The sequence below is a fragment of the Cnephaeus nilssonii genome (assembly GCF_951640355.1).
Source record: "Cnephaeus nilssonii genome assembly, chromosome: 9".
Classification (NCBI taxonomy): Eukaryota; Metazoa; Chordata; class Mammalia; order Chiroptera; family Vespertilionidae; genus Cnephaeus; species Cnephaeus nilssonii.
Window position 1 is genome coordinate 38,054,412 of NC_137080.1, and position 285,250 is coordinate 38,339,661.

General features: G+C 41.4%; 4 protein-coding genes and 2 pseudogenes across 9 annotated transcripts; 1 reads left to right on the forward strand and 5 right to left on the reverse strand.

Moving 5' to 3' along the window:
• Positions 1 to 11,550: 11,550 nt before the first annotated feature.
• Positions 11,551 to 180,565, reverse strand: AFG1L (AFG1 like ATPase). 4 transcript variants are annotated; one of them, XM_079780358.1, is made up of 14 exons: positions 180,487 to 180,565; positions 177,306 to 177,412; positions 148,879 to 149,102; positions 129,949 to 130,000; positions 123,597 to 123,698; positions 122,153 to 122,283; positions 116,150 to 116,249; positions 106,803 to 106,861; positions 72,522 to 72,604; positions 46,973 to 47,043; positions 46,616 to 46,716; positions 19,423 to 19,563; positions 14,635 to 14,748; positions 11,553 to 12,893 (listed from the first exon to the last, which is right to left on the reverse strand). In XM_079780358.1, exons 3-14 carry the CDS (start codon positions 149,074 to 149,076, stop codon positions 12,768 to 12,770), a joined length of 1,278 nt encoding a protein of 425 aa, XP_079636484.1. In that variant the 5' UTR covers positions 149,077 to 149,102; positions 177,306 to 177,412; positions 180,487 to 180,565; the 3' UTR covers positions 11,553 to 12,767. The 4 variants fall into 4 exon arrangements, with proteins under 4 accessions (XP_079636485.1, XP_079636483.1, XP_079636484.1 ...); XM_079780356.1 differs by lacking the exons at positions 177,306 to 177,412; positions 180,487 to 180,565 and adding an exon at positions 169,138 to 169,498 and having other exon boundaries at positions 11,554 to 12,893; XM_079780357.1 differs by lacking the exons at positions 19,423 to 19,563; positions 177,306 to 177,412; positions 180,487 to 180,565 and adding an exon at positions 169,138 to 169,499 and having other exon boundaries at positions 11,552 to 12,893.
• Positions 32,918 to 34,327, reverse strand: LOC307105614 (zinc finger Ran-binding domain-containing protein 2-like; the record flags this gene model as incomplete). The annotated part of the gene is given in 3 exon segments (XM_079781473.1): positions 32,918 to 33,084; positions 33,087 to 33,198; positions 33,201 to 34,327. Coding segments are annotated over 3 exon segments (1,011 nt in total). The 5' UTR covers positions 33,933 to 34,327.
• On the reverse strand, positions 63,780 to 64,357 carry LOC307105377 (large ribosomal subunit protein uL22-like; annotated as a pseudogene). Its single transcript has one exon. The product of its transcript is annotated as a large ribosomal subunit protein uL22-like (transcript).
• LOC307105320 (eukaryotic translation initiation factor 3 subunit M-like) lies at positions 63,840 to 65,915 on the reverse strand (annotated as a pseudogene). Its single transcript has one exon. The product of its transcript is annotated as a eukaryotic translation initiation factor 3 subunit M-like (transcript).
• Positions 180,566 to 180,737: 172 nt separating the features above from the next.
• Positions 180,738 to 213,760, forward strand: SNX3 (sorting nexin 3). Its single transcript, XM_079781325.1, has 4 exons — positions 180,738 to 181,187; positions 206,529 to 206,624; positions 211,316 to 211,440; positions 213,010 to 213,760. The coding sequence occupies exons 1-4, from the start codon at positions 181,026 to 181,028 to the stop codon at positions 213,113 to 213,115; spliced, it is 489 nt and encodes a 162-aa protein (XP_079637451.1). The 5' UTR covers positions 180,738 to 181,025; the 3' UTR covers positions 213,116 to 213,760.
• Positions 213,761 to 233,405: 19,645 nt separating this feature from the next.
• NR2E1 (nuclear receptor subfamily 2 group E member 1) lies at positions 233,406 to 251,943 on the reverse strand (the record flags this gene model as incomplete). The annotated part of the gene is made up of 9 exons (XM_079781687.1): positions 233,406 to 233,568; positions 237,716 to 237,821; positions 238,076 to 238,225; positions 238,613 to 238,709; positions 240,847 to 240,993; positions 242,303 to 242,538; positions 243,938 to 244,025; positions 247,182 to 247,327; positions 251,919 to 251,943. 9 exons carry the CDS (start codon positions 251,941 to 251,943, stop codon positions 233,406 to 233,408), a joined length of 1,158 nt encoding a protein of 385 aa, XP_079637813.1.
• Positions 251,944 to 285,250: the final 33,307 nt, after the last annotated feature.

The window sequence follows — 285,250 nt, forward strand, 5'->3', positions numbered from 1 at the left end:
GGGGAAGTAATCCTTTTCAAAAAGAGATGAGCTACAATGTCACGAAGCCTTTACAATTTATTCTGGGTTTTACAACCACCATCACTGCCCTCCTTCTCATCTTGCATAACTTTAAGAAATTGAATAGTCGCTGAAAAGTGAATCAATCACCTCAGACATAAGGCCCAAGTTTGGAGCATTTGTCTCCGGAAAGAGTCATGTTTTCAGAACAATCTTGGGAGATGGGACGGGGGCTTGCCAAGGGAGGCTCGGTCAGTGTCGGTGCCTCTGTTTTGCCTGCGTGAGCTCGGCAGTGAACGGGGTGGGTTGGTCTGCGTTGTGTCTGAGTGAAACGCTATCCCGAAGCTCCTGACCCCTTGCCATCCTTGCCGGGAGCGTCCATGCGATGCTGTTTGACGTCAGTTTCTCTGTGGGGGTCGCTGTGGATGGTCATTAACCCCCTTGCGGTGGGCTCCCCGCTCTTGCTGCAGCCAGCTGCCATTGGCCCCTGGCTCCGTGCAAATGGGCACTGTCACACAGCAGGCCCGCCCTGCACTCGCAGCCGGCAGCTGGGCTCACCACTCGATTGCAGCCTTCTCAGCGCCCCAGGGCATAACGCCGCCAACGCCCCCCTGTTCCAAAGCTGTTTCCTACCAATAACATATCTTTTCAAACTCTATTTCCCAAGTTCCTTTCATCTGAACCACCAGACTCTCTCCCAGTGCCCATTCCAGAAAAAATGGGCTCTGACTACAGAGGGTTTGTCCTTAGGCCAGATCTCCCAGTTTCCCCAAGAGACTGCCCCCTGGCTGCACTTGGAAGGCCTGACCCCGACAGAGAGCCTCGGGCCAAGGCCAGGGCACTCTGCCTTCTCCCCTAGTACTTCCGTCCTAGGCACTCTGCCTTCTCCCCTAGTACTTCCGTCCTAGGGACTCTGCCTTCTCCCCTAGTACTTCCGTCCTAGGGACTCCAGTCTTCACTCCCAGCCCAGCCGCCCGGTGAGACATGGACGGGCAGGATGGGAACAGAAGAACTTGGGTGAAGCCTCAGGAAGAATTTCCTGATGAGGTGGGTAGGAGCTGGGAGGATGGCGGTAAAGGGGAGGAAATGGGGAGATACCTGTCATACTACCAACAATAAAAAGTTTATTTTAAAAAAATAAAATGAAAACATACCACGATCCCAGCTTAGGAAGTCAAGAAATAACATGGTCTTTATGAATGAGGATGAAGTTACTCACCAGAAAGAGAAAGAAGCCCAAACTGGCCGCTAGCTGGCCAGACATGGCCTCCTCCCACCAACTTCTCCGGCAATGAGGCGCCTCCATGTGCGCAGACTTCAAGCTTCCCTGCTGAGGGCCCCCAGAGTTCTTCAGGAGAGGGTGCAATTCAGCACAGAGGACTGGGACGAGACAGTCTCCAACTGCCGCACAGATTCTGTCCAAAGTTTATTCAGATCACCATTCATGCTTCCCGTCACCCCCACGGAGCCTGTGAGGGGCTTACCAGATGGGCGATCCTTCCTTTCTAAGTGGGAGCATCGAGGCCAAGAAAATCAGGTTCGGTCAGAACAAGACTGAGACCTCAACCACACACCTGGCTCCAAAGCGGGCCTCTCCGGAAATCTCCTCACAGAGAAACGTCTCTCACCTCTGCCTCTGGCACCTCTTTCAAGAGGAAACTCTTTCTGGAAAGCGTTTATGACTCAGTTGGTGTCACTATTAAGTAGAGAATGATGTCAGAACTGGAAGCACAGTCAGCCACCAGCCCACAGTCCAGGCCCCCACCCCCATTCCACAGCCACCCCCCACAGTCCACACCCTGCCACAATCTACGGCCACCAGCCCACAGTCCAGGCCCCCACCCCCATTCCACCACCCCCATTCCACAGCCACCAGCCCACAGTCCACACCCCCCACCTCACCCCCATTCCACAGCCACCACCACCCCCACCCTGCCACAGTCCACGGGCACCAGCCCTCAGTCCACACCCCCCACCCCACCCCCATTCCACAGCCATCCCCCACAGTCCATGGCCACCACCCCACCCCCATTCCACAGCCACCCTCCACAGTCCGCAGCCACTGGCATCCGGGCATTGCACCTGTGCCCAGAAGGTTCTGATCCTGGGAGGGGGGGACACGCCTGGCACACCTGTGCCCATCTTTCTAGAAAAACAGCTTTCCTCTGCAAGTCTCAGGGCACTTCACTCACCTCGTACCTGCTTCATCGCAGTGAGGTAGGTCACACCCAGAACCACTGTTTTGCGGGTGGAGAGAGGCAGAGAGAGAGGAAGAAGCAGAAACACATACCGCCTCCCTATTGGGTACTTACCTTCACTATCAAACTTCACAGCGTGTGCTTGTTTCTTCAGTGCCTCTTACGTTTTACAGGGAACTCCAGACAAAAGAAAAGTGGTTCTGTCCATGCGAACTTACCCAGAAGGGGCAAGCTGGAGGCTGCGGTTTCCTCCCGGTGGGGCAAGGTTCCCAGAGGAGCCTGGAGGGACAGGGCTTTGCCTGTGTTTACTGAGTTAGTTCTGCCATCTTGTGGCCAAGAGGCAAATGTACAATCTCCCTCTCCCGTGTTCTCTGAATAATCCGTTTCTGGCCTTTACAATCCACACCCTGGGAGGAAGAAGCCACTGGACCCACATTTCATTTACCCCTTAGTATAAAACAGGTGAAAAGAGCCCTGGATGGTGGCTCAGTTGGTTGGAGCATCGTCCTGTGCATCAAAAGGTTGCAGGTTCGATTCCTGGTCAGGGCCCATACCCAGGTCGTGGGTTCCATCCCTGGTTGGGGACCATATGGGGAGGCAACCGATCAATGTTTCTCTCTCTCCTTCCCTCCCTTCCCCTCTCTATAGAAATCAATAGAATTAAAATTAAAAATTTAAAAAATGAAACAGGTGAAAAGAAAATGATTGGCTGCCAGCATGGCAAAGTTACCGAAAAGGGAGGCAGAAAACATCCGATGCCAACTTTGAGCAAGTTTCACTTTGCTGCAGAGGGTAGATGGGGTGCCCTGAGAACTGAGCCCTCCCACCCAGCTAACCCTGCTCTGAGGCGCAGGGCTGACTACGCCAGGGCAGACTTGGAAAACAAGTCTTAATTTAACCAGCAACGTAGCCTCCCGCTAACGATGTTCCACAGTTCACCTGATGGACTACTTTCAAATTGTTTTCACTGGGACTTTTCATGTTCTGAATAACAAAGTACCAACACAACGAAAGGAATTCCTAGATTCGAATAACTGAAAACAAAATCAGCTGCAGGGAAAGCTTCCGGCACGGATTGATCCAGAGGTTCGTGCTCTTCAGGGTTCTGGGTCTGTGTCTCTGGGACCCTTTCTACTCTGGCGCCCGCTGTCTGTTGGCATCATCCCCAGGCTTCAGCAATCACCGCGGCAACGCCAGGCCTGGCCTTGGATCTGCATGCTACCTAGTCCAGAGGAAGATAGGACATCTCTCTTCGTAGTGCCGGGAAGACGAGGAGGCTTCCTGTCAGAGTCCTTGGTAAATATTTCCCTCTCTTGGAGAGGACCAGATTAGGTCCTGCACTGATCCCTAAGCCAGTCCCAGGGTCCTCGCTCCTGGAGTCCTTTCCCAGCCACATCACAGAGCTCCCTCCCTCCCTGCTCTTCTCAGCGTGGGCCACATTGCAGGGGCCACCCACAGGCTTGCCCCACACTTAATGCCACCTTATCATGGTTTGAGGGTGATTGTGCTGTTAAATCTGATTATGTGAGTACCACAAAGGTATAAGCCATTATTTTTAAATCTATAGACTATGTTACTCAAAGCAACAGTAATCAACTGATACTTCTTTAGCAAGTGATTTTAATATTCTGTATGTTACAGAATTTGGTTAAAAACATGATAGGTTATTAGTGCAAAATAAGAGGCATGTTTTGATGACAGTAGCAGTTTTTACACTAATGCATCTTAAATTTGGGGCTCTAAAGATGAAATGTTAAGTCTGGGAGGACTAAATGATTCCCCATTTCTCTCCGAACATTCAGAAGAATAACATTTAAGTCATTATATTTCCCTCTTCTGAATCCCCAGAGCACTTAGTAATCCTCCCGGCATTTCCCACACTCCGCCCTGCACTGGTGCGCTCTCTGTGCTCAGTTCACCTCGGCGGGAGGGAGCCCGGTCTGCCGTCCTGCACCTCTCCCAGCACACACTGCCTGCGTTCTGTTCTCTCTGCCTTCTGCTCAGCGTCCCGCTGACTTGAGAGCACCTGGTGTTCCCGGGACACGTGGGCAAGCTGCCCTGTTGGCACTTACTGTAATGCTGTCCATGTGTTGGCCCTAAAGATCAGGAGCCCATCATGGCGAGGGGGCTTGTCTTATTTACCTCCTGTACCTAGATCCTGGTAAGACATGTATTCAACAGTTTTATTGAGATATATTTCATACTAGGGGCCCGGTGCACGAAGATTCATGCATGGGGGAGTGGGGGGGTGGGTCCCTCAGCCCGACCTGCACCCTCTCCAATCTGGGATCCCTCAGGGGAGCCCTCTCCAATCTGGGAGTTTCTGTCTGTCTGCAATCATATGAGCGAATTGTCTGATTCCCCAACCCAGTTCGGTTTGTTGCTCACAGAATAATAGAGGCATTTTTTTTAGTTTGCTTCATTGGTAGAGATTTCCTGGAAGTTTTAGGATATCTTCCCTTTCATTTTTCCTAGACACTCTGATTTTACTTATGTCTCTCACCTTTGCTTTCCCTCCATCCCCCACCGCAACTGTAACTTGCTCCAGGCTCACTCTAGGAGATCCATCTGCCACCAGAACTACGATTCCCAGCATTCCTGGTGCTCCCTGCACTCTGGGATTCTGCTGCTGGTCCTGGGGCTGCCACCAGAACTACTACTCCCAGAATTCCTTGTGCTCCCATGCTCTGGGTTTTCCCTTCCTGCTCTGTCTCCCTCCCACGGCCTCCCGCTCTGCCAAGTCCTCCAAACCGCCAGCTCTCCCGCTCTGCTCTCCGCCCAGAGCCTGTGTATGCAAATTAACCCGCCATCTTTGTCAGGTTAACTTTCATACTCACTCCTGATTGGCTGGTGAGCGTAGCAGAAGTACAGTCAATTTACATGTTTCTCTTTTATTATATAGGATACTATAAAATTCAACCATACAAACTGTTCCATTTATTTGTTTTTAGTCTATTCACAGAGTTGTGCAATCATAACCACAATTGAATTTCAGAGGCCCTGAAATTACCTTTAGAAAAAACCCTGTGCCCACCAGCAATTATTCCTCATTCCTGCCACCACCCATAAGTCCTACTTCCTGTCTCTATGGGTTTGCCTGTTGTAGACTTTTCACGTCTGTGGAATCATACATCTTTGTGACAGGCTTCTTTCATTTAGCAACATGTGCTCAAGGTTCACCCATGTTATGACATGTCTAAGTACTTCATTTTTAAAGTGCTGAATAGTAACCCACTGGATGGATATACCACACTATGTGCATCCATTCATCAGTTGGTGGATATTTGGGATGTTTCCACTTTTTGGTTAATATGAATAATGCTATCTATGAAAATTTACACACAAGTTTTTGTGGGGACATGTATATCCATTTCTCTCAGGTATATATCTAGGAGTGGAATTGCTGGGTTATACGGTGACTTTAATATTTTGTAGAACTGCCCAACTCTTTCCAAAGTTGCACCATTTTCACTTTCACCAGCGATGGATGAGGGTTCCAATTTTCCACACCAACAATTGTTGCTATCTGTCTCTTTGATTCTAGTCATCTTAGTGGTGTGAAGTTATATCTCACGTGGTTCTTTATTTGCATGTCACTAATTAGTTATAATACTAGCATGTACATGTGCTTATTGGCCACTTATATCTGTACACCCGTTCATCAAATGGTAAAATGTCAGAGCTTCCTAGGAAAACTTCATAGATGAGGCCCACAGAGTAATGTTAAGTGACTTACCCGAGGTTATGTATGGCTGCTGGTAGTGCAGTGTCTCAGACACACTCCTGGCTCCTAACCAGGCTCTGTGCCTGCCCGCCTGGCCCTCGGTGGCCTCTGGACCCGCCCCGCTGGCTGAGTGGGGTGACTGGATTCCTTGTGTCAGAACAGCACGGGCTCCTGTGCGGCTTTGTTTTATGCTGTCTTTTCTTCTTTAGTTCGACTGACTTCATCTCTGAAAATGGTTTTCTCTGGGTGCAAACTTTATACTTGAGCAGATGGTTTTCATAGCTTGTAGCTACTTAACATTTTAAACAAATGGTGGCTGGACTCCAAGCATGACATAATTCGAAGCAGCTTTCTTGGCCACCTGAGTGCGAGCAAGGATGGGTTTAAAGTCACAGGATAAAATTAATCCTGCCCACCTAATGTTTTTGCAGTGACCAAGGCCACGAAGATGAAGTAAGAATGTATATTTGAAGTTAAGTACTACAGCGGGGCTGATGAGAACAGTCACAGCATATGGATGAGTGTTGGGATTTGGGAGGATGTAGAGATGTGCCGATATTTCTCAGCCCTCCCAAGGACACACCACCACGTGGATCTGGAGATAAAGCTGAAGAGAGAAGCCATTCTTAGTAATTTTCATGGAAGAGCCAGGTCCTCAGACAAGAAACAGAAATGAAAAACACTGGTCTGGGGGTTGGCTAGTACATAGTCAAGATAGGCTAGGTCCGTGGTTGGCAAACTGCGGCTTTCGAGCCACATGCGTCTCTTTGGCCCCTTGAGTGTGGCTCTTCCACAAAATACCACGGCCTGGATGAGTCTATTTTGAAGAAGTGGCATTAGAAGTTTAAGTTTTAAAAATTTGGCTCTCAAAAGAAATTTCAATTGTTGTACTCTTGATATTTGGCTCTGTTGACTAATGAGTTTGCTGACCACTGGGCTAGGTTATGCTGCAATAACAAGCATCCTAAAAATCTCTGCAGCTTATCAGAATGTAATTTTATTTCCTGCTCAAGCGTCTTTCCCCAGGGGTTCCCATGTGGTGGCTCAGCATTCCAGGCTACTTTCACCTCCGGTGGTATTTCTAGGTTTTCCATGGCAAGAAAAGAGAGCTCTAGGTCTCAAACCAGCTAGTAAGCGCTTCACCTTGGAAGTGACACGTGTCACATCACTTCTGCTCACAACCGATTGCTCAGAACTAGTCACATGACCTTGCTTAACTGCCAAGGAGCCAGAAGTGTAATCGGCTCCTTGGCAGTTAAGCTCCTTGGCCTGTAAGCCTGGAAGGAGAGAACCAGATGTGAGCCAGCTCTGATCATGTCCACCCCAGTTGGAGAAGGGGGTGCTTTTGGACCTTGCTCTTCCAGAGAAACCCTGGAGCTAGCTTTGTGTACCCCTTTGTGGGAGGGGACAGAGCAGGTGGATATGGAGGTGGGACTGAAACAAAGGGGAGATACATGCTGACGGTGATAAAATTCAATGTTTTAGCCAGATTATCTAGATTCCAAGTATTTTCTGAGTTTATTATCTGTATCTTCAAACATGAAGTCTTCGGCTTAGCTAAGATTGGGGAAACTCAACAAGTATGGCTCACTCTTGCTTGAGCCAGACTATGGAGAAGGTGACATTTGGGGCAGGCGAAGACCAAATTTTCCAGACAAGGTTGGTGCCTCCAGTCAGGAGAGTCTCACTCTTATGTCAGCTTTGGAGATCCTAGGTTTTAGATGGACCAAAATTGGTGAGCTTTCCTTCAAGAAGGATATAACCCAAAACGAGATGCTCCTGGAAAATTAACCACAATTTTTAAAGCTTTTATGCCATTATATTCCATAAGAAACACTTAAACAATGTTTACTCAATAAATCAAAGCATGAACGAGAAGAGTGAGAACTATCAACTACTAGCTATGGCACTTCCAAAGCCAGCCTCATTCTGTAAGACTCCAGAGTCTACCTTCAGCCCCAGGTGGATGAGGCCTGGGAGAGCCCAGAGATTCAGGTACTGCAGGAACACGCGGGACAGGCCCGAGTGCTGGGATCATGTTTGCTCAAATGGCTCCTCCCTTCAGATTGTTGGACTTGCCATTCATTCCAACAATTAGCCATCCACCCAGTCCTGTTCTTGGTGGGCACTGACACTTACTTGAACCCTTTCTCAATCACGCATCAACATGACTCTAATGCCTACCTAGCCTTTCTCTTCTGGCCCCTGTCACTGGCCCTTGTCAAGTCAGAGTATTGGAGCTGCATGGGTGCTTGGGGCAATATCACTGCAAGAAGATATTATGGGCATGGAAGACAGGTTTGAGATCAGTACCATTTTAGACACACTGAGAACAGTCAAGAAGAGAGATCCACTAGGCAGTTGGGAGTACAGGAGATTGCGGGGGGATGGGAGGGAGGCCAGGGATGGGAATACAGTTATTGTTGGCATTAGGTGGTATTTGTCACTGTGGAAATCAAGGAAAGAATGTAAAGGTGATATGTGTGAAAAGACTTTGTATAAAACTTGATGTTGTTTTTATAATTACCATTTTTAATGAGCCCAAGTTCTCCAAGAAAGAACTTAGGGGGTGAGAAAAAGAGAAAGGAGCCAAAAGCATTCAGAGAAGGAAGAGATGAGAGGCAGCGGGAGAACCAAGTATTAATCCACGGAAGTCAGAGGAGGGTGTGGCTGAGGGGCAACATGCTGAAAGCTTCCGAGCAGCAGAAGGCCACAGAGCACAGGTTCTGGTCTAGATGTGGTTCCCAGCTGAGTTACCTCGGGTCTTCATTTCCTCGTGGGAAGCGGGGATGATCACACCTCCCTCGGAATTGCCTTGGATGAAACGATAGGGTAGGAGCAAGTGCTTTGTACAGAAGAAATCGTGCCCTAGCCGGTTTGGCTCAGTGGCTAGAGCGCCGGCGTGTGTACTGAAGGGTCCCGGGTTTGATTCCGGTCAAGGGCATGTACCTCAGTTGCAGGCTCCCGGCCCTGGTGGGGGGCATGCGGGAGGCAATCAATGTGTTTCTCTCACATCGGTGTTTCTCCCTCTCTCTTCCACTCTCTCTAAAAATCAATGGAAAAAATACCCTCAGGTGAAGATTAAAAAAAAAAATCGCTGCTGGTTTAGCTATTCTGCTGTCCGTGGTGGGGGGTGGAGGGTTGGGGGGGGAGGGGGTGTGTGGAGAAGACACGCAGGAGAGCCCAAGGAAGGAGGAGAAGCAGAGGAAGGAAGGAGAGGACCAGGCACTGGGAGGCAGCAGGCAGGTCAGCGGATGCCATAGTGTGCCTGGGCCCAGACCCTGAGCAGCAGCCTCTGCTCCCAGGGAAGTGCTCTGGTGTGGAGTCAGGATACCCAGCTAGGCCCAAGCCTATGTACTTACTGGCTGTGTGGTCATGACCAAGACCTCCTAGTCGGTGGTTATCAACATTAGAATCCCATGCAGCATTAGCAAGTACTGATCCTGGGGCGCCACATCTGACCAGTTGCATCTGACTGGACTGGGGTGGGAGCGAGGCCTGGGAATTGGTGCAGCTTTGAGAACCCTGTGTGGTTCCTGGACTTTTTTTCTGTCAGTTTGTCCCACTGACCACAAGATGGGGCCCTCTTTCTGCAAAATCTTTGATGCTCACCAAACAGGAACAACCCATTTTCCCTATCATCCTGAAAGAATGGATTTGAATTTCACAGTCTTCACAGCATCTCCTTAAGCCAGAATCCGGCCCCCTTGGTGTCCAGCCACCTAATGTGAATGCTCCCTTCTGCGAGGAGCCGTATTGGGGTGGGATGCGTCCTCTACCCTTTTGGGTTCCTCAGGGGCTCTAACGCAAAGCAGAGTGAGTCTTGGCTGTTACTTTATGATCATAATCACTAGTATCAATAACAACTGTTCATTTATCTTTCACCATTTGCAAAGTGCTTTTCACCAACTATCCTCAGAACAACTCTATGAAATGGGTATTGTTCTCATTTATAGATGAGAAAAAGGAGCCTCGGAGCACTAGTTCAAGGTCACAAGTAAAAATTGGCAGAACCAGGCCCCGAGCCCTTGCCGTGTGCTCAGTGAGAAGAGTAGGCACATCAGGGGACCAGCAGCAGTCACCCGTGGGGACCTAGAAGGACAGCCCCGAGGGAGGAAACTTCTAGGACAGCCTCCGGCTGGCTTCCTACGCAAGCAAGAAAGAAGGACAGACGTCCTCCTGGAGTTCCATGCCGTCAGAGACAACAGGTCAGCAGGCACGGCTGACTGGGCTGAGTGACCCGCTGAGGTAACATATGTGAGGTTCCTAGTGCAAAGCTATACAGAATGAGCCATCACTCAACAAGCGGACAGATTTTATTATTTTTAATTTTCTATTCCAGGAAAATGAACTGCTATGCCAACGGGAGAAGTGAATCTTAATTCTGCCTTAAGAAAAAGCTGTATACTCATCTCCAAAGAAAATCCTCTTCTATACCAACAAGGGGTGTCTTGTGAGGTTAGTGGATCTGATAAAGGTCATTTACAAGATCACTTATACCCTTGCTGCCAGAGACAGGTTCCCACAATCAATCAGGAACCCAAATGTCAGGGCCCAGAACCCCAACCCCCTGTTTCCATCAATCAGCTATCCATTTGTCTGTGTCCATCACTGTCTTTTTATGAAGGTACAGCACAATTGCCACAGAAATATGAAAAGCCAAATGCTAAGACTGAAAGAAGAACGTTAAACATTTTGTATTTATTGAGTTAAAAGCAATAGTTCTATTGCAAACTCACCTTTACTAAGTTAAAAAAATCAATATTAAAAATGTCTCCTTGCCCTAACCGGTTTGGCTCAGTGGATAGAGCGTTGGCCTGTGGACTCAAGGGTCCCAGGTTTGATCCCGGTCAAGGGCATGTACCTTGGTTGCGGGCACATACCCAGTAGGGAGTGTGCAGGAGGCAGCTGATCGACGTTTCTCTCTCATCGATGTTTCTAACTCTCTATCCCTCTCCCTTTCTCTCTGTAAAAAAAATCAATAAAAAATATATTTTTTAAAAATGTCTCCTTTTTTTATAGAGGTCATGTGGTATAAGACATAATAGAAGTTTTGTAAACGAAATCTCAGGTCAAGCTTCAGTCTCTGTATATATAAACAGCAATGAATATATTAACTCCTCAGGATTAATTTTTTCTCTGAGATCATGAAATGTCTAACAATAAATTTGGCAATTATTTACCTTCCTTTCTCCCTCCTAATCTATTTAACCTCTTTTTGAACTCACTGTTTCAAGTCAATAAAAATATTTTTAGCCACAGTTAAGTTTCAGAAGCCTTGACTTAAACTTTTCTCTATACTTGGGTACCCTCTCTATCTATCGGCTTGGCTTGGGTTAATGTTCAAAACAGACTAATGTGGATAGATTAGTAACTTATAAATTAAGTAGGTTCAAAGAGCTTACTTATGTTAATGATTGCACTCACTTATTCGAACTGACTCACCTCTACCTACCTCCAAAAACTACTTGATTTCCACAAGACTGTGGATTTCTCTTTATATATATATATTTTATTGATTTTTTTTACTGAGAGGAAGGGAGAGGGAGAGAGAGTCAGAAACATCGATGAGAGAGAAACATCCATCGGCTGCCTCCTGCATGCCCCCCACTGGGGATGTGCCCGCCACTGAGGTACATGCCCTTGACCGGGAATCGAACCCGGGACCCTTCAGTCCGCAGGCCGACGCTCTATCCACTGAGCCACACCGGCCAGGGCGGATTTCTCTTTTTTTTTTTTTTTTCTCGCTTCTCTTTTTTCTTTTAAGGGGAATTTAGACTTTTGTAACAGCCTCAACCAAGAGTCCTTCTGTAACAACAGTTAGCAAAGTCAGATTGTACTGGAATGAATCAGAGTGACCTTGATGCAGAATAAATCGGGTTTTATTTAAGTAGATTCGTCAAGTGTTCTTTCCTATTTTCCATCAGGTCCCTCTCGCAGTAGAAGCAGAGGCAAGGGTGGGGAGTGGCGTTCTGCAACCAGAGCCAGTGCGCATGAGCAATGGGAGGAGCCGCTGTCCATTGGGGTCCAGCTGGCCTCAGATGGGCAGGAGACCACTCTGCTGCTTGGCGTGTCCAGGACTCGGCCCCTCTGGACACTCTCACAGGTCCCTATTCCTGGTATCTGTCCTCTTACAGAGTTTGGGGAACCTGCCTGTTGGTTAGAATTTGACACCCTTGCACCTTATCCCATGGAGTCATAATCTTCAATCTTTTCAGACAACTCTGTGTCCATGGCAGGTCACATCCTGCCTGTCAAGCTTGACCTCAGGGTAAAAAATAGATTCTCTGCTGTGAAAACCTGAAGACCTGGGAGATTTAGTACAATTCCTAGGTGCCCCGCGCCCACCCCCCCCCCCCCCCAATCACATATAGAAGCCCATATTCCCTTTAGTTTATAGTAAGATCAGAATGCTTTCTTTGCTTTCAGTTGAAATGTAGGGTTTTTCCTCCTCTCATACAAGATGTGTTTCTATTGTGTGGCTGCCACATAGCCAAAGCTCAGACATGTCTAGACACCCTGCCTTTACTGCATTGTGTGTACTCGAGGTTCACTCAGGTGGCTTCATATGGAGCCAGATGTCTGGTCCAACCTTAATCTTCAGCAGTGCTGGCTTTATTTTTGTGGTGCAGAAGTAAGGCCAAATAAATAGGCACAAAGTAGACTTACAGAAATGGCTTTAACTTACTAATCCACTACATCTTTGATAGCAATGTTAGATACAAGTGGTCCGCAGGACCAAGTGCATAATTAATGATGAGAAAACGATTTCTTCAAGTCCCATAACAAAGAGCTCTCCCTGTGGGAATCATCTGTCCAGCGTTTCATTCAGGTGGAAGTGACAGTTACAGCCCGCTTCTGTCCCCTTCATTCCAGTACTGTTCAGTCTGCATTTCTGTGAGTCGGGAAATTGTGCGCTGAAATGCAAAGATTTCCTCTTCTCCGGTAAACATGGAGAGACCTGCTGAGTCCTGGTGACGAAACAAAACAAAACAAAACAATAACCCACCACCAATTAAAACCACTTCCAGTGAGAACTTACAGAACTAAGTGCAGGTTTTAAAAAAAAACCTTCCAGGTTTATGTGTTTGGATTATAAAATGTTCTATAAATTTTTTCATGGACAATCTCTTAAATTAGACTAGAGAAACAACTAATTTAACCCAATAATCAATAAACAGAACAAATTACCAGGGAAAAAATAATAATAATGAAAGCTAAAAGGACACCCCAAAATACAAATGTGAAAATTTTTGCTCAAAGTTCTCTGCAAATTATAAAGGAAGGACATTCCAGATAGAGAAGGAATTCTTCCACCAAAACTGCATCCAGAAGTAAGTAACAGCAAAAAAGACAGTCGTTCTGGCAAATTAGAAAAAGGCTGGTGCTCTCCTCCAAAGCTTGATAGACGGGGCTGCCCTCGCGAGGGGAGGCCCTGAGGACGAACCTTGGAGTCTCTTCCAAACTGGATGACTGAGCGTTCCCATGGGGCCTGGAGGCTGGGCTGGGACTTACTTTGGGAAGGCCCGAGCTGCTTCTGGGCTTGAGTTGCTGGGAAACGCAACACTTATTTCTTTGATAATAGCCATTCCCACAGGTGTGGTTTGCATCTCCACTGTAAGTAGTGAGGTTGAACATCTTTTCATCTATCTGTTGGCCATTTGTGTGTCTTCCTTGGAAAACTATCTATTCAGGTCCTCTGCCCATTTTTTAATCAAATTGTTTTATTTAAGTTGTACAGTTCTTTATACATTTTGGATATTATACCCTTATTGGAGGTATCATTTACAACTATCTTCTCCCGAGGGTTGGTGGCCTTTTTGTTTCCTTGATGGCTTCTTCTGCTGTGCAGAAGCTTTTTAGTTTGATGTAGTCCATTTTTTCTTTTACTTGACTTGCCTTTGGGGTCAAGTTCACAAAAACCCCTCTCAGACCAAGGTCCCTAAGTTTAGTGCCTATGTTTTCTCCTATGTATCTTATTATTTTAAGTCTTATATTCCAAGTCTTTAATCCATTTTGAGTTAATTTGTGGATTGTGTCAGCATTGACTAATACTTCAATTGTCTACAGTTGAGAAATATAACCTGACACACTTATTTATGTTGATACAGAAGAAGGAAATGCAGTCACTTCTGGGTGGCCTTGGGTGAATCACCAAACCCCACAAGCACCAGGAGAAGTAGGCTGGCATTGGCTGGTTCCCCACAGGGTGCCCCCATAGCCTGGCACCCACAGGTACTCCACACATGTTTAGGGAATGGAGGTTGGGAGAAGAATCATGGATTTCTTTGCAAGCCAAGGGCCTGGCTAAGCACTCCACGGTCCTGAAATAGCCAGCCCACATGCCTGGATACGATATTATGCACTCTACAAACCCAGCAGACATGAACGGGAATGTCCAGAAAAGGCAGCAGGTGGCCAGGCATCCAGCTCTGGGCTGTCCTTAGTCAGAGGTATGACCACCTGCCCATTAGTCCACCAATCTGTACTGTTTTTGTCATAAGCAAATACAATCACTAAGATTTCTTCCACTCTAAGACTGTAATTCTCTACATTTAGTGATATTGGGAGGAACTCTGCTATACCAGCTCAAGAAGCAGCAAATCAACAGTTAAATATATACGACATTCCATTTGCAAAATGTAGCCATGTATCAAACCAAAAACAATAAGCTGTTTTATAATAAAACGAGATTATGTTAATATCAACTACCTGGCTCAGCCCCAAATCATCCATCATTATTCTGTTTTGCTCCAACTCACTGTCATGAGGCTGATGCAGAAATAAGCTTGATAAAGGAGTTGATGCAGAGCAAATTAGGCGCACCTGAAAGAGAGGGAAACGAGTAGATGGTGTTACTCCTCACACTTCACGAGTTGAAGGCAAGAACAAATCAGAAAATAAAATTGTCATAACATAACACAGAGCTTAGATTTTGCTTTTAAAATGCCCATACTTTTCCTAATAGTTTGTATCTATCTAAAGTGTTATTTCTAAACTGCACAGTACTTGTCAAAATATTTCCACACAGCTTATACCAACCTGTGAAAAGGGAGCAAAGGTTTTATTGGGTAACTTCAGGCCTGGAGAGGCCTTAGCTTGTGATGCCAGGCCAGACCTTCCAGTTCTGAGCCCAAGGGTCTTCCCATTACACATGAGGGTGACGTGTATACCTGGCTGTGGAGCCTGTCTCTGTGTGCATCGGAGACACGCCCCAGACACACTGTACAGAGGTCACCACTGTGCTGGATGGGTGATTGCTGAGTTCAACACAATGCTCCTCTAATTATACCATGAGTTTCCAGAACCTACATTTTATATCGACATCCTGCCAAGACATTCTTCCAAAAGACTAAGTTTTACATGAATACTAGAGGCCCAGTGCACAAAATTCATGCACGGGGGAGGGAACATGTGTGTCCCTCAGCCCAGCCTGCACCCTCTCCAATCTGGGATTCCTCGAGGGATGCGGGCAGTCGGACATCCCTCTCACAATCCAGGACTGCTGGCTCCCAACCGTTCGCCTGCCTGCCTGCCTGATTGCCCCTAACCGCTTCTGCCTGCCAGCCTGACCACCCCCTAACCACTCCCCTGCCAGGCTGATCGACACCTAACTGCTCCCCTGCTGGCCTGATGGCCCCTAACTGCCCTCCCCTGCCAGCCTGGTTGCCCCTACCTGTCCTCCCCTGCAGGCCTGGTCGCCCCCAACTGCCCTTCCCTACAGGCCTGGTCCCCCCCAACTTCCCTCCCCTGTAGGCCTGGTCCCCTCCAACTGCTCTCCCCTGTAGGCCTGGTTGCCCCCAACAGCCCTCCCCTGCAGGCCCAGTCACCCCTAACTACCCTCCCCTGCCAGCCTGGTTGCCCCCAACTGTCCTCCCCTGCAGACCTGGTCCCCCCCAACTGCCCTCCTCTGCTGTCCCGGTCACACCTAACTGCCCTCTCCTGCAGGCCTGATTGCCCCCAGCTGCCCTCCCTTGTAGGCCTGGTCACCCCCAACTGCCCTCTCTTGCAGGCCTGGTCCCACCCAACTGCCCTCCCTTCCAGGCCTGATCACCCCCAACTGCCCGCCCCTGCAGACCATCTTGTGGTGGCCATCTTGTGACCATATGGGGGCAGCCATCTTTGACCACATAGGGGTGGCCACCTTGTGTGTTGGAGTGACAGTCAATTTGCATATTACTCTTTTATTAGATAAGATTTCTTGGTTAAATAAGAGTTTGAGTGATTTCTTGGTTACATAGGTGAGAATCATGTTGGAAAGAGTTTTTATATCTCTACAAATATTGCATCCACTAAGTTAAATACAAAACATACTCTCCTTGGTGTTTAAAGTCCTGAATTTGTTCTCAGGATTCACAGCAATCCTTTGAAAATCATCTATACAAAAAGCCAGTGACCAGAATGCCGTAACAACTGGAACAATGGGTCGCTGTGACGCCCACTGCAGCCAGTGACCTGGCCCAATGTTGGGGGGGGGGGGCAGCCGTCCAACCTCCTACAGCCCCTCCCCCTGGCCGGCCCTGCCCCTGATGAGTCCCCATCACCCCATCAGCCTGCGGCCCCTCCCCCCAGCCAGCTCTGCCCCCAATCGCCCCCACACACACACCAACTGGGGGTGGTGCTGGCCGGCCAACCTCCCATGGCCCCTCCCCTGGTCACTGACCCCTGATCGGCACCCCCCCCCCCATTCTGGGGCGGGGCCGGCCGGCCCACCAACTGGCCCCCCCCCAATTGGGGGTGGGGCCTGCTGGCCACTCACCCTTGGCCCCTCCCCCCAGCCGACCGGGCCCTGATCGGCCCGATTGGGGTAGGCCGCAGGCCAACCTCCCGCAATCTCCTCCTCTCAACAGTACCGGCCCTGATCCACCCAGACTGGGGTCAGGCCAGCCAGACCCCACCCGTGCACTGGGCCTCTAGTTATTTAAATAACTATGGCAATACTTTAAAATAATGTATTGAGCCCGGCTGGTATAGCTCAGTGGATAGAGCGTCGGCCTGCGGACTGCAGGGTCCCAGGTTCGATTCCGGTCAAGGGCACATGCCCAGGTTGTGAGATCCCCAGTAGGGGGCGTGCAGGAGGCAGCTGATGGATGTTTCTCTCTCATCGATGTTTCCCACTCTCTATCCCTCTCCCTTCCTCTCTGTAAAAAATCAATAAAATATATATTTTAAAATAATGTATTGACATGTGGGGCTAGTTTTTCCGTATCCAAATGGCTTTCCACCTCCTTTTATAAATTATTTTAATCACAAAGGACACCTTTTTCATTATTTAGCTGGGAATACCCTTATTTCATAAATTCCCATGAATACAGTCTAGAATAATGTCTGTTTAATGCTCCCAATTTCTGGAGTAAGATCATTTTGATGGCTTTAAATGTGTGATTTAGTTGATGTAAATGTTAGGAGAGTCCATCATATTGCCAGATAAATCTTTTTTTCTCTAATTAAGAGATGAAACAGTGGGGGAGAGGGAGAGTTAGGAGGTGGGGACCATAAACTTTCTTCATTCTTTTTCTTTTTTTTTGAAACATCAATGTGAGAGAGGCACATTGATTGGTTGCATCCCGCACTCACCCTGACCAGGGCCAGGGATTGAGCCTGCAATGGAGGTATGTGGCCTTGACCGGAATCGAACCCTGGACCTTTCAGTCCGAGGGCCGATGCTCTATCCACTGAGCCAAACTGGCCACGGCTAAGCTTTCTTTAAGGTCTTCCTAGCTGCAGTGTATAGTATTTAAAGAGCTTATCAATTCTATGCTCTGAGAACCACCCCCTCAGGCCCCTCCATCGCCCCTTGTTGGGGCACTGGCCCTGGAAGAGCTGAGAGCTGCCTCCAGGCTCAGTCCCTTCACTCCGGCCCCTGCGATCCTTGCAGAGCACTGAGGAGTGACCAGGAGACCACTAACGATTGTTGGAACTTGATCCCCTAGCTCTGGAGTCCTCAGCTTCAGGCCTCTCCTGGCTCCCCGATCACATGCACGCTGGCCCCAGGGGAGTGGGCAGCCGCTTGAGGTGGGCTCCGCAGCACTGCACAGAGCCATGCGGGCTGTCCTTCATGCTCAGGCCCATGGTAGGGCTTTTGCTGCAAACCCCCCCCCCCTCTCCCCCCAGAGGCCCTTGTCACCTGCCCTGGAGTTCAGCCATCTCTTCTCAGCATTTTAAGAAGCACTGGAGGAGTTCGTGAACATGCAGGTTCCAGGCCCCATCCTTTTCCAGAAGGGGTGGGCTCTGGAATCCAGATCTTAGGTAGCCAGGTGATTCTGAGGCAGGTGGTCCTCTGCCGGACTTCCGTGTCCACCCCGCCCCCCATGAAGATCAGTCTACTCGCCCCCTAGACTCTCATGGCACCACGTTTCCAAGAGACCATCCCACAGCGGTGACTCACACTAGTTCTGGGGACATTTGATTACTGCATCTCTGACACTAAGATGTGACCTCCGTGAGGGCAGGCACCACACCTGGCTTTGCTTGTCACGGAACTTCCAGTGCTCAGCACTGTGCTCGGCATGATGGAGGTTGTGGAAGAATGAATACGTGAAACGTTAAAGTCTCCCTCCCAGAAGATTCTGGCCTTTTCTCCTCCCACTAAAGTCCTTTCAATGTTAAAATCACTGTTTCTGTATAAGAAATAGGGAGCAAAGTTGTATCTAACAGTAAAATAGTATTTCATTAACTCTAATTTGAAATTGTGCTTTTACTGAAAAAATACAGTGGCAGGTATAGACTATTAATAGTGGCTCACCCTAAGAGCTTACACAGCCCCCATAATGCTCTAAGTGCTTTATATGCTCACTTAATCCTCACAACAGCCATGTGCGATGAGTACCATGGTTCCTGAGTTTTTCCACTGAAGGCAACTGTATCTCAGGAGGTTAAGCTGGTCTCAAGGTAGACAGCCTGACCCCAGGGCCCACTCCTTAACCAGGAGGCTGCACCACCTCTGATGAATGGACAATGGCTCGGTAATGCATGCTAAAACACCTGGCTGAAAAAACAACAACAATAAGATAGTGCAATACTATTACTAGGTTTCTGGGTCATAGGGAGACAGAGAGCCAATACTGAGGAGCTTCTTTAGATATCCATTCATGTGTTCATTCAAATATTTATTGCACACTGAGTCTAGGCAAGGAACTGTGTTGTACATGGTCATAGATAGAGCACAGGATGTGTCTAGTTGAGTGATGGAATCATTAATATAGCAGAGAGTCTTATGATGTGAGTTTTATTATACAACCACTACCCCTAGTGCTATTACTACTAATATTTACACGGCACTCAGCTTGTGCCAAACATTTTTTTTAAATGCTTTACACGGATTAGCTTATTTTGTCCTCATAATTCTCTGGAGGAAAACATATTATTGTCCCAATTTACAGATGAGGAAACTGAGGCACACTGAAGTAAACTAAGTGGTAGGCCAGGATTCCAGCCTAGCTAAAGTAGCTCCACAGTCCAAAAGGTTCAGTTTTGAGAAAATGCACATTTCATCCTTACCTTGAAATCATAGAGGGTATCAATAAGAGTTATGAATCTTCGAGCTTGACCCCTTTTTGACAGTGTAAATTGGGGAATGTTTCGCAAAAATACTGTATCAAAATTCTTTGATAGTTCCAAATAATCACTGGCTCCAAGCGGCTGTAATTAAAATGAAATAAAGGATAGAAAATGAAAATAAGCCATTTCTGGTTGCTCTTGGATTAATGTCATTGGAAAACACCTCTTTTTCTTGTCATGATGTGACCCAGGCGGTAGCTTGGGGGTAACTTGACCAAATAGGGCAGTGTGTTCAGAATAGGCTAAGGACGGTATTCCACACTGTCATCATGATGTGAAGGGGGCAGAAAAGAAGACAAGAGTATGGAGGGGAGTGAAAGAATACCTCTAGCCCCTTGGTTGGTAACTAGCAGGTCCCCATCCTAAATGTAGTCTTCACTCTTTTTATTTATATGACACTAGAGGCCCAGTGCACGAATTCGTGCATGAATAGGGTCCCTCGGCCTGGCCAGTGATTGGGGCTGATGGGGGCCATCTCGCCCAGTCCCAATCGGGGCCAGCTGGCTGGGGGGCAGGGACTATGGGAGGTTGGCCGGCTGGGGGAAGGGACCACAAGAGGTTGGCCAGTCATGGGAGGTTGGCTGTGGGAGCACACTGACCACCAGAGGGCAGCTCCTGCGTTGAGCGTCTGCCCCCTGGTGGTCAATGCACATCATAACGACCGGTCAACCGGTCATAACGGTCACTTAGGCTTTTATATATATAGATAGATAACTAGACAAACGCTTCCTAGGACTCAACCACAAACAGCACTACTGTTAAATGGAGCTATCTTACAATGACATGCTGACTATCATGTTACCACATTGAAACTCATCAGAAAACATTTTCCACGTAAGTTGAAGTGCAATTATTCAGGTGAAATGTAGGAAACATTGCTACCCTCTATAGGAGGTAGCAGGGAAGTTTAATGACCAAAAGTACACTGAGACCTCAGCATAGTTTGGCACGGCAGGCCACCTCTTGATTTGGGGGGCAGTTATAGACCTCAAGATCCACAAAATTATTCACAGAGATGCCACCTATAGATATAAAGTGCTTATTCCTGAAATATGACTTTAACTTAAAAAATTATGAGACCTCTGCAAACATGTTATTTGGAGTTAGGAATCTTCCCAGGAAATGTTACCTCTCCTCATTTTAAGTTGTGTGTGGACGACTGTGCCTGAGAGCAGAAACCGTGAGCAGGGTTCAGGGGAGTGTTTCTGGCCCCACTAGAGGGTGGCGGGGACCAGAGGTCGAGTGGGCCGGGATCTCCGCTGAGGTCCCGAGGCTCCTAGGTCACCCTGGCCCACTCCCGGTGCCGGGACACAGGCACTACGCCTCCTCAATTTCTGGCAGGATCCATCAATATCTCCTTGTCCAGAAATGTCCCCTCACTGGGGGAGTCATTTGCATTAAAACTTCCTTCAGGAATGCAGACGGGGCTGTGTTCCTGGGAGAACTGGGGAACTGTGAGGAGGGGAGTCATGCCCACCTTAGAGCCGGTCATTTAAGCCCAGACCTGTCCTAACGACCCACTCAGGGAAGAAGGCTGCTCAGGAGGCCTGGGAGGTGGGAGAGAACTTGAGGGTTACATTCTGGAGAAGTGGCTCTCTCAAGAGAGAGCAGTTCTGAGGAGGAGACAGCAATTTGGAGACCTGGGGCAAAGGGGCAGAAAACCAGAGAGAAGCACAGAGAATGACCTGACTCCTCTGGAATCAGCATAGACACTTCCCCACCTCCTCTCACCAACCAAGTAACAAACAGGGAAGAAGGAGATAACCATGCCTTTCCCATTTCCCTCCCTTGCTAGAGACCATTTACCTCCAAACTCAGTGTCTAACCTTCCCTCGGACTCCCCGGTCACCTCACCACACAGGGTCGTTCGTGTGTGTGTGTGTGTGTGTGTGTGTGTGTGTGTGTGTGTGTGTGAACCCTGACGCTCTTACAAGGAAACCTTGCTGTCTGTCAAACCTGATCTGGACCAGGAGCGCGTGTTAACCGAGTAGCCAGGAGCAAGGCCTCTAGACTGCCTGGGTCTGAGCCCTCAGTTGGTGACTTATAAACTGTGTGCTTTTGGCAAGTTACGTATCTTCCTGTTCCTTAGTATTCCCATCAGTAATATGGAAATTTGATTCCCATCTCCTAGGATTGTGAGGATCAAACGGAATCATACAAGTGAAGCATTTAGCACAATGCCTGGGGCATACATTAGCAAGCAAACAATTCCGGCTGCTTTTAATTTTTACTATGTTGAGCTTAAATGAGGAGGCTCTGTACAAATCAGTTGAGGATGTAAAGAAGTGTCATTTGCAATAGTGAGTTTGCTCCACCACCCTAAACCCTAACTCAGCCTTTGTATACCTCCCTGTCCTCAGTCACAACAAGGATCAGAGGGGACTGTGGAGGCCCATATAACGAAAACAGCTCCCAGAACGGGATTCGGGGTGGGGCAAGATATAGTGTCTTCTTGCAAAAAAGGATGACATACAGTAAAACTCTCATGCTCTGAGGGTGACACACATGACTTTTTGGAGATGAGTTAGAATTAGTGTCTCCTCTTTTGTAAATAAGAAAGCATATGTAAAAAAACGTAAAACCTCATCATCATATGTAGTTATGCATAATTAAGCTCACTCTTTATGCATGGATGTGATTTCTATCAGTATAACTACAAGCCCAAGGAAAATCATCATCAGAAGTGCACTGAAGTGCCTAGGGCAACTGAAATCAGAATTCTGCCCACTCAGCTATTTTTACAAATTATATACCTTTGTCAGTAGGTTCTGCACTTGCCATTATATTAACAAATATCCCTTTTCTTCATATCCCTGAAATAATTATGTGCTCATTCATGAAAGAAAACTAAGCTTATTAAAAGGTATCTATCTCCTTTAAAAACGACAGTCCTTGGGGAGAAAGGGGAGGTAGTGTTCAGTGGGTACTGAGTTTTAGTCTGGGATGATGAAAAAGTTCTACAGATGGATAGTGATGACGGCTGCACAACAATGTGAATGTACTTAATGCCACAGAAATGTACACTTAAAACTGGTAAAAATGGTAAATTTTATGTTATATGTTATTTTACCACAATTTAAAAAGTTATTAAAACAAGGAAAGGTTATTAATTGCCAAAGAAATCCCAATCCAGCCCATAGAGAGATAGCAATATATGAGAAAGAATAAAATGTACTAATCAAGGAAGTCTTTTCCCAAAAGAAAACAGCTCCACTAAGATTAAAATTTTAAATATAAAAAATATATATTTTTTAGTAAATATTTAAAGAGTGGCTTCAATGTTGGAGTGTCCAAGAAGTAACACTCAAAAAAAAACTTCCAGGATTGAATTTGGTGAAAGATGGGGATTTCTTATTAATCAGAAATGCTGTTTTCCATTAATTAAAGAGGTTAAACAGTTGTGGGGGAAAATACAGTAAAGGCTTTGGTCTGTCACTTCTTCATGTGACTTGGAGCAACTCTCTCTGAATTTATGTGTCCCCCACTTGTAGGGGAAAGCTGGAGGCCCACATAATGAAGAGCCCCTAAACTAATACATGACACATAGAAAGTGGTTAATATTTACTGAATTAGTGAGTCCATGTATGAATAAAACACAACATAGCCTGGGGAGTAGGCTTATTCCTTCTTTTAAAGCCATTTGTCTCAAAACATTTGAAACACCAAATAAGAAAAAAATCACACCCTTTCTTTTTTTTTTTTTTTAAAGGGAGGAATCAGATTACTGTCTGACGTGCCTCCTTTAATTCTTTTTTTTTTAAATATATTTTATTGATTTTTTACAGAGAGAAAGAGAGAGGATTAGAGAGTTAGAAACATCGATCAGCTGCCTCTTGCACACCCCCTACTGGGGATGTGCCCGCAACCAAGGTACATGCCCTTGACCGGAATCGAACCTGGGACCCTTGAGTCCACAGGCCGACGCTCTAGCCACTGAGCCAAACTGGTTTCGGCACACCCTTTCTTATCTGTCCCAAATTCCCTACCCCCAGGACATTGTTGAATGGCATAGTATATTTGCAGGAAGAAGTCTAGAAAGATATAGACCAAAATATTAACAGTGATTATCTTTGGGTAGTAGAATAAAAGATGAATTTTGTTTCTTTGTTATACTTTTTTGACCCTCCCCCTTGGCTCCCAGTGAACTTGTTACTTTTAAATTGCAAACACAATAATGGATGTTGTGAGAGGTCATTTCTATAATAGGAATCTTACCATTTATGGCTTACATGTGTGAAGTCATAATATCAGTTTTGACATGGACCATTTGTTTTCCTGGTGTGTTTTTTTATGTGTTTTTAAAATGTGTTTTTATTGATTTCAGAGAGGAAAGGAGAGAGAGAGCTAGAAACATCAATGATGAGAGAGAATCACTGATCGGCTGCCTTTTGCACGCCCTGTATTGGGAATCGAGACCACAACGTGGTTCATGGATTGAGGCTCAACCACTGCACCATACCAGCCAGGCTGTCTTCCTGTTTTTTTATTCTACAGAAGTAGAATTTTTTTTTTCAGGGACATTTAAAAAGAAAATAATATAAGCTGAACACACATTTTTCTCCTTTAAAGTCTGACAAAAGAATGAAGAATTTGATATTTGGGATGAAATTTGACTTTAGTTATTTGGTAACAGTCAACTAATGATTTACACTAGGGCAATTCATGGAACAAAAAATATAAAATTTCTAAGAGGCTAATAAACAAATGAAAAATATAAGCTCAATATTAACCAACGAAAGACAAAAAAAGGACATATTTTTCACATAGCAATTTTGCAAAGAAAAATTATATTACTCAATGCTGGCAAGCATGTAATGCTTGCATTAAGAGTCCTAAAAGAAGTCATAAACTTGACCCAATCATTTTACTTCTAGAAATCAATCTGGAGGAAATGATGAGAAATTTAACCAAAGGCGCCATTGCTATCATGGCTTAGTGGTTAGAGCACCAGCCCACACACCAAAGGGTTGCAGGTTCGATCCCCTCCCAGTTGGGGCTCTTGCAAGAGACAACCAATCAATGTGAGACACATTGATGTTTCTCTCTTTCTCTCTCTCTCTCTCTCTCTCTCTCTCTCTCTCTCTCTCTCTTTCCCTCCCTCCTTCCCTTTACCTTTCTCTAAAAATCAATGAAAAAATAGCCTCGGGTGAGGATTACCAAAAAAAAAAAAAAAAAGAGAGAGAGAGAGAGAGAAAGAAATTCAACCAAAGGCTATATACAGGGACTATTTATAATTATGTGAACCAAAACACAAATTTAAAATGGAATAATATGCTATCAACAAATAATAATATTTATGAAAAAAATTTATGGAAACATACTTATGATAAAAAGCTAGAAAAAGAATGCAAAATTACAATTAAGGTACCTGTTTTGCTCAAATATGTATGTAGGAAAAAAACTAACTATATAAAAAATGCTAACAACTATTATCTTTCATTGGTCTGAGTGACAGACTTGGAGGTATTTTTATGATCTTTATTTTTTAGATTTTTCTATACTTTCCAAAGGGGAGAGAAACAAAATATTTTATGATAAAGAAAGAGGGAAAACAGAATGATGCAGTGAATAATAATGAAGATTAGTAGATTCCAAATAAAGTATACTCTCTTGTTTTTGGCTATTTAGTCCCCTACACTTTGCCTAATAATGAGGAGTGAATGCATAAAATATTCAACATACATGCATGTATTAAAGAGCTTGAAGAGTCACAAATCTGTTTAAATTTGCAGTTGCCTCCCTCACTTACTCCAGTGTACAAGACTGAGTCCCAGACGGGTCAGTACTCTGTCCCTAGCATCTAGCACAGACCATGGAATGGAGTCTTGCATAAGACAAGATTGGTGAATAAATGAATATACTATCACCAAGTCTTCTTCAAAATCAATTACAACTACTGAATGCTTAATAAATACAAGGCATTGTGCTAAATCCTACAAGAACTTCGCAAAACACAGAGAAGACACACTTCATTCCTTTGACCTCACTAATATACCACCAAGTTACATGCACATGGTATCTATAGCAGTTGCAAACATTTATACTTTTGTTTTGCACTAGTTGATCCTCCTATGTAAGTAAACCATAGCATAGGACACTTTTTGAAAGCATAATTAGTATTGTAAATTCATGCATTGTGTCCCATGAATAATTAAAGCATATGATTATTTTTGAGTACTAACTGGCACTTCAGTTAGTAGCATTCTTGAGTATGTTATTCTAGCTCAAAATTCAAGTAGCATTATTTAATGCAGACTCTTCTTATGATAGATAATGATGACATTCTCCATCTTTCTACCTGAGCAATTAAAAAGTTTAATAGTCTTTGATGTGGCTGGTTATCGGAATAATTTTCTAAGCAGGAACAATTAAAATCCACTTATTTGGTGGTTTGTGTATTCTCAACTATTGTTTGAAACTCTTTGTTTTTGGAAAACGTAAAGAACTTTAAGTCTATAATGAGTTTTCAAAGAGCATTTGTTTTCCTTAATTACTGAAAGTATACAGCTGAATTATATGCAGCACAGTTTCTCTATCAAACTTGGAGGAATAAAGAGCTTGCCTACTGTCTTCTTTCTCCTGTATGAGAAACGGCACAGCTGTCTGCTTTGGTCTGACCCTGGTGCCAGGAGTGGGGATTTTCTCAATGCCACACCAAGGTGAAATGCACGCACTTTACCACCAGGCTGCTTTCTGCCCTGCAATGGGCGTTGATCCACTTCAGTACACACAAATGAGCTGTCAGCTTGAATGTCTTTTTTTCACTGCCTGGCTAACGCTTGTTCTGCAACCATTATTTCAGCTCAAGTAGGATGATTATTATTTCAAGCACTGTCTAGATTATACTGTCCTAAGGGTTACTCTTTATCTGTATAGACTCCTCTTTATAAATTCCTTGTAGTGATACCCTGATAGCTCCTCATTAAGCAAGTATGTGTAGCATCTTGCTTTGTTTACACAGAAATGACAATACCTCCTATCTTAAAGAGAAGTACCTTTCAATAGAAAAACATATGCTTGAATGGAATTAGAATGAATATGTCCCTTTCTTTTTTTTAAAAATATATTTTATTGATTTTTTACAGAGAGGAAGGGAGAGGGATAGAGAGCTAGAAACATCGATGAGAGAGAAACATCGACCAGCTGCCTCCTGCACACCCGCCACCGGGGATGTGTCCGCAACCAAGGTACATGCCCTTGACCGGAATCGAACCTGGGACCTTTCAGTCCGCAGACCGACGCTCTATCCACTGAGCCAAACCGGCTTCGGCAAATATGTCCCTTTCAAAACAAACTAAAAATATATCAATTGATGTTAAAACAATTTATATGCACCACGTTAATAAAGATAATAATTAGAAAAAACAGAGCATGAACTGTGTGTTTGTAAATAATTTCCCAAGATTGGTCATATGGCACTTTAATATGAGCAATCTCATTAAATGGAGTCTATAGCACCCAGCTGGGAAATACCTTGCCATTCCAGAAAATTCTACTAACTCTTGCACATTCTATTTCAGAAGGTGTTCCTTGGTGTGCTGAGGAAAGTTTTACTGGTTGACTTATATACTCTCAATGGCAGGAGGCTAGTTCTACCCAAATCTACCAGATCTTTGCTAAACTCTCTATCCCCTCTGTGGCTGCATAATAATGGTTAATACGCTACTCTTGGTGGGGATGGGCGGGGGGGGGGGGGGCGGAATCATCTTTTTATTTTAACAGTGAGTTTGTAGAAACACTGACACAACAACAACAACAAAATCAACATGGCAAACCAGAGGCAACTGCACCCTTTCCCTATCCCCATTTGACTAGCTCTGTACATGTAACAGATCTCCAAATTCTGGAAATAGCTAATTCTGGAGATTCTAGAACTGGCAACCATCAGAAAACATAAGCCACATCCAACCAGATCTATTGAGTGCTTACTATGCGAAAAGCACTGTGCTGGGTTTATTCCTGGAAACACTTCCAGTTCATTTGGGGAGTGGAAAACCACAACAACTAGCATAAAAACATTTCTATGCCTGTAGCATAGAAATCCAAAATGAAAAATGTGGAGACAGGTTAAAAACACAGCATTAGGAGAATATAAAGAATTAGGAAATCATTATATTAGTATCATCATTATACATAAGCATCAATGAATGTAAGCATCAACACATCTCCAAAGCACTGATAAAAACTGCAAAATGGTGATGGAAGACTTAACTTGGGATGGTGCACACACAATACAGTGTACAGATGATGTGTGTAGAATTGTGCACCTGAATCCTGTATAATTTTATTAACCAGTGTCACCCCAATAAATGCAATTTTAAAAACTTCAAAAGAGTCTTTATGAGATGGTAAAAATTAGTGGAATGGGTTATACCAACTACCTGGGATTGAGTAAACCAGACTATAATTTGTTAAGCAATTAGCTGGCATCTGACAAGGATGCAGTGTTCAATTGTTTAATAGATATCTTAAGATTTGAGGGGAGTCAAGAATTTCTCTTTCTGGAAATGGGATAAACTAGGTTCAACCATACCAATGGAATCAACAGTGAATAAGTTAGTGTAGCTCAGAGCCCACTACTCAAAAAGACTCCAAATACGTCTGGAATAGAAAGCCCTGCCTAAGTAGTTTATTTAGCCTAAATTTTCAAATTAACTATAATATGATAGTCAGAAACTAGCTTAAAGTCTATGAAAAAGAGGTCTGCTTCTTTGATTTGTAGGCTGAGAAATATGGGCCCTCATAGTCTTCCACTCAGACATCGGCTAATCACGGTCTGGAATTTATTCTCACCACGAGATTATTCAAACTGGCTACACCCACTTAGTTCTCATAGTGTCTACAGTTTCTGAACTAAGGTTAATTAGAGGCTTAAACTTGAGATTTTAATCCTCACCCAAGGATATTTTTTCCCCGTTGATTTTTAGAGAGAGAGTAGAAGGAAGGAAGGCAGGGGAAAAGGGAGGAAGAGAAGGAAAAAGGGAGGGAGGGAGGGAGGGAGGGAGGGAGGGAGGGAGGGAGGGAGGGAGGGAGGGAAAGAGAGAGAGATACAGCTATCCTGCAATCCAAATACATGCCCTTGCCAGGAATCGAACCCAAGACCCTTTGTTGTTCGGGCAGACGCTCTAACCATTGAGTACACCAGCTAGGGCTAAGCTTTAGATTTTATAAGAAGCCATGGGGACATTTTGGATTGCTAGGTTTTCTCAGGGCTCCCTTGCTGAAATTTTTTTAGTGTCAAGCCAATCTAAGCAAACCAAGCTCTAGAGAATGGGAACAACACCAATGAGCTAAGCAGTGCATTATACTGAGCATTTTCAACCTTTTTCATCTCACGGTACACATAAACAAATTACTAAAATTCTGTGGTACACCAAAAAATACATTTTTTGCCAATCTGACCAAAATATAGGTATAATTTTGATCTATTCACACCAGGCAGCTATTGCTGTGTTGGCTCTTGTCATTTTTTAAATTTGACAATATAAGGGAAAAGAGGTCAGTGCCCCTGATTAAACAGTCAGGTATTGCATGTTTTAAAAATTCTGGCAGCACACCAGTGTGCCTCTTGCAGCAACTGATTGAAAATCGCTGGTTTAGCCTAATAAGGGAACTCATATTCATCATACCCATGAACACAGATTGCATGACACTTTTCAAAAATATGCCATATACTGGTATTAACCATGTATAACTAACTGTTTAAAATAATAAAGAATATGCTCTAGCGGCTAGGCGACCCTGCTAGGGGTTCTCAACCTGTGGGTCGCAACCCACAGGTTGAGAACCGCTGCTGTAGAGCCTAAGACCATCAGAAAACACAGATATTTACATTACGATTCATAACAGTAGCAAAATTACAGTTATGAAGTAGCAACGAAAATAATTTTATGATTGGGGGTCACCACAACATGAGGAACTGTATTAAAGGGTCTCGGCATTAGAAAGATTGAGAACCACTGCTCTAGCCAATTTGGCTCAATGGATAGAGCATTGGCCTGTGGACTGAAGGGTCCCAGGTTCAATTCCGGTCAAGGGCACATGCCCAGGTTGTGGGCTTGATCCCCAGTAGGGGGCGTGCAGGAGGCAGCCAATCAATGATTCTTATCATTGATATTTCTATCTCTCCCTCTCCCTTCCTCTCTGAAGTCAATAAAAATATTTTTTATTAAATAAATAAGAAAATTTTATTTTAGCTGCACAACAACTAGTTCTTTGACAAGACTAATTTAGATATTAGCAATCCAGCTTACACTGAAAAAAAATATTGGCAGGGGAAAAAATAGTCCATCCATTGCTAGAATTATTTCACTAACTCATGTACTAACACAATGCTATAACAACCCCCTTCTTATTTCCACTGGAAAGGAGATTTTCTTAGCTAGTTCAAAACAAGTGGACATGTAAACATTATGATTAGTGCCTCAGACATTATGATTTCTGACTGTACAAACTACGGAAGGAAATAATGCGGCCACGCATTTGATATTTTTGAATATGATTTCAATAAGAATGTATGTGGTAATTATGAAGTAATTAGTAACAACATGATTCTACCAAAATCATTGAAACCAGTAACTAGCACTTGATCATTAACATAATCAAGCCATGCTGAGCATCCACTCGGTAGAGGGCAGTATTCGCTACACCTCCGTGGGAGGAAAGACATGAATGTGTCTGGCTTTGAGATCCCTCTGGAGGAAATTTTAAAGATTACCCACAGGGTGCCAGATGAAGTCCTATACCCTTGCCTACTGGTCCTACATGTGCATTTGAAATGAAAGGTCAATCGATTTCCTTTTCCTTGGGAAATCAGAGCTAAGAGGCATGAAAAGTGACATTTGGGACACTACAAAGAGAGGAAAGACTAGAATAGCAAAGAACTTATTTTAAATTTCAGAATGAGGCCCTCTGAACATGTAAAAGTCTTACAAATGCAGAGATTTTGTTATTTTTGTTTTGCTTTTCCTTGTCAGAATTCTTTGGGGACAAACGGAATCCTTTTAGATATTTGAAAAAGCTAATCAGAGATGGAAAAGAAGTGGATATCAGAGAGTTATTCTTCCTCCTCCTCTTCTGCTTCCCAAATCATGAAAATACTGCATGAAAATGCTAATTCATAATTCTAAAGATATTAAAAAGTGAATTAGAGCAAGGTTGAATGCCTCTCTCTGCCGTTGGATAAACAAAGGGCCAAATCCTTCAAATTGAATAAAACCAATGGAATTCTTCTATTGGATTCTTCTAATTCTTCAATAGGATTGTTACTCCATCTTCCTACCAAAAATGACCAAAAATTATATGCTGCCCAACTTCTTATTAAAAGATTCACCATTCATGAAGAAATTGAATATGAGTTTATCCAATTTCTAAAATCTTTAAACTATTTCCCTGGATCAAACCAATGAGAAAAGTTTACTTTGTAAAGCACTTTTTTTTTTTTTTTTACCTCTCTAGCATGTGTTTCATTGGACTGTACTTTGTCATTATACCCCCAGCTTGGATATAGAATCTGTTCAGTACAAAACATATGGGCAACAGGAATGGCGCTGACAAAACTGCCTGCTGGCATCTTTCAGGAAGTCCCTCTATGAAAGGCCCAAGGGAAATTTTCATTGTTTCTATTTTACCTTTGATTCAACTATACTAGGACCGTGGCTCTGTTTCCTTCCACAGAGATTTTCCAACCCCACCCTCATCTCTTCTTTTTTTTTATGTCAGTTCACATGATTTTGTTGATTCCTTTAGACTCCAAACTAACACATCTCTATAAATGACTGCCAGATCTGTAGCTGCAAGTCCTACATTTCTAATCTTCATTCCTAGACAGTTGGAAGCTCTCTTCTCCAACCTCACACATATTTATCTTTTTAAAAAAATATATTTATTGTTCAGATTATTACAGTTGTTCCTCTTTTTTCCCCCCCATAGCTCCCCTCCACCCAGTTCCCCCCCCCCACTCCATCCCCTTACCCCCACCCCCACCCCACTGCATATTTATCTTAAGGGTCCTGCCATTCCTATGGTCATTTGAATTGAAAAGAGCGTAGGTGTCTTGTCCTTGGCCCTGAAACCTGTCTACACCCAATCCTATAGATTTCTCTCACATTCATTTTGTTCTTTCTAATCTATCATTTTAAAGGGCAATTAGGAGCTGAAATCCAACCTATGCTCTATTTGCCAGGCAGTGCTCCCTGGTGAGGGGCAGCATCCATCTAGACCAAGCATGTCAAACTCAAAGGCTCACACAGGCCAAATAAACAAGGTTTAAGTCTATGTGGGCCCCAAAAAAACAAAAGCTTCAATTTTCATAGAAACCCAGGTTTATGTTGATAGAGACATGCTGAATACAAAGGGCTGAAATAATGAATAATAATGAACATAAAATAAATTTTAATAAAAATTAGTATTTTTTCTTGAACATTAACTTACCAGACACTGAATAACTGCACAAATTAATAAGCATAATGCAAATAAACCTATTTTTTTTGTTCTCCGAAAGCAAAATATTTCCTGTTGTGCACACCATACAAGTCAGTACAAGACTAATGATGTGGCAACCGGCTGCTAAAATATTCGCTGCTAGTATTAGTGGAGAGAAATGGTGCGCCTGCGTGTAAGGCACATAAGGGAAATGAATGTAAAACGATTATAGTAATCAGTCATTAGTGAACGTTGTAGTTCGTTATTAATAATTATGTATGACAGGATATTGTAAAAATTAAGTTATAAATTTGCATTAAAACGTTTCTTACATACCGTTATATTGGTTGGGCCGCAAAAATATTCGTTGTGGGCTGCATGTGCCCCTTGGGCTGCAAGTTTGTCATGCTTGACCTGGACGAAGGGGGACACTTTAATTTGCTCACTTAGCTCCAGGCCCATCTTGAGAAGCGGTTTCAACTAATGCACACAAAGGCTCTACATTTGGTAGCCACAGTGCCAATCTTCACATCTTGACCAGACTATCCAATACAGGTCTGTTTTAAAAATACTACTTTGTTTTATGCTGATGGAAGGTCTAATCCAAACTCACCTGATATACAAACTCCTTACACTGACCTCAACCCATCTATCCTACCTGAGTGCACACCATTCTCCGGCATATAACCTAAATTCCAACAGGACTCTTAGATTCTCTGCAAAGAGAAATCTGAATTTTTCAGGGTTTTTTCTCTCTCAGCACTTTAAAGATGTTGTTGCACTGTTTTCAGGTCTCCATTGCTTTTGATGAGAAGTTAGCCTCATTAATCATATTATTGTTACCCTGGCTGCTTTGACATTTTCTTTGTGCTTGGTTTTCAGCATTTTGACTATGATGTGCTAGGAGTTATTTTCTTTGTATCTAATAGGGGTTTGTTGAGCTTCTAAAATCTGTAAATTTAGCTGGGCCAGCATGGCTCAGTGTTTGAGCATCAACCTATGAACTAGGAGTTCACGAACGGGAACCAGAATGGGATGATCCAGAAGATGACCTGTGGTGCCTTTCGGGTGACCATGATCTTGTTTGTCTTTTTGTGCAATCACCAGATGAAGATCTAGAACGACTTCTCTTTCTGTTCCTCTCAGGAGAAGATGATGAACTTGAATAAGATCTTTTCGTGGGGAAGAAGAGCCCCTGTGGGATCTGGAACTGGATCTTGATTTCGACCCACGAGATCTCGAATGTTCTCTGGAACTGGAACGAGATCTTGACTGTGTACTGGAAGAACTTCTTTTGAACGGGACCTGGGCCTAGACCTTGAACTTGAGGGGGAGGATGAGCGTGATGAAGATCGTGAATGTGAAGATCGAGACTTTGAGCGATTTCGTATATTAGATTTCTTTTTATTACTATCTTCTTCTTCACTGGCATCAAGATTATATTTTGAGAGATCAGCATCATCTTCATCCTCATCCAATTTATATTTAGAAAGATCTTTATCCTCAACCTCTTCTTCTCCCTCAGATTCTTTATCTTCAACTTCCTTTAAAATAGATGCTGGACCAACTGCCTTCCCTCTGTATTTTTTCTTTTTACGTCCAAACTCATCATATTCTCCATCAGATTCTTCTCTTTCTATATATTCAACATTTTCTCTTTCATTAAAACCGCCACCATATCCTGTTCTTTCTTCTAACTTAGCATACTTTGGAGTATTACACACGTTATACTCTGATCTTCTTGCCCAATTCACATTACTGCAAGTTTTACACTGCCAGTCATTAGCACTGAATAGACTTCGGCTCTTCTCTGCAAGTGTCTTTCCTATTTCAGTGCCTCCTGCTTTCATCATCTTAGCCTCAGTTGTTTTCTCCCGACCACATCTATTACAGCTGGTTCTTCTGGCAAAGTTTACATTTCCACATTTTTTGTCAGGGCAAATCCAGTCACCGTCACTGACTCGGAAATTCTTGGTCGACATCTTGAACGCCGCCACCACCACAGCCACCCATTTGGTTCTTTTCATACAGTTTTAATTTCTTTGCTAAGACTTCTTGTTTGTTCATTCACTATCAGTATATTTTCCTTTATAACCTGAGTATAGATATCAAAGCTACTTTAAAACCCTTGCCACGAATTCCAACATCTTTGTCATCGTGAGATCAGTTTCCATTACCTTTCTCTTTTAAAATGGGTCAGATTGTCCTGTGTCTGAATACATCTAGTAATTTTGGATTGCATTCTGGATATTCCAAATGATGTGTTGTGGAGACCTGGGATTCTATTATATTCCACCAAAGTATATTGATTTTTTTGTTGTTGCTATTTTGGCAGGTACTAGTCCCAAACTCCAAACTTTCTCCTCGGTGATGAGGAGGAACTGAAATCTCTGTTCAGTAGTTTTTGGCCTTCACTATGCATGTGTACTTCACAGGTCAGCCCAAGATTTGGACAGAGTTTCTATGAAAAATGTTGAACTCTTCCTCTGTGATTCTCTCCTTTCCATGTTTTCTCCTCTATTTTCCAGCTGCTCTGCTTCCTCAAGCCAGGAAGAGTGCAGGATTCTACTGAGTTTCGATGTCCCGTATAAGGCCAACTGCAATCTGCTCTATGAAGTTTACCAGTGTAAACCCTTTCTCCATGTGTTGACTGCATCCCACTTTCTCCCTGCTTTTGGTTGCTCAGCAGTGCCTTCCAGATAATTTTTATTTATTTATTTTGTTCCGAGTTACAGTTGTGATCTATAGGTAAGTTGGTCAAATAGCAGCTATGCTGGCATAAATGGAAGGAGAGCCCGCCTGAGCCTTCACTTCTTTGAATATACTCTGTAATTTCCTACCTCCATGTTTTTCGTAAAAATAAACCCTCAGAAGAGGAAGAGATCACAAAGGCTGCTCTCACCATCGCCTATTCTTAGGAACATGAAACAGCCACCCATCGTCCCCCACCCAGCAGACTCTCCCACACTCCAGCCCTCAGGGCCCAGTTCCTCTCTGATACTCACCGCATTATGGTCATACTGATCCTGCAGTGCTCACTGTAACCTGCCTCACAGTCCAGTGATCTATGTACTACTGACCACATTGCTCTTCTAAATGAAGACTGTAAGTGTGGAGACTGACTCTTATTCATCTTCCTGCCCTCCACAGCACCTAGACCCATGCCAGCTTTCCATTAAGTACTCAGCAAATATCTGTTGAGTACTAGGGAGCAGGGCCATAACATTTTTCTTAAAAAGTGTAAAGCACTCTCTGCATAAGAGGTAATTTAAACAAATGGATAGAATGTTGGTTTATTTAACCAAATTTCCTTCCTGAATGGAGGGCATTCCCAAGACGAGACACTATTTGCTGACGCACTGGAACATACTGGTGGAAGTTACCCCCTTTCCTAGAATGTACTGCCCCATTCATCTTCCCACATTACTTACTTTATGTACCACACTCCTGCTCAAAGCCTAAAATGACTCTGAGGATCATGGTGAGACATCTGGTTTTTATGGAGTATCTATCTGAGATTTTCACTCTTACTTCCCTTTTCTCTCCAGCATGTGCTCTGCTCTCATTAGGCAAACATCATCTGTTCCTCCAGAAACATTTGGTGCCTGACTTCCAATCATAGCTGAAATACTTTTACCTGCTCATCTAAATTCTACTCACCTTTCAATGTCAAGATCGGTTTCCCCCTTAAATCTCAAGTTTCCTCAGAATCTTCCCAATTCTTATTATCCTTACATTTAATTGCTGATGCACTTATTATATGTACTTAACCAGTGAGCAGAGCTCTTTAAAACAGACTGTTACCGCCAAAAGCAATGACAGGAACGAGCCAATCACACCAGGCATTTTAGAGATGAAGTATTTAGACGCTGAGAGGTTAAGTGACCTGCCTAAGGCCACTCAGCAACATATTTCTTTCCACTCTACTGCACTGTCTGGTAGTTGGTTCATGTTATTTCCCCTATAAAGTGTACATTCTTTGTAGGAAACTTCTTGCACTTCCTCTGTATTCCTTACAATGTAGTGGCATACAGACATGGAAGCACTGAAGTAGTTGTTGACCGCTAAAATCAACGCAACAATCTTGGAGGGAAATATTACATAACATGTTTCTTGATTAATAATAAAAAATAAAAGTTTGACCCTAAAACACATGGAAATTTTATAATTTCTTGATGTTACAGCTCATTTCTAGTTTTTTTCTCAAAATATTTTGCCTGACTCAATAAAATCTTCACCAAGCTATTTTAAGAAATAAAAATTGTATATATTAACAATTCTCAAACTTGTTCTTAAAAAACATATCTCAACGTAATAATATATCTAATGGGATATAGCTTATTAAATATTCTAATAAGCAACATACTAAATTTAAGTCAACTATTTAATCTAAGGGGGAGATACTATGAAGTATATCAAATCATGTACTTTGTGGTGGAAACTGAAAATTTTGAAAATTACAAATCACAGAATTACTTGATAAAATTTTTTTTTCCTGTTTAAAAAAAGAAGAGAGAGGGGGGAGAAAAAGAGAGAGAGAGAGAGAGAGAGAGAGAGAGAGAGAGAGAGAGAGAGAGCCAGTTGGTAGGTAAGCATTAGAAAAGCCAGCAGTGTTAAAGCTATTATTTTTAAAAAGTCAAACAAGTAGCTGTAAAGTATTTTATAGCCACTATCAATTGGTTGGCCTAGATTTTCTCAACACTTTACCAAGCATTTCATCACATAGGTCTTCTGTTTAGAGAACTATTCCCAATTATTATTTAGAATTGTGATACATTTCTTATTAAACCCAAGTGAGATAATTTACTTTAAAATTAAAAACAAATTCTAATTTTAAAAAGCTAATGACCACTTTAATGTTAAAAATTTAATTCATATTTTTTAATCATTGTCTGAGCAGGTAAATGACACATTCCTCCAAAACACTGAAACAAATATTAAATATTACTTTGTCATACTTTCTTAGAGATTTGACCCTAAAAGGAATAGGAGGAGTTTCTTAGAGAAGCGACCCTAAAAGGAACAGGAGGAGTCAGTCTCCTTCTACTGCTAGATCTGATCCACAAAATAACTTCCCTCCTACGACAGACACATATTGAAGATGCACAATTCTTAGCACACTTCTTCTTCTCTCGAGATCCTCTGGGAATCCCATGGCACTCTCTCCCCCATTGCAGGGACCACACACCTTTTAAACTATTGCAGTAGGCAGCACAATATAAATATACTAGTGGCTCGGTGCACAAATTCATGCACGGGTGGGGTCCGGCTGGCCTGCCCCGATGGGGGCCGATTGGGGCTGGGCTGGTGGTGGGAGGGGACACAGGAGGTTGGCCTGCCAGCCCCGCCCCTGATCAGGCCTGTTGGCCAGTTCATTGGGCCTCATAGTGACTGGTCGTTCTGGTTGTTCCAATCGTTCCAGCGTTCTGGTCGCTGGCTTTTATATATATAGATTCACAGGAAGTGAAAGCAAGTTCTCTCCTTCCGAGAAGCCCTAGGCAGCTGAGTCTGAGAAGGCCACCCCTGCAGCACCTAAGGCGCTGCTCTTGCCCGAGTTTGAGAACAGAAGCTGAGCAAGACTGCTCAGCCTCACAATGTGTCCTGGAACAGAGAATTTCCATGTGAAGAGAGTAGGAAGGGGTTCTCTGAACCCAGTTTTTCTCCATCCCTTTTGATTCTTCTTCCCCCTCCTTTTCCTCATGGAAATCACCACATTTATTCTAAGTGACTACAGTTTTCAAATTTCTAATCTAGTCCCTCTTTTATGGACATTTCTCTAAGTCCCTTTCTTCTCCCTTTAAAATAGTAAGACACAAAACACATCAACAACTTTTAAACCAACACAAAGCTATTTTCTTGGAGGATACAAATCATCAACAATTAGTAAAAACTGATCCTTCAGTCAAACCTCCAACCTTGCAGAGAGTTCTATTTTTCTTTTATTTACAACACTAGAGGCCAGGTGCACGACATTCGTGCACTGGGGGGAGAAGGGGTCCCTCAGCCGGGCCTGTGCCCTCTCCCAGTCCAGGACCCCTCAGGGGATGTCTGCCTGCTGGCTTAGGCCCGCTCCCTGTGGGAGCACACTGACCTCCAGGAGGCAGCTCCTGCATTGAGCATCTGCCCCCTGGTGGTCAGTGTGCGTCACAGAAACTGGTTGTCCTGCTGTTTGGTCGATTTGCATATTAGGGTTTTATTATATAGGATTTCAGAATAATTAAATTCAGGTGAAAATTACTAGTATACATCTTACATTTTTAAGTCAAATTATAGTATAAGTCAATTATGAGATTTTATTCCAAAAACTTTTCTTATAATACTGAGGGCCTATATGAAACAATCTAGGTCAAGGTATGTATGTTGAAATCTTCTTTATTTATTTACTTTAATTTTTTTCCTTAATCCTCATCCAAGGACATGTCCATTGATTTTAGAGAGAGGGAAAGGAGGGAGGGGGGAGAGAGAGAGAGAGAAACATTGATGAGAGAGAGAAATATCAATCGGTTGCCTTCGGTACACACCCTGACTAGGAATGGAACCAGAAACCTTTCAGTGTACCGGAGGGAGCTCCAACCAACTGAGCCACACTGGCCAGGGCTGAATGTTGAAATTTTACATCTAATTGCATGTATCCTATGTTCTTTCTCCCACATTCAATGGCATCCTCCAAAATGGCATTATGAAACAATTAGAAGACCACAGTTTATAAAAGGATTAGGATTGGTTGAATGGATAGATGACTTTTAAGGTGCCTTTCAAGATTAAGACTATGCCTCTTTACCTGAGGGGTTGAGTAGGAAAATAGGCAGGAAAAGCCAGAGGGCAAAAAGACTTAGGGCTCATTTTCTTTTTCCTTTTTTGTTGTTGTTGTTGTTTAAAGTATTGCATACGTCTCCTTTTCCCCCATGGACCCCTCCCCGGCAACTCCCATCCCCCAGCACATGCCCCACCCTCCCCCAGTGTCTGTGTCCGTGTCCATTGGTTACGCTTATATGCATGCATACAAGTCCTTTGGTTGATCTCTTTACCCACCCACCCCCCCAACCCCAACTTCCCCTGCCTTCCCTCTGAGGTTTGACGGTCTGTTCAATGCTTCTCTGTCTCTGGATCTATTTTTGTTCATCAGTTTATGTTCCTCATTATCTTTAGGGCTCATTTTTGACACTGGATTCACATTCCTCCCTGCAAGAATCTGATCCATTCTCTACTAAACTCTGTTCAGTCTCACTTCTGCTCTACCTGTCCCCTGTGCTTTAGCCAGGCTGGCTGCCTGCCTTAGCTCTGGTGATTAATGCCCTTATTCCCTGATGCTAATCACCACTGCTGGCACCCGAACACCAGCAGACTTGACTCTTGGCCAAATAGCAGAGATAAAAGCTAATTCATCCTTTAGTATTTATTGAGAATGTACCAAGCACAGGGCACAAACCACAAGTAGTTTCCAACAAGTGGTCTCATTTGGAATACATGAAATGAAATAAAGCATAAAATAGAGAAAGGAAGAGAAATATCTCTTAACTCCCCAAGAGATACTGTTCAGTACAGTTTAAGTCTAAAAATATATAAACTAATATGATATAATCAAGATTAATAAACAGATAAAGGCCAAAACATGCATCTGATGTACTTCTTTTCTTTGAATACTACGAACCAAAAAAGAAAGCTAATGAACAAGTTGAGAGTGAACAATGTGTACACCCATGCATATGCATCAATGATATATTTTTCTGCTCACACTTTTACAAACACACCTGGCCACCTGTCATTATTTTTATGACACAAATAACAAACTACTCCTGCAAAACAGTTACTTGTAAGCACAGTTATCAATTGAGAAAACAATTTTCTGCAGGTGTAAAAATTACATTTCTCAAGAAGGAAATTTTAGGTATAGTCAGTTTACTCATTAAGCCTTTAGAATTCTGTTTTTGCTTGCTTTCTCTGAATAGGAGCCTTTCATTTTGATCCACAGAAGTTAACCCTAAAGTAAGTGATTCTCAAACTTTTTGGTTCAGGATTCCTTTACACTCTTATTGAGGAGCCCAAAGAGCTTTTTGTTTATATGGGTTATCTATCATTGTATTTACTGTATTAAAAATTAAAACTAAAATTTAAAACAATATTTATTAATTTATTTAAAATAAGAATGATATAACTATTACATAAAATCCATCAAATTAACATAAGTAACATTTTAATGAAAATAATTATGTTTTCCAAAATGAAAATAATTTAGTAAGAAGAATAGCATAACATTGTTCCACTTTTTTTTTCCGAATCACATGAAAGTCTGGCTCAATAGAAGAGAGCAGGATTCTCATATCTGCTCCTACATTCAATCTATTGTGGTGTGTTGTTTTGGTTGGAACATATAAGAAAATCTGACCTCACACAGATACACAGTTGGGACAGGGAAAAGCATTTTAATAGCTTTATCAGATAATTGTGGATATTCTTCTTTGATGCTACATGAAAACTCAGTAAGAATTTCCTTCCAAAGAGCATACTCGGGAAAGAAGGAGAAAAGAGTAACTTCATGGTAGAGAAAAAAGACAAACTCAACCTCAGACGAGCGTGATCAAGGTTTAACATCAACAGTGGTAAGTAATATTGATAGTATGTGCCCTTGACCTGAAGTTTGAAAAAAAGCACTTGACCTCTATGGTCTGCCTCACAAAGCCCATAATTTCAGTTTAATCATGAGAAAAACATAAGACAAATCCCAATTGAAGGACATTCTACAAAATAACTGACTAGTGCTCCTCAAAACTGTCAAGGTCATCACAAACAAGGAAAGCCTGACAAACTGTCACAGCCAAAAAGAACGTAAGGAGACATGACAACTAAAAGTAATGTGGTGTCCTGGAGCAGAAAAAGGACATTAGGTACAAACCAAGGAAATCTGAATGACATAAAGACTAGTTAATGTCCTACCTCGTTTGACTCAGTGGATAGAGTGTCGGTCTGCAGACCGAAGGGTCCCAGGTTCGATTCCAGTCAAGGGCTCGATCCCCAGTAGGGGGTGTGCAAAATGCAGCTGATTAATGATTCTCTCTCATTATTGATGTTTCTCTCTCTCTATCTCCCTCTCCCCTCCTGTCTGAAATCAATAAAAATATATTTTAAAAAATGACTAATTAATGATAACATATCAATATTGGTTCATTAATTGTAACAAATGTACCATAATAATGTTAAATGTCAATAATAGGAAACTGAATTTGGGAGAATATGGAAATTCTCTATTTTCTCAAATTTTCTATAAAACTAAAACTGTTCTAAAAATAGTCTATTTAAAAATTGTTTAAAACTTGACAAGAGTTTTTAAAATGTTAATTGCAATGTACAATCTGAAATAATATCAGTGTATTTTTAAAATTCTGTTATATTAAAATCCATGAGCCCTTCTTGCACTTTAAATGGATCTTTTGTCATGCATGATTTTGTAAAAGTATGCAATGGTTGTTAGAAAATATTGGTACAGTGAGATCTTCCAAATGTTGACATGTTCAATTATACAATGTCAAAATTTTGCATTTGTTAATATCACCATCAATCTCATCAGGAAAAAAATGCATAAAAATGGGAAGCTGTCAAGTTCATGGTGGTGGCAACAAGTCTTCCAAAATTCTAATTTTCACTTGTTTGCTCAAATGTTATCACTGGCAGCAACTACTCCTAGTTATTTTTCTTAAAGTGACAGTCTTACTTCATTCATTTTCAAGAAAACGTCTGTCAAACATTGTGAGCAACAATCTGCCAAGCCCGAATAGCCACAGTTTGTCCCACATTTTTTCAGGTAAAAGTGGCATTCCATGAAAAAAGTGGCTAGTTCAGCTAGCGACTCAAACAATTACAAGGTGCTTTTCCTCAGGACAACAACTTATACCAATGTACTTGGTATACGTAAGTGCTTCATGTGTCCTTTCTGCATCATGGAGAACATTAAAAGGTCATGTTCTTAAGAGGTGCTACTTAACAAAGTTAATCATTTTTACTGCTTCTTCAATGACATTCTTAAATGAAACTGAATTTTATTTTTTAATAATTACATGGGCAACGAAGAATACAATATAGTTTAGTGCCACTGCCTTGATTCAGCTAAGGCTCCAGCAATTTTACCCACCATTGCCTTTGTACCATGATTGCAAACGTCACCAAGTGAAAAAGCAAATAGTGTCCTAGCATTATTATAGAGAGCTTTGACCACAAGGACTCCTAAGAACCATATTTAGAGAGCTGCTGACTTAAGAGACCATATTTCTGACGTCTCCGCGATCCTCCAATTAAGTCGAGGTGAGGAACGGACACCTGAAAGTCCATGTCCTTTCCTCACAGATAAACCTGCTTCATTTTCCTTTTACCACCGCTCTGATAGGGAGGGAGTGACAGGGAACAGAGACCACCAAAGATACCTGCCTTTACCCTCCCACAGTTCTCTAAAAAGGGCTCCCAACCTTTTTCATATCATGGCAGGGGGAGAAAATGATAATTTTATTAAGGAGTAAAGAAATGAGGCTGCCTAAGGCTTGAGGTCCCTAGGTTGGAGGTATAGGCCCCATATAGCCTTCAGGAGGTCGTGGGGGTCGGTAGCTGTGCCCACTCCCAGTGGGTATGCCAAGGCACATGAGTTGGGCAGTTCCGTACTAAGGTTCTCAGTTCACCTGAAGGTGTCAGACTGGAGGATCTCTATTCCACCCCCAGTTTCATGCTGCATAAGAGGCTCAAAGCTTATTCAAATGTGTGAATTCACAGAGTATGTGATTGTATTGCATGGTAGAACTGGAATTATATTAATGTAATTTGATGTAATGAATGTAATTTGATGAAACTTGTCCAGAACATTTTTCAGATACAGTGTAGTAATTAAGAGCGCAGAATCTTATTCGCGGACTACCGAGAAGTTCAAAGACCTGGCTCTGCCACTTACTAGCTGTGTGATCTTGGGAAAGTAACTTAAGAGCTCAGGGCCTCAATCTCTCCACCTATGAAACGGGGACAATAGTGCCTACCTATTTTAAGTATAAAGTGAGTTAATATATAAAAAATACTTAGAAGGATGCCTGATAGATGGCAATGTTTGCTCTTGTTATTGTGCAGGTGCTAGAGGGTCTACTCATTGGGACCGCTTCTCTGAGCATGGCAGTGTTCAATTGCAGGTTTGCAAAGAAAGAGAATCCCGGAGCTACCAATAGGCTCCATGTTAAGCTGTAGGATTCCAGATGTGAAGTAATACACTGGAGCAGGGAGGGAGAGAGATGGGAGAAGAGAGGCTGTCCCGGGCCTTGCTAGTCTATTTATGGTATACATCCAGGGTTTAGAGTCAGTACCTTCTTTTACCATCAAGACACAAACAAATAAGTCTCTACCTAATATATATATATATATATATATATATATATATATATATATATATATATATAATTATTCCCTGGGAGGAGGCCATGGGGAAAAAATAATCGTTACCCGCCCTGGCTGGTTTGGCTCAGTGGATAGAGCATCGGCCTGCAGACTGCAGGGTCCTGGGTTTGATTCCCAGTCAGGGGCACATGCCAGAGTTGCAGGCTCAATCCCCAGTGGCGGTGGGGCGGGGGGGGGGGGGCGTGCAGGAGGTAGCTAATCAATGGTTCTCTCTTATCACTGATGTTTCTATATCTCTCTCCCTTCCTCTCTGAAATCAATAAAAATATATTTTAAAAAAATAATAATCATTGCAGACTATCAACCCACCCATTTCTCACCAAAGGTTTTTTTCATGATGGTGTCAGGAGTTGTGGCTGGGTGCGCCTGGGACTTCAAGAACCTTCCAGAAAGCTAGAATAGGTGATCCAAAGCTGGCACTGTCCCAGACACACCAGATGACAACTTCTTTACCTTGGGTTGGATGTTTTTTTCTTCACTGAATGGTTTTTGGCAACTGTTTGGCATGGCTCATAAGACCATTATAACTAATTAAGAGTTCAGGTTACAACTGAAGCTGAATGATTTCAAGAGTCCTCTTCATGTAAGTATTCCATATCTGAATTGCCACAGTTATAAAGTTGCAAAGAAACAACAGATTATCATAACAAGAAAATAGTCACAATTGAACTGACCACATAGAAATGTAGCCCGTCTTCAAACATCCCTCACAGCTTAGTACCAGTACCTGACCCCACCCTTCACATGGGTATCTTTTGTCAGTCAGTCAATGCTTGTCTGATGTAGTAATCATCACAATTACAATGCATATAAAGAGCAAACCTATCCATGCAAAGCCACTGATCAAGGAGGATCTTGTCAACTTGAACAAGGAAAAAAAAAATCAACAAAACTTTAAAAGAAAGTAATTGAAATATTCACAAATTAAAAAGTTTTTTAAAAATTGATGAAATCCTTAAATATTTTTGTAAAAATTATTTCCTATGTAACTGAACAACCAAATCAGAAACTTTGTCAAGAAAGTTATGCCAAAAATAGTCATCTGTTCATTGTTATTCTAGGAATTTAGTTCATAGTGCTATTAGAATCCAAATTTTTGTCAAATAAGATAAAATTATTTATTTTAGTGCTATTTTCACTTTTTAAGGTAAAGTCCCAATTAATAATCTTCTCTACTACCTCCAGACCATAGACTAAAGATTTTGGTCCTGGCTAGCGGCCTTTTCCTGGTACTAAGTCTCCTAAAGACATCAGCACCTTAAAAATATAGATAATGCCCAGCTCTGTGGTTCAGTGGTCGAGCTTCAATCCATGAACCAGGAGGTCCCAGTTTGATTCTGGGTCAGGGCACATGCCCGGGTTATGGGCTCAATCCCCAGTAGTGGGCGCTAGGGAGGCAGCCAATAATTTTCTCTCATCATTGATGTTTCTATCCCTCATTCTCTCTCCCTTCCTCTTTCTGAAATCAATAAAAACATTTAAAAAGAGATAGATAGATGATAGATAGATAGATGAATGATAGATAGATAGATAGATAGATAGATAGATAGATAGATAGATAGGTATTTTTATCTGTTCAGTATCTGTTCCAAGAGACCATCTTGCCTCACTACCTAGGATACAACAGGTCTGTCCTTCCCTTCTCCTCACTAGGTCCCTTTTGTGAAGGAGAAGCAGCTTTGTCTTTGGGACACACAAGATTTTTCTCAAGTTTATTTCTCTGGCAAAGTACGTAAAACTTAAATGGAAGCCTTAATAGAAATTTTTCTGGAGATATTAGATTACAAGGACCCAGCTAAGACTGACCCAGTAGAAGTGTGAAGGGTCCATATTTACTAACAGAGACGGACATTATCACCCTGTCAGATGATCCTACTTGATCCAAAACCTTACTGGTTTTGAAGTGCTTTATTTCTATAATGAAAGTTGTAGATTGGATTTATCTCACTGGTTTAAAAATGGCAAATGTAGTCCCACTGGCATGGTTCAGTGGTTGAGCATCAACCTATGAACCAGGAGGACATGGTTTGATTCCCGGTCAGGGCACATGCCCATGTTGCGGGCTCAATACACAGTGCAGGCATGCAGGAGGCAGCCATCAGAGATTCTCATCATTGATGTTTCTCTCTCTCTCTCTCTCTCTCTCTCTCTCCCTTCCTCTCTGAAATCAATAAAAATATATATTTTTAAAAATAAAATAAAAATGTCAAATGTACACTAGTTAGAAGTAATTAAGTCACTAGTTTTTAAGAAAAGTACTCATGAAATGGATGGCAGGTATAAATAAAGACTTTTTCTTCCCCTACTGAAAAACAATTGTTTTTTAGTTACCTAAAAGTCAAGATAAATCAGAGACCAGCTGGAATAATAATTTATAAAAGATAATTGAGGTATTATTCTTAAAGGAAGGTGTGATTTGGATTTATTTTTCTCAAGATTTACAGCAAATAAATATATTGAATATCCATTGAGCACTGAGAATTACAGAGCTTTTAAAAGACAGAACTCATTTCTATAATGAATCTGCAATCAAAGTCTTTCTCATTTATATGAATGTGTGTATATGTACATTTTCTCTGTTGAATATATTATTATATAACACATATGTAATGGTTATAAATACTCACTTTCTTTGACCCCGGCACAAATAGGCCAGATATTATGGCAATAACAGATGGGTAATAGAATGAGGAATAGAAAATCTTTTGTAATACATCCTTGGATCATGGTAATATTACTTCATCTTCCTTTCTGCACATACTAACCTCACCTCAATTAAAAAATAATATGCCCGGCTGGTGGTTGAGTGTCAAATTATGAACCAGGAGGTCACGATTCGATTCTCGGTTAGGGCACATGCCTGGGTTTTGGGCTCGATCCCCAGTAGGAGGTGTGCAGAAGGCAGCCAATCAATGATTCTCTCTCATCATTGATCTTTCCCTCGCCCTTCCTCTCTGAAATCAATAAAAACATCATCATCATAATAATACTCTCTTATGTTTCACTTTTATAAAATATTCCTAAAACTGATTTTAATTTTGCTTCCAGCAACAGTTGACAGTTCTCTCTGTATTTCTATTTTTTGTTTTAAGAGTCCAAGTGCAAATTTTGTGCCAATATCTATAAAAAGCACATGGCATATACAGATAAGTATTTCCCTTAATGAGACTTTTAAATCCATTCTGACTCTGTGGATAGTATTTTAAAGTCTGAAACAGACAGAGAGGAAAATCTGAAGTATTTTAACATGTGAAAAGGCCAATGAGTCTGGACGTGTCTAGATACTTACTCTTTCACACAGCTCTTCAAATGTGCAGTCGGCAATGGTTCCACAGGCTTTATTCAGCCACAGCTCTCTGCCTTGCACTTTTAGAATCCTTGGTCTAGTTACTATGGGAACATGAACAAAGACTCAATCTTGTCTGGATAATTACTATAAAATTCATCTCTTACAGATAGGAAATGCATAGCTTGATGAATAATAGCACATGATTCAACACATAAATTAGACAAAATGCTGATACAATGACTGCCACTTGAGCGTGGCATCAACCCATATACAGCAATGGAACTTATTAATTGGTCAGTGGAGATTGGGCATTGTGTTCTAAATGTATTCTCTTTCAAGAGAAATTAACTTACGTACAATCATTTTGTTTCTGAGCCAGCTCATCAAACAACTTATCCATGACAGCCTCCACATCAGCTTCACTTGTGCTACAGTGAAAAGAATAATAGAATATGAAATTAATAACACTTGAAGCCAACATCAAACAGCTGCCTGAGCCTGCTTAGCTTTTTGCCCATAAAAGAAGAGAACAGGATGTTATGTTCTAAATACAAACATTAGATTTAGAATACACTTAAAAGCAGAGAATATTAACTCTCAGGTAGATGATTCTGCCTTATTTGCATACACTGAAAGACTTCTGTGCTTCTGGCTGTTTCCAGTAATGAGACGATACAGGCAGAGTAAATCCATTAATACTATGTGTACACAATGAAAAGAAAGCCTTCTGGCTCTCCCTTGCATGCAAAACAAGAGCAAATAGACAAGGCAGTCAAGCATCCAGCAAAGTATCCTTTGAAATCTCTACTGAGAGGGTACATGTGAAATTAAATATTGAAACTGCTTTAAAAAAAAAAAATCAAGTCAATCCACTGACTGAGAGGATCAAACATCCAGAATTAAATTACCAGCTTTGAAATACCAACGAGATCTACACATCAATAACTTTATCAGACTTAGAGTATAAGAACAATTATAAACCACAGAGCTTCTTACAAAAGTATCCTTGTCGGAAATTCAAGAAAACTCTTTCCTTCTGTGATGCCCACCATTGCAGTTACTATGAAGTTAGTCTCATCAAAGAACCTTTTGTATTCTAATTAGAAATCACCATATGGTTTAAGGAACCTACAAATATAAATGTGATAATACTATGGCCTTTTTTCCTCTCACCTTTTTTTTTTTCAAGAGGAGTTGATAAATTAACAGTCAGTAAAATAAAATAACTGGTAGAGGAAATAAATGCTATCAAAAAAAAACTTCAAGTGAAAATGGAATTTTATTCCAACTCTATCTACATACAAACTTAGACAGAATGACCCGCCAATATGCTTGATGTTGACACACAAATTACTCTTATCTAGGTGTGGAAGCAATTAAACTCAATTCCAGGGATGTAAGGCTGGTACAATATCTTCAAATCAATAAACATGATCCATCACATAAACAAACTAAGAGACAAAAATCACATAATCATATCAATTGATGCAGAAAAAGCATTTGACAAAATCCAACACACTTTCTTGATAAAAACTCTCAGCAAAGTGGGAATAGAGGGATCATACCTCAACATAATAAAAGCCTTATATGACAAACCTATAGCCAACATCATACTCAATGGGCAAAAACTAAAACCATTCTCTTATGAACAAGGCAGGGATGCCCACTTTCACCACTCCTGTTTAACATAGTAGTGGAAATGCTAGCTATAGCAATCAGACAAGAAGAAGAAATAAAAGGCATCCAAATTGGAAAAGAAGAAGTAAAACTGTCATTACTCACAGATAACATGATATTGTACATAGAAAACCCTAAAGACTCCATCAAAAAACTACTACTAGACTTAGTAAATGAATTTGTCAATGTAGCAGGATATAAAATTAACACCCAGAAATCTATGGCTTTTTTATACACCAACAATGTACTCACAGAAAGAGAAACTAAAAAAAAAAAAAAAAAAAAGCAATCCCATTTACCACTGCAACAAAAAAATTAAGATACCTAGGAATAAACTTTACTAAGGAGGTAAAAGATCTGTACTCGGAAAATTACAGGACAGTTGCAAAGAGAGATAGTGGAAGACATAAACAAATGAAAGACATGCTCATGGATTGGTAGAATCAACATCATTAAAATGTCCATACTACCCAAAGCAATCTATAGATTCAATGCAATTCCCATTAAATTACCAACGGCATATTTCACAGACCTAGAACAAACTCTCCAAAAATCATATGGAATAGAAAAAGACCCTGAGTAGCTGCAGCAATCTGAGAAAGAAGAACAAAGATGGAGGGATCACAATACCAGATATCAAGCTATATTACAAAGCCACTGTTCTCAAAACTGCCTGGTACTGGCACAAGAACAGACATGTAGACCAATGGAACCGAACAGAGAATCCAGAAATTGACCCAAGCCACTATGGTCAATTAATATTTGACAAAGGAGGCAAGAGCATACAATGGAGTCAAGACGGTCTCTTCAATAAATGGTGTGGGGAAAATTGGACAGATACATGCCAAAAAAAATGAAACTTGAACACCAACTTACATCATACACAAAAATAAACTCAAAATGGATAAAGGACTTAAACGTACGATGGGAAACCATAAAAATCTTAGAAGAATCCATAGGCAGCAAAATATCAGACATATGTCGTGACAATATCTTTACCGATACAGCTCCCAGGACAATGGGAACTAAGGAGAAAATAAACAAATGGGACTACATCAGAATAAAACCCTTCTGCACAGCAAAAGAAACCATCAACAAAATAACAAGAAAGCCAACTGCATGGGAGAACTTATTTGCCAATGTTATATCCAATGAGGGCCTAATCTCCAAAATTTATAGGGAACTCATATAATTTAACAGAAGGAAGGTGAAAAATCCAATCAAAAAATGGGCAAAGGATCTAAATAGACACTTTTAAAAAGAGGACAGAAGGCCAAGAGACATATGAAAACATGCTCAAAGTCATTAATCATCCAAGAGATGCAAATCAAAATGACAATGAGGTACCATCTCACACCTGTCAGGATGGCTACCATCAACAAATCAGCAAACAAGTGCTGGCAAGGATGAGGAGAAAAAGGAACCCTCATGCACTGCTGGTGGGAATGCAGACTGGTGCAGCCACTGTGGAAAACAGTATGGAGTTTCCTCAAAAAATTAAAAATGGAACTCTCATTTGACCCAGTGATCCCACTTCTAGGAATATATCCCAAGAAATCAGAAACACCAATCAGAAAGAATATATGCACCACCATGTTCATAGCAGCACAATTTACAATAGCTAAAATTTGGAAACAGCCTAAGTGCCCTTCAGTAGATGAGTGGACTAAAAAACTGTGGTACATCTACACAATGGAATACTATGCTGCTGTAAAAGAGAAGGAACTCTTACCATTTGCAACAGCATGGATGGACCAGGAGAGCATTATGCTAAGCAAAATAAGCCAGTCGGAGAAAGATAAGTATCACATGATCTCACTCATTTGTGGAATATAATGAACAACATAAACTGATAAACTAAACTAGATCTAGAGACATAAAAGCATCAAATAGACCATCCAACCTCAGAGGGAAGGCAGGGGAGGGGGGAGAGTGAGAGATCAACCAAAGGACTTGTATGCATGCATATAAGCAGAACCCATGGACACAGACAGTAGCGGGGTGAGGGCATGTGTTTGGTGGGGAGGGGGTGGGAATGACCCGGGAGATGTCAATGGGGAAAAAAGGAGACATATGTAATACTTTAAACAATAAAGAATTATAAATAAATAAAAGGGGGAAAAAGAAAACGAATATGACAAATTATTTTTTCTTTAGATTAAGCTTAAACTAAACCAAACTAATTTCTCCCTTGAGGTAATTATTAGGTGGCAGGCATTTAACATGCAAGCACTTAATTCAACTGTTCTATAGCAAATGCCTTTAAAATGCAACTAAGCACACAGTCATTATGAAGGGTTGGAATTGTCATATTTCAAGTAATAACCACTCCTCCTCAAAGGATCGTAAGAACATTATTTGCTATGGTTAACTTTGCAGGGGAAATGCTATTTGACTTACAAAAAGCCCTGTACAACATCTGAATAAAACTGTATTAAGATAATAAAATGACACCACAGAAAGAGTGGTTAAAGAGACAAAAAACAATTTTAAAGGTAAGAAATCACATAAGCCAACATAAATGACAAAAAAATGAAAGAAAAAATAAAGTTTCCTAAAACTGAAGGGCATGATTTTCTAAGGTGAAAAAGTCCAATGAGCCTAACCAGTTTGGCTCAGTGGATAGAGCATTGGCCTGTGGACTGAAAGGTCCCAGGTTCGATTCCGGTCAAGGGCATGTACCTTGGTTGTGGGCACATCCCCAGTGGGAGGTGTGCAGGAGGCAGCTGATCGATGTTTCTCTCTCATTGATGTTTCTAACTCTCTCTCCCTCTCCCTTCCTCTCTGTAAAAAATCAATAATACACACACACACACACACACATATATATATATATATCCTCTCTAATAAAATGGTAATATGCAAATTAACCATCACTCCGCTACATAAGCCATGCCCACCAGTCAAGCCACGCCCACCAGCCAATCAGGGCGAGTATGCAAATTAACCCCAATCCAAGATGGCTACAGCCACAGAGAGCAAGGTTTCCTAGGTAACAGAGCAAGCCAAGCTTTCCATAGCCGTTGCAGGCCTAAGCCTCCACTCAAGCTACAAAGTTTCAATTATAGAAGGTAAACAAATTCAAATAAATGGAGGCAGAATGGAGGTTGAGAGAGCAGGCCAGGGTTGCCGGCGGCAACAGGGGAAGCAAAGCTTTCCGCACACCCTGGCCGGGCTCACCCGCTTAAGGCTACAAAGTTTCAATTGTAGAAGGTGAATTAACTGCCACAGAAATGGCTGCCGCCCCAGGCTACAAAGTTTCAATTGTAGAAGGAAAATAAATTCCAGATACCAGGGCCTCCCTTTGGGTTGCCAGGGGGCGTGGCCAGCCTGCAAACCACCACAGGCTCCTCGCTCAGGCTGCCCCACGCCCCAAGGGAACCCCCACCTGATCCGGGACGCCCTTCAGGGCAAACCAGCTGGCCCCCACCCCTATACCAGGCCTCTATCCTATCTAATAAAAGAGTAATATACAGATTGATCATCACTGCAACACACAATATAGCTGCCCCCATGTGGTCAAAGATCCTGCCCCCATGTGGACACAAGATGGCCACTACAAGATGGCCAGCAGGAGAGGGCAGTTGGGAGGCACCCAGCCTGCAAGGGAGGGCAGTTGTGAGGGACCAGGCCTGCAAGGGAGGGCAGTTGGAGGTGATCAACCCTGCAGGAGAGGGCAGTTAGGGGTGACCAGGCTGGCAGAGGAGGGAAGTTGGGGGCAAACAGGCTGGCAGGGGAGCAGTTAGGCATCAACCAGGCTGGCAGCAGAGTGGTTAGGGGGTGATCAGGCTGGCAGGCAGAAGCGGTTAGGGGCAATCAGGAAGGCAGGCAGGCAAGCAGTTGGGAGCCAGCAGTCCTGGATTGGCCCAGTGGGATCGGGCCTAAACGGGCAGTCGGACATCCCTCAAGGGGTCCCAGATTGGAGAGGGTACAGGCTGGGCTGAGGGACAACCCCCCTCCGTGCACGAATTTCGTGCACCGGACTTCTAGTATATATATATATATATATATATATATATATATATATATATATATATCTCCAATGAATTTCCAGCACAAAGAATGGGGATGAAAGCTCCATTCCAAGGTACATTATCATGAAATCTCAAGAAATCAAGAATAGCCGAAACCGGTTTGGCTCAGCGGATAGAGCGTCGGCCTGCGGACTGAAGGGTCCCGGGTTCGATTCCGGTCAAGGGCATGTACATTGGTTGCAGCACATCCCTAGTGGGGTGTGTGCAGGAGGCGGCTGATCGATGTTTCTATCTCATCGATGTTTCTAGCTCTCTATCCCTCTCCCTTCCTCTCTGTAAAAAATTAATAAAATATATTTAAAAAAAAAAAAAGAAAGAAAGAAAGAATAAAGAAAGACCCCTGGCCAGGTGGCTCTGGTAGTTGGAGCATCTTCCATACATCAAAAGGTTTCAGGTTGCATCCCCAGTTGGGGCATGTACAAGAGGCAACCGATTGATGTTTCCCTCTCACATTCTCTTTCTCTCTCTCTCTCTCTCTCTCTCTCTCTCTCTCTCTCTCTCTCTCTCTCCGTTCCTTTCTCTCTAAAATTCAATAAAAACATATCCATCCTCAGGTGAGGATTAAAAATAAAGAAAGAATATCTTAAAAACTCCAAGAAGAAAAAAACAGGTCAAAATATAAAAGGTCACAACAATTCACGTCAAATTTTGTAAGTGATAATAGAAACTTGAAGATAATGGCATAGTGTCTAAAATTTTCTAAGGGAACATTATTATCAAACTATCCATGCCCAAAGTATTAATCAAGCAAAATAAAGGCATTTTCAGACAGATGAGCCCTCCAAAACTATATTTCCCATGTAGCCTTCTCAGAAAGATACTGGAGTGTGTGTTTGATCAGAACACAGAGAAGGGTTCTGTTCCAATGGTACCAGGTGAAGTCCACCCCAACGGGCCCTCCTACTGATAGCACAATAAACTCTGGACAAAATACAAAACTGATGGCCTGAAGACATCGCACAGTGAACAGAAGGGGGCAGATTCTGGAGGGAGCTGACTCTGGGAGAAGGGGAAAACATGGGGTGAGTGAACCATTTGACTCAGATTGGAGACCGTAAAGTAAGTACTGCTCAGGGCAACTAAAACTCCAATAGAAAACTCACAATCCTTCTGGCAATGAGGAGCCAGCGGAGTGAGGGGCTGGGAGTGGGAAGGTGTCACCACACAGCTGGATAATCAGGGAGAATTCCCGAAAAAGTGTTTCCAAGCTCCCAAAAGATATTAATCTTGAAATCCTAAATTATTCTGTATTTATCTCAATACTTTGCTTTCAAATAATAATGCGTGTCCATATTAATAAACAGTGAATCATTTTTCTATCATAGTGTTCTACTAAAAGTTTCAACAGTTTTCTGTAAAACGACAATATAACAATAAATTCATAGCTTATCACTGTTGTAATATTATGACAAGATTACATATTTTAATAACATGTAAAATGATCTCTATCTGACATAGACTTTTTTTTTTTTTGGGGGGGGGGGGTGCCAAATCAATCCCACTTTATTAGACCAATCAGTATTTTAATGCTACAAACTAACTCGAAGAACACAAGAAGCCGGGTCAGGAACATTCAAGAATGCCAGCAACCAAGATGCAGAAACAAAACCTCAACACATCCAAAGCAGTGGCTAGAATCTTATTAAGGTCTTAACTCTGGGTTTGCTGGTCTTCATACAGGCACGGTGTTGGGAGGTCTGAGGGCGACTCCCACCTGCTGAGTAACCACTGGGGCGCATGACTCTCCAGCCACCATAAGGAGCACCGGGAGGCCTGCCAGGTGGACGGTTCTTGGAGGTCAGGCACAGAAGGTATAGGCGTCTGGGGGGGGGGGGGGGGGGTGCCTCTACGGGCTACCAGGGCTGGTGGCGCGGGCTTGGTCACATCAGGGTATCGCCAACCCTTTGGCGCGGCTGTTCCGGAGGCGGAGCTGGGTGCAGCCTGTCTGGAGAGGTCCTGGGCTGTTGCCAAGGCTCTGGCGGTGAAAGAGAGGGCTGAGAGACCCGCGAGGTGTTCGCCTGGAGGTGAAAGTGCCCTGGTGTCAGAGCACAAAACTGGCCGCAGTCTGGTAACACATCGTCGGTGCGGAAAGTGTCCCTTCCTCGCCAATCCATACCAGCTTCCTCAGGCCCCTGTGGCCAGGCTCCCAGCTGCATTTTGAGTTAGCTCCTTAAACATCTGGACACACTTATGGGGTCTCTGGAGTCTCACTTCTGATCTGCAGTGGAGTTTCAACTCTGAGCATCACTCACCCAAGCAATTGGGGGTTTCAGAGTCTGGAGTCACTTGCTCTTCGGCAGAGCTCAGCATTCCGGTCGCCTCAACTCCTTATCCATCTGGGTTGCTCATTTGCACGGGGGCAGTCAGCTCTCTCTTTCCTTGGGTCCTGGCCCTCTACCACCAGGTCCTGGAAATCTTCTCCCAGCCACAGTCCCCGTGTTGAGTATGTTTGCTATCAGTGAGACAAAGGATTGGCCCCTGTGAGCTCCGACCTCCCCTCCCAGCCTTGTGAGTTTGGAGTCAGGAAGAGTGACCCCACGGTGCCAGCTGACCTCGAGGCGTCCAAGGCCTAGCCGTCATACACCCGCCCGCCAACCGCTTCCAAGCACCCCAGCAGCATAACCTCCTAGCTGATATAGACTTTTGATAGTAGAAAACATGAAAAGGAAATAATTTCAAAATAAAATTATTTTAAAATTTAAATACCTCATATTTATATGTGAAAATTATTATTTTGTAAATTAAAGGTTTTTATTTTTTTAATTGATTGGTTTTAGAAAGAGAAGAAGGGACAGAGACATAGAAAGAGAAACATCAATTTGTTGTTCCACTATTTATGCATTCATTGGCTGATTCTTTTATGTGCCCTGACTGGTAATCGAACCCGAAACCTTGGTGTATTGAGATGACACTCTAACCAACTGAGCTCCCGGGCTAGGCCTAAATTACAGGTTTTTAAAACACAAGCAATAATTACCTTATCTGACAGTCCTGACCTTTGTTGGTTGACAAACATTTCAGACATAAGAAAATGTCATTTTGCAGACACATCAAATCATTAACCTTTTGCACTCGGATGTCGAGTGTGACTCGACACGGTTAGCATTAGAATAAAGGAATCGAGAAAAAAGCAAGCGAGTGCAAAGGGTTAAGAGTGTGTCCTAAATCATTTCCAACTTGGGTGTTAGGGTACATATTGCTTCATGTAAGCTCATTTCCCTAATTAATATGAGTCTGGCCCCTTTTACTTAATATTACCTCCTTAAAGGCCCTTTCTCCAAATACAGGCATATTGTGGGGTTAAGGCTTCACCTATGAATTTTGGAGGGAGGGACACAAAACTATACAGAGCATTTGTGTAGCTTACAGTTTGGGGTTTCTGTGAATAGTGCTACTGTGAACATTCTAGTAAACTAGTAGCCCTGCACACAAATCCATGCACCAGTAGCTCTCTGCAGCGCCTGGCTGCGCTACACCCGCTGCTCAGAGGCCCATCCATGGCATGGCGCCGAACACTTGCCTTGTCGCCGTGGCAATGAAGCAAGCATTCTGCCAGGCCACTCACACTGCCCACTCTCAGTGGCCGCCCGGGCGGAACTGGGGGACTCCGGTGGGGCTGAAAGGCCTGGGTGCCGCCATCTTTGTGATGGAGTGATGGTTAATTTGCATATTACCCTTTTATTAGATAGGATGCCTTTCGTAAGTTTTTGTATACATGCCCATTGTGTATATGACTAGGAGTAAAACACAGGTCTACTCAGAAGGTAGACCTATGTTCAGCTTAGTAGATACTGTCAGTTTTCCACAGTGATTGTAGCAGTTTACTCTCTCCCCTGCAGTGGACAAAGAGTTCCACTTGTGCCACATTCTTGCCAACACTTGGTATTTTCCATCTCTTCCATTTTAGTGATTATGGTAAATGTATTGTAAGTTGCATCAAATTGTTTTGGAAATGGGTGGGGTATAAAAAAATACATATATTAGCCCTAACTGGTTTGGCTCAGTGGATAGAGTGTCGGCCTGTGGACTGAAAGGTCCCAGGTTCGATTCCGGTCAAGGGCATGTACCTTGGTTGTGGGCACATCCCCAGTATGGGGGTGTGCAGGAGGCAGCTGATCGATGTTTCTCTCTCATCGATGTTTCTAACTCTCTCTCCCTCTCCCTTCCTCTCTGTAAAAAATCAATAAAATATATTTTTAAAAAATACATATATTATTCAATTAATGCACTCATTGATCCAGAAGGATTTCCTTAGTAGCATCTACACTAATAAAAGAGAAATATGCAAATTGACCATACCTCTATGACACCCACCAACCAATCAGGAGTGAGTATGCAAATTAACCCAACAAAGATGATGGGTTAATTTGCATACACAGGTGTGGAGCAAAGACTGAAGACTGTAGACGACTGAAGACTGAAGACCTAAGACGACTGAAGACTGAAGAGGCTTGGCTTCTCAACGCTGCGGCCGGAGTGAAGGCCTGGGTCCTGGTGCCTGAGGAAAACCAGTGCTGGCAGCCAGGGGAAGGAAGGCCTATTGCACGAATCTTCGTGCAATGGGCCTCTAGCGTGATCATAATATACATAAAATTTTTAAATCCATTTTAAAAAATACCTAAGATCACTTGACTTTTTTAAGTAAGAAAAATACAGCAACCTTACCTTACACTAAAAATCTATACTCAGGCACTGCCCGGTGTGCTCCATGGTTAGAGCGTCAGCCCATGCACCAAAGGGTCCAGGCTTCAATTCCCAGTCAAGGGCACATACCTGGGCTGCAGGTTTGATCCCTGGTCTTCCCTTCCCTCCTCCTCCCATCCCCCCACTCCGCATGGGTCGGTTGGTCGGTAGGGGTGAGTGCAGGAGGCAACCAATCAATGTGTCTCACATTGATGCTTCTCTCTCCTCTCTCTCTCTGTCCCCCTCCCTTCCACTCTATCTTAAAAAAAATCACTGGGGAAAATATCCTCTGGTGAGGATTAACAACAACAACACAAATCTATACTCAGAAATACAATCATGCCCGTGAAACTCTAAAAAAGAAGCAGGGTCAGCTAGTTTTTTTAAAAAATCAAGTGTTTGGGACACAAAACCTAAGGTCAGCAATAAGCATATTCAGAAAACAAATGTACAAAAAAATACACATGGATATAGATTATAAAAAATACAAATAGTCATTCAAATTATTTTCAAATTTCAAACATAAATTTAAAATATTCCAGCCCAATCAATAAAATTAGAAGAAGGGACAAAACCTGGTAGTCAATAGCAGTTGCATGAAAAAGCTACAGCCTAAAGATGGCACTAAATTAAACATGATTTTTTTCAGTGTAAAAGGGAGCTAAAGTCAGAGTTTTCTTTTGAGGCCACCTGAATATCATGTCACACAGCATGAAAGAAAATGTTCTGTTCAGCTTTGTATAGTTCCATTTTAACCACAGAGAGGCAGATCTTAAGGCAGAGTGACTTGGGTAACATCAAAACGATCAGGAGAAAACACAGGAATTAAGCTCAGATGTTATGAATCGTATCCCCTTTCCTTGCATGAGGAGAGAAACATAAGCTTCTACAACTGAGTAGTGATAAAGAATTTAAGTGACTTCCTTTAATTCTGGGTAACTGCTCCTCGGTGAGATGCTACTGTATAGTAGTCCTTTGTGCAGACAAGATGCAAAACAGATCATCAAAAGTTGAGTACAATCCAGAGGCACCGAAGCATCTTTCAGACCGTCAAACCTCAGAGAGAAGGTAGAGATGGTGGGGGTAAGGGGGAGAGATCAACCAAAGGACTTGTATGCATCATATAAGCCCAACCAATGGACACAGACACCAGGGGGGTGAGGGAATGAGGGGGCGGGGAGTGGGGGGGAGGGGAATAATGGGGAGATAAGGACACATATGTAATACCTTAATCAATACAGAAAAAAATGTTTAAAAAAAAAAAAGTTGAGCACAGTATGAGAATTAAAGTCATTTCTGAAGAAGAAACAAAGCCACTCCTTTCATGTGCTTCTTGTTGGGGGATGGAATGTTGGGGCCCAAGCAGAGCACAGGCTCTTTTCCCTTTGTCTGCAATGCTCGGTAAGGTCCACCAATTCCATCGCTTCCGTCACCTTTTGTTTCGCCCAGAAACTGCAGTGGAGGGGCAGGCTTCTATTTTCTGTTACGGAGTACCACTGTGTCTTTAAGTCAAAAACTCTCTGGAATCAACCACTATTTTGTTGCCAGAAATCCTGTGAGTACAGTTTCCTGGATTAAAAGCCTGGCTGCTTTAGAAGTATGAGAATCATGATTTATTTTTCCATATCATATTAGTACACAGAGAAGAAAGTAACCAGCCAGTTGAGAGAATTTCAACAACTAAAATCAGGCATTCAACATAAAACTAAGACTCAAGAAATAGAACACGTCAAAAAAAAAAAAAAAAAAAGGCCTCATTATTGCTGGATCGTTTGAAATTCTCAACAAAAATTCCCAAACAAGTGGAGGCTTCTAGAAGAGGGTCACACATGAATTTAAATGGAAATTAATTTCTTCAAGAACCTCCCACTTCATTAGGATTGACTCAGGGGAACAGAATGCTACCCACACTTTGCCCCTTCATTCCCTTTTAAAAATCAACAGCTTGTTAAGGTATCAACAAGTAGAATAGGGTTGGCTTTCCCTGGTCCCTCTCTCTCCATGTTCTCTATTCCAGAGAGCCAAAGTTGATTCAACGCGGGAGAAATTTCCCCTTCCTCTTGGAGTTCTTGTGCCAAGTTTCCCTGGCAGTGAGCCTTCTCACTCTGCTGATTCCTTGTGCATTCATGCTGTACAGCTCTTTGTGCTCACACCAAACATAATCTGGGGCTGGAGGCAGGTCCAAGATTAAGTTGGTTTATACTTGCCTTCATATAAAACAGACTTGGTTGCATTTCAAATCCTGTAGTCTTGTTTTACATAACGGAATCAGTTGTTAGGATGGATTCTGTCCTAGTATTTATCTTCTTCTCAATCACTCAAAGGCTTAATTGACTGTTCAGAGATCCATTTCAGTCTCTAAATTTCCCACCCTTCTCAATCGCCTGGAGAGTAACTTACCTGGTCCTATTAATCTCGACCTGCATTTAATACAAAAAGTGGGATCTAGCACCTTTTGCTCTCAAATTCCAGACCTTCACCCACCCCTCATCTGAGTCCCAAACTCCACATAAAATTTCTGTCAAATTTATGTATTGCATTTCCTCACAAATAAATCAGTGATGTAACATGTAGAATTGCAAATTAGTAGATCCAAAAATATTTCTTTTTCATAAAATTTCAGAAAGGTCATAGTGATTGAAGATTTTTAAAAAGATTTTTAAAAGCTAGGGAGTAAGAAGCTCTAACTCCTCTCCAGGGGAAGATAGTCACATCACCTGGGAAAGAGAAGCCAGGGAGTTTTAATAACTAATAGGTACAGCAAGCAACTAAAGACCTAGGACTTTTTGCTAGGTCAGCTTTTCTACAGTTGAAGATTGACTGTTAGTTATAAACGTGATCTATTTGAAGATGAAATAACAAGAAAATAAGGATTTTAAGGAAATATAAAAACTTTATTCTGTACTTATATAAGTACACATGCTGTCTACTCATGTACATAGTATGTACATAGCCTATTTACACTTCCCTAGATGAGTATAGCCATACAATTGAATACTTTGTCAATGTGTTCAGCTAGAAAAGGTTGGCCAGCTCTATTCTGGTCCTGTCTGGCCTCCCAGAAAACAAATGCTGTGACTGTCAAATGACAGTTCAATGAAGGAATAGAAGATAAAAGTGGTGTTGAGCTGACTGATAGAACCTGATGTCGAAGTCTATACAAGATGAATTTCTTTTGCTGCTGTACCACTTTTTAGGTGGTGATTCAAACCCTTGAAATAAATTTTAATTCAGTGGTCCTTGAGTTAACACAAAATTAATAAATATTTAAATGTGCATCTAAATTATGTCAAATAGGACATTTTCATAATTTTAACAGACAAAATAAACAGCCAACCTGACTATACCCTACAGGATAGAAAGTTGTTTTGTTTCTTGTTTTTCACTAATATACAGTTATAAGTTTGTAATGTCACAGAGTCTTTCTCATTCACAAAATATCAACAGGTGTTCCTATGAGAAAGATACTACTGTGCATCTACTTTTGAGAACAAACTATAGTTCCCCCCATAGCAGCCTTTTCCCTGCAGGTGGCCTCAGAGTACATATTCATTACCATTACTGACCTTTGCTACATACAATGCTTCATTTTGAATTTGAAACATTTCAAAGTGAATGAAACTTTTTACTTTATACTTCTTATATGAATAAATACTTCTTCACTAAAAAAAAAATAGTGAAAAAGCCATTAAAATAATTTAAATGATACATTAAAAAACATTCACTTATATGTGGAAATTAAACAGCACACCTAAATAACCAAAAGGTAAAAAAACTACCAAAAGGGAAATTAGAAAATACTTTGAGACAATGAAAATGAAGACACAACATACCAAACTTACGGGACACAGCTAAAGTTGTGTTACAGGGAAATTTATAACTTAAATGCCTACATTTAAAAAAAAGAAAAATCTCAAACCAACAAGTTAACTTTCCATAATGAAAACAGAGAAAACTAATCCCAAAACAAGTGGAGGGAAGAAAATAATAAGGATTAGAAAGAGAATAAAAAAATAATATAGCAAATCAATAAAACCAAATGGTGGTTCTTTGAAAAGATAAACAAAATTGATAAACCTTTAGCCAGATATTCCAAGAAAAAGAGAAAATACTAAATTACCAAAATCAGGAGTGAAAAAGAGGACATTACTACCAACCTTACAGAAATAAAAAGGATTATAAGAGAAAACTATTAGCAAATGTATACCAACAGATTAAATAATCTAACTGAAATGAACAAATTCCTAGAAAGACACAAACTCTGAAACTGATTCAAGAAGAAAGATAACATCTAACTAAAGAAGGAGGGCACACTTCCCAACTCGTTCTATCAGGCCAGGATTACCTTGATGGCAAAACCAGACAAAGACATAACCAGAAAAGAAAACCACTGACCAATATCTTTTATGGCTATAAACACAAAAATTCTCAATAAAATACTAGCAAATTAAACCCACATAAAAAGGATTTTATACCATGACCAAGTGGGATTTATCCCAGAAATACAAGGTTGATTTAAAATCTAATAATAAAAAGACAAACAACCCAACTTTAAAATGTGGAAAGTACCTGAAGACCTTTCTCCTAAGCTATACAAATAGTCAACACAAACATGAAAAGATTTTCAACATCATTAGCCATCCAGAGAAACAAAAATAAAAACCACAATGAGATATTATTTCACACTCACTAGGATTGTATTTCCGAAATAAAGAAGTAAAAGTCCTAACCCGCACTACGTCAAAATGTGCCCTTATTTGGAAATAGTGTCTTTATAGATATAATCAGTTAAGTTGATGGGTGCTTTATTCAATATAATAATGTGTCTCTCTATAAGAAGAGGAGAGAGAGAGACACAGGAAGATGCCATGTGACGACAGAGGCAGAGATTGAAGTGACATATCTATGTGCCAAGGAATCACAAGTATTGAAGGCAAGCAACAGAACTAGAAGAAGCAATGAATATTTCTCTCCCAAAGGTTTGGAGGGAGTATAACCCAGTCAAAATCTTGATTTCAGATTTCTGGCCTCCAGAAGTATAAGAGAATAAATTTATGTTGTTTTAAGCCACCTAGCTTGTGGCTTAAAACAACATAAATTTATTGTCAATGTGTTCAGCTAGAAAAGGTTGGCCAGCTCTATTCTGGTCCTGTCTGGCCTCCCAGGAAATTAATACATATGTCTATAATCAAAAAGGTTGGCCAGCTCTATTCTGGTCCTGTCTGGCCTCCCAGGAAATTAATACATATGTCTATAATCAAAAAGTGTTGGCACAAATGTGGAGAAATGGGAAGCTCATACACTGCTGGTGGGACTATAACATGGCACAGCTGCTTTGTAAAACAGTCTGGAAGTTCCTCAAAAGACTAAACAGTTACCATACCCAAAAATTCCACTCCTAGGTTTATACAAGAGAAATCTATAATAATAAAAATGTAATATGCTGCCCTAACCTGTTTGGCTCAGTGGATAGAGCATTGGCTTGCGGACTGAAGGGTCCCAGGTTCAATTCCAGTCAAGGGCATGTACCTTGGTTGTGGGCACATCCCCAGTAGGAGGTGTGCAGGAGGCAGCTGATTGATGTTTCTCTCTCACCGATGTTTCTAACTCTCTATCCCTTTCCCTTTCTCTCTGTAAAAAGTCAATAAAAATATATATATTTTTTAAAAAGTGTAATATGCTAATTAGACCAGAACGACCTTCCGGACGAAGCCGGGGCTGCAAGGGCCGAGGCAAGCTGCCACGGCTGCGAGGACTGAATCCTTGCACGAATTTTGTGCATCAGGCCTCTAGTACAAATATAAGTCCACAGAAAAACTTGTACATGAATGTTCAGAGCAGCATTTCACACAATAGTCAAAAAATAGAAATAACTCATATAACCATCAACTGATGAATAGATAAATAAAAGATATATATCTATACAATGGAATACAATAAAAAGGAAAGAAGTATTGATACCTGCTACAACATGGATGAATCCTAAAAACAATATGTTAAGTGAAAGAAGGCTATCACAAAGGTCCACATCTTATTATAATTCCATTTATATGAAATATCCAGAATAGGCAAATCTATAGAGACACAGAGTAGACTAGTAGGTTGCCTAAACTGACTGGGAAGTAGGGGTATGTGGGAAGAAGTGGTGGATAAGGGATATGGGGTTTCTTTTATGGGTGATAAAATTTTTTTTTAATGAATTGTGATAATAGTTGCACAATTTAGTGATTATACTAAAAGTCATTGAATTGTACACTTTATTTATTTATTTTTTTAAATCCTCACCCGAGGATATTTTTCCATTGTTTTTTAGTGAGTAGAAGGGAGGGGGAGAGAGAGAGAGAGAAACATCGATGTGAGAGAGGGACATTGATTGGTTGCCTCCTGCATGCGGCAGGAGATGGAGCCTGCCAAAGAGGTAGGTGCCCTTGACTGGAATCAAACCCTGGACCTTTCAGTGTGAAGGCCAATGCTCTAACCACTGAGCAACTGGCTAGGGTGAATTATACACTTTAAATGGGGAATTGTATGGTATGTTAATTATATCTCAATAAAGCTGTTAAAAAACAAAAATAATATCCTTGTCACACCTACAAAGTTAACAATAATTCTCCAATGTCATGACATATTCAGTTAGTGTTTGCATTTCTCTGATTATCCCATAAGGTTTTTTTTGTTTGTTTGTTTCTATTTTTATCATTTGTTTGATTCAGGATTCAACAAGCTCCATATACTGCAATTGGTTTACATGTTATTTTTTTTAACTTTTATTAGCATTTACTTGAAGCTGAATTCTCGCCAGGGCCATAAAATTTTTGTTTCTTCAGTTTCTTCTGGGAATGTTTTTCTTCTGTGCAATCTCTTCTTCTGGTTTAGGAACAATCTGTTCTTTTTCAATAGGATCATCTTGATGTGGCAAGGAGAGCTCATGTTTGGGTTTATCTGTTCATGAGCTCTGTAAGTTCTGTGCCACATCTTGGGAGTTTTGTTCACCTGGATGTGCTCAATGATCAGAGAATATACATCTAAACCCTTAAGGTCAGCATTAATCTCTGCATTTTTAAGTATGTAAAGCAAAAATTCAGCACTCTTTTTTGGGTGACCAACCTGGTGTCTAGCCGCATTGTTTGGCCTGGGCACACCTACCAACTCCACCATTATAATGATGGAATGGGACACATTGCTTTTGTAAAGTGACATCCTTCAGATCCGAGGTGGCTTTTCAGATATGCATGCCCTTGATGACCTGGGCAGTTTCATAAGTGTTCTTAAAGTGAACACGAAAATTTGAACTTTTTGATTTGCATGATTTTGTGGGGTTTTCTGGGTCAAGTAAATAGTAAATCATTTTCAGAGGTCACCTCAGGCTGCTTATGGGACAAGGTTTGTATGATCTTGAAGTCTCTTTCAAACTACAGGGTCCCTCTCCAGCTCTCTTTTTTTCTTTTACTTTCCTCCCTTCCCCCAAATTTCAGCTTAAAATGTTTTACTATCATTTAGATGTTTCCCCAAAAGAAAAAAAATTATAGCATAAAAATTCAGGTATCAGAAAGACTCAAAAGGCTGTTTTTCACTTTGTTCGAGTTTTGTTTCCAGGCATTAAGTGTGTCATACAGTTGTTGCCATTGCTGTGTTCCAAATGTCCGATATGTGCCATGACTGACAACTACTTTTCGCTGGGTCTGATCAATTTTGCAGTAGACACTTTTGTTTTCATGGCAATCAATAACAAACGCTTCAGTATCATCAGCTCCAATCTGAAGTTCCTGTTGCATTGTATCAAAAAAAATTTTCTTTATTTTTCACTGCCATTCCCATCAAAGTAAGTAGTCTCATTTTTGCCATATTCTGTTCATGTGCATCTATGAAGTCTTTATTATTCTGATAAAACTTGATATATGATGTCAATTTAGCATTCACAAAAATGGTTAAAAGATCATGAATAAGGTCACCTTCCAAAACTTGACTGGCAAAGGAAATGCATTTGGATCTTTCAATGCTCGTACAATTCACCTGTGGGCATCAACGCAAGCCTGGGAAGCACTGTCCTCCGTGTAACTTCCCAGCAATTCTACCATGACTTCTGAAGCGGCATCACTTTTCTTACAATCCACAAGTGCCTCATAAAGTAGCCTTAAAAGGGTGTGTGTTTTCTCAGTGGTAAGGTTCCAGAAGAGAAATCCATTTTCTAACCTGATCCAGCTCAGTTGGAATATATTGGATGGCCCCACAAGATGGTGCCACTTTAATGAGGCTGCAATATACTGTATATCTTACAGGAATATTCTTATCCATCCCATGGAAAAGGTTGCTTAGCAACTGCAGTCTCAGAGATGGGCATTCACCTTCTTGAAATTTGACCAGCTTTTCACAGAGGTTTTCAATCAGAGCTTCTTGCTTTTCTGGCTCCAAGATCAACAGGAGGGATACCACGCTGTTCATCACACTTTCAACATCTTTATCATCTTCCTTCAGACATATATCACAGGCTTCAATAATTTGAGCTAAATCTACATGAAGTCCACCTTCTGAGTTCTCTTCTGAAATTTCAGCTCCTTTAGATTTCAGATAAGCTCGAAGCTCAGCAGCCTGGTCTTCCTCAGTGATGTCGATGAAGGCCGGGACGCTCATGGTGAAGGCCCAGGCACTGGGGCAGCTACACTTGTAAACCACGCCCTGTTTTTCTCTTATTGATTGTTGAAGAAGCAATTTATTTATGTAATTTTAAAATATTTTGATCAATATACTCCTGTGGTATCATTCAACATATTCTATTGCCCCTAATATTTCCTATAAATTGATCAAATTTGGGTTCCCTTTCTGTAGCAATTATTGTAGAACTTTTGATCATCAACTAGATCCAAATTATGAAGGTTTTTCAAAATGGTGATATTCTAGACCTATTCAAATTCTCTCACCCTAACTGGTTTGGCTCAGTGGATAGAGCGTCGCCCTGCGGACTGAAGGGTCCCAGGTTTGATTCCGGTCGAGGGCATGTACCTTGGTTGCGGGCACATCGCCAGTAGGGGTTGTGCAGGAGGCAGCTGATCGATGTTTCTCTCTCATCGATGTTTCTAACTCTCTATCCCTCTCCCTTCCTCTCTGTAAAAAATTAATAAAAATATATATTTTTTTAAAATTCTCTCATTTTTTTCTCATTTGTTATCTAGAAAACTTCTATAAATAGCTCCCCAATGTTTTTTGTTATACTAAGGATCAGTTCTTCTAAAACAGGAGGGAAAAACACTTGATTCTCTCCTTTTATTTACCAGTTTTCAGGATAATGGATTGAAGACTTCCACTTTGGGCCATTATTGAGTAGCAGGACCCAGATTTACCCTCCTTTCTTAAACAACTACAAACTGCCTAGGATATATGAAACAATGGTTGTCAGAAAGCACAGGGCAGTGATCCCCCAAGGGAAAGGAAACAAATGAGGTGAGCCCCCAATTTACTATCTGGTGCGAGTTTCTAGGCTTCAGGAGAGGGGACCCAACCAGATCCCCAAGGTCTCTGCGAGTTCAGAAAACAAAATTCAGAATTTGGGGAAGCCCTAGCAGCTAGAATTTTCAAGGAAGAGTACTAAAATGAGAGCTACACACAGAGAGAAAGAATTATAGTTGGAAATTTTAATACCTCGTAAGGGTACAAGAAACTTGAGCAACATTATCAACCAACTTGAACCAAATGACATTTAAAGAATACTCTATAAACAACAGCAGAATACACATTCTTTTCAAGTGCACAAGAAACATGTTCCAAGATACATCAGACTGTGGGCCATAAAACAAGCCTCAATATTGTTTTTCAATTATTTTATTCTATTTTTTCCATCACCTTTTATCCTCTCTATGCCCTCTTCCACTTCTACCCATCCCCCTCCAACCCGCAATCACTGTTTTTAAAGCCTCAATAAACTTAAAAGCTTCAAACCATACAACATAGGTTCTCTGACCATAATAAATTAAATTTGGGAACCAAAAGATATATAGAAAAATCAACAAATGTTTGGAAGCTGAACAGTATACTTCTAAATAACCCATAGGTTATATAATAAATTACAAGGGAAAACAAGACAAATTAAAAATGTATGAGATGCAATTAAAATAGTAGTTAGAAGAATATTTATAACATTAAAATGCTTATGTAAGAAGAGAGGAAAGGTTTAAAAATCAAGGACTTGGGTTTCTATCTTTAAAAACTAGAAAAGGAAGGGTAAATTAAATACAAATTATGCTGAAAAAAGTAAAAAAAAATAACGAGAAGTGTGCAGAATTCAATTAAATAGAAAACAGAAAGCAATAGAGAAAATCAATAAAGCAAAAGCTGTTTCTTTGAGAAAATCAATAGAATCAATAAAACTTTCACAAGCATGATTGGAAAAAAATAGAGATTTTGTACCTTTAAAAAATTATCATTATGGAAAATTTCACACATAAAATAAATGTGGAGACAATAGTATAATAAAGCCTATATAATAATCACCCACTCAATACATGGCCAATCTTGTTTCATCTATACCTTCCCTTAATTCCCCCACACTGGATTATTTTGAAGCACACCCCAGATACTGTATTATTTTACCTGTAAATATTTTAGTTTATGAATATGATTTCTCAAGGTTGTGTTTATAGTGAGAAACCTTGAGGGGTGAGGCAATGTCTATCATGAGACACAATGTCTACCTTGCTTACTTCTAGCTATAAAATAGTACATTTCCCAAACTCAGAGTCCCTCTCCTACAGCACAATTCACTGCCTATGCAGGAATCCATCTGGGCCCTCAGCAAAACTCAGCATCCCCCAAAATGGGACTAGGGAGCAAGAAGGGAACCAACCTAATGTTATCCGAGCCGAGAGTAATAAAATCATTTGTCTCTGATCCAGATATCTTGTGTCTTCCCAGGAAACCATAACCTTCCCAGAAGTGACAGGGAAATGGCCTGGGGCAAATCCCATGTATCCCTCAGCAGTGGTATTTCCTTGTCTGAAAAAAGATGCTCATCATATACAATAGTAACTTCTATTGCCACCAGCCCCCAAGCAGATAGCTAATCTGAAGCAGTTAAATTCTCTGGAAGGCATGGGAGACATTCTCATGGCAAACACCGAGCAATTCAAAATAAATGACTGGTCCAAGCCCCCATCAAAATGCACAAAAGGAAGTCTTAGTGCTTGGTTGACCTGTTTGGATTTAAGCAAATTATATTCCACACATAGGGATCTACTACTGAGCCCAATCCACCAAGCAACCAGCAAGAAAATGACTTTGTGCTCATCTCGTGGTTACAGCAGAATGAAAAACTGGACAATCATGAGATACTTTATGTAAAAGTTTGAATATTTGCACTCAAGCTTGCTGTGGTTTGTAACTTGCTAATTTAAATTCTCTGGGTTTGTTTTATGTGAGATTGAAAACTTCTTGGGATAGGCTATAAACATCTGGTATGCAGGGATTTCTAAATGTAATGTGATATAAAACCAATGAAATGCCTGCCTGATGTAGCTCAGTGGTTGAACGTTGACCTATGAACTAGAAGGTCATGATTTGACTCCCAGTCAGGGCTCATGCCCAGGTTGCAGGCTCAATCCCCAGGCGGGGGGGGGGGGGGGGGGGGTGTGCAGGAAGCAGGCAGCTGATCAATGATTCTCTCTCATCATTGATGTTTCTATCTCTCTCTCCCTCTCCCTTCCTCTCTGAAATCAATCCTATATAATAAAGAGGTAATATTCAAATTGACCTTCACACAAGATGGCCGCCCCCATGTGGTCACAAGATGGCCGGCAGGGGAGGGCAGTTAGGGGCGACCAGGCCTGCAGGGGAGGAAAGTTGGGGGCGACCAGGCCTATAGGGGAGGGCAGTTGGGGGGACCAGGCCTGCAGGGGATGGCAGTTGGGGGGGACCAGGCCTGCAGGGGAGGGCAGTTGGGGGCAACCAGGCCTGCAGGGGAGGGCAGTTGGGGGCAACCAGGCCTGCAGGGGAGGGAGGGAAATTGGGGGGGGGGGGCCAGGCCTGCAGGGGATGGCAGTTGGGGGGGACCAGACCTGGAGGGGAGTGCAATTGAGGGGGACCAGGCCTGAAGGGGAGAGCAGTTGGGGCGACAAGGTCGGCAGGGGAGGGCAGTTGGGGGGGCGGACCAGGCCTGCAGGGGAAGGCAGTTGGGGGGGACCAGGCCTGCAGGGGAGGGCAGTTGTGGGCTACCAGGCTGGCAGGGGAGGGCAGTTAGTCAGCGATCAGACTGGCAGGGGAGTGGTTAGGGGGTGATCAGGCTGGCAGGCAGAAGCGGTTAGGGGCAATCAGGCAGGTAGGCAGGCAGGCAAGCGGTTGGGAGCCAGCAGTCCTGTATTGTGAGAGGGATGTCTGACTGCCCACAGGGATCAGGCCTAAACCAGCAGTCAGACATCCCCCGAGGGGTCCCAAATTGGAGAGGGTGCAGGCTGGGCTGAGGGACACCCCTCCAGTGCACAGATTTCATGCACCGGGCCTCTTGTAAAAATATATTTTGAAAAAAACTACCAATGAAATAAGATTACACACAAACATACAATGCCTTGTATGAATTAGTTCTTGTGTAAATCAGACAATACTATAAATCAGAGAAATTGTTCCAGATCAACTTTTTAGGTAATTAAAAAAAAATCTTTGATTATTCTTGATATTATTTGAATTGTGTTTGGGGACATTTTTAATTGGCTTTGGAAAGTTAGACTAATAAAATACTGAGTTAATGAATATTTTTGTTAGTTTATGATCATATATGGGATTTTGCTTATATGAAATTCTGAGATATTGTCTGGTATTCCCCTGGAGGGAAGCTAGAAATTTTTTCTTTTTAGGCCACTGGGGTGCTAGTAAAATTGACATGGGGTAGGTAGTCTGGACCTGCATATTCAGGAACCAACTCCAGATGTTTAAGCAGAGGGTAATAAAATAAATACATGCTTTAATAGGGCAATATATAGCATAGCACATTAAAATCTGTTATGGGAAAAAAATAGTTTTCCTATAAGAAGAAGATAAAAAGAAATCTAACTACATCAGAAATTACTATGACCCAGGAATTTTTCTTTTACTCTGCCTTAAAAGAAATTCTATCCAAGGGCTCATGTAAAGCAATGTAAATTATATCCCTAGGAACCTATCTTGGTATCTAATATTATTCTTCCACTTCTGAGATAATTTTAATTCCTAATTCTCCTTTGGGAAACATATCTGCCTTATCCTCTGACTGAGGTATGCCCCCAGGCTCTCTCAGCTTAGTTACCAAACTATGATGAAAGCCCCCCCTTTTAAAACATTTTTTATTTTATTGATTTTTTTAGTGAGAGAGGAAAAGAGAAATATTGATGAGAGAGAGAGAAACATCAATTGGTGGCCTCCTGTAGGCCCCCGACCAGGGACAGAGCCATCAATCCAGGCATCTGCCCGGAATGGGAATCAAACCAGCAGCCCTTTGGTACATGAGCCGATGCCCAACCAATTGAGCCACACTGGCCAGGGCTGATGAAAACACTTTTAATGTTAAATTTGTGACCAAATCTACCTTCTTTGAGGATTAAATGATTTTATATATATTTTTTAGAAAGCTGTTCCAGAGTTTCATGAAATCCTTTGTAAATTCTAGTTTCCTAGACTCAGATGTTGTCAAATTATTTTTCCTCCAGGACATGTTTTAACCTAAGCACAATCTGCATTTCATTGTGTTAGAATTGTGTTACTTTTATCAGACAGAGGAAGGGGCAACACAAGGTAGGTCAGAGAGGAAATAGCTATGCTCCAAGCAAAAGCAGCCTTTCTACCTCCTGTAAATCCCACCCATACCTCTCTGGCACTATGAAGCAAATACCACAATTTAGACCCAGACTGCCATATTTATTTAGGGAACTTCCCATTAGAAAAATGTTTTAATTCTTCCACATATGGATACATTTTGTGAGAAAAAAGGGAATAAGAATTACCTTATTTGAAAAATAAAGACAAGGAGGAGGAGGAGGAGGAGGAGAAGGAGGAGGAGGAGGAAGAGAAGAAGAAATTACATCTGGAGTAGCAAAAAATAAGTAGCTAAGAATCAGGAATATCAGAAGAATAAAAAGCCCAGAAAACACAAATATAAAAGAAGCTGGGCGTGTGTGTGTGTGTGTGTGGGGGGGGGGGGGGGGGGGAGGTGGGGGGAGTAGGCATCTAAGTTAAAGCAGAAAAAAAGTGCTATAAGAGTTTTTAAAAATTATAATGTACTTTAAAGACAAAGTACTTAAGGGCAGATGAAGAACCTCCTATAAATAATCATCAGAATCTGAATAATAAACTGAAATAGTTCCCTTGGTACACTGTAAAGTATGCAATTTTAATTATGTGATTTTTCTAGCTAATTTCTGCTTCAAAAACAGTAAAGTGCTTCTGCTTACAAGGTGGCAGAGATGAGAACTTTCTGAGCCTTTCATATGCACATTGTCATCAAAATTTAAATTAGCAGAAACATGCCTTTGAGTTAAGTCACAATTAGCCCTTAACCAGCGATTTTCAACCACGTGCCATGGCACACGAGTGTGCCACAAGAATTTTTAAAACATGCAATACCTGACTATTTAGTCAGGGGCACTGACCGCTTTTCCCTTAGATTGTCAAGTAAAAAGAAATGACAACAGCCAACACAATAATGGCTGCCTGGTGTGAATGGGAAAAAAAATTGTATCTTTTTTTGTCAGATCAGTAAAAAATAACATATTTTGTGATGTACCGCAGAATGTTAGTAATTAGTTTACATGTGCCGTGAGATGAAAAAGGTTGACATCGCTGCCTTATAGACAGATTTATTTACTGGGAACCCACAATGTGCCTAACACGGACAGCATACACGAAACAACAGTTTGCATTTGTAAAGCGCATTTTCCTTTTCAGGTTCTCACAAACAATATTTTAAAACAAACTATGTTTTTCAGCATTAACTGCACATGCTTAAGATATGTATTATTTGTAAATTGGTCCTACAAAGGAAAGTTTTAGCTTTTAAAAGACAAAATGCATATCCAGTCATACTTGTGTATATATGTGTATATATGTTTTACATAGTTATGTATGGAAGTCAATCAACAATGATAAATACGAACAGGTTGTCTGACAAAATAAAACAACAATTTTTGGGAAATGGAAATGGCACATTTGGCAGAAGATGTCCACAAATAATTAATTACTTTAGCACAATAAAGATATTCTCTTAATACTAGAGTGTCTTATAAGAGGATACTCATTACTTCCTAACCATCTGTCATCACTCCTCCCCCAAAAACTAATTAGGGTTTCATCCAATCACACATGATAAATCATGCAAATGTGGATGGCAAAAAACAGTTTAAAGTAGTTAATATTATAACACCTTGTATTTTAAAAATCACAGGCTTCAAAACTAGCCTTTCCCGTTCTAATAACTAACCTGCTTATTTTTCTGATCCTTTCCTGATTAATTATTAGATAGCAAACTTACAAAATTAACATCTAAACAAGAACAAACTTACAGGTAGTAGAGCTTTCCTGCAGCAGGAAGCTCCCTTTTCCGGTAATCTATCCCAGAGTCCAGCTGGACCGTATTGCAGTACTCCTACAATCAAACACAGATGACATCTTTTTAACCAAGTGGTGGCTTAGAATTATAATCTTTCTGCTTACCTTATTTTTTTAATTTTTCTCAACAAAATAATGAGTTTAGGACAACAATAGCACTCATGTAAGAATCACAAAACTTGAATATTAAATATAGTGGTATATTAAGTTAAAAAAATCAGTTTAAAAAATTAAGATTTGCAGCATGCCTTCCTGAAACTTTGTGAAAACAATGCTATCGGTAAATCCCTCATGTAACTGCTTCACATTTTTTTAAAAATCCCGATTTCTATTATCCAGTAGTAAGAAGCTAGAGACTATCAAAAAGAATAACTCATGGGTCTTTATCGTCACAATAGAGAGAGACAGTCTAAGCAAGTTGGGCCAGAATGTTAGCATTCACATTTTAAACCAGATGACCATACTCAAGTGATGCTATATGTACTCCTGCCCTTCACTTCAAAATGCTTCTGCCCTTGACCTTAGTTCCCTCTCCAGCCATCAAAGTCTTCAGAGCTCTTTCCTGCAGTGAGCACCTCCCTCCAACCTGAGTCAGCCTGTGCCACTGATGTCCTTCTCTCCTCCCAATTACGCTTCCCTTTCTATGCTCTCCTCCCCAGGGTGCTTATGTGTATGGACACATCGCACACACCCTAAAACTCTTACTACAGAAGCATATGAACATTTTGCTACATTTATCTTGGTCAGTTGGCTTTATTTTGAAAAGGATCTATATCAGATAGATAGATAGATAGATAGATAGATAGATAGATAGATAGATAGATAGATATAGATAGTTATTCAGTCCAAATGGTGAGCAAGGGATTTCAAAACAATTCAAGAAACATTTACAGGCTGATCTTTTCATTTTCACTCAAAATGAAAATTGCTTTATGAAAATTCATGAGGAAAAATTGTATTTTAACAACTTCACTACTCTTACTAGTATTAATGAAAAACTGCATTTTGGGGCCAAGGTGATTGTGGCGAATTGTATTTTCCAAAGATGGCTGCAATAATCTCTCCATCCCAGCATGTTGGGCCGTTGACACTCCAGCCATCAAGAAGTGGGATCTGTTTTCCCCTCCCTTGAATCCTGTAACTCTGGTGAAAATGATGTTATACAATATCCTAGATGACATTCAAGGCAGCTTCTTACTTGGTGGCTGGAACACTTCTCTTGAACCCTGAACTGTCAGTAAATATCAAACTGCGTGGAGGCAACAGTGCCCTGAGAGAGCTTAAAGTAGCCCATACCATAGCCAACCTGGAGAGGCCCGAGATGACATGAACAGAGAGGTGTCTGACCAGTCCCCAGCTGTTTCAGTTGTAGGCACTTAGGGTACTGAGGGAGCCAGAATTGCCAGCTGAGGGTTTCTCAAATCCCTGATCCACAAAAACCAGGAGAGATAATGAAGTAACATTGTCATAAGCCTCTAAATTTTGTGGTCATTTGTTACGCAGCAATAGATAATCAGAACAGTAATATCTGGGCACACGTGAGATTTAGCAATATCTTCCTCCCTGAAATTGCTTCCTGGGGTGTACAGCTATGCAAGGACTATGGGCTGTTTCTCATCTGCACTACAGGGAAGAGACTGTACACAGTGGCAGTGAATATGTTTCCCCTCCTCCCACCCTGCAGCTGCTACAGGTTCAGGGAAGTAAAATAGGGTGATCAACCATCCCCCTGGGACTGAGGGGTTTTTCTGGATGCAGGACTTTCAGTGCTGGTATCAGGACAGTTCTGGGCAAATGGGGACAGTTCATTACCCTAGGAATGAAGAGCCAGAAGTCTTGGCTGGAAGGCTGAAATAGGTACAACAGTTTGATTTATACAGTTGAACCTTGAACAACAAGGGTTTTAGGGGTACTGATCCCACACACAGTCCAAAATCCACATATAACTTTTGACTCCCCAGAAACTTAACTACTAATAACCAACTGTTGACTGGAAGCCTTAACATAAACATAAATAGCCAATGGACACATATTTTGTAAGTTATATGTCACATGCTTTACTTCTACAATAAAGTAAGCTAGAGAAAATCCTATTTAATAAAAGAGTAATATGCAAATATACCATACCTCTGCTACACCCACAAGCCACGTCCACCAACCAATCAGGAACAAGTATGCAAATTAACCCAACCACGATGGCTGTGGCCACAGAGCAAGCAGGAGGCTTGGGTTTTGCCAGCAATGGAGGAAGCCAAGCTTCCCGCACACCCTGGCCGGCCCTGGACTCCACTCAAGGCTACAAAGTTTCAATTATAGAAGATAAATAAATCCCAACAAAAACGGCAGCAGCCACGGAGCTGGAGAGAGCAGGAGGCTTGGGTTTCTGTGGCGATGGAGGAAGCCAAGCTTCCTGGCCGGCCTAGGCCTCCGCTCAAGGCTACAAAGTTTCAATTATAGAAGATAAATAAATCCCAACAAAAATGGCTGTGGCCACGGAGTGAGCAGGAGACTTCGGTTTCCCTGGCGATGGAGGAACCCAAGCTTTCCACCTGTCCTGACCTGCCCTGGCCTCTGCTCAAGGCTACAAAGTTTCAATTGTAGAAGATAAATAAATCCCAGATACCAGGGCCTTCGCTTGGGTTGCCTGGGGGCGTGGCCAGCCTGCAAACCACCACAGGCCCCTCACCCAGGCAGTCCCATGCCCCAAGGGAACCCCCACCCTGATCTGGGACACCCTTCAGGGCAAACCACCTGGCCCCCACCCGTGCACCAGGCCTCTATCCTATCTAATAAAAGAGTAATATGCAAATTGACCGTCACTCCAACACAAGATGGCTGCCCCCATGTGGTCAAAGATGGCCAGCAGGGGAGGGCAGTTGGGAGGGACCAGGTCTTCAAGGGAGGGCAGTTGTGGGTGATCAGGCCAGCAGGGGAGGGCAGTTGGGAGGGACCATGCCTGCAAGGGAGGGCAGTTGGGGGTGATCAAGCCTGCGGGGAAGGGAAGTTGTATGTTTGTGTGTAATCTTATTTCATTGGTAGTTTTTTTTCAAAATATATTTTTACTAGAGGCCCGGTGCATGAAATTTGTGCACTGGAGGTGTGTACAGCTATGCAAGGACTCAGCCCAGCCTGCACCCTCTCCAATCTGGGACCCCTCAGGGGATGTCCAGGCTAGCAGGGGAGCAGTTAGGCATCAATCAGGCTGGCAGGGGAGTGGTTAGGGGGTGATCAAGCTGGCAGGCAGAAGCAGTTAGGGGCAATCAGGAAGGCAGGCAGGCGAGCAGTTGGGAGCCAGCAGTTCTGGATTGTGAGAGGGATGTCCAACTGCCCACAGGGATCGGGCCTAAACTGGCAGTTGGACATCCCCTGAGGGGTTCCAGATTGGAGAGGGTGCAGGCTGGGCTGAGGGACACCGCTCCCATGCACAAATTTTGTGCACCGGGCCTCTAGTGTTATTAAGAAAATCATAAGGCCTTAGCTGGTTTGGTTCAGTGGAAAGAGCATCAGCCTGTGTACTGAAGGGTCCCGGGTTCGATTCTGTTCAAGAGCACATGCCCAAGTCGTGGGCTCGATCCTCAGCAGGAAGTATGCAAGAGGCAGCCAATCAACGATTCTCTCTCATCATTCACGTTTCTCTCTCTCTCTCTCCTTCGCCCTTCCTCTCTGAAATCAATATAAAAAAAAGAAAAGAAAAAGAAAATCATAAGGAAAAGAAAATACAGTTACAATGCTTACTGAATAAAGTCCACTTATATAAAAGGATCTAGTTCAAACCCATGTTGTTCAAGGGTAAATTGTACACTAGCAATTGTGGATTTGATTAGTATAAAATAATCCCGAAGTAGAAGCTGGTCCTCTGGGGAAGCCTCCAAAGCTGAACTTTTGAACGCCATATGAGAAGAACAACCCCGGAACCTAACAGAGTCACGGCACACTATAGTGCTTGCCCTGAGCAGCAAGTTGGCCTCCCCATACAGACATTCCTAGCTCATCATTATTCCATGTTGCTCAAACCTACTTCCCAGGCCTCACTCTCAGGACTCAGGCCCTATAACCCATCTCACCAAAAACTCAAAAATAAAAGTAAAATACTCTTTTGTCCGAATACATGCATTCCACTCTCTCCTAGCTTCAGACGACCTATAAAAATAGCAATGGCATATTTCACAGACCTAGAACAAACTCTCCAAAAATCATATGGAATAAAAAAAGACCCTGAGTAGCTGCAGCAATCTGAGAAAGAAGAACAAAGTTGGAGGGATCACAATACCAGATATCAAGCTATATTACAAAGCCACTGTTCTCAAAACTGCCTGGTACTGGCACAAGAACAGACATATAGACCAATGGAACAGGACAGAGAATCCAGAAATCGACCCAAGCCACTAAGCTCAATTAATATTTGACAAAGGAGGCAAGAACATACAATGGAGTCAAGACAGTCTCTTCAATAAATGGTGTTGGGGAAATTGGACAGATACATGCAAAAAAAATGAAACTAGACTACCAATTTACACCATACACAAAGATAAACTCAAAATGGATAAAGGACTTAAATGTAAGACGGGAAACCATAAAAATCTTAGAAGAATCCATAGGCAGCAAAATATCAGACATATGTCGTAGCAATATCTTTACCAATACAGCTCCTAGGACAATGAAAACTAAGGAGAAAATAAACAAATGGGACTACATCAGAATAAAACCCTTCTGCACAGCAAAAGAAACCATCAACAAAATAACAAGAAAGCCCACTGCATGGGAGAACATATTTGCCAATGTTATATCCAATAAGGGCCTAATCTCCAAAATTTATAGGGAACTCATACATCTTAACAAAAGGAAGATACACAATCCAATCAAAAAATGGGCAAAGGACCTAAATAGACACTTTTTGAAAGGGGACATACAGAAGGCCAAGAGACATATGAAAACATGCTCAAAGTTACTAATCATCCGAGAGATGCAATTCAAAACGACAATGAGGTACCATCTCACACCTGTCAGAATGGCTATCAACAAATCAACAAACGACAAGTGCTAGAGAGGATGTGGAGAAAAAGGAATCCTCGTGCACTGCTGGTGGAAATGCAGACTGGTGCAGCCACTGTGGAAAACAGTATGGAATTTCCTCAAAAAATTAAAAATGGAACTCCCATTTGACCCAGAGATTCCACTTCTAGGAATATATCCCAAGAAACCAGAAACACCAATCAGAAATGACATATGCACCACTATGTTCATAGCAGCACAATTTACAATAGCTAAGATTTGGAAACAGCCTAAGTGCCCATCAGCAGACAAGTGGATTAAAAAACTGTGGTACACTACAAAAATGGAATACTATGCTGCTGTAAAAAAGAAAGAACTCTTACCATTTGCAACAGCATGGATGGGCCTGGATAGCATTACGCTAAGTGAAATAAGCCAGTTGGAGAAAGAAAAATATCACATGATCTCACTCATTTGTGGAATATAATGAACAATATAAACTCATGAACAAAAATAGATCCAGAGACAGAGAAGCATCGAACAGACCATCAAACTTCAGAGGGAAGGCAGAGGAAGGGGGAGGAGGGTAAGAGATCAACCAAAGGACTTGTATTAATGCATATAAGCATAACCAACGGACACAGACACTAAGGAGGTGAGGGCATGTGCAGAGGTGGGGTGGCCAGGGAGAGGTCAACGGGGGGAAAAGGAGACAGATATAATACTGTATGTAATAATTTAAACAATAAAGAATTTTAAAAAATAAAGAATAGAAGGTATAGTCATATATCTCTCTTCTTCTCAGCCTTGAGTAAAGTACTAAACCTGGGAAAAAATACTTCCTCCCCCTTGCCCATGCTATAAATGTGGGTGCTCAGTCATCCAGTACAAAGAAAGGAGAGGCACTTGCTAATAGCACTTCCCTCCCTCCCCCCGCCCCCTCTCTCTCTTGGAAATCTGTCCTGGTATGTAAGGACCAATTATTCATAAGCTACTTGTACCACAAACAATATCTTACCTAATAATAGACAACCATGTAAATTGACCATACCTCCGCTACGCCCACAGCCAATCAGGAGTGAGTATGCAAATTAACCCAACAAAGATGGCGGGTTAATTTGCATATGCAGGTACGGAGCAGGAGGGAGCTACAGGAGCGGTGCTCTGGCCGGGAACAAGGACTTGCAGGCTCCTGGGCAGCCCGGGAGCGAGGACTTGCAGGCTCCTGGGTGGCCGGGAGTGAAGCCAGCAGAAGGAAGGCCTATTCTTGCACAATATCGTGCAACGGGCCTCTAGTAATAAATAAAATAAATAGTATAGCAATTTGTTCATATATTTCCCAATGTTCTCTTTCTCATAGTGGCTTGGGTCGATATCTGGATTCTCTGTCCTGTTCCATTGGTCTATATGTCTGTTAAACCACAATTTATCTTACATGGCTCAATATTCCTAATTTAGTCAACATTTTTTTCTTCTCTTTTTTGTTCTATTAAAAAAAATAAGGTTAATGGAAGCTATACAAGCTTCAGTTTCACTTTCTGGGTAACTTACTTCCCTCTCATATGAGTGATTAAGCCCTACCAAATGATTGCATTTGTACATTCACTAATCACCACCCAGGAATACCTAATCAGCAGCAAAGGAACAGTAACCAAAGCCCTTAAATGTTAGCTCATAATTGTCTGGAAAATAATAATACTCGGTTTATATTTTTAAAAAAATAAACCTCCAATTTTCAGATTTTATTCACTCAAACCAGAGTCTTCAAAACACTTTGCAGAAGGTTGGAGGAGGGTGAACGCTAAGCTATTTCCAAGTTGAGGATGAATCTAGTCAAAGGAGCATAATCTCTTAAGTAATTTCCTAATTTCCAGGAATATTACAAGACCTGTGACCTCTTATCATCATCCAATTCAAATGCATAAAACTAATCAGCTACCAAACAAAATTTATTTTAAAATAGTTTATTTATGTACACAAAGGACAAATACAATTACACACTCTAAAAATGAAATTAGGAAGCTTGGGGAGAAAAAGGAGGGAGGTTAACACACCCATGGGGGCACACTCAAGAGTCAAAGGCCTTTGACTTTGGAAAGAAAAATGTGCTACTAAAAGAAGCATATTCCAGCAGTTTGCATTTTCCTTAAAACCTATTGTGTGTATTTTTAGCAATTTTGAATAATACCGTTAGAATAATAACCATCTCACAAAATAGCTTTATATAGTTTCTACTCTGACTTTTCCCTTCCCAGTTAGAACAAAAGAACAATAAATATTGTGGAGAAAAATCCTCTAAAACCACAATATATCAATGTCAACATAAACAAGAATTGAAATAATAAAGATTTGCCTACCTTAAATACTCTTTATTTTAAAAGTAATATTGCTTACTATAGAAAATTTGGAAAAAGAGAAAAAAGCCACCAACCACATAAATCAAAGTTTTATATCTTAACTAACTGATTATATTAAATAGGGATATAAAGAATCAAATTATTGAAGTTTTTTTTACAATATTCAACTGATTGGTTTTATACATTTTTTTGAAATGTGTTTTTGTTGATTTTTAGAGAGAGAGGAAGGGAAAGTGATAGATAGAAACATCGATGAGAGAGGAACATTATCGATCAGCTGCTTCCTGCAAGCCCCCTACTGGAGATCGAGCCCGCAGCCCCAGCATGTGCCCTGACCAGGAATCAAACCGGCGACCTCTTGGTTCCTGAGTGGATGCTCAACTGCTGAGCAACACCAGCTGGGCTATACATTTTTAATAAGCAAAAAATAAAAAAAAATTGATACTTTTTCTAGTTCCAAGAAATAAAATATTCAAATAAGATCTATCTTTTTACTGAATTCTTTAATAACGTATATTTTAAAATAAAAATGTGAAGCATGCTCACTGTAAAAATTCAAATATTATAAGTATGAAGGTAGAGACCTGGCCAGTGTGGCTCAGTTGGTTGAGCTTCCTCCCATGTACCGAGAGGTTGCCAGTTTGATTTCTGGTCAGGGCACATGCCAGGGTTGTGAGCTTGATCCCCAGTAGGGGGCATGCAGGAGGCAGCCAATTGATGTTTCTCTCTCCCTTCCTCTCTTTCTAAAATCAATAAAAACATAGATATTTTTTAAAAGTATAAAGGTAAAAGTGAAAGTATATCCTTCTCAGAAAAAGGTTTGCTTGTAGCTTTATCCATCAAGTTTTTCCTACACACATTGAGATGATGATGATGATGACGATGATGATAATAGACAGATAGTAGATAGATGATAGATAGATAGATAGATAGATAGATAGATAGATAGATAGATACATAGATACATAGATACATAGATAGATACATAGATACATAGATAAATGGATAAGTTGGGATGTTATACACATAGTTCTGAGCTTAATTCTTTTTGATATCTTGAAAGTTCAATGAGATAAATAACTTTGGATTTAAATACAGGTCAGTGAAACAAAAGATCTCAACATCTCAAACTAGATGACCATAGTTTATAGAGTTGAGTTTTCAACTCACATCTTGTAAATGAGGTTACATCCTTATCTTTTTTAGCATGACTATGATGTAGAACGTTCCAATATTCCTCTAAAATAATGAGTTTCTGAAAATGTCACCAAAAATATTTTCAAAGTAACTAAAAAAATAAAAATAAATAAGACAAAGCACCAGCGGCACACTTGCTCAGACTTAGCACAGAAGCCTAGCACAACAGTTGTAGAGCCTCTCTGTCAGTGTTTGAAACTCTGAGACGGAACCATGGCCCTTCAAACACACCACCACTCTCACCATCTATAAAAGGAAAGGTGGAACATCTGACCGTGGCAACTGCTATTGTGTTACCAGATGTCTTGTTCAGAATCCCAATGACTTCCTTTCTCTTCAATTTCTAGAAAATTGGACTCTGTATTTAAATCCAAAGTTATTTATCTCATAGAACTTTTAAGATATCAAAAAGAATTAAGCTTAGAACTATGTGTATAACATCCCAACTTATCTATTCTTTCTATCTATCTATCTATCTATCTATCTATCTATCTATCTATCTATCATCTATCTATCTTCTATCTATCTATTATCATCATCATCATCCTTAGACTATTAGGAAGTAGGAAATTGTGGAGAACAAGAATCTATACTGACTTTGTCAACTAGGTCAAGACCTTGGATGTCAACTAAGTCAAGACTTAATTAATATGGATGAACTAAGATCCCAATTTGCACCATAAATAGCCATGTGCCAGGATGATGAGCAAGTCAGAATTGATAGTCTTATCCTTATACTATCTAATTATTTTGGCATATGGGTAGAAAATAAAACAAAGAATACTGCTGTTTATATGAAGAGATGTTCCTGTTCATCAGAAAAGTGGTAACCTTTGAGTCGTGTGATAATATAGAGTTTACGTGTTTTCTATTTGTTATACAGAAAATGCCCCACTGCCATTTACTCCAAAAGATAAATATTTAATCATGCTTATCTTTATAAAATTGTTACAGAAGAATAAAAATAACAACAGATACCATTTATTGAGCACTTAATTTTACAACAACCTTTAAAAATAGGGTTATTGGTCTCAATTTACCAATGCAATACTTGAGATTCAAAAGGATCACATATTCTGATCTCTTTTTCTCCAGAGTTATTTTGCTCATAGGGGGCAGAAGATCTGAACTCTTGTGCTCTTCACCACTACACATACCTTCTATGTTCAGAATAAGACATAGTTCAAAGGTTCAAAAATTCCACCACCTATAAATATTTTGGTAATTATGATTTTGCAATAATCTGTTGCTGACTTAATATGTACAAGCAATTCCTATATAATAAAGAGGTAATATGCAATTTGACCCTCATGCCCTCACAAGATGGCTGCCTATGACCAGGCAGTTGGACATCCCTCTCACAATCCTGGAACGCCAGGCAGGCAGGCAGGGGGGTTAGTGAGGGACGACCAAACGACTGAACAAGCAGGCTGCATGGGGTGACCAGGCCGGCAGGGGGGTTAGTGAGGGACGACCAAATGACTGAACAGCAGGCTGCGTGGGGTGACCAGGCCGGCGGTGGGTGGGGGGGCGTGAGGGGCAACCAGGCCGGCGGGGTGGGGGGGGGCAGTAAGAGGTGACCAGGCCAGTGGGGGGGCAGTTAGGGGTGACCAGGCCAGTGGGAGGGGGCTGCAGTTGGGGGTGACCAGGCTAGCAGAGGGGGCAGTGAGGGGTGACTAGGTCGGCGGGGGGAAGGGCAGTTGGGGGCAACCAGGCCAGCAGAGGAGGGCAGTTGGGGGTGATCAGGCTGGCAGGCAGGTGAGCAATTAGGAGCCAGCGGTCCAGGATTGTGAGAGGGATGTCCAACGGCCGGTTTAGGCCCGATCCCCAGGATCAGGCCTAAACTGGCAGTCGGACATCCCCCAACGGGTCCCAGATTGGAGAGGGTGCAGGCTGGGCTGAGGGGACCCCCCCCCCCCCATGCATGAATTTCGTGCAATGGGCCTCTAGTCCTATATAATAAAAGCCTAATATGCAAATTGACCAAACGGCCAAATGACAGGTGGAATGACTGGTCGCTATGATGTGCAGTGACCACCAGGGGGCAGACGATCAACGCAGGAGCTACCCCTAGCCCGCAGGCCCCAGGCCAGCCAAGGTGGGTGCCAGCTGGGGCCCCTCAATTACCCCACTGGTCGCCCCACAGATTGGCTCTGATCGCCAGCCAGAACTAGGGACCCTATCCATACATGAATTTCGTGCACTGGGCCTCTAGTATCCAATAAAATTCCCAGAGCTTCATACCTCAACTCCACGTGATTTCTTGTCATTTATTAATACTCCACTGTGTTCCATAAGGGTTAAGTGTGGCTTCTTAAAAAATATCATCTTACTTTTTAGAAATTCAGTTCCACCATTTAAATTTTAATGTTAGCTAATACACAAGTAAAGAGTAATTTGACAAAATTTAACAAATCTTTAATTGCATAGAACTTTTGACCTAGAAATTCCATTTCTAGAAATCTTACAGAAACACTGACTCATGTGACTAAAAATCTATTTGTAAGTAAGTTTTTTAAAGCATTATTTAAAAAGTAAAAACTAGAATAAACCTAAGTATACAAAAATAGTTTTAAAATGATAGTGCAGTCTGGCCAGTGTGGCTCAGTGGTTGAGCATTGATCTATGAACCGGGAGGTTGCAGTTCAATTACCAGTCAGGGCACATGCCCGGGTTGCGGGCTCCATCCCCAATGTGGGGCATGCAGGAGGCAGCCGATCAATTATTCTCTCTCATCATTGATGTTTCTATCTCTCCCTCTCCCTTCCTCTCTGAAATCAATAAAATATATATTTATTTTAAAAATGATAGTGCATCCATACTGTGAAATAGAAAGCAGCCATTAAAAAAAAAACAAGAGTTATATCTAATATCAAAAGGTCTCCAGGATATCTCCAAGGGATAAATGCACAATTCAAAATGAAACTATTATCCCATTAATTTATGACATAACTACATGTTTGTGCACATAGACAGATGTATATATAAATGTGCAGAAAAATATTTGAAAAGATACATTTTTTCCAGCTCTCTATGAGCTCAGCTTTTTTAGATTGCACATATAAATGATATCACATGGCATTTTTCATTTCAGTTTAAAGAATTTCTTTAAGCATTTCTTGAGAGGCAAATTTAGTAATGATAAACTTGCTCAGTTTTTGTTTACCTGGGGATAAATTTATTTCTGAAGGATAATTTGCATTTCCCTGATGAGTGATGTGTTGAGCATCTATACCTGTGCTTGTTAGCCCATTTGTGTATTTCTTTTGTGAAGTGTCAGTTCATATATTTTGTTCATTTTTAACTTTTTCGAGGGGTCATTTTATTATTGAGCTGTAAGAACTCTTTATGTAATTTGAATACAAGTCCTTTGTCAGAGGAAAGTTCTGCAAGATATTTCTCCTCTGTGACTTGTATTTGTAGTTTCTGAATGGTGTCCTTTGAACAGCAAAATTTTTTAAGTTTGATAAAGTCTAATTTGATTTTTTAAAAATAATCTTGTTTATAACTATGGCACCAAAGCATAACTGCAGCTCCTGTAAGCTTTCATTTTTTCCCACAAAAGGAACTGTGAATTCATCTCCAGACTAACAGGAACTTCCCACCATATATGCAGCTTTACAATATCTATTGTTTTCAAAATCCAGTAAATTTATCCACAAGATTTTTCCTTCTTCTACACAAATAATCAGAGGTAAACAATAACTATGCTATCTAAAAAAAGTATAACCATTCTATAAATACACAAAGTCTATAATACATGTGATTCATTTACACTATAATCACAACTTCTGGAATAATAAAGAAAAACTAAGTCTCAATAAAATATTTAACTTAAAAAATAAATAGTCTAGTTTCAAAGGCTTTGTTAATAAGACTTTCAGTATCCAGGAGAGCATTTATAAATATCCTAAACTCTGCTTATGCTCTTTCGTCATTGTATTTGCTCAACTTTTTGTCATTTCACTGTTCATTAGCACTTTTATCTGAAGATGAAAAGAGGAAGAGAAATAAGATGAATTCAGTAAATCTTGCAACTTATTCTTATCTCTGATAAAAGATCTAAAGAGAAAATTCTAAGCTATTAGCTAAAACGAGATTTGGATATCACTACATTTAACTTATCATTGTGTATGACTAAAGCTAGATTAATAAGGTAGGTTATACCTTATAAAAGAAAGATAAAGAGTTCCTTATTGATAAAAGCAATTGAAAATTAATTCTACCCAAAGACAGTAAAATAACATATAAATACAATGACTATGCAGTGTTAAAATGCACACATGTGCATGCATACGTGCGCACGCACGCGTGCGCGCACGCACACACACGCGCGCACACATTGTACAACGTGCTTTGGTAGAAAGAACTTTCAATAAAAAGCAGGAAATTTGGGTTCTATACCTGGCTCTGCCATAGCTGGGTGATCTTAGGCAAGAGCCTCAATTACCTCCACTATACAACAAAAAGGCGGGATAAATGTTTCTAAGGCTCCTTCAAAGTCTGACATCCTGTGAGTAAACACACACACACTTTCATCTACAGGCAAAGCTAGTGCTCACTAGCACACACCAGTACGGCATGACTGACTGTTCACAGTCCAGCATCTAACTGGCCTGTCAGAGCTGCACCAGTTGTTAAAGAGTTTGAATGATTATCCTTATTTCCAAGCACTCCCCAAATTATAAAATGTCTAACATGTATAACCCTCTGTTTGCATTCTGCCTTCCACATACAATGAGGATATTCCTCATTGTTAAACAGGCTCTCCTAAACTCTGGTTATAACTTAGAGTCCAGAACCTTTCCTACTACCTTTATTCCCTCAAAAAGAGTTTCTACAAATTCCTTGTTCTATATTTCAGCTCTCACTATTCATAACTTACTTAGTTCCATGTCAGGTAACTTCTCCCACATATACTGGAACCATTTTTAGCTTTATTTTTCTGCCCTCCCCTTCTCCCTTCTAAGCCTTGTCCAGTTTTCCCAAGAAAATCCCCGCTTCATTCTAGTAAAGCAAACAAAATAATAAATATGATTATTAAACCCGTGATGGCAGTAATACATCCAAATAAAGAAAACAAAAGTCAAAACAAAGTTCTTGTTAATTTTCTATTGTGTGTATATTTATTTGAAGAGGACATTGTTTTAACAACCTATGTTTACTATTTAACACCGACTTAAAAATGGGAAGTGTAGTCTATCTGGTGTTGCTCAGTGGTTGAGCGTTGACCCATGAACCAGGACTTCATGGTTCCATTCCTTGTCAGGGCACATGCTAAGTTGCAGGTTTGATCCCCAGCAGGGGGCGTGCAGGAGGCACCCAATCGATAATTCTCTTTCATCATTGATGTTTCCATCTCTCCCTCTCCCTTTTTCTGTCTGAAGTTAATTTTTTTTTACATGGGGGAAGTGTAGACAGTCAATAGGAAAGAATATTGTAATAAGAACCCCTAATAGACAATACTTTTGAGGGAGAGATAGAAGCTACGTTCACTATAACAGAAGAAGATTTCTTGGATGTCTTGAAGCCTCAAAAACTTAGCCAAACTATTGTTTGATGTGCACAGAGTTTGTGTCTTCATGCTCAGATGTTGTTGAAACAGGAGACTTAAGTAATGTCAATGAATCCTACCAAGCACTATACATGACCTCTGGGGTAATTAGCAATCATTCAAAAGCAATAAGACTAAAATGTTCTATTCTTTATTACTGTCAGCTCTTATCTTGATCAGCATTTTAATAAAGATGGTTCGTTTCTAAGACAGTTTCATGAATCAGTCATAATTACATTCTGACATGCAGTGAATAGTAAAGCAAAACTAAATATCACTTCATCAACCTTTCTAACCTTTATGCAAGTATTAACTGTAAATAATTTTTACACAATCCTACAACAGAAAATCTGCATATTTCTTAGCTTTGTACATACTTTACCCCAAATGAATTTCCTGTGACCTATACCTGAAAAACACAATCAGCCATAATTATCCAGTTTTGTGAGATGTTCAGGTGTTGCCTTTCAGAGTTCAAATCAACTTCAAGAATAAAAGGCTACTTTATTCCACAAATGGCACAATATGCAAAATGGGTTAAGTAGCCAAAAGCATCTCAGAGCATTGTGGCTTGAAAGAAGTCTAACCAGAATCAAAACGTTAGAATAAAAATTTAAAGCACAGCAACACTTATAAAAATAGATTCATAGATTATACATTAAGGAATGGATCACTGATGACTACTTAAGTCTTATAATTAAAATATGTCAAGAATATTAATTAGAAGGAAATCTGAGCACTTAAGTATGTGAAGGGTATATTTTTAAAAATATATAATTCCAAAATAGCTGATGGAAGACAATTTATCAAATATAAAACTTATTTACAGATAATATGTAAACTGTTTAGCCCCTCCCAATACATAATTTACTTTAGAGCTTTGAAATAGCTAATTCTCTTTTTTAAAATGTTTTAGTCAAAGTGAACATAATTCAATTATCAGAATAAATTGATACTGCATTTTAGGTGATTTATTGTTTCAGGTCTTAGAAAATTTCAAAATAAATACAATGCTTTCTCAAGAAATAGTTCTTGTCTTCCCAGTAGTACAGAGCATCCACACAGACCTAGGTTCCAAAACCTGAATTTTTACTGTGTCTCTCAAATAAGTACGGTTTATGGTAAATCTACTGAGTAGCATCTTTAAGCAAAGTGATTTCCATTTAAAAACTTAACCACAGCAAGATAGGAGCATATTTACTTTGTGTAATTTCAATTGGAAAACAAGTTCTTTCAAAAACCTATATAAAAATAATTCCTTATGTGTTTTCTTACGCATTTTATTATAAAATAACCTTCCTAGAATGTTACCAAGCTGAAACAAAAAGAAATATAGCAAGCATCTTTTTCATCTGGGATTAAGAGCACAAAAATATATGTCTTTTCTGTGATAATTTTTGTTTAACTCTTTAGCTTTCGTGATCATCATCCCTTCCTCTTATTGGAGGTGCAAAAAAAAAGGGAAAAGAAGTGTTGATTTAAGAAAACAGATTTCCCAGAAAGAAAAAAACCGTGATTAAGATTTAAACAAAAGCTAAAGATGGCTTCCCCTGAGCACTGATGAGGTCCGCTACCTCATTACTAAAGACTGAAAACTTGTGATGCATTTCGTTTCAAGAGAATCCAAAAGTCCTTGCTATAAAGCAGACAGGGGGGTGCAGAATCCATTCACTCTTTCTGTACCACAACCATTATGTAAGAAGTATAAAACACTGCCTTTATGCTGCCAAGCCACAATGACTCTTCCTACATCAAAGGATTTTCACTACTAGGGTTTTTTCTTCAAAATTTATTCAAGCTAAGGGCAGAGAGACAACAATTCATACACGCTAATTATGTCTAATTATCTATTCCCTTTTCTGACCAGCTTCGGCCAGTGTTATTTGCTATCTGGGTTTCTCACAACCTCCCTTTGCCCTGTCCATCCAGCCCAACAGGGAAGGCTTTGAAGAAAACAGTTGTGGCTTCTTAGAGTTTTCTCAATATAGAGTTCAAGCAAATTAAATAATTATTCTGTTAGTTTTGACACATTTGTGCTTTAAATATGAGGACCTCTTTGTTACTTTGGCAAATTCTTCACATCTCTTCATGGCTGGAATCATAGTAACACCCTCTCACACGGGAGCGTCTCTTCATGCTTTCTTTTCATGATCTAAGTGAAATGTTTATTGGATTAAAGTTCTTCTCTGCAGACCTTCATGGTGGCCTATGACAAAGAGCTTAAAAGTTCTATTAATTGGCTTGAGTTTTCAGGGAGGGGAAAAGGAGAATTTTATTTCACATTACATCACTAGCCAAGGAAATTGCCACGTGTAATTAAACTAATTTATTTCATGAGTCAAACAAACAACTCATATTTAAGACACACTTCCTTTAAACCATTTTTGTCATTAAAGAATTGATTTCTTATAATTTAACCCAAAATACCTATGATTCTAAGGAAAAAGAATCCAAGACCTAAACAGTACATATTTTACATATAAGCAATAGCTTGCTATATTCCAGTTTGACATAAATATATAATTATATATTGTATATGTAATTAGACAAATACAGATTATAGTTTATATATTTCATGAGAAGTCTTTATTTTTATTTTATATAAGAAAACCACAAAAAAAATAGTCTTTTAAAAGGCATATACCCAAAATTACTTTTCCATAGAAAGTTCCTGACTAATACTAGGTGCACATTCCTGGATGAAGAAAACAAGAATTGCATTTTAAATCCAAATCACAAAAATTTTTATTCTAGATATTTAGTGATTTCAAGGACACAGTACAAAAACACCATCACAAAGTTTAATGCCTGTTATTATAACCAATTTTCTTAAATATATTTTTTTCAAACATGGATGAAATGGACTAGTTTATGACAATATATTCTTTAACCTAAAATTTGGTAATTATAGGAATGTTTTCTAAGAAAAATACTCGGTTTTATATTTTAAAATATTAATTACTATAATGCAAATGAACAATTTAGTGGTTTGTGGGGGAAAGCCACAAGCCTTTATAATTCAGGGATTCAGTCTACTACTTTTGTTCTGTCTTTTACTTCTTTCAATCTTATGTATTAAAAAGCCAACACTTAAGTAAAGACATTATCACACTAACAAGGGTTAATCCTCGCTAGGCTGCCTCAGGTGACAACACAGTGGAGGTCAATGGGCTGACACTGACCTCAAAGACTGATTCTGATTATTTAGCCCTGTGAAAGCTCTAGTATTGAAAGTTATAACGAACAAACTGACAAATCAATTTCACCAATGAAATGAAAATTGCTTCAGGAAAAAATGGCAAATACACATTTAGCAAGTGCAGGTGGCTGGACAAATGCTGAACACTGAAGCATTTTATCTAAGGGTTATAAACAATGTTTCTAAAGTTTATAACTAGAAATCACACCATGGGAATAGTCTCAGAGTTCACTATATGTATAACATTCCTTTAAAAAATCCCTGAGGAAACAAAAACACAAAGGCTAATACGTGGCTTTTTAAGTTTTAGAGAAAGGATGCATAACAGCTGAAAACTTTAACAACCAAGTAGAAGAAATGAAGTAGTAACTTGAACATTAAGCAAATATTATAAAAGTAGTAATAATACTAACATAACTGTTACTGCCTTAGATTATAAAGTACTTTTATATGTTGCATATTTAAACCCAATAGATGTTAAACCAAATCAGATTATGATGTTTTTCAAATGGACCACACTTTATCAAGAAAAAGAAAAATTCGTATTTATAAGAGTTAATACTAGTATCCTATTTTCCCTAATTTCATCATCTAAATGGCATTCATCGGAGAGAAAATTATACTGTAGAATGCCTTGTCAGTTACTTTTGACCAGCTTATTGCTATCATTTCAGTAATCGATTAATCACCTAACTAATTTAATTTTAAACAGAAATCTTGAAAACTTAAGAAAAAGATAGCTTGCTAAAATGTTACTGTGAAATAGAATGAAAGTGCTACATTACTGATAACAGAATCTATCACTGTATGGCAAAAACACTACATACAATATTGTACAGGAACATTTCTCATGGGGCAATTAATTTAGGTTGGTCCATACTGTTAAACTAATTAAGAAAAGCATAAGGAGAAAGTTAATAAAATTCACATGGAGAATTTTTTTTTTTTACTCTAAAAATTATGAATAGCACTTATCTCCTTCAGGACTCATTATGGAATGAATCAAACAAAAAGTGATAGAGTGAACAGATAGATTTTTACCCAAATATAAAATACCTGTCCAGAAGCAGCTCCCCGTCGGGGAAATCTATCAGTGCGCACAGAGGGCTCCCCTTCGGGGAACTTGGGGGAATTTGGCTCGCGGGGCACAGCTCCCCCTTCGGAGATTCTTAAAAGCGTGCACAGAGGGGCTTCCCTTTGGGGAATTTGGCGCGCAGGACGGACTCCGCCCCCCTTCTGGGACTTTGGGAGAGTGCACTGAGCGGGCTCACCTTCAGGTTTTTAAGAATGTGCGCTCTAGCCGGTTTGGCTCAGTAGAGAGAGCACACACAGGACACAGCCCCACTTCAGGGAATTTGGCACGCCGGACACAGCTGCCTGGGATCCCTGACTCACAGCGCATTCACACTAAGAGCCAGCGACCCCAATTGTTGGTGCGTGCACACACAGGGACCCTGATTCTCAACGAGAAACCGCACAAGGCAACAGAGACTTTGACACTCGAGTCTTGGTGCAGACACAGGGAAACTCTGACTCCTGGCACATGCTAAGGATCTCATTCTCGGCACATACCAACAGTGTGGTGCAGACAGGGCCCCTGATTCTAAATGTGCACACGAGACCACACGGAACACTGGGGACACTGATCCTGGGCAAGTTTGGTTCCCACCAACCAAAGACAGTCACACGTCCTAGTGTCAGAGCACTTCAGTGAAACTAGGGTGGAGCGAAGTCCCCACAGCACACGACCCAGGTCCACGCAAACAGAAGCTTGAGCTTTCTGGTAATAGCCAGAATGGGGAAACGAAATAACTCACAGAGGAAAGAAAATGTGGAGTCGCCAAGAAAGGAAATTAGTGAAAATGAAGCTTGCAACATGACCGAAAAGGAGTTCAGAGTAATGGTCATGGAATTTATACATCGGATGGATGAGAAAATCAACAACTTATGCAAGAATCAGGAAGAAATGAAAAGTGATATAGCTACAATCAAAAACACCATGGAAAGTTTCAACAGTAGATTACAAGAAGCAGAGGACCGAATTAGTGAGTTAGAAGATCAGGTACAGAAACAAGCTCAAGCTGAACAGCAATTGGAGAAAAAAATTAAAAAGCAGGAGGAAAGCCTAAGGGAGCTTCGGGACAACATGAAACGAAGTAACATGCGTATAATAGGGCTGCCAGAAGGACAAGAAGAGCAGCAGGGATTAGAAAATCTATTTGAAGAAATAATGACAGAAAACTTCCCGGATATGGGAAAGATAAAAGTTACGCAAGTAAAGAGAGTCCCAAGCAGGATCAACCCCAAAAGACCCACACCAAGACATGTCATAATTTCAATGGCAAATATAAATGATAAAGAGAGAATCCTAAAGGCGGCAAGAGAGAGACAGAGAGTTACCTACAAAGGAACACCCATCAGATTGTCAAATGATTACTCATCAGAAACACAACAAGCTAGAAGTGAATGGAAGGAGGTATACAAAGTGTTGCAAAGCAAAGGACTGAATCCAAGAATACTATATCCAGCAAGACTATCAATCAAAATTGAAGGGGAAATCAGGAGCTTTGCAGACAAAAAAAGCCTCAGGGAGTTTATCACCACCAAACCAGCAATGCAAGAATTGCTAAAGGGAATACTGTAAAAAGAAGAAATAAACAGGTAAGAAGGAATACAGACACAAAAATAGATATGACTGCAAACAAATACCTTTCAGTAATAACTTTAAATGTAAACGGACTAAATGCTCCAATCAAAAGACATCGAGTAGCTGAATGGATAAAAAAACACGACCCATATATATGCTGTCTACAAGAGACCCACCTCAGAACAAGAGACTCACACAGATTGAAAGTGAAGGGATGGAAAAATATCTTTCAGGCAAATGGAAATGAAAAAAAAGCTGGGGTAGCAATACTTATATCTGACAAAATAGACCTCAAAGTAAATGCCATAACAAGAGATAAGGAAGGCCACTTCATAATACTAAAGGGAGAAATCCAACAAGAAGAAATAATTCTGGTAAACATATACGCTCCCAATATAGGAGCACCCAAATACATAAAAAAACTCCTGGAGGATATCAAGGGAGAGATTAATAGCAACACAATCATAGTAGGAGACTTTAATACCCCACTATCACCACTGGACAAATCCTCTAAACAAAAAATCAGCAAAGAAACAGCAATCCTAAATGACTCACTAGACCAGATGGAATTAATTGACATCTTCAGAACATTTCACCCCAAAGCCACAGAATATACATTCTTCTCAAGTGCACATGGGTCATTTTCAAAGATAGACCATATTCTGGGTCACAGGCAAAGTCTCTTCAAATTCAAGAAGATAGAAATTATATCAAGCATCTTCTCAGATCACAGTGGCATAAAACTGGAAATCAACTACAATAAAAACAATCCAAAGAAATCAAACACATGGAGACTAAACAGCATGCTATTAAACAAGGACTGGGTCACCAGAGAGATCAAGGAAGAAATAAAAAACATCATGGCAACAAATGACAATGAAAACACAACAATCCAAAATCTATGGGACACAGCGAAAGCAGTCTTGAGAGGGAAGTTCATAGCTCTACAGGCCTATTGCAAAAAACAAGAAACAATGGTAATAAATTACTTAACCCTACAACTCAAAGAGCTAGAAAAAGAGCAGCAAGAAAAGCCCAGTGTAACCAGAAGGAAGGAAATAACAAAGATCAGAGCGGAGATAAATGACATAGAGACCAAAGAAACAATACATAAGATCAACAAAACCAAGAGCTGGTTCTTTGAAAGGATAAACAAGATTGATGGACCTCTAGCCAGGCTCACCAAGAAGCAAAGAGAGAGGTCCCAAATAAACAAAATCAGAAATGAAAGAGGTGAAATAACAACAGACCCCGCTGAGATACAAAGGATTGTTACAAAATACTACGAACAACTCTATTCCAACAAACTGGACAATCTGGAGGAAATGGACATATTCCTAGAAAAATATAACCTTCCAAAAATCAATCAAGAAGAATCTAAACAGCTCAATAGGCCAATAACTATGGACGAAATTGAAGCAGTCATCAAAAAGCTTCCAGCAAACAAAAGCCCGGGGCCAGATGGCTTCACAGGAGAGTTTTACCAAACATTCAAGGAAGAACTAAAACCTATCCTCCTCAGACTATTCCAAAAAATTCAAGTGGAAGGAACACTTCCAAGCTCCTTCTATGAAGCCAGCATTACCCTAATACCAAAACCAGATAAAGACAACACAATGAAAGAGAATTACAGACCAATATCCCTCATGAACATAGATGCCAAAATCCTCAACAAAATTCTAGCAAATCGGCTCCAGCAGTACATCAGAAAGATCATACACCATGACCAAGTAGGATTTATCCCAGGAATGCAAGGATGGTACAATATCCGCAAATCAATAAACGTGATACATCACATAAACAAATTGAAAGATAAAAATCACATAGTCATATCAATTGATGCAGAAAAAGCATTTGACAAAATCCAACACCCTTTCTTGATAAAAGCTCTCAACAAGGTGGGAATAGATGGCTCATACCTCAACATAATAAAAGCTATATATGATAAACCCACAGCAAACATCATACTCAATGGACAAAAACTAAAGACATTTCCCCTAAGAACAGGAACAAGACAGGGATGCCCACTCTCACCACTCCTGTTTGACATAGTACTGGAAGTATTAGCCATTGCAATTAGACAAGAAGAAGAAATAAAAGGCATCCAGATTGGAAAAGAACAAGTAAAGCTGTCTTTATTTGCAGACGACATGATATTGTACATAAAAAATCCGAAAGACTCCGTCAAAAAACTCATAGACTTAATAAATGAATTCGGCAATGTAGCAGGATACAAAATTAACGCCAAGAAATCTATGGCCTTTCTATACACCAATAGTGAACTTACAGACAGAGAGACTAAAAAGGCAATCCCATTTACCATCGCACCAAAAAAATTAAGATACCTAGGAATAAACTTAACTAAGGAGGTAAAAGACCTATACACGGAAAACTACAGGACACTGAAAAAAGAGATAGAGGAAGACGTAAACAGATGGAAGAACATACCATGTTCATGGATTGGTAGAATTAACATCATTAAAATGTCCATACTACCCAAAGCAATCTATAGATTCAATGCACTCCCCATTAAAATACCAACGGCATATTTCACAGACCTTGAAAGAACTCTCCAAAAATTCATCTGGAATAAAAAAAGACCCCGAATAGCCACAGCAATCCTGAGAAAGAAGAATAAAGTAGGAGGGATCTCAATACCAGATTTCAAGCTGTATTACAAAGCCACTGTTCTCAAAACAGCCTGGTACTGGCACAAGAACAGACATATAGATCAATGGAACAGAATAGAGAATCCAGATATTGACCCAAACCACTATGCTCAATTAATATTTGACAAAGGAGGCATGAACATACAATGGAATAAAGACAGTCTCTTCAATAAATGGTGTTGGGAAAATTGGACAGATACATGCAAAAAAATGAAGCTTGATCACCAACTTACGCCATACACAAAAATAAACTCAAAATGGATACAGGACTTAAACATAAGACGGGAAACCATAAAAATACTAGAGCAATCCACAGGCAGCAAAATGTCAGACATATGCCAAAAGAAATTCTTCACTGACACTGCCCCTAGGGCAATGGAAGCTAAAGAGAAAATTAACAAATGGGACTACATCAAAATAAAAAGCTTTTTCACAGCAAAAGAAACCATCAACAAAACAACAAGAAGGCCCACTGCATGGGAGAACATATTTGCAAATGGCATCACTGATAAAGGTTTAATCTCCAACATCTACAGGCAGCTTATACAACTTAATAAAAGGAAGATAAATGATCCCATAAAAAAATGGGCAACAGACCTAAATAGAATCTTTTCAAAAGAAGACAGAAGGAAGGCCAAGAGACACATGAAAACATGCTCAACGTCACTAATTATCCGAGAGATGCAAATCAAAACAACAATGCGGTACCATCTCACACCTGTCAGAATGGCTATCATCAACAAATCAACAAACGACAAGTGTTGGCGAGGATGCGGAGAAAAAGGAACCCTCGTGCACTGCTGGTGGGATTGCAGACTGGTGCAGCCACTGTGGAGAACAGTATGGAGTTTCCTCAAAAAACTGAAAATGGAACTCCCATTTGACCCAGTAATCCCACTCCTGGGAATATATCCGAAGAAACTAGAAACACCAATTAGAAAGGATATATGCACCCCTATGTTCATAGCAGCGCAATTCACCATAGCTAAGATTTGGAAACAGCCTAGGTGCCCGTCAGCAGATGACTGGATCAGAAAACTGTGGTACATCTACACAATGGAATACTATGCTGCCATAAAAAAGAAGGAATTCTCATCATTTGCAGCAACCTGGGAGGAATTGGAGAACATTATGTTAAGTGAAATAAGTCAGTCAATGAAAGAAAAATACCACATGATCTCACTCATTTATGGATAATAAAGAACATTATAAACTTGAACAAAAAGATAGATACAGAGACAGTAAAGCATCAAACAGACTGTCAAATTACAAGGGGAAGGTTAGGGAGAGGTGGGGGAGATAAGAGATCAATCAAAGGACTTGTATGCATGCATATAAGCATAACCAATGGATGCAAAACTCTGGGGGGTGGGGGCATATATGGGAGTGGGGTGTGGGGAGGGCAATGGTAAGATATGTACACATATAATACCTTAATAAAAAAATTGGAAAAAAAAAATAAAAAAAAAAATAAATAAAATACCTGTCCAAAATATCATGGAGTGCTAAAACTTGATCAGATGGGAATAGCAATGCTCGGCAGGCAACCCATTTATAAGAAGGCCAATAATAGTAGCTAGTTGAAATTAACTAAGAATCTATCCTGATCAAAATATCAATTGGCCCTCTTTTCCTTTCACAATAATTTTAAATAATGTTTACAATATAATGAGGTTGTGTCCAATGTATATTATTCAATGAATATACATTTAAGATATTATTCTTTTTAAATAAAACTTAAGATATTTCTAAGAAAGTTGATCCTAACAAAGCTTTATTTCTCAAGTTACAGAATTATTTGAAATTGATACTAAACCACCCTCTTATTTTTGGTTCGCCAAGTTTCTTCCTTCTATCAACCATTAACCAGCAATCTCTTAAAATGCTACTTTCTCCAATACAAACTAAGGAAATCTTTGCTGAGACATGATTTCCATCACTGTACTCTTTAGTTAACTCAGTTACAGAAGTTCACACTCATGAAAAAAAATTTACTGTCTGACTTACAGACCAGAGTAAGACAACATTTAATCAGAATCAATGACCACCACCAATGTTTTCTTACTATAACATCTCACTTATAAGTTATTAATTTGACTGGTGGTATAAAATGTTAAAGTAGTTTGCTCAGGAAGCTTCATGAGGACTATAATTCTTGAATTACCATATATCCAAAAATATAATCTTTGACCTTAGAGTTTCATAACAGCCTAGCTAATAAGAGGGCACATAAGCAAGGAGGAGGGACCAATGGGGGGGGGGGGGGAGTAATGGGGACATCTGTAAAACTTTCAACAATAAAGATAACTTTTTAAAAAGGGCACATCTTTTTAATTTAAATTTTTTAACTTAAATTTTAATACAATAAAAACTATTCTAGTCTATCCTATTCTAGTATCCACTTGTGGTGTTCAAGTCTCAGTCCAGCTTGGTGTTGTTTTTTTTCTCCAAGGATTTTTCTTCTATGTAATTATAGGATTCTTTCTTTATCCTTGAAGTTCAGTTGTACACCAGAAAAAAGGTATTATTTTTCTATTTTATCTTTGTGTTCTGTTTTAGAAATATGAATGATGTTAATGCTTTATCTCTGTTGCCTGCTTCCCATATCTAGCACCTTCTATGTAATAATTTTAATCTCTATTCTATTTTTTATCCTCGACTATTCATTTTGTGTGATTTGTTTCATAAGTCTGGTCTCTTTATAACTGATTTTGTTTTTATCAGTGTTGATTCTTTAACTTGATTTTTCTAAAATGCTTTTCACTTTTTTTAAAGGGTTCACCCTCAGCCTGTAAGATTCCTCTAATCTTGCAGTTATTTCATCCCTAATCTCTTATTTCATTGGAACCATAACTTCTTTGAGTTCTTTTAAAATATAGAAAAGTTTTATCTAAAAAAAAGTCTCCCATTTCCTGAGTGAGTTCTTCCAAAGTATATTCTTCATGTGCTTCTACTTATTAGTTCATCTGCTTTTGCTGCTTCCTTCCTGCATCTGCCATTCCATTTCTTTTCATAATACCCTCTATACATAGGACACATGAGAAATCCATTTCACTTTTTGCTAATTTCTCAACTTTGAATATGGGTAATCCTATCTAGGTGTGCTGATTTCCTAAGAAGGATAGGCTAAAATTTACCTTCTAAAAAGTTATTATTATAAAAACTAGAGGCCCAGTGCATGAATTCGTACATGGGTGGGACCGGCTGGCCCAGCTCCAACAGGGGCAGATTGGGGCTGGGGCTGGCAGGAGGAGGAGATGGCAGGAGGTTGGCCGGCCGGCCCGCCCCGATCAGGGCCCGATCAGGGCCTGATCAGGGATGGGCTGGCTGGGGGAAGGGACTGCAGGCAATTAGACGGTGGGCCCCGCCCCCAATTGGGTTTGGGAGGCTGATTGGGGGCCAGCGGCCTGGGGGAGGGGCCATGGGTGGTTAGCCAGACAGCCCTGCCCCTGATTGGGGTGGGGGGTCCAATCTGGGGTGGGGCCTGGTGGGGGGAGGGGCTGTAGGAGATCGGCCAGCCGGCCCCACCCCCTATTGGGGTGGGGAGGCGATCAGGGGCGGGGCCAGCCGGGGGGGAGGGGCTGCGGGCAAATCAAGGTGGTGGGGGCCCATAGGGGGCAGGGCCAGCTGGGGGGAGGGCCTTCGGGAAGTTGGCCAGCTGGCCCTGCCCCCTATTGAGGTGTGGTGGCAATCAGCGGCGGAGCTGGCCAGGGGGAGGGGCTGCGGGCTGATCAGGGTGGTGGGCGCCCATCAGGGGCGTGGCCAGCTGGGGGGAGGAGCTGCAGGAGGTTGGCCATCCAGCCCCAACCCCTATTGGGGTGGGGGTGTGTGATCAGGAGCGGGCCGGCTGGGGGGAGGGGCTTGTGGGCCTATTGTTGATGAGAGTGGGGCTGGTGGGGGTGGGGGTACAGGGAGGGGGCATTTGGCCGGCCCGCTCTTGATCAGGGTGGGAGAGTCCGATCAGGGGCAGGCCGGCCGGGAGGAGAGGCTGCGAGGTTGGCTGGCTGGCTCCACCCCCTGATCAGGCCGGTTCACTGGTCACTGTGGGTGTCCTAGCGACCGGTCATTATGGTTGTTATGGCCTTTATGGTCGCTGGCTTTTTATATATATAGATAATGCAAGATTGAGCAATCTTAGAGTAAACTAAAAAGGAAAACTTAAATTGTTTATAATCTTATTATTCAGAAATAATTCTATTTACATTTTTGGATACTTATTTCCAGTATTTTTCCATGCATGTGTATTACTTCCATAGTTGAGAAAGTAACAGATATACTCTTTTTTAAAAAAAATATATTTCTTTATTGATTTCAGAGATGAAGGGAGAAGGAGAGAGAGATAGAAACATCAATGATGAAAGAGAATCATTGATGGGATGCCTCCTGCACGCCCCCCACTGGGGATCAAGCCCACAACCCAGGCATGTGCCCTTTGCTGGAATCGAACCTGGGTCCCTTCAGTCCACAGGCTGATGCTCTATCCACTAAGCCAAGCTGGCTAGGGCAACAGATATACTCTTGCATCACATTTTTTTCACTTACATTATCTGTAAGCATTACACTACATTATCAAAAGCATTTTGAAAATACTTTTCCGGTCCTAACAGGTTTGGCTCAGTGGAGAGAGCGTTGGCCTGTGGACTGAAGAGTCCCAGGTTCGATTCCAGTCAAGGGCATGTACCTTGGTTGCAGGCTTGATCCCCAGCAGGGGCCATGCAGGAGGCAGCTGATTGATGTTTCTCTCTCATTGATGTTTCTAACCCTCAATCCCTCTCCCTGCCTCTCTGTAAAATCAATAAAAATATTTTCCAAGAAAGTAAAATATACTCACTCCCTCATGTGACCATACCATCAATTAATGATTCCTCTAAACACAGGAGAGAAAGATGTGCCCACCACTTTCTTTTATAGTTATCCTATTTATATTTCTGTATTTATGGGAAAATATAACTCGGAGTGCCTGAATTCCAAAACAACAACAACAACAAACACCCTGCCTTCTTCTTCTTTATCTTTAAAATAAATACCACTAAAGAGACTCTCTCTGCAGATCTCTGGAGCTCTCTTTCTGTATAGATTCCTCCCGTACTGAACGCTACCATGGAAATTCTGCTTTAGGCCAAGGCAGAGTAGTTGGAACTCATTTTTGCTCTCTTGCCATTAAGCACTAAAACACTAGACAAAACATGCAAAACATTGGATATCAGACATAACACAATGAGTAGCAAAGGATAGCAATCCTTGAGATGCGGGAAATAAATCAGGCAAGCAAGCATTACGTTTTCCCTGGCTTTCTGTCTAGAGGAAATTTCTAAACTGCAGCACAGCAGACTAAAACAGTTGAGGAAAGAGCAATTAGAATTTTGGGAAACGGAGGCAGTTGGAATTTCCATGGTAGCGTTCAGTATACAGAAAGAGAGCTCCAGATATCTGCAGAGAGAGTGTCTGTAATCTTCGGCCAAATATTAAATTGCCAAGAGCAGTCCACACAAAGCTGGGAGATCTAAGCAGTCTTCAGCCAGAGTAGAGGGCTTCCGTGAACCACACGGGAATTCAGTGAGAGCCTCCAAGGGCCCCAGCTGGAAGACGGCTAAAGCAGTCCTAGAGAAAAGGCTACTCCAGGCTCCCTGACAAAGCTTGAAAACAAGCCTCGATCAGATCAGGCTGATCTGGAAGAAACATAATCACTTGCTGAAATAAAGTTCGACAGCTTTAAAGGAAGGAACAGGGACTCACTGCAATAATCACAATCTCCAGCAACCAGTCACAAATTACTCGACTTGAAAAGAAGCAGGAAAGTAGGACCCACAACGAGGGAAAATATCAGACCAAGGAAACAAAACCAGAATTGACTTGTGCTCTGGAAGATGGAGCAGATGTACTTTCCCTATTCCTTCCGCTTGTACTATTTAAAATCTGGAAATTACATACAAAACAATGTAAGAGGACACTGAAAAGCAGAAGGAAGGAAGAACAGCTAGGGACCTCTATACCTGAGAAACAACAGAAGGGTGAGTTCTCTGGCTTTCTTCTTGACTCATATACCCCGGGCTTGGAGACGAAGCCGCCAGAAACTCAGAAATGCCAAAGGACGCAGAAAAATGAGACCAACAAAAGCCTGCTCTCTTTAGTCAAAGGACCAAGAAAATAGCAGCATATTTAAGAGGAAGAAACTGTGGCACCACATCCACTCATTCCAACAAAGGCTGAGGGGAGAGCCCCCCCAACACTCCTGGCAGGGTAGTGTCAATGAAAGCTAGGTGGGGAGCTGAAACGTTCCTCCCTGCAGCCAGCAATGAGCATCACCCCCACCCCCACGATGTCTGTGGCGATGAACAGGGCACCCTTGACTCAGGTGCCAATGGAGGCTGAATAGGGAACCTGGACTTCTACGCCTACATCTGGCATTGATGTGGCAGTGCCTCTCCTCCTGCCAGAATAGTGTGGAAAACAGCCAGTCGAAACAAAAAGTTTAAATAAGGTCTACAAAGAAAATATACAAATGGCAAATAAGCACATGAAAAGATGCTCAACATCAGTAATCGTGTGAGAAATGTAAATCAAAACTACAAGGTAACGTTTCATACCAATTACGATGGCTATTACTTTTTAAAAGAAAAAGAACAAGTGTTGGAGAAACTGGAACCCTTGTGCATTACTGGTGAGAATGTAAAATGGTAAGGCAGTTATGAAAACCAGAATGGCAGTTTCTCAAAAATTAAACATAGAATTACCATATGATGCAGCAATTCCATGTCTGGGTATATATACAAAAGAACTGAACGCAGGGGTAAAGCAGACATGTGTACACAAATGTCCACAGCAGCATTGCTCACAATAGCTAAAAGATGGAAACAATCAAAATGTCCATCAACAGATGAATGGATAAACAAAAATGTATAAACATACAATGGAACATTATTCAGCCTTAGGAAAGAATGAAACTCTGACACTTGCTATAGCATGAGTAAACCTTGAAGACATATGCTAAGTGATTTAAGCCAGACACAAAAGGACAAATATTACATGATTTCATTTATACTAGGTACCTAGATGACAAATTCATAGAGACAGAAAGTAGAATGGTGGTTACCAGGATTTGGGGGAGGGGAGAATGTGGAGTGATTGCTTAATGAGCACAAAGTTTCAGTTTGGAAAGATAAAAAAAGTTCTGCAGATAGGTGATGGTTGCACAACAATGTGAATGTACTTAATGCCACTGAACTATACACTTAAAATGGTTAAAATGGTAAATGTTGTGTATATTTTATCACAATAAAATATTGATTAAAAAATAAGATCCAGCCCTAACCGTTTTGGCTCAGTGGATAGAGCGTTGGCCTGCGGACTGAAGGGTCCCAGGTTCAATTCTGGTCAAGGGCATGTACCTTGGTTGCAGGCACATCCCCAGTAGGGAGTGTGCAGGAGGCAGCTGATCGATGTTTCTCTCTCATCGATGTTTCTAACTCTCTATCCCTCTCCCTTCCTCTCTATAAAAAATCAATAAAATATATATTTTTTAAAATAAGATACAAAGTCTCATGACAAATTATGAAAATGTCCAAGTTCTAGTTGAAAATCACTCATACCAAAAACCATGAATACCTCGAAATAAATGTAAAAGGATTATCAATAGATAACAACATCAAGATGATGGGAGATGTTAGAATTATCAGATAAACATTGAAAAGCAGACATGATAAAAATGTTTCAACAGACAATTATGACTATACTTGAAACAAAAGAGCATTACTACTTAAAATAAAATTGATTAGAAAAAGTTCCATTCACAAGCAATATTTAATAAGTTTAAATCTCTATGCAACTTATAACCCTGTCTCCAGCGATTGAAGGTCAATGACAAAATTATTAGAAACATAGACAAATTTGCAATCCAAGTGGGACATGCTTTCCTTAGCCTCTCAATAACTGATGTGAAAAATACAAAAGAACTAAGATTTAAACAGCATTTAATTTAAAAACCTTACTTAATGGATATGTTGATATATATATATATATATATATATATATATATATATATATATATATATATATATATATATATCACACACAACAACTAAAGAATAGTCATTATGTTCAAGAACACAGAGAATATTTACCAAAATAGTCCACATTTTGGGCCATAAAGTAAGTTTCAACAAATTTGAAAGGACTTAAGTCACACAGAACATATTCTCTGACCACAATGCAATTAAGCATTTGTTAAGAAAACAGTAACAAAAGCATAACTACAAAACTCTTATATGTTTGAAAATTAAGAAACATACTATAGATAATTCATGGGTTAAAGTAGAAATCACAATGGAAATCAAAAAACACTTCAAACTACTTGATAGTAAAAATACTAAATATCAAAATGTCATGGATGCAATTATTTAAAGAAAAATAAGTAGCCTAGGAAAGAAGGTTGAAATGAGATAAAAATTAATCTCAGAAAATTGGGGGAGGGGCAAAATAAACACCAAGAAAGTGCAAGTATGAGAAAAACAGGAACCTCCCCACTTAAAAGGCAGTGGAAATGATATATAAGGATTGGGTTTTTGTTTTGCTTTGCTTTTATCAAGGACTTAGCCTAGGAAGGCTTCCTAGGGAAATGTACCTGAGCATTCTGTGTATCTTTGCCAGTCCTGTGGCTTTCTTTCTTTTTTCTTTTTAATGAACTGCAATAAAATATACCTAACATAAAATTTATCATTTTGACCATTTTAAGTGAATAATGCAATGGCATTAAGTACATTCATGGTGTTATGCAACCTTTTTCATCATCCCAGAGACTCGGCACCCATAAAACAATAACTCTAAATTCCCCTCCCTCCCAGCTCCTCATAGGTATCTGAGGTACCTATGAATTTGCCTTTCATATATTTGTCCTTTTGTATCCGGCTTAAACTCACCTAGCTTGTCTTTGAGGCTCATCCATAACGTAGCTCCTGTCAGAACTTCATTCCTTTTAATGGTAGAACAATATTTCGTTGTATAACTATGTCACATTTTTTATTCATCTGTTGATGGACCTTTTAATAGCATATGAGTCTTTCTCATTATTCCTATCATCTTATGAAAATACAGTTTATAGCTTATATGTTTTTGTTATTTTTCAATACTTCAAGCAACAAATTGCAAGTTCTTATTGTGAATTACAAACCTGTCATCACTTGGTTTATAGAAGAAAATGTATAGACTTTACATTGTATTTTTCCCAAAGTAAATTTCTCTCTCATTTATAATCTCTTTTTTTATTAAATTAAGATTCTCTATTTGTTTTAAAATTGACTTCTGCTACACACTTCTCTCAGATGGACCAAAATGAAAGAGTAACACTAACGTACGTCAATAGGCAAAATGTCAGTTAAATTAATATGATACACCCTTTCCTTACAATAGAAAGTTCATCTGCCCCGCCCCCCCAAGCCTCAGGAAAACCAGCTCTAGTGCACATCATCAGGATGACGTTTTGTTACATGTGTAACGTCTTTTGGTCCTAGCCAAATTGCCTCAGTGGATAGAGCGTCAGGCTGCAGACTGAAGGGTCCCGACTTCGATTCTGGTCAAGGGCACATGCCAGAGTTGCAGGCTCGATCCCCCGTGGGGGGCATGCAGGAGGCAGCCAATCAATGATTCTCTCTCATCATCGATGTTTCTATCTCTCTCTCCCTCTCCCTTCCTGTCTGAAATCAATAAAAATATATTTTTTAAAAATCTTTTGAATAAATGAGACATTTTATATCTTTTTTCATCCAATCTAGTATTTAGTTTTCTGGCAATTTCAGTCCATGTTCAATTTCAAATTGTGTATTATTTATCTCAGTTCTCTTTTTAAAAAATTTTTATTAATTAATTTGAAAGAAAGAGGGAGAGAGAGAGAGAAACATTAATTTGTTGTTCCATTCATTATGCACTCATTGGTTGATTCTTGTATGTGCCCTGTCCTGGGACCAAGCCCACAACTTTGGCTTATGTAGACCATGCTCTAACCAACTAAGCTACCTGGCCAGGACCTATCTTGTTTTATTCCAAATTTGAATTATTCATCTACTTGGTTTTCCTTCCTCTTCAGAAAAACATTAAGTGTGGGACAGGGGTAAAAATTAAATTCAATCTGGCCAATTTAGTTACCTATTAATAATGCCATTATTATATATCAAAATATGACAAATTACTAGCCAAAAAATATTTGGTGTTAAAAAACAGTACAGCTACTAAGTTCCTTGAGAACCTTTTAACTTGTTTCATTCTGTGAACATTCTCTTTATATTTTGGGTATTTCATGCTATGTGAAGATACTATTTTTAGTAGCTATTTTTCTTAGTTTCACCATTTATAGTTTGGTATCTTTGTACACAATTTCACTTTGGATTTCCTGGCATGAAAAAACATACTTCAAATCTACCTTCTCATATGCAGAACATGAATATAAAGGGGAAAAATTACTAACAGCAAAATTTTCAAAAAGTACTTTTCTCTACATCTATAAATATCGCAGAGAAATTAAAATCCTCTCGGAAACTAAAATTGGTTAAGGAAACAGATGTTTGAAGTCTCCTAAGTATAGTACAGGGAATAAAGTTTGGCACCAACAACAATTGCAACTTAAGTATATTTCAGAAAAATTATCTGACTGTATCTTTAGAATATTTAAAGATAAACTCTTTTTACTCCTCTTTGGTAAGAATTTTTTGAGGTTTTAGATTTGTGGGTTTTTTTTTAATACAACTTTATCCTTTCTTCAGATATGTTATTATGGACTAAGAAAAATTATGTACCTAAGAATTATCGGAATTATATTTTGGCACATAATTATGCTTCTTTTGGTAGTTATTACATTTTGCTTTGTGTTACAGGTATTTGTGTATATAATGTATGCCCAACTGGATTATAAATGACTTGCAGGCAAAGTAACATAATCTATTTCATGATTATATTTTTCCTTATGCCTCATGCTGCACTTTGCACATAGTAGATTCTCAATAAATATTGGCAAAATGTGGAATTGTTGAATAATCATGTAAAAAATACTTAATATTAACAGTGAAAAGGGAGGTTATTTTATTCTTAATTATATTGTAATGAAGACTATTTTAAACTCTATGCCCTGATGATACACACAAATATTTAAATTATTTATGTGCCTCAACTTCACATGATTTCATGGTAACTTGATGGCAATCACATTTAAATATATTAGAATATTTTTGTAATAATGTTAATCTAGAATAGCAACTTTAATAGCTGGGAAAACATGTTAACCTGAAGGAAACAGAAAAATTAAACATTTTTTCAGAAATCAATGTATAAGTTTAAATATTCCACTATAATATTTATGAGCAATCCTCAAATTAAAATTTATAAAATACAAACTATCAAATGTTTCAGTTAGGTAATAATTTAGACTATATTTTGTAATTTTTCCTCTGTACACATTAATGAATGCTAAATAAGAAAGATTATTTTCTCCTTTAGTGTCTTTGACTAATATTACCAAAATATAAAAATGAATTGTGCTTCAATGCCATATCATAGCAATCATCTAAAAGCCTTCAATTATCAACCAACATGGTATTAGTCAGTGAACACAAGTACTGTAAGTGATTTTCCTTACCTTTAGGACTGCTATGAATGGTACAAAGTTAGCTCTTTGTAGTCCATTTTTATAGAGATCTGAAAGAAAAAATTGATATTGGCTTTTTTTTCTTTTTTATTTCAGAGGGGAAGGTAGAGGGAGAAATAGAAACATCAATGATGAGAAAGAATCATTGATCAGCTGCTTCGTGCATGCCCCCCTCTGGGGATCGAGCCCGCAACCCAGGCATGTGCCCTTGACCAGTATTGAACAGGGGACCCTTCAGTCTGCAGGCTGACGCTCTATCCACTGAGCCAAACCAGCTAGGGCTGGTATTAGCTTTTTACTTAGCCTAAATCATAATATAAGCTTATATATTAGGCTGACAAATAAAGTTTTCTACTGATAAAAAAAAAGATAAAGGAACAAAAAAGGAAAGTATAACCAAAACTAATTTTTATTCTGGTACTAAACAAAATTCATTATATTCTTAATAAGAAAAAACATTAATGATCAAAGAAAAATCAAAAGGCACTCAATCAAATTAGCTTTAAACTATAATAATAATTTTTATTGACTTCAGATATAATAGAAATATCAATGATGAGAAAGTCATTGATCGCCTGCCTCCTGCAGGCCCCCTACTGGGGATCGAGCCTGTAACCGGGGGATGTGCCCTGACAGGAATAGAACTGTGACCTCCTAGTTCATAGGTAGACGCTCAACCACTGAGCCATACTGGCCGGCTCAAGCATTTCTTTTTAATACGTTTACATTAAAACCTCTCCTCCATGGGATTTATTTACCTTTTTCAGCATTTTATTTTACTTATTCTATTTCTACACACTGGCAGAGCTTCCCAAGTTGTTTCCCAACATCACTAATTTCATTTTCTTTAAATTCTACACTTCAATTATTCTAATGCTGATTTTTACTTATTTAATTTAATCTCTTTTTCTTATCTTATTTAGCTTTCTTTTATTTCAGCTGATTTCTTAGCAAAAAAAAGATTTTCCACTGAATCTGTCGTCTTCTCTCAGCTTAGGTCTTCTACATCACAGAGTCAATGTTTTCCTGATTTTTAAAAAATATAAAACAGAAATTTTCTCTTACTTCTCTTTCCTCCTTATTGTTCCCATATTAGGGTTGGTGGTTTGCTTGTTTTTATAACTTTGAGAAAGGAGTGGTATGACTAATCTTGGTGAATCCCTGTAGTCAAAACATGTGTTTTTTTCTTGGTTCCCCTCACTATCACCTAGTTGTTCCTGTAATCTTTGCCTGTACTGTAATTCAATGTTAAAAACTAATAGTTGATGCCCTAGCTGGTTTGGCTCAGTGGATAGAGCGTTGGCCTGCGGACTGAAGGGTCCCAGGTTTGATTCCAGCCAAGGGCACATGCCTGGGTTGCGGGCTGGATCCCCAGTAGGAGACGTGCAGGAGGCAGCCAATCAGTGATTCTCTCTCATCATTGATGTTTCTATCTCTCTCTCCCTCTCCCTTCCTCTCTGAAATCAATAAAGAAATATATTTTAAAAAAACAAAAACTAATAGTTGGCATCCTTAACTTGTTCACACTTGTAGTAGAAATATCACAGTGTCTCTACTAAGCATCATTCTGACTTTTGAACTGATATATATATATATATATATATATATATATATATATATATATATGGTATCATATTTAAAAACTATCATCTATTTATATTTTGTGTGATTCTATCAAGAAAGGTGTTGCTTGGCCCTGGCTGGTTTGGCTCAGTGGATAGAGCGTCGGCCTGTGGATTGAAGGGTCTCAGGTTCAATTCCAGTCAAGGGCATGTACCTCGGTTGTGGGCACATTCCCAGTAGGGGGTGTGCAGAAGGCAGCTGATTAATGTTTCTCTCTCATCGATGTTTCTAATTCTCTATCCCTCTCCCTTCCTCTCTGTAAAAAAATCAATAAAATATATTTAAAAAAGAAAAAAAAAAGAAAGGTGTTGCTTGGCTGGCGTGGCTCAGTGGTTTAGCATAGACCTATGAACCAGGAGGTCATGGTTTGATTCCCAGTCAGGGCATATGCCTAGGTTGTGGGCTTAATCCCCAGTGTGGGGCGTGCAGAAGGTTGCCGATCAGTGATAGTGATTCTCTCTCATCACTGATGTTTCTATATCTTTCTGCTTCTCTCTTCCTCTCTGAAATCAATTTTAAAAATATATTTTTTTAAAAAGATGTTGAATTATGCCAAATGCTCTTTCAGCTTTTATGGTGAACACCACTGATTTTTTTTCTCCCTAGAAGTGTTAATATGATAAATTATACAGGGAGGGGCAAAACTCAGTTTGCAATTATTCATATGGAAAATAATACAATAATTAATAAATAGCATTACAAGAATAAACTCTGTTTCATTCACTCAAAAGTATAAACCTACTTTTACCCTACTCTGTAGTGTGTGTGTGTGTATGTGTGTGTGTGTGTATGCATAATTGTTAGCCAACTTTCTAGTGATATCCAGTGTTTTATTCACTACTAGAGGCCCGGTGCATGAATTTCAGCATCCCCGGGGGGTGGGGGGGTGTTGTCCCTCAGCCCAGCCTGCACCCTCTCCAATCTGGGACCCTAGGCAGTCGGACATCCCTCTCACAATCCAGGACTGCTGGCTCCAAACCGCTTGCCTGCCTGTCTGCCTGATTGCCCCTAACTGCTTCTGCCTGCCAGCCTGATCACCCCTAACCACTCCCCTGCCAGCCTGATCGACACCTAACTGTTCCCCTGCTGGCTCTATTGCTCCTAACTGCCCTCCCCTGCTGGCCTGGTCACCCCTAACTGCCCTCCCCTGCCAGCCTGGTTGCCCCTAACTTCCCTCCCCTACCGGCCTGGTTGCCCCAAACTGCCCTCCCCTGCTGGCCCAGTAACCCCTAACTGCCCTCCCTTGGCAGCCTGGTTGCCCCTGACCTCCCCTGCCAGCCTGGTCTCCCCCAACTGCCCTCCCCTGCAGGCCGGGGTCACCCCCAACTGCCCTCCCCTGCCGGCCATCTTGTGGTGGCCATCTTGTGTCCACATAGGGACAGCCATCTTTGAGCACATGGGGGCGGCCATCTTGTGTGTTGGAGTGACGGTCAATTTGCATATTACACTTTTATTAGATAGGATGAATATGCTGGCTTAAGGAAGGATCACATAGCATTGTTGCCTGATGTAGGATTATTCTTGGACATTCTAATGTTAGAATGTTAGAAATAGGATCATTGATCAGCTGCCTCCTGCATGCCCCACACTGAGGATTGAGCCAACAACCTGGGCTAGTGCCCTGACCAGGAATCAAACCCTGGTTCATAGGTCGATACTCAACTACTGAGCCATGCCAACAGGGCTATTACTAATTTTTAACTGAGTTAAGAACGTGGTGTGCCTGGCACTTTGTGCTGTACACAAGCATTGGCAGACTGCCTGTTTCCTCCTCTACTTTAACCCTCATCCTCCAAGATATCTTGTGTTTTTTTTAATTAAATAGGAGATAAAGAGAAACAACACCCTCCCCCACTCACTTGAGAAATGGATACCATTTCCTTTGATGTCCCTGCTGTGCCCCTCCCTAGCAGAGAAAACACTGTTGTCTTAATCATTCCCTGGCTTTGCTTTGTTATGTTATTACATGTTTGTATTGGTTTTACATGTTTTTGAGTTTTATATAAGTGGTATTATCCCACGTTTATTCTTCTGTGGCTTGTTTTTTCACTCAGTATTATGTTTCTGAAATTTGTCCAAATTAATGTGTGCAGCTATATAGAGTGATTCTTTGAATATACCACAATTTATTTTTCTATTTTGTCCCACTATATCAACCCCCTGTGTTTGATTCCCTAAGATCTATTCTTGGTCCTTGCTCTTTCATATACTAGTAGATTTTAGAATCAGCTTGTCAAGTTCCACCAGTTATAATAAACCTCTTTGAGATTTGACTGGAACCCACTGAATTTATAGATCAGTTTGAGAAAAATCAACATCTACATGTAATTGAATTTTCCAGTTCATGAACATAGTATGTCTCTCCATTTAATTTTTTCAATACAGTTATATACCTTTTTTCTCATTAAAAAAAAAAAATCCAGCCTAAAACCAGGTGTTATCCATTTTACCTCTTAAATTTCTTTCAAATCTATCTCCTCCATATCCATTGACATCACCCTATAGCAGGGTTTCTCAACCTTGGCACTACTGACATTTTTGGCTAGATAATTCTTTGTTGTGGGAGGAAGCCCCATACATTATAGGATTTTTGGCAAAATTCCTGGCCTCCACCTACTGGATACCAATAACAGCACCCACACCCTGCCTTGCCTACTTGTGACAACTAAAAATGTCTCCAACATTGGCAAATATGCCCTGGTGGGCAAAAGAGCCCCCCCAGTTGAGAATCACTGCTTTATGCCAAGCTATCACCATTTCCTGCCCAGTGTATGCAATAGCCACCTAATGTCTCCCTGAATCTACCAATCACTACATCCCATCCCGTAACCCATCTCCACACTATAACCAGAGTGTTATTTCCAATTCCAATCTCGTCAGTCCCTGCTTAAAGCACTTCAATGGCTTCTCATTTCTTTTAGAATAAAATTCAAAGTGCTTATGAGTACTCTCTGTGGTCTAGCTCCCACTTTGCCAGATGCATCCTGTACCTCACTGCATCCCCCTCCCCCTTCCTGCCAGTTCAGCCACACCAGCTACATTTCAGTTTCTCCAGTGGGTCATGCTCTCTCCCGCCATTGGGCTTTGCTTCAACCCTCTGCCAGGAAGGCTCTTCCTCTGCCTCTTGTAACATTCTGAGAATAAGTAAATGTTATTTAAAAATAATAACAACGTATCTGGGCCACTACATTAAAATCTGTGACCTAAAAAAAAAAAGTTGAATGCATTTTGATGGTTGGAAAAGGGGACACTCTCTATCTGGGACAGGGAAGACAAAGATCAGTGATGACCAAACAGGAGGAAAGATAAAGAACAATGTGTTAATAGAGTCACAAACCCAGGTTAAGCCCCTGTTCGTCCACGCACTATCCATGTGATTTGTTTTTATTTATATACAGTAAAATTAACATTTGGGGGGTATACAAGTGCATTGGTTTTAACACATGGAACCACCACCACAACTGGATGCAAAACAGTTCCATCACCCCCAATATTCTCCTAAGTTGCCCCTTTAAAGTCAAACACCTCCACACCAGCTTGACAATCACTAATCCATTCTTTATCTGACAGTTTTGCCTTTTCCTACATCCACACTTAACCTGAGTCTCATTTCTTCACTCATAAAATTATTTCTATATATTATTTATATAGATATGCCATCTTATTTATATTATATATTATTTAAAATTATATTCATATATAAATATGTATTTATTTATATATAAAGATATGCCATCTTTATATTAAAATATTCAGATATTTAGGATGATCATTTGGCTGCTGTGGCTAAAGAAACTGATATATAACAAGTGTTTCTTCTATGGTTTATATTTATAAACTTAGAGGCCTGGTGCACAGACTTGTGCACATTGAAAGGAAATTAATTAGAAGGTGGCCAGCGGGGCAGAACTGGGTGAGATGGGCCGGACATGCCCTGGAGCCAATCTCCCACAGTCCCTTCCTGGCCGGCAGCACGTGAGGCGGCGCCAGGGCTCAAAGGGCACCTGCGGAATGAGCGGAGTCCCTCTGGCAGGTGAGGTCCCTCGGCCTGGCCTGCGGGAATCGGGCCGAAGCCAGCAGTCTGACATCCCCCAAGGGGTCCCAGAGTGCGAGAGGGCACTCTGCAAAGTTGCTGTCGCTTGGCAGCTCCTGCGTTGAGCATCTGCCCCCGGGTGATCATTGCATGTCATGGCCGGTCGCTTAGGCTTTCATATATATAGATGACTTTCTTTAAGTTTGTGGCTAATGACCAATTTTTGCAATTCTGCATCTTGAAATTTCAGTCGCCTCCACAAGGGTGCCTCCACCTTGGATTTTTGCATGCTGCCTTGGTGCGCCTGTAACTCTGTTCCTACAAAGCTCTGAGCTCCAGGTGCTCCATAACCTCTCCTTGTGGTTGTCCTTCCTCAGTTTACCACAGTGCAGAAGCCTAAGAGCCAAGAGCAATTTTCTTCTCATTAATCTTCGATGGGGGTTGGGAGCTAGGGGGCAGCAAGCTTGTTCTGATACCTTGTTATTTATGAACATAGCTTGTCTCTGAATATCTAAAGGCAATACTACTGACACTGTTAGGTAAACAATTCAGCTAGAGTAGAGTCAAGCCTGGCTCCCACCTAGATAGGTGATCTAATATTAAAAAGCTCACTGACTTGGCTCATAGGGTTCCTACAACAATAAATCATAAGAATTCTACACATAACCTTATATGGATTTTTAATATATATGTTTTTAATTTCAGAGAGGAAGAGAGAGGGAGAGAGAGATAGAAACATCAATGATGAAGGATCGAGCCTGCAATCTAAGCATGTGCTCTGACCAGGAATCAAACCGTAACCTCCTGGTTCGACACTCAACCACTGAGCCATGCAAGCCAGGCCTTATATGGATTTTAACAAATGATCTGACAAAATCATTCATAATTCTCTTATAGTATAACAGATTGGTTATAACTATAATTGTGTGAATAACTGGCTCCAAAAGTATTAATTTATTTCTTTATATCGCCCTAAACTTAATTGATATCTCCCTAAAAGGCCTCTAGTGGTCTACTACAGGGGTCTTAATTTGGTTCTATCTTACTTACACATTTTAATTAATGGCTAAAGATATAGAAGTGTGATTACCAAGTTTATAAGGTAATAGTAAGAATAACTAAATATAATTTGTTAAAATCCTATTTCAAAAGCTATCAACATGAATTCAATTCAATGGAACAATGCAGATAAACTAATAAGATGAAATGTAATAGAAAGGAAAATCGACTACACAAAGGGGAGAGACCTAGTTTGATAGCAGTTCACAAAGTAAAATATGGGTGTATTAGCAGACTACAAATTTAATATGGCATCAATGTGACATGCTTATTTAAAACAAAATAACAAACTATTACATTGCTCTTTTCAGGTTCACTAGTAAACTCCATATTACCAATTCCAAGAGTCAATTCTCCACCTCATTTTCACCTCCTAGCTCCTCGCAGCACTTTAACAAACGTGATCAGCCCTCCTTTTGTACCACTTTTCCTTTCCTGGCTTGACCCTCCCTTGGTTCTCCTATCTCACTGGCCGCTGTTCCAGCTTCCTTTAGTACCGATGAATCCACATTTATGTTTCCAGTCCAAACCTTTCCATTGAAATCCAAACACATATGCATCTGCCTCACCATCACAGAAGCCCTCACTTTCACCTCCCTACCCAAATCTGCTTCTCCTGTAGCCTTCGCCATCTTAGTAAACAGCAATTTTATCCTTCCAGTTGCTCAGGCCAAAGACTTGAGTCATTAATCCCAATCTCCCTCTTTTATTTTTTCCATACCCTACATTCATTCCATCAGTAAATCCTTTTGGCTCTGCCTACAAAATACATCCAGAATCTGACCACTCTCACCACCTACCCTGCTCCATCATCCCCCTCAGGATTGTGGCAATCATCTCCTAAGTAGTCTCCTTACTTCCAACCTTGAAACCTCAATCCCAAAATCTATTCTCAGTACTATAGCCAGTGAGATCCTTTTAAAGCATGCATTCATTCAAAACTCATTCTAAGACTATTTGCTGAAATCCATCTAGAGCCTGCTTAAGTGCTTAGAATACATCTGTGAACAGAAGAAATAAGTCACTGCCCTCACAAAAGCTTTTGTGTCCTGAAAAGGGACAGACAATAAACTATAAATATAATAATAAATTATATTCTGGGTCCATAAGTGCTATAGGGAAAAAAGTAGAGCAGGCAAGGAGAAGCAGGACCAGAAAAAAGGGGAGGGTCGTAGATTCAAATAAGGGGATAAGTCTAGGCTTCATTGGCAAAGTAACTTTTCAGCAAAGACCTGAAGGAGGTAAGGACCTGGCCTTGCAGATATCTGGCAGAAAACCATTCCAGGCAGAAAGCTGTTATTATTAAGAATCCTATATAATAAAAGCCTAACATGCAAATTGTCCCCTCAACTGGGAGATCGACCAGGGGGTGGGGCCAGCCAGTCAACTACCCACGGCCTCTCCCCCCGGCTGGCCCGCCCTGGCTGGCGGCAGCGGCAGGCAGCTGGGGGAAGGGAGGCCACAGCCAGCAGCTGGCAGCCACTAGGGACCCTACCCGTGCACTAATTTCATGCACTGGGCCTCTAGTGTATAAAATAATTTCGGCTCACATGACTTGGCAACCGCCATTTTGAAACGGCAAAGGTCAACCCCTCTCTTTTTCCTTTAAATTAGCCAATCATGCAAGAGTGTGAGCCTAAGCTCTGACCAATCAAGAGTGAGGGACAGATGACATGTATCAGTCATAAAAGCCCAAGCAGACCGCCCACTCACTGTGCGTGCTGCCAGACCCTGTGAGTGTACACTCTCCTGCAGGAGTAAAGATATTTGCCTTTCTTAAAAAATGAAAAAAATAAATAAAAAGAATGTATAAAATATTATTTGGGATCCCTTAGACCTTCAACTGACCACATGGTGACCCAAATAAAACAAGATTTTAAACTTGTTTTTATTTAAATATTACTTGTATTTTACTTCTTAAATAATTTCCTAGTAAACCACAGTGCTTTTTGAGAAATTATATATGAAGTATTAGAAACTACTTATGCAAGTGAACTTTAAGTTTTTTTCTAAAATTTAATTAGGAATGTTGCCTTCCATTTCATTTAGTTTCTTTTATGATCCATAAAAAGAAGTTAAAAAGGACTGCATTTTTTATATGTGCATAGGGCATAACTAATACTTAGAAAAACAGCAAGTGCATCAAACACAACAGATCACCTGGATTTAGCATGCAAAGAATATAAACATTTTTCAAATACAAATACTGAGCCCTAGCCAGTTTGGCTCAGTGGATAGAGCCTCGGCCTGCAGACCAAAGGGTTCCGGGTTCAAGTCCGATCAAGGGCATGTACCTTGGTTGCAGGCTCCTTGCCGGCCCCGGGACCTTGTTGAGGCACGTGCAGGAGGCAACCAATCAATGTGTTTCTCTCACATCCATATTTCTCTGTCTTTCCCTCTCTCTGCCACTCTCTCTAAAAATCAATGGAAACATATCCTTAAGGGAGGATTAAAGAAAATACAAATACTCACTGGTTTTTCAAATTAAGTCAGTTATGAAACTAATGATAAGCAAAGTCATCAGATTTATTCACATAGTAAAATAAGTACAAAATTATGGATTTTTAAAACCTTGTTAGTTTCCATCTAATTGGATGAGATTAGCACAATATTTTGTTTTTACCTTCTGGTGGCCTGTTGGATGTTGCCACAACGACGACCCCATTTTTGAACAGATTTTCAAAAAGCTGTTTCAGAATCATGGCATCAGCAATGTCAGTGACCTATGGACAACAGCACATTTGTTTTATTTTAATTTCACTTCTGCTCTAACAAATTTGCTAAAGACTCTTTTTTTTTTTTAAGGATGAAAGTGAATTTCAAGAGAAAAATTCTAATTATCATCATGAAGAAAAGAGTAGATAATTAAAAGCATGAAAAACTGTATAGTAGTCTTTTAACTTTACTCTTCTATTTTGCAAGCCTATCATTTCTACACAAATTGTCAAATGGTTCTTTATTAACTTCTTTTATAGAACTACAGGTGGAAAGCATAGATAATTGTCCCAAGAATTTACAAAATCTAATTAATTAGAACTAACATGACCAACTCCCTTTTCCTACTTCCATCACAGCCTCCTTCTCCAAAAAATAAAAATAAAAAAGAGAGAGACATACACAAGCTGTTTGAGATTTCTAGTACCTTTGTGGCAAAGGTCCCTCAAAAGGTGCCTTTAAATGGTCATGGAACTTTAGAAATAAGGACAAGTAGCCAGTGAGACATAATCAGCTGCTGTTGAAAATAGAATGATATGACATAGATACTATTGTGCAATTGTTGCACAAAACAATTCAACAGATGGCCCATCACAAAAATAAGCAATTTCATTGTTCTTTTTAAGTGCCTTCTATTACTGTCCATGAATAATCAAAAGGCACTGCAGTCACTTCCAGCACAGCCAGCCTCTGCTAACCTTCATAAACACAAATATTCCTTCTAGAAAAAAATTTTTTAAAACAACAATTTATAAGAATGGTTAATACAGAATTAAAAAAAAAAACTTCTGACAAAACAAAAAGTGCAGAATGCATATAAAATTATTTAATCTAAGTACAGAGATACATATAACTAATGATCTTTTTTAAAATTACTTTTTAATCCACAATTAACAAATAAGCTTAATAATGACGTTTTTTAAAGCTTTTAAAAATCACATAGAAATACAGAAATTAAGGAGGAAAGGAAGTTGACTTAAAAAATAAGTGTATAGGGGAGGCTGATATTAATGGTCATACCTTCCCTTTTGAATATAACATGGGTTTTAGATACTCTTGATGTAGAAATGTTATGATCTTTCTTTAATACCACACTTTAGATAATCTCACTAAAACTTGTTTCATGTTCATAAAATATATCACACAATATATATCAATATGTATATGTTATTTTTAAATCATGTTAGAGCACATAGAAACTAATGGAATTCTTTCAAATTAGATCAAAATACTAAAAGTGAACAACTAACTGGTTCTAACACAACTAACAACAACCTGGCCTGGACAGGTCCCAATCACTTTCTCTTTATAGCTGGTATCTTACCCAAAAGTTTAATTATTCCTTCCCACCTGAGCAAAAAAAAACAAGACCAGGATATGGGGATGCACAGATCTTTCTTTTCTGTCTCAAACTGTAACTTTAAAATATTAACCAAAAACCTACTGATGGTTCTTATATTAAAAAGACTTCAGGAACTTACAAAGTGGTGATTAAAATGAAAAGGAAAGTGGTACTGATATTAATTAATTTGGAGCTTAGGATCACTGTCAAATTTTGCTTCTGCAAAAACACTCACAGAGAAGGCCCTTTTCAAAGGCTTAAATACCAGTGGCATTTCTGATGAGAGGACAGAATAAGCTAGCAAATTTTAGAAGCAACTGCACGTTTAAATTGGATTCCCAATACACCGACTTTTAAAAAGAATACCAATGAAAAGTTACCCAATTTTAGAGAATAAAAATCGTCATCTGCCTATCTCACTGGTGTTTTTGAAAAAATTTAAAGTAACTTTTGATTCAGAAAAACAAAGGGACATTTAGCTTATAAAACTGTGCAAAGGTTTCAATGGGAGGCTGGAAAAAGCAAACAATAAAGATTTGTGGTTGAATTATCATTTGTTGTTTCTGTATTTCAGTGTTTTTGCTGTATCGCAGTAAATTTACTTGGAGAAGCTGTGGCTAATTAAGAAAGCAGGAGTGACTTGGTGTAGCCGGGTGCCAATGTACACTCTTTTGATCTCGTCCCCTTTCTTGTTCAGCTTTGCTGGGGAACAGTAATTTTACAGTATAAGTGAACAGAAGACAACTGGCCACACATTCTTGAAGAGCGGGCTTTTTTAGCACCCAGCATTTCATTTCTACCAGGAACAAAAGAGAAGGCTACAGATTACCAATAAGGGTAGTCTGCTAATACAGAGAGTGGAGACATTTCATTAGCATTAAAGAGAAAAGATTTTTTTATGACCTAGAGTTGCTTTCCATTATGACTCACTTAAGTAAAAAAGGGGGAAAAATCTAACGGTTAATTTACATGTGTAAGTGCTTGAGTCTCAGTCAATCCTCTGATTGGTACAGTGCCATGTAATGACTGACAAACATAAGCATGCATTATCAGTAATTAGTATTAGCACAAAAATAAGCACCTATTTTTTATTAACAGTTTTTAATAGCTTTCCTGTTTTATAAAAACGGTCAAAACTATTTTTTAAATGATATTGACAGCTACAGAGGAGAATTTTGCATGATATTCTGCTCATCAGAAATCTTTAAAAAAAAAACATATTAGTAAAACATCTATCCAGTGTCCCAAAGACAGGAAGAAATAACATGTTTAAAAATCGCTTTCCTTTAGTATTTGATATCTTCAGAATTATTTTTCAGAAACAGTTTAATAAGAAATATAAATATTCAATCAGGTCATAAAGAAGTCCCTAAAGAAAATCTTAAAGAAAACCTTTTATGTCAGCAACTAAAACACATAAAAACAATCTATCTAGACAAATTCTCAAACAAAATAAAAATAGTGTATCTGATACCACAGGTAAAGATGACCAAACTAATGAGGAATATATTCTGCAGATGCAATCTGAATGTTATCATAACAGTCTTTAAAATGCCTTAAATTCAAGAACATAAAAAAAGAAAGAATATATTCTTGTTTTTAAGCGGCAGTAATTCATTCATCTTTCCACTAAAATAAATATTACATTAAATAACACCAACTAAAGGTTGATAATAACTAGTTAAAAATCAAGACTACTAATAGGATTCAATTTTAAAGTGAAGTGGTGTTTGTAGATATACTGTCATTAAGATTAAAGTGGCTAAAAAATCTTTTCTAGTAAATCAGTAATGCATTGTACTAGGTTTAATAGGCTTAAGGATAATTTTTAGGTTCTAAATTTAAAAATATCTACTAAAAGCTCACCCAGCTCTAGATCTGTACATTTAAAAACATAATAGAAGATATCATATACCAAGGAGAACATATAATATAGCTGTTACGACCAGTGACTAAGAATACTGATGATGGATTCAAACTGAGTTTCCAGCTGTTCAACCTTGGACAAGTTACTTAATCTCTCTGATCCATAATTTCCTCATCAATGCAAAACAAAATTGTTATGATACATATAGTAAATTCTCGATAAATGGTACCTATGACTATTACCTATGTATGGTATGTATGCTAGTACAATTCCTTATTATTTATGTATAATTATATAGAATTTTAGCTATAAAAGTAATGATATAGAGCACAATAATAACATAGGCACAAAGAAAGTACTAAGTACATAGTAGCTAATATTACAGAACATACATAATAAAATGTAAACATTCTAATAAATAAAAGGGCATTGTCTCAAACAGTTCATAAAAGATGGCTTTTAATTAGTAAGTAAACAAACATGGAAAAAATTCAACCATTACTACTTAAAGGAATATGCATTAAAACAATGAGAAACTTGTTAAATTAGACAAAAGTGTTAAGATAATTCAAAACATTGACGGGAAAAAAAATGTGGGTTGTTACTATATATAAGGGAAGTGGGACTTAGTTGGGGGACTACTTCAGTATGCCAATCATTTCTCTGATTGTTTAAAATTTACATTTTTAAGTTAATGATTTGTAGATGCTACCTATGAAATTCTAATGCTTTACATTCCTCGTCTATATGATGAAGATAGTAATAATAACTACTTTACAGAATTAAATGAAGTAAGGATATAAAAATACTTTGTAAGCCAAAAATCATTTAACAAAGGATGGATATTAATATACTTAAAATTATTTTAATTTCAGTACCTTAATCAAAAATTTAACTGTGCCAATTCAATTTTATTTAGAGTTAATTTAGGAGACTCATCATGATAAATCATGTGAGATGGCCTTCAGTGACTGATCACTGACTTCTGTTGCTGAAGGCAGCATAACTGTTAACTCAATGCTACTTAGTGAACTACATGATGCCCTTCTCTTCCTGAAATAGTACATTGGTGTACTTAGTATACCTCTGCAGAGTAGCAGGGGAGCATCTCTTTTCCATAAGCCTTTCTTTTGAAGACCTCTGTACAAAGGGTAGATGCCAGGCTGTCTTAAAATGACTAAAGGGAGAAATAAGTGAAGATTCTTCTTCCCCAGATGGTTCAGTGTAACACCATGCATAGCTAAAATTCCCCTTTCTCCTCTATCACAGATCAAGATTGCTGTTAGCTATGTGGATTGAGTTCCCTCATTTGGGATAAAGGCATCCTGGCTACAACATATTTCCACCATCCCAAGTTTTTAGCACAAAAGAACAGGAAATAACTTACTACCAATGTAAATGCATAATTTCAGAGAATCTTAAAACTGAAAGAAACTTTAAAATTTAACTAGAGCAATTCCCTTACTTTATCACAAATATGAAAGGAGTTGTGTGAATCACCCAGCGTCTACCAAAGAGTAGGCACATGCGAATGTTACCTTCCAGACCTTGAGAAGGTCTATGGGCCTTTATTCTAGGCAATCAGACACGGGAGTTTCTGCATTCAGCTCCAGAAATATTTTTCAAAAGCTTTGGTGTGAAGCTCTATTTTTAAGTTTATATTCAGTACTTGTGGATTTTCCTGTTTTCATTCCAATAATCACTTGTTCTTATGAAAAGCATTATAGAAAAACCAACTACAGTATTATGCTTCATAACTACTAAAGAAAGAAGTCTAATAAAGAGAAAGTAATTCTTAGTCTAGAGTATCGATTATTACTACTACTCTGACTACTACTATTACACTGGGATGGCATAGGATACATAATAAGCATAAGACTTGGTGTTTGCCTTTATCCCATATTTGCTTTCATCTATAATAATAAAAGCATAATATGCTAATTAGACCAGACGTCCTTCCGGACATCCTTCTAGACAAAGCCGGAGTTGCGAGGGAAGCCTGGGTCCCGGGTGCCGGAGGGAAGCCCATGTCCCAGGTGCCAGAGGGAAGCCAGTGCTGGCAGCCAGGGGAAGGAAGACCTACTCTTGCACAAATTTCATGCATCGGGCCTCTAGTAAGAAATAAAGATCAGTAAATAACTCACTACCAATTTAGTCACAATTTCAAAGAATCCTAAAACTAGAAGAATTTTAAAAGTTTAAGACAATTCTCTCCCTTCATCATATATAAGTTGTGAGATCTGTGAATCAAATAAAAACATTTTTAATAAAACCTCAAACACCTTTAAAGACATTATATTGTAATCAATACATTAGCTCCATCATGGTGTGGGGAGAGGAATGTGGATTCACTGTCTAGAGTATCAGAGTGGGCAAACTTTTCCTATAAAAGGCTGAACAGAGAATATTTTAGGCTTTGCAAGCCACAAATGGGCTGTGTTCAATTTTCTTTTTCTTTTGAAATAACCCTTTAAAAATATAAAAACTATTCTTTTCTCACTGGCCATTTAAAAGTTGATGGCCATATTTGCCCTCAGCAAGCTGAGGTGGGTGTGGCTGACCCCTGAACCAGATAGTAATATTAAAGTCATAAGAGATAATTCAAACCAATTTATAAAACAATGACAAATTCAGGAACAGACTGTAAATCTTCACACTTCATTCAGTATTTCATTCTACATCTAGAAGCATTTCTACCTTACCTGAAATTCATCGAAACATAAGAGACATGCTTCTTCGCTGATTTCTTCAGCTATAGGAGCTATTGGATCATATGATTTAGCCATGAATCCTGCTTTCCTTTTTGGCAAACTCTGTTTAAGGCGATGTATTCCTTAAACAGATGAAATTAAATATAAAATCAAATTACTAATAGTACATTTCAGATAACTATAACGTATTTTTAAATCTAAATAAATGAAACTTTAGTGTAAACATCAGTTTAAAGTCCACATACTGTATAATCATATATAACCACAAGTGTGATCATTGAAATTGGTTGCATTTTCTCTACCTCAAAATAAGTTGCTCACATATTATATTCCCATGATTATAAGGATACTTTATAATCATTCTATCTCTTCTTCAATCATTTTGGAGATAACAAAGTGATAAACTAGATGACTAGATGGTAACTAGATAGACCAAAAAATCAATCTTAGTCCTGAGAATCTCAGGGATGCGCACAGAGGAGACAGTCCTGCCCTATCTAATCAGAATGTTCTTATCTCCAGCCTGATACACTGGAGCCAGTCCCATTTCATGTATTATATGTGTACTAAATGCTGAAAGTATTCTAAGAAAAACACAATGTTCCTGCCCTGGAGAGGTTACAATGTAGCTGATAGACAATGCAAAAATGAAATAAAATAAGAACACCGACAAAGCAATAAAGCATACATACAAGTACACACTGCATGCCTACATGCTAAGGTGGCACAGTGGAAATGATCTAATCAAGAATAACTTCATTTTTAATTAGGTTTATTGGAGTGGCATTACTCAATAACATTATTTAAAATTCAAGTGTACAATTCTATAGTACATCACCTGTACATTGCATAGTATGCTCACCACCCAAAGTCTAGTCCCCTTCCATCACCATGTATTTGACACTCTTTACCTTCTTCCACCTCGCTCTACACACCTTCCCCTCTGGTAAACACCATAATATTGGCTGTCTATGAGTTTGTTTTATTTGTTTCTTTGTGGCTTTCTGTTTTATATTCCACATATGGTTCTTGTCCTTTTCCATGTGACTTATTTTGCTTAGTGTGATACTGCTCTCAAGATCCAACCATGTTGTCACAAATGGCAATATTTCATCTTTTCTTATGGCTGAATTGTAAAGAATAACTTTTTGAAAAGAATAACTTTTTTAACATTTCCTATTGATCCTTAGCAGAAAGAGAAAATGCCTAACCTTCATATAGTAACCTCTGTTCTCATATTTGGAAGTACTGATTTATCTTTAGGACCAACTCTGGACACATTACCATTGTTTCAATATAGCACAAAACAAAATCTTACTTTAAGCAAAAATATATTTTTAAGTATTAAAAAGTTCAGAATTTTAAAAGATGATGAAATTATTTTGTAGTGTTTGCCCACTTAAAAACCACTGCTTTTCCCAGATAGTTAACTTACTTTTGTGAACATCTAGCATGAAACCATGAAAATGAACCCGTTTTTTCCTCTTCATTTCCACATAAGTATAAAACATGTCCATCACCATTGTTTTCCCTGTACCTTAAAAAAAAAGAAAAAAGATACTATTAAACAGTGTTACTGATTGCTCTAATGATTGTTCATTAGCTTTAGGATAATGAAAACACACTCTTCTACGGGAAAGATTAAGACTATGTTATTTTTTTTAAAGAAGTGTTTATTTTTTATGTTAAACCAGGAAAAAATAAAATAATATTATTCTTTTCTGTTAAAATCCTGTTTTTAGGAAATATTATTAAATATTAGTTAGTATTACAGGGGCTATTTGCCCCTGAAAACTATGTTTATAAACTGGCATAATTTACAAATTCTTCATTCTTCAGTTTCTCTTCCAAAAGGTACCAGTATGAATAAAATAAATTCATTATTTAAATTTTTATTGGGTCATTACTAAGTGTGAGAAACTATCTTAGGCACTATGGGAAAATTCAAACATGAAAAATAAGAAAATAAAGATTAGTATCTAACATAAATACTGAAAAGAAATAGATGTAGATTAGAGCTGGAGGATTGCCAAGTATATAATACTTTTTCAAAAATCTGAGAATATAGGTCTTGCAAAATGAGGTCTACTTGAAGAAATTCTGATAGTCAACTCTTATAATTAAGTTATGTAATTTTCAATACTCTGGAACTTTTCATCACTATGATTGCATTAATAGTTGAAGAGTCAATGGCCCTGGGCCTTTAACGCAGGCATGCACAAAAAGCCTATTCCCTAGCAGAAAGGCAGAGCTCAAGCTCGGTTCACACCAAGCATTCCTTGCAGGCCAGGCCCAGAGATGCTGGCCCTGTCTCTTATCCTTCTGAGTTCTCCATTCCCCTTCCCTCCACCATGTTCTCCTCCTAAGAGATGCAGCTCAGGAAGTGAGATCTGAGTCTTAAGTCGGGGAGAGGGCGCGGGGGGGGGGGGGGGGGGGTGTGAAGGGGGGAGGGGTCTCCATTCCATAGATAACTTTGGGCCCATGCTGTTTGAATTGCCAGAAAGTTTTTGTATATGAAAATAGAATTTTTTAGAGATTTTTAAAAATATATTTTTATTGATTTCAGAGAGGAAGGAAGAGGGAGAGAGAGATAGAAACATCAATGATGAGAGAGAATCATTGATCGGCTGCCTCCTACAAGCCCCTGGGTGGGAATCAAGCTTGCAACCTGGGCATGTGCCCTGACTGGGAATCAAACACTGACCTCCTGGTTCATAGGTCAACATTCAACCACTGAGCCATGCCAGCTGGGCTGTCAAAGAGATTTTTAATGAAGAGACCATTCAGACTGAAAAGTAATTCTTTGCAAAAAATATCCAGTATAATATCTCTTGATATAGTGAGTGGCAGCAGATTTTAAGTCATTATATTTACCTAAAAGAGTAAATCAATAAAGTTTCAAATCCTGCTGCATAAAGCATAGTATACTGACAGGTCCAGAAAAAAGTCATGAATTATTTAACCACAAATGCAAACAACCTATATTTGAAGTGACTTTTGGGCTAACTCTAAAAAATGGGCTTAAAATATAATGTGACCATCATATAAAAAGTTTCTGAAGATAAAAGAAACATAAAAGGAAAGGACTGATAGATTAGGCTACGTGCAATTCAACTTTCTAAATATAAAATTCACCATAAATAAAATTATTATCTTTATTCATTTAATCAATATATTTTTACTGAATGCCTACCATGTGTGAGGTCCTATTCTAGGTGGTTAGGGTATCACAGTGAACAAACTTCACAAAAATCCATGCCCTCATGGAATTTGGTAGTTAAACCTTACATATCTTTTCAGATATAAAGAGCTCTTACAAACTACAATGAACTTTTTGTCCTAAAGCTCTCCCTTCTGGAAACTTCTCTACTTAGTATGACTCTATGATGAGAGTATCAATCACAAGGTGGGCCAATAAAAATACCCCACTACCCTACACACTGTGATTGGCCCTGTCATGGGGATATGACCCAGTTAGGTAATGTTCTATGTGAGGAGTTAATATGGATTCCAAGAATAAGAATCATCCCTTCTCCTTTTAAGAGAGCAACCTAGAAGATTCCAGAAGCCTTCTTTCCTCTAACATCAAAAAATTCTTACCAAGAATGAAGCCAACAATAGAAAACCAGAATCAAGCAATGAAGGGAAAAGGAGGGGAGGAGAGAGAGATCCCTAAAATATTATTTAATCTCTCCTCTCTACCCATAGCTGAATCAGATCATTAATTGATTTCACAATTAAACCAACCATTAAATTCCTCCCCTGGTTCAGCTACTTCAACGGACTCCCCTCGCCCCACTCCAACTGAAAGAGGACTGAGCAATACAGAATTAACAAGGGGGTGGGGCTCGGGGAAAGATGATCAAGTGCAAGAAACATGAGTATTCAAATAACACAAAAAATATAAATAGCTTTAAATACATTTTTTAAAGTTTAACTCCATCAGAAATATAAAAAAATACAAATTAAAACATCAATGATATACCAGTTTTATGTTGGTGAGGCCATGGGGGAATCCAAGTAAATCACCTATGTCTCGCTAAATTAGATTAAGAAAGTTCAGAATTATAGGAGTCCAACATATGTGAAAATTTCAAGGCAAAGCACCAGAGAGAAGGAAGCTATATAATGAAAAGAGCTCCTGAAACCAACATGTGAGTACTCTTGAGTCTTTGGCTGAAGACTAACTACTCCTATGTAGGGTGATACTCCATGATGTGAGGCAAAGAATGGCCATCAGGAAACTATAAGATAAACAATTTCCAATTGTTGTATGCATCATATCTCTGGAAATTATGGACAACACAAGGGATTCTTGCAGAAATAGAATTGTTCAGTATCTTGATTAAGATGTTGTATACATGAAACTACACAGGTGAAAAATAGTACACATACATGAATACAAGTAAAACTGGAGAAATTTGAATAAGATCCATGAACTGTATCGATGTCAATATCCTGGTTGTGATACTTATACTATAGTTTTGCAAAATGTTAACTTTCAGGGCAATAAAACAGAAAATACCAAAATATATCACATGTAAGGGTAAGTTTTCTTTCATGGAACTATTTTTCAGGCGTGTGGTGGTGTTCATGTGTGCGCGCGTGTGTGTGTGTGTGTGTGTGTGTGTGTGTGTGCGCGCGCGCGCGCGCACGCGCATGTACTCTGGTGCTTTGCCTTGAAATTTTCACCTATGTGCACTCAGTGAGTCAGGGCGTAAAATATAGGTCTTACTCGGGATCATGTTCAAAAATGTTTCAAAGCCACTGCAATGGTTTGTGAACTTAGGGTGAACAAAGGCTGCCTCTGCTTTCATTCACAATTACACCTCCAGAAACATCTGTCACGGGAATGGAAGAATGAGGACAAAAGTTGTGGGGGAAAAGTAGGGAAGAAATCTACAGTACATTTTACTGACTTCACAATTTGCTTTAGTCTCTACAGAATCCTAAATAAAACCTTGTATATTTCTTAAGAGGAGATTCTTGTTAGGGGACTAATTTGTAAAACCTAAAACTCTCTTATGGTCTAACTTTCACGCCTATAGTTAGGAAGACAAAAATGACTACTTGAGAGCCCCTTGCACCCATGGTGTCCTTCTCACAGCCGACCCCCTGCAGAAGGAGCTGTACGTAGGTAGTAGCCTCCATCATGGCTTCCGAGTCCAGCAGAATTTTGCTTCCCAACTCCTAACCTTATTACCAGCCTACCTTTGACTGGTGAAATTATCAATATGAAATAGGTGAGGCTAAACCAAGAGTCAGCAGAAAAAGGACTAATAAACAAAAATGAACTTTTATTATCTCCTCATATACCAGAGAAATCATTAAGTGCAGTCTGTCTGTTAGTCAGAAGCAGGAACCTTGTTGTAAGAAAGCCTGCTGAAGGGTTAAGAATGAAGCCACAAGAAACTCCTGCAGCTTATGGTCTCTGTATGGTTTGAGCTAAGCATTTTATTAATGAATACGTTTTGTTTCAAGATTAAACCATGATGATAATCCCTTCAATTATAGCAACTCCACTGGGGTTCCCTGGATTGGAGGGTCTACCTGATTCAATCATCTCAACATGTCTATGAAGAAAGGGAGTACATGACAGAGGGCAAGCCAAGCACAGCAACAAGGAGTGGGAAGGGGGCACTAAGAAGCAGACACCCCCTTTCCCATCACTTCTGAAAATGTAAACCTGTTTCCCGAGTCTAAAAAAGGAAACTAAAGAATAAGAGCTTGTGAAGACACTGGGAGGCTTTTCTCCCAGCCAGAGAATCTGACTTGTCGTTGATTACCTATTCTGTAAGTATTCTAAACTAAACTGAGTATAGCCACTGAAATGTTCATCTCACTTCCTGTTTCATAATTCCTTTCTCTTTTCCTCTTTACATTATAAAAATGTTCCTAACTGAAGGTTGCCCCATACCCAGCCTATGTGAACATCCTATGTTATCACATTTTTTCTGATTCATTCAAGCATTCAGATGATTTATGTTTTTGTACTTCCCTTCAATCAATTAGAATATGGCTGTGTTTTGCAAACTAAAATCCAACAACTTTCATGAGTTTTTTTAAGTCCTTTACAGAAGTAGAATTGTGCTTTACTAACCATCTCCATTTATGGTTAAGTGGCTAAGGTACCAGGAGAAACAAAGATATTGGTTTTAGTAATGACTGATTGTGAAAGCGAGGGTATAGGAAGGACATGTTCTCCAAAGAGGCAAAGAATGAAGAGACAACAGGCTGAGATCTGCTGGCAGTGCCCAAAGGTACTGACATGTAACACTGATCATGCACCTGGTATAAAATGCTTTTTAACTACGAAGGAAGCATACCTTGATCTAAAAAATACCAATTAGATAATTAACTAAGAGAACAATAGTTTGAGCTTCTTGTACATTTTTTTAACTGTAAGTTTCAAGAACTTGATGAATTTTAGGGGCAATCTGTATCATTCACTTTTGTGAACTAAACAATTCTTTTTATTAGGTTCACTAAATCTTTAAATGTAAAACAGGAATTTAGCAGCATTTGTAAACAAATCAGAAAAAAAGGAGAACCCTTTTAAAGATGAAAAGCTAAACCCTTAAAGTTTTATCTTTAAGGTACTATAACTATTTATTCAACTATTTTATTTCTTGTCCTAAATATATTACTAACTTCTGCCATCACTCCATAATGTAAATTTGTTATGGCTACAGGGAAACCTGAAGCATGTTTATCAGTCGAGGACCAAAACTGATCCCATTCCATGTAAATGAGAATTTTTAGTATCCCACTATAAGAAATGAGTGACAAGCAATAAAGCCAGGGAAAGTAAGAGCCACCTTCGTAACATCACTGAATGTGGGTAACCAGGGAGAAGTTTAGGAAGAATTTGTTTGAAGGAAATGGAAAGCAGAAAACAGATTGTTTCAGCAAGACATTTCAGCAAAACAGATGAAGTCAGAGAAGAAGCAAGATATTAGTTGGTTAGGAAAATCTAGAAAGTAAGTGACTGCTCATAAATTTTCCAAAAAAAATGTGAGTCTTTGTGCCCAATGTATAGAAATGGGAGACCAAGCCCTAGCTGATTTGGCTCAGTGGATAGAGCCTCAGCCCATGGACTGAAGGGTTGTGGGTTGGATTCTGGTCAAGGGCACGTACCTCTGTTGCAGGCTAGATCCCAGGTCCCAGTTGGGGTGTGTGCAGGAGGCAACCAATTGATGTTTCTCTCTGTGTCTCTCTCCCTCCCTTCCACTCTCTCTAAAAATCAGTGGGAAAATATCCTTGGGTAAGGATTAACAATAACAACAAAACAAAACAAAGAAATGAGAGACCAAGGAAGTATTACCACTCATGCATTAAGAGTATCTACTAATAAATTGAAGATAAGGGCTTACATTATGAGTAGAAATATTAGTGGAAAGTAAAAGTGAGAAAGAAGAGCTTTTTTAAAAAGTACATCCTAAGCTGAGTCAAATAGCAGTGAGCAACAGGATTCTGAATTATCTAATAACCTATCTATAGATGATTTCCTTCCCCGAGATCAACTCACTTTATTCATTGAATAATGTTTGAACCCTAACATGCTAACTAACACTGCCTTACACTACAGGCACACCCTCTGAGATGTGAAAGTGCAAACTAAGATGCCTACCCTTCCCTCCCCCTATTTTACCTCACCTCATCCTACCCCCTTGCTGGTAGTGGATTGAAGGATTGAAGAATTGAAGGATGGAAATGGAAGTTATCGCTGAGTAAAAGCTGGGAAACTTTCTGCTTGCACCACCCAAAACTTGTTTTAACACACTTACCAACATCTCCATAAACATAGAGGCCCTTTGGAGGTTTGCTCCTTGAAAAAAGCTGCAAATTAAGAACAAATTATAAATCTCTAACATGGAAATCATTAAATATCATCATATACATAGTGTTCCTAACTGTGCTATATATACATGGCTAAAATGTACTATTATGCACAATAAGTAAAATAAAAACTTGATGTGAAAGGCTGGGAAGCCTAACTTAGGTTTCAATACAGGAGGCAAAATGCATAGTGGTCCCGAGCAGGGGCTCTGAAGTCATGCAAGTTTACATCCCTACACCATCTGCTAACCATGTAATCTTCCCCCTCTTTCCCAACGAGCTCTCCAGACAATGGCAGCCTGGCTCATTCTCAGCAAGCAACAGATTCGAATTTTTCTGGAAAAACTAAATGATATCCAGCCATATTTGCTGCCCTAGGCCTGTCCTGCCCATGACTCTCAAAGTCATCTCTTGATTCGATCTTTATTTGAAACATCTGCTGTGAACTGCTTCCTGCCAGGACTCAGATACACACCCAACCCCTAAAATGCACAGACATAACATTAGACAAACACTTGAAAATGTGAACATGAATAAGTTTCCCTAATGACCAGTGTAAGATCTGCCCTGTTACTTGTATCTTAGGAAATTTGTAAAGGAGGAGGTGGAAACCCCTTTCTATGGGGTTTTTGATGAGTCCAATAACACTGCATTGTACCACTGAGCCACATTGGCCGGGCCATTGTAGATTGTACAGATGGTAAACGTAAGGACGATGTTGAAAGACTGTGGTAACCTATCACCTCCCTCTGCTAAGCATAAAAGATACAGCACAAGAGTATTGGAGTTGGACCCAAAAGATCTGGTACAAATTCTGGTTGTGCTACTTATTAGCTATGTGACTCTGGGTAAGCCTCATCAACCCTGCAGTCTGCTATTTCCTTATCTGTTGGGTGCAGGGCAGAGCGCAGGGGAGTTTCCACTCACTGCCTACTTCTGCATCCCTAATCACAAGGCCCACTCACTCACCATGAAGACTAGATACCTGCTTCCATCCAAACTTGGGGCCATGAAAAAAGAAACCTTGCACCCTTTGACACACCCATCTCAAAGACCTGAACAGCACTAATATGCACTCAAGATATTTTATATTTAAAACTCTATACCAAATGAATCAAGAATTCAAGACAGGCAGCCCAATTTCAAATATAGTCCATATGCTAAGCCATGAAGAAAACCTCAATAAATTCCAAAGAATCAATGTGCTCTAACCATAATATAATAAAATTAGAAATAATGGAAGAATAGATAAAAATAGAAAAACCTCATACTAAGGTATTGACCTTCCCATCACATTCACCCAGACTTCTGAATACTGCTGGAAAAAAGGTCTGAAAGGGTTGCAGACTGCACCCTCTTACCAGTCCCTCCATATTGTCAACAATTATTTCCCTGGTTAGCTCACTCTCTTTCTCCACAATGATGCTCTAGAACCTTCTCAGCTCCCTTCAAGCTAAACTACACTTCCGCTATCACTTTCAGCAGATAGCTCCTACTTCTTCATAGGGAGAAAACAGGGGCAGTAGGATGGAACACCGTCAACTTCCTATATGGAAGTAATCCCACCCATATCTGTACCCATCCTTTCCTCTCTTCCTCCTGTGACAAAGGAAGATGATTCCTCCCCAATACAACCTTCTATGAATTTCTGGATCTCAGCCCCTCCCCACAACCTTCTCAGGAACCGCGGCCCATTAAATTAAATTTTTCACTTCTCTTGTAATCCTTCTCTTCAACATCTTTATAAATATCTTCCTATGAACGTATTTTTACAATCTTGAAGTGTGATGTTTTATAAGCAAAAACTATAAGGGAAAAGATAGCTACATTAAAAGAAGTAAAGTTAAACATTTCTGTTTGGGAGGAAAAATGTTAAAAAAGGTAAAAAGACAAACTGCAAAAAAAAAACCCATTTATTATAAAAGAGAATTTATTTCCTTGGTAAACAAAGGGCTTTTATAAATCAATAAGAAAAATAAATACAAATTGCTTAAACATATAAAAAATACTTCATTTCATTCACAATAAAAGATATGTGATTTACAATAACAATGACAAACCACCATGACAAAATTCTAAAAGTCTCAGAGGATATAATATTATTAAAGATGTAGACAGACATGCAGGCTCATAAACTTGTAAGAATATGAATTGCTGCAGTTTATGTTTTAGACAAATATCATTGCCTATCAGAATGTAAAATACATATACCCTTTAACTGAACAACTCCATTTCTAGAAATTTATTCTACTGGAGTATCCACACATGTACAGATATACTAGTATATTCATATGGTGGAGTACTATACCACTGTTAAAAGCTAATTAATTGTTGGATATTCAAATGAAAGAATTTAAAAGAATGAGGTAGCTCTTAAGAGAAGTAGACACTCTCATTATTTGCAGATGATATGATATTATATAGAGAGAACCCTAAAGATTCCACCAAAAAACTACTAGCACTGATAACTGAATTCAGTAAAATAGCAGAATACAAAAAAAAAAAAATTAAAAATCCAGACACCAATGGCATTTTTATAAACCAATAATGAACTATCCAAAAGGGAAACTATGAAAATAACCCCATTCACAATTGCTTCAAAAAGAATAAAAATACCTAGGAATAAATTTAACCAAGGATATAAAAGACCTGTACTCAGAAAATTATAAGACACTGAAGAAAGAAATTGAGGAACATAAAAATGAATGGAAGCATATACCTGGTCATGGATAGGAATAATTAACATCATTAAAATGTCCAAAATTCAAAGCAATCTACAAAGTCAATACAAATCCTATCAAGATAATAATCCAGTATATCACAAAACTAGAACAAATGTTTCAAACACTTGTATGGAACCACAAAAGACCTCAAATAGCAACAGCAATCTTGAGATAGAAGAACAAAGTTGGAGGAATCACCCTACCTGATATCAAACTATACTATAAGGCCATAGAAATCAAAACAGCATGGTACTGGCAAAAACAAAACAAAACAAAAAAACAGACATATAGATCAGTAGAACAGGATAGACAGCCCAGAATTAAATCCACACCTTTATAGTCAATTAATATTGAACAAAGGAGGCAAAAACATATAATGGACTAAAGATAGTCTATTCAATAAATGGTGTTGGGAAAATTAGACAGACACGTGCAAAAAAAAAATGAAACTAGACCACCTTCTTACATCACACACAAGAATAAACTCAAAATGGATTAAAGCCCTAGCTAGTTTGGCTTAGTGGATAGAGCACTGGCCTGAGGACTGAAGGGTCTTAGGTTTGATTCCAGTCAAGGGCACATACCTCGGTTGATTGCAGGCTCAATCTCCAGCCTGGTCCGGGCTCCTGGGGAGGCAACCAATCGATGTGTCTCTCTCACACTGATTATTTCTCTCTCTGTCTCTCCCCCTTTCTTCCACCCTCTCTAAAATTCAATGGAAAAACATCCTCAGTGAGGATTAACAAAAAAATTAGATTAAAAACTTAAATGTTAGACTCAAAACCATAAAAATCCTAGAAGAGTAATACTTTCAACAATAAAGATTTTCTTTAAATCCCAGAAGAAAACATAGGCAGTAAAATCTCAGACATTCTGGTAGCAATATTTTTCCTGATATATCTCATCCAGCAAGTAAAACAAAAGAAAAAATAAACAAATAGAAATACATCAAACTAAAGAGTTTTTGCACAGCAAAGGAAACCATCAACACAATGAAAAAACAACCCACTGAATGGGAGAACATATTTGCCAATGATACATCTGATAAGGGATTAATAATATCTAAAATTTATAAAGAACTTATAAGACTCAACACCAAAGAAACAAACAATTTAATTGAAAAATGGGCAAAGGAACTAAACAGACACTTCTCCAAAGAGGACATACAGATGATCAATAGACATATGAAAAGATGCTCAACATCACTAATCAGAGAAATGCAAATTAAAACCACAAAGAGCCCGGCTGCGTGGCTCAATGGCTGAGCACTGACCTATGAACCAGGAGGTCATGGTTCCATCCAGGGTCAGGGTACATGCCCCAGTTGTGAGCTCGATCCCCAGTAGGGACCAAGCAGGAGGCAGCCAATCAATGATTCTCTTTCATCATTGATGTTTCTATCTCTCTCTTCCTCTTTCTGAAATCAATAAAAACAGTTGTTTTTTTTTAAAAACACCACAATGAGATATCACCTCACACCTCTTAGAATGGCTATCATCAATAAATCAACAAACAACAAGTGTTGGCAAGGATATGGAGAAAAGGGAACCCTCATACATTGTTAGCGGGAATACGGATTGGTGCAGCCACTGTGGAAAACAGTATGGCGTTACCTTAAAAAAATTAAAAAGGAACTGCCTTATGACCCAGCTATCCCTCTTCTGGGAATTTATCTGAAGAAACCCAAAACAGTAATTTGCGCCCCTATGTTCATTGAAGAATTTATTTACAATAGCCAAGATTTGGAAGCAGCCCAAGTGTCCATCAGTAGATGAGTGGATAAAAATGCTGTGTTAAATTGACACAATGGAATACTACTCTGGTGTAAAAAGGAAGAAAATTTTACCCTTTGTGACAGCATGGGTGGACCTGGACAGCATTATGCTAAGTGAAATAAGCCAGTCAGAGAAAGGTAAGTACCATATGATTTCACTCAAGTGTAGAATTTAATGAAACTCAACTACCAAGCAAAACAGAGACAGACTCATAGACATAGAGAGCAGGCAGACAGTTCTGGATGGGGGCAGGGAGGGCAGGGGTGGAGGTACTGTGCAAAAAAGAAAAAAAGAGAGAGAAGACATGGACAACAGTGTGGTGACTGTGGGGCACGGGGGAATGGGTGGAGGTGGAAGAGGGTATAAATGGTGATGGAAAAAATTAAATTAAAAATTTTAAAAATGTGGAAAGATTTCCAGAAGTGTTAAAAAAACAACAACAACACACACACACAGTTTGAAGTTGGCAACTAGAAAAATTTTATTGAACCATACACTTTGAGTAAATCCTGGCATTAATTTGGACATTTTCAAACAGCCATTAGTTCCAAAATATATCAGCCTTTTTTATGTTTATTACTAAAAATCAATTTAAAATATTTTTAAAAAATAAAATAATCAACATCATCCCCTTCACTCCAACTTAAAAAAAAAAAAAAGTGAAACTGCTAGGTTTTTCTTTCAGCCTATGAGCACTGTGAAAAAGACACAATGATGCTGGGAGCCAAGAGGTTAGACCTCTGTGAGAAAAGCAGGAATAGCCTGGCTGGCGTGGCTGAGTGGTTGAGCATTGACCTATGAACCAGGAGGTCACAGTTCGATTCCTGATCAGGGCATATGCCCGGGTTGCGGGCTGCAGAAGGCAGCCGATCAATAATTCTCTCTCATCATTGATGTCTCTACCTCTCTCTCCTTCTCCCTTCCTCTCTTTAATAAAAATATATTAAAAAAAGAAAAGCAGGAATTAGGGGCTGAAAGAAACCAAAAGGGAAGCAATTAACTTTGCATGAGGGTGATTAAGGAAAAACTGTAGAAGGGAGATAGCCTGTGAGCTTACAGGTTGAGTAAAAATGAACAAGCTATTCTAGTCAGATGTAAAATAGAAAAAGCTATCCTAGTTTGGAGCAAAAGCAAAGACATTCTAATAAAAAGGCAAGATGTCCAGTTAATTGTCTTGGGTGTGATAAGGTAAGATAGTTATATAGAAGAATATCTTTGTTAGGAGATACATAATGATGTTTTCAGGGTCAAGTGGTATGATGTTGTAATTTACTTTCACATGATTAAAGAAAAAATATATTTCAAGAGAGAGAAAGAACAAATGGAACATAATGTTAACTGTTAATGGATTTAAGTGTAATTGTGAACATTTTTCAAAATTAAAAAGTTGGAGGGAAATAAACCACAAAATTTTATAAGGTGAGTAATTAGTATATGACTTTTACTTTTGAATTAAATCTAAATTGTTCTAAAAGTATCTGAATATTTGCATTTTAGACAACTGATTCCAAAACTTTTACCAAAATTATTCCTTTAACTACTGCAGAGTAAACATTTGTCATCCATCATTCCAAATATTTTGATTGAATCATTCTAACTTTATCCATTGTTCCTTATATCAAAATTCCAGTGTTAAAAATAATCCAACATAATTCTCATCAAAGTTATAAAGTAAAATAGCATGTCCTCTGTCTTTCTGGGTTACTATCCACCTGCTACTGTGGTATAATTTCCATTAGGACAAGTAGATAATAAGGTTGGTCCTGTTAGAATAAAAAGAGTTTTTGAGCCCAGCCAGTGTGGTTCATTAGTTGAGCGTAGACCTATGAACCAGGAGGTCATTGTTCTATTCCTGGTCAAGGCATACGCTGCGATTGTCAGCTGGACCTCCAGTAGGGGGTGTGCAGGAGGCAGCCAATCAATGATTCTCTTTCATCATTGATGTTTCTATCTCTCTCTCCCTCACCCTTCTTCTCTGAAAAAATATATTTTAAAAAAAAGTTTCAGATTTATTTAAAATGCAGAAATACTACTTTTCCTGTTACTTCCCACTCTCTCTGCCATTCCACTATTATCTCCTAAAATGACAGAATTAGAGACAATTATTCCAGCTGGAATGCTAAGCATAATTATATCTTTTAAAAACTAGCATTACATCACTCTCAACATAGATCACTTTTTGATAAAAGTATATCACTTCAGGTTTCTAAGATCTTTACAAACTAAAAACAGAACTATATGTTAGCACCCATAAATTTTCTACAAATGAAAATCTTTTTTTAAATGCCTTCAGCAGATTTGTAAGAGAACCCTCTTAACCTAAAGTACACCAATTTGTTCAGTTTACAAGTATAATTAAGTCTATTTAAGTACCTAAGTAACTAGCAAATGTGGGGGGGGGGGGGGGGGAGGAAGGAGGTGAGCTTAAACCTCTAAGACAACTAGCATAAGAAGTGGCTCGACTTCTGATTATAACAGAATTTGAAGATGCAAATTACTTTTTAATGTCTCATTCATTCAAGCAATGAGCATGTATGTGTAAGTGCATATATGTGCCACTGGGAAACAAATGACAGGAGGCAATTTCTTCAGCAAACCCTTCCATGTCACTCACTCCTAACTGATAATCTGATTCTGGACTAGCTGAGGTGAAGCTGCGCTAGGTATGATCTACTCCAGTTCACCACTAATTCAGAGGGATGCCCAGGACATAAGCATAGTTCTCAAATCAATGTGGAGTTCCTCAAAAGAGAGATGTGGACGATAACCCTCAGTGATGGTGAACCTATGACACGGTGTCAGCACTGACACGCGTAGCCATTTCTGATGACACGCGGCTGCTGAGGCGGCCGCATGCCGAGGATGAAACATTTACTGCTCCCGAGGATGAAACATTTGCGAAATTATGTTTTTTCCTCAAAGTGACACACTACCCGAGTTATGCTCAGTTTTTTGGCGAAGTTTGACACACCAAGCTCAAAAGGTTGCCCATCACTGCCTCAGTCTGAACCTGGTTGAAGTTCTGAAGGTAAGAAATTCAAGCAGCCTTCCAGGCTTCTTCTGACACTAAAGAGGGAATGAGAACACACACACAGCCACAGAGAGGCAAATGGATATAGGAACCTAACCTCTCACACAGACACAAGGACAGGCTGACAACAACCAGGACAACTGTCTTCTGAATCAGTGAAAAATTATTGTGTGAATCTTCAGTGAAGAAGGACAACCTAAAAGATGCTTCCTTCTCTAGAGAATCATCAGGAACAGCACATGGGAAGGGCAACGGTGAAGAGCTCACTAGCTGAAACAGATTTTATGGAAAAATAACTGAAGAGAAAGGAAAATCTAACTAGAACATAAACCAAAATCTATCACATCCCACTACTTTTCCAAATATAACGTGCCACACACACATGTCCTTCACCAAAAGGTTGGCCTTCATCTGAAAAGAGATCTTTTCACTCCCCTCTACTCAGATTCTCACTCTGGCTACCTTGCTTTCCTCCCCACCTCCTCCTCCAAATCAAAGTCCTTGTTGCCAGTGATTTCAATGGACAATTCTTGAAATGAATTCTTAAAATTTCCTACTCCATAAATATGTTCTGCCAAAGCATTTTTCTAGCCAACTGTCTACCTACCAAGAGATTTTCCTGATTTTCTCTCCTTGGAGCTGTATTTTCCACGGCCATCCTCACATCATGAAAATAAAAATTACCTTTAGAGTTGACTCAGTCTTCACACAAACCCTTTACTGAACATCCTGAACTGAGTAGAAACTTGAGACTTTTTGTCTCTCTTCAAAACTAATTTTCAATTCTCAATATTAGTTTCCAAAAAATTGCTATTATTGAAGTAATATACTTTGCACAAATGGAAACTTTAATCAATAATTCTCAGAAGTGTTTTTATAAAGTTTATTTAAATTTTAATTTTATTGAGTATATTATTTACATTTTATTATTCTCTCTAGACAGTAAATATTGCATTTAATTTAAGTAACAGTCCAATACTACAGAAACAATGCAGAATTTATGTAATACTGAAACTGTTACATGACAGTTCAGACATTGGACACATATGAAATGGCAAAGCCATTCTATATGTCAAGAGCAGTATCTTATATTAATTTATTTTACCAGTAATAACACAAATGAAAAAATAACTTGAATATATTTTTAATTGGTATTTAAAAACAAAAACAAAAACATGTTGAACAAATTGTCTTAAACATAGTGATACTGCTATTTCCCAGGAGCAAATAGTTAATACATATAATCTTAATTATATAAATTTGTACCATATATATTTTGTGGTTTTATATTAATTTCAATGTATATAATCACATTTGGAATCTAGTCCCAGAGTAAATCAATAGTAATTTGATTCATAAAATTTCTTCATAAGAATCAGAATTGTAAGTGCTAAGTGAAGCAATAATATAGAGTAGAATAAACTTATATCCTTTTTAAGTGGGCAAAGACAGTTCTCAAATGTATTTTATACCCACCTGAATTTTTGTACTTAATTCACTAAGCTATAAATAACTGCTTACGACTATTCTCTACGCTGAACAAGGTATCACTAAAATAAAAAAAATTTTCATCTTATTCACATCTGTATCCTTGGCTCCTGCATAGTAAGAAACAACTCTCCTTTTGTTTAATGGGATTTCCTATATAACAAAAGCCTAATATGCTAAGTATCCGGTTGTCCGTTCAACCAATCAAAACATAATATGCTAATGATATGCTAAGGCCGTTCAACTGCTCACTATGATGTGCACTGACCACCAGGGGGCAGACAGTTGACCGGTAGGTTAGCTTGCTGCTGGGGTCCAGCCGATCAGGACTGAGCAAGACAAGCCGGACACACCCTGGAGCCCTCCTGTGGTCCCTCCCTAGCTGGCCAACCTTCCACATCCCTCCCTGGCCCCGATCGTGCACCAGTGGGGTCCATCGGCCTGGCCTGCACCCTCTCGCAATCTGGGACCCCTCAGGGGATGTCAGAGAGCCAGTTTCGGCCCAATGCCGCAGGCCAGGCCGAGGGACCCCACTGGTGCACAAATTCGTGCACTGGGCCTCTAGTATATATAATAATTAGGGTCCTTGATAAACAAATACATATTCTAGCTATGATAGATGTTTCTGTAAAACTAAAAATCATTTGCTTTTCCCAGCTACACAATGGTACTACTTTCCTCAGGGCCCATTATGGGGATGCATCAATTCTCCTTTAGATGGCAAGAAGACACTGGCTAATTATTTCCCCAGGACATGAAATGGGCACAATACCTGGAAGATAAAACATTATCATACATGGGGTATAAGGCCAATATTAAATGGAGACATAACTATATACTATACATAGGACTCAGAAACAACTGGCATTCATGAAAAATATTTAAGGCCTAGAAAATTCAGATTATGAAACTTTAGAAAGAGAGGGAAAGTTCCATTGCCAAAAACCCCTAAGATATTTCCTATGCCTGCCTTTCTGAGCACTGTGCTAATAATTCCCCTTCCTGGGTCAGAAGTAAATGCTGACTATCAGAGTCTAGAATTACATTATCAAGAAAAGTTGTAATTTCCACAAAGTGATAAAAAACAAACAACTAACCTGTTGAAATATCTCACAATTACACTGAAAAATATTTTTACTATCCTACCTAATAATAGACAAATATGCAAATTGACCGCACCTTTGCTATGCCCAAGCCACGCCCACCGGCCAAAGCCACGCCCACCAGCCAATCAGGGCGAGTGTGCAAATTACCCAACCAAGATGGCGGTTAATTTGCATACGCTGAGGGAGGGAGGAGTGAAGACTGAAGACAACTTAGAAGGAAGAGGGAGGAAAAGCGGAAAGCAAGGTGGCTGCCAGAGGGAAAGCCCGGGCGGGGCGGGGCCAAGCGGGGCGGGGCGGGCGGCAGCGGCGCGGGTGCAGCAGCCGCTTGCAGGATTCTTCCTGCAAATGGGCTACTAGTGGAATATAAATGGGCTAAATTGGAGAAAATATTAAACACCTGGTTATCTATCACCCAGTTTTATCAAATCTTTATATTTTAACATATTTATTCCAACATTTCAGTAATAAAACATTAAGTATAGTTGAAGTCCTACTTTGTGCCCTTCTTCCTCCAAGTTAACAATCCTGATTTTGAAGTTTATCATCCCTAGGCTATTCTATTTCAGAAATACATTCTAATTTATTTATCAATTTTGTGGTATCCATTAGTTATCCCCCCAAAATTTACTCCTCTTTGTCCATTATTCGTTTGTTCAACTTTTTTCCGATTATTTGGTAGGAGTCCATTATATATTCTATAGGCAATTATTTTTGATGCAAATATTTTTTACCACTGTGGTCTGCCTTTTCACTTTTTCTCTGGTACTTTCTATTGACTAGAAGTTTTAAATTTAAATAGTATAGTCAAATATATCCATCTTTGCCTTTATAATTTAGTATTTCATATCTTGTATAAGAAATACTTTCTTTTCCTAAGTTCATAAAGAACTTTACTCTTATTTTCTTCAAGAAGTTTTACTTTAAATTAGTAAATAATGCTATAGAATTTATTTTTTGCTTAGAGAAGTAGGTACTTAATTTTATTTTACTTTCAATGTAGATAATCAATTGTGTCATCTGTTTATTGAATAGTCTATCTTCCACTAATTTTCAGTGCCAACTCATTTATTTATCAAGTTTCCATGTATGTTATGAGCTATTTTGTTGCATTTTTTCTGTTTGCCTATATAATGGAACAGTGAACAAAATAGTTCTGCTGACTACAGTCAGGCATATATAAAGGGAAATAATGGGAGATAGATTGGAAAGATAGACTAAGTACAGTTCAAGTAGAACCTTAAATACTTAATGGTCTCCCACTAGCTTTCAAACCTAGCCAGGTAGCAGTCATCCAGAATAGAGGTCAAGTTATGGCCTGTGGACCAAAATCGGCCTGACACCTGTTTTTGTAAATAAATATTTATTGGAATACACTTATTTATGTATTGTCTGTGACTGCTTTGACAATGGCAGAACTTTTGAATAGTTGTGACAGAGATCATATGGATCCCAAAGCCTAAAAAGATTTCCGATGTGGTTTGTTACACAAAATATTTGCTGACCCTTGACCCAGAGACCTAACTATAATCTCAGCATCGATTCCATGGTACTGATGCCTCTTAATGGCCTACATAATTCAGCTGCCATAACCAAAGTAGTCAGTCAGCTTTGGTTGATAATGACAATTAAATTTCCAATCCTAAACTATTAAAATAGGATTATACCGCTTTCTCTAAATTTAAGGAATGTACTTAATGAATTATTGTTTGTTTCATAAAGTATTAATAATTTTTTAATTCATTTATAGGGATTTATTCTCATCTATGTTGACGAAATAATTTCACCTTTTGGAACTACGACAAAGCTTAAGATGTAATTGACTACATTGGCTAATTATTCTGGATTCTGAAGCAGGCCCCCACACTCTGGTTCTCAAATTTCAGATTTTCTTTTTAAACATATTTTATTTTTGTTCGTTTGTTAATCCTCACCTGAGGATATTTTTTCATTGATATTTAGAGAGAGTGGAAGGGAGGAGGAGAAACAGAGAGAGAGAAACATTGATGTGAGAGAAACACATCGATTAGTTGTCTCCCACACAGGCCCGACCAGGCCGGGTGAGGATGGAGCCTGCAACCAAGATACATGCCCTGGACGGGAATTGAACCTGGGACCCAGGAATTGAACCTGGGACCCTTCAATCGGAGGACCAATGCTTTATCCACGGAGCCAAACCGGCTAGGGTCCAAATTTCAGATTTTAAATGAGTCTTTGGCGTATGTTAGTTCTCCAAAACAAAAAATCTTAGTTTGATCCCAAACCTTACTTCTTTACAGATAATACCATCACTGGGTTAGGACATAATGCTTTTGCTTCAGCTTTCATAAAAATTTGAGACAAGAAGCATTCATTTTAAAATATTTCTGGTCTTTAACAAAACTGTAGCTTACAATTTTCTAAAGGATAAAGTTCCAGAGATGAGGGAAGCTGTACCTAAATCACATTGCTCAGCTTCCTTTACCTACAGGAAATGCCAGTTCTAAGAAGAGGAATGGAGGAGAGAACAAGCTCACTCTCTTGACAGGAAGGATGAAGGGAGGAATGGAGGGAAAACCAGCAAACTGCCTAGAGGCCCTTCTGAAAAATCTTAGATAACTAACTAAAGGGATCCAGACCATTAGGCCTCCTGCATCTCCTGAGAGAGTGTCCACAGCCCATATTCCAGGTATTCTACCCACGGCCTCCAGGTGCTAGAAGCCAGAACAAGTCAAGCAGTAAGACCTAAGATTAGCTGAATTGAAGACAGGACGGTTCTTTTCTACCTGCTATATGCATTGTTCTTGGGAGGGTGAGGAAAGGTATCCAAATTAAAAAAAAAAAATGGTGAGATGTATGAGGAAACTGGAAATAATAATTTCTCTCGGGAAAAACTGAAAATTACTTTGTGGAGAGCAGGAGAAAAAGGAAAGGAATTTGTGCTCCCCCTCGCCCCCTCCATTCCCAGGTCTCTTGGGCTATGATGTCTCCCCGCAAAACATAAAAAAAAAACTGGCAGTCTGTGTACCCCTGATTAATGGAAACAGATTTTCAGAGTAGCTTCACACTCCATTTAATTGTCTCCCTCCCTGACTCCAGAAATGCTTGATTTGGCTGTGTAAAAGTAATTCTAATTATAGTGATTTACATGAACTACTTACCATTTATGCCTAATTACCTCACAGCACAATAACAATTATGCATACATTAAACGTGTCAGATTAACCTGGTTGTAAGTCTTATTTGATAACAAAAGTAAAGTGTTCATACATGCTCATTCTTCATAGTTTGTTGCTCACATAACATGGTCATTCGCATGTAACTTTTTCAAATTTTTAGTAGAGAAAACCTTGTTACGTAGGTAGTAAAAGCAGCCAAACAATATGCTACCAATTTTATCTCATTAATTAATGATTTTGGCATCTTGGGAAGGTGTACTTTATTTTAATATTATAGATTAGGAAGGAACCAAGATGGCGGTAAAGTTAAACAACTAATCTGCTGCCTCGCACAACAATTTCAAAAAGACAACTAAAAGACAAAACGTCTACCACCCAGAACCACGGGAAAGCTGGCTGAGTGGTAGATTTACAACTAAGGAGAGAAAGGAGCACAAACGCTGAAAAGCTGAGTGAGGTATGGAGGCTCGAATCAGGCTGGAGGCGGGCGACTGGGTGCGCGGCTTTTCTTCAACCCGCAGGGAGACAAGCTCCAGATCACTCTGAAATTCAGTTTTTGGGGACACGCGGGGGACCCAGACACCTACGAGGAGAAGCTGGACTCTCGGCCATCGGGTCAGAAAGTGAGAGTGACTTTTTTGCAGAGGTGCGCCCAGCAATCATTGTTTACTGTGCTGGAGTGTGGGACGCGGGGACTTGGAAACGCAGAAAGGCAGAGAGGGCTCACGGCAGCCATTGCCGTTTGCCACGCCCTAGCCTAGTGACGGCCTGAGACCCCGCCCCGCCCTGAGGTCACGCCCCGCACATTCTACAAACCCGCCCTTTCTCCACACAGCGGCTTTTGCATATAAATGGCCTGTTCTGTGGCAGCTTAACCAAATAAACTGCAGCTCCAGTCAGACTGCTCCAAAACCGCCAAGCAAAGGAGAAAACTAGTCCTTGCTGTAGCTCCTGCTGGGGGACACACAGTACACAAGGGTACACCAAGAGTGTCCACCTCAGGTAACTGGGAGGCTGACCCGTTGAACCAATAGGACACCTAGTACACAAAGCTACTCTACCAACTCAGGGAAGCAGCGAAAATGAGGAGGCAAGGAAACAGATCACAAACCAAAGAAATGGAGGAGAAAAAGGCGACTGGACATAGAGTTCAAAACCACGGTTATAAGGTTTTTCAAGAATTTCATGGAAAAGGCCGATAAATTTAATGAGACCCTTGAGGATATGAAAAAGGACCAACTAGAAATTAAACATACACTGACTGAAATAAAAAATATTATACAGAGACCCAACAGCAGACTAGAGGATCGCAAGAACCAACTCAAAGATTTGAAATACAAAGAGGCCAAGGACACTCCTCCAGAGAAGCAAGAAGAGAAGAGAATTCAGAAAGTTGAAGATAGTGTAAGAAGCCTCTGGGACAACTTCAAGTGAACCAACATCAGAATTATGGGGGTACCAGAAGAAGAGAGAGAGCAAGATGCTGAAAACCTATTTGAAGAAATAATGAATGAAAACTTCCCCCACCTGATGAAAGAAATAGACTTACAAGTCCAGGAAGCGCACAGAACCCCAAACAAAAGGAATCCAAAGAGGACCACACCAAGACACATCATAATTAAAATGCCAAGGGCAAAAGACAAAGAGAGAATCTTACAAGCAGCAAGAGAAAAACAGTTAGTTACCTACAAGGGAGCACCCATACGATTATCAGCTAATTTCTCAACAGAAACTATGCAGGCCAGACGGGAGTGGCAAGAAATATTCAAAGTGATGAATAGCAAGAACCTACAACCAAGACTACTCTACCCAGCAAAGTTATCATTCAGAATTGAAGGACAGATAAAGAGCTTCACAGATAAGAAAAAGCTAAAGGAGTTCATCACCACCAAACCAGTATTATATGAAATGCTGAAAGGTATTCTTTAAAAAGAGGAAAAAGAAGAAGAAAGATAAAAATTATGAACAACAAATACATATCTATCAACAAGTGAATCTAAAAGTCAAGAGAATTAAAAAATCTGAGGAACAGAATAAACTGGTGAACATAATAGAATCAGAGGCATAGAATGGGAGTGGATTGATAATTCTCAGGGGGAAAGGGGTGTCTGTGTGGGGAGTACAGGAAGAGACTGGACAAAAATCATACACCTACGGATAAGGACAACGGGGGGGGGGGAGGTGGGGGGAGGTAAGGGCAGAGGGGGAGTGGGAACCGGGTGGTGGGGAGATATGGGGGGAAAAAAGGAGAAACAATTGTAATCTGAACAATAAAGATTTATTAATCCAGTCTTAAAAAATATATATTATAGATTAGCCTTACAGAAAGTTTCTTAGGAGTACAATGAGGAAAAACATATAGTCCACTATAATGAATGTTTAAACATCTGTATTAAAACAAAGTCAAATGTTCATAAAACCATAAATTTTATTTACCAAAATTAAGAACTCTATAAATAAAGTTCTTCTATTGCTGGAAACCTAATAGTCCAATTTCCTTCTCTGATAATCAGCATATCAGTGTTTATTTTTTTTATAAGAAATAGGTTTGTGGCATCTTACAATCTTCAAAAACTAAAACTTTATAGATGTCTTACTCAAATTCTGTCAGATGATTGGGTCACTTTCTTTCTTTCTTTCTTTTTTGTTTTTTGTTAATCCTTACCTGGGCATATTTTTCCATTGATTTTTAGAGAGAGTGGAAAGGAAGGAGAGAGATAGACAGAGAAACATCAATGTGAGAGAGACACATCAATTGGTTGCCTTCCGAACACACCCCCAACCAGGGTCAGGGATCGAGCTTGCAACCAAGATATGTGCTCTTGACTAGAATCGAACCCAGGACCCTTCAGTCTGCGGGCTGACACTATCCACTGAATTAAACTGGCTAGGGCAATGATTGGGTCTTTTACAATGTTAAAGATTTGGTAGGCTGAAGAAATTACAGGACAAATATTACCACAAAGAGCTGTTTGATCTAACAACTAAACATTTATTCACATATGCATTAGCATTTAACAAATATAAGCTTTCATTAAACACATTGAAAGCTAGCTGACATGTCAAATCCCCTACTTACATAAGATTACAATTATACAATTAAACCAGGGTTATTTACTAGATAGACCCATCATAGCCAATTCAGAAATCAATGGTGGAAGTGTGGGAGAACACCTCTAAGAAGAGCCAAACAATATATATATATATATATATATATATATATATATATATATATATATATATATATATATATATATTTTTTTTTACTTATGGGTTTTATTTTGCCAAACAAAAATTTTAAAGGGAACAAACATTGTTGAATTGGCAACCAGATAAGTTAATGATTTAAGGATACTTCTGACTGGATGGGAAGTTCACCAACCACAGGAAGATGAGCCCCAGAGATGATACAAAAAGGGAAGGAGGAAAAAAAGACTGTATTTTCAAAAGGAAGAGGACTAGAAAGGGAACAAGATATAAATTCATGAGACTAACTCAATTCTCAGGTAACCAAAAAATCCCATTAAGTAAAACATCTTGTTTCCTGGCTATGACACATAACCAAGTTGTTGTTTTATTTGGAAGACCACCTGTATTGCAAACTATAATTAGGAGGCAGTACATAAGAAGTCTAAGTTTTCCAAACTTTTTAGTACTTTACTCACCTAAAACTTTGGATATATGGTTAAAGGAGAAAAGGTTGGCCATCAAAAGGTACCCGCCATTATTTCCAATAACTATTGTGCTGGACTAGTCAATCCGAGTGCCACTATACTTGTGGTCTACTTCTGAGCGAAACTGCCCGCTCACAAGAGGTCTGGATGGAAACTTAGGCAGAGACCCCACCTTTACCCTGGCTGGTGGCATCTGAAAATCCCGGTGTGAAAGCTCTGCCCAAATACTGATGAAGTGATTGGTGATGAAGAGATCAGATTCTTACGCGGCAATTTAAACCACAGATTCAGGGAGAGAATTTAGAAGCTGGTAAAACAAACAGAAGTGAAAATGCACATGGGGGGGGTGGGGGGAAGGAACAAAAGAGGAAATGGATTTCATGAGTAGAAGAGCAGTGGAGTAACTAACTAGTACCTGTTACTACTGCCTGTCAACTCTTCAAAGCTTTCAGAGGCACTGGTTCTGCAGCTCAAGCTCCAGGAGGCCTGGCTGTGTAATGGAGATGCCCTTCGTTTCTATATGCATATGCAGTGTTTCTAAATCTCCACTTTCTTCTGAAACCTAAGTGAATCTCTATTCCTTTTAACCAAAAGATATTAACACAATGACAGCCTTTTTCTTTACATAAAAATAAAACTATTTAATTATACTCTGGGTGCTTTTTAAAAAGTAAAATTACTTTCCGTCATTTTTAATAAAGCACTACTAACACATATTATACAGGACCTTTCTCCTAAAGACCACATAATAAACAAATATTCGTGTGTGGGAGTAGGGGATGGGCGATTTGGCCAATTAAAAGAAAACTAGTTCCTTTGATTAAACCATATTCTAACTCTTATTACTATTAATATCCTTCATAATTTGAAGATGACACCACTGAGGACACTGACTTCTATAATGGGATAAGGAATGGGAGTTTTCCTGTCATCTTAGAATTTCAGCAAAAGCTCAAAGCTGAGGATAAGGGGAGACAAGGTGTCCTATACTCTTAAGAGAGGCACTAGTCATATCCATGCAGGAATTATGGGGGGGGGGGGGGGCGGGAATCAGCTCAAAAACAAAAGTAGAACTGAAGAAAGTCATCAAGGTGAAAGCTGTTAGCTGGGTAAGAAATGTGTGGCATTTCCCCCAGATAAACCTCATGCCCAAGAGAAGCATCTAAAAAAGTGAGGATTGAGTGTAAGCAGAATGCTTGCTTAGGTGAGGAAATCTATAGTCAGCTATCAAAGCAGGATGTGGAAGAGTTCATGGAAGAACTTGACATGTGTCCCCAGGATCATGGGAGTACACAGGACTAAGATAGAGACTGATATCTACTTCTTAACAGCAGAAGTCCAAGGGCAGTAGGCTAACTAAAGCTGCCCATGCAGTGGTGTGAGGTATTCTGCTACAGTCATAAGAGGTCAGAGTGGAGCACTGGGGAGGTCCTGAGGAACCCACCACTGTGCCCCTCAAAAAAGAGCTAGCATGTCAACACCTATCACACCAAAGGCCCTCAACTGGTCACTTAAGACTGCTATTTCACTCTAATCTTCTATCCCTCTCATTCTGACCCTAGAGAAGCCAAGCAAGCAGAGAAAGGCGGAGGAAGGAAAGGAGAAGAACAAATCACTCAATCTTCACTGCTGATCCTCGGCCATGCCTCCCTCAGCAAGGGAAAGGGAAACATTTGAAGGGCACTGAAGTTTTTTTGACTATATGGCATCAACTATTATGTAAACATGAAGCAATCTGAATCCCCCCCAAGGTGAAGGAAAGCTATGGAACATCAAGAGGTCAGATATGGGGATCAACATAGCTTATTTAAAGGAACTGGTGGGAAATTTTCAAGCTGTTTCAGATTGTACCCAACTGCATCTAGTCCATTTTATAAAATGCTTATACTTTTAACTGTTTAATCTTTAGCATCACACAAACCTCACCTTTGAAAAAATGCCTTCTGCCTCTATACTGTATCCTTTAAGGTCCTCGTGTAACTTCTGCAAACACTGTATGACTCTTCTTTGATGTGCATCATCCTTTATCTCATGATTTTTTATCAGAAAGTCATAGTGGTCCAGAGGTCCATGGCAAAAAGCCAAAGCTTTCACATAAGCTTCTGTGGCCACAGATGGAGACATACTCTCGGGTATCTGAATGGTATAGGCTATAAACAAAAAAATGTATAAAATGTTAGACTTTCTTAGATGGAGATGTTTCATAGTGCTGCTATACATATGTTTCTTAATAGTCACATTAAAACTTTTAACCTGTTACAGATATATATTTGAGCTGTTATTATAACTATCATTCTGATAAAAACAATTTTGCACAGTAAATACATTTAAATCCATCTCATCTTAATAAAACAACCCTGGCTGGTTTGGCTCAGTGGATAGAGCATCGGCATGCCGACTGTCCCCAGTTCGATTCCAGTCAAGGGCACATGCCTGGGTTGCAGGCGCGATCCCCAGTGGGGGGTGTGCAGGAGGCAGCCAATCGATGATGCTCTCTTATCATTGACTAGAGGCCCGGTGCACGAAATTCATGCATAGGGGGTGGGGGGGTCCCTCAGCCCAGCCTGCACCCTCTCCAATCCGGGACCCCTCGGGGGATGTCTGACTGCTAGTTTAGGCCTGATCCTAAACCGGCAGTTGGATATGCCTCTCGTAATCCAGGACCACTGGCTCCTAACCACTCACCTGCCTGATTGCCCCTAACCACTCTACATGCCTGCCTGATCGCCCCTAACTGCCTCTGCTTGCTGGCCTGATTGCCCCCTAACTGGTCCCCTGCCGACCTGGTCGCCCCCTAACTGCTCCCCTGCCAGCCTGGCCACCCCATAACTACCACCTGCTGGCCTGGTTGCCCCCTAACTGCCCCCCTGCTGTCCTGATAGCCCCTAACCACCTCTGCCTCGGCCCCTGTCACCGTGGCTTTGTCCGGAAGGAAGTCAGATGTCCAGAAGATGTCCGGTCGACCTGGTCTAATTAGCATATTACCCTTTTATTAGTATAGATGTTTCTATCTTTCTCTCCCTCTCCGTTCCTCTCTGAAATCAATAAAAATATTTTTAAATAAATAAATAAAAAGGGAGAAATCCAAACCCATAGCTATAACTACAGCCCCTCTTCTAAAGAACCTAACCTGCTGTAGAGTCTCTGCTTTACTTCCACTCCATTAAACAAGAGCCCTGGGTTCATCAGATCTTCCCCACAGCAGGGCTGGTCCCTTTCTCTGAGTTAGGCCTAATTATGATTCTTAAGTAGCAAGGCAGAGACATACAGGCTAGTCACAGAAGGTTCTCTACTGCATTTTTACTCTCCATCCAAAACCACACAGCATCCAGACTTTACCACGTGACTCCAGCCCTCTGTTTACGAGATTCCTTCCCTTTTCCATAACCTTTAGGTCCAACACAAAGACTTGGAACACAATAGTGTCCATTTCTAAGCAGGGTATTGTTCTGACCCTCTTTTAGCCTTCCTGAGAAGATAAATGATTGGCCAATCATAACTGCATACCTTATCTGGGTAGGTACAATGAGTAGGTAATTATTTTTTACAAGCATCAATAAACAGCAGTCAATGGACACATTTTTTAGAAAAAGATTTTGCATAAGTACATTGCCAGTGTTTCTCTTGTTTGATTGAATATCATATTTCCTTTGTTTCAATATAAAAATTACTTACTTTAGAAAAAAATTAACAGTGACAATGTTATTTCCATCTTTTTCCCAAGAGAGAAAAACATCTAAATAAATCATGAATGTCCAGGATAGGGCAGGGCTATCTTCTAATAGCTGTTTTTTTCTGAATAGAAGTTTTGGTTGAGTTCAAGGCTACCCTGTTAAATATTCCATGTCCTGGCCTCTCTTGCAGCCAGGCTGGCCAGGGAACTAGTTGGAGATAAAACTGTCTTTGTTTAGAGATGACGTAATCATCTATGTAGAAAATCCAAAAGAATCAACAAAATAAATCTTGGAGCCCTGGCCAGGTGGCTCAGTTGGTTGAAGCGTCATCTCGTACAGCAAAAGTTGTGGATTCTATCCCAGTCAGGGCACATAACTAGGTTGCAGGTTTTATCCCCAGTTGGGGCAGGTATGGGAAGCAACTGATTGGTATTTTGCTCTCTATCTCTCTCTCTTCTTCTCTCTCTAAAATCAATTTTTTAAAATATCCTTGGGTGAGGATTAAAAAATAAATAACTCCTAGAATTAATAAGCAATTATAGTAAGGTTGTAGGGTACAAGGTTAATATTAATATATAAAAGTGGAATTTAAAAAAGAAACAAATGTAAAAAACATTAAAAAAGAAAAAGAAATAAAAGTGGAATTAAAAATTAAAAATACAATACCGTTTACATTAGCAGCCCCCCAAAATAAAATACTTGGGTATAATTCTAACAATATATGTACAAGATCTATCATGAGGAAAACCACAAAACTCTTATGAACCAAATCAAAGAACTTAAAAATGGAGAAATATCCCATGTTCATAAATAGGATGACTCAATACTGTCAAGATGTCAGCTCTTTCCAATTTGATCTATACATTAAATGCAATCCCAGTCAAAATCCAAGCAAGTTATTTTGTAGATACTGGCAAAATAATTCTAAAGTTTAAATGAAGAAACAAAAGACCCAAAATAACCCACACAATATTGAAAGAGAAGAACAAAATCGGAGGACTGACACCACCCAACTTCAAGTTATGATAATCAAAAGAATAGACAAATAGATCAATGAAATAGGATACTGAGCCCAGAAACAGACCCACATAAATACAGCCCACTGATCTTTGACAATGGAGCAAAGGCAATACAATAGAGCAAAGATAATCTTTTCAACAAATGGTGCTGGAACAACCTGCAAAAAAAACAAAAAATGAATCTAGACACAGACCTTTCACCCTTTACAAAATTTAAATCAAAATGAATCATAGACCTAAATGTAAATCATAAAACATATAACTCCTAGAAGATACCCTAGGAGAAACATAGGAGGCATAAGAGAAACCTAAATGACCTTGGTATATATGATAACTTTTTAGGTACAACACCAAATGCACAATCCATGAAAAAAAAAATTGATAAGCTGAACTTCATTAAAATTAAAACCTTGGCCCTAGCTGGTTTGGCTCAGTAGGGCACATGACTGGGTTGCGGGCTCGATCCCCAATAAGGGTTGTGCAGGAGGCAGCAATGATTCTCTCTCATCATTGAAGTTTCTATCTCTCTCTCCCTATCCTCTCCTTTCCTCTCTGAAATCAATAAAAATATATATATTAAAATCTTGTGTTGCAAAAGACAAGGCCAGAGTCTCATTAAAGGACAAGCCATAGACTGGGAGAAAATATTTGCAAAAGATCCATCTGATAAAAGGACTGTTATCCAAAATATACAAAAAAAACTGTTAAAACTCACAACAAGCCCAGCTGGCATGGCTCAGTGATTGAGCATTGACCTATGAACCAGGAGGTCACGGTTCAATTCCCGGTCAGGGCACATGTCCAGGTTGCAGGCTCAATCCCCAGTGTGGGGTGTGCAAGAGGCAGCCAATCAATGATTCTCTCTCATCATTGATATTTCTATCTCTCTCTCCCTCTCCCTTTCTCTCTCTTTCACTAAAAATCAATAAAAATATTATTTTAAAAACTCACAACAAGAAAACAAACAATCTGGTTTTTAATAATGGACCAAAGACGTTAACATACAATTTATGATAGATAGGACTATAGAGATACATTCCTAAAAAGCACAGCTACCAATAAATAAAAGTGGGCCAATGCCCTTAATAGACACCTCACCAAAGAAGACATACAGTTGGCAAAGAAGCATATGAAAAATTCTCCAGGTCATGACATTAGGGAAATGCAAATTAAAATAATGAGATACCACTATACTGCTATGTGAATGGCCAGAACACTGACAAATGCTGGCCAGAATGTGGAACAACAGCTCTCTTTCATTCCTGGTGGGAATGCAAAATGATATAGCCACTTTGAAAGACAGTTTGGTGGTTTCTAACAAAACTAAACATAGTCTTTTTTTTTTTTTAAGGGAGTTGGCATCTTTTTTTTTATTTTTTCAGAGAGGAAGGGAGAGGCATAGAGAGTTAGAAACATCAATGAGAGAGAAACATCGATCAGCTGCCTCCTGCACACCCCCTACTGGGGATGTGCCCGCAACCAAGGTACATGCCCTTGACTGGAATCGAACCTGGGACCCCTCAGTCCACAGGCCGACGACGCTCTATCCACTGAGCCAAACTGGTCAGGGCAAAACATAGTCTTACCATATATGAGCCAGCAATCATGCTACTTGGTACTTACCCAAAGAAGCTGAAAACATATGCCCACACAAAAACCTGCACACGGCTGGGTCCGGGTGAGACCACGCGCCCCTGGGTCCGGGTGAGGCCACGCGCCCCGGGGCCCGGGTGATGCTGGGTCCCGGATCCGGGTGAGGCCGCGCGCCCCTGAGTCCAGGTGAGGCCGCGCCCCTGGGTCCGGGCGAGACCAAACCAGAGGGAGTCGGACCTGCATTACCACCATTTGTTCACCATCCAGAACTGAAAAGTCAGTGCTGACATGTACACATAAGGAACTGGTGTACATTGAAATTGGGTCTCAAAAGAACTGTTGGCCCAGAAAGAAACTCACTACAGACTGATTCATTTGCCTGTCAGCATAACTATTATTGCTTGTCTCACATTCGGTTCTTGTAAGTATATTTCTAGTAACACATGATCTCACTCATCTAGGGGAAATGATGAACAACATAGACTGAGGAACAAGAACAGACCCAGAAACAAGGAGACATCGATCGGACTGTCGGGCCTCAGAGGGAGGGTAGGGGAGGGTGGGGGTAGGGGGGAGAGATCAACCAAAGGACTTGTGTGCATGCATCCGAGCCTAACCAATGGTTAAGGACAACAGGGGGGGTGGGGGCATCCGTGGGGAGGGGTGTGGGATGGGAATGGGGGGATGAGGACAAATATGTGACACCTTAATCAATAAAGAAATTAAAAAAAAAAACCTGCACACGAATGTTGATAGCAGCTTTATTCATAATTGCCAAAAGTTGGAAGCAACCAAGCTATTCTTTAGTAAGTGAATAGATAAACTGGTATATCCAGACAGTGGAATATTATTCAACACTAAAAAGAAATGAGCTCTCAAGCCATGAAAATACATGCAAAAAACATAAATGCACACAAATAAGTAAAAGAGCAAATTTGAAAAAGGTACATACTGTAAGGTCATATTTTCTAACTACATGACATTCTGGAAAAGGCAAAACTAGGTAAAAAGTAAAAAGATCAGTATTAGACAAAGGGGGGTAGGATGGAGGGATAAATAGGTGGAGCACAGAGGATTTTTAGGGCAGTGAAAATATTCTATATGACACTATAACGATGAATATATGTCATAATACATTTGTCTGAACGCTTAGAATATAAAACACCAAAAGTGAACCCAACGTAAACTCTGGTTAATTATGATGTGTCAGTGTAGGTTCATCAATTTTAACAAATGTACCACCCTGGTTGGGGGATGTTGATAATGGGGGAATCTATGCATGGGGAGGAAGAAGGACATGGTGGGATCTCTGTACCTCCCTCTCACTTTTGCTGTGAAACTAAAACTGCTCTAAAAATAATAATAAAGTCTTTTTTTAAATATATTTTTATTGATTTTCAGAGAGAGGAAGGGAGAGATTGAAACATCAGTGATGAGAGAGAATCATGGATTGGCTGCCTCCTGCACAACCCCTACTGGGAATAGAGCCCACAACCCAGGCATATACCCTTGACCGGTATCGAACCCGGAACCCTGCAGTCTGCAAGCCAATGCTCTATCCGCTGAGCCAAACCGGATAGGACAATAATAAAGTCTTTAAAAGAGAGAGAGAAAGAGAGACTCAGTCAGGCAAGACAATCAAGGCTGAGAGATTGGCCAGCGTAGGCCTGGATAGCAGCTGTATAAATTGAAACACAAAAGACTTCTCAAAAGCTGCACTAAATTAAATCTGTTACTACATCAGTGTACACAAATTATGTGATGCTGCTGCCATATTATTTTGATTTGTATTAATTTGTCTTATTGTACTCCAAATGGACAGTAGGAAAATGCCATTTTGAAGATCCACACATTAATCTACACACATAAATGGAAGATTTTAAAGGCCCCAAAAGTCTGTACTGTTCTAATACTTCAAGTTTCTTCTTTATTTCACTACTTTCTCCTAAACTCAGTTTTAGGAAAATCCCATTACAACCCAAAGCCAACATGCTTTAAGATTTAGTCAATATCGTGATGTCCTAGAATCTGAATAATCTATTATAATAACTTCCTAGATAGTATTTTAACAATTACTTATATTTTTCCCCCAAGGCTTTTAATATATTTGTGATTATTTCAGTTTCCCAATTTTTTTTAAGTGAACATAACCACAAGATTTCACTGTCTTCTTAATAAAACTGGATCAATTGGCCCTTTCTCTTATCTCCTCCCAGTTCAAAATGCTTGCATGGCTTTTTTTTTTTTTTTTTCCCAGAGAGGAAGGGAGAGGGAGAGAGAGATAGAAACATCAATGATTAGAGAGAATCATTGATCTGCTGCCCCCTGCAGGCCCTCTACTGAGGATCGAGCCGGGGTATGTGCCCTTGACCAGAATCAAACCCGGGACTCTTCAGTCCACAAGCCGACACTATCCACTGAGCCAGAGCACGGAGGGCCAAAATGCTTGCATGTCTTAATGGCCAGCACCCCTTAATGGCCTGCAGTTGGGCTCAATGCATTCAAGCCTCAGCACACTCAATCTCCTTTGCAGTTTTAGCCCTTTTCCAGAAAATCGGCATAGTTTGCTCACCATAGTCACTCTGTTTCCTGTTAGAAGGCCACTTTCCCTGGGCATACAGATTCCCTGCCCTTGTCCTGTTGTCACTTTTGGGGTTTAGTGCTTCTCACTTCTTGTAGGAGACCGGTGGGTTTTAGAAACATGGGTTTGCTTGCAGGGTCACTGATAGAAGGGAATGAAGCAATAACCACCAATTTTTTTTAAAAAAATTATTGATTGACTTTATAGAGAAAGGAAGGGAGAAAGAGAAACATCCATTTGTTGTCCCACTTACTTATGCATTCATTGGTTGTTTCTTGTATGTGCCCTGACCAGGGATTGAACTGCCACATTGGCATACTGGGATAATGCTCTAACCAATTGAGCTAGCTGGCTAGAGCTGAATATTCCCCAATTTTTAAGTTTTCATCTTATGTAGGACATAAGTTTGGAACAAAAAAATTCTGAAGTTCTGCAGTCTGTGCTAATATGCTCTACTTAACACAGGGGTGGGGAATGGCTGGCTCGTGGCCCGTATAAGGTCTGTAAAATCATTTGGTCTGGCCCTGCCAAGGCATTAGGGGTGAGTTAATTAAATGTTTGAACAAATATAGCACGCTAATTTTTAAGTTGATAATTTTGTATGGCCCTCGAATAATGTTATAAATATCCAAATGACCCTTGGCAGAAAAAGGTTCCCCACCCCTGACTTAATGGATCTCACTACATTAATAAATAATATAATAAGCCCCAATTATACTCTTCTTAATAGCACGTGGTAGCCTTAATGCAGAAAGAGGCAACTCAATAACATAAGAATAAAAAAAAATTAGAAAAGGCAAATTGTTACTAATAACACTAAGAATAATTTTTATATAAATGGGTGGTTTTTTTTAAAACAAGGCCTTGACTTAGGGTCCCTGGCAGGCTGGAGGGCAATGGGAGGTTTTGGTAGCCTTCTGAAATTAAAAGAAAATACTATGTATGTATATTTGTATATTTTTCCCTGAGGCAAGATCTCTAAATATACTACAGCCTCCTTCAGATTTTTAAACCATATTTGTTAACAAAAACTGGCTAAGATCTATTGTTTTAAACAGAATTGTCAAAAATAAATAATTTATAATAAAAATAAAAACACTTGTCAAAACTTTAGAGTTTTAGAAGAAAAGTCTATTAATAGCAGTTCACACTTATTGAGCACCTACTGTCTGCCAGGGATAGGTTAGGTAACTTAACATAATCATTTTTATTAATCCTCACAATAATCCTATTATACAAATAACTAAAAAAAAACACAAAACACATGGATAAATGTATCCACTCACTCATGCTTGTTGAGAATCACCTATATCTCAGATACTATTCTTGACACCAGTAAAAAAAAACACTAAAAACAAATTTCTTTTCTTATGGTAGCTTCACTCCAATTAAGGGGAAGATAGACCAAAAAAAAAAAAAAATTAAATGAAGAAGGAAGGATCAGACAGTGATCAGTACACTGAAGAAAATAAGTGATATCCTAGGGCCTCTGACCAACAGCCCTAGGGACATTTCCAGGGAGCTTAATAGAAAAACAGAATCTCAGGCCCCACCCCATGGATCTGAATCAAAATTTGGATTTTTAACAAAATGCCTAGGTATTTCAGATGCACATTAAAATATGAGGAAAAGACTGCCTGTGAAAGTGACATTTAAGTTGACACCTGAATGCTAAAAGAAGTCAGCTCTGAAGAAGATCAGAGAGAACATTCCAGAGGCAAGAGCTCTGGCAAAAACCCCGAAGTGAAAATGAAAAAAAAAGCTTCACATTTCTAAGGAAGAAAAACAAGGCTTACGTGGCTGATTTAAATGAACAATGTGGAGTCTGTCACCAAATGAAGCTGGAAAGGAGAGCCAAGACCTGATCATGTAGGGTCTTGTAAGCCATGGTAAATAAATTCTGTGAGTTTTTTAAGTAGAATTAAGAACAAGTGACCCGGGTGGCATGGCTCAGTGGTTGAGCACCGACCTATGAACCGGGTGGTCAAGTTCGATTCCCAGTCAGGGCACTTGCCCGAGTTGCGAGCTCAATCCCCAGTGTGGGGCATGCAAGAGGCAGCTGATCAATGATTCTCTCTCATCATTGATGTTTCTATCTCTCTCTCTCCCTCTCCCTTCCTCTCTGAAATCAATAAAAATATTTTTTTAAAAAAAAAAAGAATAAGTGGAAGGCTCTGATCAGGGATGTGACATTATTTGATTTATTTTTTAAAAGATTACTCTGTAGAAAATAAGATGGTAGGAACGCAACGTAAAAGCAGAAATGGTTGAATTGTGTGGTACGTGAACTATATTTCAATAAAGCCATTACATTTTTAAAGTAGAACAGAGAAACTATTTAGGAAACTACAATAACAGGTTAAGAGAAGTCTGTAATTTGGACCAGAGTTAGCACTGCAGGTTAAGCAAATGGACCAAGATCATGAGGCTAATAGCAGCAGCAACAATTGCTAATCTTTACTAACTACTAAGTGCCAGGTACTTATCTAAGCACTTTACATACATTAACTCACTTGATCTTCACAACCACCCTATGAAGTCGGTACTACCATTATCCCTACTTGAAAGCTTAAGAAACTAAGAAACAGAGGCGCTAAGTAGCCAGTCCCTGCGCCCATAGCCAGGTAGGAGCAGAGCCAGCATTTGCACCCACAGGTACAGCAGGAAGGGAGAATGTTACAGTGGAAGGAAGGTGGGCTCTGGAGTCGCATATACCCTCTAGATCCATCTCCTGACTCCACCATTTGACTCTCAATCACAGTAATGTCGTTCTCCATGGTGACTGGCACAGGATCGCCATCCTAGCAATGATGCCTGAGGGAAAGTCAGCTTCTGCCAAAGTTTCCCCACGTGCTCTTCAGAAGGAGAGCAGGACAGGAACTCATTCCTTCCTGCATTTGTACTTTTACATGTCAAACAGGGATACCTGGACTACTACAAGCATCTTAGAATATTTCTGGGTATACAACTGCTTAGGAATGAATAATGCAAAAAGATAGAATGAGGGGAAATGTTGTTACCACATGGAGGACAATCATAATCTTGATACAAGTTGTGATGGTCAATTTTTTGTTTCAACTTGACGGGGCCATAGGGAGCCCAGACATTTGGTCAAATATTCTGGGTGTGTCTGTGAGGGTGTCCCTGGATGAGATTAACATTTGAATCAGTAGACTGCATAAAGCAGATTACTCTCTAATGTGGGTGTTTCTCCAATCAGTTGAAGTCCTGAATAGAACAAATGGCTGACCCTCCTGTGAGTAAGAGGGAACTCCTCCTGACTGCCTTTAAGCTGGGACGTCACTTTTCTCCTGCCTTTGGATTCAACCGAAACATCTGTTCCCCCTGGGTCTGTAGTTCTTTGGACTAGAACTACCCTATCAGCTCCCCTGGTTCACCACCGACTCTCCTGGGTCTCTAAGTCTCCAGTTCTCTGACTGCAGATTTTGGGACTTGTCAGCCTCCATAATTGTGGGAGCCAATTCCTGTAACCAATCTCTTTCTAAATATATTGGTTCTGTTTCTCTGGAGAACCATAACATGTATGTCAAAAAGGTTAATTGTACTGACACTGTTTCCATAGAGCCAGAGTGGTGATAACACAAGGGGATCTGTGACCTTCGTGTTCTCAGGTGCTTTAATTGGAATGGATTTCTAATTCTACACATTAAGCAAAATGGTGGAACAGACTGTTTTAACAGAAAGCACTTCTCTTTAAGAAATGTTATTTTAAAGGTTTGATTCATCCTTGAGGTTTTTTAATACTGGAGGTTAAAACTTCTTCTTCTTCTTCTTTTTTTTTTTTTTTTTTTGGCGGTTAACGCTTTTTGAGAACCCATCTCCAACTTCATACTCAAAATCAGTAAAGATGTGACTTAAAGTGCAGAAACTTTACAACTTGTCAGTAAGTAGGATTCAACTCAAAAACATTCTGTAATGATTTCTTAGCTCAAAAATATCCTATTATTAGCCCTAGACGAGTAGCTCAGTTGGTTAGAGCATCATCCCAATACACCAAGGTTTCAGGTTTGATCCCAGGTCCAGACACATATAAGAATCAACTGATGAATGCATAAATAAGTGAAACAATAAATCGCTCTCCCTTCCTCTCTCTCTAAAACCAATAAATAAAAAAGCCTATGATTAAAGAAAAGAATTAAAGATATGCCAAGATGACACATGATCATACAAATTTAAAAAGTTCCCAAGGTAAAGAAAACTATCTTTTTGCATTATTTATTCCTAAGCAGTTGTATACCCAGAAATATTCAATATAATATTTCAAAGCATTATGTGTGTTTAGTCCAATAGAATAAATAAGAAGGTTACATGAAATCAACAGACTATACAAGGTATTTATGTAAACCAGAAAAGCTATGTGTTTTATGTTCATTTTCACGACTTAAAGTTTTCTTTACAATACTTGGATCATTTGAAAATGCATGAGTGACAAAATTCTGAAAGAAAGGTAAAGAGAAAGAAAACTAATGAATGCCTACTATGTATCCAGCATACTAGTACTTTCTATATTTTTATTTTTATCTGGCATCTTTATTTTATTTTAATTTATCTTTATTATTGAAAGCACTTTCTATATATTATCTTCTCAACTATTTGAGTGCCTCTGAAAACAGTATCCATAAATAATCTTACTAAATATATTTTACTTTAGTGACTTACCTGCATAATATAAATCAAATTTCAACAGCTTTCTTTGAAATGTCAATGAAGAAAGCAGCAATTCGTATTTTCTAAAAACCTCTAGATGTTTGGAATAGCCAAAGAAAAGGTAGTTACATCCAGGAGAACAAAAACCATCCCTGATTTTCTACAGAGGCCCTTTGCACAGTCTTCAAAAAATCAAAACTGCATTTTCTAGAATTCAAAGCACTGAAATCAAACTGAGCCCTTTGCCATTGTTAATATAGGTGTGGCATCACCCAGTTAAAATGGTTTTAGTAATTCTATAGAGTTGAGTCCATTCCATTTCTACTTACCAACTGGAATCCACCCTCTACCATTTTAATAGCCCTACATTTATATAACATTTCTTAAAAGTTTTCAAAGGACTTTCTCATATAATAATCTATTTGAGCCTCATAAAGGACAAGTAAGAAAGGTAGTTAGGATAACTAATCCCATTCTACAGATGAGAAAATGGAAATACCAAATTAAATTATTGATCCAGTACTGTAGAATGAAACCAATATCACAATCTAGTCTTTTCAGGTCACATTTTATTATTCATCTGGTATCCCATATGTTCACCAGTCCTAAAATAAAACCGATACAAATTCTTCAAAGTAACAGTTATGGAATAAAAGGAGCTTCACTTCTTCACAAAAAGAAATAAGATTGTTGCCAAAAAGAAACATGCTCAGTTAAATGAAATCAAAACTATATAAGAAACCGAGATTTCCAGTTTAAAATGTTTACCCAACTGCTGTGAGAAAAATGCACAATCAGGAAAAGCACATTTAATATTTCTAAAGGGCTGGATTAAAATTTCAGCTGTAAACTTCATTACTATAATTAGATTTTAATGCATATTTATTAAACATCCTTTCAAATACTGTGTTCACAATTCCTCATGAGTTACTTGTACATGTGTAGATTTTAACAAACTATAAACAGTGGCCACTGACCAGAAATGTTCCCCTACAATAACAGAAGCCCATGCTAAGGTCATAAGCATCCTATGTATGCTCTCTTATATCTAATCATACCAAAAATAAAGATTCAGCTGCTTTTTTGAAAACTGCAATGGTCAACAATGACACAAAAAGTCAGACTTATCAGTGACATTAAAGACCTTTATGTTTGGCCCTGGCTGGTCTGGCTCAGTGGATAGAGCGTCAACCTGCAGACTAGAGGATCCTGGGTTCGATTCCAGTCAAGGGCACATGCCTGGGTTGCAGGCTCAATCCCCAGTGGGAGGCATGCAGGAGGCAGTCAATCAATGATTCTCTCTCATCATTGGTGTTTCTATCTCTCTCGCCCTCTCCCTTTCTCTCTGAAATCAATAAAAATAAAAAAAAGACCTATGTTTGATTCAGTGATGAAAAAACAAAGTGCAGAATAGAAGAAAATAAAATCTTCATAAAACTCCTTTTTTTAATGTATATATTTTTGTCTTGATTTCAGAGAGGGAGAAAGAGATAGAAACATCAATGATGAGAATCATTAATTGGCTGCCTCCTGCACATCCCCCCTGGGGATGGAGCCTGCAACCCCCACCGGGAATCAAACCGGGACCTCCTGGTTCATAGGTCAATGCTCAACCACTTAGCCACACCAGCCAGGACCATAAACTCTTTCTTTAGAAAAACAACATAAGCCAGCATCAAGGAATGCATCATGAGATGATGTGCCTTATTAATAAAAGGCTGATTTAGGAGCTATTAAAAGGCTGCTTTTGTGTTACAAAGAAAAATTATCAAAATTAAAACTAAATGCTTGCTGGTTATTTTTTTTTTCCTTTAGGAGCTAGTTAATCTTAAAAGTGACAATCTGTATAATTTTACAAAAGGAAAAAAATTGTACTTTAAATTTCATGATAACAAATCAGTAAAACACTGCCCTACATATCAGAATAAAGCTATTCTGAAATAATTACAGGCATACTGAGTAACTCCTTAACATTCACCCAACAATATTTAATAATAAGATCTACAGGGTCTATTTTCCTTCAAAAGATAAAGAAAAGTAACATCTATGTTATGTTCATTTATTTTAAATTTTATGCCTTCACACATATATAAATGAGAATTTTAAAATGGAATCTTACAGGAATTACATTTAACATATAAATTGCATCATGAAACTATTAAGGAACTAAAAATTGTTGAGAACTACTGCACCTAGCCAAAAATATGGATAGATAACGTATTGAAAAAGTAACTTCTGGGATAAGGTGGATGGAGAGAAGAAATAAGAAGGGACAATCAGGACCATGAAAGAGGTTATAGAAAAAAGATCCTGGGGATTAAAGTATCAGGTACCTCCAGTAGGGCAGGCGTAGAAAAGGGACCTCCTTAGAGGACATTAGGCAAGAAAGACAAAACACAGCAGGAACAGACACATTCAAAAGGCTCTGGAGAGAGAAACTGGAACAAATCTTAGTCACAGGTCAAAGAAAATATGAGTGACCTAGGAAAAAAAAATGTTAGATATGTTCAAACTGAGGCTAGATGACCTTTCGTCGGAGAATTTATAGAGCATCTTACTTCACTGGGAGCAAAGGCTGAACTACCAGTTTCTAGACCCTTGACATCCATTATTTCTGTGGGACTTTTTGTGAAAAGACAAATCCAAAATAGTCATACTCCATTTATATTCATCATTTACTTAAAGAGAATGAAGCTCTTGAGGTATGAAGCAGTGATAATAGTATATCAATAATCCATTTCTGGACTTTTAAAGTTCCTTTCTATCACTTCTACTCTTAGACACACCCTATTTCATCTGCCTCACCCTCCACCCCAGAACTACATCTAGGGCACTAGCTATGCTTATATAAGTTGTGCTATGCTTTAAAAAAAATTAATTGAAGCCGAAACCGGTTTGGCTCAGTGGATAGAGCGTCGGACTGCGGACTGAAGGGTCCCGGGTTCGATTCCGGTCAAGGGCACGTCCATTGGTTGCGGGCACATCCCCGGCAGGGGGTGTTTGCGGGAGGAGGCAGCTGGTCGATATGTTTCCAGCTCTCTGTCCCTCTGCTTTCCTCTCTGTACAAAGTCAATAAGATATATTAAAAAAAAAAAAAAAAAAACAAATAAAAAAAATTAATTGGCCGAAGCCGGTTTGGCTCAGTGGATAGAGCGTCGGCCTGCGGACTGAAGGGTCCCGGGTTCGATTCCGGTCAAGGGCATGTACCTTGGTTGTGGGCACATCCCCAGTAGGGGGTGTGCAGGAGGCAGCTGATGGATGTTTCTCTCTCATCGATGTTTCTAACTCTCTATCCCTCTCTCTTCCTCTCTGTAAAAAATCAATAAAAAATAAAAAAAAAAATTAATTGAAGGAAACTGTTATCACGAAGTGAGTCTCATGAAGTTAGGCATGAAGATTCTTTTCTAATCTATATATATATATATATATATATATATATATATATATATATATAATCTATAATATATAAAGAGGAGGCTGCACCGTGCAGGTGGGCGGGGGGGAGGGGGAGGACTGCGTGCTCGGTGAGGCAAGCCATGGATGGCGCAGGCCCTGACAGAAAAGGGCCTGCCAGCCACTGGGCGCTGGCAGTCCTGCCTCTGTGCGTGAGCAGCACAGGAAACACCTTTTCTGGCCGCTCATTGGCTAAACTCCCGGTACGCCACTCGCAGTGTTCTTGGTAACTTGGGTAATAAGAATCCAAGAAGGTGATCTAGGGTTTTTCCACCTGACTCCTAGAGGAAAAAACGGAGGTCCACTGCTGGAGGGGTAAGGAATGTCATAGTCTGCCCCAGCCAGTTTGGCTCAGTGGACAGAGCCTCGGCCTGAGGACCGCAGGGTCCGGGTTCGATTCTGGTCAAGGGCATGTACCTAGGTTGCAGGCTCCTCCCTGGCCGGGGCCCAGGTCAGAGCTCATGCAGGAGGCAACCAATCGAAGTGTCCCTCTCACACTGATGTTTCTCTCTGTCTTTCCCTTTCTCTTCCATGCTCTCTAAAAATCAATGGAAAAGTATCCTCAGGTGAGGATAAAATGAAAGAAAGAAACAAAGAAAGAAGGAAGGAAGGAAGGAAGGAAGGAAGGAAGGAAGGAAGGAAGGAAGGAAGGAAGGAAGGAAGGAAGGCAGGAAGAAAGGAAGAAGGAAGGAAAGGTTATATCCTATGAAAGAGACATCTTGAAAATGCCTAAAGAAAGTTGTCATTTTTTCGTGGTGAAGGGACTGGAGTCCGTGTTGATGAAAACACCTTGGCAGCTGCGGTGGCCGGCAGTGGCAGCAGCAGCGGGGTGATGGGGACAGCGCCTTCCCCTGATCAGCCCGGTCGCTTCCCACAGAGGGAGGCCAGACTGCAGGGAGCGGGCCTAAGCCGTCAGTAGGCCATCCCGAGGGCTCCCAGACTGTGAGAGGGGGCAGGCTGGGCTAAGGAACCCCCCTCCAGTGCACAGGCCTCTAGTATACTAATAAATGTTAATGAAGTTTCACATAAGGGTCTTCATCTTATTGGGTAATAAACATCCAAAGCCATTTTCTAAACCACTTAATCTATACTATGAATAAATTATACCAACCCATATTGCTGAGATGGGGTTAGTTCTACTCATATTAATACTTAATCGAGATCACCTATGTACATGTACTCTAGAAGAGATTGTGGAGCTAAAGGTAAATATGAATCATCATTTAATAAAGACATCTAAAAATATAACATTGAGATACAGGACACTATAATAATAACAAACCACAAGATGTGACTCTCATATTATCTTGCCTCTATGAAGTAAACTTAAATTCTAAGACTAGCTTAAATAAAATACAATTTCAGATATGCTAATTTTCAGTTTCAGAAAACCTAGAAACCTTTTCCTCCTTGGCTTCTTTCCCAGTTTTCCTATGACCTAATTGCTCTTCGACAAGGTCACATTCTTCTGCTCATGTCGGTTTTCACAAGGACTCCTCCTCAGCCTTTTCTCCTTTCACTCTACAAATATTCCCAGACTAGTTCTTCCATTCTCATGGCCCTCAACATCTCAAATTTCCTTTAAATCTAAGCTATCCACATTTCCTAGAACTCATTAGACTTATTTACCTGCAATCATCATAAACACCTCAAATTTAACAAATTCAAAATGGGATCTTCCCCTAAAATGCCTCTGGCCTTCCTTTTTTGTTTTGTTTCCCTTAACAGATAGATGGCAATGCCATTAAATTACCGAAACTAGGAAACCTAAATTGATCTTAACTCCTGTCTTTCCTTGTCTCCCCCAAAGTCTGTCAGTTCTACCAAAGCAGTGTCTCCGAATTCCCTCCCTTGCTGCCCTGATCTCCATCTTCACCACAGCAGTAATTCAGGCCCTATAAGGCTCTCCCCTGTACTACTACAACTTCCTTCCAAATCACCACCCAGCTTCCAGTATTCCCCAGCCAGCATCCTGATCTGCTTTTTAGGCTGCCACAAGAATAATCATGCTAAAACAGATCTCATCACCTCATTTCTTAAGAAACTTCCAACAGCATCCCACTGAGCTTTTGCTTAAAAAGCCCTCCCAGCTCCAAGCAGAGCTGCTTTCTCCTCTGTAGTCCAGCACTTCAGGTGGGCCTAGCTCATGCTGTTATTAATATTCACTGTTATGAGGAGGAGCTAATAGAACTTAGTGGTTAAGTTCGTGATTCTGAAGCAAGAATGCCTGGCTTCAAATCCCAGTTGGGTAGCCATACCTGATTATTCATTTATGAAACAGAGATAATTTTATATATCTAGTTTTTATGAAGATTAAATTATGAGAGAAAGAAACTGCTAGCAGACTGCCTGGAACAAAGAAAGGGCTCAATAAATGTTAACTATTGTAATTTCATCTCCCTTCCAAGACTGTGAGCTATTCAAGGGCTGGAACTAAATTTCATTCACTTTCTCATACACACACTTAATACCAGGCTTCAATTGAATTAGCAATTTTTCAGCATTTAACACCCACACTATGGCTATCTAATTCCTAATAAATGCTTCTCCTTAACTACCTGGATGATGAATAACTGTTACATTAAATGGAGATACATTTAGACCTAAAAGAAAACAGATAGTGAAATCAAAATTAAGCATATATATTTAAATTACATAATTAAGAATTTCACTTTCAAATTTTTAATAATCTTAGTAATGGAAATACACATATCCCAAAATGGAATTCATAATGCTATATTTCCTACAAAGTTTAAAGTTAGGCAATCAAGGAGGTGATTTGGATGAAGGGCATTTTAGGACCCTTAAAGTTTTCACAGTTCCAGTTTCCAACATGGCCTGGAGCCACGGCTGGCATTAAAGCTGAGATGAGGCATAAAAACCATGCTCTTTCTTTTCCTTTATCTATGTCCTTGTTTTAACTTTAAAGCAATGCTCCCCTCACATTACACTGTAGTCAACAGTAGACTTGAAAAGATGAAAAAAAATGTAAATAAAACATAAACAGTAAATAACCAAAATAATTGAAAAATGCATAGGAAAATTGTAAATGAGATTATAAATACTAAATAACATTTCAACTTAAATTTTACTTTGATTTAAAAAGGGGACGGGAACATCTTCATAACTGCATTTTCATAAAATCTCCACACTCAGTTAAATTTTGAGTATAGGAGGTAATATGAGTACAGGTTAATAGCATAGCCTTTAGGGTCAAATGAAAGTCCACGTATAGCCTTTACTATATAGCCTTTACTTGAACCACAAGTTCTGTCATTTAATTAGCCTTATAACTTTTGCAACCTTGGATTCATCAACTCCAAATTGAGGATAGTAAGAATTAGATGAGATAATGTATGTAGAAAGCACTCAGCTTATTGCATGACACAGTACAGACCCTCAGTCGATCTTATATGTCATTATGATAATGTTCATTAAATCTTACTTTCCATAAATTATGGTTACGTGCAAAGAATGGAATTCTATTTTAACCATTTAAAACATGAAACAGTTCCATACTTATTGACATGGAATGATCTCCAAGATATACTAAGTAAAAAAAATAAAATAAAAGGAACAGAACAATGTGTACAGTATGTTCCACTTCTTTTTTTTAATTATGTTTTTATTGGTTTAAGAGAGAGAAGGAGGGAGGGAGGGAGGGAAACATCTATGTGAGAGAGAAACATCGATGGACTGCCTCCTGCCTGCCCCCCACTGGGGATCAACCCCACCCATATGCCCTGACCAGGAATCTAACTGGCAGCCTTTAGTGTGTGTTTGTTAAGCCTCACCTGAGGATTAAAATTTTACTATTGATTTTTAGAGAGAGTGGAAAGGAGGGGAAGAGACAGAGAGAAACATCGATGTGAGAGAGACACATTGATTGGTTGCCTCCCGCATGCTCCCCCAAGCAGCAACCGGTATGTGCCCTTAACTAACACTCTAGCCACTGGATAGGGCGTCAGTGGCCTTGTGGTGCATGAGAAGATGCTCAACCAACTGCGCCACAACAGCCAGGACACACTTCTATTTTCTTAATACTGATATTTATATACATATGTTTGTATATATACAGAATGTCCCTATAAAAATATTCCATTATAAAGTGGATTATGCTAAACGTTGCAGAAAAACCTTAGGTGACTTCCATAGTTCTAGTATTCATTTCAACACTATTGACCATAATAGTCAAAGACTAGATCAGAGTTTTAGCTATTTTAGCCAGTGAGGATCAATTAAGATATATAAGAGAGGGTGCTTGGAGATGAGGAAAAGCTTAAGTATGTGGATGGAAAAGACAAAAATAACGTCATTCATTAATTCAAAAAAAACACATCTGCCCAACAAACTTTGTGCTAAGAGATGAGGAAACAATGACACCTAGTCCTTGCCTGTGAACAGCCCGTTTAGTGGGACTACATGAACACAACAATAAAGTCAGCACTCCTGTGGGTTCGGTTATCAAAATATATGTGCATTCTGACCGGCCGGAGTGGTTCAGTGGTTGAATGTCAACCTATGAACCAGGAAGTCATGGTTTCATTCCCGGTCAGGGCACAGGCCCGGGGTTGCAGGCTCATCCCCAGTGTGGGGCATGCAGGAGGCAGCCGATCAGTGATTCTCATCATTGATGTTTCTCTCCCTCTCCCTCTCTGAAATAAGAAATATATTTAGGAAAAAAATATGTCAGGAACACCTAACATTTAAATGAATGAAGCAAGCCAGGTGACAAAATATACTCCAAGCCTCTAGTGACTTGAAAAGACTCTATCCCTCAATCTGCGAATGTTGGTGGAAGTGTGTCTGTCCCAGAACCCCAAGAACCAGGGGTCCCCCGGGGGTCCCAGGCGTGGCTTTTAGGTCCGGTGCCTGGCCACCAGCCCGGACCGCTTGGGAGGGCGCAGGACGGAGGGTCCCCCGCAGTCTCCGCCCCACACCGGCACCCCTTCTAGCCAGGCCCTTCCACACCGGGGCTCACCAGGCCCTCGCTCTCCCAAGCCGGGAGGGAACAGACTCGGGGTCGACCTCTGACCCTCCAGATGCCGGCCGGGGCCAGCTCCCTCCGTGCTCAAGGCTCCCTCACAGACGGGCGGTAGTGACACAAGGACGAGAGGCTGAAACTAACTCCTCTCGAGGGCTCGAAAACCGTGAAACCCGGATGGAGGGTTCCCTGGCCCTGTGCACAGTCACTGACCTTTCCAAAAGGGGCTCCCAGGGGCGGTGGCCGGAGGGGTCAGAGCGGCTGCCCAGGCTCCGCAGCCAACACATCTCCCCCTCAACCGGCTCTGCACTAATCGCAGGGTAGCCAAGGGCGGCCAGGAGGCCGCCATCTTGAGCTCCGTACAAGAGAAGGAAGAGGAAAACTTTATTGAGACCCAGGAGAGAGACGGTGGCACAGACAAATCCAACGGTGCTCACGGAAGGCTCCGCCCGAGAGAACGAAGGGAGCAGCCCAGGAACGCGACCTCCGGTAGAAAAGGGGCGGGCTGGCCTCCTGTGCCCTTTCGTCCCGCAGGTCGCTGCCAGCCGGGACTACGACCCCCAGCATGCAGTGCGGCGGCGCCGAGGGCGGAGGGCAGGGAGGGGCGGGGCGGGGCGGGCAGCTCTAGGCCCGGTGGGCGGGGCAATTCTGAGCCCAGCGCTGGATGCAGAGGAGCCCAAAATGTTTTCATGGAGTTGGAACTGGAGTACGATGTGTAACCACCCCTGAACCTTTTTCAATTAGCGTACTCTAGCCAGATTCCGAAACCTAAATAAAACGTAGGTGACTCAGTGGTAGCCCCAATTTTTTTTTTTTTCCTTTAGCGCCCAGTTCATCTTTGGCAGGATACCTGAAGCGTTTTCTTACCATTTTTATTTTCTGTATTAGAATAGCATAAATCTTTTTCAAAATGACATATTTTGAAAAAATGTTTTGAAAGAATTCACAAGTGACATGGGAAAGCCAAGGGCCTGAAATGGACAGTGAGTTAAGGGAGTGGCCATGGGTTAGTGTATCCAAAGATGAATTTCTGAGTGATCTGCCCTAATTTTATTTAACAAAAATGTTTTGAGAAACAATGATAAGTGTATTGGGAATGCAAATTGCTGTCCAGAAGAGGCTGGCAGTCCAGTAGGAGGGGTGAAGAAAAAGACAAAAGATTCTACCAAGTGCTGTGAAATCAATGAAAAAGCACTTTGGGAAATCTGGAAGGCCTACTAGAAGCTTTTTTGTTTTTAATCCTTACCAGAAGACATGCTTAGAAAGAGAAAGGGAGAAACATTGATGGGAGTCCTCCTTAAGTAAGAATTATGTATTTGCCAACCTTCCAACGAAAGTTACCATTTTTTCCTTTACTGAAACATTGTCTAACTTGTAACTAGAGACTGGCTAAAGACAATATTTGAAGTCACGTTCAATGCTTAAATCTTTATTTAGTTTCTACTTATTTTCTACAACAGATTAAAAATAACTAGTTCGTTTTGTTTTCCAGCTTTGAATATCCTTTATGAGCATATGCTTTTTAATTTTTTAAAAGATATATTTTTATTGATTTCAGAGGGAGAGATAGAAACATCAACGATGAGAGAGAATACCTACTGGGTATCGAGCCCACGTTCTGGGCATGCGCCCTTGACCGGAATCAAACCCAGGACCCTTCAGTCCTCAGGCCAACGCTCTATCCACTGAGCCAAACCAGCTAGGGCAGGATATGCTTTTTTTAAAAATGTTCAACCCAATGATAATGCGTATGTATTTACCTACATATTTCCTCCATAAATATCACTTGCCCAAATGTTGAAGGGGGAGGAGAGACTTTTCTCATATAATTTCTCCACATGACCTTTCTGCCATCTTTCTTTTAAAAATAGCAGCAACCCCAACTAATTCTAACTGTCCCAACTCCACATGCAAATTTGTAATCTTGGAGCCATCTTCAATTAATTACTTTCCCTCCTCACTCAGATCCAACCCTGCACCAGATATGATTAAATTTATCTTCTTAATATGGCTTTAAATCATCTACTCTCATTGGATCTTCCTCCTCCTGTCTTTACTAGGCTAATGCAGTCATCTCCTAACTGGCTCTGTCTCTTTCTCCTGGCTCCATCCTGCTGTCAGAGTTGTTTTAAAAAATGTGACCTAAAAATGTGATCTAAACTTGCAATGCCTGCCCACTGTCTACAGAATTTCTTTATTATAGACCTTTAGAAAATCAAGATCTGGCTCCTATCATCCTTACTATCTCATTATCAAGTATCTCATTTGTGTTCATGAACCTTCATGTATATTATTTTGAGAAAACTGGAAAAATGATCCCATTTCCTCTCTCATTTATTTCCTGTTTTCTCATACTTTTTTTAAATTAGAAAAATAATCACTTTAATGTAAATAATTATAAAACCTAGTAATTGAATTTTAATATTTTCAGGGCAACTCCACGGGTTTTCCAGGTTTAATGTTGCACATGTTTTTAGTATTCATTTTATAAAAGAAAAGTAAACTTCATGTAGATGGATATCCAGACTTAGTAAGAAAAATCATTTTTAGAGCAAATTGTTCTATATGTAGAACATGAGAGGAGGTGAGTTCAGGATCTTCCTACATCACCATCTTGAACTGGAACCAAAAAAATTACTTGTAGATCCTCAAGGGACCTTAAAGATCTGATTTTAACCCAGCAGTTTGCATATTAAGACTCAATGATTCTGAGCAATAAAGTAACTTCCCCAAGGTAGCTAAGCTACTACCCCTTCTTAAAATTAACTGAACAGTAATAGGGACCGAAAGCTTGTTTATTCAATGAGATAGTTCTTTAAATGGCCCTTAAATCAGTTGTATATCTAGACAAAAAGTAAACCGAGCCACATAGAATTTTAATTATCACTGAGTGATGGTCATAAGCAACCTAGTTTTGTTGGTTAGATGCAGTGCATATAGGCAATCAAATAGACTGAATATTTTTCAGTTCTACAGACTGCTTTTTCTGAGGAACTAAAGTTGGCCTAAAATGCAGCCAATCTTCAAAACTCAAAGATGGAATGATAAAACTATATGAACTCATTTGTTGACAAGTATTAGTACTTGTACCAGGTGCCTATTCTCAGAATTAGCCATGATTTGGCCTAGACCTCAAAGGAATAAGCTGGGTGTTGTGTTGTGTTTGTTTTCTAATGGGCACCTTGGGAAATTACTTGAATAAGTTTTAAATCAAGATGAGTTTTATTTACCCAAGTTTACTAGTAACAGAGCAGTTCTCAATCTAGAATCTCTAGATGATAAAAACTGAATACCTTTTAGTCATGGGGCATATCTAATTCAAGAAGGATTTATTACAAAGTTGAATGTCTTCTGCAAAAACCAAGACTGGATAAAACTAAGGGACCAGATGATAACAGTGTTGAGACCACTAATGTCTATACACACCAATTGTAAGGGCCCAATTTTCCCAGCATGTATCTCACTTAGGCCAAGAAATTCTCATCAACTTCAAAGGGAGAGATGGTCACCCACAGATCTGAGTTTGCAGTATCCAGGGCTTACTCAGCAGGAATACATGCTATAATCTATGGTACCAGGCTTCATTTCTTTAGTTCAAATCAACTCAGCTGGATTTTGAAGCTTTAGTTCTTGGAAATAATCAATTGTTCCTTACAATATCAAATCCTCTTGGCTTTATTTCACACAATGATTTTGTTGATTACCTAGGATAAGTATGGTTTAGATTTATAGATTGATATGCAAGACATGTAATATAGAGCTGTATGCTATACTACTATGTAGCTTTATAGTATCAAATTACCAAAATTTATTATGTAGGTAATTTGATGCATAGCAAAGAGAGAAGCTGTAGATTTAATTTCTTGTTTTGCTGTTCAATGATGTTCTTAAAAGTATAATTCTGTTTACAAGTACTGTTTTTCATCTTTAATTTGATACTTTACTATGAGGTAAATTATCTTTTAATGTAATTAGCTTTATGTAATAATTATGATCTTGAAAGTCTGCAAAGTGATTAAAGGGCATTTTCTAAGAAATAAATTTCTGGATGCAAATTATGCAATTTTTCTCCTTATAGTTTTGGTGTTATCTAATTTATTACTATCATTATTATTACTACTACTATTAAATTCTTATTAATTGGCAGGTATAAAGGTAGACCTTTACAAATATTAGACGTAAGGTCAAAAATATTTTTAATCACAGATTTCAAAAGTTGACAAGTATATCCCTGTTATCTTCTCTTAAAAACATTTATTAGGCCCTGCCAGCATTGCTCAGTGGTTGAGCGTCAGCCTATGAACCAGGAGGTCACCGTTCAATTCCGGATCAGGGCATATGCCTGGGTTGCAGGCTCAGGCTTGATCCCCAGTGTGGGGCATGCAGGAGGCAGCTGATCAATGATTCTCTCTCATCATTGATGTTTCTATCTCTCTCTCTCCCCCTCTCCCTTTCCCTCCGAAATCAATAAAAATATATTCTAAAAAAAAAATCATTTATTAGTTTTAACTCACTCTAGCATGTTATACACATCAGCACCTGTGCCCATTTAGCAAAGAATTTCAGTACAAATCACTCTGGATTGAATAGACATCTCTAAGAAGCATTACAATTGTTGCAATATTTTTAGAAACTGAACCGAGGAAATAAACAACTTCAGTAAAAGTGATTTAAATAACAAATAACATCTTTATAAACAGCTTATCTCCTTGAGAACAAAGAATAAACAAGGAGACAAGGGTTTTTTTTTTTTCCTTCCACTATTAAAGCAGATCACAATATGAGTGGGTGAAATGTCATGAATAATTGGAGAAAATCACAGAGTAATCTTCGACAAAAACATCTGATTTATTTAAATTGTCGCTGTTTGTCTTATTAGAACCTTTATTTAACCTTGTTATACACAATGCAGTATTCAATCTGGTTTACCAAAAAATGTACTTTGGAACTAACCATATCTTGAAAATTTTGACTTTTTCAAATGCAAGTTATGGTAATGTAAACCCTCCGGTGGCAGCTGTTTTACTTGAGACCTAATTAACTGACATTGCGTTAGACTGAAATGCCCGTGAAAACGAATGTTTTGAATCTGAAGCAATAGTGAATAAATCAAGGCTTTGAATAATAGATTTAAGCTCAGGTTTCTGGTCAAGAGGATCGTCAGGCTTCCCACGATTACATTCATGTAGATACAACATTCATTCGATGTCTTCTACTCACAAACCTAGCTCAGCACCACCAGGCATTCCTTATCGCAGCATTCAAGGCCTCATTTTGTGATTTTCCAACCATGGTTTTTTCTCTTTCTTTCTAGATAATATTATGTCCCTATTAACTCCTATGTAGATTCTTTGTATTTCAGGGCTTACCATTATGTCTGTCATTGTTCTAAATGCTATAAAAACATGAACTCTTTCAATACTTATAACCATGCTATGAAGTAGTATTGTCCCCACTGTACACATAAAGAAATGAAGGCACTGGCAGGTAAAGTAACTTTTCTAGGGTTAAGTAGATACTAAGGATTCTGCCCATCTCCTCTACCAAGCCCTGATTTTGCTCATAGTATTATCTTCAACTCAGAAGTACTTGTATAAAATATAAGATTCTAGCCAAGAGATATTTAATGTAAATATAAGACATAACTGAATGGCAATATGTAAGACATGCTAGTATTGTGCATAAGAGAGAAGTGTGGCCCTAACCGGTTTGGCTCAGTGGATAGAGCGTCGGCCTGCGGACTCAAGGGTCCCAGGTTCGATTCCGGTCAAGGGCATGTACCTTGGTTGCGGGCACATCCCCCATGGGGAGTGTGCAGGAGGCAGCTGATCGATGTTTCTCTCTCATCGATGTTTCTAACTCTCTATCCCTCTCCCTTCCTCTCTGTAAAAAATCAATAAAATATATATGTATATATTTTTTTTTTTTAAAAGAGAGAAGTCTGATCAGAGAAAATAGCCATTATGAAGATCTCTGTAGTCTAACATTACCTAAAACCAAGATAAAGGGCAGATGAGAAAGAAGGTAAAATATAGGACTCAATGTAGGTGAATAATAAGCCCAAGTGGTTTGTAAAGTAATGATAATGTTTATACCAAAAAGGATGTAAATAAGGGGAATTGCTTGAGGGTAAATGGGATGAGACTAATTTTAGATGTGTGAATTTGATTTAGTCAATAGGACAACAAACAGAACTAGCATATGGGTGCCTGGATGAGTATGTGGTGTGATGGGTGGCAAACGTAGTGGTATGCCTCTATTCAAGGTTGAAGTAAGTATAGATTGGAAGCATTAAAAGCTTAGTGGATCAAGTGTTGGTCTAGCAGGCCTGTCAATCTCTCTACCAAACCCAACCCACAGGTTCTGGACTAATACACCTTCTAAGAGGATGTGTTACCAAATGAATAGAAGAGCTTACTTCCTTTGCAAATACAACTAGAATCAAACCTGGTATGCCTGGACATGTATATCTCTGTGGCTAAGGTCTTGCACTAGAACATTAACACCAATCCACAGAGACCTGTCAGGCCCCTCATCTCCCAATAGAAGTCATAGTGTTCTTTGCATGCTGACATCTTCCTCTGACCTGGCATCTCGCAGACTTCCAGTCAGAGCAGTCCTCAGTTGCTTAGTGCAGTGCCTTCTTTGGGTCAAACCAGAGAAATAGGGGCAACTATTTCTCAAGTGCATTAATTTCTCTGAATTCCCACTGCTATTATCTTAGTTCTGCCAGAGTGGTTTTTCTAAACTAAAAATCAAATCACTTCCATTCCATGGTTTTCTTTAGAATGTTTTTAGATAATGTCCAGAATCAAAAATATGGACCATAATGCCCTTCATGCCTTGTCCCTTTGGCCTTAGTTCTTGACATAGTTTCCTTTTATTCTAGTAGCACTAAGCCAAGTGTAGCTCCTTCTTTCTTCTGGGCCTCTGCAAGTATTTATCTCTAGCTCCAAAATGCACCTCCCACACACAGGCACACCCAAATCATAGGCACTTTGCCTGTCAAATACCAACTTCATGTCTCAGTTTTGTCGTTTCCTTCTGGAATTTTCCCCTTCTGCCCCCGAGACTGGGCTATGTGACTCTCATCACCCTCTACTGACATGTCTGTATGACCAGACTAGAAGATCCTGGAAGCAAACACTATGTCTTGTTTACCACCATCCTTCTTCTCCGTGCTCCCTCCTCCCCCAGCACCTAGCACAGTGCCTGGCTTATTGTAGCTGCTCAGTACATATTTGTCATATGAATGGCCAGAAGGGTCTAAGAGTCTTAAGGGGACAAATCTGTTCATCTAAAGAGACCACATGATGCCCTTGGTTCTGGAATGGATCCCCCCTTTCCCACCAGTTAATCAATATATCTGGCATTCCTGAGATTCTCTGGATCCTTGTTACTCAGTGTGGTCTGGGGACCAGCAGCACTGGAATTACCTGGAAATGCAAAATCTGAGTCCTCAACTTCGAATTTCTGGATTAGAATCTGCATTTTTACAAGGTTCTCAAGTGATTAATATGCACGATAATGTTTGAGAAACAGTGCTCTAGATAACATTAGTGGTTCTTTACTCCAAAAGTTGGTAATCCATGTTCTTGAGAGAAAGAATGCAAATGTCTGGTTGCCAGTGTTCTGGAAGCTGAGGACTTGCCTGAAACAATCTACTCTTTGTTAGAAATTTCCTTCCCTACCTCCCAAAGCCTTCCATTTTGATTTTTTTAAAATATATTTTTATTAATTTCAGAGAGGAAGAGAGAGGGAGATAGAAACATCAATGATAAGAGAGAATTATTGATTGGTTGCCTCCTGTACACCCCCATGGGGGATCGAGCCTGCAACCCTGAACAGAATTGAATAGGGGACCCTTCAGTCTGCAGGCCAACGCTCTATCCACTGAGCCAAATCAGCTAGGGCCATTTTGAATTTTTAAATTTAAAATAATTTTATTTGGTTTTTAGAGAGAGAGAGAGAGAGATCAATTTGTTGTTCCACTTATTTATGCATTCATTGGTTGATTCTTGCACGTGCCCTTTGTATGTGTCCTGACGGGGGACACAACTTTGATGTATCTGGATAATGCTCTAACCAACTGAGCTACCAGGCCAGGGCGGAAGCCTTCCATTTTGTACAGCTCCTCAGAGCTCCTTTCCGTTTGCTAGATGGAATGCTGCTAATTCATGAATCATTGAATAAAGCCACTTTGATCTTTAAATTTACTTAGTTGAATTTTGTTTTTTTAACATAGGTCACACAAAAAAGAAGATAGGAATGGCTTGTAAACATATTGAAAAGATGCTCAAACCTGGCCAGAGTGGCTCAATTAGTTGAGAGCCATTCTGTGCACAAAGGGTTGCTGTTCCATTCCCGGTCATGGCACATACCTGGGTCTTGGGTTCCATCCCCAGTCGGGGAGCCTGCAGAGGGCAACTGATTGATGTTTCTTTCTCACATCAATGTGTATCTCTCCTTTCCTCTCTTTGAGCATGTCCTTAGGTGAGGATTAAAAAAGAAAAGGTGCTTAATTGTACTTATAAAAAAGATTAGAATAAGGATGTGATTTAGAATATTAAAGATTAAAACATTTGCTAACACTTGGTGTTGGTGAAGCTATGGGCAAACAGGCACTCCCATCCTTTGCTGAACAGGGTGTAAATAGGTAAAACATGTACAGAAGGAAGTTTTGCAATATTTCATAAATGCATATATCCTTTGGCCCAGTGATTCTATTTATAACATTTTATTCTACAAATTTAATCCCACATTTGGAATGATGTAATATTCAAGGTTATTTTTGCAGCATTGTAACAGTCGAAAGGTTGAGATCACCATATATATATTCATCAGTAGAGGACAAGTTAAATTATGGCACATCATGTAATGGAGTATTTGGGTGCTATACAAATGTGAGTCTATCTTCAATATATTATTAAGGGAAATATGGTACAAAAGTGTATCCTATGATACCATTTCTGTTAATATGTACACGCACAGATGTTTTACATGCTAGACTTTTTCTGGAAGGATACAAAAATACACAAGAAACGTAACAGGGGAACTAGATGGCTAGCCATAGGGATAGAAGGTAGATTTTTCAGTAAATACTCTAAGTGCATTTTCACTTCTGATTTGTTGTTTATTATGTGAAAAACATATAGAAAAGTACTTATATACTTTGACTATTTTTCTGTGGGGTTGTGCTTTTCTTATCAATTTATGATCTCAAGGAGATCAGAATTTCCATGTCTTACCCTTATCTCCTTAGTAACTAGAATTGAAATACCTATAGGCCTTTAATAAATATTTGTTGATTCAATAAATGTTGTACTTTTGGGGAAATAATCACATAATTTTAAAGTAATTTCTTTGTTTCAACTGTTCTCAGTATTATTAGAAATGGTTGCTAATGATCTGGACAATTTTTCAGTTTAAGGGACAGAGCACTTAAATTACATTGGGCCCAGCCAATGTAGCTCAGTTGATTGAGCATCATCCCATGCACCAAGAGGTCACCACTTCCCATCCATTCCTGGTCAGGGCACATGATGGGTTGTAGGCTGAATTCCCAGTAGGGGGCATACAGGAGACAGCCGATCCATATTTCTCTCTCTCTCTCTAAAATCAATAAAAACATATATTAAAAAATAAAATAATGTACATCAATTTTGCCCTGTGTGCTCAGTGGTTAGAGCATTGGCCAGCACCCGGAAGGGTCCTGGGTTTGATTCCCAGTCAATGGCATGTACCTGGGTTACAGGTTTGATCCCTGGCCCTGGTTGGAGCAATGTGGGAGGCAATCAATTGATATGTCTCTCTCACTTGGATGTTTCCTCCTCCTCCCCCTTCTCTTCCACTCTCTCAAAATCAATGGAAAAAATATCCTCAGATGAGGATTAAAAAAAAAAAAAGTACATCAGTTTCTGAAAGAAGATAAAAAATTCAGAAATAGTTATGGGGCTATAACATTAAGGGAGATAACTCTTCAGGCAGGGAAAGAAATTTATCCTTTATCTCAATGTTCAAAACCTGCATTTGGTAGAAATGAACTACGATATACTTGTTTTGTCTTGTTTTTATTTCTTACAAAGGTTTATCTGCGTTTCATTTCCAATGCTGTAGAGATAAGTTTGTCACTTTTTTATTTTTTAACTTACTGTGTTACTGGTGGGGACCTCGATTCTTCCCATCAATGCAGAAAAGATTTTAAGGTCAAGGAAAATGAAAACAAAGCAAAGTGGGATTTATTGAAGATATACTCCAAGCGAGCAGCAGCAGGCCAGTCAAGAGACCATGGCCCTGAACCCCTGGGTTATATGGTTTAAACCAAAAAGATGTTACCAGAGAGAGGAGGAGACCTCAGTTCTTGTCTTCTTGAGGGAACAATTCCAATCAAGAGACAAAAGTGTAGAAAAGCAAGCAAAGAATTCATTGACCACAGCAAAAATATACATAGAAGAGTGAAACAAGGAAGGGCATAAAAGAAGCAAAAGGAGAGCCTAGGCTGGGCTGCTTTGGCCACTGGGAAGCCAGAGAAAAGGGGGAAAAGGAGCCTTAGAGACAGGTTCAGGGGTTAGACCCGGATGGGCTGCTGCTGCCGCTGCTTCCCTGGTTGCAAGCCTCAGGGGGTCACTTGGAGGTTAGGGGATACATGTGGGGGAGGGGGAGGGAAGAGAAGGAGCGGTGGAAGGGAGGAATGGCAAGGGGTGTGCTTCCTGAAGGAAGAGCAGCACCAGGACCTTCATTTTCAGGGGTTTTAAAGGCTGGGCGGTTAGGGGAGGTCTTATAAGGGCAGATCAATAGAATATTCATCTGCTTTAGGCTGATGTCCCAAAATGAGATTTATTCTCTCAATCTGTCTGTCCTTGGGTGTGGTTGGTAAATGGGACTTAATTGGATTTCTGTTATCTGTCTCCCTGAGTTGGAAAATTTAAACTATTTACCCTCTAGTTGGGGAGGAGTGCAAACCATTTACTTTTTTTTAAAAAAGTGTTTAAAGTATTCCATATAGTAGTACACATATCTCCTTTTTTTCCCCCATTGACCTTCCCCCAGCCTCCCCATACCATTTACTTTTAAGTGTCCTTGGTTTAGGGAAGATAGAATTTACGAAGTGGACATAAACTGCTGTTTAACCATCTGTCACCGCTTTCCCATTCCACTCCTCCTGAAATTTTCCTAGTTCCTTACTATTCTATAACAACTGGGATTGTGTGGGAACTGAAGGAAGAAGTTGCAGGTCATCCAAACATAGGGCATTCAAGGCAGGTTTCAGCCTAGCTACTGTATGTTGTTTCTGAGAGCCCACCAGCCAAAAACGGTTTGATCTTAGTGCTATGATCTCATGAGTTTTTGTTTGTTTGTTTGTTCCACTCCTACTTTACAGCATTCAATTGATCAAATCAGACAGGTGTCTGGTGAAACTCTCGAAGGTGATGTCAAAGTCACTGAGGCATTGGTTACGGGTTACCACGAAAGGCACAGTCCGTGGTACCAGGTGAGGCGGTGGATAGGTGGGCAGAGTTAGCATTGGCAGCTTGGTTCCGATAGCCAGGAAACCACGCCTACCTCGCCGTTTAACTTCTGTCCCGCAGTTCCCCAGGGCGAGAAGACCCTTTCCCGGGTTTTCCCCACCGCTCCAGGCCCAGGAGGCCGCAAACAGACAGGAAGCGCCGCCCCCGCTTCCCTGGGTCCTGCACACCCCCTGCCACACTCCCACGGCGACGCGCTCGCCCGGTGCATTGTGGGCGCTGTAGTCCGGCCGGAACCTGCTTCTGACTACAAGTCCCGTGACGCCGCTCCTCCTCCACCTCCTCCGTCTGGTCCGCAGGCCCCTCCGCGGCCTCCGCAAGGCCTCCCGGGCCGGGCGCGGCATTCCGGCGACTCAGCGGTCTCTTCCCTGAGCACGAGAGGCGGAAGCCGGAGGGGCTCGGGGAGGAGCTTCGCGCGCGGGGTGAACGCCCGCCCTACGTGCTCGTTCGCCTCGCGACCGCTGCGCGCGAGCCCGGTGTCCCCGCGGCCAGCAGCGGCGGCGGCGGCGGAACGCGGCGGGGGCGGAGGGAGCCCGCGGAGGCGGCGGAGGCGGCGGCGGCGGCTGCACCAGCGACATGGCGGAGACGGTGGCGGATACCCGGCGGCTGATCACCAAGCCGCAGAACCTGAATGACGCCTACGGGCCGCCCAGCAACTTCCTTGAGATCGATGTGAGCAACCCGCAGACGGTGGGGGTCGGCCGAGGCCGCTTCACCACCTACGAGATCAGGGTCAAGGTGAGGCCGTCTACCCCAGCTCGCGGTGAGACCCCTTCCTGCCCTCTCGGGCCGCCCCCTGCCGACCCAGGAGCGCCTCCCCTCGGGCAGCCCAGGCCGGGATCCCCAGGCTGACTCGGTAGGGCTGCCCTGTCCGCGGGCGGGGTCCTGGGCCAGGCTTCCTGGAGGGCTGGGCTGGGCGGGGGGCTGCAGAGGGAGCCGAGCCCGGCGCTGGCACTGGGAGAAGGTGCATGGAGATCAGGACGGGGGTTGGGCGCCGCCGGCCCCTCCAGCCGCTGATCTGGGAGTGACATTTGAGTTGGAAAGGGGTAGATCTTTCGAGAACACAGAACGCAGCCTTTCGGGAAGGGAGGTAGATGTGACTGAGATAGGGGGTTTGCGCAAAGTTGAAACCCTCCCAGTTTTCCTTTCTTGGACACTTTTTCCCAGCAGTGGCCGAGCCAAGCTGGTGGCTTTGGGCTTTTCCCAAGCCTCCGGACTAACCTCGGTGGTACACTCTTGGAACAGAATCTAATGGGAGTTCACAAAAGTCTGACAAATTTGGTGTGGCTGAGCCAGGTGAGAGGGGTGGTTGGAAGTGACATTGACCTTAGCGTTCCGGGCCACCGTTGTCGGGGGTGTAGGTGGGGAGTGTTGCCTACCTCACAATCCAGAACCACGGCGCTTTGACAAGAGCCTGTCCAGTTAGGGGTCTTGCTCTGTTCATGTAGAGGTTTGCACTTCATTGAATGAATGAATCAGCTGAAGTAGAAACACACAATTTCATGACTAGTATTTCTTGGCAATAAGTAATTCAGATGATTTGAAAGATGCTAATTGAGAATAATGCTTCACTTTCTGTAGTTCACGCTCATGTATGGAAGTATCTTTAAAAATCAACTACATAAAATGAACCCGGCTGTTAAAGATGACAACAACAACAAATTATTTTATTAAAAATTAAGCATAGTAAGAATTTAGCTTTAGAGTAATCAAACTTTACATAACAAGTTACTATTAACATTTAAATGGAATAATGTCTTCATTGACTTACCCACTTTTTGTGTGGTAAAAAAACACATGAAATTTATTGTCTTAACCGTTTTTAAATTCACAGTTCTGTAGTGTTAAATATATTCACATTGTTGTGAAACTTACTTTAAAAAATGATTTACTTACGTAGTTTTGCTAAATTAAATATCATCAAACTTTAAGATATGAAACTAACAATTTAATGACACAAGCTACTCATACCTCCCTACAGATCTGTAAAATGTGACCATAAGCAGTCTTGTTATAGTGAAACTGCAAATCCAGGCTCCAGTGTACCTAGGGAAGTACATTACCACCTAAGCCTACTGAAAAAGTGAGGTCTTTTTTTTTTTTTTAACTTTTGGAATTACTTTGGAGTGTCTTAAATATGTGGCTTATTGTTCACCAAAACAAACTTCCTCTTTTACCCTTATTCACCAAGCATGCTTTCCTTTCTTTCTTTTGCTGAAACAGAACTTGGTATTCCTGTTTCTAAACTTCCATAGCTAGTACTTCCTGTCACACAACTGAAGTGGAATCTCCTGCCTACACTTCCTCCATTTAATAACTGAGTTTATCTTACTGAGTGCATTACGTTAAATAGACTCTAGCCTGATAACTTAATTATTTTAAAAATATATCTGATACTTGGTTACCAAATAGCTGATGTGACACTTAAAAGTAAGTTGTGCTTTATGGTGTGATCATTTGCATTTTAAAGGCAATAATCTTAAGAATGATTACTAAGTTATAGAATTAACAAAGTGTACACATACACAGGTTTGTATTACCTAAAACAGTTTGTTGTATGTTAATGACTGTTACAGTCATAAATGCAAGTGCTCTATAAGAAAATGTAATTGAGTTTCTAATGCTTATAAAATGCCATTGTTGCCCTAGCCAGTTTGGTTCAGTGGATAGAGTGTCGGCCTGTGGACTGAAGGGTCCCACGTTCCATTCCTGTCAAGGGCACATGCCCAGGTTTCAGGCTCTATCCCCAGTGGAGGGCGTGCAAGAGGCAGCCAATCAATGATTCTCTCTCATCATTGATGTTTGTAGCTCCCTCTCCCTCTCCCTCTCCCTTTCTTTCTGAAATAAATAAAAATATATATTAAATAAAAAAAATGCCATTGTTTCTCATAATATGTAATGTTACTTAAAACTCAGGATACCATGTAGTAAGATATTAGTCTTATTTTAAGCTGCATATGGTTTTTGAGAACAAGTACAGTCTTGTATTAAGGCAGAATGGCCAGTGAAATGAACAGGTAAATCATTTTGTAATGACTTTTATTACTACTTTTCTACACTGTTGCTGCTCTCCCTAGTCTCTGCTACCTGCCTTTTGCTATTAAATTTGCCATGTGGCAAACCATTTTATGTTTCAGAGTTTGGGCCCTTAAACCATATTATAGTTACTCTTTAATTCTGGTCTTGAGAAAAATGTTCAGTTTTATAGAATCTGATTGAAATTACTCTAATTCACAGAGTAATTTTATCTGGATGGTGGCACTTTAGAATGCAAGTTTCCCAATCTCCATTTATCTTTTGGTTTGAGGATAGTGTTTAAGACTATTAGGATCCCTTGATTAGTATCTTTGGGCTTTTGAAAATAATTGGTGGTGGTAATGTTTTTAAAAATTGTTCTAATGGGTAGGTACAGCAGAGAGCACCATAAATGATTAAAGTTTAGGAAAGCTCAGGGTCTAGAATTATTTTGGCATATTAAAGAGAAGGCTAAAGGGAAAATTCAGTCATCGTTTATGAAGTTTGCGCTATAATGTAACTTTAATTTTCTGGAGATTTTAAATAAGATCTATTGTACCTAGAGACAACTGTTTCAAACAGGAATGAAGTTAAGGATCTTTCTTGAGCTCTGAGATCAAAGACTCGATTTATTATTTATTAGCAGAGTAGGATACAAAATTTAAACTCTACTTCCCCTTGGTAGAATAGGTATCCTAATAATAGTGCCTACCTCATAGGATTAAGTGAGATAATGCACATAAATCCCTTTAGCACAGTGACTGGTACATAATCACTCAAATGTTACCTCTTTCTCTTTTTTAAAAAAAATTTTTATTGACTTTATTGGGGTGGTGTCGATTAATAAAATTCACAGGTTTCTATTGTACAGTATCATCTGTATATTTCATCGTGGTTCATTCCTTAAAGTCAAGTCTCCAAAAGGTTACCTCTTTCTAAATACAGATATTTTCTAAAAGTCAGTAATCAGCATAGCCCTGACCAGGTAGCTCACTTGGTTAGAGCAAGCATGTCAAACTCAAAGGCTAACACAGGCCAAATAAACAAGGTTTAAGTTTATGTGGCCCCCCAAAAAACAAAAGCTTCAATTTTCATAGAAATGTAGGTTTATTTCCATAGAGACATGTTGAATACAAAGGGCTAAAATGAATGAGTAATTGTTAACATAAAATAATAGAACATTTGAATAAAAATTAATATTTTTTCTTGAACATTAACTTACCAGACACTGAATAACTGCACAAATTAATAATAGTAACACAAACCTATTTTTCTTGTTCTATGAAAGTGAAATATTTCCTGTTGCGCACACCAAACAAGTCGGTCCAAGACTAATGACGCAGCAGTCGGCTGCTAAAATATTCGCTGCTAGTATTAGTGGAGAGAAATGGTGCGCCTGCATGTAAGGTGTGTAAGGGAAATGAATGCAACACGATTATAGTAATCAGTCATTATCGAATGTTGTAGTTCATTATTAATAATGATGTATAACAGGATATTGTAAAAATTAAGTTACAAAATTTTTATTAAAACGTTTTTACATACCATTGCAGCCCGTGGGCTGCGAGTTTGACATGCTTGGTTTAGAGCGTAGTCCCGATACACCAAGGTTGTGCTTTTGATCCTGGGTGAAGGTACATACAAGAGTCAACCAATGAATGCATAACTAAGAACAACAAATTCATGTTCCTCCCTCCCTCTCTCCCTCTTCTCCTTTCCCTCCCTCTTTCTCTCCTTCTCTCTCTCTCTAAATTAAGCAAAAAAATAAATAAATGAAAGTCCGTGATTAGCTACATTTTCTGTGTTAATATGCAGCTGAGTTATTAAAATGTTAGATTATCTTATCAAGAAACCTACGTGGCATGAAAGTATACTTTCATTGAGGCTAATGTGATATTTTAAAAAAAAGCCATCTTGTCTAGTACTTAATCAAGTAACCTTTTTTCTTTAACGTTTTACATTTTTATTTTGTGTGATTCCGTGTGGAAGTTGTGATGCCATTTAGAACAGTAAATTTCACATTTAAGATTTTAAAAATATTGAAAAAATACTCCATATTTTAAGGTAAGTATGGTTCTTATGATTTTACTGTACTAGTATTTTTTCCAGTTTTATTGAGATATAATTGATATATAACATTGTATTTAGGGTGTACAATATAATGATTTGCTATATGATGTATTGTGAAATGATCATGACAATAAGTTTAGTTAATACTTACCATCTCACATAGTTACAAAAGTAGCCTTTTGAAGTTGAGGCATATTAAAATATAAAGCTGAACAGTACTGTTTGCTAATAAAATTATGACAAAGATGGTTAATAAAAGTAACATCTTGACAGTGTTTGCCTTTCTAAACCTGTGTTGGTGATTTTTCTTTGGGTAAATCCTCTCATTTTTTTGTTTATTTGTTAATCCTCACCTGCGGATATTTTTTCCATTGATTTTTAGAGAGAGTGGAAGGGAGGGGGAGAGACAGAGAGAGAAACATTGATGTGAGAGAGACATTGATTGGTTGCCTCCCACATGTGCCCTGACTGGGGCTGGGGATCGAACCTACAACCCAGGTACATACCCTTGACTGGATGTCGAACTCGAGACCCTTCAGTGCACCAGCCGATGCTCCAACCACTGAGCACACCAGCTAGAACTACAACTTAGTTTTAATGAAAGAAGGGAGGCATTGACTATTTTCTGCCAAACCAGATCTTTTTGCCTGTTTTATACAATCCATGTCCATATTCCTAAGTAATAAACATGGAAGTAAGCCAGAAGTCAAGGAAAGATGAAATATATATTCATTTAAGAAAAATCTACATTTTATTTTTTAAGCATATTTTTATTGATTCCAGAGATGAAGGGAGAGGGAGAGAGAGATAGAAACATCAATGATGAGAGAGAATCATTGATTGGCTGCCTCCTGCACGCCCCCTACTGGGGATCAAGTCCACAACCTGGGCATGTGCCCTGACCGGGAATTGAACTGTGACCTCTTAGTTCATAGGTGGATGCTCAACCACTGAGCCAGCTGGCCAGGCTGTTTACAGTTTATTAATAATCCTACTCTGCACCTTTAAAGTGGAAAGTCTAAAAGGGCTTAACTTTTAGCTATCATGGTGATTCCAAGTAGTAATAGAGATTTTCCTCTGCTCACCTTCATAATCATGCTTACCCCAAAAAAAGGCACTCAACTGTTTTTAGACACTTTGACATTTGTACTATATTATGCTGCTTCCCTGTAAGCAGAGCCAGCAATTTTTTGAACATTAAAAAGCAATATTATAATCTTGTTACTGCTGTTTATTGATTCCCTAGATAAATGACTTAAAGCTTTCAACCAGAGTCCTACTTCTTTAAAGAAATATTTAACTTAGGAATTTGGACATGGTTGTAAAGTGTGACATTGGCTGTAGCTTGCTAGAAAATGTGTATCAATTAGAATATAGTTTTGGCTGTTCTCACAGAGACCTCAAAAATAGAGGTGTTTTTTTTTTCACGTTGAAGAGGCCTTGGGGGCAATCCATGGCTTGTATTGTGGCTTCACCACCAGCTTCCAACATTACATCCACATTCTAGCCAAGGGAAAGGTATACCCTGCCCATTGACACAAGTAGCCACAAAGGAAGTTGGAAAATTTAGTGTAGCTGGGCAGCCATGTGAAGAAAGGAAAAACAGACACTGTTCTTTGCTTTCCCACAATAGCAAATACTGAGTGATTGGGATCGGCTTTTTTAAGGTGTAGCTTTAGCAACATTCTGATCATCTCCTAATTCTTTCGTCTTTTTTGCTGATATCTGAAATTTCAGAGTTTTGAGAATGTTCACTAGATTTTGAAGAAATAAAGTTGAGCTCTCATTAGTTTTGTTAATCTTTTTTTTTTTTTTTTTTAGTTTTGTTAATCTTAAAATGTGAATGAATTTTGATCCTTTCCTGAGAAATAATATTGTTGAATAGAGAAAGGAGGCAAGCATGAAGAAATGGCATATCTGATAGTGGTATATCATGGGACTGAGTTAGGTTAGAGGTACTGAAAGTAGATAATTAACTTTTTTTTTTTTTCCTTCAGTGACTGTTTAAAATTATGTGGGCATTTTTACTTAGGACCAGCATTTTAGTTTGTGACATTAACTGATGGAGTATGTAATTTGCGTCACCAAAATAAGTGAGATCATTATCTCTTACCAGAAAATCTTAGGAAGACTTCAGATAATTTTTATAAAAGCCCTTTGTGTCAGATAATATTGGAATGATCACTTTCCAATTCTTTGGTTTTAGACTTTGATTTTGTCACTGGTGTCTCTATTTCCTTGGCTTTTCTAAAGTTATTTCCACCCCTGTCCCTGTCCCCTATAGCTTGTTTGCTTTTCATTCCTGCCCTTGTGGTATGAGCTTCTCTGTTCTATAGTAAGTTTGGGTATTCTAATCTATATAGAGTAGGGATAGAGAATTTTTTTTCTACCAAGGGCCATTTGGATATTTATAACATCATTCCTGGGCCATCCAAAATTATCAACTTAAAAATTAGCCTGCTCTTTTGATCAAACATTTAATGAACTCACCTCTAATGCCTTGGCAGGGCCAGACCAAATGATTTCACAGGTCTTATATGGCCCATGGGCCAGACATTCCCCACCCCTGATATAGAGGAACAAAATATTAAGACATACTAGAGGCCCAGTGCACGAATTCATGCACCAGTGGGGTCCCTCAGCCTGGCCTGCAGGTTTGGGCCGAAACTGGCTCTCTGACATCCCCCGAGGGGTCCCGGATTTCGAGAGTGCGCAGGCCAGGCCAAGGGACCCCACTGGTGCACGATCGGGGCTGGGGAGGGATCATGGGAGGGCTCCAGGGCGTGTCCAGCCTGTCTCACTCAGTCCTGATGGGCCGGATCGCAGCAGCAAGCTAACCTACCAGTCAGAGCGCCTGCCCTCTGGTGGTCGACCGGTCGACTGTATGCCCCCTGATGGTCAGTGCACGTCATAGCGAGCTGTTGAGCGTCCTTAGCATATCATTAGCATATTACACTTTGATTGGTTCAACAGACGACCGGGCACTTAGCATATTAAGCTTTTATTATTATAGGATAGAATCTCAAAGCCTCCCCTCCTTGTGTCTAGTTCTTAGTTATCTCAGTATCTCACTCTTGTCTTGCCTTGCCATTATTGGTTATCTTCAGGTGGAAACAGAAGTATGTACAAATTTTATCACCAATAAATCAACAAACAGCAAGTGTTGGCAAGGATGTGGAGAAAAGGGAACCCTTGCACACTGTTGGTTGGGAATGCTGATTGGTGCAGTCACTGTGGAAAGCAGTATGGAGTTACCTCAGAAAATTGAAAATTGAACTGCCTTATGACTCAATGATTCCACTTCTGGAATTTATTCTAAGAAACTCGAAACACTAATTCAAAAGAATATATGTACCCCTGCCCAGCTGGGGTGGCTCAATGATTGAGTGTAAACCTATGAACCAGGTGGTCGCTGTTTGATTCCTGGTCAGGGCACATGCCCAGGTTGCAGGCTTAATCCCCAGTGAGTTGGCATTCAGGAGGCAGCCGATCAATGATTCTCTCTCATCATTGATGTTTCTATCTCCTCCCTTCCTCTCTGAAATCAATAAAAATATATTTAAAAAAAAGAATATATGTACCTCTGTGTTCATTGCAGCATTATTTACAATAGCCAAGATTTGGAAGCAGCCCAAATGTCTGTCTGTCAGATAAGTGGATAAAAAAGCTGTGGTACATTTATACAGTGGAATACTACTCTGCTGTAAAAAGGAAGAAAATTTTATTGTTTGCAACAGCAAGCATAGACCTGGAGAACATTATGCTAAGTGAAATAAGCCAGTCAGAGAAAGACAAGTATCATCTGACTTCACTCATGTGGAATTTAATGAACAAACTGAACTACCAAGCAAAATAGAGATAGACTCATAGAGAACAGGCAGACAGCTCTAGTAGGGAGTGGGGGTGGAGGGATTGAGCAAGAAAGAGAATTGATGGACATGGACAACAGTATGGTGCACTGGCCTTGGTGTATCTCGAGAGGTGCAAAGTCAGTCACTGCCTGTACCCTGCCCGGGGCCACATGGCATGAGCTACAGAGCAATCTACAGATGGCTGCTACCTGTGCTGGGCTTGGAGATGCCCAAAAGAGGCCAAACTGCCATCCAAGGCTGATTGCTGCTAGAGCCACTTAGCAAGAGGTAGCCGGTAGGCAGAGGCCAGATGCTGCTTGTTTGAGAGATTGTAGGAAAGTTTGAAGCATGAAGCAAGAGAGGTCATTTGTATGGAAAAGTGACTGGAAATGGCTTGTGTGGGCCCTCAATTTGAGTGGGACAGGGTCTCAGGGAATCACTAGGGCTGGGCGAACAGTGTGAGCCAGGTTGATGGAGACTTAGATCTGGTGCCTACATGCTGGCTCAATGGGGGTGGGGATTCAGAAAAGGAACAATGGCCTCTGCCAGCACTTTTGTCTGGCAGAAAGCTGCCTCCCTTACTCTTGCCCTGATGCCAGACCATTCACTTACTCCCATTATATCCCTGGTTCCTTTCAAGCTACTGCCCCAGCGCTGGAGCTCAGAGGGAGTGAGTCAGAGTAAATCCATGCTTGGGCCCTTCAAGAGGAATGCCCTAGGACTCCAGCAGCCCTCTGTCTCTCTCAGCCACAATCCCTGCTGGGTTTTACAGTCAGAAGTTATGTGGACTTCTCTTCCTGGCTCTGGAACCCTGGACTGGGAGGCCTCTTTTGGGGCTGGGACCCCTCCTCAGGGGACTTCTGCAGCCAAGATATCCTTCCCAATTTTAAACCACCACACATGGTTGTATGGCCAGCCCAGTCTGTGTTTCCACTGCTCTCACCAGTCTCGATGTCGCTTCAAATTCCTAATTGTAGGACTTCCATTTGACTAGATTTCAGGTGATTCTGAATGATGGTTGTTCTGTAGTTTAATTGTAATTTTGTTGTGGCTATGGGAGGATTCGAGTATTGCATTTACCTACACCGCCATCTTGACCAGAATCCTGTCTTTAGCTGGAGAGTTGGCATGTCTGGCTCTCACTTGGATTGCCTTATTCTCTTCCACATAGCCTGTCATTCTCCAGTCAGCTAGACTAACTTCCTTATATGGCAATCTTAGAATAGCATTCGAAGAGGATGAAGATGGAAGTTTTGAGACCTGAGTTTTCAGCTCAGAAACTTGCTTATCCCTTCTACCACATTCTGTTGGTCAAAGCAAGTCATAAGGCTAGTCCAGATTCAAGGGGTGGGGAAATATACTCCATCTCTTGAAAGGAAGGAGCTTCAAAGAATTTGTGACAACATTACTTATTAGGAATGTCCAAATGCCATGGTTGGTGGTGGTACTTGTGACTTGGGTGACTTTGTAGGCAGAATAATGACTCCCCAAAGATATCCACTTCCTAAACCTCTGAACCTTACATAGCAAAAGTGACTTCAAATGTGTGATTAAGTTTAGGGTCTTGAGATGAGCACATTGTTCTGTATTATCTGGTTAGGCCCAGTGTAATCACAAGGGTCTTTGTAAGTGAAAGAGATAGGAGAGTCAGCCTTAGAAGGAAGTGTGGCAGTGGACACAGAGGTTGGAGTGCTGTCATTGTTGACTGTAGATGGAGGAGAGGGCCATGAGCCAAAGAATGCAGCCAGCTCTAGAAGCTAGAAAAGGCCACGTAACACATTCTCCCTGATGCAGCCCTGATGATACCTTGATATAGCCCAACTAGAAGCCCTATGCACGAAGACTCGTGCAAGAGTAGGCCTTTCTTCCCCTGGCAGCCAGCAGGTGGTGGGCTCACTCCAGCAGCCTGTGCAGTGGCGGTGGGGGTGGCAAGCGTTGTGCACTCCGACGCCGCTTCCTCCTTGCCCTCTCTCTCCAGAGAGTTCCTCTGTGCAGCGCTGGCACTCCAGGGAAGGCATGGAGGGGAAGAGGTGAGGGGTGCAAGGCAGGCGGGGAGGACTGGAGAGGTGGGGTGCATTAGTGCGTTTCACTCTCCCATTGTGAAAGTGGGATGCACCTGGCCCCCTTCCTCATCCTCTTCCTCCTCCGCCCTTCGCCTCCTACCCGCCCGTCCTCCCTCCACAAGCATCGCCCCTTCCTTCTGGATTTGGTGAGATAGGGAGGAGGGAGATCTGATAATTTGGGTTATTGTGTAGGTGGCCTCTTTCATCTATTCAAAACAAAGCTGAGCCGCCTGCCGCTGCAGCCATGGCCGCCACCATCGCCCCTTGGCTGGCCCGGGGCTCCTGGGGCGTGCTAACTGTGCACTGAGCAAGCTACTGTGTGCGTCTGTGTCCACGCCCGCAGGGCTGCTCCAACGCTAGGGTTTTGTTTACCAGAGCAGCAGGGCAGGGGTGGGGTAGAGGGAGACGCCAGACCCCGGGAGCTATGACCTCAGGCACCAGAGGGTTGCCTCTGAGGCCGGGGGCTGAGCCACAGGGAGGCTGCAAGAACAGTTGACAGGTGTGGAGCATGGCAGGGAGGCCCTGAGGAGGCCCGGAGTGGCCAGGGTGCGGGGCTGCCACCATCTTTGTCAGGTTAATTGGCATACTCCTGATTAGATGTGGGTGTTGTGAAGTGATGGTCAATTTACATACTTCTCTTTTATTAGTATAGATGAGACCCATTTTGGACTTCTGACCTCCAAAATTGTAAGATAAATTTGTGTTGTTTTAAGCTACTAAGTTTGTGGTAATTTGCTACAGCAGCAATAGGAAAGTAATAAGAGTGACCATGCTCCTGTCTTAAAGATCATTTCCAACAGAAAGAGACACTCTAGACTCCAAGAGAGTGCGAGTCAGTAGAGACTTGGTTTCAGCCTGACACTGATCCTTGGTCATAGGCCACAGCCTTATCTTTCTTCTTTCCCATTATAATCTAGTACTGTTGGTTCTCATTATCACTCCTTCTAGTCTGCCAAGATGCTTTACCAAAGGTGTGAAAGATATTTTTTTTTCTCATGGAAAAAGTTGAGTGCCTTACTTAAGTTAATAGGCTGTAAAGAATTATTTTTCCAAATTAAAGAGAAAATTACTAAAACACTGAATATAAGAGAAAGAACCACATAACCTTTGATAAAGTTGTTTATGCTTCTGTTGTGATCTAGTGCCCTTGAATGAGAGAGGGTTAACTTCTGAGACTAGACAAGTGTAAAATTATGTGTACCAGGTGATGAATACTTTAGGTTATGGGCTCTTGATTAAAATTTAACTTAGAAATGTTTCATTCTTTGTCAGGCCTTTGACCCTTCATAATTCCAAATAAGGTCTTAGAAGTATAGTATCTTCCATTCACTGCACACATTCGGAGAAAAGTACCTTGACTTTTGCAATTTATAATTCTAGGGCTCAAAGTCTAAAATATACTTAAGTATTTCTGTCCGTAAATGTATAACTTCACAATTTCTTCTGATGTCACAGTACTTTTTCGAATTTTGAGAAGGAACCTCCATCTTAACTTCAGGCAGTCATTTAAAATGAGCAAGAACATTGTTTTCTAAAATGTCCACATCCATTTGTGATAAGACAGATTTTATCTTTTTGTGTGTGTGCTTTATTTATTTGCCCTATTTTTCTGTGTATAAGACGGCCCCCACTTTTCCAACCCAAAATTAAGAAATCACTATTTTAAATATAAAACAGAACACATTTTTATTTAGTAATTACCGCAGGTAATGTTTACATACCAGTACTATGATATTATGCGGCATAGCACCTTATTCAGCCTCTGTTGCATCACTGTTCTCTTCTTCATCACTGTTAGTCCCAGTCATATCAATTTCTTCAACTTCTGTTGTATCACTGCTGTCTTCTGAGTCACTGTCTATATATGTGAGGTCATCCTCATAAACTGGTGGCATTTTCTGAGCTAACTTTGTTCATGTTCTCATGGCCAACCCTTCTCTCCTCATGAAATTGAAGCACCATTTTGTCTTTCCTGTAAAATCAACAATGTTCATTTCACTTGCAAACATTCTTGCCTGACATTGAATAAGCTTGGTTGATATACATAAGCCACTCTGGCGCTGCTCCATAATCTAAGTCTTAAGGCTCTGCTCCAAGTTTACCCATTTTGTTGGTTTTCCTCTTAAGGCCTTCTTCTTTTTTGGCATCTTAAGGAGTTGTTCTTCCTGTTTCCTCCACTGTCTGATCATACACTCACTGGGAGGAGGTCCAAATTGTCTCTCTGCAGCTCTGTATCCATGCTCTTTTGCATAGCTGATTACATTCAGTTTGAATTTTGCAGAGTAAGACAATTGCTTACCAGTATTTATCTTTTTATTTTTTGACATCTTTATGGGCTCAGAACGCTCTGGTTGGTCCCTGTTGCATCTGTGCCCTCTCCACCTCCACCTCCAATTATGGCATCAGCTGATGTCAGTAACAATAAGGCTCGTGATTGCAGGAAGTCTATTTGACAAGGTATGGGCAGCTACATGCAGGTGTGGCTCCCTCCTCAGCTGACTTCCGTGTATAAGATGCCCCTCAATTTTCAGTCTAACAATTTTAGAAAAAAATAGCATCTTATACACGGAAAATATGTTTTTTTTTTGTTCTGTATTTTTTTTCCTGATAAGACAGATTTTAAAAATCCAACTTAAGAAAAGATGATGAAGTATATAAAAATCTGTATCAAGTATGTAAGGCATCCAGAGCTTCTATATGAAAAGTATTCAAGAATGTCAAAAGCAGCCTGGCCGTGTTGCTCAGTGGTTGAGCATCGACCTATCAACCAGGAGATTCTCCATTAGGGCACATGCCCAGGTATCGGGCTCGATCCCCATTGAGGGGCGAGCAAGAGGTAGCTGATCAATAATTCTCTCTTATCAGATGTTTCTATCTCTCCCTCTCCCTTCTTCTCTGAAATAAATAAAAATATGTGTTTTGTTTTTTAAAAAAAGAATGTCAAAACTAAGGGAGCATAGTAGAAAAATTATAACTGTAGAATATGACAAAACATTCATAAAATTAAGAAGAGCTTTGTAAGTTGAATTAGGTTATCAGTTCTGAATATAGTTAAGTGGATTATTTAGGAAAAAATGTTATTTAATCTGCCTTACTCTAGAGCTTTTGATCTGCCTTTGTCTAAAATTGGTCTAATATAGTAACCTTTAGCCAAATGGAGCTATTTGAATTAAAATGTTAGACTCAAGCTCTACCTGGTTTGACTCAGTGGATAGAGCATTGGCCTGTGGACTGAAGGGTCCTAGGTTCGATTCTGATCAAGGGCACATGCTCTGTTGTGGGCTTGGCCCCCAGTAGGGGGCTTGCAGGAGGCAGCTGATCAATGGTTCTCTCTCATCATTGATATTTCTATCTCTCTCCCCCTCTCCCTTCCTCTCTAAAATCAATAAAAATATATTTTAAAATCTTAGACTCAAACTACCTGGAATTGAAGTTGACTTGTTTGTCTTGTCTTTAGTTGATTATAAGTTATATTGGCCTCGAATATACAGGGGGGTCATATATGAAGGGATCAGTGTACACAGGGCTTTTTCTTTTCTTTTTTTTAAATATATTTTATTAATTTTTTACAGAGAGGAAGAGAGAGGGATAGAGAGTTAGAAACATCGATGAGAGAGAAACATCGATCAGCTGCCTCCTGCACACCCCCCACTGGGGATGTGCCCGCAACCAAGGTACATGCCCTTGACCGGAATCGAACCCGGGACCCTTGAGTCCGCAGGCCGACGCTCTATCCACTGAGCCAAACCGGTTTCGGCAGGGCTTTTTCTATTGAGTTTCTTTGACCTTTTTGCCCCATCTCACTGTGTTTCTGGTCAGTAGTCACAGTCTGGTCACTGGGACCCCTGTGACAACCTCCAACGTGTGCACCAACTTCACACAGACCCCGTTCTCTGTGACAATTAAGATAGAACAACTTTTAATCCAACCAAAGGTTAGAGACTTATTTTTTTGATAGGACCATTTATTACCTTAGGAAATTGCTTAACTAAAGTGAACTGGGATGAGAAAAATAGTGCTTTTTAGAGGGCATACTACCTTTTTTTCTCTTCAGTCCTGTCCAGAACGGTCCCGGTTGGATGTAAAGTCTATGGTCCCCGACAGAGTTCAGTTATATCTGGAGAAATCTGTAGGATTAAGTAAATATTCATAAGCAAATATGAGTGAATTTTGCCTTACAGTAGAATTGTTATTCCACAAGTCCATTAAAGGTTGCTCATTGAAAAACCTTGCATGAGCTTGTAAATGAGTCTTGTTGCCAATTCACAAATGAAGAATATGGACAAAGAAGGAAAAGTATATGGAATTACTTGGTTCGTGCATTAAACCAATCTAGATAATTTCTTCTCTATTGTTTTGGAAATTATACCATAAAGGATACTTCTTCTAAAATAGCGGGAAATTGTATCACTGGAAAGCCATGTCCTTTTTTTTTTTTTTTTTTTTACAAAACTAAACCAAATACCTTGGCTTAGTGACAATCTACATTTCAAAGGTTCACCAGACTAAAAGCTTATTCTTCACTTAAATGACTTCTCCCCAGACATATTTAGAGTTCATCTAGGTTATAAACCATATCTCCAGTTATTCATGCTGTTCCAGATTGGGTAAAACAAGTATCAAAAGTACTGAAGGGAGAGGTAATAGCTTAAGCACTTCTCAGCTTATCCTTTATCTCTAGATGTAGATATTTGGAGAAATGCAACCGTTTAATGAGAACTGTAGTGGGGCATCCATTTACATCTCTTAGGATTGGTTGAATAGAGTATGGTCTATTGAGTATACTTTTGATGTCGTTGCCAGTCTCTCTTTTCAAATGTACACGTGACACTATCTGAAGAAATACTAGAAACACCTAGTAAACATTTTTCTAATATCTTTTGTTAAGCTATATTCAGGTGATCACATTATGAGGCTTGGTTTTCTGCTTAGCTATCAGTGATAATCGGGTTACATATAGGGTATCTGTGAGCTGCTGACTTTAATAGGTCAGCCTGTGTAAGTGTGTAAGACTCAGTTCTTTGGAGACTAATAATGTGGCAGTTTCCTCCGCTTAGATGTGAAGGGAGCACTTGTTTTAGAGCTCTGTAACATGGCTTCAGAAATCTGTTCTTTTCTCATATAATGTCTGGATTCCTGATGATTTTACTCCATGTGACTAGTAATACTTTGTGGGAAATGGCTGGTTTCCCTTTAATTTAAAATAGCGGTTTAAGGGTATCAGGCATCATACAGACCTCTTATAACATTTCATTTTTTTGGAGCTTTGTTTCTGGTACATGATTAGAACAAGTGTACAGTAACAAAATAATATTGAACTGTCTTCTTCGGATTTTTAGTCTTGTTCTTTTCTAGTTTTCTGAACATCTCAGGTACATAAACAGTCCATCACCTTCATGAGCTACTCAAAATGCATCCTCCTCTTGGAAATGAAAAGGCAAGATGCACAGAAGCTTGAGAGGTGCCGTGAATTTCTCCTAGGGCAAGTACAACTATTCTTGGCTCCATCTTAGCCATGTAGAGTATAAGTCCTCTTCTGGTTTTGCATTTTCACACTGTACTTGGCAGAGTAGAGCTTTCCTACAATAAGCCAGTCTCCTAATGGTTAAATCAGGCAAATAACTTCACCTAAAAATGTGAATTTTCCAAGAAGCTTTAAATTTAAAACTTCATTCTGTAAGGTGTTTTTTTTTTAATTTAATTTTATTTTTATCTTATTATTATTTTTTTAAATACTCACCTGAGGATATTTATTTTAGGGAGAGTAGAAAAGAGAGGGAAAGAAGAGAGAAACATTGATGTGAGAGAAACACATCGATTGGTTGCCTCCTGCACGAGCCTTGACCAGGGCCCGGGCTGGGGAGGAGCCTGCAACTGAGGTACATGCCCTTGACCAGAATCGAACCCGGGACCCATGGATCTGCAGGCCGACACTCTATCCACTGAGCCAAACCGGCTAGGGCTCATTCTGTAAGTTTTAAATTTAGCTGAGTAAATTCCAAATAGCACTAAATCCAAAAGCCTAATACGCAGATCGACCAAACGGTGGAACGACGACCCGTCGCTATGACACGCACTGACCACCAGTGGGTAGACACTCAATGCAGGAGCTGCCCCCAGGCCTCAGGCCAGCCAAGGCGGGGTGCCAGCAGGGCCCCCCGGATCGCCCTGCCAGTTGCCCCACAGATTGGCCCTGATCGCCAGCCAGACCTAGGGACCCTGTCCATTCACGAATTTCGTGCACCAGGTCTCCAGTTTTATTATAAAGGGCAAGTGCAAGAGTAAGAAAATCTTACAATAAAGAGGAAGAAAGGTAACTTCATTTTGGAAAAACCTGGCTTACCTAACCTTAACAAAGTGATTCAGTAATAGGACAATATGCCATCTGATGTGATACACTGAGAAGGCCAACATTCCTGCATTAGGAACATTCCTGCCCCAAATGCAGAACATGAAGCTGGTCATGAGGAAACAAACACAGATGTCTGGCCTGCACTCTTTAAAATTGTTCATGTCTTGCATGGCTAAAAGGCAGGAGAACTGTTCTAGATTGGAGGAGACTAAAAAGACAATGAGTGCTTGATTCTTAAAGGGATTCTGTTTTTTTAAGAGTTATGAAGGATGCTATTGGGACAACTGGTAAAATTTTAATATGGGCTGTATGTCAGCATTTAATGTGCTGTATTTGGTCCTTGTTCTGTGGATATACAAGAGAATGTCCTTAGGAAATGCACACTGAAGGACCTAGTGGTAAGGGGTTATAATGTCTGCAGTTTACTCTCAAATGGTTTAGCAAAAATAACGGTAGAAGATATACAAAGTAAACATCACAATAAGAATTGGTTAAAAGTATAAGGAGAGTGTTATAATATTAGAACTTTTTGCTAAGTTTTTAAAAAGACACAAAATGGGTAATGTAAGAAAAACAAAGAAATAACTTAAGACTTACGATGCAATTATTGTGTGATGGGTATAGTTCTAAGAATGTTTTATGTATTACCTCATTTTATCAAGACAACAACTGTATGAGATAGGATTATAAGAATATAGTTTCCCAGCATTACAGATCTTATTTATTTCAAGATATTTATATGATTTCCTAAGTAGTAGAAAAGAAATCATCTAGGTTAATTTAACTTCTAAACCATCTAATTTTATATACTTTCCACACTATTTATTATTTCCAGTTTATAGATGAGCAAATTAAGAAACAGGGAGATTAAGTTGCCCAACTCACATAGCTAAGTGGTATTGCTGGAATTTAACCCTAGACAAAGACTGAGCTCTTAACCACTATAATATGGAATATTAGAAAGTGTATACTCATATACTGAATGAATCTCTGAGATTTTAAAGTAAGAATGAGAGTTAGTAGGGTTACTAACTTTGATTTTCTTCTCCTATAAAAGGAATAGTATGACTATTGTGTCAAAAGTTTTATAAAACAGTATATTAAAAATAATCTCAAATTTGATTAGTCTCCTGTTTCTTTAATTCGAGCATTGAGTGTTTTACATCTATGTTTTCTCTGTTATTTTTAGTCTCTATTTCAGGGGTCCTCAAACTTTTTAAACAGGGGGGGCCAGTTCACTGTCCCTCAGACCGTTGGAGGGCCGGACTATAGTTTAAAAAAAACTATGAACAAATTCCTATGCACACTGAACATATCTTATTTTGAAGTAAAAAAACAAAACGGCAAAAACACCCGCATGTGGCCCGCAGGCTGTAGTTTGAGGACGCCTGCTCTATTTCATTTATTTCTGCTCTGAACTTTATTACTTCTTCATTCTACTTGTTTTGTGTTTTGCTTGTTCTTTTTCTAGTTTCCAAAGGTGGAAGGTTAGGTTATTCATTTGAGATATACTTCTTTTTCAATGTGGACATTTGCAGCTATACATTTCCTCCTAAGCACTGCTTTAGCTGCTTATTGTATGATCTTTGAACCAGTCTGATGTGGTATGGTAATAATTTCTATACTTGTGTATAAATCATCTGGGGAACTCTTTTTATTTTTATTTTATTTTCCAGAATGTTTGTTCACCAAGCATTTTTGAAAAGTAATTTACTGAAAGTATTACATATGTCCCATTTTCCCCCATTGACCCCCTCCAGCCGCCCCCACCCTGCCCCAGGCCCTCACTGCCCCAATTGTCTGTGGCCATGGGCCATGCATATATGCATACAAGGTTCTTGGTTGATTACTTCCTACCCACCCACCCTCCCCTGCCTTCCCTCCGAGATTCTGCACTTTGTTCCATGCTTCCATGTCTCTGGATTCACTACATTCATCAGTTTGTTACTTAGATTTGGGGAACTCTTTTTAAAGAGCCCATTCCACTAAAAGCTGGTTTAGTTGATCTGAGATCTGAGGTAGGACTCAGGACTTTTTTTTATTATTATTAATGACTACCCAGATTATTACCATTGAAAACTTATTGAGCTGTACCTCAATGTATTTGTGCACTTTTCTATATTTGTGTTATACTTCCACTTCAGAAATTGTTTTAAGCTACTCAGGTAATTTTGAAGTTTACCAGGTTGAAGAACCACTGATGTCTTTGATTTTAGTAGTTGAGGTAGGATATGGAGTAGAGATTTTTGATTGACTTATTTTTGCTCTTTTAACTTTGTGTCCCATATTTTAGATGTTATAAATGTTATATTTTGTAAAAGCTATATAAAATTTCATTTTACGATTGTAAGAATTTAATTAGGTTTTTTAGTGTTGTTTTGCTATTACATAAACACTGCTAATGTAAACCTCTGCACCAATATCTTTTTGCATGTGGAAATATTTGTAGGATTAATCCTTAGTGAACTTCTTGGCTCAAAAGATATATGCATTTAAAGGAATGATATGGGGGAGTAAAGTACAACATAGGGAGTATACTCAGTAATGTAGTTACTATGCTTGGTGTCATATGGCTACTAGACTTATCAGGGTGATCATTTTATAAGGCATGTCAGTGTCTGCTCACTATGTTTTACACCTGAAACTAATACTGTATGTCAACTCTAATTGAAAAATAACTTTTTTTAAAAAAAGGGGTGAAAATGTCACCAAAATGGCCTCCTTACAGGTTGTGCCAAGTTTTCACTACCATTAGCACGTATTTTTATTTATTTATTTTTCTTTTTAATGACTTTTAAAAAAATATATTTTTATTGACTTCAGAGAGAGGCCGGGAGAGGGAGAGAGATAGGAACATCAGTGACAAGAGAGACTCAGTTGGCTCCCTCCTGCATGCCCCCTACTGGGGATCCAGCTCACAATCCAGGCATGTGCCCTGACCAGGAATCAAACCAACACCTCCTGATTCATGGGTCAAGGCTCAACCACAGCCACACAAGCTGGGCATTAGCAGGTGTTTTTAGTTGTTTTTATCTCTCTACCCTTACTGTCACCGGGAATTAAATTTTAATGCATGCCTGTTTGATATATGAAAATGGGATCTTACTGTTTTAACTGGCATTTCTTGTGTGAGTGAAGTTGGGTGTTATTGGCCATTCATTTTTCTGTGTTCTGCCTATTTTATTTGTCAGGTTATTCATCTTTTTCTTTCATTGTTTTCTAACTTCTTTACCTTTTAATGAAATTACCTCTTTGTTTTATGTTGCAGATATTTATTTGTTTTTGGTGTTTCAACTTTATTTTTGTTGATTATGTATGGTATTTTTAAGCACATAAATTTATATTCCCCACCTTACCTAGCACTATAGTATAGATGCTCCCAGAATGTAATAATAGTTGAATCCTCCCAAAACTGTTGGAAAGAATTATTATCCTTACTCCTCTTTCTTTAAAACCAAAAACCAAAAACCAACGTAGAACATTTTATAAGTGTTAAGTTGAAAGTGACCAGTCATAAGAGTTTGTAATCAGTGGTGATAGTTCATTGGCTTAAACAAAAAACCTGCTCGTTTTCCATTTGTATTTTGATCAAGTTGAATTGAAATTCCTTGTGATGATCAGGAAGACATTGACAGGCAAACTTACACTCTAAAGCAGAGGTCCTCAAACTACGGCCCGTGGGCCACATGTTTTTGCCGTTTTGTTTTTTTACTTCAAAATAAGATATGTGCAGTGTGCATAGGAATTTGTTCATAGTTTTTTTAAAACTATAGTCCAGCCCTCCAACGGTCTGAGGGACAGTGAACTGGCCCCCTGTTTAAAAAGTTTGAGGACCCCTGCTCTAAAGTAGTGAACAAATAATATTAAGAATTACTTGATGTGACTATCAAAAGTATGGCAGTCTTTATACAAAGAGAAATCATAGCCAGCTGAGAAAACTAAATAAAAGAATTTTCTTTAAACTAACCATGATCCTTTTTTAATGTATAATCTGTCAAACTATTAGCTAATCATAGAAAGGATTGGATTTTTTTCTCCCTCCCACTCCCCTACTATTAAAGTGAATCAGATATAATCATGATTGTGTCAAAAGTTCAAAAGGGAAAATGGGAGGTAAAATGAGCCAGATTGGCACTCTTCCCTCAACATTGTACCTGTAAGCTTGATATGTTGTTTCAGAGATTAACTTTATAGACTTCCGTACCCAGAAGTATGAAAATTCTTAGGGAACTCTTTTCACAAGCTTGATCTTAACATACTGAATAAAGAGAGCAGCTAATCCCCTTTGTAAAGTAATTTGAGAGGAGGGAATTCAAAATGTAAAATCTCACCTGCATAAAACACTCAATTCTGTAAAGGCCTTTCTACCTGTAGACACTTACAAAGACTTAATATTTTAATGCGGAAGGGTGAACTTGGTTAAAAAGCCAATGAGTGAAATTAGAGAGAAATAATCCAGTGCTTTCTTTCTGGGAATTATCATCCTGCTCTCCAGGGGACCTAATTTTATTCCCTGTGGGGAATGAGAATACCTCTCTGTACAGCAAGCCAGCGTCTCTAAATATAAGCTTGACTTTTAGTATAATAAGAGTCTTGTTAGGTGCAATTTGCTCTTAGTCATTAATACAATGAACAAATGTTGTGGTTACCTGGGAAAGAAAATTCAAGTGCTTTTAAACCTCTTGTGAGATTTGGTTTCATGCTTGAAATCTATACAGTGTTATGCCCAATAGCATCAGTAGAAGATTCCAAGCTATAAGGTATACAACATAGAGAAGTTAATACACTTTAGAAAAAGCTTAGACCACTACAAAGTGGGTTTAAGATCCTGAATAAAAAGCTTCTCTTTAGCTGAATGACAATTACCAGTGGCATTAAGTTTAACAAATGATTGGAATTTTCTTACGAGTGAATTTTATATAATGATTTGTATACAAAATAAGAAGGCAGTCTTTTCTTTTAGTGGCACTTAACTTTTTTTCTTTTCAGTTCTAAAACAGTTTATAGTTCTATAAGTGCAAAGGTTGAATTAAGGACAAATTATAATCTGAAAGTATATACATTTGACTCTTGAACAGCACTGGGGTTGGGGTGCTAACCCCCCATGCAGTTAAAAATCCTCCTGCAACTTGACTTCCCTAAAACTTAACTCCTAATAGCCTACTGTTGACTGGAAGCCTTACCCATAACATAAGTAGACTATTAACACATGTTGTGTATGTTATATGTATTATATACTATAGTCTTACAATAAAGTAAGCTAGAGGAAAGAAAATGTTACTAAGAACATCATAAGGACAATAAACTACATTTACAGTACTGGGCTGTGTTTATCAATACCGTAAGTTCGTGTCATTTGTTTAGCAATGAATCATCTGTCACAACTTGCATCAATATTGCCTTATCTAATACAAAACACTATAGGTATTACATGTATTACTCATACTGGATATTAAAAATGTAAAGATACTGCGAAAAAGAAATTCATATTTTTTTACAGGTAAAGTTTCATGAATTGATAACAAAGAAGCATATAAATATTTTAGGGTAGCCTAGTATAGTTGATACAACAGGAGGTCACTATGAAATTATTGCAGTAGCACAGTATTACTACAGTTAATTTTATGCAGTTATGTTTAATCTTTACATTTGTTTACATTTCTCTCAACAGCCAGTGGCATGCTATGTATGGTCTGTAAGTGTGTAAGTTTTAACTTTTTACAATAGATTTGTAGATATTTTATGGTAGTAAAATGATAAAATAGACTAGTATCTATATCTATTTCATGCATTCATAGTGTATCTAACTTTTAAAAATATTTTTCATATTTCTAGGCTACAATACAAGGCTTGTAAATTTTTTCAAATTATTGCAGAACTCATTAAAATTTTTCTATATATTTATTGGGGGGAGGAAATGCCTGGCCAGTGTTGCTCAGTGGTTGAGTGTTGACTCATGCACTAAGAGGTTACTGGTTCGATTCCCAGTCAGGGCACATGCCCAGGTTGTGGGCTTGATCCCCAGCAGGGGACAATGTTGATGTTTCTCTCTCAGTGATGTTTCTATTACTCTGTATCCCTCTCCCTTCCTCTCTCTCTCTAAGAAGTCAATAAAAAACATTTAAAAAACAAAAACAAAAAACCAATGCTTTAAAAAAAGAAAATTTTTAAAAAAAAGGGGGGGGGGGGGAAGCCAAGCCTAATTGGAACCTTGCAGGTCAAACCTGTGTCATTCAGGGATCAGCTGTAGTATTAAGTATCATTTTCAGTATGATATGGCATTAATTGTGTTAGGTAATTCTGTTCCCTACAAACATTGTGATATTATGTGCATTTTAAAATCTATTCTTTTTTAAATTAAACTTATTGGAGTGACATTGGTTAATAAAATTATATACTCTCAAGTGCACAATTCTGTGATACATCATCTGTATATTGCATTGCGTGTTTACCACCCAAAGTCACATCTCCCTCCATCATCTTGTATTTGACTCATATGTAGGATATAAAACTGAAAACAACAAATGAACAGGGGGGTGGGAGTGGCTGGGGAGAGGTCAAGGGACAGAAAAGAAGACATATGTAATACTTTAAACAATAAAGAATTAAAAATAAATAAAATAATAATTAAAAAAACACAAATGAACAAACAAGCTCTAGCCAGTCTGGCTCAGTGGATAGTGTCGGACTGCAGACTGCAGGGTCCCGGGTTTGATTCCAGTCAAGGGCACATGCCCAGGTTGTGGGCTGGATCCCCAGTAGGGGGCGTGCAGGAGGCAGCCGGTCAATGATTCTCTCTCATCATTAATGTTTATATCTCTCTCCCTCTCCCTCTCTGAAATCAATAAAACTAAAAAAAACACACAAATGAACAAACAAGACAAACAAACAAAAACTCACAGACACAGACAACAGTATGGTAGTTACCAGAGGGAAAAGGGGGTGGGAGAAAGGTAGTAGGGTAAAAGGGAAAATCATGGTTCTTGACTTTTTCTGTCTGACTTTTTTTAGCATGATATTCTCAAATTCTATCCATGTTGTTACAAATGGTAGTATTTTATCTTTTCTTATAGCTGAGTAATATTCCATCGTATATATGTACCACATCTTCTTTATCCAACAATCTATTGAAGGACACTTTGGTTGTTTTCATGTCTTGGCCACTGTGAAAAATGCTGCAATGAACATAGGGGTACATATATTTTAACAAACAAATGTTTTCAAATTTTTGGGGAGATACCCAGAAGAGGGGTTTGCCATATTGTTTTCCATAGAGGCTGTGTCAGTATACATTCCCACCAGCAGTGAATGAGGGCTCATAAAATTTATTCTTTAAAAAAAAATTATCCTACATAATAAAAGGGTAATATGTAAATTACCATCACTCCACTACACCCACGATTGGGCCAGCGGGAGGCACAGGGGCGGACTCGGGGTGGCCGGGGTGGCCGATTGGGCCGGCGGGACGCTGAGCTCACGTCACCAGCGGCGGCGTGAGCTCAGCGTCTGCGCCATGGTGGTTCTGCGGCACAGAAGGGGCCTCTGGGGCAGCGAGCCCACGTCCTGCTGCGGACCATCAAAAGCGGGGAGCGAAAGCAGGTGAGCTGGCTGTCTGTCCGCTCCGGCACCAGGCCTTTCGAAAGCCTCCGCCGCACAGGCTTCTGAAAGGCCTGGTGCACCAGCGGACAGACAGCCAGCTCCCCCGCGATCGAAAGCGGGGAGCTGTGTGTCCGCTCCAGCACCAGCGGACCCCCTGCCATCAAAAGCGGGGAACAGGCTGCTAGCAGTGTCCGCGGAGCGTGCTAGGCTTTGTGGGGCAGTGGATATGGCCTGGATGGCAGGTTAGGCCTAGGGGACCCTACACGTGCATGATTTAATCATGCACTGGGCCTCTAGTTGATAATAAAATTGTGATGCTATACAGCTTCTACTAATTGTCCTTAATCATAAACCACTTTTTATTGGATCTGGTACTATGTTCTCTCTTTTTTTAGGGATCAGTAAAAGATAACAGATGTCTTTTTTGTGACTTTAAACTTAGAAGGTGACAGAAGTGATCTTTGCAGTCTCTAAAAGTTTTCTTCCATTCGGATGTAACCTCCCAGTACTGGGCACTGTGTTTCCCATTGTTAATTTTCCCCTCAGCCTGTAAAGCTCTGGATCTGTGAACCTGATCTAAAGTGTCTGGCTCCTGATTACCTACTAGTGTTAAGAGTGATTTTTTGGCATTTTTAAAGATCATTAAGAATAACCCTTTATTTCTTCCATTATGCAACATCTAATCTAGTAATAATAAAATATTTTGTATTTCATTTTGAAGTAGTTAAAGTCTATTTCTCTAATGAGCATTATATTCTGAGGTGCTATCTAAACTGGATTGCAATCAGCTAGCTTTATCTTCACTCCTGTTCAGTTGACATTTTTTTATAAATCACTGAAATAGAAAAAATGGCCTTTGTTTATATAACTAACCTCAGACAGAATGACATCCAATAGTATATGTGCAAATGTGCATATAGAAAGTGTACTGTAGTGTAAATAACATACTTTTTTAACAGCTAAGTTTTATTTTGTTAAAGATAAAATGACACCTTAATAACTTTGTGATTTTCTTATCTTAAGGTAACCAGGTTTGCCATATTATTAATTTGACAAACAGATCTCACCACTCCTTATTTGAAAGTCCCTGTAATATGCTTCAATTTAGGAGTGACCTTTTCTGTTTCAGACAAATCTGCCTATTTTCAAGCTGAAGGAATCTACAGTTAGAAGAAGATACAGTGACTTTGAATGGCTGCGAAGTGAATTAGAAAGAGAGAGCAAGGTAAGAATTATTTGTAATGCAACTTGAAAGCAAAACATTCCAAGTTTTAATATTTAATTTCTCAGAAAATTATCTTGAATAAAGTGGGTAAAACAAATATGATTTCTTTTTTTCAAATAGTTTAGTTTTGTCTTATTTCATGGGAGAAGGAGGAAGTCTGTAATTTTTCCACAGAACTCTCTTCCTTTTCTTGTCTACGTTAGTGGCCTCATTTCTCTTCCTCAGTACATCTCATATGTCATTGTATTTCCAGTATTTTTTACTGACTCTTAATAAGTACATTTTTCATCATTATACATTTATATATAACAAAAATTTCTAAGCCCGGCTGGTGTTGCTCAGTGGTTGAGCTTCGACCTATGAGGGTTGCGGGTTTCATGCAGGAGGCAGCTGATTAGTGATCCTCTCTAATCATTGATGTTTCTATCTCTTTTTCCCTTTCCCTTCCTCTCTGAAATCAATATATTTTTTAAAAACTTTTTAAAGCAGAATTTAGCATACTTTGTGTGATATATGCTGATATTCTTCAGATTAGCTTTTTTAAATGATGGCCATGATCTACTAATAGATTGCTACCTGCAATTTGAAAACAGTTATATACCTTGGTAAGAATTTTCTTAAGCTTTGGCTGCAAAATAAATTAGAGCATGGTCTCACTCTAATTTTCCTTATTTCAGCCCTGTGTCAGAATAACATCAAAGGCATGGTATGCTCAGAATGATGAAAAGTTATTTTGTAACAAGTATAGTAGGAAAAAAGTAGATATGATAGGAGCCCAGAAGTAGGTTAAGGGTAGCTTGTGCTTATTTTGAAGCATAATAATCTAGAAATGGAAGGAAGACTTCCTTACCCAGATAAATGTGGCTGGATACAAGAGTAGCATATACAAATCATTGCATTTTATCAAAAGTGTAAGAAAAAAACCATTTTACTCATAAAATAAAGTGAGATATATAAGACCCATATAAAGAAAACTTAAGCCCTAGTTGGGAGGCTCAGTTGGTTGGACTGTTGTCCTGTGCACCAAAAGGTTGTGGGTTCAATTCCCGGTCAGGGCACATGCCTAGGTTGCAGGTTTGACCCCTGGTTGGGGTGCATTCGGAAGGCAACTGAACAATGTTTCTCTTTCACATCAATGTTTTCCTCCCTCCCTCCTTCCTTCCCTTCTCTCTCTAATCAATTTTAAAAAACACATATCCTCCAGTGAGGATTAGGGAAAAAATTTTTTTACTGAAAGACAAAAAAAGACTAATAAATAGAAATACATTCTTATTTTGGAATATTCACTTTTTTCTCTCTTAAAAAAAATCCTCACTGGAGGATATGTTTATTGATTTTTAGAGAGAGGAAAAAGGGTAGGGGGAGAGAGAGAAAGGGAGAAACATCAATCAGTTGTCCCTGTACATGTCCCAACTAGGATCAAACCTGCAACCTAGGTATGTGTCCTGACCGGGAATCCAACTGCAATCTTTAGGTGGGTATACAGGATAATGCTTCAACCAAATAATTCACTTTTGAAGATTTATTTACGTTATAAACATTTGAAAGCTCATTCAGTGTGTTCTTTGAGTAATAGAGTTGTGAACACTTAATGTCCCCATTTTTATGATGCTTACATTCTTTTGGGTAAGTTGGGATGGTGGTGAGGGAAAGGCAGAAAAAAATAGTGAGATATTCTATACTAATAAAAGGGTAATATGCTAATTAGACTGGGAGACCTTCCGGGAGAACTTCTGGACGTCCTTCTGGACAAAGCCATGACACCAGGGCCGAGGCAGAGGCTGTTAGGGGCGATCAGGCCAGGAGGGGAGGGCAGTTGGGGGCAGTCAGGCTTGGGGGGGCAGTTTGGGGCGAGCAGGCCGGCAGGGGGGGAAGTTGGGAGCGAGCAGGCTGGCGGGGGGGGGGGCAGTTGGGGGTGAGAAGGCCAGCGGGGGGGGCAGTTGGGGGCAAGCAGGCCAGCAGGCAGAGTGGTTAGGGGCGATCAGGCAGGCAGGTAGGTGAGCGGTTTTAGGAGCCAGCGGTCCCGGATTGTGAGAGGGATGTCCCAGGTTGGAGAGGGTGCAGGCCAGGCTGAGGGACACCCCTCCCCCTCCCCATGCACGAATTTCATGCACCGGGCCACTAGTAAATGTAATGTCAAATGGTGATGTGCTCTAAAACAAATTAAGAGTTTAAACTAAGAGAGAGCTTCTCATATAGGATAGTTGAGGGAAGGCCTCACTTAGAGGTGGTATTTTAGCAGTAGACCTGACAGAAGTAAGGCAGTGTCCATACTTATTTATCGAATAATAAAAGCGTAACATGCTAATTAGACCAGATGTCCTTCCGGACCACCATCTGGATGAAGCTGGCAGCCGGAGGGGACCCCGGGTCCTGGGTGCCAGAGGGAAGCAGGTGCCGGCAGCCGGGGGAAGGAAGGCTTACTCTTTCATGATTTTCGTGCATCGGTCCTCTAGTAAATTAATAAAATTTTAATAAAGTATCTGTGAGGGTCTTTATAAACTTACAGATTTATATATTAAAATAGCCAGAAATTATTTTCAGTGTATATTTAAGCACCTGCAGACACCAGAACATATCTTTAGACTGTTCTGAAGGGCAAGTAGATTAGTGGATATAATATAATTTAGAAGCTGACCCATGTGTTTATTGGAAATTTAGTTCATAACAAAAATAACATTGTTGATAAGTGGGGAAAGGAATTTATATTCAGTAAATGGGGTTGAAACATTTGGCTGCCTATTTGGGAATAAAGATTTATAACTCATTGTATGTAAATTACAGATCTTTTGAACATGTAAATGTACAAAACAAGTTAGGAAAGTTGTGAAAAACAAAAGAAATGTTTTATGACTATAGGAAAGAAGTGTCTTTCCCCCCAGCTTTATTGAGACATAATTGATAAATAACATTGTGGAAGTTTAAGGTGTACAACATAATGATTCGATGTATGTATATGTTGTGAAATGATTACCACAATAAGGTTAGTTAATACATTGACCACTTCAGATAATAATAGCTGTTGTTATCATTTTATTTTATTACTAGAGGCCTGGTGCACGAAATTGGTGCACTCAGGGGGTTCCCTCAGCCCGGCCTGCACCCTCTCACAGTCTGGGAGCCCTCGGAGGATGTCCGACTGATGGCTTAGGCCAGCAGTTGGACATCCTTGGTGTGGTCACGGAGGTGGGAAGAGGCTCCTGCCACCGCTGTTGTGCTCACTAGCTGTGAGCCTGGCTCATGGCTTCTGGCTGAGCGGTGCTCCCCCTGTGGGAGTGCACTGACCACCAGGGGCAGCTCCTGTGTTGAGCGTCTGCCCCCTGGTGGTCAGTGCGCATCATAGCGACTGGTCCTTCCACCATTCGGTTGATTTGCATATTAGCCTTTTATTATATAGGATTATTTTTTCTAATCTGGATGAAGTTGTGTTGCTCTTTCCCTTTTTTACCCTGTTGAATTATTGTTTTAGGACAACTCCTAGTTATAGAAACTCTGCATCAAGGGTTTGAAGTTTTACATCTTAGAATACATAAGATTTGTATTACTGTTGTTTACTATTTATAGTTCTCCTTTGCATTGTGTGCTTACACCTTTTTTTGTTTTGGTGTAAGATAGGTTGGTCATTTAACAGATATTTGAGCTTCTATTTTGCATGCCCAGCTCTTATTAAAATGACCATAAATAGTCTAAGAGGGTTCTTGATTTGAAGGCATTAATAGGCGAGATTGGTGGTTCCCCACAGGGGCAGTTTTGTCCCCCAGGAGACACTTGACAATTTAGGAGACATTTTTTATTGTCATAACAGGGTACTACTGGTGGTATCTATGCTTTTAAGTATTCTGTAGTGCAAAAGAAAATCCTCCTCCAGTACAAAGAATTATGTAGTTAGTGCCATTTGTTGAGAAACCCTCAGATAGAGAAACCAAACTAACCTGTGAAATAAATAGCTAGCTAGTTGCTGTTTCATTCAAACAAATACTGACCTCCACATAATTTCCAGAAGAGAGATACAGTATTAGTTGATCCTAGAGGATAGTTAGGCTTTGAAGGGCAAAATTTGGGATGTTCCTATAGGGTGGGAAGGAAGAAATGACAGGTCTTTGGGGAAAGATAGGATAGCGGATGTGGGAGAAAGTTAACGTTTCTTAGCCTAGGAAATGAAAGTGGTGACAAGTTGTTGATTATTTTATCATCACCTCAGACACAAGTAGGAAATACCATGTACAAGATGGTGTGAGGTGGAAGAAACTGATCACTTAATTCTTACCTGCCTCTGTCAACATTGTTAATATTTTATTTCTTTGTTGAATTGAGAGTTGATTTTGATCCCTGCAGTTTCCATCAGAATAAAGCGTTGTCTTTGCCAAGTGACATCAAAACTGTCTGAGGGGCGTGGTAGCTTTTATTTCAGTATTGCTTGAATGTTCTCTTTGTATAGTTGTGCTTTGCTAATAAGTCCAGGAAAAATGATAATTAAGCTAGGGGCCCAGCCATTAAGGAGCTTTGTTCTGATGGGCTATTTTGCATTGAATATTTTTTCATTGTGTTTTTTGCTGATTCCCTTTTATATTTACACAAGTTTGACAGTGGGATGGCTGTCATAGTGAGGATATACTGTATCTTCATGTTGTGCTCTAGAAATGTTCACAACTCAGCATGTTTGAGAACGCTCTTTTCTTACATTGTTTTAGGTTGTAGTTCCCCCACTCCCTGGGAAAGCATTTTTGCGTCAACTTCCTTTTAGAGGAGATGATGGAATATTTGATGACAATTTCATTGAAGAAAGGAAGCAAGGGCTGGAGCAGTTTATAAACAAGTAAGTGCTTTCTGATTCTCAGGGTGTAAGAGGGAACCGTGTTCTGAGACTACCTTATGTGACTACTAGTAATTTTTATATTAAGCTGAACTGTAATATTGCTTTTCCTTTTGGCCATTTCCTAACTAATTTTTTGTATCATTTAAACAAAGTAACAGTATATAACAAGTTGAATATCATGTGATAAATACACTTGAGTGATTGAAAATGAGTATCTTTTGTTTTGACTTAAGTTTTGTATTTGTTTTTCTTGGTTAATTTATGCAAATTGCATTTAAAATTATAGCATTTAAAAACAGTTTTACTTATGATTCTTTCTGATTTAAGGTATGTTCTAGTAGGAACAATAAAACTTAAAATACATTTGAAATAATTTTGTTTGATTGCAGATGGAAGTATTATCAGCATGTCTTGTAAAAATGCACATTTAAAATTTTTATGGCAAAACATATTTTGGAAATGCGAGAAGATTTGGGGTTGTTTATCTTTTATTTTAGAAACTCTTAAGCTCAAAGTAAAATTTCTAACTTAAAATTTTATTTCCACTTAAAAATGGGTATTTTTAAAAGGCCAATAGGGAGAGTAATGCCAGGGAAGCGTTCAGTTCAGTATAATTTTGTATTGTCTAAAGTTTAACCAAATAAGACCAAATCCTAGAGAATATGGTTGTGTGAGCTATTTATTAGAAGCACTTTAATTTTATCTAGTGGTTGGAAGATCTGTGAGTGGTAAACAGAAGAAAAGTTATAAAAGCCTTTAACTTCTAGTTACCTACTGTAGACATGACCTTCATTGTCTTTTTATGATCATACTTTCCTTTTAGAGAAGCCATTGCTAGATTAGATGTTTTTAAATTCTGAAATAGAAGTCTCTTTGCCCAGTCTGATCTTGTGTTAGGTCTAGTGGAAACCTTTAAAAGCGGCCCTGGTAAGGTAACTCTGTTGGTTAGAGCATCATCCCGATATGCCAAAGCTGCGGGTTCAATCCCCAATCAGGGCACGTACAAGAATCAACCAAAGAATGTATAAACAAGTATAACAACATATCAGTGTTTCTCTCTCTCTCTCCTCCCCACTCCTCTCTATAATCAATAAATAAAGCTTTTAAATAAATAAAGGCACCTCCCCCCAAAAAACCCTCTGTTCATTGGTGCCTATTTCTTACTATTTGGGGCTTTTATTGAACTCCAGTGTATTTCTAGCTCTAATCTATATCTTTTCCCTCTTTAAAATGGATTCTCAGAATCAGGATATATTTCACTTTTAATATTAAAGTTAATTTAAGTTTTTATAATATACTATCTAATAGGTAAAGAAGCTGACTGGGTACATATGCCAGAAGCAGTGCAACGCTAGTGATGAAATGTTTTCAAATTACCTTGCGAACCAAAGGAAAGAAAATTTACCATAATTTTGGTAAAGTTGTTAGAGCATAGCTTTATGGGCAGTTCAGACTAACAGTTACGATGACTAAATTGTATTTGCTTACTAACCTTAAACTATGTGTTGGACAACTCCTCCCACCCCTTTTTATAAAAGATTGGACTAAATTTGTCTTTTTTATTCCTAGGGTCGCTGGTCATCCTCTGGCACAGAATGAACGTTGTCTTCACATGTTTTTACAGGATGAAATAATAGATAAAAGCTATACTCCATCTAAAATACGACATGCCTGAAATTTGCCGAGAAGTGGCAAAAAAAACTTTCCGTGACTATGAATGATCGTATGCGCCAGTGAAGAAGTTCTAACTAACTTAGCATGCTGCACAGAAACTGGTCTAACATGCCTGCAGTATACTAACACTCATGCGCTCTGCTGTTTTGTTTTGCTTTGGCAGTTGACAAGAAGTTAATTTGCTTTAGTAAAATCCCTCATTCCAGCCTTTCTATATAATAGCTCTTCCTTGCTCTTTAATGTGCTGCACACTATCGCCTCACACACCTGTTCCTCCAGCATAATCCGCAGTGTCCCGACTAAAGTTACTGAACTGGCCTCAGCTGCACAGTTTTTGTGTCATGTTTGCTTCTTGAATCTGATTAACTAGGAATCTCTTATCCCCTTTTTAATATGTGATGTCCTTGACCTAACTTACATGTGGGAGCACTGCACCGCTGGTTGCCAGCACCCTGCACGCAAGATACACACTCGTATGCAGAATGTATCCCTTCAGGCTTGTCATGCCCTTCACATGGAAGATCAATGAGGGAAATCTTTATATTCTGTACAAAAACAAAATCAAATTTATATACTAAAATCATTTGTCTAAAAATTTAAGTTGTTTTCAAATAAAAATAAAACTGCATTTCTGATATGCACTGATTGTGTTGCCTCCGGCTTTTCTTCCTTTATGACTTTCCTACTTAACTCACTTGTTGAGAGGGATTATTTACTAATTATATACTTCTCATTCCTGTAACTTCATTCCTCTTTAAACAGTGGTGATATCAAATATGCCACCACCCTTTGAATGGGGTATTTTCTTTTACACAACAAAAAAAGTGATGTACTAAAAAAAAAAGCATTCCTTAAGGCTTATTGAGTCGTTATGAAGTACTTTGTGTATTTCAAAAATGCTTTATAATCTCAAGTCATTCTTTTTTGAAGGCCTTTTAAGATAAGTCAATACCGTGTCTCCTAGTTTATAGAAGAATTTTTTTTTTTTGTAGTTCATCTGAGTGACTTAAACTTAGCAAGGGTGTAATAACTTTTTTTGTAGTCAGCAGATTCATGCTCTCTAATTTGGTTTGGGATAGTGGCACTCTTGATCTTTAACCAAGACAAACTTGTATAAATGATAAAAAAAGCCTGACTTGTATCTATATATTCTATATATATAAAAGCCCAGCGACCGGAATGGTGGAACGACTGGAATGACCGGTGGCTATGACGCATTCTACGGCAGCCAACCAGCCTGATCCGGACCCCAATTGCCCCCCCCCCCCGACCCCCAGCCCCTGGCCAGCTCGGCCCCCTATAAGCCCCCAACACCCCAATTGGGGGTGGGGCCAACTGCCCGCGGCCCCTTCCCCCCACCGGCCCAGCCTCGATGGGCCTCCATCGGGCTGGCCAGACGCCACCCATGCACGAATTTGTGCACCGGGCCTCTAGTGAATGATAAAGAAAAAACAACAGAAAATACATGACTCCTTGCTGTGTAGCCTGTGTTATGGCCAGACCTTTGCAGCCAGAATGTGGTTTTTAGTTTGACTCTGCACAACATCTGGTGCTTATGGGACCCACAGTGACCCAGAGTTAATCTCCAAGGTAAGGCAGGTTTGTCCTCCCACACCAGAGCAGCACCTAGAGACACATCTGTCCATTTGAGAGGAAACCAGCTTAGGTCTAAGTCAAATTAGGATTTCCACCAAGAATGTTGGAAGTCAGAACAGTCAGAGCTGCCCTAGAAGGCTTTAGTATTTCACAATTCCATAATATTGGAGCTTTCACTTACCATAAGACACAAAGCTGAACAACGTGAATTTTATTTCATTGAGCTAGAGAAATAAAGTCTGTCAGTTTTCGGTATTCAGAACAAAGTAATGGTAGCTCTGCTAAACTGAATGATACCGCCAAAGCAGTGGTTCTCAACCAGGGATGACTTTAACCCCAGGGGACATTTGGCAACATCCTGTGATGATGTTGCTTGTCACTACTGGAGAATGCCACTGAAAACCAGTGGGCAGGAGTTAGAGATGCTACAGACCCTGTGATGCATAGGATAGCTTCTCACAGTAGAAAAATGTCAATAGTGCTGTGGAATTTTTATTTTGGTCATTCATATATGAGGGAATAATGTGGCTTAGGATGGGTTATATTGGCCTGCTTGCTTCTAACCACTACAGTTTCCTAAGGGCAAGCATACTCCAGAAAGCTGAAGGTTTTAAGTTATCTGAAAAGTTATCTATTCCAGGTAGCATGTTTTTGCCAGGAATGGTATTCTTCAGTGTTGTCTTTCAGAGAATTGAAACCATGGTCTATGTTAAAACTACATCTTTAACCTATAAAGTAAAAATGCAGGGGCTGTTAACTAACCACACAGGAGGATGTTCTAGAAGCCCTTAAGAGTCTTCCTAAAAGAATGGGAGTGAACTTGGCAGTGGATTATGCAGCAAGTCGAGGGCTCTGTGTCCTAGTGAGTAATTGCTTCATCTCAACTCCTGCTAGCTGAAAAGGGTCAACATCAGTGGGACCTTGAGTAACTTAGAGCTGTTAAGTACTAAATGTCAAGTCCATAGAACAGCAATGTCTGGGACGTGTAAAGGTCCAATACTAGTTCTCTGATGGCAATGGTAATCATAGATATATTAGTAGTAACAGCAAATGGTACCACAAAACCCATGGGTGGGTTTATCTGGTATTTGGTTTCTTCTTTGGAGGTTCTGCCCATTGTGATCCTCAGTAGTGATGGTGACCTCTGGTGGGGGGTGCCAGGAGCATCTTCTATTTATTACGTCCTGTGGCTTTTCAACTTGGCTCTCTTATGGCCCACTACATTAAAAGTCCTTGTCCGGTTGCCTCGGCTTACTTTGCCTGTTTTGGTTACAGGAGTGAGGATGAATATAGCCAATGAAAGGGGGAGGGCTTTACAGATAAGATTTGTTTGAAATGTGGATGGACAGATAGAGAGCTTAGCACATTGCCTGGCATATAGATGAACTGCTCAGTAGGTGCTAGCTGGGATTATTACATTATGCAGGCATTTGGACTGGGAAACTAGTTAGAAACGTTTAGGAGGGTAGAGTATGTCTTCATCTATAGTTTCTTTGTGATCTTTGTCAGAGAACTTTCCTATGAAATGATATTCTCCTTTATAGATGAGAAGACTGAGGCTCTGAAAGCTTAAATAATATACTCCAGGTTAGCCAGGATGTGATGGCCCTGGAATAAGTATATGTGACTCTTCTTGTGGACAGGGGCTGTAACTTAGTACCCAGGCCTTATCTGATGCTCAATAAATTTACTGAGTGAATTTTCAATAACATTTACTATGTCCTCTAGGCAGAAGATAAATGATTAAATGGCTGGTTTTGTTTTTGTTTTTGTTTTTGTTTGACTTTAAGTGAGGGTATAAAAGCACTTTTTGACCTGAAGAGCTTGCTGATTAGAAGTATCCTATTTTCCCAAACTTAGCTGTATACCACAATTATTCTCTAAGATTAAGTCCAAGACTTTTTTTAAAAAAAAAATCTTCCCAGATAATTTGGAAACAGCCAGGTTTGGGCACTTAGCTAGAAGGCCCTTTGATTTCTAGGAATTTGGTCAGATTTTATTTTTTAATATTTTTATTGATTTCAGAGAGGAAGGGAGAGGGAGAGAGAGATAGAAAAATCAATGATGAGAGAGTATCATTGATCGGCTACCCCCTGCAAACCCCCTACTGGAGATCAAGCCCGCAACCCAACCATGTGCCCTTGACCAACCCAAGCATGTACTCTTGACTGGAATCGAATCTGGGACCTTCCAGGCCACAGTCCAATGCTCTATCCACTGAGCCAAACCAGCTAGGGCGGAATTTGGTCAGATTTTATCTTGGCTACCTTAACCTGGCTACTCAAGTCATTACAAAAAGAAATCAGAAAATTGAGAAAAAGTCAGGACTTACCAGATGTTGAGAAGTTACTTTTGTAAATCTTGATTTACAGTAAGTGAAGTTTGCCTTGGGAAAATTCATTCCAAAGCACAAAAGGGAGGTCAGAGGACAGGGTGCTGGGGAACACCACCCCACATGCTTTTCCTGTTAGAGGAGTGCCATACGTGGAAGTGACCAGTGATATCAATGCGTTAAGCATTTTATATGGGCAAAGTGTTACCATAGACAAGAGGTTAAATATGGCCTTTTTCTCAAGAAACTCAGTCTTGTTAGAACACTGTCATGGAAAGATTCGTTGTTAGTACTGCCAGATAGGAGACAGGGCCAATACGGGGACAAGATGGAGGGAAGGGAATGGCCATTCAAAATAAAATAAAGGGGACTCTGGTTTCAGCTCTGACATGTAAGGCGCTTGAAACACGTAAAGATCTTGTCCTTATAACAAGAATAGCTGAACAGGCTGAAAGTGACCTTTCCTGGACCCACCCACCAGAGAATTGAGGTTGCAGGGCACATTTCCACCCCCAAATCTGGAGAGACAGTTAGAATCTGTATCCCTGGAGCAGAAACTGCTGGAGCGATAAGCGGGTAGGAACACATACATGGTAACATTGATGAATTGCTGGAGGTTGAGTGTGGTCGCAGCCTTAGAGGGATCTCCACAGTTATCTGGGCTTTTGCTCCAGGAACCCCACCAGATCCCCACAGTGAAGAACAAGAAAGATCCTTTATGGCTCTGGCAGGGAGAGGAGATGAATAATCATTGTAAAATATGCCTAAAACTTCATTACAAAGGCCTACGCTGAAGGTTAAAAAACTGCCAGAGCTGTATCCCCAACAAGGGAAGGATATTCTCACTCTTGCCCATCTAACCTTCCTGTCTCACCCAAGGAGAAAAAGAATACATCAGCAGGGGTTAAGACGGCAAGGAAATGCATTGGGAAGGCTTCAGGCACAGAGGGAGGAAGGTGCCCAGGGGAAAGCTATACCACCAGGGAAACACTCGTGAAGGTCACAGGCCCACGGAAACACTGAGGTTTGACCTGGAGATTACAGAACCCCTATCCCCCAACATTACCCCACACCACCAGGGCTCCAGTATAATCATAGTGGATTACAGCTCTGAAAGCTGCAAGACAGACTCTTGAGGAGGAATAATTAGGGAAAAACCAAAGTTAAGACAGAGACAAAAGGAAGAATTTGCAGCCTCTGGTGCTATAACTACAGCAAACATTAAACACAGTCCACTCCCTCGCCAGATAAATCCCACACGTGAGGCCTGTTTACCTCGGTTTCTATTATTCAGTACAACATGTCTGGTTTTCAACAAAAAATTACAAGGCATGCCAAAAGGCAAGGGAAAAACAGAAGAGAGAAAGCAATCATCAGAACCAGAGTCAGATATGACACAGATGTTGGAATTATCAAACGGAATTTTAAATAACTATGATTAATGTGTGAAAGGTTTTTAAAATATGTATATTTTTATTGATTTCAGAGAGGAATGGAGAGAGAGAGAGAAACTTCCATGATGCCCCACGCTGGGGATCAAACCCTCAACCCAGGCATGTGCTCTGACCAGGAATCAAACCATGACCTCCTGGTTCATAGGTCGAGGCTCAACCACAGAGCCATACCGGCTTGGGAATGTGTGAAAGGTTTTAATGGGAAAAGACAACGTGCAAGAGCAGAAGGGTAGTTTAATCAAAATCAAAAGGAAATGCTAGAAATCAAAATCACCATAACAGACTTGAAAATGCCTTCCATGGGCTCTTGGGCTTATCAGTAGACTCAAACTAGTTTAGGAAAGAATCAGTGAACTTCCCAAAGAGAAAAAAAGAAAAGAAAAAAACAACATCCAAAAACTGGGATCATTTCAAAAAGTGTAACGTAGATGTAATTGGAATACCAGAAGGCAAAGAGGACAAAGCAAAAGGAATATTTGAAGTAATAACGGCTTCAAAATTAAAGATACCAAACGACAAATCCAGGAAGCTGAGAGGACCCCAAGCAGGAAAAATTCAAAAGACAGAACAACACAGGCATCTCCTATTCTCACGGGGAAAAAACAAAACAAAAACCCAATAGAAAATCTTAAAAGAAGCCAGGGGGAAAGAGTGAAATAAAGGAGTGCACTCTTGACAGTTTTAAAATATATATTTGTATTGATTTCAGAGAGGAAGAGAGAGGGAGAGAGATAGAAACATCAGTGATGAGAGAGAATCATTGACAGGCTACCTCCTAAGCACCCCATACTGGGGATCGAGCCCACAACCCAGGCATGTGCCCTGACCAGGAATCGAACTGTGACCTCCTGGTTCATAGGTCGACGCTCAACCACTGAGCCACACCAGCTGGGCGGCTTAACAGTTTTGAAACACCTTTTCTCCATAGTCTTGAGACCAGAGATGGTGATATTTTATAACACCTGAGTTCTTAACCTGGAGTCTGGATTTGGGAAAAAGTTGCATCTTTATACCTAGTATTCTCTAATTGAAATTTAGCATTTCTTCCATTATGAATGTAGAAACAAGCCATAAGAGTAGTATAAGCAGAACTTGTGAATATGTTATATCACATTTGTTGCAGATCTTGAAATACATACACTCACTACTTGAAAATTATTTTAGTTAAAGACCAGCCCTAAGATCTTATTTAATGTGTTACAGAGACACATTTTATCACCAGTTTTTAAAACAGACTTTAATAAATGTATTTTAACAAATTGGTTTCTTTTGTCATCCTATATATTTCACTTCACCCTTTTATAAACCCCTGAGAAGGGACCTTTGTTACTAGAAGTAATGGGTTCCTGTCACAGAGTGTGGCTTGGATGTGCCTGGAGTCTGCAGGACATGGCACAGGTTTGCCTGCCGTGTGTGCATGAGGAGGGGGAGGGAGGTTGGAAAACAACCGGCCTACTGTCTCCGGAGTGCTTAGGTTTCAGCCTGGGCTTCTTACATATGTTACCTCCTTCAGTTCTGAAAACAACCCTATGGAGCGGGCATTACCCCCATTTCACCAGGAGAAGAACTGAGAGCTGAAGTAATTTGCCCAAGGTCACACAGCCAGTAAGCCATGAAATGGAGTCTCCCTGACTCTAGCTCCTCTGCTGTGCAATGCTGGGCTGCTGGCACTTAGGCCAGAGCCCTGACGGGGGGTGCCTGCAGACTGGCATGCCGGGGCCTCTGTCCTCCTGGGCACCAGTGCCCCTAGTCCGGGCACAGTTTGCCTGGACACCAGTGTTGTTATCAAAGAGGCCATCGAGAGCAGAGGCTCCTTATCTTGATCTAAGGGAAAGTTAAACATTTAAGAGAGTTTGGCTGTAAAACTGGAGTGGCCATCTCTGCTTGGCACATGTAAACACTGCAGCTTTGTCATTACTTAGCGTTCTTGGTACATTTCCTTTCCTTTCTAGCTAGATTATACTTAATCCAGTTGTTTTCATGTTCAGTAAATCCAAACCATGTTTAACCGGTTTATTCATTGGAGATTCTTGAGGTGAAGAAAGTTTTGTCCTTTCAACTGCCCTGGGGATTTGCTGTCTTCTTTCTGCAAAGGGATTTTCTTGTACCTGTAACCTGAACACTGTGACCTGTGGGTCCCCCCTCCTACCCCCCCACTATGAGCAACATTGTGAGGCTTGACTCTTTGTGTGCTGTGCAGCAGGGACGATGCCCTCTGTGGACATCTGAGGACAGTAGCGATTGGTGTTAGGAATGCTAATCATTTGGCTACCACTTCCTCAGAGCCTGGCGGCTCCAGCCCCTGCAGCTGCCCCTGCTTGCCTCCGCTGCGTGCTTCAGCATGGACCCACCATTCTGGGATGGCAGTCTAGAGAGGTTTGCTTGTGAGCATTTTGGGAGTTGACAATCTCATTTAAACTGCAGTGAATTGGTCTCAGACAACAGTCAGCATTGGTGAAATGACAGGTCCTCGAACACATTGTCTGGGACAGTGGTCGGCAAACTGCGGCTCATGAGCCACATGCGGCTCTTTGGCCCCTTGAGTGTGGCTCTTCCACAAAATAGCAAGTGCGGGCGCGCACATACAGTGCGACTGAAACTTCGTGGCCCATGCGCAGAAGTCGGTTTTCGGCTCTCAAAAGAAATTTCAATCATTGTACTGTTGATATTTGGCTCTGTTGACTAATGAGTTTGCCGACCACTGGTCTGGGAGAATAAATTGGCACCATTTCCATGGAAGGCAATTTGGCAATAACTATCAAAACTATAAGCCCAGCCAGGCTGGTGTTGCTCAGGGGTTTAGCGTTGACCTCTGAACCAGGAGGTCAATATTCGATTCCCGGTCAGAGCACATGCCTGGGTTGCTGGCTCAGTCCCCAGTAGGGGGCGTGCAGGAGGCAGCCAATCACTAGGTGGCCCAAAGACAGAGGAGAGAGGAAAACATTTCATCTTATACTCTAAAAATAAAAACCCAAAAAACAAACACAACTTTTTATTTTGGATTCATAGAAAAGTTGTAAAGGTAATACAAACAGTTCTGATATACCTCCTCACCCAGTTTCTTCTCATGTTGACATTTTATATGGTCATGTCATTTTTGTCAAAACTAAGAAACCAGCATTGGCACATTAGTATTACCTACACTCCAATTTATTTGACTTTCCCCATGTTTCCCACTCATGTCCTTTTTCTATTCCAGGGTCCAGTCCAGGAGACCATATTGCATTTAGTCAGCACACGTCTTTAGTCTCGCCTGGTCCTTGACATGCATACCATCAGGAGCGTTTTGAATTTTGTATCATGTGACTACTAACTAGTCAAAAATAAGTAAATTTTAAAAGAGAATTAGACTTATATAGTCCCAGGATGTTAGAACTGTAAGAAATCTTATAAGCAATCCAATTCAAGCTTCTCATTTTTCAGACACAAGATGGGACTTCTCCAAGGGCCTCCCCAGAGCCCAGACTAGAAAGGAAGGGGGGTGGTGGGGAGTTAGGGGTCCCTGGGGAGCAGTAGAAAGAGGATAAGCTTTAAAGTCACCCAGACTTGGCTGCCAATCCCAGCTCTGAGTCCTTGGGCCAGTAGGTACTCTCTCTTCTTCTTCTTCTTCTTCTTCCTCTTCTTCTTCTTCTTCTTCTTCTTCTTCTTCTTCTTCTTCTTCTTCTTCTTCTTCTTCTTCTTCTCTGGATTCTCTTGCTCAACATGTTTTAAGATACAGCCATGCTGTTGCATATATCAGTAATTTGCTTAAAAGACCAAATAAACAAAAACAAAAACTCCGTTTTTTGAGAAAGTAGTTCTGATTGCAAAGAATTTGTTGAGAAAACTGTTTTTCCATCCTTGATCTCTACTCCTGGTGCTGAAATGCAACACCACTGGCCAGAGGCTCCCTTCCTGGGCGCACTTTGAGTCCTCGGGCTGAGGGGAAGCCTGGGACGGCACTGGGAGAGGAGGGCCGCAGGGCGAGGGAATGGGAAGAACAGTGAGCTCCTAATACGGCCCCAAGACTCATTCCATAGGAAGACACCAGGGTTGATCTTTCTTATGTGGAGTGCAAAATGCAGCTGCAGGAAGCGGGGCTCTGGGTCCAGAGCAGCTGTGGGGCTTGGGAGAGGTCTGTCCCTCACCTCCGGGGCCTCTGGGAGCAGACAGCTCAGCTCTGGTTCTCTGCTATGTCCACTGTCATCTCTCCTCCCGCACAGCCACCCCTCTTCGGTTCCCTTGCCCTTGCTTTCCCTGCAGGAATCTTCCCTGTAGGCACAGCAGATGGGCAGCGTTTACCTGAACTTGCACAGGGGACTCCCGAGAAAGCAGGCACCTCCTTCTTACCTTCCAACTGCATGTCTCTCCACAGACCCTCCCGCACCTGTAAGGGCCCTGCCGTGGAGACTGAGTCAGCCATTGCTCCAGCTTTGGAAATTTTTTTTTAAAATATATTTTATTGATTTTTTACAGAGAGGAAGGGATAGGGAGAGAAAGTTAGAAACATTGATGAGAGAGAAACATCAATCAGCTGCCTCCTGCACACCTCCTACTGGGAATGTGCCCGCAACCAAGGTACATGCCCTTGACCGGAATCGAACCCGGGACCCTTGAGTCCGCAGGCTGATGCTCTATCCACTGAGCCAAACCGTTTAGGGCAAGCTTTGGAAATTTTAAATAAATTTAACTATACAAGAAATATAAACAATAAAACACCAATAGAAATACAAATACAGTAAATATGCCATGCTAGTCAAAATAATTAAAACATCAATAAAACCACCTGATAGGTTGTTTGGCAAATAGATGAAAAAGTAACTTACCCATAAACCCCCCCCCCCCCCCCACTTTTTCCCAAGCACATTTTCAGGTAAGAATAGCGCCACAATAATCTCGCGGATAGCAATGAATGTGGAGGGCATACAAAACGGGCTTGTGCTACATCCTGTTGGAGATGTTTATTACCTCCCACATAGAAGCAGTATGAATAACACTGTGGTGAGCATCCTCATGCATAAAGCTCTTGCTAACTTTTAGGTTTTTCTCGAAGCCAGAGTTCCAGAAGTGGATCTGAAGACTTTGGCTTGTGACACAGGTCGCTAAATTGTCTTTCACCAGAGCCGTGCACCCAGTGTACCGTGACAGCCCACCGTGAAGATGCACGGCGGCGCCTCTGCGCTGGGGAAGAAGCCTCGCTGCCAGGTGTATTCTTTCCGCGGGCGCTGAGCCTGGCCTTCGAACGCCGCTGCTGGCTTGCTCTCTGGAAGAGAGATGCCGTTTCCAGGCCTTAGCCAGCTACTTGGGCAACGTAACCTGCCCCCTTACCCCTCCCGTGCTGACGGCTTACGTTTCGAAACTCGAACGGCGGGGTGTATACAGTGGGTGGGTTGCTATCATTTTCTTTCTTCACAGGGTCTGAGTTTCACTTGCAGATGAGATGAATTTTTTTTAAACAATAAAGTGTCCAGATGAGCCTCTCACTACAAATTGTATAGCTACTCAATTTCTTCCGTTTTTCTACTACTCACCTGGTCTTCGTCACAAGCTCACACCTGCTGCCTAAAGATAAAAATCAACTCTTCTTCCTATCTTGTGGACTGCTCTAAATAGCCCTTTAGGTGGTTTGCAATCTTCCAGAGAGCGAGCCCTCCCCCCTGCTCTTTCTCCCTAAGACGGTGTCCCCTGTCCTGGGGGTCAGTGCGGAAAGCTGTGCTCCTGGCTGTAGGAAGAGGTGGGGCCCTCAGGCACAGAGCCCCACCCGGCTGGTCTCGGGAAAGGCGTCCCTGCTGCCCACAGCAGGCATTTGTGCTGAGCTTCACTGCGACTGTAATTCCAGTCTCCACGTTTGCCCATAGCCCGTGGCGGTGCCTGGTTGACAGGGCCCCACTTCAGCTCTTCCTGGCTGCTGGCCTCTGACGCTCTTCTGAGTCCTCAGATAGTCACAGGACTATCCTCTGCTGGGTGGTCTGTCACCTTGCCCTGCCATGGTGACCTCTAGCTTTGGGGTTAGCTCCCACATCACAGGGGATTAAACCATAGGCCCTGGCTGGTTTGGCTCAGTGGATAGAGCATCTGCCGGCAGATTGAAGCGTCCCAGGTTTGATTCCGGTCAAGGGCAGGTACCTCGGTTGTGGGCTCGATCCCCCAGCCCCAGTTGGAGCTGGGAGGCAACCAATCGATGTGTCTCTCTCACATCGATGTTTCTCTCTCTGTCTCTCCCCCTCCCTTCCACTCTCTCTAAAAATCAATGGGAAAAATATCCTCATTTGAGGATTGAAAACAAAAATTAAAAACCTTAGGACCTCGCTTTTCTTTCTGACGCGAACAGCTTGACGTGGCCACCCAGAGCACTGGGGAAGCAGGGTCAGAGCACTGGGGAGCACCGAATCCTAACAGGCCTGGAGGCAGAAAGTGCCTTCTTCCCTTAAAGTCATCTCACTCCTCCAGCCCCGCCCCCGCCCCAGCTCAGAGACCGGGAAACTGGGACATAAACCTCAGTCTGGTTCGCTCTGCTTCTCTCTCACTCCGTTTTTCCTTCTCCCATCATATTCAAGAACGAGAAAAGCAAGGAGATTTTTTATTTCTACTTCCCCCTTTACCTCAACCCTCAGGTAGCTCACCTCCTGGCTTCACTGTCATGGGCCAAAGCAGAATTCTCGACACTGCAAAGCTCTGTGCACTGGGTTTTCTAAGCTCCGCATTTGAAAAGGAGAGAATAAAGGATTTTAAAAACTCAAAGTAATGGTCTGGCTTGTAATGCTATTATATCGGTGTTTAAACTAGGAAAAATAGGCAAAAATAAAAATTGTTGTATTGGAGAGGTGGAATTACAGATGATTCTTTCTCCTCAGATTTTCCTATAGCATTGTCTTAAAAAAGAAAGTCAATGTTAACATATATATATATATATATATATATATATATATATATATATATATACATATATATATATAAGCCCAAATGTCCATCTGACCAGTCGCTATGATGCGCACTGACCACCAGGGGGCAGACGCTCAATGTAGGAGCTGCCATGACACACTGGCCATTTAAAAATAAACTGCACTGCGGACCTGGCGCAGACAAACCAACACTCAGCTTCCCCCAAGTGGGACACAGGCCCCACCACCACTCTGGAGTGACACCCCACCAAATCACAGCCAATGCTGCCAAGATCCCATGGTGCAAAATGTGGCCCACAGTCCAGCCCAGAAATGGTTGCTGTGGGCTCTAGGTAATGATGTCACGTAGCAACACCTGGCTTCCTCTCCCTAGTGACTAGCCTCCTTGGAGGGTCTTCAGCCCAGGAACCTGACTTCCTTTATAGCCAGGTGCAAACATTTTACAGTTTAACCAAATGTTTGTGAAGTGTTTTTCCGTGCCTCATCTCATTTGATCCTCACAGAAGTCCTGGAGTAGGTAGATAGGAGACTCGAAAGAATCCTATTTCCTTTTCATTAGCAAGGCACGAATAGTGATATTAAAATATTTCTTCTAATTAATTTCCTTTCAATGTGCACAAGTCCATGTACCAGGACACTAGTGTTTTTATAATGTTGTATCTGAAATAAAGCAACTACCTCTCACCTGTGGCCCACATGCTGCCTACCACGCATGTATGAGATATTCCAGTGGGTGCTGTGTGTTAGAACCTGAACCAGCCAGCCCAGCCCTCCCAGGAGGGAAAACTCAGCTATGGTCCCAGGGCCACTCTGATCACAGGCTCCCTGCAGGTGACAGAAGCCTGGAGTTCCTCTGGGCTGGGAGAGGGGTGTGGATTGTGCACTGCTCCAGGCTCAGCTGCTCTGGCTTCTAGGGTATATCCAAGGGGTTTGGGGGAGAATGTGTTGCTCCCTTGGACCTGATAGCCTCAACCCCACTTCTGAAATACAGATAATCTGGACCCACTGCCCCTCCTCACCAGCCTGGCGTTGCCCAGTGTGTATAAAAGAATCCACAGATCCTGCCCTCTTTCGGGTTCTGAGGAGACCTTGCTTTCCATTGCAGAGAGCTCGGGGTGGGCAAGGAGTAGCCTGCAGCACTGTTGGCAAGAACTGGCTTCCTCCTTTTGACATTCAGTGTGGACAGGCTGGGAGCTTGCTGGTCCCTGTGGGGAGCAGGCCATAAAGAGCTTGGCAGTCAGTTCAAGGGGCACAGCCCCTTCCTGCACACCAGTCCCTCCCCTCCCCCCAACTCCCCACAGTCCCTGGAGGCTCTGCTCTGAATCACAGGCTGCTGCCAATTACAAAAGGACTCTTAACTCTGTTTCGCAGCTCCTTGATTGATCGCACTGGTGAGTGAAATTATAAGCCTTAATGATCACGTTAATTTCTGGGGAAAGGAAAGGGTCAGAAGAGGTTCTCAATCATAAGCACCACAATCAGCTGGGTGAGTTCAATGACAGGCCAGAGCAGGGAAAGAAGGAAAGAATTAACTTCTTTAAAGGTCACCAGTGAGTAGGGGGAGAGCAAGCAGACATGAGGGATGAGGGGCACAGACGATCCTGGAGCCTGCACACAAGGTATCATGCTTATCCTCGTGCATCCTGGAGGCATCTTGGGGCTTTCAAATACTGCCTTCTGGGCCCGGCCCCAGAGACACCGCAATGGGTCTGGGATGCAGCTTTCAGCACTGAGAGTTGTGGAAGCTCCTCAGGTGACGGTATGTGCAGCCAAGACAGAACTTGACTGGATGAAAGGACGTAGGGGGCAAGAAGTCAGGGCTCTGCACCTTTGGAAATGCGCTCCATCTGATTTGTTCTTGCCACCAAGGAGACGTTGTTCTCATGGTTGCCTGGTCCCCCTTAAAGATGATGATGATGAGAAGAGAAAAAGGGAAATTAGGCATCGCTGAGCCAAGTGCTCCTTTGCACAGATGGAAACACTGAGGTGCAGAGAGATGAACTGACTTATCACAGTGATCATAGCTAGGACCCCAGCCTCTTCACCCTGGCCAGTGCTCCTTCCACTAGGCTCATCACTCTGCCAGGGCGAAGAGGATGCCCTGGATGACACTCGGGGGGGGGGGGGGAGAAGGGGGGGGGGGACAGGAGCAGGAGCCGTGCTCTAGCTTTCAGTGTCCCGGGACATAATGATCTACAGTTATTAGAGATACCAGGGCACAATAAAGCCACCCAGCTCCTCTGAGGATCAAACCTATGACGTTAGCCTCCTAAATACTTGGACCCTACTCGCGTTTTCCCAGCAGAGCATTGCAACACTTTGGCATGTCAGAAAGGTGCCCAGGCTCTGTGGCAACATCCTGGCTTTCGCATCAGAGAGACTGCCCTCTGCACATTGCTGATGAGCTCAGTGGGCAGCTGGAAGCTCTGATGACCCTCCCTAACAGTCCAAGTGCAGGTCAGCAATATTCGGAGGAAAGAAAGTCACTCTGGTTCCAAAATGAGCTTCAAAAGTCCAACAATAGGATTTGAAAAACAAAATACATAAAAAATAAAATGGCTTCCTGTTGACTAATGTCACCCCAATAAATTTAACAAAAAATAAAATATAATAATCATTTAGGTAAAGATACTAGAGTTGTTCAGTTAAAGTGATTGTTCTTCAATTTCTGTAAGTGATTATAAAAATGAAACTGTAAAATGAGTGCATTGAGATTCTTAGGGCAGCGTCTTAGCAGAAGAAAGTGCCTGCCAATTGCTTCTACATTTTCATTCATCTCTTCACGGTGACGTGGGCACTCCCAAAAGTTCACAGAAGTGGCCTGGACTGAAAATTTCAGGGAACCAAGTTCTAACCACGGATACAGTGTGAGACCTACTTACCCAGCCAGTAAGCATTGTAGCAGAGGCATATTCATAAGAGAAACATATGCATCCTCTGTATTTTTCTAACAGCCTCTGAAGTGTTCATCAAGCCTGTGTCTGATTAAGCACTTTTAAATTCTGAGCAATGAAATGGTTCCTCTCATACCCTCTTGGCAGGAGTGCAAATTGATGCAACCCTTTGGAGAGCCATTTGGCCATATGTATAAAAATTAAAAAATACAGCCTGGCCAATGTGGCTCAGCAGTTGAGCGTCGACCCTATGCACCAAAAGGTCTCTGGTTTAATTTCTGGTCAGGACACATGCCCGGGTTGCCGGCTCTATCCCTGGTGGGGGCCATGTGGGAGGCAGCCGATTGATGTTTCTCTCTCATCGATGTTTCCATCTCTCCCTCTCTCTTTCTAAAAATCAATAAAGACATATTTTTTAAAAATTAAAAAATGCATATAATCTGTGACACAGAAATGCAAATACCCTCTCAAGACCACAGAAGTGTATACTGAAGGGTGGTTCTTTACAGTTTAATTTATTAGTGAAACACTGCATGCAACCTCAATCTATCAATAAGGAATTAGTTGAGTACACTGTAGGTCATCCATAACATGAAATACTAGGCAGATGTTAAAAAGAATGAGTCATGGCCATATGTACTACCAGGAGAGACACTAACACATGAAAATAACTCACAGAAAAATAGAAGATTTTCATTTTTATATAAATGATGAAGAATGGCAACCACAGAGGAGGTCTCTGGCCAATGGGTTCAGTTCTTGGATTTTTAAAGTGGATTAAAAAATTTTGAACTCTAAATGAAATAATCTGGGAGTTCCAATTCAGTTTCCGAGCTCACCTTCTGTTCTTTTTCTTCCTTAGCATCAAAGAATAACTAAAAAGTAACTCAAAACAAATGTAAGACTCCATCCCTAGTTGTCCCAGGATGTAAATGATGCCTTTGTGTAGAGGGGGATCCCTTTTCTGCGTCCAGCACGGATAGAAGGCGGTCCAGTTCCTGAGTAGGGGCAACGGGGGATTGAGAAAATGAAAGAAAGAGACAGACACAGATACAGTAGGGAAAGCTGGGACCGGGTGGGACCACTGTCCTCTGATGGAGAGACAGGGACCCAGAGCCGAAACAGCGTGTTTATTTTATACCCCAAATACCAGGAAGTTTTACTAAAAGTAAAGACAAAGGAGATCATTCTAGGGTGGGCCCGGGTCGTATTCGTTCCTGGTGCTTGGCTGGATTTAGATAACGAAACCCACCCCCTGGCACCTGGGCTGAAGGTCAAGCTGACAACACTCCTGCCTTTTGGCAAAATATGTGTTCAGGGCGTGGCTTTGCCGACCACCCTGGATTCAGCTGACAATTTAAAGAAATGCCCATGTGCCTTCCCAGCCACTCTCTACACCTTTGAAAAGCAATCCTTCCAGACTTGGAAAAACCATTTGTCCAAGGAGAAGCACTAAAGACTGGTTTTTGACCACAGTAATCCCTTGGCTGGGCTCAGCTTCTCTTGTTTGTATATTCAAGTTGCATCTATTGGAATTGTATATCTTGAATTTATATATCCAAAGACCACTGTGGAACCTCCCCCACCATACCAGCCTTAACATCCAGGCAAACAGTGAGGTTCTTATAATACCCAGGCTGCATCCAGCAGAAACTCCCAAATCTCAGGACAGACAGCTATTGGGCTTTTAATTCTGGGTTTTTCAAATGCAAGCCATGCTTGATTCTTATTTGTAATGACAGAGATGCCCAAAGAAAAGGCAACTCCAGTGGGAATCAGTATTTGTGGCGTGTCACAGGAAGCTTACTCCCTTTTAATTTTACTAAGAATATTTAAAATAGATGAAAGTGGATTATGATTGTGACAAATTTCATTATAGGCCAGTGATAGTCCCCCTTCCCTTCCTTCATGAGAGGAGTCCACGTCCCTGCCCACTTGAGGTTGGGTTTGGCCATGTATCTGGCTTTGGCCAGTGGAAAGTGACCAATGTGACATAAACAGCCAGCTTCAAATGAGTGTGCCTGGATTGGCTCAGCCTCTTGCACTTCTGCATTCTGTCAGGCACAGATGTTGCTTTAGGGAAGCTGTCAGTCAAGAATGACAAAACTCTTGAGCACACTTGAATCCAAACTGCAACCTGGAGCCAGGCCCAGCTGAAACTCTGGAGACTGTCCCGTGAGCAAGAAATACAAGTTTGTTGTTGCATTTCCAGCACGTTGAAGCAAAACTGGACTAATACATGTGTGAATAGCCTTGGATCCATCACTCAGCTTTACCAAATCTTGTCATTGATCTCATATGTGTTTCTGGCCTTTTATTATCTTATAAAATAAGCCATTTCAGAAACAGTTGAGGGTTCTCTTGGTACCCTTCCCCAATCCCACCCATCCCCAGAGGTAACCACTCTCATGCGGTTAGTGTTATACTCATTTCATTTTAAACATTTGCTATATATTTATATATCTACTAGAGGCCCGATGCATGAATGAAGATTCGTGCAAGAATGGGCCTTCATTCCCCTGGCTGCCGGCACCACCTTTGCTCTGGCCCGGAGCCGCCTTTCTGCCTTCCCACGCTGCCCAGAGGCCCGGAGCGGCTGGGGTGGTACGAAACGCCTTGTCCCTGACCGCTTGGCATCTGCATATGCAAATTAACCCACCATCTTTGTTGAATTAATTTGCATACTCACTCCTGATTGGCTGGTGGGCGTCATGAAGGTATGGTCAATTAGCATGTTACTCTTTTATTAGGTAGACTAGAGGCTCCATGCACAAAACTCATGCAAGAGTAGGCCTTCCTTCCCCCAGCTGCCAGCACCGGCTTCCCTCTGACACTGGGACCCAGTCTTCCCTCGAAGCCTGGGCTTCTTCTGGAAGGTCGTCCAGAAGGACGTCCGGCCTACTTAGCATATTATGCTTTTATTATTATAGATAAATATGGTCTATTTATAGAAATACCAAGCTGCATGTATCCTCTGCAATTCACTTCTCACCCACCCAAAACACTGTATTTCACATTTACCCCTGTTGACATGTTGGCTCTAGTCTATTCACTTTAACTACTGTAACACTGCCTATATATACCGCAATCTATCTATTCTCTGTTGGTGGGCATTTTAGTTGTTAAATATGAATAGTATTGCAAGGAACATTCTTGCACACATCTTTGAGTTCCTGGCTTTTCTGTAAGACTAACTTCTCTGTGGAATCAGTAGATGAGAGGTACATGGCTGACTGAACTTCCACACATGCAATCTGCAAGGTCAGTTTAGCCAACAGTTGCTCGTGCCTCTGCTCCAGCCTCTCGCTGGAGCTGCTCCCCAGGAGGAATGCACAGTGTCCGTGGCCTTGGCACTTCTGACTTCCACTACCTACCTCTGGCTGTGGGGCCAGTGCCCTGAGATTCCCTGGAAACATCTGAATGCACGTTCTACTGCTCCTTCTACATCTTACTCCCCAATAAAGTTCTTCACACTTTATCTTTTTGATCATTAAATGATTTTAAGTTCCTGGTTAGGATTGAGATGTTGGCAAGAGAGTTAGAAACAGAGGAGTAAGTGAATGAAGACTCTGTTAATCGTCCTCTTTCTTCCTCACACAGCAATTTTTCTAACAGATGCAATTATATTTGAGAGCTGCAGAGAATGGAATCTTGTTTTATTTCTTTATTCATCATTTTACAAATGGGATTCACTGTAAAAAGGAAATTGCCTTTGTAGTTCAGTTCTTCAGGCTGGAGTGCTCTGAGCTTCAATTTTTATACCAGCTGCTGCCACCACCTTGTATCTGGTGGGTGAGAACCAGCCAGGGAAGGAGGCTAAGAAACCAGGCAGAGTTCAAATTCATTTAGATTCAATATATTTTTATTCTTTGTAAATACAATGAAGTACAACCTTTTAACTTCACAAATCAGTTAATTCACTTTGTACAAGAAAAGTTTTACTCAACCTATAATAGTCCAAGTGCTGAATAGTTTTCCTCAGTGCTAGAAACTACTAAATCAAAATGTGAAAAGTACAGCAGCTATTTTAAAATGTTTGTTTCTACATTTTCATAAGTATAGATTGATACCAAAGGAGCAGCTTACAATGTAGAATGGTGTGTGTGTGTGTGTGTGCACGCGCGCGCACACATTCAAGGCTTTACTAGAAACCAGTTTTCTGAAAGGCATTTAAGAGTCTCAAGCTGTTAGCAGTGGATCAACCGAGAAACCTCTTAGTGCTCATCTCTTTGAAGTTCCATTCAACATCACGTCTGTGTTGGTTTCCTGTCTGATGTGACTCACTGAAACACCAGCTTGGACCCTCATTGCCTTTGGTTTCAGCACTATTTTAATGGGACAGCAATCTGCCTCAATCTTTCACCTCCGCCTTATTTGGTTTTGCTGTTTTTAGTCTTCCTCCCTCGACGTTTGTTCTTTTAGTAAAGCTCTTCTATTTTTGAGATGTTATTCAAACTGAAGTTCTGGTGAGCATTTTATTTTTGTCCACCAATCCTTTGACAAGGTTGCCTGGCCTATGGTATTAAAAAGAAGAAGAAAAGAAAGAGAAAGGAAAAAAAAGATAGAGAAAAAGCAAATCTCACGGCATAAGCTACCTTTCACTTATTAACCCAGTTCTGAAGGCCACTTAATGATGTATTACAATAGATGGGAAACTTTTGATAAAACTTTTTATTTTAAACCTAACCATTGTTTTTACAATAAAGTCTAGTTCATAAGATAGTTCTCAAGGCTGCTGCATGGTGTTATACACAGAGCTATATTTGGTTACCCAATTTTATACACTAAAAACGAAAAGGAAGTTCTACTCATGTTTCAGTGTTTGATAGTTCAGACGGATCTTCCAGGTGAGAGGCAGAGTGGCATGGCCTGTGGCAACCCTCCATTTGTGCCCTCCCAGGGCATGACAGCTGTGAGTTCTCTATGCATCTGGTCCTTCCGGGCTGCCCTGCCCTGGATGAGGCAGCAGCAGGTCAGAGTTACTTGCAACTGTTGTATCCATGGATGTTTTCTCCTGAAGGCTCCACACCCCCAGACATATGCTTCCCGAAGGGTTGGTTAGTTGAAGCTTGTTCTCCGTGGGTAGAAGTTCATCAGAGACTATCCCATACTGAAAAGTGGGAACTTGAAGAGCTTAGATATCACTGGATTTGTACATATCTGAAAGCAGTCTTGTAATTGGTACATTGCCGATGGTTTTTTTGAAAAACACTTCTTCTATGGTTGATGGGCTAATAGAACGTAAAGCTGGCAAAAGCAACAGAAGCTTTCCAAAGCGACAGGGTTGAGTGGGATATCTGGAATAGGAGGAGCCGTGAAAGCAAGGTCAGATCCATTACCACTGGGAATTAATAGCTCATACTTAAGCACACACCATCTCCAGCATAGTTTCCTGACTGGGCCTCGTGAACAGCACACTGCCCCTGCAGCCGAGTCTGGGACTCGGGCCCTACCTATGGTTCTGGTTCTACAGGCAGAAGTGTCCAGGCCTGGAGAACACACATGATGTCAAAATCACATGGTGACTGTCTCAACATTAGCAAAGGGGTTGTATTTTGTTTGGAGGGGGAAAAAATGAAGAAACAAGGTACTAAGTTTAGGCTAGTTAATAAATATAAGGGTGTTAGTGCAGTAGATAGTGGTAGTATCCATGTTTTCTGATTGTGAAGGTTTCTTCCTTTGCAAGGCAATTTCCCTCAAATAAAATGGATTCCTTTTCTAGGAAATTCTCCAAATTATTATTCAGGCATTATACTTAGTCACTTTCAGGAATAATTCCATCCTTATTACACTGCAAATTGAAGGCTAAGTTCTGTTGGGTGGCAGTGCCACCCAACTTTCATGTCAATGAAATTGACATGTAATTAAAGATGTGAGAAATTGCTTAACAATTTCCTTTCTTAATGTCCAACATACATCTGTGTTCAGATGTGCAAGTTTCATTTCCTACTGCCTTCAGATGCCTATAAGCCACCTCCTCACAGTAGCCCTGATGCTTCTTTAGTCAGTTGCTTGGAATCAGGTATCCATATGCTCCCCAGGGAGGACTCCTGCCACTGAAACAAACCACCTAAAAGACTGAGGTCTGGGGTCACAACCTGTGACTGAGCCAGGCTCAACTAATAGCCACAAAGTGCTGGGAACTGACAGACATCAAAATTCCTTCCCAGGAGTCAGGTGGCTGAACACTGAGTTTAACTGCCCAATAACCCCAGCCTGCAAATAAAATCCAGGACAGCAACCATCCCGCTTGTCTCCTGGCTTTGAGACATGAAAGTCCCTCTCTTCAACCCGATACGAGGCTGCTCATTCATTCTGCGCCTCTGAGAGCCTCATTTGATTCTTTGACTACCCAGCTTCCTGCGCATCCATGGACGGGGATCACCATCCCACATTGATTAATTGCAGTATGGAAATGGTGGCGTTTATCTGCATTTTCTTAAAGGCCTAAATCCCACCACTTGCTCTCCTTGCTAAAAGTTTCTCCTACGTTTCCTGGAAAGAAATCCCAAGACCCAGGTCTCCCTTTCACCTTGGCCACTTACTCTTGTCAATAGCTCTGTTTCCTGTCCCAGGATCATCGGGCAGAGGCGAGAGAAGCTGCAATGGGTGGGACACAGCTGAGCCTCTACCATGTCTGCCGCATCGACCTAATGTGCTAGAAGGTTCCAGTGTGAGGAACCACTGGGGGAAGTGATTACTTTGAAAAAGGATGGATTTTGGAGAATCCATAGACAATTCTTGATTTTTGGTAAATAAATAATACATTCTCACCCACTTATTTTATTCTCTAGTTAAGAAGGGGTTGGTTAGTCAGTCAACAAGAATTGTCTATTATATGTGAAGTACGGTACTACCAAGAAATAATAACAAAGTGTGTATATGTCAGTGGTTCTCAACCTTTCTAATGCCGCGACCCTTTAATACATACAGTTCCTCAGGTTGTGGTGACCCCCAACCATAAAATTATTTTCGTTGCTACTTCATAACTGTAATTTTGCTACTGTTAATGAATCGTAATGTAAATATCTGTGTTTTCCGATGGTCTTAGGCTCTACAGCAGCGGTTCTCAACCGCTAGCAGCGTCGCCTAAGACCATCGGAAAACACAGATGGTCTGGTGCAATGTGTATATGTTTTATGATTGGGGGTCACCACAACATGAGGAACTGTATTAAAGGGTCGCGGCATTAGAAAGGTTGAGAACCACTGGTATATGTGCGTGTGAGAGACACAGAGACACAGAGAGAGCATGTGTCTGACTCCTCAAAATTAATATTTTAGAATAGCTATGACCCTGGTTTCATCCATTAGTAAAAATAACTGGAAGTTTTCACTCAGGTGTAAGTGTTTTGAGCCTGTCAGAGATCCATGTATTTGATCTTCAATGATAACATATGGTTTGTGTGAAATGCCAATTCCAAGCCTTCTCCTTATATAACACATAATTAGAGAAATAGCTCACACAGCTATAACAATGAGCTCAGTTTGCAATGTTGACTATTAGTTGTTCGCTATGTTAACTTTTCATTTTGATTTCAGATTTTATTTTTCTAGACAGGAAAGTGCTAGAGGAGAATGATCCTGATTTGAAGGAGCTAAGAAATAAGGCATAGTCAGTTTTCTCACATGCATGAGTCTAGATCTTAATATATTAAATTATAGCTGTGGCAGATAGCATGAAACAAAAATTCCATGTCAAAGCAGATGAGTTCCTTCCATGAATAATTTCCTTGTTTTGAGGGTGAGGGAGAAGTAGTATACTTGCCATTTCTTTAAAATAGACTTTTGTTAATTTGTGGTTTAATTTTCTCAGACTTTCTCTCTCCCAGATTCTCCTCAGTCACCTCTCTGACACCTCCCTCTACCAGCTCTAAGGAGCACCCCTCATCCCTGCCATTCAAGGACACTAGCTCCTGTGTGGTCCCCTCCATCCATCAGCCTTTCCAGGTTCTCCCTCACTCCGCCTCCCCCAACTAGAATTTGTCTCTCCCACTCCCCACTCTGCTTTTCTGTCTTCTCTGGTCTGAATTGGAGTAATACTTCTATCTACTTCATGCACCAATAAGGGACAGTGTCTTATTCTCTGGTGCCCCACAGTACTCACTAGGGAAGGCTGGACTGATATCATATTCTTCTTGGTTTGATGTTCTTTAAACCTTAATGGCTCTAAATGTCAGAGGTCAGTTCTAATATACAAATTAATTTTTAGTGGGGAAATTATGTACTGCTTCATTCAATAATTTTGAACATATATTCAGTGCCTATTATATACATATTGAAATTTAACATGGATTTTAAATTTAAAAACCACGGCACTTTAATTTAGAAAAACATATACACATTGCACCAGCACACAACACAGTTTCAATGATATTCCATGGACAGGGAACAGTTTTATTCAATAGAATTCAACAGAGGATTTGTAATAAAAATAAGAAGATCCTAGCAGAAGTGGTATTACTCCAAACCGATACAGTATAAGGGAGGCATTAACAGTCTCCATTCATCTGATTAAGTTATTCCAGCTCAGTGTCTGTGGTGATATCGAGATGATAGAGACAGGCTTCCATGGGCTTCCCGTTAAGACCAAGCTAGCTTTCTCGTTCTCTCTCTCCGCCCCTTTCCTCCCTCCAACCCCAAAAGTCACATTCTTTCTCCATAGCAATCATTTGGCCCTAATAACCACAAACAAACAAACAAACAAATAAATAAGCCAGCCTAGAGAATAAACAAGAATAGCAACTCTGTTCTAACCTCACATCCACCAAGGACCTAGCAGGCTCCACAGCTCTTTAAAGTCCTGCTTTCTCCCTCGGAAAATGGAAGCAGAAAGGTCTATACCTCCTGGAGGACTTCCCCATCGGTGGGCCAGGAGGACTGCTGAGGCCCCGGTGACTGAGAGTTTCTACAAATAGACAAGAGCAGCTCTGCCAATGGGCCCTGCTTGGCCAGACATAACCTGGTGGGTGCAATGACTCCAAGTAACTCAACAGCTATCAATCAGCAGTTATGATGGGGGTACAGATGGCCTCTCTAGAAAGTTCTCTGGTCCTTCTATGTGGGATTGGCATCCAAAGAAAGGCACTTGCCCTTTTTCAAAGGATGACTTCACTACTCTATACTCTATCCACTATAACACTTGGCCTTCATTGTTACCTTTCCCACATCTGGGTCCATTCATACAAAGGTGTTCAACTATTATGATGGATTAAGTTGTTAACCAGGTCAGCTGCAAGGCATCTGGCAATCTAATTGCTAATCTAATTTTATTTGCTCCTCTCACCCACCATGTGATATAGGTGAGCACATAATTCTAAGTAACTTTATTGGCTGGCAACAGAATAATTCGTCAGAAAGTTTGAACTGGCTTACTACCCCCTGCTCACACATTCACCATGGGAACAACATTCTTAAGGACACCTTCAGGGCAAACAAGAGTCACCTGGTATGGATGTAGCTGTTGAGAGTCAGCTGAGCCTCGTCTTGAAGAGCTGCAATGGCAGCAGCATTCCGGAAACTTCTCAGTTCAGAACCACTATGTGTAGGAACTAGAAATGAAGACCAGGAAACGGTGATAGACAGCACAGGAAATGCAGGTGTGAAATCTCCTCCCTGAAGTGAACAGCCAGCAGGAGAATGCTCAAGTCCCCATGGCTATGGAAATGAGGCCAGACTAAGAGTCTCAGCACCATTCAAAACTATCACTGGTTTTTGCAAAGGTAAATCTGGAATTTGAGGTGGCTGAATTAGTGATGTGGCAAAAGTGAGGGAGGAGAAGAGACAGGGGTTTGTGTCTACTTACCAGCTTTGAAAGTGACGATGCATTTCAGACAGGCAAATTCAGTAGCATCTAACCGGAGTTGTCTAAACCGAGCCACCACCTCTTGTAAAGCCTGTATTTCAGATATAATCTTGTTCAGCTTCTGGGAATCTGTGTTGTCACCATTCATGCCTAGAATTAAAACATGGAATAAATGCTATAATATGAAGGCATTTTCATAATTTAATATTGATTTTTGACAAAATCCTGCATATCAATATCTTTTCAATTGTCACTCTAAGATATCTGATTCCATGTACACTGGCTATATTGTATGAAAGTTAATATAAAATCGTCTCTTGGATGATAACAAACACAGTAATTTGCATTTAAATAACAATGCAAGCAGTCATGAATACAACAAAACAACATTATTTGCATTTAAATATAGATTTATAAATGACAGGTATACTCTATTGTTCAGTGGGAATTTGTTATTCTTTACATGTTGTTCTTTTTTCAGTAATGTATTTTTATGGTAATTTCTACAACAAAGTCATTAAATTGTGCAATTCTTACCAGATACAGCCAGTAGAGTGTTAGCATCAACCGGAATGGCCCATTGTGCTATTCCTAGAACAAACAGTTCTCTCCAAGCATCTTCCAAAAGCATCAGCTGTCATACAATAGATGTATAATATAATATAGCGTGTAATTTATAAATTTATAAACAATTTCAATATGTAAATTTCCATTATTTTAAAAAAGTGTTTTAAATGCTTGTCTTGGTAATTTTTCCTCTGAATATTTTTATCTTTCCCTTGTTTTCCTTTTTCAAAAGGTGCCTATAGATAAGCACAGGCATTTGAGAGTCAGCCATTCTAATCCTCCAAAGTTTGCTTCCCTTAGGAAAGGGTTTATCCATCTGGTCCTCCCATCTATTTGTTTCTAAACACCTAGAAACTTCTCCCAGAGACCCAGGCTCAATGAAATGCCACCAGCAGCTCAGCAGGTGGATACCCCTTCTATAAAACGCTGATATTATCAGGGTTGAAGATTCCAGAGTAAGCTTGCAAATCTGGGTCCTCATTGTCCTGGTGGGTATAGGGGGAGAGAGAGAAGAAAGGGAGGAGAGAGAGAGAGAGAGAGAGAGAGAGAGAGAGAGAGAGAGAGACCTCACTAATTCCCAAGAGGCATGCAGGGAAATCAGGGTGTAATTATGTTAATCGGGCTTTACTGAGTTTACCTCATCTCACTGACTGATTTTTCTGAGACTCATAAGTGGACAGCATCAAGGTGCTTGTCATTTTCATTCTAATAAAATGTGCTACTGAATATTTAAAATGAAAATCTGGCTCCTTTTCCAAATGAATATACTGGATTCCACTTCACTGCAGTTTGCTAGTTGTTGAAGGGTTTCCATCGAAGGGCTGAGTAGCAGACAGTAAATAAATTTTGTTTGAATTAAAGAGTCTACAAATACTTGTTTTGAGAGAAAAAATAACCAATTCTCTCTCTCTCTCTCTCTCTCTCTCTCTCTCTCTCTCTCTCTCACACACACACACACACACACACACACACACACACACGGCAAATGATTAGAGCCAACCAGCTAACCAGGTCAAAGATAGAACTTAATCATCTTGAAAAATCTGTTTTTTGAAAAATTTATAAAAATTCAGCCAATTCTGGATGATTTATATGAAAGGATTTCCTTTCAGAAACTAAGAGCTAAATTTTGAAGGCTTGTAACCAAAATCAAAAGGTTGAATTTTCAAAATGCTTTATTTTTATTACATTAAGTACAAAAAAGAATATTAAAAAAATGCAAGGTAAACAGTATCGAATTCTGGCCGTGTCTGAAAGTCCAGGTCATGAAAAAAAGAACATTCCATGCTAGAAGATTAAATGTCTTTAACACATTGCCAGGTCTTTCTGTAGGAAATGTACTTCATATTAAGGGGCCCTATTATTCCTTAATTAGGTATAAAATGAATTAAAGAAATAAATCCTTTGCTTTTAGAACTACTTATTAGCCTTTTGGGAAATTTGTCATTAATTCCCAAGAATGCACTGGTAACAGCCAAGGTTGTGAACACTTCATTCTCTTCCTTTCCCTTAAGTTTAGAAAAATTCTGGCAGAGGCCATTTCTGATGCTCCTAACAACAAAATTTCTGGGTTTTGGTACAATGCAGTTTTTAGCAGCACAAACTTTTATTGCCTCAGAATATCATTTACAACCACAGAATTCTGCACAATGCCCATTTGTTTACAAAATCTCTAAAAGACTTAAAGAATCCAGAGAGAACTTAGCCTGCAACACACCCTTGAATCTTATATGCTGATAAATTAGTGGCCCCAACTCTATCACGATGAAAAACACAAAGCTGAGCATATAGAATAGTGAAACGAGCTCCAAAAACCTTATAGGAGAATACTCTTCTATTTCTCTCAGTTCCAGTGTTCTAAGAAAGCACGGTTTTTATTAACTATTTTTAAAAAGTCATAAGAATTTGTGATTAAATTTGAAGTTTCAATTAAACTAAAAAATAATAATGCCCTTGTTTCTTTGTTTTTCATAAACCAGATCTGAAGTTTCCAAATTAACATAATTACATTTCTTAGGCAGGTCCATAGCTAGATATTCTGAACCCGTAGAAAGAAGCTAGCAAAGATAGGTTCCTCCTTGCTGTTAAGAACTGATGCCTGACCTTGGTGATTTATCCGGGTAATCTACAGTTCCATAAGGCTGACTCCTGTTGCTTCTTCCCAGCTTCCTTCCCTCAAGACCTCTGTGCCCTCTTGGTCATACCTGGTCTTGCAAAGACAGGGTGGAGAAAGCTGGTACACTCTTAGCCCACTTGATGCTCATAAAGAGAAGCCTGGCAGCTGATTCACACACTGACTCTGTGGCCACTTCATAGAGATACATGGGGGTCCCATTCACTTCATGGGGGTACTGGGTGGGGAAGAAACAGAGAGACCAGGGAGTGAGGAAACCACAGCTTTGCAAGAAGAGCCAACTTTTTAATTTTCTAATCAGAACAGAGAAGGAGATAGGAATTTGGATGTTCTGCTTAAATGGGCAGTTGCCATAAGGGCATAAAAACCAAACGTCGTAGCTATTGAGTTTGGGAAATTGTTGGGGGAGACCCATTTCCACTGTGTGGGCCCATTCCTTCCAGAGGGGCATCTGGCTTTTTATCCCCTGCAGCACATTTTCCTTGGGCTGAGCCAAGTGCCAGGCCTGTCTCCCAATTTAGATAAGAGCTGCTCACATTTGTGTACATAAAAATAGATGTGAAAAAAGTACAAATTAATAGGCATCCCAAACACAAATATGCATATGAGTATTTTTAGAAAGGATTAGTATATTATGGAAATATTTCAATTAGACATCTTAATCATTCACAGAGCATCCCCATTCATAACTGACAACATATTCATAACACTACTTTCCCAAGCTTATTATACACATCAAGGGTAAGGAAGCAATATTAAATATTGTGCGTGCGTGTGTGCCCAGGTGTTTGGCTTCCCTGCAGTGTGGCGCTGCATCTGGCCCTCCTCTGGGGGAGATCCAGATCCCTTCTTGGCCTGGAGTGGGAGCTGTGGGTAGGTACCAGCTGGAAGCCTGAAGGGTAGTCCCTAGGCGGCAGCCTTTCGAGGTGGTTCTGGCTGTGTCCCTGCCAGTAGAGGGCCTGGTGTAAAGCAATCCCTGAGGCTCAGAAGAGAGTGAGTGAGAGGAGACTGGGAAATGATGTCAGGGTCCCCAAACTGTCCAACCGGGTGAGTTCCACTCTCCTCTCTTAGGTTAGAGACCCACAGCTTTGCCCAAGAGAATAGACCCCTAATATTTGCAACTCAGGGACTCTTCTCCTCCTTCTCAAAACCAGTGTCCACTCTTCGGACCTGCAGGGGACTTCCTAGGCGGCCTGCTGGGCTCAGACTGGGCTCCACACCAGGGCCTTTTCCAAAGGTGCAGCCTCCCTCCCCTGCCCTACATCAAAGGCGCTGAAAGGGCCTCTGGGGGTTGGGGGGAGGAGGGGAAGGAGAGAGTCCACGTTTGTAGCCACTCAGAGAGGGACTGTACTGCACACTCAGTGGCTCCAGGGAGAAGAGCAACAGGCCCAGAGCTCCCTGCAGGGCTCTGCCAGTATCCCGCGTGGTCGCCCCATCTTTTGCCTGTCCCCATTCCAGTTCAGAAGGAACGGGTGCCCCTGTGTCCTCCCTCCGCTCTTCCCGGGACTCCCCGCAAGGCCCCTGACCTTGGGCGTGGGCTGAGCCAGGCTCACGAGGGTCTGCCGCTCGGGCGTGGCGGACACCGCGGCCAGCTCCAGGCCGTGCGGCTCCAGCTGCGTGACCGTGGTGAAGAAGGCCGGGGCGGGCAGCGCTGCCGAGGGGAAGTGCGCGGCCGCCCCGTTCTCCTCCTTGTGTCCACGGAAGTAGAGGGCCACCTGCTTGCGGATGGTGGACGTCCGAGGGCCCCGTTCGTGCTGCACAGCTGCAGAGACAGACGGACACAGGCCCGGGGTCAGAGTCTGGGAGACACACAGCCACGGCTGCGCTGCAGGGCCACGCGCCAGGGCAGGGCAGGCAAGGTCACCCGGAATGTGGGGGCGCTCTGAGGCGGGCTAGCAGCCACGCTGTATGGGTTAGAGGAGCCCGGCCCCAAGTATCAGGCCAAGGACATGCCTCAAGCAAGACCGGTGCTCTCTGTCCATGAGAGCCCTCTGGGAGGGGATAGCTAGGGATCCGCCTTCCCCCTTCCCTCTGCAGCTAGTCTCTGCACAGACTTTCCCCGCTTGGCCCTAGGATGGCTCCCCCCACCGCCACCTCCCCACCCCCGCCCACACAGCAAAGTCAGAGAGGGCCACAGACGCAGAGGCCCTGAGCCCTGGGACCTGGGGGATGGGACAGGGGGAGCCCACCTCGGAGTGTGCTGGAGGAAGGCAGGGAGATGTGACAATTACCACCAACAGCTTAAACAAACAAATTAATTCAGGGCAATCTTCCTTTCGCCTAACTTGACAACTTGTCAATACACAAGTTCATCAGGTTGGACTCGCTCTCCTGCTTGGGGGGGGGGGGGGGGGGGGAGAAGTGCTCTCCCCAATAAGCTGCTGTGCCTCCTAGGGCTGCCACCTGGGCTGCCAATGCCAAGCCCACTCCGCACCCCGTACTGAGGCCCCATTCCTCCCTCCAGGCCATGACCATCCCACCCCCACCCCCGTGCTTTGCCCCGGCCTGGTGCACCCCTGCCAGGCCCCCACCTGGCACCCAGAATCCTAGTTCTTGCTGTGCATGTATAAGAGCCTTCTGGGAGTTGGTGTCCGAGGCACCCACAGGCCTCACCCAACCTCTCCAGCCCTTTCTGTAAGACCAAGGGAAAGCTCTGGAGAAGCCCAGATCACCACTGGCCGTGCCGAATTTGGAGTTCTGTTGAATTTGCAAACAGGGACTCAAAATTCCCTGTGCTCCTGTCTCTGTCCTGATCTCCTCCTCCCACAAAGACTATCCAGACTGTGAGATCCTGCAGGAGGCTGACAGGTTTGGGAGTGGCCACGAAAGGGCTGTAAGGAGGGTGAACTGAGTAATTAAGACGAGAGGCAGGAAATACCGCGTGTTCTCAGCAGAGTGGGGTCCCCAGGAACGCTGCCTTCTTGGGGGTGACTGTGGAGCACAGGTTTCCAATGTGGGCATGGGCCTTGCTCTAGGAAGTTCAAGGGGGTCGGGATGGGGCTCATGCTAAGAGATCAGGAAGGAAAGCCTGAGGCCAATTCCCAGCATCTAGAAAGAAGTGCTGGGGAGACGGTTGGCATGCCTAGGAGTGCCATGTATTTTCTGTACATATATTTTACTTATCAATCAACGCTGTTAGAGTAAAAAGGTGTACTGATTACCATCTTTGTTCATGTTGACTTCCAAACACTTCTTGAGCCGACATGCCCTGCACTGGTTTCTGTGCGTCTTGTCCACGGGGCAGCCTCCCTGGAACAGAGCGCAGGCCGTCAGCGGCCTGTGGGCCTTCAGATGGTGACGCAAAGCCGGCGCTGGGTGGGGAAACAGAACCTGCCACCTACACCTGGGTCCGGGAAGCAGTGAGTCCTTGGGCACCAGCAGGGCCAGGTAAAGAAAGCGCTGGGCTTCCTGGGGCTACTTCAAGAGGACCAATTCATGACTCTGAAAGTGCTCAAGTCGGAAAATCCTTCTCCAAGCAGGCGAAGGGCCACAGCGCCTGGTGTGCCAGACTCTGCTGTGCTGGGAGGAGAAGCTCCTGAGGGAACTTCCGTGAGTGGAGAAACTGGGGTGAGGCTTTTTCAGGACCCAAGACAGCTACCTGGCCCCATAGGAGGAGGCCTGAGCACCCCTTTGGGAGTGGGCTGGCCTGGAAGGATCCCTGCCATGGCCCCCCTTCCACTAGCTATCTTTCCACTTAGGGTCTTAGTCTTCCTCTCTCTTTCACTTTCTGGGTGAGCCCATTTATTTGTCAGATAAATATCTCCCATGTATTCTCTACTCTCCTGTTTTCTCTCTTTCCTTTGTACTGAAAGTCATCCTTATAAGCAGCATGGTGAGAGTTATCTTAAAGCCTTGTCTCAGCTCAGATTCATGGACACATAGTCATTCTCAAGTGTGTTGAGGCAGAAGCCAGAGTGGTTAGGAGGGCAGGGCCCCCAGAGGAAAGGGTGAGAAGGGAAGAGACCAAGGCCTGGGCAAAAATCTAAAAATGCTCTCCATGTAAATATGGCCAGGAAGATAATGTAATAAACTGTCTGACAAAATGATAACATTGGTTGAGAATATTAGTGTGATAACTGAGAAAAAGAGGTAATTGCTGACTTAGAAATATTTATCAGGGACACGTGAGAAAATAAATATTTTATCTAATGCATTTTTATGGGGAAATGTTGGCCATTAAGAGAGGAAATTTACAGAGAAATTTTCTTATGGAATTCATTCAGTAGTTGGTGTTATTACTGAGGAAACACGTACATAGCTATATAAAGAGTCACATATATATTATATACAGAAAATACGTAAGTTTGGTGCTCTCTGGTGTTTATATGAGTTGCTACTGTTAGATTTGCAATGAGAAGAAAAAGAATAAAGTAAATGTATTTTTATTTTGCTTCATAATACCAAAATGTTATATACGTTGAAGTTGGAGTAAGTACATTTTCTAAAATATCCCTTGGGAATAATTACACATTAGAAAACACAGTTTTATATGATCACACCCCTCTGATTTAAAAATGTTGATTTTTAAAATAAATACAGGGCTGGGGGTTGTAACAATTTCTAAAGGTCCTCATCGCTGTTAATAATAAGTTGAAATATTATTTACCTAATCTTAGAATAAAAGAGAGAAAGGAAATTTTATTTTTGGTTCCTAAGTGAATTCTTCAGAGCATCTTTGCTGGCCAGTGTAATAGCTTAATGTAAAGAGGCTTAAAGAAGTTATTATTAAATGCAATCATATGCCTATCATCAAATGTTATTCCCCAAATGTATTCCGTTAACATGTTAATGCAAAATGGAAGCCTTCATTAGTTTTTAAGAGTGTCTTCAAATCAGATCATATGTATATAAATATCTGGAGCCCGGGGAGAAGGATGAGTGCCACCGCTCCGTGCATTCATTCTCTCTGCAAGGAGACAACCCCCGAGCCTGATGAGTCTATTATCGCTCCTTTACAAATACTTGGACTGACATCAGCGTGTTGATAGCCAACCCCTTTGAAAGTATCAGGCATTAACATCTGAGATTTTGATTCCCCAAATCTGTGCGTTGCGTAAAAGTAAAAGACAATTTAAGTAGAAACTTGCTCGAATCTGGCAACCCACAGCAATCCCACATTCCTGTGGAGCTACTGGGCTACAGTGTTGTGTGTGTATAATGTGATGTGTCCATATGGTAAAGCTAGAAACTGAGACAGAGCTGTGAACCCAATAAAACAAGAACAGGGCAGGAGAGTTCCAAGTAACTTATCCAAATACAGATGCCTTCTTGTTTTTGTTGATAATCCAAACCCACCAGAAACTGATATAAGCAGACATGGCTTCAGAAAAAGATTAATCGACTAGCACCAAACCACATATGTGGATGTATATATGTGTGTCATCGTTATCCATAGATATTAATTAGTGAAAATGTTTTACCGGTTTGGCCACCAAAGGACGACTTCTGACTAGTACACTCTCCAGGGTCTTTTGGGGAGTCAAGGTGGTGGCTCCGTGCTGGAGGGTCTGTGTGCCTGGCTGCGGAGAGGGCAAAGTGTGGGACAAAAGGCTGGTCCCCCTAGGTTGAAATAAGCCTGTTGCTGGGCTGGAAATGAGGCAGGGGGTTATCTAGTCGCCCTTCCTGGCAGCTTTGGCTCACAGTCCATGCCTGTCGCCTGTTTCTTTGAGACAGTTCAGCCTGCCCAAGACCAAAACACACCAACCAGGCACATCTAAGCAGAGACAGAGGAGACGTGGGAACCTGGGAGAAGGTCCCGCTTACTCCTTCCTTGGGAGCCTTCTCTCCTGCTCACTCAGCCCTTTTCTGACAAGGCTCAGCCAGAGTCGGAAGAGTTGAAGGGCACAGCCTTTCACAGAACACATCCTCTCTGTCCCAGTGGCTCACACTCACTTTGAGTCTCAACCTTGAGTAGGGTGCCCTGTGCCCTTAACCTCTGCCATCCCAGGCAGTGGCGAAGGCACGGCGCTGCTAGGGGTGGGTGTGGCGGACAGACAGCGCGACGTAGCCCTTTCTCCCGCTCACATTTGAGGTTTAGATGTTTACGTCCCTTAGGTTCCCTGGGCTGGCTTGAGCGCCACTAGGAGAGGGCCTTAGCCAATGTCAAAATGTTAGAGGGTTAAAGTGTTTGGGGGTGGGGAGGCGGGACGCTGGGATTTCAGACTTCCTACTGCAAACTCACCAGTCTTCCCTTACCCTCCACTGCCCCCCCCCCCCCCCACACACACACACATCGCTTCTGCCCTGCCTGGCCCAAGGGAAAGGGCCTCAAAGAGTTGAGTCTGGAGCGGGAGAGACCCGGAGAAGTCAAGGTCTGGGCCCCCCTGCGCAGAGCCGTCCTGGGGCACAAACAAAGGAGGGGTAGGCAGCAGAGGGGAGCTGAGCGACGCAGCCTGGCCAAGGTACCTGGTTTCCAGATTTGCAGACGTACGTCCTGTTCCTGCGGATACTCCGTTTGAAAAACCCCGAGCAGCCGTCGCAGGCGTAGACCCCGTAGTGTTTCCCCGAGCTGCGGTCGCCACACACTTTACAGGGGATGTCTAAAATGCGGCCTGAAATCGCAGAGAAGACAGGGAAGGGGGCAAGGGGCGAGCAGGCGAGGAGGGCGGAGGAGCGGGAGGAAAGGGGAGAGGGGGAGAGGGAGATGCTAAGCAATCTGACCTCTGAGGGGATTAGCACCGAGGCTGCGGTAAAAGCAAATAATGAAGTGATTTTATAGTCAAACTTTTTTTCCCTTGAGCAAGTGTCAGTTTCCTACAATGAGCATTATTCATGCACCGCTACATGTATTGGGGTCTCCTCTAATCGCCGGGGCCCGTTCGGAATGAAAGATTGCCGCAGGCCCAGGCCGCCGCGGCCTCCGGGCCCCGCGCGAAGTTGGGCCGCCTCCCTCCCCCGCGCCGGCATCGAACAGGGAAAGTTGGTGGTGAGCGCGCGAGGAGACACCCGGGAAACGTAAACCGGGAAAAGAAGAAAAACTAACGCGGCTGGAGCTAGAGGGATGGCAGCTGGGAGGCCACCGAGTTTTCCTCCAGCCGCCGCCGGGCGGTGGTTGTGATCAGGATTATGATTGTAATGCTAATACCAGGATTATTAATGATAACAAGAGTCGTGGTCCTTGCCCAACTTTCGCTTTACCTAGGTCTTCAAAATGCTTGCTGGGACGCTTTTGAGAAATCATTTCTTTTAGGTAAAAAATTTCTCCCCAAAGTAAGTAGCACTGGGCCCGGCAGGTCCGAGGAGACTGGTGCCAGTGTGTGGGTGCCGGGCAGGTCCCAGGAGACTGGGTGCCAGTGTGTGGGTGCCGGGCAGGTCCCAGGAGACTGGTGCCAGTGTGTGGGTGCCCGGCAGGTCCGCCCGGAGCGCCTCCTCCCCTCCATCCTCCAGCTTCTTCCTTCCAGACGCGTTTCCACCCCGGGGTCCTCTGTGCGTCTCTCCCTCCCCGTTTTCCCGCCGGCTGTCCCGGGCTGATGTTCTAAAGGGCCTGACTGGTTTCTCTAGACTGTGGTCCCCCGCACACCCCTGTCCACTGGCTTCCACAGTCGCCAGATGGAAGAGAATTTTCTCTGAAATCCCCTCAGGGCTGGGGTGTCCGCAGACTCTGAAGGAATGTAAAGGAGGGGATAATATTCAAACATTCCGTAGGGAGGGAGCTATTTTTCTCTCTAAGCATGGAGAAGGGTCCCACCAGCCTGGAGTGGTTTATAGGGACTTAGAATCCCTTCCTCCCACAAACAGGGGGAGCATTGAATAAAGTGTTAACTTAATTAACACTTCAGTAATAATGATAGTTCGTAATAATGAACTCCTGAACATTTAATTTTCCTTTGCTGCCCGTGCAAAGGCCTCCAGTCTGGACCCCGGCGGCCTGGGGCCGGAGGAAACTTCCCAGCTGCCCCCCTGGAGCGCTCAGCGGGGTGGGGAGAGGCCGGGGTGAGAATGGCTGGGCAGGGGGGGGGGGATGGTGGCGGGCGAGGGCGTGGGGACGCCTATGAGACGTCGGAGGTGGGAACTGGCCGGTGGATTCCGCGCGTCCGGGCGGGCGGGCACCGCATGCGGTGGCCTGGGAGGAGTGGCGGCTGGGGGCCGGGGTGGAAGGGAGGGGGAGTGGGGGGAGGGCGCGGGCGGCCCGTGGGGGAGGGGGGTCGGTAACCACCAGGCTCGGCCGGGGTAATTACAACCCCGCCGAAGCACCTGCCTATAGAGCCACCAGTGACCCGTCAAAAAGAGTAGCATGGGAATTCGGGTGGTGACAAAGGCCGGCGGGGAGGCGCGCGGCGCGGCGACCACCGCCTGGGCACCCCCCCCCCCCCTCCCGCAGGGTGGGAGGAGAGGTTGTGCAGGGGGAGGGGCTGGAGGGAGCGCTGGGCGGCCGCGGCGGGGCTGGTCCCTCACCCCTTCGTCTGGTCACTGCGCCCAAGGAAGCTCACGGCCCCCCAGCAGGGACTCGCGCTTAGCTGCGCCGCCCGCGGTCCGGAGGCGGTACATTTGGTTTCCGTCATTTGCAACCAACCTCTGGTGCATAACTCGCGCCCTCGGCCTCCGCTGGGGTCCACGTTCGGGGTCCCGTCGCCCCCGCTGCCCTCTTCCCCGGATGAGCGCGCAGGAGAGGCAGGGCAGGGGTTCTTGTCCCTGCTTGCCACCCTGAGGAGGCCAGGGCACACTCCCCAGAGAACCCCGAAAGGGTGGAGGAAGCACCCGGCTCCCGCGGGCGGGGGCTCCGCGACCAGCACCCCCGCGGCCACGGCGGCTGCGGGGAGGCCGGGCCTTGGCCTGGCCTGGGGCCGATGGGAGACCTGCTACCCGCCTGGGGCGGGGCGCCGGAGGGAGGAATGCGAACATTCCAGGGCCCGGCGGGCCTGCGCCTTCGACCCCGCTGCCCAGCCACGTTAAGGTGACTTGGGGTCACGAGACAAGCTGGTTGACCCCGTTGCAAAGCTCCTGGTTTAATAAACCGAGCGAGCTCCGACGTGAGGCTAGCGGGGGTTGCCTGAGGCTGGAAAACCGTTCTTAACTTCCCTCGCCAGGGGGTCCCCTCGGGGCTTTTTGTGTATCATAATTGCCTGGAGATATATGGCAGCTTCGATTACTGTAATTACCATCAGAGGCTGTTGAAAGAAGTTAGTCTGGGCTGCAGGGGTGACTGGCCGGGGTCTTGTTACCACCCAGGCGGGGCTCCCCGCGGACAGCGCTCTGCTCTCCGGCCGCAAGGCGAGGGCTCCAGACCTCGAGGCCTGGCCGGCCGGCCCTCCCCCGCTGCGCGGACCTCCTGGCCGACCCGGGCGCGGGCTGCGGGCTGCGGGTGCGGGTGCGGGCCGGGCAGCCTCCGCTCCGGCAGAGCCCAGCTGCAGCGGCGCGGCGGGCGCGGGTCCTTCGCCCTGAGAAACCTCAGAAGTGGAGGCTGGAACTGCGCAGGGGCAAAGGCATCCGTGGCCAAACTCAGGCTCTCGGAAAGTTGGAAAGGTCCAAAGTTTTCCCGATGATCACACTGTCTTTTTTTTTCTAAAAGCCTGGAGGGACCACCGCGTCCTAGTCCTTGGCACGCGGGCCGGTCCCCAGCGAACGGGCTTCTTGTCCGCTCCTTCTCGCGCCTCCGAGGCCTCCCCTTTCACCAATGCCCCCAACCCTGGCGGCTCTGTACCCCGAGGGGGTGCAAGAGTCGGAGACTCCCCACTTCCAGGGAGGGCGGCGAGGGGGCCTGTCCGGGTGAGCGAGCAGGAGGCCTGCAGGGCCCGGGGCTTGGGTTTGGGCAGTGAGGCCCGGAATGCCACGGGGAAGGTCTCTCCCGAGAGGGACCCTGCACACGGGAACGTGGGGCACACAGACACGAGCTCGCTTCCCTTCCCGGAGGGTCCAACAGCCAGGCCGGAGCAGGCCAGCCCTCTGGTGCGGGCTAAGGTTCCTTCGCTCTTCCCTCTGCCTAGATCTAAACAGGTCTCCTTTTCTCTTCTTGTTCACGTTCATTTTGCTCTAATGGTTAAAAGGGCAGCACCCAAGCCAAAACAATCGGACAAAGTGAAAACACAACCCAAATGGGATGGGCAGGAATCGCACCCCACCTAAGTGGGACTTCGCTATCAGTTCTCAGAAGTGTCTCGTACTCTGCCAACTTTCAGACTCCCGATAAGATGATGAGGGTTAAGGGAGGGGAGAGGAGGGGGCACCGACTATGCTACAGGTGACAGCAGCCAGGGCCGACCTCCGGGACATGGGGACTGCAGCGGCGGCCACCCCCAGCCCTGGACCCAGGACAGGGCAGCCCCGGGCCACCGGAAGGCGGGAACTGAAACGCCCCGGGGAGATCCCAGCAATTGGGGCCGCGCCCGCCCAACAGGGGCTCGGGCCTGCCTGTCCTCGGCTCCGCGGGCTCGGTGCCCGCCAAGGCCCTGGGACGTCCGCCTCGCCCTGCACTAGGCCGTGGTGCAGGGGCGGCTGGGGGTCAGCCTCGGCTGGGCGTGCGGGGGACCGCCGCCAGCTAAGCAAGTTTGAAGGAGAAAACCGCGCGAAGGGAACAGGCCGCACGCTCCGGCCTCTGCGGCGCTCCCGCTCGAAAAGTCCACGGGATTAGGGATTGGGTCCTCTCTTGGCTAGAGCGGTTCGCCATACTTCAAATTCCCCAGTTGTGACCTATGCGGATTTAGGATTAAGGAAAATGTGACTTTTAAACGGTTCCTGCTTCCCCGTTTGCAGGATTATTCGAAATAGCTAGAAACGGGGTGCAAAGCATTCCATTCAAAATCCGCTTTCCGCGGAGTTGCTTCTGCGCGCCGCGCGGAGCTGGGAGTTTGGAGCTGCCGCCCGGGCCGAGGCCTAGTTCCGCCCCCACCGCCCCCTCCTCCCCGAGTGGTGAGTGGAGGGAACTCGCGGGACTGGTGGGCTGGCTGCAGGGGTTGCAACCTTCCCACCTTGCCGGAAAGAGGGGGAATCAAGAGGTTCAGAGGTAACAAATGGTTCTTCCCTCACCACGAAACGCTCCGACTCACGGTCTGCAAGAAGCTGGGCCAAACACACGCGCCAATGCAGGACCTCTCCCGGGTTCCCAGTCGCTGTGCTCTGGGCAGCATCGCCCAGGCCTCCCCACCCGCCCGCCCGCCCGCCCCAGGCTGCGCGCCTGGACCCAGCAGCGGACCGAAAGGTACCCACTTGTTGATCCGGCCGGCTTGCTCATGCTGGCGGCCCCGGGGCGGAGCGGCTGGTGGGCGCTGCTCGAGTCCCGGCCGACAGCGTCCGCCTCGCCGCCGGGCTCCACGGCTCTCCAGCCGCCCTCCAGCCTGCGAGGCTCCCGGGCCGGACAGGTGGGTGTCGGGCGCGCGCTGCTCCCCCGGGGGGCTCAGAATTCGTTCCACCGTGGAGATTCAAGCATCCTTAAGTTTCTTCCCGGCTCTTGCAAAACCGCAGCTTTGGGGGATGTTGCCTGATACGGACACACGCGTGGACAGACAGATGGAGAGACGGAGGGGCAGACAGAGGAAGGAGGGAGAACGAGAGAGGGGTATTGAAGGACACAAATGGAGACGCACGGAAATGGTCTTCCTACGGAGCCCACAGGGCCAAATTCCTCTCTTTCTCCATTCCTGTCTCCCAGCCTCCAACGTCTCCCTCTGCGCTAGGCACGCAGAGTGTGGACAGCTCTTTGCGGACGGCTGGTCTTCCAAGGAAAGAAGGAAAACCGCCGCGGTCTCCGGGCAGCCGGGCTCGGCGCCGCTCCAGCCCGAGCCCCGAGTGGGACCACTAGATGGCTGGGAAGTCTTCAGTTCTCAGGAACGGGCGGCCGGCTCCTGGCTTCCGGGGACAGCCGCGCTCGCAGCGGCACGGGGTCCCCGAAGTTCATTCCCCCGTGACTTTGTGCCAGTCGCTGCGGACTGGGTCCCCTGTAATATCTCCAGAAGCTCTCTGACAGGCAGCCGCGGGGAGGGGAATAGGGCGTCCCTGGCCCACTTAGCTTTTCCCCCAACTCCTGGCGGGGTCTGACGTCAGCCATGTGCGGGGAGGGGGTGGGGAGAGGGAGGGGGTTAAATGCTAATGATATTAATGAACCTCCCAGCGGCTCCCAAAGAAAATGCAGGCGCTCGGGGAGCCGACGAGTGAGTGTGAGTGTGAGAGTGTGGCTCTGTGTGCGCGTTAGCAGGACCGTGCTGCGCTTGTGACAAAAATGAATTATTATATTTCATGGCAAGAGGAGAGGGGAGGGGAGGGGAGATGGAGCTTTCTCAAAACGCCTTTCCCCTTCTCTCCAGAGTTCCAGACAGATTCGTGGAGGAACGCGGTGACTGTGTGAGTGGGAACGCGCGTGCCGGATGTAGCCATGGAAGTGGGTTCATTCTTGGTCCCGCGCCCTTTCTGTTGGGTAAAACTTGGATCTGGCCCGAGGTGAGTAATTACTCATTTGCAACCACCTAGGGAAGGCTCTAGCTGAGGACGCTGTGTGGGGACTGGAGGTCGGGGGTGGGTCTGCGGCGGTTCCGCGTTCCCCCGGACTTGGCGAGGTCCGCGTGGGCGCCAGCCTCCAGCAAGGTGCCGCCCGCTTCCCAAGGCAAAGCGCACCCCATCCCGAGCAGAGCGGAACCCCGGTCGCGCCCACTGCCTGCACTGGAGTGGCGGAGGGCCAAGCCCCCCTCCCGAGCTCGTCCCCGGCGGGCTTGGCTGGCCCTCCGGTCCAGGCCCAAGGATCCCGAAGCGCTTTCCCGCCTCGGCGCGCTGGCCCCATCCCGCCTCCCGCGATGCGGGCGCTCCTGCTGCTGTTCCCGGCGCGGCTCTAAGAGGAGCGCGCGCCCAGGCGGCCGGCGACTCCCGACCTCCAGGAGATGACTTCTTATTTAAGCTCTCCCAGCAGCTTGAACTTGTCCAACAAGGCCAGACTTTCCTCCGGGCGTAGGCCGGGCCAGAGGTCAGGGGTCACACCTCCTGCTTTCCAGCCCTTCGCCGCAGGTTGGGGAGCGGGGGTGGGGGTAGGGGGTGGGGATGGGGGGCAGTAAGAGCCCAGGCCAGCACTCTGCCATTCTCCCGGCCCACCCCCTACCCCACGGTCTTCAGACTCAGAGTCAACCCGGGCTTTGATCCCAGTAAGTGTACAAGTGAGTGCTTTCGCGCGTCCCACCGCCCTCCCCCGGCCCCAGCCCTAAGAGGGCACGTCAGCACCTCCGTCACGGCGTCTCGGTACCCTCCAGTGCCCGCCGCAGCACGTGACTGGGGGCCGGGGACATCCGGAACGACCAGGAAGGGGACGACGATCTCCCAACTTACCCACCCTCGGTTTTCCAAGTTGGGGTAAGATTAGGAAATGGTGGGGCAGAACCATAAATCTGCGGGGTTTTTTGTTTCTGTCTTTGTTTTAGGAGGCAGGACAAGAAATCAACATTTTTGACAGCCAAGTTGGGCGGACGCTTGAGCCGCGAGTCCCGCCAGCGACACGGTGCAAACTCGAACTCCGCGCTCAGAACGGGAAGTTCTTTCCGGGCCAGGTTGTAAAGACCCAGTTTCTGCTGCGCCCGGCTGCGGCTTGCGGCCTGGGGTTCTGGTTCCCGCCAGAAATCCACTTGCTGCCACCACCACCCTCATGTGGACGCAGGGGGTGGGGTGGGGATGAGTACAAAAAGCTTCAAGAGTCCAAGCAATTTACCTCGGCTGAAGCCGAAGGCTGGTGTCAAAGAGTACAGCGGGGCCGGTCTCCTGGGGAAAAGTTGAGCATTCTGTGATGAGGAGACCTAGAAGCCCCTTCTCAGTGCCTGCAGGGTTTTGCAGGCAGGAGGACTGGCTCTCCAGGGGTCCAAACTGGTCCTGCTCCCCAACACTTTCACCCTGCTGGTGTATTTGTAGGCATCAAAACTTTTGGGAAATACGCATGAGGCTCACCTGATTGTCTCCCAATCAAAATGGCAATGTTCCCTCTTGCTCCTGTTACAGCCCCTAATCAAGCAGAATGTTAAGAAGTCCTCTCAATAGAAACACACACACACACACACACACACACACACACACACACGCACACACACACACCCCATCCAGCCCTGGCAAAAGGCACACACCAACAGCCTGTTCTACTGCGTCTGCCCTCCCGCCTGTAATTATCCTCTTGCTTTGCATAAATCACAATGCAGTTCTGAAATCATCATGATGACTTTCTGGCATGATTGGTTCCGTGGCAAGAGTAAGGACAAGATCCACGGTAGGTGGGAGGGGCTGGGGCTGGAGTCGTCCAGGCCCAGGAGGAGCTGGAGCCAGAGTGCTGGCTGACAAAGCTGCTGCAGGTGTGAGGTGCAGACACGTGGGGCCTTCCTAGGTGCAGGGCAGAGCAGAAAGCCTCTGCAGGGCAGGAATTGTTACTTTGCGTCATCCTACCCACAGGCTCCAGCATGCTGCCCGATTCTTAGCAAGGGTTGCATACTAGGTAAATGTTGGGTGAATGAATGAAGGAGGAAAGTCACCTGCAGATTTCCCAAGAAGCTTTTGGAGGCACAGCAAGGCTAAACTACTGGAAGCCAGAAGGTGGTGTGGTTCAGGCTCTGTCCCAACTAGTTGTGTAACTTTGGGCAAGTGACTAGACCTCTCTGGGTGCCAGATCATTATATGTAAGACGACTATGCCCTGCTCAATCTTAACTTTCACAGGTTTTTCCTGTGCGCTCACTAAGGGAAATGATTGATAAGCAGCAAATGCCACCTATCTCAGGTATACCTTTCAACAGAGGCAAGATCTAAAGTTCAAGGATGAGTTTATAGCGGTGACTTTCAACTGGTGTGCTGCAAGAATTTTTAAAACATGCCATCCCTGACTATTTAGTCAGGGGCACTGACCTCTTTTCTCTTAGATTGTCAAATTAAAAAACAAAAGTCGTCTGGTGGGAATGAATCAAAATTATATCTATTTTTTGGTCAGATTGGCATATATATATGTGTGTGTGTGTATATATATATATATGTGTGTGTGTATATATATATATATATATATATATATATATATATATATATAGTAGAATTTTAGTAATTAGCTTATGTGTGCCATGAGATGAAAAAGGTTGAAAACCATTGGTTTATAGTGTTTGCTTGGGAAGCTAGTGGAGCCACACCCCAGAGGTACTTAAGCCCTTCTGACCAGATCCAAATGTAGCCTCTAACTTCCTCTTCAGCCTCTTATGAGTATGCAACTCTCTAACAAACCAAAGCCAAAAACACAGGGAGGCATCTTTTATTTGAGGATGTTTACATTTTGGTCCAGAAGATAAGAAATAAGAACAGGAAAAGAACCATGGAATCTAAGGGTCTCTATGTCCATCAACCAACCCACACCATTCATCAAATACTGAGCACCCTCTATGTGCCAGAGATTAATGACATGACCCCTTTCTCAAGGAGGTCACAGAGGGAGCAGATACATAAGAGATAAGTGCTGTGGGGTGGATTAAAACACAGGACTCTCTGGAAAATATACAAGGGACCCTAAGGCAGTGTGGAGTGGGGTAGGCTGTCAGGGAATGCCCTGGGAAGCTGGCCTTGTGTTAGGAAAATTTACTGCTGCTGAAAACTGTGTTGTATTGTAGTTTACTCTTCTGCTAATGCCACTTCCCATCTATTTTATTTTTATTATTGTTATTATTTTTCCAATCCTCACCTGAGGACTTTTAGAGAGAGTGGAAGAGCGAGGGAAAGACAGAGAGAAATATCAATGTGAGAGAAACACATCGACTGAGTGCCTCCTTCAGGAGCCTGACCTGCAACCGAGGTACTTGCCCTTGACCTGAATCAAACCCACACTATCCACTGAGCCAAACCGGTTAGGGCACTTCCCATCCATTTTAAAGGGGAAGTAGAGTCCTGTTCACTAAGACTGTATAAAGGCACAGTACATTGTCTGAGTCTGATCCCTACCTCTCTGTTCACAAACTTCTCTAAAAATGTTGTCATCTTTCTCCATTAACTGTCCCCTCATTCTTCTAAATTAAAACAGCGAAGAAGAAAGAAAAAGCTTTCTTAGCAGCAAGCAGAGCTGATGAAATTGGTGTGAAAGAGAGACCCCTTCCCCAACCAGTGACCAACCCTCCTTCAGAGGCCATTCTACCTCTGGAGACGCATTTCTTTAAAATGACCTTCACTTCATTGGTGAGCAGAGTTGAGAACCATTCAGTCCCAGGAAATGGCTGTGAAAACTTACCAGTAGAGCTTGGCTGAGGTTTGATGTTCACTCTCCACAAGACACTGACATGAGAGTTTTCACTTATTTGCTTATTTACATGAAGAAGAAAGTTGGTTTTCCTCTCACTTCCAAGTCATAATTTAACCTGTGGTTGGTTGTTGCTTCCCCCAGTGGGCGGTGAGTGAGAGAGAAGGTGGGTCAACAGAGACAAAGCTGCCTGTTTCTTATTTCCTAATGGCAAGAGTGAAAAGGAGACACGAGGGATACCCAGCTAGCCAACTAGCCGGGGAGCTCCTTGAGGCAGAGACTGATTCATCTTTGGATTGCCAGCCCCTAGCACTCTAGCACACAGTGGTACTTTATAAATGTAGAATGTATGAGTGGTGCGCCTGATGCCTGCCGCTACTCAAAAGCTGAGGCTTGAAGTGTGTGTGTGGGGTCTTGCCTGCTGTGCCTCAGCAATGGGGGGTGGGGATTGGGAACAGGTCCTCTGGACCACTAAACCTTGGGAAGCTGTGCAGGTCAGTTTTGGCTAAAACAAAAGAATGACTAGAGAAACAAGAAAGCCGAATACATCCAGGAAGAGAAGCCACCAAGCCTTCTCCAGCCTCCTAATTTCCTATGAATTACACAGTCTGATTAGGCTTCCATTTAGCTCTGAATCACAGAGCACACAACTAAAAAATGACCTTATAGATCAACATTCATCCAATTCCATCATTTTACAGATAAGGGGACCGAGACCTGTAGAGAGACAAAGCTTGTCCTAGGTCACTCATCTGGAGAAAGAGGCCAACCCCAGAACCTGGGTCTCTTGATGCTGTGCCAAATGCTTTTTGAAATACTAACTGCACTGCATTGAGCTATCTCCTATTTCCCATAAGGGCTTCTAGAAGCTCCAATTAAGGCAATTTCACTCTCTTAGGAGTGAAATAATCAGAATTAAGAAAAGCGTTTTGTGCATCTTGAAGTAAGAGTTCAGTATTTCTGAAACTTCAGATTCTCCCACTTCACAGGTTTTTCTTCAAATTCCCTCTCTGCCAGTATTAAAAAATTTCTGTCCCAATGGATGGAAAACCTGTGAGGTCTCTTTCTGTTTTGTAGAGGGTGTCATGTGAGCAACAAGAACTACTTAGAAACACTAAGAGTAAATGCTGAGAAAAATTTTGATTAATCACTGAATTTGATTCATGTGGATTGCCAATCTGGGCCTTTCACATTTTAAAAACACCTCTCTATTCCTTCCACAGCAGGTTTAGGACCTGCTCTACCCAGATTACTATTTCAACACTATTAGAATCCATTGTTATATAATACAGATTAGCCTGGTGTTAGTGTGGCTAACATATTTGAGAGTAAGATAGGATTCTTTATTCTATGAATAAGTATATCGGGACCACATAGTTGATCTCTGTCAATGCAGTGAAAACATCATAGATTCTGGTATGCTTTGTTTCCAAATGATCTAGTTCACACAGCACTCTGTTGTCCTATTCTAGTAAGCAATTTCAGAATTCACATCACTTAACAAAGATGCAGAGTGGCTATTTAGAGAAGTCTGATAAAAAAAAAAAACACTCTCCAAAACAAAACAAACCTCCCCCTCTCTTCTCCCTCCCCCCAACCCCACGTGCTTTGTGCAAGACGGAGTCAACCAGTGGGATTCACAGGAGGTCCCCAAGTCAAATGCTGCAGCTGCGTTTCAAAAAAGGGTTGGATAAACTACAGCCGTTAATAACATCTGTATCTATGCAAGCTAAGATGATGATAGGGGTAATCAGATCTCATGCTTCAGGGCATAAGATGATTGCCTGCTGGGAGGAGGGTTCGGCCTTCAGGTATAGCAGTTCAGAGCTCAGGGGTTAGGTTGCAGACTTCTCCCAGTCTCAAACATTTCAGGTGTAATTGACATGATTTTGAAGTAGATGAAACAGTGATTTGAAATCTAATGTTTCCATCAGATCAGGACATTGAATAATGAAATATTTGAAATACCCACATGCACCCCCACACACAACACATGTGTATCTCTCTATAGATCACATACAAATATTTAGATGCCTTTTTTTGAAGGTTGAGATTCTTTGATATGTTTTCACCCTCTTTTAGTGCAAAGAGAGTGCTTAATAAATGCTAAATAGCAACAATAAAAACAGTGGAGGTAATTCAACTTTAGTCCATGCATGTATGCTTAGCTAAAACAATGTATAATTACCCAAGTATTCATAGTTAGATCCCTAAATGTGTGTGTTTTCGGTTGCATTAGCTGACTAATGATTTGGAGTTGCATGTTTGGAGAATACGAGGAATGCATTCATTTTAATGTCCTGATCACCAAAGTAATTTTAAAAACTTAATATTTGTCTGGAAGTGAGGAAGGAATTATGCAAAATAACCTTACCTTCTTCTTTATTTTTTTAATAGTATCAAACTCCAGGAGGGGGTACACTTTAGTACAGTTCACAAATTAATCAACTTGTAAAACACTGTGCAAGTGTGAGTGAATCTAAAGAACTGTATTTAGACATGCACTGCAGAGCATACAGCATCAGAGTGATGTTTGAAGGAGTTGATTTTTAGCAGAGTGGTTAGAGTCCCTTTGGCATGAAAGACATTCTTGCTACTGGCTTCATCACTATTACTAAACCATTCACTTCTGTTTCAGACAGAGGGACTATTCTGAAGGGTATTGCTGATAAATGCAATGTTTAAAATGATACACGTAAAGGAGGCAAAATCCTGCAGCTGTTTGGCTGCAGACAGGCATGGGAAATTAGAAGCCCAAAGCATCATAGTTAATAACTCTTATTCTGTTGTCTGGGATGTTTGTTTAAATACTATTGACACTGTGTATGCATTCTTATTTCCTCTAAATTGTAGCTCTGAGCCACTGGAATCTTGTTAAAGACCACCTAGGGTTTCCTCTGTGTGAAGCTCAAGTGTGTATTCACCTGGTGGATAAACAAAAACAGATTTTTTTTTTGTTTCAATTTTTCTCTCCTGTGCAACTAGCAGGAAATTTCCTGGAGGCAAGACAGCGATTGCCTGAGTACAGTAGAAATAGATGCTGTGGAGTCCCAACCTTTGTATTTCCATTCCAGTGAGAGAAAATGAACAACCCCATCCACTGATTAATACAATTCAGTTCTGCTTAAAATTCACAGTTCTGTTGGGTATGAGGCTGTATTTTAAAAGACTCATACTTGCCATTAAGTGTGAAGAAATCAGTAACTATTCTTTTCATCAACAGCATGTTGGTTCCCCGCTCGCCCCCTTTGGATTTTTGCTTATTAAGGGAGGTCATTTGGGAGAAGAGCGACTCTGGTGGGCGGGGGCGGGGATCTGACAGGCCGACTCCCAAGTCGAGAGTTCCAGACCCCGAGCCATAAGGGACAAAGCGGTTTGCAGCTCGCCTGGGAGGGCACACTAGCTGGCCTCGCAGAGGCACCACCTGCGATCTGCACGGGTGACGTCTCCGTCGAGGGGGAGCCGGAGGGCAGGAGGGAACTTGCCGCCCTGACCCGCCTTCAAGCCCGTTTCCCAGGGCGGCCGAGGCCTCGCCAGGGTTTCTGGTTCCCCGTTTTCAAAAGGAGGTGCGGGGCGAGGGGGGCCGTGCACGTCGTCCGGCCCAATGGACCCAACGCGCTCTGGGGCGTCACGGCCGGCGAGCGCCCACCTGCCCCATTGTACAGACGGGCAAACGAAGGTCAGGTCCGCGGGGTGTCTAGCGCGGCCTGTGCTGGGGATGAGGGGCTTCGGGGGGGCCCCCGGCCGCGGGTGGGACGTCCTGTCCCCCATCTCCGGCCCAACCTTCAGGCCAGTGGCTTTTTGCTTCCTTCCCGAAGGTCGCTTCTGACAAATCTATCTATTTGGGGCAAATTGTCAGTGAGAAACTTCCGCTCGAACTGCCCGGGACAAAACCGGCTGTTGGAAAAGGGTAAATCCCGCGGCCGGCGAGGCCGCACAAAGGGGCGCGGGGCGGCGGCGGCGGGGGCGGCCGCACAAAGGGCGGATTAATTGGGGCCGCGGCGGAGCGGGCCCTGCTCGCTCCACTCAGCCCGCGCCGCGGGGCGCCCCATTGACTGGGCCCCGAGCCCCACTTTTCACCAACTCCAAACAAAAGTCAATTTCTTTTTCATAAGGCGGGGGCGGGGGCGGCGGCCACGATTCTCCACTTGCTTGGGGGCGGGGGGGGCGGGGGGGGGGTAGCTGGAGGGAGAGGGGTGCGGGGCAGCCTGCAGTGGGAAGGGACGGGTGTGGCTGTCGCGCCCCTGTCCCCGCTCCCTCCGCCACCCTCGGGCGTGAGTCGTGCCCTTCCGCCTGCACCCACCTTCCAGGCGGGGGCGGAGGTCCCTGCCAGGCCCGGCGGCCGCAGCGACGCTGGTGGGGTGGAGGCGGGACCGAGGTGGGGGCTGCGGGCACCGCGTCGGGTGAAGTGCAGGCAGGTGATGAGGGGGAAGGAAAAGAGCCGGCTCCGGAGCGTTCTAGGCCTCCGGAGGCGTGACCCTGCATCAGATGTTTATTGAGCAGCTACTAGGTTCCAGATAGGAGACAGGCGAAAGCGGGTTTTTGTATACACAGTGTATACACTTGTGTGCTCTAGGCTGGTGCAGGGAAGTCTTAGATAGCTAGAGACCCTGCCTCCAAGGCACCGGGTCCGGGGAGGACACAGTGAGGGGAGAGCTCCGGAAGAGGTGAAGAAAGCCTTCCCGGCCCGGCTGAAACATGGCTGGAGCCAGAGAGACGTGGACATAAGAAGCAACAGCAGCAGATGGACCTGCCAGCAGCATCCAACCTGGGCTCCCTTTAAACCACAGTTGAAAGCTGTAGCTTGACAATGATCTTCTCTGGGCCAGTCTGTGTACTCCTGTCGATTTCCATAGAATCAGAGGCTGTGAAAACCCAAGTTCAAATATGTATCTAAAGATGTCTCAACTTTGACTTTCAATAATAACTTACCTGCTAATCTCCGATGGAAATCTAGAGCAGCCATTACTCCATTGTGTATTTTGAATTCCCAGAAGGTAAATTTGGGAATCAACATTTTTCCTCCACCAATTTCCACTATGCTTTCTTTTAGTTTATTGATGCCTTTGCACGTTCAAATCAAATAAATGACAGGACCTTTTGCTTAGTATGAAACTTATTAAAGCCTACCAAAAATATATAGTGTTTGACATTTATTGGCAAGTGCGATAACGTTGAATGTGTCCATGCCAGCAACAGTGGAGTGAGGGTATAAAGACTGAAATATTGCATTAGGAAGAAAAAAGAAAATACAAGTATGAGTCAGATGACACTTCCACATTAAAGGACCAATAACAGCAATATGTAGGTTTAGACAGATAGGCTCGCCTGTCTATTAATAGAAAGCATCTGACCACAGCTTCTAAGAACAACCAGCACACAAGTGATTGCTTATCATTTCTATTTTACAGATGATGATCTTCAGGGAGCAGGGAATACTAGTGATGGTGATAAGGTCCACCTTATCAGGCCTCTCCACCACTTCCTCTGGTTAGCTTTCAGGGCCTTGAATAATTCAGAAAGAATTATTTTGGAGTCGCTCAAAGTGAACATCATTAGAGGAAAGAAGCTCTTGGGGATCTGATTATAATTAAAATTCTTTTCTTTTTTTTTCTGTTACACTTGCTGGCTGAGCCAACACTGCTGGAAAGGCAAGATGATGATCTTGTTACCCCCCACTTAGGTGGCCAGAAAAGTACAGAAATCTGACTGCTGATAGTGGCAGCACAGGGGCAAGTATAGCACCAGATCTAAAGGACAGTAGGCATGAGCCAAAAAGAAGGAGCACTAGCTCCAGGGATGAACTAGGTTCAAATCAATAAGAGAATGATGTTTTTCGAATGGCTTTCCCTTGAAGAAGAAAGGCAAAGGAGACAGGCCAAGATCCTGGAAACAACATAGCTAACATTTGGTTATGAAATGTATCATACATATAAAATACAGTGTGAATGTATCTGTACAATCTAAAGAATGAAATGAAACGAATGTGCATATCCTAGCAGCTATGTTTAAAAAAAGAGAATCTCAGGACTATCTGTAAGGAGACTCTTTTGTGTTCTCTTGAATAGCATCTCTCTTCCCCACCAGCACACACCGGGGCAGTGATCACACTGACTCATTTGCTTGCTTGCTTTACACTTCTACTACGTTTGTATGTATCCTTGAATGCTATAGTGTGCTTTGCTTTTTTAAAACTTAATATAAACAGAAGCAAACATTACATAATCTTCAGTGATTTGTTTTCTTCTCTCAACACTCTGTTTAATGTTGGTATTAAATTAATTTTGGTACATTCACACAATGTGGTTTCTTCATTATCATTGTTGTGTAGAACTCCACTGTGTGAGCATGTTATATGTGATTGGTCCTCACTATGAGTGGACATTTGGGTTCTCTCTCCCTTCCTTTTTTAAAAAATATATTTTTATTGATTTCAGAGAGGAAAGGAGAGGAAGAGAGATAGAGAAATATCAATGATGAGAGAGAATCATTGATCGACTGCCTCCTGCACAACCTCCAAGGGGAATGGAGCTGGCAACCCAGGCATGTGCCCTGACCAGGAATTGAACGGTGACCTTCTGGTTCATAGGTCAATGCTCAACCACTGAGCTATCCCTTCTTTCTTTTGTAATTATGATGGATGCTGCTATGAGCATCTCAGTGCCTCCTGGTACACACATGCAAGAATTTCTCTAGTATATTAGCCCAGCAGTAGAATTATTTTATTCAATTTTAGTTGGTACTATCAAATTGTTTTCCTTAATACTTGTATTAATTTATACTCCCACCAGAAAGTGATAAAAGTTATTGTTGCTTCCCATCCATGTCAACATTTACTATTGACTTATTTACAATCTTTTATTCATGTAGAAAAATAGCTTTTTGTAGTTTTAATTTGCATTTCTCTGGTTACTAATAGGGTTGAGCATTTTGTCAAGTGTCCATGGGCCGTTTTTATTTTCTCTTTTATGAAATACCTGCTTGTGATTTTTGTCATTTTCCCTTTGGGTTGTTTTTCTTTTGCTTCATAGAAGCTTTTAAAAATGTATTTTGATACAAATTTTTTGTCTCAATTATGTATATGGCAAATACTTTCTCCATTTTATGATTGTCTTTTTACTTTCCTTCTAATGTCTTTTGATGAACCAAAGTTTTAATTTTGTGTGGTAGAATTTATCAGTATACTAGGGGCCCAGTGCACAAATTTGTGCATCTTGAAAGGAACTGTGGGCCCCCAAGGCTGTGGTAGGCACAAGAGCAGTTCTCAGCCTATCCTCCACACCCCCGCCTGGCCCCTCCCGCTCTGGCCCCCTGTCTGCCCCCTTGTCTGCTGGCAGCCCCGCTCCCAGCTCCCACCGCTGCTGCTCCCACACAGCACTGATGGGGCAGGCCCCGCTCATACCCACTGATGGTGCGGAGTGCAGAGCGATTGGGGCTCGTGACAGCAGTGGGTGCAAGCAGCAGCCGCTGCCCCGATCACCCCTCAGGAGCAGGGGAAGGTGGAGAAGCCCTGAGGGGTGATCGGACCGGTGCTGGGAGCCGGCAGTGGGTGCAAGCAGTGACGCCATCAGCAGGTGCGAGTGCCAGAGGCTCGCCCCGGATGACAGCGACCGGCGCCCCACCTTGGTCTGGCGCCCCCACTCACCTGCTCTACCATCCTGCGTGGCCGACGCCCACCATGTTCCCTGCTCTGCCACCTGCTGCCAACGCCCACCATGTTCCGCACATGCTCCTGGTGGTCAGCGCACGTCATATCGACCGGTTGTTTGGTTGTTCAGTTGTTCCGCCATTCAGTCTATTTGCGTATTAGCCTTTTTTATATAGGATTTTTTTCATGAGTTGATGTTTTTGAATCTTGTTTTATAAACCTTTCCTTATTATGAGGTTGTAATGATGTTCTCCTAAATTGTTTTCTAAAACTTTTATAGTTTTGCCTTCCACATCTAAGTCTTTAATCCAACTGGTATTGATTTTGTGTGAAGTAGGGCTCCATCCAATTAAGTTTTTTCACTGCTGTTTAATAAAATTTCCTAGTACCACTGACTGAATTTTTTCTCTGTTTATCTCTAATGCACACAACAGTATAAAAGCAAGTCTACCTATATACATTGATTTGTTTCCAGGTCCCTTATTATATTCTTTTTAAATTTCTAATATATGTTTTCCTTAATTGATTTCAGAGAGAGAAAGGGAGAGGGAGAGGGAAAGAGAAACATCAATGATGAGAATCATCGATCAGCTGCCTCCTGCTCTCCTCCTACTGGGGATCGAGCCTGAAACCTGGGCATGTGCCCTGACCAGGAATCAAACCATGATCTCCTGGTTCAGAGATCGACGCTCAACCACTGAGACACACTGGCCAAGCTCCTTATCATATCCTTTTGGCCCTTTGGTCCAGCCTTCCCAGCATCCCGCTGCCTTACTACGGGGGAGGGGGCAGCGGCGTCAATTCTCCTTCTCTTGTCCTTTTTCTTAGGAAGACTTGACCATTTCTGACCAATTGCTCTCCCATTTCAATATTAGAATTAGCTTGTCAATTTCCATGAAAAATATTGTTGGGATTTTCACTGGAATTACGTTTAATCAATTTGGGGAAAATTGCCATCTTCATGCTTTTTAAGCTTCCTACTAACAACTTGATAATTTCCCATTTGGTAAAGTCTTCTTTAATGTCCCCCCCCCCCCCAATAAGGTGCAATTTTTCTTTATAAATGAGGTGCACAACTTTTGTTAGATTTATATCTAGATCTATCATATATTTTGCCTGCTTTTAAAATTGTATTTTCTTATGGATTGTTTTTGCTGTATGAAACTGTATATTGATGGACAAACTCTACTAATTCTAATAATTTATCTATTGAGTTTTCTGAGTGGCCAATAATTCTATGTGCAAATATGATGGTGTTTTATCTTTCTTTTCAAATCCTTAAACCTTTGTTTTATTTTCTGTTTTTGTCATCCTTATATGGGTTAGGGCTTCAAATACAATACTGAGTAACAGTGGTGATGGCAGTAACTTTGCATTTTTTTCTGATATTAAAAGGAAGTATATGATTGTGGGTGCCTATGAGTATAGAATTGGCATATCTGCTTGGTGAATTAGGTAAAAAACTTTTGTCCTTTCTAGTGTGTGTATATAGAGAAAGACAGAGAGACAAAGACTGACAGGGAGAGAGAATATAAGAATTGGCCCATGAAATTATGAGGACTGACAAGTCCAAAATCCACAGGGCAGGCAGGACAGCAGGCAGGAAATTCCAGCAAAAGTTGATATTGCAGTCTCGAGTCTAAAGGCAGGTCTGGAGGCAGAATTTCTCCCACTTCAGGGGACCTTAGTCTTTTCTCTTGAGGCCTTCAAGTGGATTAGGAGAGTAATCGTCACGCAAAACCTACTTTAACCACATCTAAGATATACCTTTACAGCAACATCTAGATTGGTGGTTGACCAAATACTGGCACCATAGCCTAGCCAAGTTGCCACATAAAATTAACCATCACAACATGTAACCTGTTAAAGTGCTGAAAACAGATGCCAGAGCTATAATCTCTTGTGATGAAATGATAGCACCAAGGGCACAATAAGGCCATGCTTAGCGGCTTCGTGAAAACAGTTCTAGAGACACTGAGCATCCTCTTAGGAGGCTGACTGGCTGTTCTGTTTTCCTAGTCCAGCGCTTACTGCAGGCTTGTAATGCTTACGATAGGCATTACAGGTTGTGCCAAATGTCGTTTCCATATAAAATTACAGGAAAAGGAGGAAACATTCAGTTGTCTTAAATTCTAGGCCACAATAATGCATGCTGTTCTGGAAAGTTGTATTATTTACTCAAACTGGCCAACATTTATTAAATATTTTAAACTAAAAAATATAAAGATGGCTGGACTGAGCAGAGTAACTGCTACATTGTAGGGGGATCAGAATATTGCTCACTCCTGTTTTAGAATCTAAAGGGTGTTTTCAGGTGATTAAAAATATTTTTTTCTCCTTCTCCCGCTCTTTTCCCTCCCCAATCCTCTCCTCCTCCTCCTCCTTCTCCCCAAGATATTCATGATTTCTTAGAAACCTAGAAACAAAAAAAAAAGAAAGAAAGAAAGAAAAAGAAACCTAGAAACAGGTGACAATAGAAATGCAAAAATCCCACAAATTGCCTAGCTGTCCACATACAGAATGTTGATATTTTCTTCACAACGAAGAGCAGTAGGCTCACTTATGCTGGAAAAGCTTTTTTGTTCTATTTGAGAATTTGGGGGATGCCTCTGGGGGAGAGAGGGGTGGGGAGGAGTGCCCCCGGTCAGGAGGAAGGGAAGCCAGAGAATCCTGTGGCCTTCCTGTTCTTCTTTCTTGATCCATCTCTCTCTCTCTCTCTCTCTCTCTCTCTCTCTCTCTCTCTCTCTCTTGTTTTTTTCTCCCCATCATGAAAAGTCAAGCCATGCCTCAGCATGAAGCATTATTGCTTAAAACAGAACAGTGAACATCTAAAGAAAGCAACTTCAAAATGTACGCGTAGTCAAGAGCCTAGAAGAAAAAAATGAACAGTGGTTATCTGGATGGTGGAATTATCAATTATTTTCATCTCTATGTTCCTCTACGTTTTTCCAAGTTTCTACAATAACCACAAATAACTTTATATGCAGAACATAAATTACCTTTACATTTATTTTCCAGAGCAAGAACCTAAAATATCTTGAATTTAAATGTTAAATGCAAATGAGTTTTCCATAGTGTCTAATACTAAGCTTTTGTACTGTATAAAGCCACATCCATATAAGATACTCTAGTGTTGAAAAAGTTATTTTCAGTCTGGCCGGCATGGCTCAGTGGTTGAGCCTCAGACTAAGAACCAGGAGATCACCATTGGATTTCCTGGTCGGGTCGGGGTACATGTCCAGGTTGCAGGCTCCATCCCCAGTGTGGGGCATGCAGGAGGCAGCCCATCAATGATACTCTCTCATCATTGTGTTCCTGTCTCTCTCTCCTTCTCCCTTCCTCTTTAAAATCAATAAAAAAAAAATTTAAAAAAGAAAAGTTATTTCTATGCTAGCAAAATTAAAACTCACCAAATGGTAACACCTTAAGAACCTTTGAGCCTTAGCTGGTTTTGCTCAGTGGATAGAGCATCGGCCTGAGGACCAAAGGGTCCCGGGTTCAATTCGGTTAAGGGTTAAGGGCATGTACCTTGGTTGCAAGAGGCAACCCATGTCTCTCACATCAATGTTTCTGTCTTTCCCTCTCTCTAAAAATCAATGGAAAAATATCCTCAAGCAAAGATTAACAAAACAACAACAAAAAAAAGAACCTTTGATAAATTTGTATGGGAAAATTTAACATTTTAGATGAATTCCTCTAGAATTTATGAATTTTTAATTTTATTAGCAGATTTTTGAAAAATCAGCTTTGTTAAACTAAAATATCTCACAAGCTCCTAATGTAAGCTGGTATTTTGTTTATGAAATTTCTAGTTTACAAAGCTACAGTTTTTAACATTTGTTACCTCTTTCAAACCTATGTAGTCTATGTTCAGGTTAACTATAGTTAGAGTTCTTAGAATTCCCAATCAGGAGGCAAGTTCATTTGTAAAAGTTAGGATTCTTTGAACTGCATAATTATGGAAAGGCCAGAAAGATCAGTGTAGAGCAGAAGGGCTCAAGGCAGTTCCTTCTGTGGAGTGATCACATAAAACAGGAAATGTGTAAATCTGTGAACACAGATACATCCCTACGTTTCTCTGCAGAGGGTAACAAGTGACTGAGGTAGCATTAGTGGCAAGACCTCCTAGGACTTGACTGGTTTTCCTTAAAAAGAATACTAAAAGGTTAGGTAATAAAATAAAAAAATAGTCCCGCACGGGCATGCCATTGTTCCTCTGGGAGGGTTATATGGATGGTGCTCAGTGACCTCTCCGAAATGTCACAAAGAGCAGTGGCATCTGGATTAGTAGGGAAATTAACACAAGGAAGGGACTTCAAAGTACCCTACAGAGACCCAGAAAGTTCTTTAATGTATATGTATACATAAATTGTGTATATACTGAATTAAGCTCTACAACACATCTCTTGATAGACATATGGACGTCTTGTTAGGTGCAAGGAGATAAGAAGGAATGCCGGGCTACCTGTAGTTCTTAACATTGAACCCATCTCTCGTCAGGCAAAATGAAATTCAGAGCCAGGACTTCAGAATTTCAGAATCCAGATATTGTCACTTTGGTGAGAACACACTTTAAAGATTTGTGGTATGTGGACTCTAAAGAACAAACTAAATGAATGTACAAAACAGAAACTGACTCACAGATCCAGAGAACAGCCTGATGGTTGCCAGAGGGGAGGCCGTTAAGGGACTGGGTGGAAAAGGTAAAGAGACTGAGAAGTATAAATTGGTAGTTAAACAAAATTGTCATGGCAATAACATTGTAAGAACCAAGTATGGTGCCAGTTGGGTATTAGAAATTGTCAGGGGGAACACTTTGTAAAGTATATGATTGTCTAACTACCATGCTGTATACCTAAAACTAATACAAAATAATATTGAATATAAACTGTAATTGAAAAAAATAGAAAAAAACGATTATGTGATAAAAGAGATAGGAAGGAGAGTTGAGAGGAATAAAATGGAGGTGCAAAATAGGAAGAAAGAGGAAAGAAGAGAGGAATAAGAAAGTTAGATAAAGGGGGGAGGAAAACAAAATGTGAACTGAATGAGGGGATTAAATTGGAGGGAATGAGGGATACATCTCCACGGGGCCCCTCTCCTATAGAGAACCCAACCCATAAACAACGTGTAACCTTTCAGCAGAGAAACATCCTACTTTCTTAGTTGTTAGGAAGTTTCTTCACACTGGGAGGTAGGTCTTACTGATAATGAGAACAAAGAAAAAGGAATTGATAGGAGGGATGGTGAGGTTGTCATCCATTATTTCTGGCCCAGTTCGGTGATATCTAATCCTATTAATGCCTGGTATTAGAAGGCTCTCTATTTGTGTGGGTGAGGTGAGGAATAGTAGGTTGTTGGTATGAATACATAGAATTAATTCTAACAGATTTTCTAATCTCTCCAGCAAATTACTTACTTATTCATCTCTTTCCCACTTCTTCCTAGCCATTGTTTGTGTTTTTTTTTTTTTCACAAGAGCAAACAAGAAGACTAATGAAGCATACTGATCTAATGGAAACTTGTGAACATATAAATGCTCAAAACCTGGATTGAAACCTGGAAGAATGCACTTGAAAACCATGAACTTTCCACTTTCCTTGTCCTTTCTCATAATATTTGATGTTAAACTTCATGCAAAGTGAAAAATACTGCCCTACTTTAAAGGTGTGTTACAACTTAATAAGTGGGGAAAGAAAAAAGTTGAGGGAGACAATTTAAAACTTGTAACACAGGCTGAAAGCTGATCAGTGAACTAAAAGGCCTTTGGTATTTTTAAGCTTAATGGAGTAACAAAAAATAGAATTTTAGAAAAATGAAATTTCTAAATAATTTATACAAATTCAAATCTATTATAGCTTAGTTGACTTTTTAATGTACACATAGACTGTTGTAAAATCTTATGATTGCTGAATCTGAATTTCCCATTATTTTTATTTCAGAATCTGAAAATTGTCAATACCTTCTTCAATTTTGTAATAACAAATAAATATCTTAAAAGTAATCACTCAAGATTTTTCTATCTCTTATGATGAGCAGACATAAGGTCTCTAAATACAGTAATAGTCATAATAATAACAACAAAACAAATCAGCAATGACTACCTCTTATTGACTCTTATTATGTCCCAGGAATTTTACACTTAATTTTACAACCCACTTAATTCTCATTTAATCCATCCTATAAGGTAGTTACTGCTGAAGCCCCATTTTACAGATAAGTGAACAGAGGGCTATTTTAGGGACTAAAGCCAGAATTGCTCATAAGAAAATGCACCAAGATCCATTCATTCACTCATTCTGTAATATGTGCAGTCCAGCTGGACATGCTGGTACTAAGACACAGATATGGACACTGCCTTCATGAAGTTTACAGTCTATTGGGGACAGTATCTTCAGTCATTTTTGCTTAAATGACTGCAAAAATGCAGATCTAATTAGATAAAAATAGTATTTCTTTTAACAAATTGGTCATATGTATTTTTGAAGGTTGTCCCTTAGTTATATGGTAATTCTGGGATTGTTTAAAAAATTGTAATCGAGACACTTATTTTTTTAATTTTTCATAACAGCTTTATTGAGATATAATTGATATACTATGAAATTCACCCTTTTAAAGTGTACAATTCAGTAGTTTTCAGTGCATTCAGAGTTGTGCATCCATCGACACTGTCAAATTCCAGAATATTTTTACCACCCCCAAAAAGAAACTCCATTTCCATTAGCAGTCACTTCCCAATTCCCACTCCCACCAGCCCCCAGAAACCACTAACTTACTTTCTGTTTCTGTGGATTTGCCTATTCTGAACATTTCATATAAGTGAAATCACCCACTATGTAATCTTTTGTATCTGACTTCTTTCACTTAACGTGTTTTCAAGATTTATTCTGTTGTAGCATGTATCAGTACATCATTTCTTTTTATTGCCAAATACTATTCCATTATATATGTATGGCACATTTTATTTATTCATCCATCAGTTGATAGACATTTGAGTTGTTTCTACATTTTGGCTATTACGAATAATGCTGCTATGAATAGTCCTGTCTAAGTTTTTGTGTGGATGTATGTTTTTAGTTCTCTTAGATATATATCTAGGTGTAGAGTTGCTGGGTTATAAGGTAACTCTATGTTTAACTTTTTGAAGAAATGCCAAACTGTTTTCCAAAGTGACTGCACTATTTTACATTTTCATCAGCAATGCATGAGAGTTCCAATTTCTCTGCATCGTTGCTAACACTTGTTATTTCCTATCTTTTTTATTATAGCCATTTTAGTGGTGTGAAGTGGTATCTCAATGTGGTTTTCATTTGCATTTCCTTAAGGGCTAAAGAGGTTGAGGAGGCATTTACTTTTATGATTTAAAATAATCTTGATTCAAGGAGCACAATGAAACTATTTGAGCTTTTACAAGACACTGCTACCTGGGCTTCACACCATGTAAAGTGGTGAAAATATTTGCCAGGATGGCCTATTGCTATTTGGAATGTAATAGAAAACCAGTTCAAAATGACTTAAATAATAAGGAGAAATATTATTTCACATAACAAGAAGTACAAGGTCAGGGAATTACAGAGTTGTCAACCACTTAGAACTGTCATGTGGAGATACACAATTTCCTTCCTTTTTCCCTACTAGCATGTCCATTTTGTCTGCACACTTGCTTCCTTTGTAGTAGCAAGATGACTACTGAAATTCTGAGCAGTCCATCTGGGCCTAGAAATGTCCCATGGAAGAGAAATCTTTCTCAGAAGACTTTATCTGTCTTTTCTCACATCTCATTGGCCTAGAATTATACCACATGCCCAAATCCAAGGCAATCATCCGCAAACTAAGTGGGAATTCCATGTATATGTTTTAGTTGAAGTGAGATTTACTACCTTCCTAAGTAATAATTAAATGGGGGTTCTGCTAACAGGGGGGAAGAGAGAAATAGATGTTGGACAGGCAACTAACAGCATCCCTGTTAGGTAGCTATAGGCTACAACATCATGATAATGAAAAATATTAGGTTGAATCTTGAAATTGCTTCTATTGGACCATTGACACAACACTAATTTTATATGGTTTGATCTAATAATTCCAATGCCATTTTCACAGATTGGGCTGAAGAGTGAGGAGAGGATAATATAGCTCCAGGTTTTAGTTCAATCACTTAAAATAGCTCATAAATTGTGAATCACTTAAATTGATTGATACAAGTAAATCAGACTCATGAGCAAGAAGAATTTGTATAATATGAAATCTTATTTGATTTCTGTATCTCTTTCTTGGCACATCTCAAATGTTAGGAAATATTTCCACAATTCTGAGGCCTAAAGATTTTGTCCCAATGCACGTGCTAATGAAGCCTGTCAATGTTTTATTTACACAGACTTACAGTTTGTTGAATTTTAATTTTGAACAATTAAATCACAGAATGCATTATCCTGTTTTCATTAAAAAATGTTTAAAGATTTCAAAGAGAGTGACTGTCTACCTTCCATTTTAGGGCTCTCTTTTAATCGAGGCAGACTTTGAGAAGTCTAAAATAAGCTTAGGATATGGAAATGAACTGGATGATTTTAAGACTGGGCTACCCTTGAATTGAACAGAGCTATGCACAGAGCAGATTGGAAAATGGCAACCTTTGTCTTTCTAAAATTTTATTTATTTATTTATTTATTTATTTTTTTAAATATATTTTATTGATTTTTTACAGAGAGGAAGGGAGAGGGATAGAGAGTTAGAAACATCGATGAGAGAGAAACATTGATCAGCTGCCTCCTGCACAACCCCTACTGGGGATGCGCCCACAACCAAGGTACATGCCCTTGACCGGAATCCAACCTGGGACCCTTCAGTCCGCAGGCCAATGCTCTATCCACTGAGCCAAACCGATTAGGGCCTAAAATTTTAAATGTATGTTTTTTTAAAATAGGTAATACATTCACATAGCACAAATTCAAAAGATACAAAAGCTATAGTGAAGTCTCCCTCCCACAGCTTTTCCTTAGCCACTCAAATACTCTTCTCCTAAGACAACTACAACTAGAACAAAGTTTTATGAATATTCAAACCACGCCTTTCCCTACAAATGGTGGCATGCTTTACACACTGTTCTGCTCCTTCTTCACGTTGTTGCTTTGCCTTTTACCTCCAGGCTATTTTAGAGAACATTCTAAATTGGTGTATAATGACCATCCTCATCTGTTTGGTTATGGCTGCATAATAGTCCACTGGGTGGATGTACCACATTTTTTTTTAAACTAGTCCCCTGTTCATGGACACTTAGAGTGCTTTCCATCTACTATAAACAGTGCTGAGAAGAATAACTTTATACATGTGTCATTGGGCACATACACATCTCTACAGAAAATTTCTAGAGAGGAATTGCTGCCTCAAAAGATGTATGCTTTGTCATTTGGTAAATAATGACAGATTGCCTCTATTCCAGAGAGCTTGTAGCAATTTAAACCCCCACAACATGCATGAAAGCACTTGTTTCCCCACAAGTGGTAGCTTTCCAGAAGAGAAATGTCATGAAGTTGCCCCCCTGCACCTTCAATATGGGTGTGTGAGCAGGACCCCAAAAGGATCCTGTTCCCATTTTTATTATAATATTTTTTATTTAAAAATATTTTTATTGATTTCAGAGAGGAAGGAAGAGGGAGGGAGAGAGGTAGAAACATCAATGATGAGAGAGAATCATTGACTGGCTGCCTCCTGCATGCCCCCTACTGGGGATGGAGCCTGCATCCTGGGTATGTGCCCTGACCAGAATCAAACCATGGCCTCCTGGTTCTTAGGTCAACGCTCAACTACTGAGCCACGCTGGCCTGGCCCTGTTCCCATTTTTTATGACACAGAGTAATACTCATCATATGGTATTAAAAGAACAAACAAAAAGATACAAATCTGAATTGTGTAAAAATTTTGGGGTGCATAGAAAAAAGAATGGAAAGACATCATTAAAATCTTGACAGTTTTCGTACTTTTCTACAACGACTTCTGGTTCTATTTAGAATGAGAAAAACAATACTAAAGTCACTGCTGCTGTTGTACTTGGGCTGGGAATCTCAGAGGAGCTCCCATCAGCAAAGCCCTCCTTTACAGGAGCCTCCATCTCTGTACCATTTTAGGCTGAGCACCTGCTCTCCCCTTGGGTGTTTCCTCAGCTTGGTCAGAGAGGCAGCCTCAACTCATCTGTATAGTCTGACAAACCTACCAAAACTAAAGTTCCAACCGGATTATATCTTTATTATTATTATTATTATTATTATTATTGTTATTATTACCTGGTTTACCAATTTCATTGATCACAGCAGGTTTAATCTTACTTTCTGACTTTTCTACAATCATGGTTTCTGTTTTCATTCAGACCCTTAAAATGTTTCTGAACGCCTCAAAGATAACTCTATCCAGAAAAAGACCTGTTCATTTGCTAATAGTCTTGTGTCCCCCAGGCAGCTCATCCCCGCTTGGGCCAGGGCAGCATGCTTGCAGCGTGTTTTGGGAGGTGACTTGGAGCTATCCAAGCCCCCGGCTCTGGCCTGCACTCACGCTGCATAACGGCTGCTGGCTGTGGCAGTTGCAATGTTCTCTCTAAACCCCACTCCTTTTGTTGACTTGCAGAAGCTTACATTCCAAAAAAAGGTAATTTGAAAGTGCTGCTGAATTTAGACGCATTTTGCTAATTTGTTTGTATTATGCATAGAAATATTGGTATAAAAGGTGTTTCAATTATTTTCTAAGGGAGGGACCTATGCATTCTCAGGGGCTACAAAGCTTTTAAATGAAGTTATTTTTCTCGGCCTATAATCGTCCTCTCTTTTAAGTGCCTGAGCAGAAAAAGTAAGTTTACTGCTCCTCACACAATGGGCCTCTTCACTTTTTAGGTTTGGGAGACCTGGGTGACCTAGGAAAGTTAATTAGAAGGTTAACAAAGACGAAGACAGAGTCGAATCCATCGCCTCTCCTTCAGCCAAAGATGTCATCCATTAATTAGGGAAATCGTTAAGGTGGCCTTTATAGAATCCATAGAAAATCTGCCATTGGCGGTCGACAGTTTTGATCAGATTTTCCTCTCCCCAATAATGCTACCCTTAATGGTACGAAAAGCAGAGGCTGGGGTGGGCAGAGGGGCAGGAGGAGGGGGTGGGAAGGATGTGTTTCAGCAACATTACAGTTAACCAGCCGCTGATTGTGACGGCTTTGATTCTCAGGCTGCCCCGCATACTTGCTCCATGATGTAATCCTATTGAACCTGGAGGCCGAGGAGCGGGAGGGAGGCTGCTGCTCCAGCCTCGCAATCACAGGAGGCCCTGGGAGTTAGTGGCGAGGCCCCAGGGTGGACCGCTGAGGGCCAGACGGTTTCCCCCGCAGCTCAGCGTCTGCTGCCGCCCTGAGGACCGCCTGGGCGCTGGATGGGCAGCGTTTCTTGGGGAGGTGACTTGGAGCTCTGAGTCCCTGGCCCTGTCCTGCACTCACTCTGCATGAAGGCTGTTGGCTTGGGGGGGGGGGGGGGGGGCTGGCTGGCTCTGGTGGCCTTTTTTCATTGCTTTGAGGGAGATTTCTCCCGTCTCCCTCCCCTATCCCTGCTCTGCCACTGAAATACCAGCTCAACTAAGGGAACATTTGTCTGATTAGCTCTTTGCCATCTTGAGAACAACCCTTGCTAATAGCAAGTCTGGGTATTTGGGGAGGTTGTATTTGAACCTAGAATTTCTGATTTAGACAGTTACTAAAGCCTTCGGGCTTTTAATTTTGGTATTATATATTTAAAGATGGCATTAATTCTGAATATGAAATGCCTTATTTTTTAATGTGGGACTTCAAAAAGATCATTTTGAAATGTACAGTGGCATTAAGTACATTCCCAATGTTGTACAACCATCACCACCATCCGTCTTCCCAAACTGAAACTCTGCATTGTGGGACTTATTTGTAAAACATTTCAGGGTTGGCTCCATGGTTTTTCAAGTCATCAGTAACTTCTCTTTAAGCAATCGGTATCTTTTAAGGAGTTGGGAATTTTTGCACAACTTCATGGCAGAATCTGGTCCAATATAACGTAGCCCTTCTTTGCCGTGCAAGGCATTTCTAGGTACTTCTGTCTCTCGCTGGATTGAGCAAACACTGTACAAAAGCTCACTCAGACAGGACATTGCCATTTTGGTTTGCCTTGTTCACCCCGTGGCAGAGTGGTTAAGAGTTGCTGTGCCTCACTCTCAGCTCTTAGCATCACGGATGGAAGGACCAGAACTACGATTCTAAATATATAGTCATATCTGGTGCCTCCACCCACACCCAGGCTCTGGTTCCTTCCTCTGCCAGGGTGGAGAGGGGTTTCTCTTGTCATCCAGCCTCTCCTCCCTCCCGCCCCACAGCAGGCCGAACTCCAGGCCCAGATCAGGGCTCTGGGACAGCAGCCGCCACACAGGCTCTGCCAGCAGCTCCTTCAGTGGAGTCCTCATTCCTCCTTTCCTGGGTGTGCCCACAGACCGGAGGAAATTAGAGTGATGTGCCCCTGATATCCCAGAAGAAAAAGTGATAAATATTTTAAAAATCAGCTCCAGTGGTTCTCAACCTTTCTAATGCCGCAACCCTTTAATACAGTTCCTCATGTTGTGGTGACCCCCAACCATAAAATCATTTTTGTTGCTATTTCATAACTGTAATTTTGCTACTGTTAATGAATCGTAATGTAAATATCTGTGTTTTCTGATGGTCTTAGGCTCTACAGCAGCGGTTCTCAACCTGTGGGTCGCGACCCACAGGTTGAGAACCGCTAGGACCCACAGGTTGAGAATTGCTAGGACCCACAGGTTAAGAACCGCTGCTGTAGAGCCTAAGACCATCGGAAAACACAGATATTTACATTATGATTCATTAACAGTAGCAAAATTACAGTTATGAAGTAGCAATGAAAATGATTTTATGGTTGGGGGTCACCACAACATGAGGAACTGTATTAAAGGGTCGCGGCATTAGAAAGGTTGAGAACCTCTGAGCTAAACGATTAAAAGTTCATAAAATTAAAAGTACACAAATTATGAAACATAAGCCATAGCTCTCTTTGTCACCAAAGTTTAAAATAAAACCTTTATCTGGACTGGAACCTTTAGCCTTCCTTACTGCTTATAGTAAAATGCAGGAGGAGTGACATGATGGTAACTGTGTATGGTGCCACCTAACTTGTCTGCTTTCACAGGTTTGCAGCAGGAGAGGAATTTTGTCTTCCCTGGAGTCTCACTCCTATCTGATTCAGATGATATTTAGATGAGACTTTAGACACTAGTTTGGTGGCACAATGAGTTAAGACTTTTGGGGCTGTTGAAATGGAGTACAAGTATTTGTCTGTGAGAAGAACATGGATTTTGAGGGAGCGTTGTAGACTGAATGTGTGTGTCCTCCCCACCCCAAATTCATATTTTGAAGCCCTAACCCCTATGTGACTATATGCTGAGATAGGGCCTATGAGGAGGTGATATGGGTTAAATGAAGTCCTAAGGGTAAGGCTCTAATCCAATAGGGCTGGTACCTTTATAAGAAGAGGGAAAGACATGAGCTCTCTCTTCCTCGTGTGAGGACAGAGAGAGAAGACAGCCATCAGTGAGCCAAAAAGGACAGGCCCAAGACGAGAGCAGCAGTTAGGACCTTTCAGGAGCAAAGGTCAGTGGGGTGTAGGACAGGAGTGGGGGGAGTAGTTAAGAAGTTGGGGAAGGTGGGGAGATTGAAGGATGCAAAACAGACTTAGCTGGCATTGCAGTTTTCCCCAGGACATCTGATCATTCAGACTCTCCACCATTTCTCATCCAGTTCATCTTGAGGGTGGCCTTTGTCATCATTGTCCTAATCAAAGCAAATTTGATTGTAAGGATACAAGACCCATTCAAACTTACATATATATTGGGGGAGGGCTGCTGCTTATTGGATGGATATCAGGAAATATAGCTGGACTTCTTGGAAAACTACAGGTATTCCCTACTCTCTCTCTCTTTCTCGGAGGCCCTGTGCTAGTTTAGCTGGGCAGGTCTGCCCATCTCTCTGCCACCACAAGGTGGGATGAGCCTGAGAGGGGGGGTATGTTATCAAGCATCTACTAAGGAAAGGCATGCTGAAATTTTTTATGCAGATTATAGAAATATCCAAAAATACCTTTTTTTTTTCTATTTTAAATCCTACATAATCAGATTTAAATTTAGATTAATGGGTATACTGAGGAGTGAAGTATATTGACTCATTTTCTGATAAAAGCTTTGTGTTAATCAGAAAATGCTTTTATTAAAAACTAGGGTCCTGCCCTAGCTGGTTTGGCTCAGTGGATAGAGCATTGGCCTTCGGACTAAAGGGTCCCAGGTTCGATTCCAGTCAAGGGCACATGCTCTGGTTGTGGGCTTGACCCTCAGTAGGGGGCGTGCAGGAGGCAGCTGATCAATGATTATCTCTCATCATTGACGTTTCTATCTCTCTCTTCCTCTCCCTTCCTCTCTGAAATCAATAAAAAATATATATTAAAAAAACAACCCAAAAAACTAGGTTCCCTTGGCCTGGCCTGTGGGGATTGGGCCAAAACCAGCTCTCCGACATCCCCGAGGGGTCCCAGATTGTGAAAGGGTGCAGGCCAGGCCATGGGACCCCACTGGTGCACGATCAGGGTCAGGGAGGGACCGCAGGAGGGCTCCAGGGTGAGTCCGGCCCATCTTGCTCAGTCCCGATGGGCTGGACCCCAGAAACAAACTAACCTACTGGTGGTCAGTGTGCGTCATAGCAACTGGTCGAACAGTCGAATGGTCAGAGGGACAATTAGCATATTAAGCTTTTATATGTATATACTAGTAGACTAGAAGCCTGGTGCATGAATTCATGCAGGGGGGAGGGAAGGTGGGAGGTTGGCCGGCAGGCCTGATTGGGCAATTGGGGCCTGCCAACCAGGGGGAGGTACTGCGGGAGGTTGGCCAGCCAGTGGGAGGGACGATGGGAGGTTGGCCATTGGCCCCGAGGAGGGAGCTGGCCCTCAGCCACCCTGGGAAAGGGGCTGCATCCACTGCCACCCATGCCCAGTTCCCCGCCCCAGCCCAGGGCTTGAAGGTCCCAGCGGGGTCAGGAGAGGAGGTGACCATCTCCAGGCCAGGTGCGAAAGGAACAGACACCGATGTCAACATCGGCGCCCCGCCACCTTGAGGTTTCCCACCTCTCCCCCTCCTCCTTCCCTTGCTGCTGCTTCACCACTGCAGCAGGCGGGCGGCCCCCAGGGAAGGGAGAGGATGGGAGTGAGACAAACCCTTGTGTCAAGGGCTGACTTTCAATAGATCGCAGAGAGGGAGCTGCTCTGCTACAGTGCAAAACCCCAAATCAGAAGCAGGTTGTCTACGTCTACAAACGGTTTAGCACCAGGGACTGATGGGGGCTGGCTGGCCAGGGGGAGGGACCACGGGAGGTTGGCTGTGGGAGCACACTGACCACTAGAGGGCAGCTCCTGCATTGAGCATCTTCCCCCTGGTGGTCAGTGCACATCATAGCGACTGGTGACTGGTCATTCTAGTCATTCAGTCATAATGGTCACTTAGGCTTTTATATATATATAGATAATGTCACTGGAAAGTGTTTCTAAAATGTTTATTCTCTTCTCTTTCTAAGACTGACAATATTTGCTCCCTCTTGGTGACATGTGAATCATGACTTTAAATAGCAGTTCCAGTGGAGGAGATCCCAAGGAGAAGTGGAAACAGATCTGGATTGGGGACCAGAACATTCCCTTCCTGCCAGCTGTATTGCAGAGGAACCCCAGACACCTCACTGAGCCTTTCTTTCTTTTTTTAAAAATATATTTTTATTGATTTCAGAGAGGAAGGGAGAGAGAGATAGGAACATCAATGATGAAAGAGAATCATTGATCGGCTGCCTCCTGCACATCCCCCACTGGGGATCGAGCCCAAAACCCGGGCATGTGCCCTTGACCAAAATCGAACCCGGGACCCTTCAGTCCAAAGGCCAATGCTCTATCCACTGAGCCAAACCAGCTAGGGCCACTGAGCCTTTCTGAGCCCTATTTTCCTCATATGACAAAGAGGAAATGGAGGTGGTGATGCTTGCCTTTTTTTTTTTTTTAAACCTTGAGGATAATTACTTTAAATTTATATGTGAAATGAATTAGTAAATTTAAAGCGTAAGTTATTTCAGTCTTTGGCATATAGGACTTGCTCCATGTTGAATGACTTCTATGGTGCTAAGGATCTCCATGCATAAGATATAGGAAATTGGGCTGAATCTGTGCAAATCCGAATCTCATTAACTATTATATCAAGGTTAGTTTTTTTGATACTAAATTCCTCATACGAGCTAGTTCTGTTAGCTTCTTTTACAAAGTGTGATATAGGGGAAGAATCAGGAAAATTGAGGGTTTCATTCATTGAGTTCAGGTTTATCTGAGCTGCTATCATACAAGAAAGGCATTAGTAATGCATTCATTTTTTAAACTTATTCAACAAATTTTTACCAAGGACACTGGGGATATACAGTATGATTGAACAGAAACAGACATGATCTTTGCCCTCAAGGAGCTGACAAGGAGCTGGTACTCTGAACTCCTCACACATCCAAAAAGAGTGGGGAGAGGCTTCATCTTCCTTGACCAGTTTCCTTAGTCTCTGCAAATGTCTCTTTGACCAAAGCCTAGGAGGAGGTGGGAGAAGCAAGACAAACACCAAGATCTAGCAGTCCAGAAGAGGGCTGGGGCCTGAACATAAACCCCACATAAACGTTTTTATTTAATTTTTGTTTTTTTCCCACATAGAGGTTTTTAGATCACTGCCTTGGCTGGCGGTAGGGGAGAGTTTTTTTTCCCCACCAATGCTGAGACATCCTCAGTGACTTTGAGTATTATGGTATTCAAATGCCATGTCTTGCCTTAACTTTAATCTGACAATAGTCAATACTTTTTGAGAGCCTATTAAAAGTCAGGCACTGTGCTGGACACTTGCCATGTTCTGTGTTTAATCCCATCCGCAGTTTGTTTATGAGGGGACTGTAGCTGTAGAGAACATGGTCAAGGCCACAATAAGTGGTTACAAGAGAACCAAACCTGTTTTATCCTACTTGAGTGCCTACGCTCTTTCTGCCAACCCATGCAGGCCCTTTACTCTTTTCTAAACAGAACAGTGGAAACCTTGAATTTCTATTCCTTTCCACAATGAGAGAGAAGTGCACATATTTTTCAACATATCGAAGAATAATGATAACAATAGCTAATATTAATTGAGCGATTACTATGTACCAGACACGATTCTAAGCTCTTTACATGTATTAAGTCTTTTAATCCTTACAAACCTAGGAAGTAGCCTCTCATTATTTAATATTATTCATCTATTATTTCATAGATGAGAAGTTGAGACACAGAGGTTAAGCCATTTATCCAAGGTGACTCAGCTAGTAATTGACAGAGACAGAGTTTAGACCCAAGGTGTCTGGGTCCAGAGCTTAAAATTTTGTCATTTCATCCAAAAGGAATACATTATTTAAAACATCTGTGGCAGTTTTGAGTTGGTAAAATAAAGATCACTAGCATGGGCGGGACCCCTCTGTCCTCACCCCCAACTTGATAAGCTTGAGACCTGATCCCACCCACAGTCTGATTGAAGGCATCCCTCTCTCATTGTGCAGAGTTCAACCTATGCAACGGTACACAACAGCCCTGAATTCCACCCACCATAAAATGGCATGTGACCAAAAAATGCACCAAATTTAGTTCCTGTTCCCACATGTATAACATTTTCCACAGTCTGCGAGTTCTCTCAGAGAGTTAACCGCATGCCTTGAGAAGAGACACTGAAGAAACCTAGGAGCATTTTCTGTACCAGCTCAGGTAAGGGACTGAAAAGCCAAAAATTAATTGTTTGAAACGTTACGTTTTCGATCTTCACCCCCATCGACTGGCTATTTGGATAAATTGGACAGTGCATCACTGACTAGGCACCACCCTCAGTGGCTCCGCTGAGGCCAAGGCAGAGGCAGAAGGCAGCAGGGCAGCGTGCTGGTGGATTCTAACCTCCGACCACTAAGAACACGCTCCCTCTTTCTGCATCACCGCGACACACATGAGTGCTCTCTGAAGCAGGCTGATGTCCTCAGATGTAAACCTAGTTTGTGGCCATGAACCATTAAGGATGCTCGATAACTACTAATTAAATGAATTCGGTGCACAGTATATCATTACTAATGTTCTACATCTCCCCTGTCTTTGCTGCACCACGACAGCAAAAAGTTTCCAGGGCAATCGATTTGTATAAGCAAACAACAACAACAAACAAAAAAAAATACACAAAATTAAATTAAGAGGTCACACACCAGTAGCAAAGACAAAATCAGGAAAACATTTTCTAATCAGAAACCGCAAAGAAAACAGGGCTTTTCTAGAATAGCAAAATCAGGGTTTGGATGGTGGCATTCTTTCAACCAAGTTTTCACAAATATTTCCTGGAACAGGCCCAAGGATGGAATCCTAATTTAGCCTATTCTTTTTCAGACGTAATTGAATTCACTTGCTTAGGTTCCTGCCTCCCCCACCTTCCCTCCAGTGGCACTGTAGACCGTGTTTGCTAGTCTCTTCTCCAGGGAGAGGAGGCTTGGTCCATCCTCAGCTGCTTCGTATCAGGGAAGTTTCTCCAGACCTTTGCTCCTGCTGGTACTGCTCCTCAAGGCCACTCTCCACTGCTCTGCACCCCCAGCCCACAGTTGCTCTCCACTCCCTCAGCTGGGGAGGTGATTGTCTGAAAAATATTCTCTGGGAGGAATCTGGTGCAAGAAAATATGAAGAAAGGTGTAGTCCTTGACTGACATCACTTAAAACGTCCCTGAGCTGAAGCAACTTAGGTTCCTGTGGCTAAAGGAATCGTGCGGCATAAGAACCAGGAGAGGTAGCTCTTGCTGGGTCAGCGCCGGGTGAGGATTTAGCAGCACACACCCCAGGGTGGAGGGAAGGTCTCTAAGGAAGCATTCGCTCCCGTGTTAGCCTCCACAGAGCAGGCCTCTGGCTTGCCATCCACTTGGCCCACACACGAAAGCCATTACCACGGGGAAGACCTGAAGGCCCCCCCCCTGCTCCTGGAGTTCTCCCTGGCGGGTTGGCTGGCTGACTAGGCTTCAGAGTTTGACAAACATTAGCTTCCATGCCTGCTCCTTGAGGATAAACAATGTTCAGATGAAGGCAGGGGAGGGAAACATCAGAAGCCCATGTCTCTCTCCTTTCTGTTCTTGAATGTTTTTAAAAAGGAGTTTGGCCCTGACCAGTTTGGCTCAGTGGATAGAGTATCGTCCCAGGTTCCATTCTGGTCAAGGGCATGTACCTTGGTTGTGGGCACATCCCCAGTAGGAGGTGTGCAGGAGACAGCTGATCGATGTTTCTCTCTCATCGATGTTGCTGACTCTCTATCCTTCTCCCTTCTTCTCTGTAAAAAAATCAATAAAATGTTAAAAAAATAAAATAAAAATAAAAAGTTTGGCCCTAACTGGTTTGGCTCAGTGGATAGAGCCTCAGCCAGCGGACTGAAGAGTCAAGGGTTTGATTCAGGTCAAGGGTGTATATCTTGGTTGCAGGCTTGATCCCTGGCCCACATTAATGTTTTTCTCTCTCTGTGTCTCTCATCCTCCCTTCCACTCTTCCTAAAAATCAATGGGAAAATACCCATGGGTGAGGATTAACAAACAAACACACAAAACGGAGTTTGATTTGGATGTAGAAACTTAAATAAAAACATCTCTCCTCTCCTTTGGGGGGATTTCCCCCCCACTGTTTGTCAGAGGTTAGCTAAGGTGGTTTGGAACACACACACATTCACACACACATGCAAGCATGAGCATCCCCCAGCAAGTCTGTAGTCCCTGCTCTGGTACTCACGTTTTATCCCCAAGGAAGTATGGGCCTCCGGGACAAAAACCCCACCGTCACTGGGCAGTAGAGTTTGGTGAGCAGCCAGGGGGCTGGTGGGCCCCGGATGCTCTTGCCGTTAGGGCTTCTTTAGCCTGGCTTAGCAGGAATCAGAGTCGGTGTAATTTCTGCCATGGCGACCCAGAATCTAGTTGTCCCGGCTCCAAGTGCAGTCTTCTACGTGTAACAAGAGAATACGGGCTTCTTTGAGACAGGCTCCTTAGAGCATAAGCACAGGGAGCCAAGTGTGAAGGGTGTCAGCAGCGGTGACACGCCCTGGGGGAAGATGTGGGGCTAGCTGGGCTGGGAGCCAACAGCAAGGGAGGGGAAGGCTGCCGGGAGTCAGAGGAGTTCTCCCAGGAAGAACTGTGTGTGTGTGTGTGTGTGTGTGTGTGTGTGTGTGTGTGTGTGTTTGCTTAAAGTGACCCCCTCACCATTGCTCTTGCCCTGGCCCCAGGGCATACACTAACTTTATTCATTAAGGTATTCCTTGGCAATCAAGTGATTCTCATACAAATGGTATTGGTTTAGTCCCTACAACCCAGGTATTAAGTGGCATTATCCCCATTTTATTGATGAAGAAACCATGGATTCAGAGTGGTTTACAAAATGTTTCCCAAGGTAAGGCTATTAGTACTAGCAAAGACATGAAGTATCGGGGTTCCTGAAGTTCTCTTCCTTGCATACCCTCAGTCAGTGGACAAGTGTGTACTATATTCCTAGCATGGAGCTAGTGTTAATTAGGCTCTGTTGAGAAAACACCCT

What these genes read in the sequence shown, in the direction of transcription:
- AFG1L (XM_079780356.1), bottom strand. Translation starts at nt 169,273, where the DNA reads ATGGCGGCCTCCTGGCCGCCCTTGGCTACCCTGCGATTAGTGCAGAGC. An exon ending in CTATGTTTATGGAGATGTTG is followed by an intron (nt 123,699 to 129,948) that starts GTAAGTGTGTTA and finishes TTTTTTTTTAAG; the next exon opens with GTACAGGGAAAACAATGGTG. An exon ending in GCAGGAAAGCTCTACTACCT is followed by an intron (nt 47,044 to 72,521) that starts GTAAGTTTGTTC and finishes TTTTCACTGTAG; the next exon opens with CACAAGTGAAGCTGATGTGG.
- SNX3 (XM_079781325.1), top strand. Translation starts at nt 181,026, where the DNA reads ATGGCGGAGACGGTGGCGGATACCCGGCGGCTGATCACCAAGCCGCAG. An exon ending in CCTACGAGATCAGGGTCAAG is followed by an intron (nt 181,188 to 206,528) that starts GTGAGGCCGTCT and finishes TTTCTGTTTCAG; the next exon opens with ACAAATCTGCCTATTTTCAA. An exon ending in CTGGAGCAGTTTATAAACAA is followed by an intron (nt 211,441 to 213,009) that starts GTAAGTGCTTTC and finishes TTTTATTCCTAG; the next exon opens with GGTCGCTGGTCATCCTCTGG.